Source organism: Glandiceps talaboti, chromosome 6 (genome assembly GCF_964340395.1).
Source record: "Glandiceps talaboti chromosome 6, keGlaTala1.1, whole genome shotgun sequence".
NCBI lineage: Eukaryota > Metazoa > Hemichordata > Enteropneusta > Spengelidae > Glandiceps > Glandiceps talaboti.
The window spans coordinates 1,964,607-2,232,423 of record NC_135554.1 but is presented as its reverse complement, the minus strand read 5'-3'; the positions used below and the strand labels follow the sequence as shown (position 1 = coordinate 2,232,423).

The following is a 267,817-nucleotide window of genomic DNA, read 5'->3' as shown; positions in this document are numbered from 1 at the left end:
TTAGTATATACATGACACATGCAATTAGTATATACATGACATATATACAGTTAGTATATACATGACATATATGCAATTAGTATATACATGACATATATACAGTTAGTATATACATGACATATATACAGTTAGTATATACATGACATATATACAATTAGTATATACATGACATATATACAGTTAGTATATACATGACATATATACAGTTAGTATATACATGACATATATGCAATTAGTATATACATGACATATATCCAATTAGTATATACATGACATATATACAGTTAGTATATACATGACATATATACAGTTAGTATATACATGACACATGTAATTAGTATATACATGACATATATACAGTTAGTATATACATGACATATATCCAATTAGTATATACATGACATATATACAGTTAGTATATACATGACATATATGCAATTAGTATATACATGACATATATACAGTTAGTATATACATGACATATATGCAATTAGTATATACATGACATATATACAGTTAGTATATACATGACATATATACAATTAGTATATACATGACATATATACAGTTAGTATATACATGACATATATACAGTTAGTATATACATGACATATATACAGTTAGTATATACATGACATGCAATTAGTATATACATGACATATATACAGTTAGTATATACATGACATATATACAGTTAGTATATACATGACATATATGCAATTAGTATATACATGACATATATAGTTAGTATATACATGACATATATACAGTTAGTATATACATGACACATATACAGTTAGTATATACATGACATATATACAGTTAGTATATACATGACATATATACAGTTAGTATATACATGACATATATACAGTTAGTATAGTTAGTATATACATGACATATATCCTTTGTACAAGATTGTCTTTTAATTTTTCCTGAAGCTTCCTTCTTTAACCTCCAACTGCCCTGATTATGAGGGTCACATAATTATGTCTTACTATTCCCTCCCTCCCCTATCTATCTATGAAACATTTTTTAGCACAACTGAACTGATAGGTTCAGTAGTGCCATAGGCATTGTCCATCTGTCTGTCTGTCTGTCTGTCTGTCTGTGTGGATGATTTAAACTCAAAAACCGCCAGACCGATTGACTTGGTATTTGGTGGGGACATTACTTTTTGTGTCTAGTTGAGATATTGTTCAAATCAAAATGATCACATCATAGGTGTGTGATTTGGGTAAAAAAATGTGATTTTTGGTCAAAAAACATAAACTCAGAAACTGCAGGTCGGTGCGAAATTTGGTCGGAACATTCTCAAGGGGGTGTAAACTAAGATTTGTTCATGACATGCTGATTCCATCAGTAATATGCAAATTAGGGCTAAAAATGTGTCTTTTTGGTTAAAAATTTATAATTCCAAAACTACTGAGCAGATTGGGCTGAAATGTAATGCATTTAGGGATGTATGGATGAAGAAATATTAAGCATACAATGATTCCATGAGTGATATGCAAATTAGATTTTCAAAACATTTAAACAAAATTGGCCCTAGCAACCATGACCGCGCCCTTAGTAACAACCAAATGGTCGTGTATTTCACAAAGATAACAAGGATTAATGGACAATTGAATAAACATTCAAAAAATGTATGTAAATTTGCCTAGCAACAAGACCACGCCCATAACAACAGCCAAATAATCACGTTTATTGCAAAGATAATATCAGGAATTCATACACAATTGAACAAAAACAGACAAAAATGTATGCAAATATATCTAGCAACATTACTACGCCCATGGCAACAGCCAAATAGCATATATCATATATCATATATCGTAAAGATAGCAACATGGTTGGATACGCAACTGGATAGTCATTCAGCAAATGAACACCTATTGTTAGCATGGACTAGCATATGGATAAACATTTTTAAAAACTGTACAGTTGTGCTAGCTACAACGCCATTGGCGGTATTGTTTGTTCTAGCTATTGACCGGCGACAATTTTTTTCTCTCGAAAATCCTCCATCCCCCCCACCCCCCACCAATCAAATGGTGTACCCCATCAAATAATTTTAATGTATGTATGTATAACAATTCTTTATTTAGCCTTGCATCAAAGTTTAATAGACGTTAATAGGGTCGTCATGCTAAATTTGAAAACTACTAAAACCACTGATCAGCTGTTTTTACATGTCACCAAATACCTAGTTAGAGAAATATCTTTTATTGCAGTGGCTCGCACACAGGAGTGTCAAGACAATAGGTACCCTAATATCGTAGGTCTCTGAGATGTCATTCAAGTTCAAGTTTAATTTTCTTCGTTTTGTTATGACGCTCATAATTATGCATGACCTATTGCTATCTTAATAGGAATCTCATCTCCAGTGACTTAGTGTAATTTAATTCTCATTTTGTATAATCTACCTGGCTGTATTTTTCCTGTCTGTGTGTCCCAGGGGGATATGACATTTACTATGTTACTACTAGTGCATGAAGCACTGCTGTCCTACACTGTAAATGATGGGCAGGTCCACACTTCAGTATTACTATATATTGTATAGTCCTACTTTGGGGTATAATGTGTGTGTGTGTGTGTGTGTGTGTGTGCGCGCGCGTGTAAACGACTTAAAGTCAACTTGAAAACAGCCAGACCGAATGGCTTGGTATTTGGTGGGGACATTACTTACGGCGTGTTGATGATTGCTCAAATGAAAATGATCGCATCACAGATGTGCGTTTTGGATCAAAAATGTGATTTTTGGTCAAAAAACTTAACACTCCAAAAACGACTGGCCAGATTGGCCTAAAATTTGGTACAAATGTTCTTGGGGGTGTTTAGTTTAAGAATTGTTCATGATACAATGATAACAAATGTTGGCAATTTTGTTGTAAATGTAGTCACATCCCTCACTTCAACTAAACATCGTTGAATTTCTTGTCAATTTTGCTGAAATTCATGGATTGGTTTTACCTGGCAGAATCCCTGGTTTATCACGTCGAAATGACGTACATAGCATAAAGTTATTGCCTTGTCATTATACTAAGTCTGAGATTCATAAACAGTATGTTTCTGCAATTGCCTTGCACAACAAGTTGTGTATTACCCAAGAGAACAAAGTATCTGCCGTTGGGTACTCCAAATTTTGTGATATATGGAACGATCTTTTGCCTTTTATTGTAGTTTACAAACCAATGACAGATCTTTGTTGGCAGTGTCAACGAAACAGTGATCTGTTCAGCAAGTGCCAAGGGTTATCCGATGATCAAAAAACTGAAGCGGTGCGAAAAGCTTCGGAACACATTGAAAATTACCAGTCAGAGCGTCAGTTTTATATGTAATCTTGTTGTGAAAAAGCCAGGGATGTATTTCGTGAAATGAAAATTGACAATGACTTGGTTGATTACATGCACTATTCTTTTGATTACGCACAACAGGTTCATTACCCCTTTGATCCACTACTACCGGGACCCATGTTTAATTTTAAAACTCCCTGCAAGTGCACAATATTTGGAGTGTGTTGTTGCGAAAGCAACAGTGAACAAGTTTTCTATCTCATTGATGAACATTTCAGGAGTAGTAAAGGAGCTAATTCTGTCATCAGCATGTTTGACCACTACCTGACAAATTTTGGTAAAAATGAAACTGATGCACAGTTGAATGCTAATAATTGTACTGGTCAAAATAAAAATAACTACGTGATTTGGTATTGCTCGTATCGCGTCATGAGTGATCTCCATAGTAAAATTAATTTATCATTTCTGCCCGACGTACACACGTATGTGTGTCTTTGTATGTATGCATAAGATAAGGTCACTTGAGATCAGGTCAAAGGTCGTCCATGCAGTATACCAGGGCCAAATACTCGGAGGTCAGGTACAGGTCAACTAAAGTCAAGGTCATGACCTTCACAACCTGATGGCCAGATAAGGTCATTTGAGGTCGCCAATGGTCATTAAGGTAGCATACCAGGGGCTAAATACTTGAAGGTCAGATAGAGGTCAACTAAGGTCAAGGTCATGACCTTCATAACCTGATGGGTCAGACGATGTCACTTAAGGTGCAGACTTAACCCTAACCTGCTAGCACACCCTATCCTATACTGAAACTGAGGCCGACTTTCTTTATACCAACTTGCTAAGACAGCAAACCCTGGACCCATTTTGTTTGGTTTGCAGAGTTAACCCTAACCCATTGCAGTACTTGGATAGTTTTCAATATAATAATAATAATAATGTTGGTTTCTTATATAGCGCTTTCCCACTCCGTGCTCAAAGCGCTTTACAATTATTACCCCTGGCTCAGATCAGAATGGCACAACGGCCCTTTAGTCTTCCTCAACTCCCCGGGGAGCATACAATCCATTGCAGCCATTTAAGCGCATAGGATTAAAGCCTTCACATTGCAACCTACATCCTACCAGGTCCCCAGTTATACAGCTGGGTTGACTGAGGCACAGTCGTGGTTCAAATCTTGCCCAAGGACTTTAGCCACTCAGAAACAAACAACAGGTAGCGACGGGGCTCGAACCTGCAACCTGTAGATTCCAAGCCGGTCACGCTAGCCATTCACCCATCATGACTCCACAATATATTAACCCTCAACCAATTTCAACAGTTACAGAGCCATTACCCCTTAGCATCTTGGAGGTACCAGGGTTACGCCCGCCCGGTACCTCTGAGAGTGGTATCTGGGTTACCCGAGAGCGGCATCTAGGTTAGGGTTAGCACCAGTTAGGTTTTGGGTTAGGTATTTCATGGCTCCTGGTCAATGAAATACACAGGCCTAGGAATAAAAGAAAGTTGGCACATATACATGTATTGTTGATACATATGTACTTCATACACCATGGTGTGAGAACAGCTGTCAGATAAACAAATCATATTCCATTTCAGAAGTCCTTGATACACACACACACACACACACACACAGATACATACATACATACATACATACATACATACATACACAACCACATACATATGTGTGTGGTGCCCACATTGTGACACCTGTTGGCAATCCACATAGCGGACAAAATGAAATAGGTTTTCCAACTTCACTCTGCTGGACCAACATGTGAGGACCCACGGTGGTTTTAATGCCTAAGTGAGGGCATGCGTGTCCAGTTGTTGTCGACCATCCAATTGAGGACGAGTGTGGGCCTATACATGTTGTATCATCACTGTGAGACCAACATATGATTATGGCCATTACATGACTATCTGTATGTTGACATCATACATAGGAGAAAACTACAAATCTTTTGAAATTTACTTTCACAAACCAAACCAAACAGGGAACTGTATTTGGGACTACCTGCCTTGGTTTCACATATCCAACAAAACCCAAAATACCTTCAGTTCAGTTGTGCTAAAAAGGGTATTGTATTTGGGACTTCCTACCTTGGTTTCACCATAGACCCTACACTATGGTTTCACATATCCTTCTTTAACATTCTCTCATCACAAACAAAAGGAGTGTTGTTGTTTCTATGCAGAATGTTGATTTTATTGTTCAACCTTTAAAGATGGGTAGTAAATTACTACAAACATCTCTCAAAGTGGTCAATAATGTAAGAGGGTACCCTTTAAAGATGGGTAGTAAATTACTACAAACATCTCTCAAAGTGGCCAATAATGTAAGAGGGTACCATAAAGTGATTGATACTATTTTGGGCAGTATATTTCCATAAACTTTTCACATTCAAAACAGTTTTTATAACAATTACATAAAGTATAGTATGCTGAAAAATAACATTTTTTTATTTCAAAGAGAAGCATAAATAGATCCATTAATCTAGAAAGTGTTTAATTTAAAGTAAATATATGATAAGGCAACTTTGCAAAATATACATAAAGGTATAAATGAATGGTACAATACTAAATCTACTCAATGTATTAGAAAAAACCAAACTAGATATATTCCTCCCTAATATTACTACAAGTACTGAGTGTTCTATAACTCCACACAATGAAATATTCAACATGACTTACCAGTCTAGACTATTCCAGTGTAAGGGGTGTGTGTGGAGATATTAAACTACCAGTCTAGACTATTCCATTGTAAAGGGAGGGGAGGGGTGTGTGTGTGTGCAGATATTCAATATCACAATTCATGATGAAATAGACATCAACAAATTTGAAATACTTGTTTTACAGATATTTGTAACTAAGCTGACACACAACATTAGATGACTAGTCCATCACCAGTATGAAAATAGACTTTAGAATACTGTCTGGTTTATTGTTAACTTGTCCTGTGAAGAGAACAATAGCAATGCTAGGGACCAATAGCACTAAACCTATACAATGTGTGCCCTTTATAACATACAGCCAGAATTGAACCCTGCTATTGGGATAACCCCTACAGCCATAATTGAACCCTGCTATTGGGATAACCCTACAGCCAGAATTGAACCCTGCTATTGGGATAACCCCTACAGCCATAATTGAACCCTGCTATTGGGATAACCCCTACAGCCAGAATTGAACCCTGCTATTGGGATAACCCCATACAGCCAGAATTGAACCCTGCTATTGGGATAACCCCTACAGCCATAATTGAGGTATAAATCAAATTGAGGTCTAGTAGACATTGTGATCCATTTTGTTTGATCCTAAGTCTGGAATGTGTCTTTTGATATGATATGTCTGCTTTGACTTAGTAGAGCACTGAATTTAGGATAGATTCTATGAATGTGAAGCACTTTATATTTTGGAATACTAGTGGTAATATGAAACATTTCAAAATATGCAAGTCATTGGAACCGACAGAATCAAAAATAATATCTTATATAACAATAAACTGTAAAGATAAAGAACTGTAGATATCTATTTAACTTTAGTACTACACAGTCATGGAAAATCTTGGTGGTCAATTACTGTGCAGTTTCCATAGGAACAGCAGCTGCTTCGTCTTTCTTTGCATCATCTTTCTTGACATCTTCCACAGTTTTTGTTTGAATTTCCTGTCAAAAACAGAAAGAAACATTCATTACTTCCATGAAATGTTTGTTTCAGTGAAAACTTAAGATCAGGTACTAAATACGTAAGGCTAAAGTCTTTTGAGAAATGTCCAAGCAGGAGGTGTGTGTGTGTGTGTGTGTGTGTGTGTGTTGTACATATGGAAGTGTGTACAAATCTATCAGCCATTTTTAGACAAATCATGAGATCACAAATTTTTCATGTTTTAGTTGATTCATGGCTATAATATATTGAACAACTTTTCATAATTTGCTTAAGTGCAAAAATGTTTTTGGTACACCAAATGACCCCAGCAAAAATGTTTTTGGTACACCAAATGACCCTAGTGTACACCTTCAACATTTGTTTACATTGAAAAAATGGTAAGAAATTACTTTTCTGTTAGCCATTCATTTATGTATGTGTTCTTTTTTCAAGTGATGGATGGATAATGTTTACTAGGTTTATTTAGGTTTTAAATATATCATTTCCTTTGAAGTGAAGTGAAGGCCACAATTCATGATCAAATATATCATTTCCTTTGAAGTGAAGTGAAGGCCACAATTCATGATCTTATTTATGACATCATTACTAGGGTATGCTAATCAGTAAAGCTGACAGTGAACTGTGCATGTGCAACAACTTTACTTCATAAGAACACATATCAACAAAAGGTTGTGTAAACTGCTGCTCAGCATTTGTGGGGCCACAATTTTTTGATATGTTCCTCAGACTCCATTCCACTTGTGGCAAACCTATTCAAGGTCACCAGGGGCTCAGTGGAAAGCTTTGTTCTGTAAATATGTTATGAAGTTCAACAGAAGGAACAAATGCCATGGCATCAGGTCCAACTCCAAGTAGCATTAGTAAACTAAATGTCACGTCCAAGTCTGCAAAGGAGAGGTGAACCAGTGAAGCAGAAACAACTAACGACGGTGGCAGGCAGAGATAGATTAGTATTTTGGTTGACAAAACTACTACCCAACCATATACTGACTGATAATCACAATCAATCAATGGTAAACAGACGTCAAGGCCCCAGTACTCCCATCAAAGTCAATCAATCAATGGTAAACAGACGTCAAGGCCCCAGTACTCCCATCAAAGTCAATCAATCAATGGTAAACAGACGTCAAGGCCCCAGTACTCCCATCAAAGTCAATCAATCAATGGTAAACAGACGTCAAGGCCCCAGTACTCCCATCAAAGTCAATCAATGAATGGTAAACAGACGTCAAGGCCCCAGTACTCCCATAAAAGTCAATCAATCAATGGTAAACTGACGTCAAGGCCCCAGTACTCCCATCAAAGTCAATCAATCAATGGTAAACAGACGTCAAGGCCCCAGTACTCCCATCAAAGTCAATCAATGAATGGTAAACAGACGTCAAGGCCCCAGTACTCCCATAAAAGTCAATCAATCAATGGTAAACTGACGTCAAGGCCCCAGTACTCCCATCAAAGTCAATCAATCAATGGTAAACTGACGTCAAGGCCCCAGTACTCCCATGAAAGTCAATCAATGAATGGTAAACAGACGTCAAGGCCCCAGTACTCTCATCAAAGTCAATCAATGAATGGTAAACTGACGTCAAGGCCCCAGTACTCCCATCAAAGTCAATCAATCAATGGTAAACAGACGTCAAGGCCCCAGTACTCCCATCAAAGTCAATCAATGAATGGTAAACAGACGTCAAGGCCCCAGTACTCCCATCAAAGTCAATCAATGAATGGTAAACAGACGTCAAGGCCCCAGTACTCCCATCAAAGTCAATCAATCAATGGTAAACTGACGTCAAGGCCCCAGTACTCCCATCAAAGTCAATCAATCAATGGTAAACAGATGTCAAGGCCCCAGTACTCCCATCAAAGTCAATCAATCAATGGTAAACAGACGTCAAGGCCCCAGTACTCCCATCAAAGTCAATCAATCAATGGTAAACAGACGTCAAGGCCCCAGTACTCCCATCAAAGTCAATCAATGAATGGTAAACAGACGTCAAGGCCCCAGTACTCCCATGAAAGTCAATCAATCAATGGTAAACAGACGTCAAGGCCCCAGTACTCCCATCAAAGTCAATCAATCAATGGTAAACAGACGTCAAGGCCCCAGTACTCCCATCAAAGTCAATCAATCAATGGTAAACAGACGTCAAGGCCCCAGTACTCCCATCAAAGTCAATCAATGAATGGTAAACAGACGTCAAGGCCCCAGTACTCCCATCAAAGTCAATCAATCAATGGTAAACAGACGTCAAGGCCCCAGTACTCCCATCAAAGTCAATCAATGAATGGTAAACAGACGTCAAGGCCCCAGTACTCCCATGAAAGTCAATCAATCAATGGTAAACAGACGTCAAGGCCCCAGTACTCCCATGAAAGTCGATCAATCAATGGTAGACAGACGTCAAGGCCCCAGTACTCCCATGAAAGTCGATCAATCAATGGTAGACAGACGTCAAGGCCCCAGTACTCCCATCAAAGTCAATCAATCAATGGTAAACAGATGTCAAGGCCCCAGTACTCCCATCAAAGTCAATCAATCAATGGTAAACAGACGTCAAGGCCCCAGTACTCCCATCAAAGTCAATCAATCAATGGTAAACAGATGTCAAGGCCCCAGTACTCCCATCAAAGTCAATCAATCAATGGTAAACAGACGTCAAGGCCCCAGTACTCCCATCAAAGTCAATCAATGAATGGTAAACAGACGTCAAGGCCCCAGTACTCCCATCAAAGTCAATCAATCAATGGTAAACAGACGTCAAGGCCCCAGTACTCCCATCAAAGTCAATCAATCAATGGTAAACAGACGTCAAGGCCCCAGTACTCCCATCAAAGTCAATCAATCAATGGTAAACAGACGTCAAGGCCCCAGTACTCCCATCAAAGTCAATCAATGAATGGTAAACAGACATCAAGGCCCCAGTACTCCCATGAAAGTCGATCAATCAATGGTAAACAGACGTCAAGGCCCCAGTACTCCCATCAAAGTCAATCAATCAATGGTAAACAGACGTCAAGGCCCCAGTACTCCCATCAAAGTCAATCAATCAATGGTAAACAGATGTCAAGGCCCCAGTACTCCCATGAAAGTCGATCAATCAATGGTAAACAGACGTCAAGGCCCCAGTACTCCCATCAAACTCGATCAATGAATGGTAAACAGACGTCAAGGCCCCAGTACTCCCATCAAAGTCAATCAATCAATGGTAAACAGACGTCAAGGCCCCAGTACTCCCATCAAACTCGATCAATGAATGGTAAACAGACGTCAAGGCCCCAGTACTCTCATCAAAGTCAATCAATGAATGGTAAACAGACGTCAAGGCCCCAGTACTTCCATGAAAGTCGATCAATCAATGGTAAACAGACGTCAAGGCCCCAGTACTCCCATCAAAGTCAATCAATCAATGGTAAACAGACGTCAAGGCCCCAGTACTCCCATCAAACTCGATCAATGAATGGTAAACAGACGTCAAGGCCCCAGTACTCTCATCAAAGTCAATCAATGAATGGTAAACAGACGTCAAGGCCCCAGTACTTCCATGAAAGTTGATCAATCAATGGTAAACAGACGTCAAGGCCCCAGTACTCCCATCAAAGTCAATCAATCAATGGTAAACAGACGTCAAGGCCCCAGTACTCTCATCAAAGTCAATCAATGAATGGTAAACAGACGTCAAGGCCCCAGTACTTCCATGAAAGTAGATCAATCAATGGTAAACAGACGTCAAGGCCCCAGTACTCCCATGAAAGTCATTCTTTGAGGAAAGATCTCCATACATTTTTCTCATAACTTATAGTAATCCAAAATGAAGGTTCACTTTACATTTCTTCCTGATTCATTGAATTCTTCCACAACTTTTTTGTCGTTGGCCAACATGCCTCACAGTAAATGCTTTTTGTCCCAAGCCTCCTTTTTATTCACACAAGGCAGGTCCTTCTTGTGTCGGACCATGTCATCTGAGGTCGTGTCTCAGACCATGTCATCTGAGGTCATGTCTCAGACCGTGTCATCTGAGGTCATGTCTCAGACCGTGTCATCTGAGGTCGTGTCTCGGACCATGTCATCTGAGATCGTGTCTCAGACCGTGTCATCTGAGGTCGTGTCTCGGACCATGTCATCTGAGGTCGTGTCAAGTCCACAAAAGTGAATTAATAAGCCGAAACCAGAGTGCATGCATTTTCGCCCATATCCCCATCATATAGGAGAAATCAGTTGTAAGCTGATTTTTTGTTATTAAATAATTTACCCATGCAAAATATATATGGATGCTGGTTGCATGATTGTAAAAATAATACCAGCTAGTGCAGGTTTAAGTGTTACTACATATTGTAATAACTTGTTATTACGTATTTGGTTAGTATTATATATTTGGTTAAGGTGTTATTACATATTTGGTTGGCATTACATATTTGGTTAAGGTGTTATTACATATTTGGTTGGTATTATATATTTGGTTAAGGTGTTATTACGTATTGGGTTAGTATTACATATTTGGTTAAGGTGTTATTACGTATTGGGTTAATATTACATATTTGGTTAAGGTGTTATTACGTATTGGGTTAATATTACATATTTGGTTAAGGTGTTATTACATACTGGTTAATATTATATATTTGTTAAGGTGTTATTACATACTGGGTTAATATTACATATTTGGTTAAGGTGTTATTATGTATTGGTTAGTATTACATATTTGGTTAAGGTGTTATTACATACTGGGTTAATATTACATATTTGGTTAAGGTGTTATTACATATTGGGTTAAGGTAGCAGTAAAGGCTATTTTTCTCCCATTTCTTTGTTGTATAAAAAAAATCATAAAAAATGTCAGAATAAAGATATTGCAACCAAACTCGCAGCAAACATCCTTCTTGATATGATTGTTTTAGGAGTATTATTATTTTGCGTTTCTTTATGATTAATGAAATATGACACCAGTAAATATGAAAAATAAATATTTTTTAATATTTTCATTTCGATCTTGGAAACTACATGATCTTTTAATCATTTCTTTGCATTTAAATATTCCTTATAGAATTTTCTAACTTCTCTCGGTGGTTTTTGTCGATATCTATCATCGTTTTTTTTAAATGAATTTTTAAAACTGTAAATTTCGGTAAAAAATGAGTGCTACTTTGGCGACACCTTGTTGTCGAAGTATACCTGCTACGTCGAAAAACCACCGAGAGAATTTTTATATAATCACGTTTTATCGACCATAAAAGGTTTCATTCCATTGCCATGAGTAACAACGTAGATCGAAAGCTTTGAAAAAGAGATACAAAGGGTGAAAAACGACGTTTTTCGTGTATTTTTAGCATTTTTACAGTACCTCTTTTGCTCTAATTCGCTGGTGTGTTTGGCATTCTGACATGTTAAGACCCTCTAGTAAACGTAAAGATTATCAATATGGCGTGTCCTTGATTGTATGGTGTAGAAAAGCACTCGAGCAAGACACGTGTCAAACGTCTACCAGAATGTGATACTATGTAACTAGGCTAAGGAGTCGTAAACAATAGACACTACACTGCGCATGCGTAGAGTCCTTTCACTAGCGAGTTCTTTAGTAACGTATACCACATGCTACGCTTACACCATACTTACACTAAATGCTCAAAGAAATCGTTATTTTACCGAGATTCGCCATTCAATATCAAAATGGTTTGCTCAGTAAGGGACGACATCGAAATCAAAAGCATCGTAATTACGCGTCGCTACGAGTAAAGACTAGTAACTACTAGTAGTTACGATGTACTACGGTGAATATTCATAAGTCTCAACGCATATTCATGTACTTTAGGTTGTAGACAATAAAAAGTAAACACCTATTGTCCGTTATTCATGAGCCCAAACTACGACCATTTACGCGTAGTCTTCATCGTGAAAAAAATAACGAAACAAAAAGATTTTCTTTCCTGTGCGCAAATCAGTTTCACGCTTACTTTTTTCAATGTTATTCATTCGATGCCTTCTAAGTTCTATGGCATTCGTACAGTCGGCTAGTAAAGTCAACTAAGTGTTTCAGATATATTTAGATGTTTACCTAATATGTCTTGCCTAAAAATACCTTGAAGAAGAATTTTTATTCGAAACGTCGGATTTTACATCTATTTATTCGGACTGCCTCACAAGTTCCTTATGCACTTCTCGGCTGGTCAACAAACATGTCGACCATTTTCGTCTGGCTGCTGAACGGTGCATTGATCGTGTTAGATTCTAGTCGCAGGATTCGTCAGTCGAAATCGAACATTGTCCACAAAAACAAATTAAAAACTAAAGCTTGTCTCGCATTAATATATTGTTTGATTTGATTGATTTAGAAGTCACCTAAAAACGTTTTGTTTCTTCAAAATTTTGAGGAAAAACGTCATTTATATAACGAAATTTCGGGCTACGAATAACTGAATACGTTCATCACTTGCGTCTCTATGTTTATATATCTACCGACATCATGCATCACGCCACGTGTTGCCGAACATTGCGATTTCTCAACTTAACCCCATCATTTAGGAATGTTACTGTACTGAGAAACATAAAAAATTAGTTGTTGTTTTAGAATATATAAAACAAATCCCGTTATTCGATGATATAAAAGTCAAAACTGCACTTCCGCAACCCGGAAATTCAACAGCATTTCTTGGCCCTACCATGGCCGCCAAGCGTGAGCTTGTAAGTTGTACTGTTAGTTTGTACTGAATATTGAAACTTTGATTTCGTGCATATCTTATTGGTTTTTTTTAATGAATATCGCCCATGAACTTGCACTCATAAAAACATGTGCAGTACTAGTTTCATCAGCACATTACTGGCTGAGTACGTGGTTTTCTTTGACGATCGAAAATTATGTCAAACTACGATCAACTACGATAGAAGACGATGTCATCATTGGAAACATGGAAGGTGAGAATCACTATCTATTGTGTGTTGGCGATAAAAAATTACGTGTATCTACGCGTAAAGACGACATCGTTAAGGGAAACAAAGAAATGTAAACTTATTATCTATTGTCAGTTATTCATGAACCTGCACACCTCATTATCTCCCGTTTCTCGTAGTACATCGTAGCTACTAGTAGTTACTAGTCTTTACTCGTAGCGACGCGTAATTACGATGCTTTTGATTTCGATGACGCCCCTAAGTAAGATAGAGAAGGTAAGAACAAGCATGAAGGCTCTGTCTGAGTTTTAGCATCTGAGAAAAATAAGGAAAACTCATCGAGGACTGATACCTCCGTCACAGAGCTACATGCAACACCATGTACCAACAACAAGCTCTGGAACTTGAAGCGAAAGAGAAACTCTAAACACCCAGTATGTGTGACATCAAACTCAGTTCAATACACATAGTAAAAGCATGATTTTGATTCGACAGTTTTGTACGAATAAACATGTCTTCTGTCAAATTAGTTAGTTTTTGGTAATCGCGTACTTGTACAGTGCAAGGTCACCGAAAGTACCGTACTTTGAGTGACTCCCGTACATGTAGTTTTGACTTGCAATTGTGAATTTAGTTTGCAGTCAATTTACCTAATACTGTGTCCCACATGATGAAATATTTTGCCATCCGTTAAAAACAATTCTCGCTTTTTCAAATTTGTGTTACGATCAAAGCAACCAAAATATGAATCATTGAATGTGTAAACATGTAACCTTTGGACTTCAAGCTTTGGGCTAGTATAGTAGTAATTGTGCAACGTGACACGTTAGTATTATGCAGCGAGTAAGTTTTTCTTTTTATATCCGATGGCGGTTTCATTTGCAAATTGTTTTAAAGTGGTGTTTCGAAATGCTGTCAGATTATTATTACAGTTTACACCATCATTTGAAGGTCTTCAGACTTTACTGTAGGCGTGGATGTATTCCCCATTTCCCTCGTAGAGGGCGTATCAAACCCCCCAGCTACACAGAAAACTTTCCAATGTTGGGATATTTAATTCGTGTGTAGTGTCTCCAACTATGAATGGATTTTTTTTTTGCGTGTGAAAAATAGTTTCTAGTGACTGCTTCAAGTTTTTTATGAAGTGTTTATATGCAAATTCAACTGACGTCCTAGCCTTTCCCGCTACCTTAATATTACATATTTGGTTAAGGTGTTATTACATATTGGGTTAATATTACATATTTGGTTAAGGTGTTATTACATACTGGGTTAATATTACATATTTGGTTAAGGTGTTATTACATACTGGGTTAATATTACATATTTGGTTAAGGTGTTATTACATACTGGGTTAATATTACATATTGGGGCGATACTGTGTTTACACTCTGTGTTTACCACGATGAAATAGAAAATACCACCAATGGTGTTGTAGCACAACTGTACAGTTTTTAAAAATGTTTACCCATATGCTAGTCCATGCTAACAATAGGTGTTCATTTGCTGAATGATTTTCCAGTTGCCTATCCAATTTTCCCCAATTCCTTGGTCAAGTTACTGACCATACATTCATGTAAATTAAAATTCAATATTTCAGAATTATTGATATACAAATACCCTGCAAATGGAATTAAACACATTAAAACAGAGGAACGAAAAACGTCAAGTACAGCACACAGCGCAACTCATTTACCATCAAAGACATACATGTACACAGTACAGTGAGTAAGCCACCAACCTTTCCTTTTTCAGGTGATTTATCTATGCCATTGACACCATTCACCTTATCATCACCATTAACACCATTGGTATTCACATCACCATTACCAGTCTCTTCTGAACGTGCTTTTTTGGAATCGGTTGTACCATCCTCCTTGGGGCTTTCTTCTTCAGGTTTCCTCTGAAATTGAATATCACACTGTTAAGGAGTCATGAACGTTCCTCTGAATTTGCTACGTTGAATTACTAGGTTGGTATACAGGGCTCGAAATTAGTTTTTTTTCTTGGTAGCCCAGGTGGGCTACCATCTTTTAAATTTGGTAGCCCGAGAGCAATGACTGGTAGCCCATATGCATTCATTCCTAAATTAATGGTGTCTGTGTATATATGTAACTATATGATGTATTGAATTCGATGATTGATTGAATACCTTAAGAGTCACGTTAACACGTTATTTGTGTGTATTTCATGCCATATTTGACATTGGGGACGCAATTTTTTGCATGTATGTGTCTCTGGGGACGTGTCATAAAGAGGGACCGTATGAGGCTTACTGTTACAACGTACGGTTATCATTAATTGCAATGAAGTAGAAATATTTAGTCGCAGTTCGTACTTGTAACTATTATCTAAATCTCTTGGTGCAGTGAGACCTGTAAAATTTGAATATGATTCAACGTATGGAAAACGTATAAACAGTTTCATAAGCCCCATGGCCATTTCCTGATGTGGAGACTACGTCTTGGGTAGTTTAGAAACTATGTGCTGTTATAATTATCTATCCACGTGATTGGTTACTTACAGACGGGTTAGACAGGATTTGTATCAATACATGACGGCCATTACGGCAAAGCCCCTTCCATTCATGGGCGAAGAGATAATCAAACAGAGTCTAAGACCACATCAGCAGACGGTCCATGCTGAAAACTTCACTCAGATAAATTCAAATCATCATGTCACCATTTCATTCTCACTAAAACTTCAACTTTCTTTTGAGCTTTGCTACTACTACTAGATCGAATGCATTACGTGAATTTACCATTCACCACTGCATGCTCTCAGGGGTTGCGTGAGCGTGGTTTATACACGGAATGTTTTAGGCATCGTTCAAGAATAAACGAATCTGTAGGTGTATACCAAGTTAACAGTTCTCATCAGCATAAAATTTTATCAAACACCATTACAACTGTGTCTATGTCAAGTTGAAAGTTAAAGCTGTCATTAATGTTATGGAATTTAGTTACTGCAGCAGTGCTGTACCGAGAGTGTACTGTACTCCGACTCCGAGAAGAACTGGAAGGGCCCGGGCCGGAGAGCAGATTTCCAGAGAGTGATAACCATGGGAAATTGAAAGTACAGAAAGATAACATTAAATCGCTATACAGAATATTGTTGCATATAAATGTTTTGTTGTGACATTTTGGAAGTACAAGCTGTGTATACGATGAACGGAAGAATGACGTGTACAGTGTACATGTATTTCGTGTACATTTGATATACATGTAGTGTGGATGCAAATTTGGAAAAGACGCACAGATTTTGACGCTAATTTTGGCGAGAACACGTCCCACAGGACTGCGACCTAGGAGGCCCCCGGCCCGGGAAGGTGTCGGAGTCAGGGTGTCACAGTTTCATTCAAAACTTAGTAGCCCAATTGGGCTACCACTCACATAATTTGGTAGCCAAGAGACAGACATTGGTAGCCAAATGACACGGGGCTACCGTTAATTTCGAGCCCTGGTATATAATATCTACCTTGAATTATTAGGTTGGTGGATAATATATACCTTGAATTATTAGGTTGGTGGATAATATCTACCTTGAATTATTAGGTTGGTGGACAATATCTACCTTGAATTATTAGGTTGGTGGATAATATATACCTTGAATTATTAGGTTGGTGGACAATATCTACCTTGAACTATTAGGTTGGTGGATAATATATACCTTGAATTATTAGGTTGGTGGATAATATATACCTTGAATTATTAGGTTGGTGGATAATATATACCTTGTATTATTAGGTTGGTGGATAATATCTACCTTGAATTATAGATTTGTGGATAATATATACCTTGTATTATTAGGTTGGTGGATAATATATACCTTGAATTATTAGGTTGGTGGATAATATCTACCTTGAATTATTAGGCTGGTGGATAATATCTACCTTGAATTATTAGGTTGGTGGATAATATATACCTTGAATTATAGATTTGTGGATAATATCTATCTTGAACTATTAGGTTGGTGGATAATATATACCTTGAATTATTAGGTTGGTGGATAATATCTACCTTGAATTATTAGGTTGGTGGATAATATATACCTTGAATTATAGATTTGTGGATAATATCTACCTTGAACTATTAGGTTGGTGGATAATATATACCTTGAATTATTAGGTTGGTGGACAATATCTACCTTGAATTATTAGGTTGGTGGATAATATCTACCTTGAATTATTAGGTTGGTGGATAATATCTACCTTGAATTATTAGGTTGGTGGATAATATCTACCTTGAATTATTAGGTTGGTGGATGATATCTACCTTGAATTATTAGGCTGGTGGATAATATCTACCTTGAATTATTAGGTTGGTGGATAATATCTACCTTGAATTATTAGGTTGGTGGATAATATCTACCTTGAATTATTAGGTTGGTGGATAATATCTACCTTGAATTATTAGGTTGGTGGATAATATCTACCTTGAATTATTAGGTTGGTGGACAATATCTACCTTGAATTATTAGGTTGGTGGATGATATATACCTTGAATTATCAGGTTGGTGGATAATATATACCTTGAATTATTAGGTTGGTGGATAATATCTACCTTGAATTATTAGGTTGGTGGATAATATCTACCTTGAATTATTAGGTTGGTGGATAATATATACCTTGAATTATTAGGTTGGTGGATAATATATACCTTGAATTATTAGGTTGGTGGATAATATATACCTTGAATTATTAGGTTGGTGGATAATATCTACCTTGAATTATTAGGTTGGTGGATAATATATACCTTGAATTATTAGGTTGGTGGATAATATCTACCTTGAATTATTAGGTTGGTGGATAATATATACCTTGAACTATGGCATGGCCTTTAAGGTAATCAAAAAAATACACTGACAACACCTCAAAGGGTTGTTCATTTCTTATCTATTGTGTAGATCCTTGACAATTTCAGGCACATTAGCATTAATATTTATATTATTTTAATGATTTCAAAATAGGAAGACATAGCAATTTGACCCTGAAGATGAAGGTCAAGGTCAGAAGTCAGTGTGTCATTAGACATCATTGATAAGCATGATGAAGGCACTTGAATAGGGTTTCTATCTGTTAAGCATCAAGAAGTATCGGCCAAAATGTGAATATTTATGGCAAATATGGCCGCCATTTTGCTGTTATCATGGGGGTTGTGAAACGAAGTATATGCAGACTATAGCATCTGACATTTGTACAAAGTTTGGTTGAAATCAGTCCACGCATATCAGAGATATACAACAAACACACTTTGACAATAATATGGCTATTTGACCTTGAAGATGGAGGTCAAGGTCAAAAGTCCATGTGCCATTAAATAGCTCATGATTGATAACATTGGTGAAGAACCTTGAATGAGGTCTCTATCTGTTAAACTTCAAGAGTTATTGGGCAAAGTGTGATTATTTACAACAAATATAGCCACCATTTCACTGTTCCCGTGGCCGCGCGGGGTTGTAAAACCAAGTGGTGTGCATATGCCCTTTATAACATGACATTTGTACCAGGTTTGGTTGAAATTGGCGAATGCATATTGGAGATACAGGTGGATACGGACGGACTGAGCCAACGTAGTAACCCCTGTTGGGCTTCACCCTTTGGGGGCTAACATCACCAACTAAAACCTTGACTTCAAGGTGTGAATCTAACACTCTCATAATTGCATTTATTACCCAAAATTGTGTACTGTCATATTCAAGTTACCAGAGAGAAAAAAGCTTTCATGTTTTGGCCACTGGGAGTGCTGTTTTGTAGCCAGAATAGTCAACTTTAGTTGCATAGAGATAGCAAACATAATATTGCCATTCACTTTTACCTTTCATACGGAGGGTTATATATTAGGGATGAAAAGCCTGTGTGTGTCTGTCTGTTTGTGTCATCGTTTTCTCTCAAAAACAGTTGGTTCAATTCAAATGAAATTAGGTGCGTAGGGGATAGGGTTCCGCTAACATTGTTTGCTTATTCAATATCCACACCAGGGTTCGAAATAATGGCCTTTTTACTTGCCCCTGGCAAGTGATTTGAAGGCTTGGGCAAGTTGTTTTGAAAAGTACTTGTCCCAAGGGTCAAGGAGAATTTCGTATGATTATTGATCAGGGATGTGTTTTTGCCTGTGTTCATGCTGTACTTATCAGACACTGCACATGTCTGATAGGATTTTGGATACATTGTATAACGAAGGTGCCAACAAGTCTGGAAAATTATAACATTGTAGCAATATTGAGAAGATGTCTTTCTTGACTGACCACTTTTCAAAACAATCTGGACCAGCTGTCCTTGACATACTTTGTTTACTCTATCAAGAAAACATACCTGGAATGACTAGTGACTCAATGAACATTGTTCAACAATAGTAAATTACAGCATGATTTTTCAGGTTTTGGGTGTTTGAATCAACTGCAAAGTTTGTGGGAGAAAAATAGTTGGTGTGGATGAGGAAGGAAAGAAAATATATTGACATGGTGCAAAAGGAAATACTCAGAAAGGTTTTATATGTGTTGAAATAAATGTTCATTTTTTTATATTGATAGCTTATGAAAGCCCTGAAAAACTCGATTATTTTAACAACTACTTTTTACAGGTGAACAATAAATTGTATGTTATGCTATATAGTATGAATATTAATTAGGCCATATTATCTACAACGCCTGTTAAAAAAACCACTTTATTGTGGAGAGAACTTTTCAGTACCCACAGAAACTTTCAGAGACATTTTTTGATAATAAACAAAAGAAAGACCAATCAATCACAACAGTGCATTTGTAAGCCACACAAAAATACCCCACTATTAGGAATGGGCAAGTACTTTTTGTTTTCTACTTGCTCAGTGGACAAGCGAAATTTTTCATTATTTTGACCCCTGCACATATAGATAGTATATTGATGTGCCCGATAAAAAGTATGTAATATAAGTGGATAGTGTTTTAAATTGATCATGATGAAAGCCATCAGCCTTGAGTTCCTGTTGGATTCATTCACATAAAGTGATTATGCTGCTTTTTTTAAAACTCCCATGTTGGGGTTTGTCATCAGTTGTAAGGGATGGCTTCCAAATTATGATCTTTCGTCGAGTTAGAGGTATCGAGTTATGCTAAAATATTGATCAAGTGTTTGTCTTGTTTAGTGCCGCCAATGTTTGCCTTGCGGCTGCTTATGACTGCACAGGTTAGATTTGCTTTTAGATTTGTGTCTTTTGTATGCTATTGTTGATTAGTGGGTTTGGAAATGAAAGACCCATCCCATGCAGCTACTTCATGTACCATGACATCCATACAAGTAAACAACAAACTCATGCTGCAATTGAAATTGTAAAACATTTTACTGCCTCTGCAAAACATACTTTCGAAAGGAAATTATATTTACCAGTTCTTATGCTTTTATAGTGTTCAAGTTGTTTCTTTTGTTTTTTATTTGCATGTTTAACGTTTCTGTAATTTTACACGTTGATTTTAACGGCTCAAATAAACATGCACTGCATCATCATGACATGTGTGATGAACACATTGACAGCGACTTTCATCTGTTTCAACTATCACGTGAAAAAATGTGAAAATCTGTTTGGAATTACTAGACCTGTTGCTGAAGTTATTTTTTGATGATTTTTGAACTTTTGATTGTCATGTTAATAGAAGGATTAAATCAACATCTGATTCAGTCAATCAATCAACTTGTTGTGATGCCGAAATAAAAGTGTGCTATAAACCATGCTCATTCACTTGTCTATGAATCCCTGATGTTATCTTTGCGATATACAATCATCATATGGCTGTTGCTATGGGTATGCTCTTGTTGCCAAGTATATTTGCTAACATTTTAAAATGTTTATTCGTTTGTCTATTAATCCCTGTTATCTTTGCAATATACGAGATAATTTGGCTGTTGCTATGGGCATGGTCTTGTTGCTAGGCATATTTACATACATTTTTTGAATGTTTAATCACTTGTTTATAAATCCTTATCCTTGTGAAATACACCACCGTATGGCTGTTGCTATGGGCATGATGGTCATGGTTGCTAGGGGTATTTGCATGCATTTTAAAAATGTTTATTCGCTTGCCTACCAGATGATGTTATTTAACCAAAATATACTGCCAAGTGGTTGCCAAGGGCAGGGTCATGGTTGCTAGGGTCAATTGTGTCTAAATCTTTTGAAGGAAATCTACAGAATAACACTTATAGAAACATCGCACCAAGGTTCAGTCTCATTGACCAAGCAAGTACTTTTAGAGATACAAGTTTTTGACCAAAATTCTCATTTGTACACCTAATTTGCATATCACTGATGAGATCATTATATGCTTAATATTTCTTCATCTATACACCCCCAGATGCATCCCTATTAAATTTTAGCCCAATCTGCTCAGTAGTTTAGGAATTAAAGATTTTTGACCAAAATACACATTTTTAACCCTAATTTACATATTACTGATGGAATCATCATGTCATATACAATTCTCAATCTAAACACCCCTAAGAATGGTCCCACAAAATTTCAGACCGATCTGCCCAGAATTTTTGGGTTCAAGTTTTTTTACCAAAAATCACATTTTTTGATCGACCCAAATCACACTCCAGTGGCAAGATCATTTTGATTTGAACACTTTCCCAACTGGACACCCAATGTAATACACCCATCAAATATCATGGAAATGACTAAGTTTTGACTTTTAAGTTGTTTACACACTCACACACACACGCGCTTTGCCATGCCCATAGCACTACTGGACCTTATCAGTTCAGTTGTGCTAAAAAGACACATTTTTATTCCTCATTTACATATCACTGATGGGATCATGAACAATTGTTACTGTAAACACCCCTAAGAATGCTTCGACCGAATTTCAGCCTAATCTGCTCAGTACATGTAGTTGTGGAATAATTCAGTTATATCTAAAGAATGCATGCTTCAAATTCCACAAAATATTGTACATACAACAATAGTAAGCATGAATGTCCTTTAAAAACAGTTCTTTTTAGACCTATTTATGTCTGTGTATTGCCATACATTCACCATACATTCAGCAGCTATGACCAAATTTTAGCCCTCACTTTGCCAAATCTGGGTGCGCAATCTTGTGACCCTTAGGAATTAAATGGGTAGAACTTTGGTAAGTGGAACATAACACATTTGATACTGCATTCCTTACTATAGAATACTGTGAAGTCTTCAAGCAAGAAGGATAAATGGCAAGGGATCTACTTCACAATGGGATTGTTTTTATATGTAGATTTCGTTCTAAACTAAATCATATATTAATTATTTGTCTAAATTGGTATATAATTCTTGATACAAGTCTTTCAGTTACTTATTTAAAGTTATCCAAGAAATATACTTCAACATACCTTTCTACGGACAAGATGTGAAATATCTTTCACTGGCTCACTACTCTCAGCTTTTTTCTGAGTCTGCCATATATGAAATGAAAACAGTCATTAAAATATTGGGAATTAGAATTAAGGCAATCATAATAAGTTGTGTCAAGAGTGTTACCTCACAAGTGTCACATTAGAAGTGTTACCTCACAAGTGTCACATTAAAAGTGTTACCTCACAAGTGTCACATTAGAAGTGTTACCTAACAAGTGTCACATTATAAGTGTTGCATTACAAGTGTTGCATTGCAAGTGTCACATTATAAGTGTTGCATTGCAAGTGTCACATTGCAAGTGTCACATTACAAGTGTCACATTGCAAGTGTCGCATTGCAAGTGTCGCATTGCAAGTGTCACATTACAAGTGTTACATTGCAAGTGTCGCATTGCAAGTGTCACATTACAAGTGTTACATTGCAAGTGTCGTATTACAAGTGTTACATTGCAAGTGTTGCATTACAAGTGTTGCATTGCAAGTGTCACATTGCAAGTGTCACATTACAAGTGTCGCATTGCAAGTGTCACATTACAAGTGTCACATTGCAAGTGTCGCATTGCAAGTGTCGCATTACAAGTGTCACATTGCAAGTGTTGCATTACAAGTGTCACATTACAAGTGTCACATTGCAAGTGTCACATTGCAAGTGTCGCATTGCAAGTGTCGCATTACAAGTGTCACATTGCAAGTGTGGCATTACAAGTGTTACATTGCAAGTGTGGCATTGCAAGTGTGGCATTGCAAGTGTCACATTACAAGTGTCACATTGCAAGTGTGGCATTGCAAGTGTCGCATTGCAAGTGTTGCATTACAAGTGTCACATTGCAAGTGTTGCATTACAAGTGTTACAAGTGTCGCATTGCAAGTGTCACATTACAAGTGTCACATTGCAAGTGTGGCATTACAAGTGTCACATTACAAGTGTCACATTACAAGTGTGGCATTACAAGTGTCACATTACAAGTGTCACATTGCAAGTGTGGCATTACAAGTGTCACATTACAAGTGTCACATTACAAGTGTTGCATTACAAGTGTTACATTACAAGTGTGGCATTACAAGTGTCGCATTACAAGTGTAACATTATTGAAAATTTATTTAATTTTAGTTTATGCCAAATATCTTCTGTAAGCCCGGAGATTCATTCCTCTTTACATGTATCAATAGTTTCACAACTCATTCAGGGGATGTATGTAATTTCAGAACATTATGTAATGGCAACACAGGAATTTGACAGGATGTCTGTAAACTATGCAGTCAAATACATGTAGTACTGTGGTTGCCTTGCCAGCCATCCAATGATATCATGACTAACTAATTGCTATGCATAATTTTCCCATTTAGGCTCCTTTATTGACATTAGCAAGCACATGTTCAAAGTCTAGTTCAAGCCAGGTATGTAGACATATTATAAGTGTGACATTATTAGTGTTCCCTTAAAGCTGTAAGTTACAAGTCTTTCATAACAATTTTGCAAGTGCTGTGTCTGTGCCACCACAGACCCTAAATCAACAGGATACGTAACTGCAGCATTTCCATAGCATCAAACTCTGTTTGCCTACATTAACTTTAATTAATCCTGTTACTACAGCGGTAATGAAGACTTCCTGTCCAGGATGTAAAAACCTCACAATGCTACATAAATCGCACATAAAATCTCACAAAAGACGAGAAGAGATTATACATGGTTATGCTAATCTATGTTGATGACCACAACACATCATGGCATGGCGTCTTCCAGTGAGGATCATCAATTTTCTGGTGTCTTTGACGACGATTTTGATTTTTGTCAGCTATGTATACACAAGGGTGGTGGGGGGTGGGGTCATCAACCTTCCCAATGAGCGGATAACAGCATTGATACTGTCATACGCCATGTTTATAGGAACACAAAGTACTTTCCTCCACTAATGGGTTCCCATGCCACAATTGCATCATTCGAAGACACATTATATCATGAAGCCATACAAAATCCTGGAAATGATAACGAACCATTATGATGAAAATATGCAATTTTCAGAAACGTACACAGGCTGTTAGTGGCCGAACATATGCGATCAGAAACGTATACAGGCTGTTAGTGGCCGAACATATGCAATTTTCAGAAACGTACACAGGCTGTTAGTGGCCGAACATATGCGATCAGAAACGTACACAGGCTGTTAGTGGCCGAACATATGCGATAAGCGTGAGAAAGACCGGAAGTTTAGATACAAATCTACAATTCAATTGTTTTTTCTGCGACTATTGCAGAAGATATTTTAAAATCAATGCCTGCCTCTAGAATTTGAAGAATGATGTACAATTTTGTGAAACACAGTCGATTGAACTGGTATGTCTACGAATTTCGTACATTTCTATAATGCCATGCATTTTTATGCCATTTTAATAGCCCTACATAACACGTCAGCACATGTACTACGCTCAAGAACATAAAAGATTTGTACTGTTCAACTCGAAGAAGACAAAAATGGGTTACAATTCATTCAAAGATTAAAATTGAGCACAACTTGAAAGGTAATCTGCGTAAATACAATCTCTCCAGTCAAAGTTGGAGTACATCTCATTTTCTCAGTTAGTTCGGTCATGGTTCGGCTGAGAACAATGTAAAGTTTCAAATTCCGCAAAGACAATCGACTAGCAACCAGAAATTTGAAGTCTAGTACTCTAGAAATCGTTTTGAAGACGTGATTTTGAAGAAATGTATCGTTTTCTGTGAATATATCAACCGAGACAATAGAGGTAAAATGGCAACCACGTATTGGATGTTTACGTTTATTTTCAATGTAGTTACGATAACATGCCTCATCCTGAACATTGAAAACAGCATAAAATATGAAAACGTGATAAAAAGCATCAATAAATGGACTCAAAATTTCAAGAATCATTTCTGACTGAGAGAAATCCTTTGATGTTTACCGCAGTTGCGTATCCTGTTGGTGGAGGGTCTATGGTGCCACTCATGCTAAGTATTATGTGAGAAGTGTTATGTTATGCATTGCATTACAAATGTTGTTATGTGTTGCATTACAGGTGTAATGTTATGTGCTGCATTACAAGGGATATGTAATGCATTGCATTTCTGATGGTATGTTATGCATTGCATTACAAGTGTTGTGTCATGAGAGTCAATTACAAGCTACTTACAGCATCCCCTGATGAACTTGACACTCCCTGCAATAAACCAAGAATAGAATTTTAAAATATTGATAGCAAATTTTTTGAGACACAATTTTTCAAGTCACAATGCAGTATAAAGTCATAGTCCCAACTTGCATGTCATATTGTGTAAAATGATTAGCTTTTTAGCAATTTTAACCTGGAAATGCTTTGTTCCAGGGATGCAAACAGGTGTAGTGTTGGGTTTTCAATAGACTGTCAACAGTCATCTTGACTTTTTTGAAATTTATCTTTAATACAATTATTGCCACTAAAATTAATAGAATTAAACATAACGTGGTGTGGACATTCCATGAAGTCAAGACGTACTTTCATTTCTATGAATTAATCATGAGTGCCCTCTTTTTGCATAACGAAACAATTGTAGCATTTTTGTGTGCACACAACTGTATGTGTACGTGATGCAGACCATGGATGACGAACATGTTAACATGCAGGCTTAAGGTCATTTATAAAACATGCATTACCTCGTTCATTGACATGACTCGTGTATACACGGTTTATAGCCACAGTAAAGAATGTTCAGTTCACTTCATGGACAACGAACTTTAGGACTAACCGTGGATAGTAAAATGTCACTTCATATGCATGATCGATTGCGCGTCAACAGCTGTTAGGCTGGCCACCATGGTTATGTAAATTTTATGTTAATGAATTGAATGTCTTTAACTTGGATGCCTGGCTAACCTTTGACGAGGGGGCGTTTGAGGAGATAGTACAGACGCTAGTTTATATTTTATGTGTTCAAATCCTCAGTGATCACGAGTGAGTAGCGTGCGTTCTGTATGTGCATTGTACATGCTGACTATTAGATTGTACGTTTTAAGTTATGTATTTGCACACACCTAGCATTTAAATAAAAAATATTTCACAGGTTTTTTAGGAATACAACACAAGCGACCTATCGGTCAGAATAGCTCTGCTGTTTTTTTTTAATTTTATTTTTTATTTTGGTGACACGTAGAAGTGGTTCAGTTCTTCAGCTCTTCACTATGCAGTTTTGTTTTAGCGATGCAATAAAGTGGTTAGTGGTTCATATGATGTCTCACTGTAAAACACTTTTTACACAGAAGTTGGTAATGTATTGTACTTTTATACCATAGTCACCATTTTATAACAAAAATCTACTGTTATGAAAAATTCACAAAATCTCAGAAAAAAAATGACTGGGAAATGCACACAAGAAAAAGAAAAAAAAGAGGATTTTGAGGTTGGCTATAAATAATTCCATTGTCTTACAGCTTTAACCCTGGGAAATTTTAATGATGAATGAAATAAACTAGGGATCTAAAATAATTTTGAGGCAATTTGAATGTCAATTTTCTAACAAATTTACCAAGTCAACAACATTCAACTTGAACAAGTTGTAGTAGATATATATAGGGAAGAAATGTATTAATCGCCATCTTAGTTTCCGGACGGCGACAATCCCCGCCAAGTACCCGAAAGAGGGTCATTCTGGCAGCCATACGTTACAGTGGTAACACTCGTTCATGTTCTATTACCTTTCATAAAGAAAACACAACAAAATGGTTGAAGTGATCTTTTTTTTAAATTTCTTTTCATCACAACAACAAAATCTGTGTGATCAAAAGTGTTGTAAACTAAACCAGAAAGAATTATCGGACTGGCTAAACTTCCCGATGAACTGGAGTAAGGTCCAAGTCCAAGTAAGCCTCGATAGTACGTGAGAAAATCGTCTCAAACTAGCGATACAACTTTCAAAATATAACTTGACATGTCTTCATTTGTTAGATTTATACAATTCAAGACGCGTTTTCACTCGAAAACAACAATTCTGTGAATAATGACACTCTGAACGCAGCGATTTCTCGGACGATGTTACCACTGTAACGTATGGCTGACAACGACTTGCTTCCGGGTTAGTCCCTCGTGCATCCGGGTACCTGGGGTTGTCGCCGTACGGAAACTAAGAAAGATGGAATTTACAGTGTTTCTTGTGACCGGCGCGGCGCCTGTCAGCAGACTCAGCCATTTTTTTTTCATCATTCCATTGTATTTAAACCTTGTACTTGACATTTCGCAATATTTATAATTCTCAACAAAATACCTCAACATGCCTCACTTCGCTCGTACTCAAAGCAGCCCCTCGCGGTATGATCACTGATGACATGACGAGCCATACACCCATTCTGGTATAGTATGTATATTTGGCCATGTTTGCCCCAATAAAACCATGATTTTTACTTGAAATTTGAGGAAAACTTGTACGAGTTTTTAAAAATGGCAAGAACGCGACCATTACGCACAGATCCACAGCAGGATGGGGAAGTTTTTAGGCTATTTTTCACGTCATTGTTGATGAAAATCACTGTTCAAGATGTCAATGAGTGAGTAGACACAGATGGAATCAAGGTCAGCCGTATTGGAGATTAGTGTCAATAAATATGATTTTGATGGTAAAATTGCCAGTGTCTTGTCATCAGAGACGTGTAAGACAAGCTAATAGTACGATGTCAAAATGTTATCAAACTTTATGACACATGCACTTGTTATCATCAATGTATGTACCAAATTATATTGAATTTGAAGTGTGCTTTCTTAAAATATAGCCTAATTACCGAAAATGGTTAATTATGCAAATAGCTCATTAACATTGAATGTTTATCAAAACCTAATCAGTTCTAGCCATTACCCTAAAGAACATGTGCGCCAAATTTCATTGAATTGAGCCAGGCATTTTGAGAAAATGGTGATACAGTCGCACAGACTTTTCATCCCTAATATATAACCTTCCTTTATGGAAGGTAAAAAGCTATGATATAACCAAAATGTGGCTGTTTGCCACAGTCTTAAAAGAAAGCTCATATTTGATATTATGAGTGTAGGTACTTGAATGAGTCACTACTTATAACACATACAAAGTTATAATGCATATTGTTAAATTTAAATATCACCACTATTCGGCCATACTTGATTCAGTCACAAAAAAAGTGATGTGCATATTGTCTCATATAACATGATACCTTTGTGCCAGGTTTGGTTGAAATCGAATGGTGCATGCCAGATATGAGGGAAAACACCCAAACAACAAATATGGCTATCATTCGGCCATATTGATTTAGTCACAAATCAGAGTGATGTGTATATGTCTACAATAGCATGTTACCTTTGTGCCAGGTTTGGTTTAAATCGGTTGGTGCACGCCAGAGATAAGAGGGTGAAAGCAAGGATGGAACTCAATGTAAAAGTCCTCTCTGGGCAGGGCCTGTTGGAGGCTAATAACAACAATCTATCTCTCATAGTCAAATAGCTTACATCATGGTTACCTTTATATCATCCTGGTTCTATCATGTTTATATCTGCCATTTGTTGGTAATTTGCGCTACCATGTTTTGAACTACAGTGGTGCCTCTGTTTACCAACACTTGTAAAATGGGTGGCTGGTTGGACCTATTTGTGATGAGGCAGACTTCTTCATATCAAAGTGACATCATTACGTGAATGTAAAAGATTGATATATAAACAGTATGACAGAACCACCGACAAGTCTGTTTTGACAGAACCACCGACAAGTCTGTTTTGACAACCACCGACAAGTCTGTTTTGACAGAACCACCGACAAGTCTGTTTTGACAGAACCACCGACAAGTCTGTTTTGACAGAACCACCGACAAGTCTGTTTTGACAGAACCACCGACAAGTCTGTTTTGACAGAATCACCGGCAAGTCTGTTTTGACAGAACCACCGGCAAGTCTGTTTTGACAGAACCACCGACAAGTCTGTTTTGACAGAACCATCGACAAGTCTGTTTTGACAGAACCACCGGCAAGTCTGTTTTGACAGAACCACCGGCAAGTCTGTTTTGACAGAACCACCGACAAGTCTGTTTTGACTGAACCACCGACAAGTCTGTTTTGACAGAACCACTGACAAGTCCGTTTTGACAGAACCCCCCACAAGTCCGTTTTGACAGAACCACCGACAAGTCTGTTTTGACAGAATCACCGACAAGTCTGTTTTGAAGTGGGACAATCAAAAAATAAATAACATTCAATATGCTTAAAAGTTGACTTCTACATTACATGATACATATATTAGGTCACGGTATCATCTAAATTCTGCTTCTACTGCAGTCTTAGTTGTATCTACTAAATAATGTAAACTTACAAACTCTGCTGCAGCTGCTTCTATTGAAGTCTTGGCTGCTAACTCATCGCTTTTTTTCATCTCTTCTGCATCTTCAATCTAAAATAAATTATAAATTATTAAAGTATTGGTACATCAGATTTAAACTGAAAACCTTCTGTAAGTCTTATCTTGCAATATCATGATTTATGCAAGAAATTTAGCTCCATACCTGTGATTTTTCAAGTCCCAATGAAAGTTAGTTGTCAAAAATGTTGTTGAAATGCCCGCCACGCCTCCTATTTTCAGCACAGGAAAGCTTGCCATCCTCAACTTCAGTCGGCTTTCGTGATCCCCTAACATACCCGGGGTACGTACTTCCATTTCCACAGCAAATAATAAACGAAATTCAAACCCTCATAACATTGCTATTCATGATTCATGATAAGCATCGTAACAGTTTAACAACTTAAATTAATACAATGAAGTGATACAGTATTATTGCCCTACTTTGTCCCTGGGTAAAGTGTATACATTCTTGTTTTGGTCAAAATGTCATGATTTGTGGAGAGACGCTGAACTAAAATCTTTAAATCACCAATGTCAGGGGCAAACGGGAAGAGCCAATGAAAAACAAGAAAAAGGCAAATTGTGTCAAAATCGAAGGCTTGCCGATATAGTCATGTACAACAACAAACCTATCAAATTTGTGTACACTGCTCATGTCAATGATCGTCCATTTGTTATCTAATGGAAGTGTCAATCAAAACTAACGTCAACAACGTTGTCTGTCTTCATATGTTTTGATACATTGGAGTCAGAGTACAGTACCAGTATGTCAGTCAGGATATTTAGTCTACACGGCCATGTATAAAAGTACTTGAGTGCAATCTTCAAAATTGCTGGTAAATTTGAAATTTCATCATTTATATACCAGTTAATTTAGAACGTCACCTACTGAATGCCGATATTTATAGAATTCACTGTCTTTGGCACATTTTTCACCAGCAACTTCCTAGGCTGCTCAGATGCGGGAGTATCAAATGAAGTAAAACGAAGATTTTCAATTTTGAAATAGTGAAGAGATTGTATGAATTTAATTATGTAGGCAAATTCTCCAGCGTGATTGTATGCAGATGTGATCTTACGGCCAACGACAACATGTAATAATGTGAAGCTTTTGTACTATGGAACATTGGAGCACATATCTCACTCATGGACAAAACCATGGCAACTACACTGCAGTGATATCTGTGATGACGTCCATCATATTCACAGTAGGGTGTTACCTAGTCTATCTGCTAGACCTCTGTGAATGTGATGGAAATCATCATAGATATCACCCTACTGTGAATGTGATGAAAGTCATCATAGATCTCACCCTACTGTGAATGTTATGAAAGTCATCATAGATATCACCCTACTGTGAATATGATGGAAGTCATCATAGATATCACCCTACTGTGAATATGATGGAAGTCATCATAGATATCACCCTACTGTGAATATGATGGAAGTCATCATAGATATCATCCTACTGTGAATGTGATGGAAGTCATCATAGATATCACCCTACTGTGAATGTGATGAAAGTCATCATAGATATCACCCTACTGTGAATATGATGGAAGTCATCATAGATATCACCCTACTGTGAATATGATGGAAGTCATCATAGATATCACCCTACTGTGAATGTGATGGAAGTCATCATAGATATCACCCTACTGTGAATATGATGGAAGTCATCATAGATATCACCCTACTGTGAATGTGATGAAAGTCATCATAGATATCACCCTACTGTGAATGTAATGGAAATCATCATAGATATCACCCTACTGTGAATGTGATGGAAGTCATCATAGATATCACCCTACTGTGAATGTGATGAAAGTCATCATAGATATCACCCTACTGTGAATGTGATGGAAGTCATCATAGATATCACCCTACTGTGAATGTGATGAAAGTCATCATAGATATCACCCTACTGTGAATGTGATGGAAGTCATCATAGATATCACCCTACTGTGAATGTGATGGAAGTCATCATAGATATCACCCTACTGTAGGTGTTGGAAGTCATCATAGATCTCACCCTACTGTGAATGTGATGGAAGTCATCATAGATATCACCCTACTGTAGGTGTTGGAAGTCATCATAGATCTCACCCTACTGTGAATGTGATGGAAGTCATCATAGATATCACCCTACTGTGAATGTGATGGAAGTCATCATAGATATCACCCTACTGTAGGTGTTGGAAGTCATCATAGATCTCACCCTACTGTGAATGTGATGGAAGTCATCATAGATATCACCCTACTGTAGGTGTTGGAAGTCATCATAGATCTCACCCTACTGTGAATGTGATGGAAGTCATCATAGATATCACCCTACTGTAGGTGTTGGAAGTCATCATAGATCTCACCCTACTGTGAATGTGTTGGAAGTCATCATAGATATCACCCTACTGTGAATGTGATGAAAGTCATCATAGATATCACTCTACTGTGAATATGATGGAAGTCATCATAGATCTCACCCTACTGTGAATGTGTTGGAAGTCATCATAGATATCACCCTACTGTGAATGTGATGGAAGTCATCATAGATATCACCCTACTGTGAATGTGTTGAAAGTCATCATAGATATCACCCTACTGTGAATGTGATGGAAGTCATCATAGATATCACCCTACTGTAGGTGTTGGAAGTCATCATAGATCTCACCCTACTGTGAATGTGTTGGAAGTCATCATAGATCTCACCCTACTGTGAATGTGTTGGAAGTCATCATAGATATCACCCTACTGTGAATGTGATGAAAGTCATCATAGATATCACTCTACTGTGAATATGATGGAAGTCATCATAGATCTCACCCTACTGTGAATGTGTTGGAAGTCATCATAGATATCACCCTACTGTGAATGTGATGGAAGTCATCATAGATATCACCCTACTGTGAATGTGTTGAAAGTCATCATAGATATCACCCTACTGTGAATGTGATGGAAGTCATCATAGATATCACCCTACTGTAGGTGTTGGAAGTCATCATAGATCTCACCCTACTGTGAATGTGTTGGAAGTCATCATAGATATCACCCTACTGTGAATGTGATGGAAGTCATCATAGATATCACCCTACTGTGAATGTGATGAAAGTCATCATAGATATCACCCTACTGTGAATGTGATGAAAGTCATCATAGATATCACCCTACTGTGAATGTGTTGGAAGTCATCATCGATATCACCCTACTGTGAATGTGATGGAAGTCATCATAGATATCACCCTACTGTGAATATGATGGAAGTCATCATAGACATCACCCTACTGTAGGTGTGTTGGAAGTCATCATAGATATCACCCTACTGTGAATGTGTTGGAAGTCATCATAGATATCACCCTACTGTGAATGTGATGGAAGTCATCATAGATATCACCCTACTGTAGGTGTTGGAAGTCATCATAAATCTCACCCTACTGTGAATGTGATGAAAGTCATCATAGATTTCACCCTATTGTGAATGTGATGAAAGTCATCATAGATATCACCCTACTGTGAATGTGATGAAAGTCATCATAGATATCACCCTACTGTGAATATGATGGAAGTCATCATAGATATCACCCTACTGTAGGTGTGTTGGAAGTCATCATAGATATCACCCTACTGTAGGTGTGTTGGAAGTCATCATAGATATCACCCTACTGTGAATGTGATGAAAGTCATCATAGATATCACCCTACTGTGAATGTGATGAAAGTCATCATAGATATCATCCTACTGTGAATATGATGGAAGTCATCATAGATATCACCCTACTGTGAATATGATGGAAGTCATCATAGATATCACCCTACTGTGAATATGATGGAAGTCATCATAGATATCACCCTACTGTGAATGTGATGAAAGTCATCATAGATATCACCCTACTGTGAATATGATGGAAGTCATCATAGATCTCACCCTACTGTGAATGTGATGAAAGTCATCATAGATATCACCCTACTGTGAATATGATGGAAGTCATCATAGATATCACCCTACTGTGAATGTGATGAAAGTCATCATAGATATCACCCTACTGTGAATATGATGGAAGTCATCATAGATATCACCCTACTGTGAATGTGATGGAAGTCATCATCGATATCACCCTACTGTGAATGTGTTGGAAGTCATCATAGATATCACCCTACTGTGAATGTGATGGAAGTCATCATAGATATCACCCTACTGTGAATGTGATGAAAGTCATCATAGATATCACCCTACTGTGAATGTTATGAAAGTCATCATCGATATCACCCTACTGTGAATGTGTTGGAAGTCATCATAGATATCACCCTACTGTGAATGTGATGAAAGTCATCATAGATATCACCCTACTGTGAATGTGATGAAAGTCATCATAGATATCACCCTACTGTGAATGTGATGAAAGTCATCATAGATATCACCCTACTGTGAATGTGATGGAAGTCATCATAGATATCACCCTACTGTGAATATGATGGAAGTCATCATAGATATCACCCTACTGTGAATGTGATGAAAGTCATCATAGATATCACCCTACTGTGAATGTGATGAAAGTCATCATAGATATCACCCTACTGTGAATGTGATGAAAGTCATCATAGATATCACCCTACTGTGAATATGATGGAAGTCATCATAGATATCACCCTACTGTAGGTGTGTTGGAAGTCAACATAGATATCACCCTACTGTGAATATGAACATTAATTTTAATTCGTGTCTTGGTAAACTGAGATCTTGATTGCTTTAGTAGTATTTGCCAATACAATGGGAACTGAACATTACGAGGTATAGTACATTCAACAGACACCAACCATACTTGGACAACGACACTGACACAAAGAAAGTGTACAAATTTGAAAACGACTTTTACATCAATATAGCATATCTACCTGACAGTCATAAATGAAAGTTAGGATTGCTGTCCTGCTCCATTTATTTTGTCACTAAATTAATAGTTACACATTGAAGTCACAACAGTTCAAACTGATGTGAGTAAATGTTAGGGACTTAACATCCTCAACAACGTGAACTAGTAGCAAGTACGTGTTTTGAAGAAAAATTGCCTTCAGATCAGAATGTCACTTTGTGAATCAAATAATGAAATATAAGTTTGTTTGAATAGTCTGTTATCCAGACACTTCTAGGAGTAGTTAGATCAAATACATCTGACAAAAGGATAAAGTCAGTGTTTTTGCTAAAAGTGTGGGAACCCCGGTAATAGACAGGGGTAAATTTGGTAAAACTGGCATAGTTCCCATACATTGTAATATAATTTTGGTGGGGAACCCCGGTAAAATGACTGGGAACTCGAGTTCGTTTTACCTACTTACCACCCTAAGTACAACCTTTAATTTCCTTAATAGCATGCAAATAAACCTTTATATAGCCATCACATCAAAATGAAAAGTACCATAACCTACCATAGTATAATAAAATACTGTATTGATACTTGATACAGAGTAGAGTTTATGATGACGTACCTTTGCCATGATGTGGTAGGGTTACAGTACTTGATACAGAATAGAGTTTATGATGACGTACCTTTGCCATGATGTATTAGGGTTATAGTACTTGATACAGAATAGAGTTAATGATAAAGTACCTTTGCCATGATGTATTAGGGTTACAGTACTTGATACAGAATAGAGTTAATGATAACGTACCTTTGCCATGATGTCTGGTATAAGATCTCTTAATTCCTGACTTTCTTTCTGATCAGCTACTAACGGATCATCTGTACTGGCCTTCTCTGGTGGGGAAAGAACACATCACTAGATCAATAAAACCACCAATGTAAGACTAGTGTTACTACACGTATACAGCACAGTTCATCATGTAATAAGGGATGGTAAGTAGGTACACACAGCACAGTTCATCATGTAATAGGGGATGGTAAGTAGGTACACACAGCACAGTTCATCAGGTAATAGGGGATGGTAAGTAGGTACACACAGCACAGTTCATCATGTAATAGGAGATGGTAAGTAGGTACACACAGCACAGTTCATCATGTAATAGGGGATGGTAAGTAGGTACACACAGCACAGTTCATCATGTAATAGGGGATGGTAAGTAGGTACACACAGCACAGTTCATCATGTAATAGGGGATGGTAAGTAGGTACACACAGCACAGTTCATCATGTAATAGGGGATGGTAAGTAGGTACACACAACACAGTTCATCATGTAATAGGGGATGGTAAGTAGGTACACACAACACAGTTCATCATGTAATAGGGGATGGTAAGTAGGTACACACAGCACAGTTCATCATGTAATAGGGGATGGAAAGTAGGTACACACAGCACAGTTCATCATGTAATAGGGGATGGTAAGTAGGTACACACAGCACAGTTCATCATGTAATAGGGGATGGTAAGTAGGTACACACAGCACAGTTCGAGATTCCCTTTCCAACTGCAAGCCTGGTGTCAATATAATGTTAACACTGAGGTAGCCTTGTCGAGTATAGGACCAGTGCAGGAATTAACCATCCCAGTTGGTAAGACAGACACACAGATCTGTTCTAGGTAAAAGACAAAATGCCTAGGGCGGTTTGTTGACATTTTGATGTATTCTCAGAAAACCAGATGTTTGCTGTCATGATGAATCTAAATTTAAACTTCTATATAGAGATATCGTCAATAAAAAATGCACCATTTAAACAGAATCAAGATCAAAACCATATTTGGCATATATAACAAACCTTTTCCCTTGCCGGCTTCATTTTCTTCAATTCTTTTTGTTATGAGGGCTAATCTATCTTCTATAACTTTCTGGGCGGACTGAAGATGCTGAAGGTACAAATGGTCAGATTGTTTTGTAAATACAACTAATACTTTATGTACAAAACAGTCAGAAGATACTTTAATCCCAAGTTCCATGTCTTATAAATACAAATGAATGAAACCAGATAAAAACCTTTCCTAACAAAACATATTTCCAAATACTTAGCTTATAGCTTCAAAAGAAATTACTTCAGGCTGTCAATGGTAAGAATTCTTTTGCTACTATGGTTGTTGGAACAGACTCCACCTGGGGAAACACACCGGATATCAAAGCTGAACAGATTCCCCCAGGGGACACACACACACACACACACACACACCAAATATCAAAGCTGAACAGACTCCCCCAGGAGACACACTGGATATCAATGCTAAACAGATTCCCCCACACCAAATATCAACACTGAACTGATTCCCCCAGGGGGCACACACCACCAAATATCAAATCTGAAGATTCTCCCATGGGACATGCACACCAAACATCAATGCTTAACACTCCCCTCAAGTGGGTACAACTCAAACATTTCTTAGCCATACATGCATTTTGTTTCACCTGGCACAAAGTATTTTGTTTTGTGGTCTGACTTGTGAAGGTTATCAGTTTGATTGTGATTAGCAAATAAAGGCAGAGATATGACTTACCAGAATAGCTGTATCAAAAGATCTGTTGAATGAATTGGCTAAACCTATTTGGTAATGACTGCAGGAATAAAGGTTAAGAAAACTACTCTGATACAGTTGATTCATTAAAACTTACAACTTAATACATCAATTTAGACAATGCAATCTTACCAAGAACACATACTGAATGATGTCTCCAACACATGCCAGTGTCCTGCAATCTTACCTACACCAACTGTTTCAAAGACACCTCATGCTAATCAAGATGTAACTATCAAAAGGATACCTTTCAGCTAGTAATCTATTTTCTGGTTCTAAATGTATTTTCTGTAAATTTAAACACTCTTGGAAGTCTTTAGCACTTTGGGCATAATTTTCAGTTTCTAATCCAACCTCTCCAAGTTTAAGGTAACATTGTGCGACTCGGAGGTCACCCTCTTTCCCATCTTTCCTATAAGAAACAAGATATACAAGGAGAATGTTTGTCTTTGTTTGGTAGAAGTTTCTTTAAATTATAATGTCAAGGAAAACATTTTAAGTAGTTATTAATTGTATTTTAATAGCACTATAAATTAAAAAAAAAATTAGGGAAACAAAATATGTAAAAGAAATAGTGCCAATGGCATGTAGCAATGTGTAGCCTCCTGTAACAGTAGGAATCTTCTGACACTGTACATGCTCAATACTACTTTTCCAGTTTGTCCAAAGGTTGGGTGGTTGTCAAGTTACAAATTTTGAGAGACGCGTTTCCGTTACAAATAACATACATTAGCCCAGAATAGACGAAAAACTGTTCCATATAATTTATAATATTGCATTGTCCCAGAAAGGCTAGACTATGTCTGTAGTCATGTACACTGTAGGATTCAGCTATATCATATGATACACCTCATCCAAGTACATGTTTTGATTTTAAAATACATGCATATACAGAGTTTTCTCCAGGACAAGTGATTGCGAGATTTGTGCATTTTACAGACAAGAGCGCCCCTATAAAATACCCTTGTGCGTGAGGTTACACACTAGATTTGCAGAGTAAAAAGCACCAGACATTAGAAAGGCAAGAAAATAAGAACTTAATAATACAATGTGGGAATTGGTAATGGCTTCTCCCCTGTGACAAGAACAGCTTTTTTTCATGTGTTTTGGATCTCTAAATATGATACACATATACCCAGGCCCATGATGATATAGACGTAGTAAGCGTTAACTGCTTTCACAATACACATATACCCAGTCCCATGATGATATAGACGTAGTAAGCGTTAACTGCTTTCACAATACACATATACCCAGTCCCATGATGATATAGACGTAGTAAGCGTTAACTGCTTTCACAATACACATATACCCAGTCCCATGATGATATAGACGTAGTAAGCGTTAACTGCTTTCACAATACACATATACCCAGTCCCATGATGATATAGACGTAGTAAGCGTTAACTGCTTTCACAATACACATATACCCAGTCCCATGATGATATAGACGTAGTAAGCGTTAACTGCTTTCACAATACACATATACCCAGTCCCATGATGATATAGACGTAGTAAGCGTTAACTGCTTTCACAATACACGTATACCCAGGCCCATGATGATATAGACGTAGTAAGCGTTAACTGCTTTCACAATACACATATACCCAGTCCCATGATGATATAGACGTAGTAAGCGTTAACTGCTTTCACAATACACATATACCCAGTCCCATGATGATATAGACGTAGTAAGCGTTGACTGCTTTCACAATACACATATACCCAGTCCCATGATGATATAGACGTAGTAAGCGTTGACTGCTTTCACAATACACATATACCCAGTCCCATGATGATAAAGACATAGTAAGGGTTGACAACTTTCAATGCATGGTTAGTGAACAGCTCTACCAGTATCATATATATACCCAACCTGATAAAGTGAAATTGCTCACTTTTTTGTAAATTGCAATCCTAGTCATAATAGACGACTTAGTGACCTAATTACATTAATTATTTCATAACACGTGACTTTTAAAATGACACTTTGAGGAGGGAATTTGCCGAATACAGTGACTGTCATCTTATGAAGGGAAATATACATTTTCAGCAATATTACATTCCTTGAAAGAATACTGATGTTGCTGTGATATAATAAAGCAGATTGAATTACAACATACAGAAGAATTGAAGCTACGTATGTTGAAGTGAGTCCACCCACGTGGAATATGTTTACACATTGTTGAATGTACTACAAAATATACCAATGCATGCCAAGTTAGTCATTTTCTAAATCCTCCCAAATAATATAATATGACAATTTTACATTTTGTTCAAATCTATGGATTAGGCGATGTCATTCGTGTAGTTCAAATCCATGAGCTTGAAGTAGGGGGCATGAAGCAACACTTCTGGTGAAATCCAAAAATAATGATGACATGCAGGTAATAAAGGCCCAAGTTAGCTATGAATCATATTTACTTACTTCTTTATTTATAGTATATTTTAATAAACTCATTATACACGTCTACACACATTTGTTATTTTGGGTATAAGGCCAGAAATGGAATGATTAAAAATCAATGATATATGTATGTACTTGCACTTTCTGGTGTTTTAAACAATGAAACATTTTTAATAATCGCAGAAAAAGTTTATATAAATATGGAAGACTGCAAAAATAATAAAGAAAAAGAAAGCATATGGATAGATTTAGTCTGTAATGCTTTATCTGTTACCAACATTAATGGAACATGATCATGGTGCAAAATCGACGCTTAGCACACTCACGACAGCTGACGCACTGCATGCCAGCTCAGGCTCAAACGCATTCCTTGCATAAACTAGTAATACAAAGGGTTAGGACATGGCATTGAATAATCAGGGCGCTTCAAATTGACCATGTGACCCATGAATTTTCTCTCAAAGCTCGATACCACCTGCTGCCCTCTTGTGGTGAGATATTTCACACGTTGCAATACATTGTGGAGTTTGTGGGACATTTAAACAGCATATTATTTGAAATGAAGCTCCAAAACATCGTGTCTATTTGGTGGTGAATAGTTGCGGTAGGCTTGAACACAGAGTTGATTCCGGTCTATATTATTTTCATAAAATTACGTAAAAATAATCATATCAAAATATACACTATGAATGAAAACACAATACAGAATACAGAATATTTTTTATAATATTTTAAAATGACATTTAGTCAGGATAGTTAAAAACTGTAGGAACACGAGGATTGTGTGGATAACTTTAATGACTGCCACACTAACAATCCAGAATCCCTAGACTCTATATTATTTGCCACACTAACAATCCAGAATCCCTAGACTCTATATTATTTGCCACACTAACAATCTATAATCCCTAGACTCTATATTATTTGCCATACTAACAATCTATAATCCCTAGACTCTATATTATTTGCCACACTAACAATCAATAATCCCTAGACTATATTATTTGCCATACTAACAATCCAGAATCCGTAGACTATATTATTTGCCATACTAACAATCTATAATCCGTAGACTCTATATTATTTGCCATACTAACAATTCAGAATCCCTAGACTCTATATTATTTGCCATACTAACAATCTATAATCCGTATTATTTGCCACACTAACAATCTATAATCCCTAGACTCTATATTATTTGCCACACTAACAATCCAGAATCCCTAGACTCTATATTATTTGCCACACTAACAATCCAGAATCCCTAGACTCTATATTATTTGCCACACTAACAATCTATAATCCCTAGACTCTATATTATTTGCCATACTAACAATCTATAATCCCTAGACTCTATATTATTTGCCACACTAACAATCAATAATCCCTAGACTATATTATTTGCCATACTAACAATCCAGAATCCGTAGACTATATTATTTGCCATACTAACAATCTATAATCCGTAGACTCTATATTATTTGCCATACTAACAATTCAGAATCCCTAGACTCTATATTATTTGCCATACTAACAATCTATAATCCGTATTATTTGCCACACTAACAATCTATAATCCCTAGACTCTATATTATTTGCCACACTAACAATCCAGAATCCCTAGACTCTATATTATTTGCCACACTAACAATCTATAATCCCTAGACTCTATATTATTTGCCACACTAACAATCCAGAATCCCTAGACTCTATATTATTTGCCATACTAACAATCCAGAATCCGTAGACTCTATATTATTTGCCATACTAACAATCTATAATCCCTAGACTCTATATTATTTGCCACACTAACAATCCAGAATCCCTAGAACTCTATATTATTTGCCACACTAACAATCCAGAATCCCTAGACTCTATATTATTTGCCATACTAACAATCTATAATCCCTAGACTCTATATTATTTGCCACACTAACAATCTATAATCCCTAGACTCTATATTATTTGCCACACTAACAATCCAGAATCCCTAGACTCTATATTATTTGCCATACTAACAATCTATAATCCGTAGACTCTATATTATTTGCCACACTAACAATCTATAATCCCTAGACTCTATATTATTTGCCATACTAACAATTCAGAATCCCTAGACTCTATATTATTTGCCATACTAACAATCTGTAATCCGTAGACTCTATATTATTTGCCACACTAACAATTCAGAATCCGTAGACTCTATATTATTTGCCACACTAACAATCTAGAATCCCTAGACTCTATATTATTTGCCACACTAACAATCTATAATCCCTAGACTCTATATTATATGCCATACTAACAATTCAGAATCTGTAGACTCTATATTATTTCCCACACTAACAATCTATAATCCCTAGACTCTATATTATTTGCCATACTAACAATCTGTAATCCGTAGACTCTATATTATTTGCCACACTAACAATTCAGAATCCGTAGACTCTATATTATTTGCCACACTAACAATCTAGAATCCCTAGACTCTATATTATTTGCCACACTAACAATCTATAATCCCTAGACTCTATATTATATGCCATACTAACAATTCAGAATCCGTAGACTCTATATTATTTCCCACACTAACAATCTATAATCCCTAGACTCTATATTATTTGCCACACTAACAATTCAGAATCCCTAGACTCTATATTATTTGCCACACTAACAATCTATAATCCCTAGACTCTATATTATTTGCCACACTAACAATCCAGAATCCCTAGACTCTATATTATTTGCCACACTAACAATCCAGAATCCCTAGACTCTATATTATTTGCCACACTAACAATCCAGAATCCCTAGACTCTATATTATTTGCCATACTAACAATCAATAATCCCTAGACTATATTATTTGCCACATTAACAATCTATAATCCGTAGACTCTTAACTCTTTCACCACCATTGGCCTCATGGGATTGTTTGTGCTCCACCAGCCCCCTCACTAACATAAAGTGAGGGTGAGTGGTATGCAATCAAATTGATGTAAAAAATACTTAGAATTGCCCAATCTTTGAAAATTAGGTATCATTTTACTGGAAAATAAATTGTCTATATCATACTTACAAATAAACACATTCAAATATCACATTCACAACTGAAATTTGGGTTAAAATAAGAAAATATTGGTAAAAAAAACCTGTGTTGTTTATTTATTGACATGTCACAAATAAACAAAACATTTATATTACAAATAAAATTCAAAATACCAACATTTATGTTTCTACAAAATTCTGTATACTGGTTAAATGGTCAAAATCGGCGAAAATTTGGCAGAAAATGTTATTTTCAGTCGTATTAAATTTGAACGGAAAAAAATAACGGCTCTCTAATCTGATTACGACGCAATTAGTCGGTCCCACCCTGACAATGAAAGGGACAAAAATACCTGAAGTCGTTGCACCAATACCTTCAGAAAAATTAGTTTGTGTAATTATATATCATTATTTGACAGAACAACAAAAAATTATCACCAAATCTATCCTCAAAATCAGTAAAAAATGCCCACAAGTTGGTAGTATACGAGTCCGAATCGGGACGCCAAAGTGGCGCTTTTTGCCAACATGCTGTACCCACAAAACCAAATATGCAGTCGGGACTTTGAAGTTACGTTGCGATAATCTGATCCTTCCATTTCCTGCATTGAGTTCACTCAGTCATCTCCTTGTATAAAACATCGTATTCATAGTCAAAATTGAGGGGAAATTTCTACGAACAGCACCGTTATTTACATTGTAAGTTACGTTAGGGGAGACAGATTTTGCTTCGGAATTTTACGTTGAAAAACGCACATAAAAAATCTGATTCGTAAAATCGCCCGTATCGTGCGTAAATTTCCCTCCACTGACCTTCACACGCTGAGCTAGTACAAATACAAGTCATTATTGAGATGTAACAAAAGAAATAAAACTAAAATAATCCATTTTATAGCCAAAAATTACAACCAAGACGTTAGTATGGGAGTCGGTACCTGTCACAAGATTGCGTAATTTGCCGACATTCAAAAATTCAACCGTAAACTGCTGCCGGCAGCTCACACGGCCTTAGCGGGAATGTGATGCTTACACACAAGTACAACGTGTGCCCACAGCTAAATACTTGTATTCAATGATGTATTTCGAGTCAAATTCTGTCGAAATATCCAAAGATAGTGACATAATTTATATCGTAGACCATGTTATGAGAGCCGTATATCCGCCATGTTTAAATTCGATCTTGTGGGCGAAAAACGCACGTAAAATTACGATCGTTCGTCATTTGGATCGTAGCTCTCGATACCGTTCACTATCATACATTCAAAATGGCAGGCTATATAAACAATGCTAATACGCATGTGTGGAACTAGTTATGGCAGCAAATTTTGCAGCAATTGCTGCCTTTGAACGGTTTTACGGCAAGATAGGTGAATGAACTTTGGCGTATTGGTATACCGGGTACTGGTGGGCGCCCTAGCGCGTCCCGGTATACCGGGTACTGGTGGTGAAAGGGTTAAGAGTGAAAGATCAAAATCATGCTACAGCTTGTATTATATAATAAGTACTCTAAATGACTGCATCTTTCTGTCTAGAATAGAATGATCCCTAGTGTCAGGATGAAATTTGATAATAAAGTCTAGAACTGACATTTGATTTGCACAAATTACATGACACCTCAAATATTGAGAACATATTATTTTTTATTTTGTTTTGTTTATTTTTTGAGTGGTATGGAGGTAAAATGATAGCACAAAATGAGTTACTCACAGCCTAAAGAACAAAACTTAGTAGATACATTGCCTTGCTGGAATGTGTCACAATGCAGCACAGCTAACACTGACTTATACTAGTCTCTTTTAATCTTACCTGCTAAAGATGACTTTTGCCAATTCTAACATTTCCCATGCCAGCTGGAAATTTGAAACATCCTCACTTTCCTACAAGAACACAGCAAAACAATATTATTAGTTGAATTATCTATCTAGATAAACTTGTGTGTGTAGCTGTACACAATGTAATGAACTTGTTTAGAGTACACACCTTCAAAGTCAGTGCCTCCATTAACCAAAACAAAACAGAATTATTCACAAGACATGAATAGGTCATTGAAAATGACATAGTCCCCGCTATGATTGGGTTTTAAGGAACTGGCAGTTTATGTTGTCATTTTCACACCTGGTAATGTTGTTTGGCCACAATTGTTTGTTTTTGATATGACTAAACTGTTCAAGCATGGCTTTGGACATGAAAACTGCGCCAACAAAATGGCTGCCAGGCATATCGGATTGTATCATGACGAAAATGGATATGCACATGTATGTCATAGAACACTGTGCTAATACCAACTTTGAATGAGATCTGTTCAAGCATGTCTGAGTTGTGGCTTTGGACAGGGAAAATTTGCAAACAAAATGGCTGCCAGGCAGCCATATTGGATCATATCACGACAACAATGAATATGGCTTTGGACATGGAAAACTCGCAAACAAAATGGCTGCCAGGCAGCCATATTCTCACGGAAGTGTACAGAAAACAAATTAGCAGAATTCCTTTCTCAAAACATCTGCTCTGTATACATACGCAACTATTTGACCTTGAAGACTTCCATGGTCAAAGGTAAAACCTTAAAAGAATACTCGCATTTAATAATATGGGTGTAGACACTTGAATGGAGTCCCTAAATATTATACATCCAAAGTTATGATGCATATTGTGAAATTTAACAACAAATATGGCTGCCATTCTGGCATATTTGATTCAGTCACAAAACAAAGTGACGTGCATATGTCTCACATAGTATATGTTACCTTTGTGCCAGGTTTAGTTGCATGCCAGAGATATGAAGGTGCACTGACAGATGGCGCCCACTGGGGACTAATGAGCACAACCTATTGAGCAAACTAACATTGGCGCCCACTGGGGACTAATGAACACAACCTATTGAGCAAAGGCAAACTAACATGGATACAAATTCCAAACTAAACTTTTACTTGAGTTGAAACCTGTCAACACACTAACTGCAGATAAAATCAATCACAAACTAAATACAAGGTCTTTTTATAAATACATGTAATTGAGCAATTGTTAGCCAATACAGTTTTGGTTATTGGATGACACAAAAATACCACATTGCAGCCAGTGTAGGTTAAAGGGTGGTAAGAAGGTTCAAATGTAACATCTACCAGAGTTTGTCATTTAATGGAGATTCACAAGCAACTCTGCATAGGTTCCAAGACTTTATTGAGAACATCTATTACATATCAGCAGTTACCTCTTTGCTTTCTGCTTCCCCTTCAGTTGTTGTTGCACCATCCCCTTCTTCCATTCCTTCAGTTGTTGTTGCACCATCTCCTTCTTCCATTCCTTCCTCCTCCTCCTCCTCAACTGTTTCTTCATCTTTTTCTTTTATGTTATCTGCTGCAGCTTCAGTTGTTGTGTCTGCCTCCTTTTCATCACAACTAGTTCCTGGTTTCTCACAGTCATCTACAAACAAAATCGCCACGAACTAGTTACAAGATAAACATTTTTACATTTATCCTTAGCATTTTTGATATTTACAGGATTAGTGGTCATATTACTTGTATCCCACATCTACAGATCAAAACAATACTTCATAATTTTCACTTTGAATAAAATATTTTTCAGTTCTGAATGTACATATGTTAATTCTAGCGTAAATCCCTGGTCAAGAAAGGCTTATTCCCAAATATTTGTCATCTTTTCTCCCCATCACATTCCTAACTAAAAACCCTATTTGAAGCCAAGGAAACTGAGTATTCAATTTTGATATCTTTACCAAATTTAATGTATACAATATCCTGATGGCCGTGTGTTGTCATTATGTGGTTGAATTTTTGACTTCCTTGTGACATGAAATGTACGGTTCAACAAGGTGTTGTAATGTATACAATATCCTGATGGCCGTGTGTTTGTCATTCTGTGGTTGAATTTTTGACTTCCTTGTGACATGAAATATACGGTTCAACAAGGTGTTGTAATGTATACAATATCCTGATGGCCGTGTGTTGTCATTATGTGGTTGAATTTTTGACTTCCTTGTGACATGAAATGTACGATTCAACAAGGTGTTGTAATGTATACAATATCCTGATGGCCGTGTGTTGTCATTATGTGGTTTGAATTTTTGACTTCCTTGTCACATGAAACATACAGTTCAACAAGGTGTTGCAATGTATACATTGCTGTGGTATGGCTGGATTTCTGGTTGTCTATGAGGTTTGTTTACAAGGGGAATTGCAATGGCTATGTAATACAACAAACAAAAAATACAGCTGTTGGTGAACCTGCATATCTGCAGGGCTCTCAGCCAATCAGAATGCAATATTGGTGTCAGGTGACATACAAGAAATTCCAGCGTTTCTTTTAAGGCCAGGGAACATAGGTAAATTGATGGGGTACTATGGTACAAGATTTTGCGGAGGGGGAGGAGCGAGTCGCAGGGTCACATCTAGTACAACTGAGTTTTATCTAGGTCATTTATGCAAATTTCATTTTCTCAAAAGGTGCGACTTTAAGTTAAATCATCAAATGTAATAGATGACTTGTGATTTCAACACCTGAACTCTCAGGTGAACTTGAAGCCAACTCAGATCAATGGACTGTTTACGTGTAAACACATACTGTCTTGTGTTGTTCACTGACACTACTTGGGTGATGCTAATTAACATGTCTCTGAAATAAACAAAATAGTATGTTCTAATTCCCAATTATTGAAATCTAATCAAAAGGAAAATGATCTAATATTTTTTGTACCCATTGAACTCGCAAAGATCAGATGAGAAAGGGCTTCACTAGAAGATAACACATGACACAATGTAATATTAACATGGGGTCTCAATGTGGGCAAGTCCACTGTTCATGGATGGATGGGCTGTGACCAAGTCTTGGAAAGGTCCATTTTTATGTGTACATGTACTCCAAGATCTATGGTTTTCAAAGTCATTATGTCTATGATTTGCTTCTTTTAAGAAATGATACGGAAGTCAGACTTTCCATGGTTATGTTAGTGTAGAACACTAAGTTCCCCTCTATATCCCTCCCCTCTATATCCCTCCCCTTTAGTGTAATAGTTCAGACGTAGCACATGTTGTCAAAGTACAATCTATGACCTTTCAAAATCTTGGCAAAGTCGTCCCTGTGAGTCATTGTAGCAGAAAGTTTGTTGGATTACTATCTCTCTTGAAAATTATATGCTCACTTTATGTCATTTACTTTGGATTGGGTCTATTAAAATCCACACAGTGACACAAAGCAGTTTCATCTTACTTTTAAAAAAAAAGTCTCGTGCTCACTGAAGCCCTACCGAGGTTCCATATTGTCTCAGACTATTTTTGTTGTTGTAAAAAAAAACCTGAACATGCTGACGAGAACTACATGGCTAGACATGTCTTACAGTGTGAATTTTTTGACGTGGGAGCATGACATGTTGAATGTGTTTTACTGTGTCCATATGAACTTGTGCAGCTGTGTTTGGTATGATGCAGCAATTTTCTAGGTAGACACTACAATGGCAATATTAGTTTTCTGTCGGGTACATGTAAGTATCAAAATAAAAACAATCACGACTCTCACTACTATGCTGGAAAGCAAAACATACAATCTGACTACATATTGTTTTTCAAAAGAAAATACCATCACACTGAAGATATTTTATGAAGCTAACTTGCCTTCTCTATTAGTGTTAGTAAAAACACCATTTTCAAAGCATTTTATATGTTTCCGTCGTTTCACCTTGATCACGGCCACACCCATGGGGAACTCCCATAAATTGATCAGGGAACCCTGGTAACATTTACTGGCCTTAAAAAAAACACTGAAGTCATTTATACTTTAAAATTTTAGGGTGTCACTTCAGCCTTACAAACAATAACGGCGTGACAACTTTGTGGTTTTGCTTTTAATGAGACTGGTATCTGTGGTCAGTCTTATAATTCTTTAAGGAGACGAGTGTCTATGGTCAGTCTTTGAGGTCTTTAACCCTTTCACCACCACTTGCCTCATGGGATTGTTTGTTCTCCACCAGCCCCCTCCACTGACATAATGTGAGAGTGAGTGTTATGTAATCAAACTGATATAAAAATACTTAGAGTTGCTTATTTTTGAAAAATAAGGTATCATTTGAATGGAAAATAAATTTTCTACATCATAGTTGCAAAAACATACATTCAAATATCACACAGACAACCAAAATATGGATTAAAGTAACAAAATATCAATAAAACAAGTCATTGAGAATGACATAGTCCCCGCTATGATTGGGTTTTAAGGAATTATCACTACTCTGATCACGCAACAACACTTGTGAACCTAAATCAAACAGACTTAGATATGTTGTGTCTGCTTGTTGGACATGGAACATGCCTACAACAATAAAGGATTGGTCGGGTATGGGGGATCATATCACGATGAAAATGGATATGCACATGTATGTCATAGAACACTGTCCTAATACCAACTTTGAATGTGATCTGTTCAAGCATGTCTGAGTTATGGCTTTGGACATTGAAAAATCGCAAACAAAATGGCTGCCAGGCGGCCATATTGGATCGTATTACAACAACAATGAATATGCACATGTATGTCATAGAACACTGTCCTAATACCAACTTTGAATGAGATCTGTTCAAGCATGTCTGAGTTATGGCTTTGGACATGAAAATTCACAAACAAAATGGCTGCTAGGCGGCCATATTGGATCGTATCATGACAACAATGAATATGCACATGTATGTCATAGAACACTGTCCTAATACCTACTTTGAATGAGATCTGTTAAAGCATGTCTGAGTTATGGCTTTAGACAGGGAAAATTCGCAAACAAAATGGTTGCTAGGCGGCCATATTGGATCGTATCATAAAACAAATTGACGTGCATATGTATGCCATAGCATGTTGCCCCTGTGCCAAGTTTGAAAAAAATCGGTCCTGCCATCTCCAAGAAACGGCTGTGGACGGACGGACGGACGGACGGACGGACGGACAGACGGAACCCAATCCATAAGTCCCCGTTCCGGACTTCGTCCGCGGGGACTAAAAATGCCCACAAGTTGGTAGTCTGCGAGTCTGAATCGGGACGCCAAAGTGGCGCTTTTGCCGACATGCTTACCCACAAAAGCAAATATGCAGTCGGGACTTTGAAGTTACGTTGCGATAATCTGATCCTTCCATATACTGCATCGAGTTCACTCAGCCATCTCCTTGTATAAAACATCGTATTCATAGTAAAAATTGAGTGGAAATTTCTACGAACAGCACCTTTATTTACATTGCAAACGATGTTACGGGAGACAGATTTTGCTTCACCGATGTTGAAATTTGAATTTTACATTGAAAAACGCACATTAAAAAATCTGATCGGTAAATCGCCAATATCAAGCGTAAGTTTCCTCCACTGACCTCTACACAGTGAGCTAATACAAATACAAGTCATTATTGAGCCGTAACAAAAAGAAATAAAACCAAAATAATCCATGATATAGCCAAAAATTACCCCTAGAACATTAGCATGGGTGTCGCCACGGTCACAAGATTGCGTAAATTTGAACGACATTCAAAAATTCAACCATAAACTGCCGTCGGCAGCTCACATGGCCTTAGCGGGAATTTGATGCTTACACACAAGTACAACGTGTTCCCATACCTAAATACTTGTATTCAACGATGTATTTCGAGTCACATTCTGTTGAAATATCCAAAGATAGTGACATAATTTATATCGTAGACCATGTTATGAGAGCCGTTAATTACTTCCGCCATGTTGAAATTCGGGTGTCTATGGTCAGTCTTAGAGGTCTTTAAGGAGACTGGTGTGTGAGGTCAGTCTTTGAGGTCTTTAAGGAGACTGATGTCTATGGTCAGTCTTTGAGGTCTTTAAGGAAACGGGTGTCTGTGGTCGGTCTTTGAGGTCTTTGAGGACACTGGTGTGTGAGGTCAGTCTTAGGTCTTAGAGGTCTTTGAGGAGACGAGTGTCTGTGGTCAGTCTTTGAGGTCTTAGCTGTAAGGAGACTGGCATGTGTGGTCAATCTTACGAGGTCTGTTAAGGAGACTGGCGTATGTGGTCAGTGTTAGAGGTCTTTGACTGAGAACTATGTGTTATCAAGTAGTTATTGTCAGCAGCACCAAATGTTTGATTAGTTCATGTAATAACAAACTTCATATTGATCATGATTTGCCAATTTGCTCTTGCAAATGAGCAGTGACCATTTTGATAGCAATCATGATTGAGCTTTTTAATTTAATCTATGTCTTAGTACATCTAACATTGAACCCCACTGACTTAGTCCCTAGCTACTTTCCTGATACTATGCCCATCATTCAACCCCACTGACTAGTTGTTCCTGTGCAGCACCATACAACATTGTGTCGTATTGGATTTTGGCGATATACAAATTCTTTTGATTGATTGATTGTAAATACAGCATGTGCATGTACACGTATGCCCATGTCACCAAATGTCTTGCATTTCCAACATTCTGATGCAAAACTTTCATGTGGTCTTTGCTTTTGTAAAATGTAGTCAGTGTCAAATATTTCACTTCATGATATAACACACACACACACACACACACACACACACACACACACACAGGTGTTTACAAATGCCAATATGAAATGGATAATGCAGACTTGTCAAGAGACAACCAATATGACCATGAAACTCACATTGGTAGCAGAGAAAGTTTATCTTTACAAGTTATTAGTCTTGCATATCTAGTAAGTATGCATTATATTAAAGTCAAGAGAACATAACATTTTCATGCATTACCATGAAGTTACAAATTAATGATCACCAAACTATTCTGAAATGGACACATGCATTACCATGAAGCTACAGAAGCACAGATTTAAAGATCACCTTTCTTTTCAACCTCAACATCGGGTTCATTATCTTTTTCATCTGACTTTTCTGATTCAATGACCTTTTCCTCATCTTTCTTGTCATCTACTTTTTCATCTTTTTTGTCAACTTTGTCATCTTTTTCATCAACTTTTGCATCTGACTTTTCCACTTCTTTAGTCCCATCACTTTGGGTTGTTTCTTCGTTCTTGCCACCAATTTGTTCTTTATCTTCTGGAGTGTCAGGTTCTTTCTTTTTTTCTTTCTCTATCATTGCATCAATCACATCATCACTTATCTTTTCTCTTTCGTCTCCTGATTAACAGAAGTGCTAGGCATCAGACATCTTTTTCAAATATTAACATCTAATAGTTGTACTACACTGTTGGCATGCTAATAACTATAATAATTCCATAGTTTGTACTACACTGATGGCATGCTAATAACTATATTAATTCCATAGTTTGTACTACACAGTGTTGGCATGCTAATAACTATATTAATTCCATAGTGTGTACTACACTGATGGCATGCTAATAACTATATTAATTCCATAGTTTGTACTACACTGATGGCATGCTAATAACTATATTAATTCCACAGTTTGTACTACACTGTTGGCATGCTAATAACTATATTAATTCCATAGTTTGTACTACACTGATGGCATGCTAATAACTATATTAATTCCATAGTTTGTACTACACTGTTGGCATGCTAATAACTATATTAATTCCATAGTGTGTACTACACTGATGGCATGCTAATAACTATATTAATTCCATAGTGTGTACTACACTGATGGCATGCTAATAACTATATTAATTCCATAGTTTGTACTACACTGTTGGCATGCTAATAACTATATTAATTCCATAGTTTTTACTACACTGTTGGCATGTTAATAACTATACCAAGTTTACTTTCCAAGTTTATGTAACAATCTGAGACAAGCCCTTACACCATCACAATTCAAATTAACAGGATCCCATATCACCATTCCTCATTAACGACAAATGTTCATACAAGGTAGAAAGGTGTAATTAATGACATACACTGTTAATCAGAGTGCCAGTAGATGTAATGATGCAAGGATTTCCTCATATTCAACATTTACCCAAACTTTAATTGACATGTCTATCCAATAAAATACAAATTTACTTTCCATGTTAAATCATGCCAATACATGTAGCTGCCATTGATATCTCCATGTTAAATCATGCCAATACATGTAGCTGCCATTGATATCTCCATCTTAACTCCAAGCAAGGCATGTTTGAAACATAACACATTTAGTGAATTTATTGGTATAATTGACATTAGCATACATACATTATGTATATCCACTGAGCTAAATGACTCCTTACCAAGTAACCGGATCAAACCCTAGCTGTGATAGGTAAATGAACCAACAGATTCTTGTACCAAGTAACCGGATCAAAAAGGTACATATAAACTAATATGTCATTCAATGCTATGCCATACCTGGTACTTTTTCTGGCTTTTCCACATTACCCTCTTCTTCCTCCACATCATCCTCATCCTCTTCCGGAACTCCTTCCAAGGCATTTCCAAGAACTCCTGTCTCCATTCTGCCAAGTTCAAGTAGAGCCCTACCATAGTCAAAGTACACCTCTCCGCATTCATCAGCAAGTTCTCCATATTTTGCAGCACTGCATTTAAACACAAATTAAATGTATTCCTTTGTTCATGTCATGTAACTTCAATTTGCTGTTATGAATGGTTATACTTCTCTTGGCTCTTAAATACTTTCATGTAAATCTATTGTTGCGATGTCTTCTGTTCTAGTATGCAGTGAAGTGCTCTTGCCTAGGATTATAAATCTTGGCAATGTGGTGGTGGTGGTGGTGTCGGCAGGGGGCAGACAACATGGCAATGTGGTGGTGGTGGTGGAGGGCCTGGGGGTACCTGGCAATGTGGTGTGTGTGTGTGTGTGTGTGTGTGTGTGGTGGTGGTGGGACCTGGCAATGTGGTGGTGGCAAGGGGACCTGGCAATGTGGTGTGTGTGTGTGGGGGGGGGGGGGGGGGGAACCTGGCAATGTTGTGTATGGGGGTACCTGGCAATGTGGTGGTGGTGGTGAGGGGACCTGGCAATGTGGTGGTGCTACACAAATTAAGTACAGTTTGAATGATCTAACATACTTGATAAGCACCACATTCAACTGAGTAACATCAACAATAACTTAGAGAAGCATCTGTCTGTGTCCTGTCCAATAACTTGGATTTCAATAAGTGTCAGTAATAAACCCCAGATCCATCATACACTTGAGTCAGATCATTTGAAACAGACTTTTTGTTTAAAGGTGATTCAAAATACTCGCATTCACTATTGCTATTTTGCGAGACAACATATTCTGGTTTTAAAACATTAAAAAAGCATTTGCAAACACCTTAACCCTTTCATCACCGATTCCTACTATTGCAGGAATGCTCTAGGATGCCAACCGATTCCCGCTATTTCAGGTACATGTATGCCAAAGTTCATTCACCTACCTTGCCATTACACTGTTAATTGCTGCCATAACTCGTTACACAAACCAATAGATTCTTATAGTATGATGGTTGTAATAAACATCTAAACATCTTAACCAACCTTCACCGATGTTTACCCACACTACCTGACTATCGCATGTAACTGTGTTTGTGAGTGATACAAAAATGTATTTGTGTTAGCAGCTCATTTAACAACAAAGTAAACATATTTCATCTCAAATATAATGTACTAGTATCTATTAGAATACCCATGGAAAACATCATGAAGGCGTATCACGACACTCCGAGCCAATGGCAATGTGGTTCCATACATGTAATACACTGATTCGATTTGCTCTGAGCATATGGAAGCACGCTTCGAGTCACCTTATGTATATAGCACTATGTACCACTGAAAAGCCAAGGTTCATATAAGTTGCTTGCTAAATTTCGATGAAAATGACGTAAAAGATTAAGGATTAACCGAATTTTATTATCTACAATAAAGTTGTAACGGAATTATGAAATTTTGTGAGTCTCAGGTTTTCGACTTGTCTAAAAAAAAACTTGTATGGTTTCCTTTGCAATGGCCCGTCATAAAGCAAGCCTAGTTAATATTCATCAGAAGAATTTTGTAATGAATCATGGTGTCAGAAGTATCCAGTTTAGGAAACCAAGGAATCATATATTGCGATGTGTTCATGATATTCTATATGATTCATTGGACAATATTGACGTTAGCAATCAAGGTCGTGACCCCAAAGTATGGTTATGAACGAAAGCCTACATCTAGAATGGAGCCACGTTCGCCCTGATTTCTGTTTGTTTTGAAGTTAGAGACATTATTTCTGTACAACTTTTAAGAATTTTGCAATATATATAATTGATCAATATGGATTATATCATGTGGATAAATTAAACTCGAGTGTGGTCTCCCAATTATTTCAGCTTGCCGCGGCCATGAAACAAAACTACAGCCCTGACAACACCACCCACCTACCGATAATTAAATACCCCTAATTATCACCTGTACACTGTGATAAAACATGTAATGAGAGTCCCTAACAAGTCGATGAGACATACTTCTGTTCAGTCCGACTGCGAGTTTCTGAGGTTTTACATGGTCTCAGATTCAGGCTCTGTTAAGTCTAGATTATCGCACCCTAGACAGCCTGGCTGAAAATAACGCATTTAAACTTGCTCTCACAAGCCAAACATCAGGGCATGTCTTTGGAAAATGGCAGGAGAGCTAAAAATCACTCTCCTGAAACCATCCAGGCGAGTGGTAGGCGAGTGATTTAATACCTCTCCTGAAAATAGTCAGGCAAGTGAAGAAAAAAATTTCATTTTCATTTCTATTTGTATTTTCAAATGGCTAGTCGGCTCAAAATAAATAAAAAAAAAAAACCCCACACATTTAAAAATACCGCCAATGGCGTTGTAGCACAACTGTAGTTTTTAAAAATGCTAACATGCGAACAATAAGTGTTCATTTGGTGAATAACTATCCAGTTGCCTATCCAACCATGTTGCTATTTTTACGATATATGCTATCATTTGGCTGTTGCTATGGATGTGGTCTTGTTGCTAGGCATATTTACATACATTTTTTGAATGTTTATTCAATTGTCTATTAATCTCCATTGTTATCTTCACAATATATGTGATCATTTGGCTGTTGCTATGGGCGTGGTCTTGTTGCTAGGCATATTTACATACATTTTTTTGAATGTTTATTCAATTGTCTATTAATCCCTTTTGTTATCTTTGCAATATATGTGATCATTTGGCTGTTGCTATGGGCGTGGTCTTGTTGCTAGGCACATTTGCATACATTTTTTGAATGTTTATTCATTTGTCTTTCTATTCCTGTTGTTATCTTTGCAATATACATGATTATTTGGCTGTTGCTATGGGCGTGGTCTTGTTGCTAGGCAAATTTACATACATTTTTTGAATGTTTATTCAATTGTCTATTAATCCCTGTTGTTATCTTTGTGAAATACACGACCGTTTGGCTGTTGCTATGGGCGTGGTCATGGTTGCTACGGTATTTGCATACATTTTTTGAATGTTTATTCATTTGCCTACCATATGATGTTGTTATTTGACCAAAATATACTGCCATTTGGTTGTTGCTAAGGGCGTGGTCATGGTTGCTAGGGCCAATTTTGTCAAAATGTTTTGAAGAATAACATGCAGAAACATCTCACCAAGTTTCAGACTCGGTGACCAAGTACTTTTTGAGATATAAGTTTTATATTATAGATTTTTAACCAAAAAGACACATTTTTAGCCCTAATTTGCATATCACTGATGGAATCATCCCGTCATGACAGACAGACAGACAGACAGACAGACAGACGCCGGGCGATCCCTATAGCACTACTGAACCTCAGTTCAGTTGTGCTAAAAAATGTATGCAAAAATATATTTTTTATAAGTAACAGTTCGTTTGGTTATTTGTACAACAATTACTTTTGCAACAATTTTGTTAAATCTGTGCACATCAAAACTTGAAAAAATATTCAGTTTTTTGTTGTGACTATAAGAAGTACAATAGAAAAATAGGTTTTTAATTTCAAATTCTAACTGGTCTTGTTTTCTTAGAACGTTTTTATAAAACATCCTACCTGAATATCTCCGGAACAATTTATAGTCGCTAGAAAGTACATGTTTTGGAGGGCATTGAAGGAACAACCACTTCTATTTCGCTTAAAATGCAGCTAATTCAAACTTGAGATTGTTCCAAACTATAATGAATTGACAAAAACTAACGTACCCCAGATGACAAATGCCTCCTGATGTTGAGCTTTGACGTTGACGTTAAATTGCTTGCTAATTTGACTAATTTGTAACCATTCACTCGACTCGATCCGAGACAATTCACGTAACCCCACCTTGTACAGTGATTGGGAAGTCAACGCGCCCCGCGCCATAGTCGCATTTAATTGAAAATTGGCACATTGAAGTCGACTCCTTGGCGCCCACAAAGGCGCATTGTGGCTAACAGTGAAATTGAGACACTTCAGTGCTGGAGTGTCGATTCGGTAGAGGCGAAGTACGGAAGTACATTGTAAATCCAACTCACGTCAGCTGTTTGAAATGATGCCCCACACATCGTCTTTTGCAAAGCAAATCTGAATACTTATACTGTTTCATGTCCCTCTATCCATGTTTGACTATTTGAATACACGATACACGCGTGACCATTCCCCGGGTATAGTGAAACAGATCAAACCAATACGATTCAAGATATTCAAATTAGTATGCCCTTTGATGACCTCGCCTGACCGTCACTGCGTTCATCATGCATGAGAAAAGACGTCAACTCCTTGAATGAATGTTACGATCAGTGATTATGATCACCGATGTTTTAGAATAAATACTTGAAGCATAAATTTATCAACACAATTACTAATCTTGTAGGTAACAACTCAAATCGCTACCACAGAAAACTACTGTCGCGATGTCCACTTTTCCGTGTCAGGCTTACAACGGTTGCATGGCTTCATACGGTACGGACTTATGGTTCGCGACTTGAACATGCTTCCCTACTGTACAAACAATAACAAGCAGAAATATTACTTTACTTATTTATGTATTTAATTTTCAATGACTACATAAGAACACTTTTACTTTCATACCCCTATAGGCCCTATCAGAAATAACGAATGTTGCCAATTCTACCTCACCATTCATTCCGTAGTAACTCGTTACTATATTATAAGGCCAGAAAAAAAAAGCTGTTCAACAGGCCCTACCTACCCATATTTTTGGCATTTCAATTTTATTTATTTTTTTGGTGATGGGCAAAATATCCTCATGCTGGCTTGCATGTCAGTGAAATGCACACTTTGTTTCAAAATTAAGGGAATTTCTTTATATTTTCTGAATAGTACATGTAACAATATACATTTGAGTCAATTCCAAATTATGTACTATCAGTGGTTTACTTGGCTCTGATGATGCATACAAGCATGAATTGAGATAAAATTAAACTGTTGCATATCCAATATTCACTAAACGAAATGAGCAAAACTTTATGACCATGGGAAGGGCAGTCATTGGGCCATCAAAAGTCTGATACTCTGAAAGTCTTCAAATGTTTTACTCTTTCTTTATTAATGATTTTTTTGGAATCAAATTAAAGTTCAAGAGAAGTCATTTACCACATCTGCAAAATATCTTTCAGCTTTGCCACAACAAAATACACTTCATAGCCAGATAAAATGTACTGCATGTCATAATTGTCTCTCAATTCTGGTATTTTAAAACCACATTCAAGCTTTGTAAGACTTTATAATTATGTTTTTTGTTTGATATTCTATGCCTCTAAATGGCCTCCTATATTGTCTTATTTTCAAAAAAGTTTGCATTTTTGAGGATGCATCCTTCCAATCAGTAGCAATCACGATAATAATTGTCTTTCTCCCAAAACAAGATGGAAGGTGGCTGACTAAGTACCTCCCTTCATAGGTCAGAGCTAATTATGAGACATCTTACAAGTATCCATGTGAAATGCACATCCTTTGTCAAGTAATATCATTTGGACTGTTATTGTAGTTGATTATCACTTATTTTTAATGCATCATTGTACCTGTGCTACCATATATAATTTTATATCTCCTCTATAGTGTAGGTGACAGAAGGAGTGGCTAAAATAATTCTAGAGTTTCATTTAGCGGGTCTTAACATATTTTGAGAGGAGCTACAAAATTTGTTTAACCGTAAATTGTCCTAATTGTCCTAGACAAATTGCAAGAGATAAAATCAAAATGAATGAATAAGTACAATGTAAACTCAACTTCAAATGTTTTGCCATCATTACATGTGGTTTGTTTTTACATCCTTTGTAAAAAAAATTTTTTTAAAAATCGACCTACCTACCCAATGTGTCGGGTTATGTTGCCCGTTGACCAGCTTTTTTTTTTTTCTGGCCTAAAGTCTCATTTTTTTTTTAATTTTATGTACTACTCGTATACATAATTTAGAAACAATGTAACTATATGGATGAATTATCCCCCACATCGCTGTGATTGAAAGATGCATCTTTCACATTTGAAACCTCCATATGTGTGAGCTCATATTTTGTCAATAAAAATGTAGAATTGATGGTTACTTCATTTTAACTATTTCACTTTATTGTTGGATCATGAATGCTAACTTGGGCCCATTAGAATTTCTGAATGGCCCATTGAAATTGAAAATGGCCCATTCATTTTTGCTGGAATGGGGCCATTGTCACATTGGTGTTTTGAGACTTCCCAATCACTGCTTGTACCGTGGCCTGCACATGGACGACCGGTGTCGCCAACTAAAGTAGCGAGATCTGTTCACGTCTGAGCAGCAGACCTACTTTGTTTTAGAAATCATGACAAGGCGAAAATTCGAGCAAATATTTTATATGTTACAGCAGTCAATAAAGTCATGGAGGTAAAACAGACGTGGTCGGCAGTTGAATAGATCATCGGACAAAAAACAATGAAACTGCGTGTTGGAGATTATGAAATAAAAACCCGGGGAATTTCTCTGAAAACTGCACGAGAATAATAAGATAAGATGGGAAAAATATCGACAGATTATTTTTATTTTTATTTTGTAAAAAAATTGATCTTATTTTATTGTCATTCTTTCAATGCCCTCCAAAATTTCGCTAAGCTATTGTCGGAACTCTGGGCATGTACTTTGTGTAGCGACTATAAATCGCAGTTGTTGTTCATGTTCCGGAGAAGACATTCACGTAGGATGGTCTCCAAAAACTCTGTTCTAACAAAACTAAGCCGATCGGAATTGCGCAATTTGCAATGATGCGAAAGTTGAAATCTCCCTGCATACGTAGCTGATCAATATTCATGATATGCCATGACATCATGCCTGTCCCGCTTCGAATACGTCACTATTTTTCCCATATAAGGGTAGTACGATGCAAATTTCAGATACATATATAGCTCATGAATGACAGTGCTGACTTCAGCTGGAGATCGACGATTATGAACACGGAAGTGTGCCACGCTTTTACCACGTAATTTTACCGAACAAACATTGATTTTTATGGAAACCACATACTGAAAAATGATATAAAATAACATCAGGCTGTTGTACAGGTTGGTTGGGGCCACGCGAGTGGAAAATCGCTCTCATGGATTTTAATTTGCGTGAGTGGTAGGCGAGCGGAGCGATCGCTTGCCTCAAAAGGCATGCCTTGCAAACATGATAATACAAGACCACAACGAAAACTGTAAACATTTACAATTCACTCTCATTTCATATACAACAAAATTAGGCCGGCTCCATATTTTGTCTTGCCAAGGTAGTCAAAGGCCTACATCGCAAAACCACTGAACTTTAGTAGCAATCAGCTTCTGGGATTTGAATAAAATCGGCAAACGGAACATCATGCTTGGTTTGAATTAATATTTTTTGAGTCAATACATTCTAGTTATCATTAGAGTCATTTTGATGAGCTTGTTACCGTAGTTTTATCGAGATCCGAATTGGCAATAGAATTTGTGTTCAATTTGAACACACTTACTATACTATACGCTACCCTCTATGATGTCATAATCCCCAAGTGGGGGAGAAAAATAGTCAATATAACTGTAAATTCATGGCTGCTCAGGTCAGCCATTGATCACCACTTTTAACTTTTTTTCTCACTTTTCATGCAATTTTGAACAGACAGCTTGGATTTACTGGTTAAGAGACATACAATGAACATTTTTACAAGGTTGTGGTATGGGGCATTTTGAATCACCTTTAAAGTATAGATCTGGAGGATCCATTACTTTATTACTACTTTTTCTTTGTATTTCATGTTTTTTATTGACAACTCGCATAAATAACACTGATTGGACAGCGGTTACTAATCTCAGTATCCCTAATATATGTACTCACAGGAGAGCAGAAGCTTCTTGAAGGCAGTTGACTGCTACCGGTACTTCTCCCATCACCAAATGACGCTTGCCCTGTCCCATCAGCTGCACAGCCTCCGTAGCAATATCCGTGCTAAAAGCAAATATACAGAATGCAAAAGTTAACCATACAAACAGAGCTGACCACACATTAGATATTCAAACATTTGTTTTTTTGTTTCTCTCAGTAACACCTTAAAATTGATGGCTCACTCAGTTAAAACATGTCTTCGTAGAACACACACAAATACATATATATTACTTTTATGCGAGTGAATGGAGACATTTGGCTACAGGTGACCACATAAAGAAATCTTGCATTCCAATGCTAAGGTTTAGACATATTGGGGTAAAGGACAGACTAAATGGTCAGTTTTAATTATAAACCAAAACATGCCAAGCCACTGAAGTTCAGAAAAACAAACTTTTCAATAATCTTTAGTCTAATGAAGAGATACAGCTATATATTTAAACACCAGGTGACCTCGCTGCAATAATTGTAGTTTTGTGGGTTTTTTCGTTCCAATGTTTAACTGGAAGGAAACACTACAATTCCTGTAATGTCAACTAAACACAAATAAACGAGATCATGCTGAAAATGTGAGCAAGATGTTAGCATGCTACCCATGTCAACATATTGCATGCTTTGCTACTTTAGCCGATTTTGACTCAATTTGGGTACCTCTCAGCATTTATTGGGTATTGAAGGCTCCATAATAAATGTTGGAATTAGGAAATGTACAATTTTTTAGCAGGTAAGGCGTAATTGAGCAGAAAAATCTGCCCAACTACACCATTCAGATTCGAGTTGCTTCCATCTATTTGCGTTAACATTACAGGAATTGTAACGTTTGCTTCCAGTTAAATATCGGAACGAAAAAAAAGCACAAAACAAGAAAAAACCATAAAAATCACAAACACTACAATTATTGCAGCTACAAGTGACCAAGTTATCAACACTATTGGTCTTAGCCTGATGATGAGATAGAGCTATATTCAAATACCAGGTGACCCAGATGCAGTACTGTAGTGGTTTTGCTATATCACTCACTACACTACAACCGCTACTGACCCCCCTATATAATGCTCCCATCTAAAATGTGTTCCAGATCAGGGAGCACATTTTTAAACCTTTTTTTTTTTGAGGGGGGGGGGGGGGACGACAATATCCCTCCCCTCTTTGAAAGTCGCGCATATCCTATATCACAGACTAAAACTGCTTCATTCTCGATTGGAATAATGCTTCCTCAGAGAAAACCATAGTTTATTCTCAACATTTCAGCTAATATTTCAGATTCTGTGGACAGGTTGACTATTACTGCACATGCTCCATGCACTGTCATGACATCTTAATAGACTGCCGAGTGGCACTCCCGTGTTGTGGTCTGGAGTATTTGTTGCCATTTTGAACATTAAAATGAACTGATTCAAGTATGTATGTAGTAAATTTTGGTATTGAAGCTAGGGAATTAACTATTTTTATGCAAAAACCCTGGAAGTAATTGCCAAGAGATTTTAGATTGGCCATGCTGGTAGACAGAATTGTAGCTTTGTTTTGGTTTGCAAACTCCTTAAGAGAAAAAAAATACAACGAAAAATGGTGAGTCACAAACAACATAAAATATGAAACAGAATAAAAAGCATTGTAAACAATAACAAAGCTACATGTAGCTACAATTATTGCAGCTACAAGTGGCCCCAAGTAATCAACACTATTGGTCTTAGTCTGGTGATAAGATACAGCTATATTCAAATACCAGGTGACCCTAAGTAATCAACACTTTGGAAAGATACAATTCACTCTTTTTGTGATAATTTGTCTAGTGTGAGGCTCTACCAAAACAAAGGAATTTAAGCTGCACGTGCTGCATTAGATTAGTACTACAATAGTAGTACTAGTATTTATATTTAACTTTAAACATGCCCGACAATAGTTCTCTCTTATTGTTTACATAAAAAAATTGAAAAATAAACATATCGTGAAAAAAGAAGTTCTGTCACACTCGCACACTTTTCAGTACACGTGAGTTATGCGTCATGTACGTCTTGCAATGAACTGACCCGACCTTGACAGCATGGCTATTTCCCGCGAAAGTGCACGTTCTATAAGTGTATGGTTTCACTGTGTGTAGTAGTTCATATACGGAACTGTGATATAAGAGGACGTGTAGATATGTTTTTTTAGTTAGGTAAAAATAACACATCCAACACTTGAAGATAAGTTTACTTGGGAATAGACACAATATAATTTATAAACGTTCTCGAGCCAAGTAGCGAGATGCTCGAATACAACGTCTACTACTAGCTTGTAAATTATAGTTTGTGTAAATGCATAGAAAACGAATACCGACCTTGTTTCGGCTGTTGAGGAACCTGCAGAAGTAGAAGCCATGCTGCTTGTTGTAGGAAAATTAACAGAAAAACGCAAAGTGACAAAGGCACAGTTCAATCTGTCAGCTGCGATATGAGAATTCGCGCCTTTTGTTTCTACGAATGATCCGGCTGTTCCAATAAAAGACCATCATCCTCAATAATTGACAGACATAGAAGAATAAATTATTTCACTATAAAATAAATTACCAATACGGCAACACAAAAATCATTATAACTATAACATGTTACGTTTTAGTTGAATTTTGTGCATCGAAAGTCTTTTAATTATCCATAAACGCTCGAACGGTTCACAAAAGAAGAAGGAGTGAGTAAAGTAGATTGAACCACCGACATATATGCAAAGATTTTGACTCAGTCGAGGCTCGTGACCCTTTAATAACTAATCAAGCGAATTAATTTTTTTTTCCGCTTTAAAATATTTTCACTACATTTCATGGAATTACTAATCAGAAATAAGGGAATATCAATACATCTCTAATGCAAACAGAGATAAAGAAGCGATACAAAATACCTAAAGGTCACATCGGGAAACCCTGCCAGTGACGTCAGAGGTCAGCCATCTTGTTCCTCGTGAGTGAAGTGTGGACGAATTACCAATGTTTGTCTGTGAGTATACTCCAATTTTGTTGACTCGCTGTTGCTTTTCAGTATATTTGAGACGGAAAACATAGAAAAAATGAACCTTCTCTCCGTTTTTCGTGCATTTACTACAAATTTACACCCCATTAACCTAATTTTGTACATCGCTTCGAAGATGTGACACAGCGTTACTGACATTCCAACGCATCATGCCTTAGCCATAAGCTAGCTGCGACGCAACGCTCACCAAAATATGATTATTGTTCCACTGTACTCTTGTAGATTCCATGTACTGAGAGTGGTTTAGATGAAGTGTTCCAGTCTTAACTTCTTCTTTTTTTTCACCATGTAATTAAGTTTCATCCAGACTTCCTCGAGAGAATGGACAAGTTCAAACACCTTACTTGGGGCGCCCTCACCTTTCTGCTGTTGTATTCAAGCCAGCCATGGCATGGGCACTGCCGCAGTCATTCACATGATAAACCCGTGCGTTACTTGACATATGTGATTTTGAAGTTTTAAAAATGTTGTCCTACGTGTTGCTATGGAACTTTATCTTACATTCATCAGTTTCAGTAGCTGATACTTTGCTGTTGCATTTTCAAAACAAAGCAAGTCATCCCCATGGTAACTTGTCTGCTGTATACACAATCTAAAACTAGGCTGTTTAACAGTCACTCTTGTCACTTGCTGAGACTTACACTAGCTTGTGTTGATTGATCAGGGCTTGAACTTCACTTCTCCAAGTATTTAAACTTTGGCCATGTGAACAAAGCTACAAGTTCGAATAATTTGTATAAGGCCAAACAAAAAAAATTGTGTGGTTCCGGTTACCCGACCGACCCTAATTTTTAACCCCCGACTGCCGACTTTTTATTCGAGGTTTCTGAAAAATACCGAAAACCCGACAGAAAATCGAAAATTTACAAATCTCGCAAAGCGCGAGAGTTCGGGCGAGAGTTACGACGTCCATGCTTTGAAAACAAAAATGGCCGCTCGCCTGTTCGAACACGGCGTGTTTTCAATTGAATTCGCAGGAATAGGATCTAGGATGCGACCACATTCAGCAAAAATCTGTACTGACTACTGGTAACTCAGACAGGACATTCGAGCAATTGTTAGAAGACCACCATCCAGGTTATTCGGAATGCAAATATTACCAGAGTCGTATTGAATGTTCGAGTTCAATGAATGGCCCGTGGATGGAAGTTACTCAAAGCAATATTCAACTCGGCACCGTCAGTCAGAACTTTAGTATTAAATACGTACGAGTTCAATGTCAACGAGACCCTATTTCTCGTGAAATGGAGGATATTGTTGAGGAAACCACAACGAAAGCCGTGAATGCATTCGAAATACTAATAGCAGGTGGACGGGAATTTGTTCGGAAGAGGGTTAAGAAACCCTCGTCAAGGTTTGTTTTTATTTTTACTCCGTTGTTGTTGTTTTTTTTACTTCGTTGTTTCGAAGCATTTTTTGTGCCATTCTTTTGGAAAAATAAGACATTGTAAGGGAAGAGACGAAACGTAAGATGAATTTGTTGTGGGTAAACGTGACGTGATTTTTTGAATGTTTTGTTTGCGTTTTTTTATTCTATAACGCCACTATTTTCATACGTCGTTACAGGCTAGGCGCAATAGTCAGACTTTTTGCGCACAAATTTTTAATTAAGGCATGCGAGGTTGAATATTCAATTTTACTTCAAAAATAACTCCAGCTTTAACTCTATGAGTGTATATATGTTCGTAATACTTTGAGGTGGGTGAGTGAAAAGTATTTTTAATAAATGTCCATTTAATTTCTCTTGTCTGTAGTGGCGTTTCACTGACCAAAAAACAAGAATTATATAACTCATTGGTAGATCTATTTGAGAAGAGAGGACTGGATTGATATTGGTAGAAAAGATGTATGTTGCCACTGTGGTGATGTTGGAGCTGAAGTTGATGCTGAACTGAAGAAGCGCTACAAAACAGTCTTACCTATTTGTACTACATGTAAAGACAATGGGAACCATTCAGTTGTTCAACGCCCATTTGGAAAGAAACGTTGAAGTGAATAATATAATGTATAAATGTACATGAAATGTAACCTGAAAAAATAACATTCAGAGTTGGATGTTGATTTTGTTATTTTGCAGGCCAGTAAAACCAACTGGTCAGTGTTATTGTGAAGGAATCTGTATTACTGAATTATCATATGAAAAGAAATAAAAAATAATTTGATTTGTGAATTTAAGTCTGCTCTGTACATATATTTGAGTTGCTAGTTGTATTTTCAACCCCGTCCATACCTGCAAAATAGAAATTAAAAAAAAAAAAAAAAAAAAAAAAAAAATCCCTACCTACCTACCCTTATTTTCAAGACCATGTAATAGGAACCACACATTTTTTTTTGTTTGGCCTAATTAAAATTAAGCTATATCTTTAGAATGCATACTTCAGTTTCAATATAATTTAGTACGCACATGAACCATAAGAAAATATGTATGTCCTATAAAGTTTGTTGATGCACATTACAGTGTTAATGAATAATTTGCATAATTAATGATTTTTGGTAATTAGGCTATATCTTACGACTACATACTTCAATTTCAATATATTTCAGTACATACATTAACCATAAGAAAACACATATGTCCTATTAAGTTTGTTGATGCACCGTACAGTGTTAATGAATAATTTGCATAATTAATGATTTTCGGTAATTAGGCTATATCTTAAGAATACATACTTCAATTTCAATACAATTCAGTACATACATTAACCATAAGAAAACACATATGTCCTATCAAGTTTGTTGATGCACCGTACAGTGTTAATGAATAATTTGCATAATTAATGATTTTCGGTAATTAGGCTATATCTTAAGAATACATACTTCAATTTCAATACAATTCAGTACACACATTAACCATAACAATCGCGTATGCCCTGTAAAGCTTGTTGATGTACCTTTCAGTGTTAGTGAATAATTTGCATAATTAATGAGTTTTGGTAATTAGGCTATATCTTAAGACTGCATACTTCAATTTTAATATAATTTACTTCATACATTAAACATAACAAAGTTTATATGCCCTATAAAGTTTGTTGATGTACCTTACAGTGTTAATAACTAATAATAACTAATTTGCATCATTAATGATTTTAGGTAACTAGGCTGTATCGTAAAAATCAAGCTTCAAATTTCGTATAATATGGTACATATAATATATCAACCATAATAATATGCACCTGTCCTATGAAGTTTGTTGCTACAACTTATACCTTTAATGAGTATTTTGAATAATGAACGATATTCAGTAATTAAGCAGTATCATGCACTCTTCAAATTCCGTATAATATGGCACATACATTAACCTAAGAAAGCATGCCTGTGAAAAAAAGTCTTACCACAGTTAAGTTTAGTTTTTAATGAGTAATTTGCATAACAAGTGATTCCCTTTCAGGAGGAATTCAGTTTAAATCTGGTGTATTAATATAATTAATTATTTGACAGAACAGTGAAAATCATCACTAAATTTATTCTCAAAATCAATGAAAATATGCTGCTTTTATTGTAGGAGTCAGAATTAGGTCGTCAAGGTGGCTCTAAAGTTGTCAGTTTCATTGCGATCAAAGTAAACTGGAGTGGGATCTTTTAACTTGCACAGCGGTGAACCTGATCCATACATACATGTACAGTAAAACGTTGATTATCCAAACGCTTACGGGGACATGCATTTTGTTCGGATATGTGGTCAGTTTGGATATGCGATCTGCATCGAGATGGGACGGGGTGGGGTCAAAAGGTCGCACTCATACAGAATGAACGTACACGTACGCTGCATCACTTACACATGTTACATGCACTCTCAGACAAATGAAATGTACTGTACTACATAGAAACCTTTTTAATGAATTGTACTTATTTAATACTAAAACTAAATAAAGAGTTGAATATAATAGGAAAACGAATTGAATATGTGTAGAAGAAATAAAAAAACTTATTTACAAGAAAGACGACGACGTGGTGGACAGCTGATAAGAACACACTGTTGTCATGGTTGCATCTATAAATAGTGTTCACTGACATGTAAATGTAATCAAATTGTATCAATGTGTACAAACGATGTGTCCGCAATTTAGCCACTCAATGAGAAAAAAAATAAAGTTCAGAAAAACGAAGTCAGGGGTTTCTGTTTCATTGCACGGCTGTCTGCTGCTTTTCTGTGTAAACTACGGAGCAATTACAACTGAGTAGGTTCACAATCAGGCTGCGACTCTAGCCATAACAAACACGGAAAAAACATAGCTGCCGCTTCACCGTGCGATGGTACTGGTTCACACGGGACATCGTTTTCTTTATCTTCAGTTTCACGATCGAGTGAGGATTCCTTCCTAGACATAGCAGATTCATAGGTAGGCCGAAGCTGAAAAAGTTTTACACCTTTGAAAATCTTTATTGGAAAAAGAAATGAAACTCTTTTCACTTCTGACCGACAATCATCTTTTCGGTATCACAGTCAATGGTCAAAGTATCAATGCCGCAACTACGGTTGCATTACATCTCATGCCGACAAGTTGTTTGAAAGTCATCAATATAGTCAAGAGTGTGACATGCCGTTCTCACCATTTCACAATCATTTCAAATCTTTTATGAGTCATACAAAAGACAAAAGACAACGGGGCGGTCAATAGGAGAACAACTTTATTGAGATGCTATTGAAGGTGTGATCGTTCCAATGCACTCCATGTAGTCGTCTTTTGTTTTACCGTACCGTTCCAAAACTGGCTAATAAAAGTACAATCCCCAAAAAGATGAAAGTAATCCTCTACAACCTCATCACAAAAAGAACGTAATATGGATTCTACAACCCCCCACCCCCAAGAAAACAAATAATTTGTTTGTAGGTAAGATCTTCATAATTAATTTGTACTGAAAAAGCCTTAACTTTACATCAATTGTAACTTTAAGAGGGAGAACAAAGCAAACTAGGCAGGGATATTGTAACATCAAAAATATCATGCTAATAAAGAACATTGTGTAAGGGAATAACAGAGGGTGCTAAAATATTTAAAAAATAATTGTACATATCTCAAAGACTTTGTTTCGAAATTTGGGTCTACAAACTTGTAGCTTTTGAAAAACCATCCTTAGCTAGTAACCTTTTCCAAGATAGGGGTATAGCAGATAAAAGCTGATTGTATTCATGCACAGTGTTCTCCCCAGGATTTTGTCACAAGAGGGGGGAATTGTTGCTGAGCGGAGCGAAGCACTGCATGCGCTTTGCGCACGGTGGGGGGTGGTCAGGAGGGGGGTGTCCCCCCTCCTGCCTAGGAACTTTTGCAATTTGCATCTTGAAATGGTGGCTTTTGGTGGCACTTTATTTAGCCATTTTAACCCACTTTAATCATGTGAATTTCAACACAACTGAAGTGTCAAAGTGAGTTTTGATATCTTAATGTTTAAATAGTGACAGAATTTAGCCAAATTTACCTGTGTCAAAAAAATAGTTTTTTAATAGTTTGTCCTAAATAGTTACTCAAATAGCTCATTTTAACACAAATGCTGAAAGAGTGTAACAAAACAAAATCTTCAACTTTCTGTAAAAAATTGCAGCAAATTTCAAGATGTTTCAGGACAGTTGTAGTGTTTACTATAAAACGAAATCCATTTTCAAAAGCTTCATTGCATCATCACCATACCACTACCAAAACAAACAAAAGTCAAACACATAAGGGTGAAGATAACTTTGCCTTTATGCATAACAGCTGAGTAACTTGTCTCACTTCTGTGAGAATTCTCCTGTCTTTGTAATTTCCCCATTGGTGACTGCTTGTTCAAAGTAAACAGTATCAGATTTGGTCCATCTATTGATATTCCCATAGTGATTCAATTCGTCTAAATGTACTCTTTTCTAGTTGACTTCTCATTAAATGTATCATTTAATTCCCGGACTTGAGAACTGCTCAGAATGACGGACAAGTATTTGCGGTAACGCAAAACCATGCGTATTATACCGTACGCAATGGAAATTAATTTGTTATGCATATTTGATCGAACGATCCGTATCCTATACGCAACGAATTTTGTTACATTTGCCATACCCCTCGACTGACGATCGTACTATACTGAGTGAGAGTCGATTGTTTTTATTTTGATACATAATACTATTATAGACCACTAACGAACTTGTACCCTGGCCCTGTTACAGTCAATGTAAAAAAGACGCAACACTAATGTTGCAATTTTTGTTGCCATTGTTGTGTCTAACTGGAAAATTAATAGTACATGCCAAACACAGCTGCACATGTTCAAATGGACACTCAATACGTCACGCTCCCACGTCAAAAAAAACTCACACTGTAAGACATGCCTAGCCATGATATAGTTCTCTTCAGCATGTTCAGTTTTTTTTACGAAAACAAAAATAGTCGGTGACAATACGGCATGGCAGTTTCAGTTAGCACAGGTCTTTTTTGAAAGAAGGCGAAACCGCTTCGTGTCACTATGGGTGGTAATGAAGTCAATCAAAAGAAAATGAAATAAAACGAATCGGAATACATAGTTTTCAAGTGGGACAGGTATCCGACAAAACTTTCTGCTATGACGACACATGCAACGTCCGAACTATTAAACTAAAGGGAAGGGACAGAGGGGAACTTAGCGTTCAACTTCAATACTGACGTAGCCATGGAAAATCTTACTTGCGTGTTTTTATATTAAGAGAAGCAATTCATAGACACAGCGACTCTAAAAACCATAGATTTTGTAGTACATTTAGTGTACACGTAAAAACAGACCGTTCCGAGACTTTTGTCACGGCCCACCTATCCATGAACAATGGAATCGCCCACATTGACACCACGTGTTTATCTGTGTTGAGGCCATCGCATCTCACCCGATATCTCCGTAAGTTCGATCGTGGTTCGATGGGTATGAAAATATTAGCCCATTTTCGTTTCGATTACAATTCAATAAATAGTTAAGGAACTAGAATGTACCATTTTGTTCATTTTAGTGACATATTATTTAGTATCATCTAAGTAGTGTTGGTGAACAACACAAGCCTTTCAAAGTTTCGCATTTCATTTTGTTTTTGTACCGTAAACTCGAGAAAGTGTGTGTTTACATGCAAACAATCCCACGATCTGAGTTCAAGTTCGCCCTGAAAAGGGCCGACGTGTAAAATATTCCGTGTACCTCCTGATCTTCATTGAGCTAAATGACGGAGGAAAGACATGTTGACTGTTTGAAAGCTATAGAATGAATGACAAGTTTGATGAAAGTATGCGTGAATGTGATTCGCACGAAGTTTGACATCAGTGACAGTAGCCTCTTTACCGAGATATTTGACTTTCCAAAATGGCGACCATGAGATCGTAGCGAAACCGCGAGAGAAGTAAATCGTTTTGCCCCGTTTGTTGAAAAAATATTCAATTCATTTTTTTTCCGTCAAAACTTACAAGGGGGCGCCAAGAATTTACAAGAGGGCGCGGCGCCCCTGTTACCTTGTTCAGGGAGAACACTGATGCATGGTTAATACAAATATTACCATAAATTCTAGTAAGGTAAGCAAAAGAAAACAAGTTACATTCAATATCAAGAAGATCATTAAGAAAACCACCTTTTAGGCTCCGCTGTCAGCGAAAGCTGAAAGCGTAGCTTTAGGTATAGGTGGGTATAGAGTAGAGTGAATCATAGGTGTCCGTCAACTTTTTTTATTTTCATCATCTTCTCCGAAAGTGAGTCAGAATACTTCGATATTTGGTGTGCATGTTTTATGGGGGGAAGGCTATTCAGATTTGTTCATGCCAAGTTGATCTGTGCCATTTTCAATTTTTTATGGTTTTTTTTTCTTCAAAAATGATATTTTCATCATCTCCTCAAATACTACTTGTCAGATTGCTTTGATATCTGGTGTGTTGATGTGCAGAGGGTAGCTTACTCAGATTTGTTAATTTCAAGTCAGCACATCTTCTTTTCTATTTTTGATGATTTTTTTTTGTAATTTCACAAAAAAATTAATATGTTAATGAGCATTGTGACCGACGCCATATTGGAAATCAGTCCACGAGACTTTAAGTAAACTGCCACTTTTCAAAAGACACTATTGATGTCAAACAAGCAATGTAATATGTGCTATAGTCATAATTCTACGCATTGTGCACCCAAATGACAAGTGTTTGTTCGAAACAGGGTTGTAAACTTCAAATCCAAATTCTTCACCCCTACTACATAATCAGCCAGTCCGCAATACCCTCATTTGCATACAATCTATCCTCCAGATACTGAGATAGCAACCGTTACACTTTGAATGGCTGCTCACGGGCCTTATTTTTGGGTATTTTCAACTCGCCGTAACTTTTCCTAGAGTCCACCATTTTAGATACTGTAAACGCCTAAACCTCAACTGACATCTCTTCTTTCGTGCCAGCAAAATAAATTTTGGAATTACATTTAGGAATACCAATTTTCCGACGAATTCGGGACGCATACTTGAGGCCCTGAAATTTCTACCCAGTTTTTGGCTCATAGTTTCCATAATACGGACTGGAAAGTTTACAAATTTCACAAAAAGGTGGATTTTTATGTGTTTTAAATAACCATGGCAAGTAAATTTAGTAGGATCGTTGTGTAAGGGTCCGGTCCGTTCAAGATTTTTCGGTAGAAAACGACTGATTTGACCCGGAAGTTGAAGCTGACCTCGTTTGACCGGGCGATTTTTCACAGCACCAGCAACGCAGGAGTTCTTGGTACGCACTAAAATCACACTTCAGACCCACTATAAAAGTTTGATGTTTTCAGATAACATGGAACTTGTGATTAATTCTATATTGTCGTGCAATTTGGAGTGACAGTGAACCAGAATGAAGATAACTCAAGTAAGCAAGGCAAGGCATGCCTAGGTCCTATCCTAGGCATGCGGTTGAAGTTATTACAGTACGTACAGTGAATCGACCAAACTTTGTTTATTGGCTTACAGTTTACATGTAAATGACATGAACATGTCTTGCCATTTCCAAAATGCAAATATATGGCAAGTAAAAATAATTAAAATAATTACAACTTTAATTTGGCTTCAGACTTTGCATTATGTTTTGCGTATATTTCCTCGCTTTACATGTAAATCCGAAAAGGTTCTCTCTGGTCATGTCAGTGATCATACCAGGACTGCTTTGAGTACGACCGAGGTGAGGCATGTTGAGAATTATAAATATTGTGAAATGTCAAGTACAAGGAATACAATGGAATGATGAAAGAAAATGGTCGAGTCTGTTGACAGGCTCTGGTTACAAGACATTCCGTAAATTAAAATATTAGACGATGTTATGTCTACTATAAGTTGAATGTTGTTGACAATTATGCACAGTATTTTTAGTCCCCACGGACGAAGTCCGGAACGGGGACTTATGGATTGGGTTCCGTCTGTCCGTCCGTCCGTCCTTCCGTCCGCAGCCGTTTCTTGGAGATGCCTGGACCGGTTTTTTCAAACTTGGTACAGGGGCAAATGCTATGGCATACATATGCACGTCAATTTGTTTTATGATACGATCCAATATGTTGTTTGTTTGCGAATTTTCCCTGTCTAAAGCCATAACTCAGACATGCTTTAACAGATCTCATTCAAAGTTGGTATTAGGACAGTGTTCTATGACATACATGTGCATATTCATTGTTGTCATGATACGATCCAATATGGCCGCCTAGCAGCCATTTTGTTTGTGAATTTTCATGTCCAAAGCCATAACTCAGACATGCTTGAACAGATCTCATTCAAAGTTGGTATTAGCACAGTGTTCTGTGACATACATGTGCATATCCATTTTCGTCGTGATACGATCCCCCATACCCGACCCATCCTTTATTGTTGTAGGCATGTTCCATGTCCAACAAGCAGACGCAACATATCTAAGTCTGTTTGATTTAGGTTCACAAGTGTTGATGCGTGATCAGAGTAGTGAAAATTCCTTAAAACCCAATCATAGCGGGGACAATGTCATTCTCAATGACTTGTTATGGTAGTAGTTTTTACAGCAATAGCTGCTGTTAAGCACTCTAACGGCGAGGTGGATGAATGAACTTTGGCAATCCCACAATAATAGGAATCGGTGGTGAAAGGGTTAAAAACTATACATGTTGCAATGTCATTGGTGCTATTTTCAATGGGAAATTGCACTAGTCCGTGTCTTAGGACCACCATAATTTTTATCCCCTGGTAACAACAAAACTCCTTCACTGAAAATACAAGGATATATTTGGAAGGTTTTCCGGGTGTTAAAATGTGAGCTTGATGACAAATGATTCTAATGTCAATAATTCTGTTGTATTACAGGATAAATACAAATATTCGCCATGAATCCAGAAAAGTTACAACGTTTACAGGCACAAGCTGCCCAGGTCAGAATAGGAGGAAAAGGTTCAGCTCGTAGAAAGAAAAAGGTTGTTCACAGGACGGCTACCACAGATGACAAGAAACTTCAAAATTCACTCAAGAAACTTTCAGTAAATAATATTCCTGGTATTGAAGAGGTAAGCACAATTGTTAGTATTTAGCCCCAGTGGCTAAGTTGAGGGGGGCTAGTAGTTATATTCACCGCTATCTCCAATATGCATTGGCCAAATTCAACCAAACGATCAGTAAACATCAAATAATATCCTATGCATATGTGCGTCAATTTGGTTTTTAGCACAACTGAACTGGTAAGGTTCAGTAGTGCTATAGGCATCGCTAAGTGTCTGTGTGTGTGTGTGTGTAAAACTCACTATCGTATCGGATGCCCGGTCTGACCGTTCAGCAAATCCATGCTCTCACAAACCCTGTTATTGACACTTTGATGCAACACTTGTACATTATAAACTTCAGCAACAAGAACCCAACTTCAGTGTATGTAGTTTCTTGCTAAGGCCGATTGTATATCAAGTGATATGCAAGAGGCAATCTGATTGGTTGTAATTTTGATGTACAAAGCCACAGTGAGTAAATCCTTAGATTGTATATGAATGATGACATGGTCTCTGGTGTAGGACACATACAGTACTGGACGGTGCTGTAAAAGAGGCTGTAGTTTGCAACGATGACATGGTCTCTTGTGTAGGGCACATACTGGATGGTGTATGACACATACTGGATGGTGTAGGACACATACTGGATGGTGTAGAGCACATACTGGATGGTGTAGAGCACATACTGGATGGTGTAGAGCACATACTGGATGGTGTAGGACACATACTGGATGGTGTAGAGCACATACTGGATGGTGTAGAGCACATACTGGATGGTGTAGAGCACATACTGGATGGTGTAGAGCATATACTGGACAGTGCTGTAAAAGAGGCTGTGGTTTGCAACGATGAGTATTACAAAGAGAACCAAAACTAAAACTGGATTGTCACTCAAGGAACAGTTCACCCTTCTTTGCAAGAGACCGAATGTTTTCATTTATAAAGGGCAAAGCCCGATGGGGGCTACTGCGTTGGGTCGAGTCTGTCCTTCTGGCAACCTGTATCTCCAATATGCATGTGCCAAATTCAACCAAGCCTGATACAAATGTTATGGAGGGCATATGCACGCCTGTTGGTTTTACAACCCTCACCACAACAGTGACATGGCGGCCATATTTGTCTTATATAATCACACTTTGCCCAATAACTCTTGAAGTTTAACAGATAGAGACCTCATTCAAGTGTCTTCACCCATGTTATTAATCGTGAGCTTTTTAATGGCACATTGACTTTTGACCTTGACCTCCATCTTCATGGTCAAATAGCCATATTATTGTCAAAAGTGTGTATGTATATCTCTGATATGGATGGACTGATTTCAACCAAACCATGTACAAATGTCAGATGCTATTGTCTGCATATACAAATCTCTTCCTTTCACAACCCCAATACAATGATAACAGCAAAATGGCGGCCATATTTGTCATAAATAGTCACTTTTGGACGATAACTCGTGACACTTAACAGATAGAGACCCTATTCAAGTGCCTTCGTCGTGGTTATCAATGGTGAGCTTTCCAATGACACACTGACTTTTGACCTTGACCTTCATCTTCAGGGTCAAATCGCTGTCTTCCTAATTTGAAATCATTAAAATGATATAAATATTAATGCTAATGTGCCTGAAATTGTCAAGCATCTATACATAATTGATAAGAAATGAACAACCCTTTCAGGTGTTGTCAGTGTATCTTTTTGATTGCCTTAACTCTTTCACCACCATTGGCCTGATGGGATTGTTTGTGCTCCAGCCCCCTCACTAACATAAAGTGAGAGTGAGTGGTATGCAATCAAATTGATATAAAAATACTTAGAATTGCCCAATCTTTGAAAATTAGGTATCATTTTACTGGAAAATAAATTGTCTATATCATACTTACAAATAAACACATTCTAATATCACATTCACAACTGAAATTTGGGTTAAAATAAGAAAATATTGGTAAAAAAAACTTGTTAATTTATTGACATATCACAAATAAACAAAACATTTATATTACAAACAAAATTCAAAATACCAACATTTATGTTTCTACAAAATCCTTATACTGGTTAAATGGTCAAAATCGGCGAAAATTGGGCAGAAAATGTTATTTTCAGTCGTATTAAATTTGAACGAAACAAAATAACGGCTCTCTAATCTGATTACGATGCAATTAGTCGGTCCCGCACCGGCAATGAAAGGGACAAAAATAGCTGAAGTCGCTGCACTGATATCTTCTGAAAAATCAGTTTGTGTAGTTATATATCATTATTTGACAGAACAACAGAAAATTATCAACAAATTTATGCTCAAAATCAGTAAAAAATGCCCACAAATTGGTAGTATACGAGTCCGAATCGAGACGCCAAAGTGGCACTTTTTGCCAACATGCTGTACCCACTTTGTGGGTCTTTGAAGTTACGTTGTGACAATCTGATCCTTACATTTCCTGCATTGAGTTCACTCAGCCATCTCCTTGTATAAAACATCGTATTCATAGTCAAAATTGAGTGGAAATTTCTACGAACAGCACCGTTATTTACATTGTAAGTTACGTTAGGGGAGACAGATTTTGCTTCGGCGATGTTGAAATTTGAATTTTACGTTGAAAACCGCACATAAAAAATCTGATTTGTAAAATCGCCCGTATCGTGCATAAATTTCCCTCCACTGACCTTCACACACGCTGAGCTAGTACAAATACAAGTCATTACTGAGACGTAACAAAAGAAATAAAACCAAAATAATCCATTTTATACCCAAAAATTACAACCGAGATGTTAGTATGGGAGTCGGTACCTGTCACAAGATTGCGTAAATTTGCCGACATTCAAAAAAATTCAACTGTAAACTGCCGAAGGCATCTCATACGGACTTAGTGGGAATTTGATGCTTACACACAAGTACAATGTGTTCCCACAGCTAAATACTTGTATTCAATGATGTATTTCGAGTCAAAATCAGTCAAAATATCCAGAGACAGTGACATAATTTATATCGTAGACCATGTTATGAGAGCCGTTAATTATATCCGCCATGTTTAAATTTGATCTTGTGGGCGAAAAACGCACGTAAAATTACGATCGCTCGTCATTTGGATCGTAGCTCTAGATGCCGTTCACTATCATACATTCAAAATGGCAGGCTATATAAACAATGCTAATACGCATGTGTGGAACTAGTTATGGCAGCAAATTTTGCAGCAATTTGCTGCGTTTGAACGGTTTTACGGCAAGATAGGTGAATGAACTTTGGCGTCTCGGTATACTGGGTACTGGTGGGCGCCATAACTCAGACATGCTTGAACAGATCTCATTTAAAGTTGGTATTAGGACAGTGTTCTATGACATACATGTGCATATCCATTTTCGTCGTGATACGATCCAATATGGCTGCCTGGCAGCCATTTTGTTTGTGAATTTTCCATGTCCAAAGCCATAACTCAGACAACATTTTCATCGTGATATGATCCCCCATACCCAACCAATCCTTTATTGTTGGAGGCATATTCCACGTCCAACAAGCACACACAACATATCTAAGTCTGTTTGTTTTAGGTTCACAAATGTTGTTCCGTGATCAGAGTAGTGATAATTCCTTAAAACCCAATTAGCGGGGACTATGTCATTCTCAATGACTTGTTTCTTCTGTTTCTGTGCTTTTCTGCATATATGTTTTTTCTACTTTTGCTGAATTTGAGGGATTGGGGTACCTCTTAACATTTCTTGGGTCTTGAAGGCTCCATAATATTAATGTCGGAGATAGGAAATGTCCAATCTTTTGACAGGTAAGGTCCATTGTTTCAATGGAATGTTAAACCTAGTCCATCATCTCACAAAGCATGTGTGAAAGCAGACATATAACGAACTGTTAATACTGATAATCTTTAATCATTTAGAGCTGACCAAATATCCAAGTGTATTGAAATATATTTTAATTATACAGACAAGGTTGTACACACATTAGTTGTAGTGAATGACTTTACTACATCTATGTAGTGGATTACAAGTTTTGATTGTATAAAAGTATGTTGATTAATTGTACAATATCATTACAGGTAAATATGATAAAAGAGGATGGGTCGGTGATACACTTTACAAATCCTAAGGTTCAAGCTTCCCTAGCTGCAAATACGTTTGCAATCAGTGGACTAGCAGAGAATAAACAGATAGCAGATATGCTGCCAGGTATTCTTAATCAACTGGTAAGTACAATCAACTTGGACTTGGTTTCATCCATGGCGTTAGTTAGTTAGCTGTGGTCTGTATTTATAACTGGATCATATAGTTTGCCTAGAGTTCATTACAATGTTTTACACAACTGCTGTAATGTTAGAGTACATGCTGTGAAATTGTATAACTACTGGTTGCAAGTCTACTAGTAAATTGGAGATACAGACCTGGGTAGTAGGTTGTCAGTGTGAAGTACAGGTTATAATTCAGTACAGTTTTTTACCCAAGGGGTGGGTGGGAGGCTTTTACAATAGGTTCCATCCATCCATAGCCAGCTGTCTGACAGGTGCCATGACAACATTTGCATGTCACTTGACTTTGTTTTTCCCTTCAGTAGTTTTCCTTGTAATATAGATATGATTGATAAATAAATGAATATCTTGGGCCAGAAAAAATTAAAAAGCAATTCAATGGGCAACCAAACCCATCATATTGGGTAGGTACATGTAGGTCAACTTTTTTTTACCAATGCTTGACAAGGATGTAAAAACAAACCATATATCATTCATGATGGCAAAACATTTCAAGTTGAGTTTATATAATATTTATTCACTCATTTTGATTTCATCTCTTGCAATTTGTCTGTGTGGCAATCGATTTCCATCAGTTGTAGTTAGAAAATGTACACACAATTTACAGTCAAACAAATTTTGTAGCTCCTCTGACCCTTTCCTCTCAAAAAATGTTAAGCCCCACCAAATGAAACTCAAACATTGGAGATAGTGGAGATATTAAATTATATGGTACAATGATACATTAAAATAACAGTGATAACTAACTACAATTATAAGAGTCCAAACTAGATTACTCTACAAAGGATGTGGATTTCACATGCATTTATAAGGAGATGTCTTAGAGATGAGCTCTAATCTATACCATGGAGGTACGTACTTAGCCAGCCACCTTCCATCTTTCTTTGGGAAAAAAGACAATTATCACTGTGATTGGTACTGTGATGGAAGGAGACACCTCCAAAAATTTTGTTTTTTTAAGTAAGACAATGTAGGAGGCCATTTTGAGACATAAAATATCAAACCATAGACTTAATTTAAAGTTTTACAATGCTTGAATATGGAATTGAAATGCCAGAAATTTGGGTAGGTTGAACAGCTTTTTTATTTTTTCTGGCCTTAAATAACAATATCAGTTGTCAGCTAGTTATTTCTACATGTTGATAAATAAATATTGTAATGACAATATCAGTTGTCAGCTAGTTATTTCTACATGTTGATAAATAAATATTGTAATGACAATATCAGTTGTCAGCTAGTTATTTCTACATGTTGATAAATAAATATTGTAATGACAATATCAGTTGTCAGCTAGTTATTTCTACATGGTGAAATGACTGAATGTCCCTTGTTAGACAAGTGGATATTCATTTAAATTTCTTTATTCAATGTTTTGGCCTTCCCTCAGGGAACAGAGAGTTTGGCCAACATTCGAAAGTTAGCTGAGAAATTACCAGTACAAGAGTCGGGGCAGAGTGCACACATTGCAGAAGAAATAGATGAAGATGACGAGGAAGTGCCAGGTGAGTAAGATGACACGCGCGCGCGCGCGCACACACACACACACACACACACACACACACACACACACACACCCAGACATACTCACACCTGCATATTCACAGTACCATGTGCACATAGATACATATTTCACTATGTTATATTCAATCAATATTATATAAATTTAGAAAATGTAATTTTCCTTTATGATTTAGAGTTCAGAGGCACTGCATACATGTAGTTAGAATGCTCTTGGCAGAATAGATATGTCTTTAACTTCTCTTTGAAGGCTGTTAATTTTTGTCATATTTTCTAATGGCCTTGCATTTAAAAAATATTTATATATGAATTTATTTGTAAAATGTACTAAAGGGTGAACTAAATTGTTGAAAATCAAACATGTCACTAATTAACATCTTTGTTTCATTGCAGATTTGGTTGACAACTTTGATGCACCATCAAAAGAAGAGGCATGAGACCGTAAAGAGGGGTGGGGGGTACAAACAAAATGTCAAGCTGGGTGTGGTAAACTTATTTCACAGAACCTTTTTTTCTTTTGCTATTTTGTATAGTGATAAACACGGTGCCAATGTTGTCAAAGTGTAAGATTGTCATAAAGTGGTGGTCATTTCAAAAAGGAATCATGGACATTGAATATACAACATTGTTGTCTTGTTTTGCATAGCCTTCCTGTTGGAATTATCTTGTACCAAGTATTGTCAAGTTGGAAATGAAATATGCCTGACCTGAATGGCAAGTTGTGTATTTTGTAATACATGTACAGTCAATGCACTTCAAGTCATGTATGTATTGTCCTCCATTACAAATGTCTAATAAATACACGTGTCATCATTGACCAACTATTTGTGTCATGTATTGTACTCTGGAATTCATACACTCTACAAATGAAACGATGTGTGTGTGTGTGTGTGTGTCGTGTACTATTTATTGCTTGAATTCATACACTCTACAAATGAAACGATGTGTGTGTGTGTCATGTACTATTTATTGCTTGAATTCATATACTCTACAAATGAAACGATGTGTGTGTGTGTGTGTCATGTACTATTTATTGCTTGAATTCATATACTCTACAAATGAAACGATGTGTGTGTGTGTGTGTCATGTACTATTTATTGCATGAATTCATACACTCTACAAATGAAACGATGTGTGTGTGTGTGTCATGTACTATTTATTGCTTGAATTCATACACTCTACAAATGTGTGTGTGTGTCATGTACTATTTATTGCTTGAATTCATACACTACAAATGAAATGTGTGTATGTCATGTACTATTTATTGCTTGAATTCATATACTCTACAAATGAATCGTGTGTGTGTCATGTACTATTCATTGCTTGAATTCATACACTACAAATGAAATGTGTGTGTCATGTACTATTTATTGCTTGAATTCATATACTCTACAAATGAATCGTTTGTGTCAAGTACTATTTATTGCTTGAATTCATATACTCTACAAATGAATCGTGTGTGTCATGTACCATTTATTGCTTGAATTCATACACTACAAATGAATCGTGTGTGTGTGTGTGTGTGTGTGTCATGTACTATTTATTGCTTAAATTCATATACTCTACAAATGAAACAGTGTGTGTGTCATGTACCATTTATTGCTTGAATTCATATACTCTACAAATGAATCGTGTGTGTCATGTACTATTTATTGCTTGAATTCATATACTCTACAAATGAAACTGTGTGTGTCATGTACTATTTATTGCTTGAATTCATATACTCTACAAATGAAATGTGTGTGTGTGTGTGTGTGTCATGTACTATTTATTGCTTGAATTCATATACTCTACAAATGAAATGTGTGTGTGTCATGTACTATTTATTGCTTGAATTCATATACTCTACAAATGAATCGTGTGTGTGTGTGTCATGTACTATTTATTGCTTGAATTCATATACTCTACAAATGAAATGTGTGTGTGTCATGTACTATTTATTGCTTGAATTCATATACTCTACAAATGAATCGTGTGTGCGTCATACTATTTATTGCTTGAATTCATACACTCTACAAATGAATCGTGTGTATGTCATGTACTATTTATTGCATGAATTCATACACTCTACAAATGAATCGTGTGTGTGTCATGTACTATTTATTGCTTGAATTCATATACTCTACAAATGAATCGTGTGTATGTCATGTACTATTTATTGCATGAATTCATACACTCTACAAATGAATCGTGTGTATGTCATGTACTATTTATTGCATGAATTCATATACTCTACAAATGAATCGTGTGTGTGTGTCATATACTATTTATTGCATGAATTCATATACTCTACAAATGAATCGTGTGTATGTCATACTATTTATTTGCTCATTGTACAATGCAAACCGAAAGTGGAGAATATAGCGCCCTCTAGTGTTGAAATACCTGTGTTGGGGAGTAAAGGCCCAGTTACACGATGCAACTCATGAAGCAATTCGTCGCATGCGATGAGGCTTGCAACTGCGACGGGAGCGCGTACACGATGCAACTAGTTGCATGGTGAGTCGCAAGAGCTAACTGTTGCACATGCGTAAATATATAAAAGTTACAGGTCATCGAGGTCAAGTCTTCTTGCGGCAGGAATTTGGCAAAAATGCTATGAAATTGCTAATATTTACGAATAAAATGACTGAAAACTTGTTGAGGTATTGATAGTAAAACTCTATTCAATTCGAAGTTCGTTTAGGGCGATGTTGATCTTTCCGATGTCGCTACTTGCATTCAAGTTGGAAATAAAATGATATTCAGCGGAAATCAAGCATTCATAGACATTGTATACTATTTATAAGTGGTAATCGTGGTGATAAATCGAAATTATATAAAAAATACTTGCTGAAATAGAATATTTATACTAAAAACATGGCGGCCATAACATTGAACGTCATTTGACACGTAGGTATATGTCAAAGGTTATTGCTTGCGACGCGACGAAGTGGTTACACGGTGCAACTCACGAAGCAACTCGAGAAGCAACTTGCGACGCGTCGCAAGGAAACCGACATGTCGGTTTCCTTGCGACGCACCTTGCAACGTCGCATGCAACTGCGACGAGGCGGTTACACGATGCAATTCGTCGCATGCGACGAATTGCACGGTGCGTTGCTAGTCGAGTTGCATCGTGTAACCGGGCCTTTACATACACTATGGCATACCAAACACTGCATGTCCTTTGGAAGTTGATGTTCCAGTAAATGGTTGGGAATGCAGGTCTACCCATCAATATTACTAAGTATTGTAGAGCCCTGGTTTGGGTTATAATATAGAAACAAAAATTTAAATTCCAGTGACCAAGTGTATATTTACTTAAGGATAGATATAGGCAATATACAGCTAGGAATTTTAGTATATAATACCAGTATTTTAGTATATGTCATCAGTCGCTTGATTCTTTGGCAAATAATTATGTGTTTGCTATTAGATTGTTAACTGTTTTTAGTCCAATTTTTTTTTTTTTGGTGAGCTATGAACAAGACATGACTTGGTTATTTCACATGTTTGGCACTATGTGAATCTTGATTGCATAATAAGTGTCGCGATTCACTGTACAGTATCTTACCTACAACTCTCTCTAGCTCTGATTAGTATGCTTGGAAGTTCCTTATTTCATAACTTCTTCAATAACTCATATTTGTCAGCATTTCAAGCATCGTAATTATGTTTACAGGGTAAAGGACAAATAATCAATTTTGTACTCGCGATTTTCCGGATTTCTAATATTATTTTCTGTATATTTCAAATAAAGTTTTAAATACTGTTTCCTCTCACTGTTTTACGAACTACCATAAAGCTCAATACCAAAATCATTTGCATCATCTACAAGACAGACAGACAGACAGACAGACAGACAGACACATAGGCATTTTACCTGGAACCAAAGTGTAGTTCAGTGTTCAAGTTAGGTAGGCAAGGTTTCCAAACAACCACAAGGAGAGATTAATTTCAGTACCATTCACACACAATTGTTACATTACGTTAAGTACCCCATAACAATTCTCATGGTTTAATTAGATCAATAAAACAATTTCTGTATACTCTTTGCCTGACTGGCATTTCAACTAAAAAATCATAGTTTTTTTAGCCCAAATGTGCATATTTCTAAAGGGATCATCATGTAATTAATACCACCTGATCTGTACATCCCCAGAAACATCCCTGTTGAAATTTCAGTCAAATCAACCAAGCACTTTTGGAATTATAGACTTGACTAAAAAGACACATTTTTAACCCTAATTTGCATATCACTGATGGGATCATCATGTGATGAACAAATCTAAATTTACACCCCCTACAGAACGTGCCCACCAAATTTCAGGCCAATCTGCTCAGTAGTTTTGGAGTTTAAGTCTTTTGACCAAAAATCACATTTTTTTCACCCACTACTAATAAACCCAGTCTGACAGTAACATATCAACTGATATACACATACTAATAAACCCAGTCTGATAGTAACATATCAACTGATATACACATACTAATAAACCCAGTCTGATAGTAACATATCAACTGATATACACATACTAATAAACCCAGTCTGATAGTAACATATCAACTGATATACACATACTAATAAACCCAGTCTAACAGTAACATATCAACTGATATACACATACTAATAAACCCAGTCTAACAGTACTATATCAACTGATATACACATACTAATAAACCCAGTCTGACAGTAACATATCAACTGATATACACATACTAATAAACCCACTAGTCTGATAGTAACATATCAACTGATATACACATACTAATAAACCCAGTCTGATAGTAACATATCAACTGATATACACATACTAATAAACCCAGTCTAACAGTACTATATCAACTGATATACACATACTAATAAACCCAGTCTGATAGTAACATATATACTGATATACACATACTAATAAACCCAGTCTGACAGTAACATATCAACTGATATACACATACTAATAAACCCAGTCTGATAGTAACATATCAACTGATATACACATACTAATAAACCCAGTCTGATAGTAACATATCAACTGATATACACATACTAATAAACCCAGTCTGATAGTAACATATCAACTGATATACACATACTAATAAACCCAGTCTGATAGTAACATATCAACTGATATACACATACTAATAAACCCAGTCTAACAGTACTATATCAACTGATATAAACATACTAATAAACCCAGTCTGACAGTAACATATCAACTGATATACACATACTAATAAACCCAGTCTGATAGTAACATATCAACTGATATACACATACTAATAAACCCAGTCTGATAGTAACATATCAACTGATATACACATACTAATAAACCCAGTCTGATAGTAACATATCAACTGATATACACATACTAATAAACCCAGTCTGATAGTAACATATCAACTGATATACACATACTAATAAACCCAGTCTGACTGTAACATATCAACTGATATACACATACTAATAAACCCAGTCTGACAGTAACATATCAACTGATATACACATACTAATAAACCCAGTCTGATAGTAACATATCAACTGATATACACATACTAATAAACCCAGTCTGATAGTAACATATCAACTGATATACACATACTAATAAACCCAGTCTGATAGTAACATATCAACTGATATACACATACTAATAAACCCAGTCTGATAGTAACATATCAACTGATATACACATACTAATAAACCCAGTCTGACAGTAACATATCAACTGATATACACATACTAATAAACCCAGTCTGATAGTAACATATCAACTGATATACACATACTAATAAACCCAGTCTGATAGTAACATATCAACTGATATACACATACTAATAAACCCAGTCTGACAGTAACATATCAACTGATATACACATACTAATAAACCCAGTCTGACAGTAACATATCAACTGATATACACATACTAATAAACCCAGTCTGATAGTAACATATCAACTGATATACACATACTAATAAACCCAGTCTGATAGTAACATATCAACTGATATACACATACTAATAAACCCAGTCTGATAGTAACATATCAACTGATATACACATACTAATAAACCCAGTCTGATAGTAACATATATACTGATATACACATACTAATAAACCCAGTCTCATAGTAACATATATACTGATATACACATACTAATAAACCCAGTCTGATAGTAACATATCAACTGATATACACATACTAATAAACCCAGTCTCATAGTAACATATATACTGATATACACATACTAATAAACCCAGTCTGACAGTAACATATCAACTGATATACACATACTAATAAACCCAGTCTGATAGTAACATATCAACTGATATACACATACTAATAAACCCAATCTGATAGTAACATATCAACTGATATACACATACTAATAAACCCAGTCTGACAGTAACATATCACCTGATATACACATACTAATAAACCCAGTCTGACAGTAACATATCACCTGATATACACATACTAATAAACCCAGTCTGATAGTAACATATCAACTGATATACACATACTAATAAACCCAGTCTGACAGTAACATATCAACTGATATACACATACTAATAAACCCAGTCTGATAGTAACATATCAACTGATATACACATACTAATAAACCCAGTCTGATAGTAACATATCAACTGATATACACATACTAATAAACCCAGTCTGATAGTAACATATCAACTGATATACACATACTAATAAACCCAATCTGACAGTAACATATCAACTGATATACACATACTAATAAACCCAATCTGATAGTAACATATATACTGATATACACATACTAATAAACCCAGTCTGACAGTAACATATCAACTGATATACACATACTAATAAACCCAGTCTGATAGTAACATATCAACTGATATACACATACTAATAAACCAGTCTGATAGTAACATATCAACTGATATACACATACTAATAAACCCAGTCTGATAGTAACATATCAACTGATATACACATACTAGTAAACCCAGTCTGATAGTAACATATCAACTGATATACACATACTAATAAACCCTGTCTGATAGTAACATATCAACTGATATACACATACTAATAAACCCAGTCTGATAGTAACATATCAACTGATATACACATACTAGTAAACCCAGTCTGATAGTAACATATCAACTGATATACACATACTAATAAACCCAGTCTGATATACACATACTAATAAACCCAGTCTGATAGTAACATATCAACTGATATACACATACTAATAAACCCAGTCTGATAGTAACATATCAACTGATATACACATACTAATAAACCCAGTCTGATAGTAACATATCAACTGATATACACATACTAATAAACCCAGTCTGATAGTAACATATCAACTGATATACACATACTAATAAACCCAGTCTGATAGTAACATATCAACTGATATACACATACTAATAAACCCAGTCTGATAGTAACATATCAACTGATATACACATACTAATAAACCCAGTCTGACAGTAACATATCAACTGATATACACATACTAATAAACCCAGTCTAACAGTACTATATCAACTGATATACACATACTAATAAACCCAGTCTGACAGTAACATATCAACTGATATACACATACTAATAAACCCTGTCTGATAGTAACATATCAACTGATATACACATACTAATAAACCCAGTCTGATAGTAACATATCAACTGATATACACATACTAGTAAACCCAGTCTGATAGTAACATATCAACTGATATACACATACTAGTAAACCCAGTCTGATATACACATACTAATAAACCCAGTCTGACAGTAACATATCAACTGATATACACATACTAATAAACCCAGTCTGACAGTAACATATCAACTGATATACACATACTAATAAACCCAGTCTGATAGTAACATATCAACTGATATACACATACTAATAAACCCAGTCTGATAGTAACATATCAACTGATATACACATACTAATAAACCCAGTCTGATAGTAACATATCAACTGATATACACATACTAGTAAACCCAGTCTGATAGTAACATATCAACTGATATACACATACTAGTAAACCCAGTCTGATAGTAACATATCAACTGATATACACATACTAATAAACCCAGTCTGATAGTAACATATCAACTGATATACACATACTAATAAACCCAGTCTGATAGTAACATATATACTGATATACACATACTAATAAACCCAGTCTGATAGTAACATATATACTGATATACACATACTAATAAACCCAGTCTGATAGTAACATATCAACTGATATACACATACTAATAAACCCAGTCTGATAGTAACATATCAACTGATATACACATACTAATAAACCCAGTCTGATAGTAACATATCAACTGATATACACATACTAATAAACCCAGTCTGATAGTAACATATCAACAGATATACACATACTAATAAACCCAGTCTGACAGTAACATATCAACTGATATACACATACTAATAAACCCACTAGTCTGATAGTAACATATCAACTGATATACACATACTAATAAACCCAGTCTGATAGTAACATATCAACTGATATACACATACTAATAAACCCAGTCTAACAGTACTATATCAACTGATATACACATACTAATAAACCCAGTCTGACAGTAACATATCAACTGATATACACATACTAATAAACCCAGTCTGACAGTAACATATCAACTGATATACACATACTAATAAACCCAGTCTGACAGTAACATATCAACTGATATACACATACTAATAAACCCAGTCTGATAGTAACATATCAACTGATATACACATACTAATAAACCCAGTCTGATAGTAACATATCAACTGATATACACATACTAATAAACCCAGTCTGACAGTAACATATCAACTGATATACACATACTAATAAACCCACTAGTCTGATAGTAACATATCAACTGATATACACATACTAATAAACCCAGTCTGATAGTAACATATCAACTGATATACACATACTAATAAACCCAGTCTGATAGTAACATATCAACTGATATACACATACTAATAAACCCAGTCTAACAGTACTATATCAACTGATATACACATACTAATAAACCCAGTCTGATAGTAACATATCAACTGATATACACATACTAATAAACCCAGTCTGACAGTAACATATCAACTGATATACACATACTAATAAACCCAGTCTGATAGTAACATATCAACTGATATACACATACTAATAAACCCAGTCTGATAGTAACATATCAACTGATATACACATACTAATAAACCCAATCTGATAGTAACATATCAACTGATATACACATACTAATAAACCCAGTCTGATAGTAACATATCAACTGATATACACATACTAATAAACCCAGTCTGATAGTAACATATCAACTGATATACACATACTAATAAACCCAGTCTGATAGTAACATATATACTGATATACACATACTAATAAACCCAATCTGACAGTAACATATCAACTGATATACACATACTAATAAACCCAATCTGATAGTAACATATCAACTGATATACACATACTAATAAACCCAGTCTGATAGTAACATATATATTGATATACACATACTAATAAACCCAGTCTGATAGTAACATATCAACTGATATACACATACTAATAAACCCAGTCTGATAGTAACATATCAACTGATATACACATACTAATAAACCCAGTCTCATAGTAACATATCAACTGATATACACATACTAATAAACCCAGTCTGATAGTAACATATCAACTGATATACACATACTAATAAACCCAGTCTGATAGTAACATATATACTGATATACACATACTAATAAACCCAGTCTGACAGTAACATATCAACTGATATACACATACTAATAAACCCAGTCTGACAGTAACATATCAACTGATATACACATACTAATAAACCCAGTCTGATAGTAACATATCAACTGATATACACATACTAATAAACCCAGTCTGATAGTAACATATATACTGATATACACATACTAATAAACCCAGTCTGACAGTAACATATCAACTGATATACACATACTAATAAACCCAGTCTGATAGTAACATATATACTGATATACACATACTAATAAACCCAGTCTGATAGTAACATATCAACTGATATACACATACTAATAAACCCAGTCTGATAGTAACATATATACTGATATACACATACTAATAAACCCAGTCTGACAGTAACATATCAACTGATATACACATACTAATAAACCCAGTCTGATAGTAACATATATACTGATATACACATACTAATAAACCCAGTCTGACAGTAACATATCAACTGATATACACATACTAATAAACCCAGTCTGATAGTAACATATCAACTGATATACACATACTAATAAACCCAGTCTGATAGTAACATATCAACTGATATACACATACTAATAAACCCAGTCTGATAGTAACATATATACTGATATACACATACTAATAAACCCAGTCTGACAGTAACATATCAACTGATATACACATACTAATAAACCCAGTCTGATAGTAACATATATACTGATATACACATACTAATAAACCCAGTCTGATAGTAACATATCAACTGATATACACATACTAATAAACCCAGTCTGATAGTAACATATATACTGATATACACATACTAATAAACCCAGTCTGATAGTAACATATATACTGATATACACATACTAATAAACCCAGTCTGACAGTAACATATATACTGATATACACATACTAATAAACCCAGTCTGACAGTAACATATCAACTGATATACACATACTAATAAACCCAGTCTGACAGTAACATATCAACTGATATACACATACTAATAAACCCAGTCTGATAGTAACATATCAACTGATATACACATACTAATAAACCCAGTCTGATAGTAACATATATACTGATATACACATACTAATAAACCCAGTCTGACAGTAACATATCAACTGATATACACATACTAATAAACCCAGTCTGATAGTAACATATATACTGATATACACATACTAATAAACCCAGTCTGATAGTAACATATCAACTGATATACACATACTAATAAACCCAGTCTGATAGTAACATATATACTGATATACACATACTAATAAACCCAGTCTGACAGTAACATATCAACTGATATACACATACTAATAAACCCAGTCTGATAGTAACATATATACTGATATACACATACTAATAAACCCAGTCTGACAGTAACATATCAACTGATATACACATACTAATAAACCCAGTCTGACAGTAACATATCAACTGATATACACATACTAATAAACCCAGTCTGATAGTAACATATCAACTGATATACACATACTAATAAACCCAGTCTGATAGTAACATATATACTGATATACACATACTAATAAACCCAGTCTGACAGTAACATATCAACTGATATACACATACTAATAAACCCAGTCTGATAGTAACATATCAACTGATATACACATACTAATAAACCCAGTCTGATAGTAACATATATACTGATATACACATACTAATAAACCCAGTCTGATAGTAACATATATACTGATATACACATACTAATAAACCCAGTCTGACAGTAACATATCAACTGATATACACATACTAATAAACCCAGTCTGATAGTAACATATCAACTGATATACACATACTAATAAACCCAGTCTGATAGTAACATATATACTGATATACACATACTAATAAACCCAGTCTGATAGTAACATATCAACTGATATACACATACTAATAAACCCAGTCTGATAGTAACATATATACTGATATACACATACTAATAAACCCAGTCTGACAGTAACATATCAACTGATATACACATACTAATAAACCCAGTCTGATAGTAACATATATACTGATATACACATACTAATAAACCCAGTCTGACAGTAACATATCAACTGATATACACATACTAATAAACCCAGTCTGACAGTAACATATCAACTGATATACACATACTAATAAACCCAGTCTGATAGTAACATATCAACTGATATACACATACTAATAAACCCAGTCTGATAGTAACATATATACTGATATACACATACTAATAAACCCAGTCTGACAGTAACATATCAACTGATATACACATACTAATAAACCCAGTCTGATAGTAACATATCAACTGATATACACATACTAATAAACCCAGTCTGATAGTAACATATATACTGATATACACATACTAATAAACCCAGTCTGATAGTAACATATCAACTGATATACACATACTAATAAACCCAGTCTGATAGTAACATATATACTGATATACACATACTAATAAACCCAGTCTGATAGTAACATATCACCTGATATACACATACTAATAAACCCAGTCTGATAGTAACATATATACTGATATACACATACTAATAAACCCAGTCTGACAGTAACATATCAACTGATATACACATACTAATAAACCCAGTCTGATAGTAACATATATACTGATATACACATACTAATAAACCCAGTCTGACAGTAACATATCAACTGATATACACATACTAATAAACCCAGTCTGACAGTAACATATCAATTGACATACATGTACATAGTAATTATTTATTTTTTATTTATATATTAAGCCTTCACAAGAAGAGAAACCAACAATGAAACATGTCATTGAGAATGACATAGTCCCCGCTATGATTGGGTTTTAAGGAACTGGCAGTTTATGTTGTCATTTTCTTGATATCACTACTCTGATCACGCAACAACACTTGTGAACCTAAATCAAACAGACTTAGATATGTTGTGTCTGCTCGTTGGACATGGAACATGCCTACTTATGTTGTGTCTCCTCGTTGGACATGGGGCATGCCTACTCTTCAAGATGACGTGATGGAATAAACCATTCAACAATAAAGGACTCGGCTGGTACGGGGGGAACCTGTTCAAGCATGTCTGAGTTATGGCTTTGGACATGGAAAATTCGGAAGCAAAATGGCAGCCAGGCAGCCATATTGGATCGTATCATGACGAAAATGGATATGCACATGTATGTCATAGAACACTGTCCTAATACCAACTTTGAATGAGATCTGTTCAAGCATGTCTGAGTTATGGCTTTGGACATGGAAAATTCACAAACAAAATGGATCGTATCATGAAACAAATTGACGTGCATATGTATGCCATTGTATGTTGCCCCTGTACCAAGTTTGAAAAAAATCGGTCCAGGCATCTCCAAGAAACAGCTGCGGATGGACGGACAGACGGATGGACGGACGGACGGATGCACGGACACACGGACAGACGGAACCCAATCCATAAGTCTGCATCTGCGGGGACTAAAAAAGTCTAGTCTCATTCACTACCGTAGGTTCAAAACATCTTTAGAAATGGAACCGTATCTTAAATCAGTAAATGACTTCAAAGGGCCACAATTAAAATTTAAAGCAAGATCCTATACATTTGGACTTTCATATGAAAAGAGAAAGTGGGAAAACTGTGACTTTGATTGCTCCTGTCCCTGCTGTGGGCAAGAAGATGAAACACTTGAACACTTTCTCTTTTCATGTGAAAGCCTTTCTACCTATCATCCCATCTTAATAAAGAATACAAAAGATCTTTTACTTAACCATACAGAGACAAACCTATATAAAGATTTTATACGAGGTAAAGAACTGTTAAGCCTCTTTATAGGAGACAGTACAAAAAATTTATTAAGTCAAAAAATTGACAAATTTATCCAGCGATTTCTAATAGTGCAATGGAACATAGGAAAACATGTTTAACCTGATGGAGAATTGAAATTTTTTATTTATTTATTTCTCTCTTATTATTTCTTTGAAGTTATTAGTTGCTATTTTAACATGATATTTAATTTTTTTTTTATGTATTTGACTGCTATGTAAATGCTGCTCCTAATATTTTTAGTGAGCCCCTGATATAAAAGGGATGCAGAAAATAAATGAATAAAATATAGGCAGAGCATATTCTATCATCAGACCAGTTGACTACCAGGAATGAAGGCGCGTTTATAGTGTTAACATCAGAAACAAACTTAAGACTAAAGTAGAGTGTAGTACAAAGTGGATAATGATCACTAACATTTAAAGATAGATCTGACATAATAGCACACCCATTAATGATATCCATTGCTGAACTAGAACAAAAAACATGGTCAATGTAAGACTTAGAAAATGTCATTAAAGTAAGTATGTTTAACATTTTGTGCATCAAAATTAGCAACCTGGAATTCGTTATTGCATAAGAAATCGTACAAAATATAACTATGTTTAGTAAAAGGACGTTGCCGATACAAAAAATTATCTAGCTGTCTACTAGTAGGAAGTGATGCAGTAATAATAAACCCACGCTGACATCAAGTGACATTTTACTTGAGTGTGAAATCTTTATCCATCCAGTTAACAAGCCGTTGATGTATATGGCATTTCAAATGAGTGTGAAATCTTTATCCATCCAGTTAACAAGCCGTTGATGTAAATGGCCGTTGATGTATATGGCCGTTGATGTATATGGCCGTTGATGTATATGGCCGTTGATGTATATGGCCGTTGATGTATATGGCCGTTGATGTATATGGCATTTCAAAAATAGCATTTCAATTAAGAAATTGATTAAAGACAAAGCAAAAATCTCTAGAAATTTAAATGTCTACATTTGTTGACATGATCTTGTAAAACAATTTTGTAATCTAGTATGTGTTCCATTCTGTTGGTATATGCCATACATGTAAAGATAAAATAGTTCCAGCTATCTTGCTTCTAAATCTTCACTCTCATACTTCAGGTCCTCAAGAGCCTCAATAATGTTTTCTTTAGTTTTCATCAACCTGTTGTGGATTTTAAATGAATATCATAAATAAAAAATACCACCAATGGTGTTGTAGCACAACTGTAAAGTTTTTAAAAATGTTTATCTATATGTTAGTCCATGCTAACAATAGGTGTTCATTTGCTGAATGACTATCCAGCTACCTAACCAACCATGTTGCTATCTTTGCGATGTACACGATCATTTGGCTGTTGCTATGGGTGTGGTCATGTTGTTAGATATATTTGCATACATTTTAAGATGTTTTTGTTCACTTGTGTATGAATTCCTGATATTATCTTGGCAATATACATGCTCATTTGGCTGTTGCTATGGGCGTGGTCTTGTTGCTAGGCACACTTAAATACATTTGTCAATGTTTATTCAATTGTCTTTCAATTCCTGTTGTTATCTTCACAATATATGTGATCATTTGGCTGTTGCTATGGGCATGGTTTTGTTGCTAGGCAAATTTACATACATTTTTTGAATGTTTATTCAATTTATTAATCCCTGGTTATCTTCACAATATATGTGATAATTTGGCTGTTGCTATGGGCGTGGTCTTGTTGCTAGGCAAATTTACATACATTTTTGAATGTTTATTCAATTGTCTATTAATCCCTGTTATCTTTGTGAAATACACAACCGTTTGGCTGTTGCTATGGGCGTGGTCATGGTTGCTAGGGTATTTGCATACATGGTTTGAATGTTTACTCACTTGCCTACCAGATGATGTTGTTATTTGACCACAATATACTGCCATTTGCTTGTTGCTAAGGTCGTGGTCATGGTAGCTAGGGCCAATTTTGTCAGAAAATCTGCAGAATAACACTTTCAGAAACATCTCACCAAGTTTCAGACTCATTGACCAAGTACTTTTTGAGATATGTTTTTGACCAAAAATGAACATTTTTACACCTAATTTGCATATCAGTCATGGAATCATTGTATGCATAATATTTCTTCACCTATACATCCCTAGATGCATTCCCATTAAATTTAAGCCCAATCTGCTTAGTAGTTTTGGAATTATAGATTTTTAACCAAAAAGACACAGTTTTGGCCCTAATTTGCATATTACTGATGGAATCATCATGTCATGACCAAATCTTACTTTACACCCCCTTAAAGTGGCCATATGGATGAGAATTTGGTATTTATTTTGGATTTTTATTTGATAAAACAGTTTCACCATGTTTTTCTACTTGAAAAAATAATGTGAAATAACATATACCAAGTCCATGTTCACATCTCAATAAACGGCAAAACATTAAACAATGTGTAAAATGTTTGTTATTGTACGTACAATAACAAACATTTTACACTTTGTGCATCTTTTTGCACTGTATTGAGTTATGAACATGGACTTGGTATATGTTCTTTCGCATTATTTTTTCAACTTTAAGAATGTTCCCACCAAATTTCACACCAATCTGCCCAGTAGTTTCTGAGTTTAAGTTTTTTGACCAAAAATCACATTTTTTTACCCAAATCACACACCTGTGATGTGATCATTTTGATTTGAACAATTTCCCAACTAGACACCCAAGGTAATGGACCCACCAAATATCATGGCAATCGGTTCAGCGTTTTTTTTACTTTAAGTTGTTCACACACACACACACACACACACACACACACACACACACACACACACACACACACACACACACACACACACACACACACACACACACACACACACACACACACACACAGACAGACAGACAGATGCCGGGCAATCCCTATAGCACTACTGAACCTCAATTCAGTTGTGCTAAAAAACCTTTTATGAACTCAAAACTATAAGTGTGTGTAGTAGTAATAAAGGGAAGGGAACTCCAAACACCATGAATATCATTATTATTATTATTATTATTATACTATTATTATTATATACTTTATTGTTATGCTAAATTTACATGAAATTTGATGTACATTGGCAGGGGAAAAGGGAAGAACACACAGAGACTAATTCAACTTACTTTACCTTCATACATATACATAAACACACATCAGGCTGCTACTGATTCAATAGATGGATTGACCTTGGTACAAAACTGTGCTTAAATCTATTTGTGCGAGAACGTGGAACCCTAAGGTGGCGACTACTTGGAAGATATTCATACTCTGTATGAAGTGGATTATTAGGATCTTTCATTATTTTATCTGCCATCTTAATAACTTTATCTTTGTACACCACAGAGTTCTGAACAGGTTCATCATGACTGTCATCAAGTAACTTTTTACAGATCTTTCTAGGGTGATTGAGGTCTTCTTGGAGATGGTTTGATAGCAGATCGTAGAAGGCTGTGTTAGCATAGTTAATAACAGACGATATTGTTGAGTTGAAAAACAGAGCAATTACGCTTGAACTTACATTTAACTTTTTCATTGATCTTATATAATACATTCGTTTGTTTACCTTTCTCAGTTGATTTTCTATGTGTTGTGCGAATGACAATTTGCAGTCGATCATACAACCTAAATATGGATATGATGACACTCTCTCTACCTCCATATTATTGATCACAACTGGCTGTTTTTCATTTTGTCTTCTTCTAAAGTCCAAAACAAGCTCTTTCGTCTTTGACACATTAAGATCTAAATAGTTATCATTACACCAGGTGTTAACAAAATCAATACACTCAAAATGTGTATGACATTGCGTTTACCATAACCAACTATGGGTTGTTGGATCAAGTTTGTTAATAAATGGATCTGAGGCATTTTTGAAAGCTGGTTCAAATTTGATTATTTTGTTTGGTATGATAAATTGGTTTAAAGGTCAGTTAGCAAAGTGACCAGTTTGTCAAAGTTATTGCAGGGAAGACATTGGCGATACATCCCCGGGTCGATACTTAGTTGACTCTTGTTTTAAGATGTTTCAGACCAGCTGTTGGGTCCTTCATCAGTCGGAGTTCTGTCTGAGACAGTGTTCCCACATATGTTTGGCTTAATTTTTAATTTTGTTCATCAAACAATTTCTCAGATTCAATTCTAGGTCAATTCATTCATTAGTAGGTAACATGTTTGTTGTGCAGTATTTCAAGCTGATAAAATACTCAACTTATTATCAATTGATTCCTTGTAATTGCTATCTTATAAAGTCACTTATAAATTAACATGTTAATTTCTTTCAAATCATCTAGTATTTTGATGTTTCTTTTGTACTGTAAGTTTCTTGTAAGATTATAACTTTTATCTTTCTGTCTGTTAACCATTTAAATAATTGTCTGTTTCCTATAGTCAAAAATCCATTGCATTAATTAGACTTGTAATTTTGATATTGATAATGTCATTTATTTACTTTCTCCATTTACATCACCCTAGCTGTTACCAAATTTTAGCCCAATTTTTCAAATAAATGACAATGAACACAAATAAAAAAACAGCTCCAACGGCATTGTAGCACAACTGTCTTTTGTTGTTGCTATGGACATGGTCTTGTTGCTAGGGATATTTGCAAACATATATTTTTGGAATCTTTATTTATTCACCTACCCTTTATTCATCTTTGCAATATAAACCATTATTTCAGTTGCTAATGGTGTGGTCATGGTTGCTAGGGCCAATTGTGTCGAAATGTTTTTAACAGTAACTGCAGAATAATACCTCCAGAACAATAAACAGAACAAACAAATAAAACAAAACATGTCATAAGCAATTCTTAACCTAAACACACCTTTGAACATTCCCACCAAATTTCAGCCCGATCTGCTTAGATTTTTGACCAAAAAGACACATTTTTAGACCTAATTTGTATATCATATTATGAACAATTCTTATCAAAAACACCTATAAGAAAGTTCCCACCAAATTTCAGACCAACCTGCTCAGTAGTTTTTGAGTTTAAGTTTTTTGACCAAATATCATTTTTTTTTACCCAAATCACACATCGGTGAAAAGACCATTTTGCTTCTAACAATTTCCCAACTAGACACCCAAGGTAATATACACACCAAGTATCATGGTAATCGGTCCAGCAGTTTTTGACTTTAAGTTGTTCACACAGTTAAAAACTGTACAACAATGCCATTGGAGCTATTTTTTAAAAATTAATCAAGGACATGTAGGAGGCCATTTAATGGCATAAAATTTCAAAAACACACACATTATTGAAACCCATAGAGTACTTGAAATTGGCTTCAATACCCTAATTTTACTCCAGTCAATATGTACTTCATTATACAACTGTATGGCTATATTACCTACAGGAGAGAGAGAGAGAGAGAGAGAGAGAGAGAGAGAGAGAGAGAGAGAGAGAGAGAGAGAGAGAGAGAGAGAGAGAGAGAGAGAGAGAGAGAGAGAGAGAGAGAGAGAGAGAGAGAGAGAGAGAGAGAGAGACAGACAGACAGACAGACAGACAGACAGACAGACAGACAGACAGAGACAGAGAGACAGACAGAGAGAGACAGAGAGAGAGACAGAGAGAGAGAGAGAGGGGGGGAGATAGAGTGTAGAGAGAAAGTTACAGACAGACAGAGGAAGGTATGCACAAATACATTCACATGGCTGTCACCCATCACTGAATATAGGTTGTAGAAGGTATTGCGGCAAAGTCATGAGAAATCTTTTAATTTACTCGGTAAACGACCACTGCTGAGGTTTAACGTGGTTCAAATCATGAACAAAATGCAGGGGGGGGGGGGGGGGGGGGGGGGGCGCCTACAGGCAGTCCTGTTGTTTCGTATCGTGACACAAGATGACGTACATATATACATCATAGTACATTGTCTGGAAATTGTTCATGCATGTCTGTGTAATGGTCCCAAACATGGAAAAATCATAACAAAATGTTCAAAGCCATTGTGCAGACATGCCTGAACAGATCTCATTCAAATTTGGTATAAGGACAATGTCAAATGTTTGCCCAGTGGCCATATTGGATTGTATCATGACACAAGTTGATATACATGTGAAGATTTATGGTACAATCATTGCATCCAGTTTAAAGGGAATCAGTTCTCACACATCAAAGTTATGGCTCTGGACATGAAACAAGGGTAACAAAATGGCTGCCCAGCAACCATATTAGATCGTATCAAGACATAAATTGTCATACATATGTATGCCATAGTGTGTTATCCTTGTACCAAGTTTGACAGAAATTGGTCCAATCATGTCCAAGTAATGGTTCAGGATATGAAAAAATCATTAAAAAATGGCCACCCATTGGCCATATTGCTCTCTCCCTAACTCTCTCTTTCTGCCTTGAGACTTTTTTGAACATTCAAACCTCAGGAGCAGTCGTTTACCTTGTAGTTTGCAAAATTGTACACTTCATTTATCTACCATACATTTAGTTATGGGGCAGTCAATAGCCAAACAAATGTGTGTGTTTGCCAAAATATCTCTGAATGTAATTTAAATGTTAGTTGGATTGATCCAGTACCCAGCTAACACAGAATATTAAGTTATGTGTTACGCACCTCTTTTTAAGTTGAGACAATTCTTCTTTGTAAGTGTCTTGTCTGGGATGGTCAACCATGTTCTGTTTTGCTAACTGCATCTGTGCAGTCTATGAATGGAAAGAAGTCATTTTAAGCACAACTGAACTGTGGTTCAGTAGTTATATGCATGGTGAAATGTGTGTGTGTGTGTGTTTGTGTGTTTCTTTTGGGTCTATAGTTGGTTGATTGTACAAGGCAAGATAATCCATTGATAATCATTTTGGGGCAGAAAACTGATTAATAAATTTTGGTAAACAAAACAATTTGGAGTTATGTCAGTTAGTGAAGTAAATCATATTATGTCAGAGAGGATGACTTCCAGTATGGTGTAACTGGATGGCGGTGTAATTTTATCTATTGTTATTGTTGCTTTTTCATCTTGTCTTTGTTATACGTTGCTTTCGCATTGTTTGTAATCTCTTTTTGTGTGGTATGTAATGTTTTTTTGTGTGTGTGGTAACAGGGCCCAGGTGGAAATCAGCTTCTGTTGTTTCCTGGCTACCCTGTTCTTAAATAAATTTTACTACTACTACTACTACTACTACTACTACTACTACTACTAAGTATTTATGTAACTCTTAATAAGGGGTCACACTTTTCTATAAAGTTTTGTTTTTATGGCTGCCTGCCATATAACTCAAATCTCTAATAAATACTTCTGTATTTGCATAATGACTTCCCATACTGAGATGAATTGTTTCCAAGTTTTTAGTGAAAAGTTGAACTAATTAGTCCCAAACGGCAAAGCCGAGTAGGCCTACCAGGTAGTACGTTGGGTCCCACATGTCCATCTGTTCATCCATGCATTGTGTCAGTCTCCATTATCTCAAATACACATGGGTGAATTGCAATCAAACTTTCAGTAAACATCAAATAATATCCTGTGCTTCAAATTTTTATATATATAAAGATTATGCAAATTTGACTGAATGACGGCCAATTATTTGTAGCAAAAAATCAATATTTACTGCATAACCCAAAAACTGTAATATACAGACACCACTCTTTGAGTGTACTCAAAAACTGTAATATACAGACACCACTCTTTGAGTGTACTCAAAAACTGTAATATACAGACACCACTCTTTGAGTGTACTCAAAAACTGTAATATACAGACACCACTCTTTGAGTGTACTCAAAAACTGTAATATACAGACACCACTCTTTGAGTGTACTCAAAAACTGTAATATACAGACACCACTCTTTGAGTGTACTCAAAAACTGTAATATACAGACACCACTCTTTGAGTGTCTACCTCCATATTATTATACAAGCTATCTTTTCAGACCTTGAAAACTTTGACCTTGATCGTGACTTTCTGGGACAATTATCAAAATCAAGCCAATTCCTGCCTATCAGACCACGCATTGTAGCATTTGCATGTAGCCAATTTCTTTTAAATCGTGTTTACAAGTAATATTGAAGAAAGGAATTGTACCCAAGTATTATGTTTGGTGCTGATATCACTTTTACTGAATGACAGCCATATTTGTAGTTAAAATCATTATATGTACTCCTGTGTTTCATGCTATGCATGGGTGCATTTCAACCAAACAGTCAGTAAATATCAAATATGCATGTCGTTTCATTTTTTATGCTCACAATAATGTCCAAATGGCAGATATTTTTGAAGTAAAAATTCACATTTTTGGTAGTAACATCGGAAGCTCAGTAGATAGAGACTTTATATTAGTTTCTACACCCATGTTATCAATAACAAGCTTTCTAATGAAACATTGTCTTTTGACCTTGACCATCTTCAAAGTAATTTTGTGATAAAATTAACATTTTGCCAAGTAATATCGAAATCTTAGTAGACAGACTTTATTTTAGTGTCCCCCCATGTTATCAATGACAAGCTAAAGTTCTTTTCTTTTTTATTTCTGTTTACTCGGTAATACTAATACATTGTAAGTATCTCACCAAGTTTGTGAATATGTATGTGTGTGGACATCACTAGTAATGGTGAAAAGAGTTATGTGTTGTGATTCTTGTTCTTTGAAAACTTTGCTAGATGCAGAGCAGACAGTGTCATTTGTGAGATTATTCCAGTCATTTGCGGTGCGGAGATAATATGAGTATTTGTATGTATTTGTTTTTGCTGGAATTCCATGGAATGTGTGTGAATGAGATCATCTGGTTGGTTTTGTTGTCTGTTCGAAGTATTGCCCTGTTGGTAACTCCACTTTTCCATTTAGTGCTAAGATGACATGTGTGAAACTCATGCATTTATTACATTTCACTATATTAAACTTTGTGTGGACTTGTCATCGCCTAGTTGGAATTGAGAGGTTGGGGACTATCCCACACACTATCCCAGGGATATGATAGCCATGGCATCCGGAGGAAATACATACAATGTTTTCTGATATAAGCCAGTGAAAAGCGAAGTTCAGCAGGAGAAGAGAGGAAAGGAAAGGAGAGAACAACAAGGCGAGAAGAGGCAAGGCGAGGTGAGGTAAAGCGAGTGTGGGGAGGCAGACAAAACTGAACAGTGGGAGCAGAGCCCAGGTGCAAGTATGAAAGTAACAGACAGTGGTAGCAGTATTGTACAACTGAAGACAGTTCTACGGTCAGTGGAATCTTCAGTTGTCGTCAGCTGTACCAATTGTTGTGCGACTGCCAACTGCTTCATTGTGTGTTCACCTGTGTTCAGACACTGACTTAATTTGATAATTCACAGCACACTCAGATAAGTAGTAATTTTGCCAGCATATATGTATTGTTTGAATGTTTATAGTCTTTTTATAGACTTAATAAAAATCTGATTTTTAATTATATTTCTATGTGTCCTGGAGTTCATTACAGCAAGCCATCCCCACAGATCACATTAAGGGTTCTGTCCCCCGACTTACCCACAGTTTGTCACATTTTAGCCTGCAAAACTCAGGCACGGGAATATTCCAAAATTCCAGATATTGTCTATTCATTCACACAAACGTGGTGAAAGATGATTTCTAGCCTGGAGCACTTACGCCTGTTTTCTAAGGTTCCCCATTGGAATTCCCTTAGCATAACTGACATAACACTTGTCTGTTTTGGTATAGCATTGAGGAACAAAGCCGGCTTTGAGTCATTTCAATGTCATATTTGTCAGTATTTGTATGTGGGTCCAAGGTACAACATCCATATGCTAGGATAGAATGGACAAATGTAAAATATGACTTTACTTTGATGTCTTTGGGTGCGGATTTTAAGTTCCGATGTAGAAATCCTACTGTTCTGTTAGCTTTAACTATAACTATGCCCTTCATGTGATGTTTTCATTTAAGGCTGTTTGATAGCTCAATTCCCAAATACTGATGATGTTTTACAGTTTCAAGATCCTTCTCTTTGATTGATAGATATGTTTATACGGTTTGTGTTTGAGGGTGCTGTGCATGACATAACACTTAGATGAATTAAACTTCATGTTCCATTTGACAGTCCAAGAGACGAGAGAATCAAGATCTTTTTGAAGCCAGAGAGCGTTGTTAGGAGAGTTGATTTGTCTGTATAAAAGGCAGTCATCTGTGAAGAGGTGAAGATTGATATCTTTGGAAATATTTTCAGAGATATAAATGAAAGAGAAGAGGTCCTAATACGGTACCCTGTGGAACACCCGAGTCAACTGAAACTGGTATTGAAAGTTCTCCATCATTAGCATTAGTTTCTAATGACACCTTGACCCTCATCTTCAATGTCAAATAGGCATTATGTAAAATGCATATATATAGATGACATAAATGGGTCTATTTGTACTAACCCTTGTTTAAATATCAGGTATACCGGTAGTAGTTCATCACTTCATTCTATTCCCTTTGCTGTCGTGTCCTAACAGTGGCCAATTTTGACAGGTCTCACACTTGAAGCATAGTAGAGACCTCATGTGAGTATCTACACCTATGTTTCCCAATCAACAGCTTTCTAATGAGACCTTGACCTTTAAGTTTTAGGTCAAATATCTGAAAATTCACAAAGTGTGTATGCAAACCTACATTGACTGGCTGATTTCAAACAAATCTGGTACTGAGGTCAGCATATATCAATTTTGCTATGTGGTATTAACACTACTGGCCAAATGGTGGCTGTCTTTATCGTGACTGAAGCTTTGTAGTTAGTCCTCATTTGAATATCTCCTCAAAATTCATGATGACTTTTCAGATAACAAAGTACCCTTTGACCATAACCACTGATTTCAAGATCAAAAGACCCATAATGTATTTTGGCTGAGATGTTATTTTGGGTATATGTTCTATGGTACTTTTTAGGAGGTATTAAAAGGGGGGTGTCTGTCTGTCTGTCTGTCTGTCTGTGTGCAGGTCTGTCTGTCTGTCTGTCTGTGTGCGGGTCTGTCTGTCTGTATATGTGTCATTTTTTTTTAAACGGCTGAAATTTGGTACATATAATGTTTCGGGTAATGGCTAGACTTAATTAGGGAAATTTGCATATCAATGAAATAATAATAAATTAATATAATAATTACTTTATTCATCATGAAAATTCCTTTGCATTGACAGAAATAAAAGTTACAACATACAGATAAATACATTTACATTTAGGTTACAACATACACATAAATACATTTAATAATAATAATAATAATAATAATTTATTCTCAAATTAATGATAATAATACACAGCAGTTTTTTATATACATTGTACTGTAGAGAAAAAGACTGAAAAATAGTTAGTCAAGCAACTAATCGAGTTCAGCCTCGTCACAATATTTATATTATTTTTTTTACAAAATCAGTTATTTGACGTGTTCCTATTTACATTTAGGTTACAACATACAGATAGATACATTTACATTTAGCAGCAATTACATGTGGTTAATGATTTGATTTGAACTTGTAAAACAAATTTTAACAAGTCATTAAAAATGACATAGTCCCTGCTATGCTTGGGTTTTAAGGAACTGGCAGTTTATGTTGTCATTTTCTTGATATCACTACTCTGATCACACAACAACACTTGTGTCTGAGTTATGGCTTTGGACATGAAAACTGCGCCAACAAAATCACTGCCAGGCAGCCATATCGGATTGTATCACAACGAAAATGGATATGCATATGTATGTCATAGAACACTGTCCTAATACCAACTTTGAATGAGATCTGTTCAAGCATGTCTGAGTTATGGCTTTGGACATGGAAAATTCGCAAACAAAAAGGCTGCCAGGCAGCCATATTGGATCGTATCACGACAACAATGAACATGCACATGTATGATATAGAACACTGTCCTGAAACCACCTTTGAATGAGATCTGTTAAAGCATGTCTGAGTTATGGCTTTAGGCAGGGAAAATTTGCAAACAAAATGGCCGCTAGGCGGCCATATTGAATCGTATCATGAAACAAATTGACGTGCATATGTATGCCATTATATGTTGCCCCTGGTCCAGGCATCTCCAAGAAACGGCTCTGGACAGACGGATGCATGGACACACGGACAGACAGAACCCAATCCATAAGTCCCCGTCCTGGACTTCGTCCGGCGGGGACTAATTATTGACAATATAAATGTCAAAGCCATACTTACACAACCTGGAAATTCAACTGCACTGTGTCATCAGTGGTCTGTACCGTACATCAAACTTTCAAATAGTACAGTGACACCTTGATACTCATTACAATATTATGATAATTACACTAACAGGCCTACTGTTACTATTATTGTAGTATATGGCTATGTTATGTCGCTAATATGAAGACCAGGGCATGGTAGCAATATACATGTACATAGTATGCAAGATCAAAACAAAAATGGCGGCACCCAGTGAACTGTATACGCATGTTCTGTGGGCGAAGTATATCACTGAATGATCGTTTGACTGTCAGGGTTGATGAGAATTTTGATTCATTAGCATGGCACAGCAATGTCAATTAATCACGCTCATTTTCCAGGGGTTTCTAGAGGTAGGGAGCATATTCCAGACTTTTCCAGGGAGGGTCAAGGGTTTTCCAGGACCGGTTGGACCTTGTTTATAAGTAATTGACCGATTTTTTGTGAATATATCTTTGGTTATTTGGCTGTTGCTATGGGCGTGGTGTTGTTGCTAGGCATATTTGCATACATTTTTTGAATGTTTATTCCCTTACCTATCAATGTCTGGTATTACCTTTACAATATAATTCATCATTTGGCTGTTGTTATTGGCATGGTCTTTAACCTTTGACTAAAATTGACATTTTTCAACCTAATTTGCATATCACAATGGTATGCCCATGTTGTGAGTTCATCTAAATCTACGTATATCCAGAGATATCCCCTTCAAATTTGAGCTCAATCTGCCCAGTAGTTTTTGAACTTAAGTTTTTTGACCAAACACCACATTTTTTACCAAATCACATACTGATGTTTAAAGATCATTTTGATTTGAACAATTTCCCAACTACACACCAACGGTAATATACCCAAAAAATATCATGGAATCAGTCCAGAGGGTGTTGACTTTAAGTTATTTACACACACACACACACACACACACACAGACAGACACAGACAAAGACACAGACACAGACACAGACAAAGACACAGACACAGACACAGACACAAACACACACAGACACAGACACAGACAGACAGACACACACACACAGACAGACAGACACAGACACGGACACAAACACACATCAACATAGACTGAGACATATACTTTACCATGCCTATATAGCAGAGCTGAACTTCTTACTGAACCTAAGAAATTCAGTTGTGCTAAAAAATGTCCCAGTTACAGCTAGTGTAGGTTTAAGTCAGGGCAAATTACTTTATAAAACTCCTGACTCATAAAAGGGTTTTAGAGCAAATTACTTTATAAAACTCCTGACTCACGAAAGGGTTTTACAGCAAATTACTTTATAAAACTCCTAACTCACAAAAGGGTTTTAGAGCAAATTACTTTATAAAACTCCTGACTCACAAAAGGGTTTTACAGCAAATTACTTTATGAAACTCCTGACTCACAAAAGGGTTTTAGAGCAAATTACTTTATAAAACTCCTGACTCACAAAAGGGTTTTACAGCAAATTACTTTATAAAACTCCTGACTCACAAAAGGGTTTTAGAGCAAATTACTTTATAAAACTCCTGACTCACAAAAGGGTTTTACAGCAAATTACTTTATAAAACTCCTGACTCACAAAAGGGTTTTAGGGCCAATTACTTTATAAAACTCCTGACTCACAAAAGGGTTTTAAAGCAAATTACTTTATAAAATTCCTGACTCACAAAAGGGTTTTACAGCAAATTACTTTATAAATCTCCTGACTCACAAAAGGGTTTTACAGCAAATTACTTTATAAAACTCCTGACTCACAAAAGGGTTTTAGGGCAAATTACTTTATAAAACTCCTGACTCACAAAAGGGTTTTAGAGCAAATTACTTTATAAAACTCCTGACTCACAAAAGGGTTTTACAGTAAATTACTTTGTAAAACTCCTGACTCACAAAAGGGTTTTACAGCAAATTACTTTTTTTATAAATCTCCTGACTCACAACAGGGTTTTAGAGCAAATTACTTTATACAACTCCTGACTCACAAAAGGGTTTTACAGCAAATTACTTTATAAAACTCCTGACTCACAAAAGGGTTTTAGAGCAAATTACTTTATAAAACTACTGACTCACAAAAGGGTTTTACAGCAAATTACTTTATAAAACTCCTGACTCACAAAAGGGTTTTAGAGCAAATTACTTTATAAATCTCCTGACTCACAACAGGGTTTTAGGGCCAATTACTTTATAAAACTCCTGACTCACAAAAGGGTTTTAAAGCAAATTACTTTATAAAATTCCTGACACAAAAGGGTTTTACAGCAAATTACTTTATAAAACTCCTGACTCACAACAGGGTTTTAGAGCAAATTATTTTATAAAACTCCTGACTCACAAAAGGGTTTTAGAGCAAATTACTTTATAAAACTCCTGACTCACAACAGGGTTTTAGAGCAAATTACTTTATAAAACTCCTGACTCACAAAAGGGTTTTAGAGCAAATTACTTTATAAAACTCCTGACTCACAAAAGGGTTTTACAGCAAATTACTTTATAAAACTCCTGACTCACAAAAGGGTTTTAGAGCAAATTACTTTATAAAACTCCTGACTCACAAAAGGGTTTTACAGCAAATTACTTTATAAATCTCCTGACTCACAACAGGGTTTTAGAGCAAATTACTTTATAAAACTCCTGATTCACAAAAGGGTTTTACAGTAAATTACTTTATAAAACTACTGACTCACAAAAGGGTTTTAGAGCAAATTACTTTATAAAACTCCTGACTCACAAAAGGGTTTTAAAGCAAATTACTTTATAAAACTCCTGACTCACAAAAGGGTTTTAGAGCAAATTACTTTATAAAACTCCTGACTCACAAAAGGGTTTTAAAGCAAATTACTTTATAAAACTCCTGACTCACAAAAGGGTTTTACAGCAAATTACTTTATAAATCTCCTGACTCACAACAGGGTTTTAGAGCAAATTACTTTATAAAACTCCTGACTCACAAAAGGGTTTTACAGCAAATTACTTTATAAAACTCCTGACTCACAAAAGGGTTTTACAGCAAATTATTTTATAAAACTCCTGACTCACAAAAGGGTTTTACAGTAAATTACTTTATAAAACTCCTGACTCACAAAAGGGTTTTAGGGCAAATTACTTTATAAAACTCCTAACTCACAAAAGGGTTTTACAGCAAATTACTTTATAAAACTCCTGACTCACAAAAGGGTTTTACAGCAAATTACTTTATAAAACTCCTGACTCACAAAAGGGTTTTACAGCAAATTACTTTATAAAACTCCTGACTCACAAAAGGGTTTTAGAGCAAATTACTTTATAAAACTCCTGACTCACAAAAGGGTTTTAGAGCAAATTACTTTATAAAACTCCTGACTCACAAGGGGTTTTAAAGCAAATTACTTTATAGAACTCCTGACTCACAAAAGGGTTTAGAGCAAATTACTTTATAAATCTCCTGACTCACAACAGGGTTTTAGAGCAAATTACTTTATAAAACTCCTGACTCACAAAAGGGTTTTAGAGCAAATTACTTTATAAAACTCCTGACTCACAAAAGGGTTTTACAGCAAATTACTTTATAAAACTCCTGACTCACAAAAGGGTTTTAGAGCAAATTACTTTATAAAACTCCTGACTCACAAAAGGGTTTTACAGCAAATTACTTTATAAAACTCCTGACTCACAAAAGGGTTTTAGAGCAAATTACTTTATAAAACTCCTGACTCACAAAAGGGTTTTACAGCAAATTACTTTATAAATCTCCTGACTCACAACAGGGTTTTAGAGCAAATTACTTTATAAAACTCCTGACTCACAAAAGGGTTTTACAGTAAATTACTTTATAAAACTACTGACTCACAAAAGGGTTTTAGAGCAAATTACTTTATAAAACTCCTGACTCACAAAAGGGTTTTAAAGCAAATACGGCGTATGCCGGTTATCGAACTTCCGGTTGTTTCGCAGGAAAGTATCGCGAGAGGGCGCACCATATCTGGCAAAGTGAGGGCCAGAATTTTCGTCGTGGCATCTAATAGTATGGCGATGTATGAAGCTGTCAACAAAATGGGCGTAAAAGAACTCCGTGCATTCATAAAAGAGTGGAAAATTACTACTTCTAAATCTACTAGATATCGCCAGAAATGCTGTCAACCTTGGTCTTGAAACACTAGAAAATGATAATTTTCTGAGAGAACGGACGAGGAGACGAATAGTGGATGTCAAGCATCAAAAGATAGAACTAATCGACAGCGGAAACATTGAAAGTTGGACGGAGGACCTTCGAAATATACCTGATGTAGACATGATAAACATATTTCTTTACCTTACTGGTGTCTGTTGCTGGACAAAAGAACGATTAGAAAATTACAAATCTGACAACAGCTTCCAATCTGATTAAAATCCGATGTAGATGTCGGCTAATCGTTCATTGCTATTTTACCTTCGTTATTTTGCCTGAATTGACCTTCGTGGTACATGTTTACGTTTTTGTCCTGATCGGTAGTGGAGGCGATCAAACATGTACCACGAAGGTCAATTCAGGCACAATAACGAAAGTAAAATAGCAATGAACGATTAGCCGACATCTACATCGGATTTTAATCAGATTGGTTTTATACAAGCTGCAATAACTGTAGCGTATATTGTGATTTTGAGGGTTCTTTCCTCTGTGTTTGTACCTTTTTCCGTTCCAATGTTTGACTGGAAGCAATCGCTACAATTTCTCCAACGGTAACGCAAATGGACGAGGTCACACTGAAAACGTGAGTGAGATGTCAGTGTACTACACGTTTCAAAATGTTGCTACTTTTGGGTTTTCCTCACGTTCGAATTGCAGAGCCAAACTTACGCGAAATATTAGGAGAACGAGAGGTTAATTTGCTATTTCGTTATTTGATGGGCGATAATGCAATATTATAGTGTAAAGTTACGGGGAATGACAGAAAATCTTTAGTCAGTGGTTACGATGCCTATAGACTCTATGCTTTGCAACAATGCTCTACAATTCTGGCCCTCACTTCCGGTTCTAAAACAGCGCCCCTAGTGGCCAAACAATCATATCTTTTATCTTTTCGGGGCTTTTTCGATAACCGGAATACGGCGTATTACTTTATAAAACTCCTGACTCACAAAAGGGTTTTAGAGCAAATTACTTTATAAAACTCCTGACTCACAAAAGGGTTTTAAAGCAAATTACTTTATAAAACTCCTGACTCACAAAAGGGTTTTACAGCAAATTACTTTATAAATCTCCTGACTCACAACAGGGTTTTAGAGCAAATTACTTTATAAAACTCCTGACTCACAAAAGGGTTTTACAGCAAATTACTTTATAAAACTCCTGACTCACAAAAGGGTTTTACAGCAAATTATTTTATAAAACTCCTGACTCACAAAAGGGTTTTACAGTAAATTACTTTATAAAACTCCTGACTCACAAAAGGGTTTTAGGGCAAATTACTTTATAAAACTCCTAACTCACAAAAGGGTTTTAGAGCAAATTACTTTATAAAACTCCTGACTCACAAAAGGGTTTTAAAGCAAATTACTTTATAAAACTCCTGACTCACAAAAGGGTTTTACAGCAAATTACTTTATAAATCTCCTGACTCACAACAGGGTTTTAGAGCAAATTACTTTATAAAACTCCTGACTCACAAAAGGGTTTTACAGCAAATTACTTTATAAAACTCCTGACTCACAAAAGGGTTTTACAGCAAATTATTTTATAAAACTCCTGACTCACAAAAGGGTTTTACAGTAAATTACTTTATAAAACTCCTGACTCACAAAAGGGTTTTAGGGCAAATTACTTTATAAAACTCCTAACTCACAAAAGGGTTTTAGGGCAAATTACTTTATAAAACCCCTGACTCACAAAAGGGTTTTACAGCAAATTACTTTATAAAACTCCTGACTCACAAAAGGGTTTTACAGCAAATTACTTTATAAAACTCCTGACTCACAAAAGGGTTTTAGAGCAAATTACTTTATAAAACTCCTGACTCACAAAAGGGTTTTAGAGCAAATTACTTTATAAAACTCCTGACTCACAAGGGGTTTTAAAGCAAATTACTTTATAGAACTCCTGACTCACAAAAGGGTTTAGAGCAAATTACTTTATAAATCTCCTGACTCACAACAGGGTTTTAGAGCAAATTACTTTATAAAACTCCTGACTCACAAAAGGGTTTTAGAGCAAATTACTTTATAAAACTCCTGACTCACAAAAGGGTTTTACAGCAAATTACTTTATAAAACTCCTGACTCACAAAAGGGTTTTAGGGCAAATTACTTTATAAAACTCCTAACTCACAAAAGGGTTTTACAGCAAATTACTTTATAAAACTCCTGACTCACAAAAGGGTTTTACAGCAAATTACTTTATAAAACTCCTGACTCACAACAGGGTTTTAGAGCAAATTACTTTATAAAACTCCTGACTCACAAAAGGGTTTTACAGCAAATTACTTTTAAATTATAAAACTCCTGACTCACAAAAGGGTTTTACAGCAAATTACTTTATAAAACTCCTGACTCACAAAAGGGTTTTACAGTAAATTACTTTATAAAACTCCTGAATCACAAAAGGGTTTTAGAGCAAATTACTTTATAAAACTCCTGACTCACAAAAGGGTTTCACATTTTAAAAAAAATATAAACCATAACATACCAATTCTAGTTTATTTTTTTCTTCATCCTGTACTATCCTTACAATTGCAGCCAAATCATTTCTACTATGTGAATTCTTTAGTTTCTCTTCTATTGCGATGATATCTTTGGATATTTTACTGAATTCTTGAGTCATTTCATGTACAGCTTGTCGATATTTGGGAAAGTCATAGTTCGGAGCGCCACTGAGATACTCATGGTGATGACTAGAACAAAAAAAATAAGATGCAATTATAAAAACATGCAACCTGGTGGTTGAAATACGTCTGCTGATTTTTAGTTATTACATAACTGGTACAGAAGATGGACAAGGTGAACCTCTGATGTTGTATTAGTTGTCATGAGCATTTACAAGAATTAGTTCAGTTATGATCAATTTGATCTAACAACCCATAGTTGGTTTTGTGGTAAACAAAAAAACATACACTTGATATAATGTTGGCGGTGTTCAGAGTCCCTTTCCCCTTTATTACAAGTGGCCAAGTGCTCTAAACAGTCACTACTAGCACTCAAGTGTTCTAGTGTTACCCTGGTACATACAGTCACTACTATTGGCCAAGTGGTCTAGTGTTACATACAGTCACTACTATTGGCCAAGTGGTCTAGTGTTACATACAGTCACTACTAGCACTCAAGTGTTCTAGTGTTACATACAGTCACTACTATTGGCCAAGTGTTCTAGTGTTACATACAGTCACTACTAGCACTCAAGTGTTCTAGTGTCACATACAGTCACTACTATTGGCCAAGTGTTCTAGTGTTATAAACAGTCACTACTATTGGCCAAGTGTTCTAGTGTTACATACAATCACTACTAGCACTCAAGTGTTCTAGTGTTACATACAGTCACTACTAGCACCCAAGTGTTCTAGTGTTACATACAGTCACTACTAGCACCCAAGTGTTCTAGTGTCACATACAGTCACTACTATTGGCCAAGTGTTCTAGTGTCACATACAGTCACTACTAGCACCCAAGTGTTCTAGTGTTACCCCGGTACATACAGTCACTACTATTGGCCAAGTGGTCTAGTGTTACATACAGTCACTACTAACACCCAAGTGTTCTAGTGTTACATACAGTCACTACTAGCACCCATGTGTTCTAGTTTTACCCCGGTACATACAGTCACTACTATTGGCCAAGTGGTCTAGTGTTACATACAGTCACTACTAGCACTCAAGTGTTCTAGTGTTACAAACAGTCACTACTATTGGCCAAGTGGACTAGTGTTACATACAGTCACTACTATTGGCCAAGTGGACTAGTGTTATATACAGTCACTACTAGCACTCAAGTGTTCTAGTGTTACATACAGTCACTACTATTGGCCAAGTGGACTAGTGTTATATACAGTCACTACTAGCACTCAAGTGTTCTAGTGTTACATACAGTCACTACTAGCACTCAAGTGTTCTAGTGTTACATACAGTCACTACTAGCACTCAAGTGTTCTAGTGTTACATACAGTCACTACTATTGGCCAAGTGTTCTAGTTTTACATACAGTCACTACTAGCACTCAAGTGTTCTAGTGTCACATACAGTCACTACTATTGGCCAAGTGTTCTAGTGTTATAAACAGTCACTACTATTGGCCAAGTGTTCTAGTGTTACATACAGTCACTACTAGCACTCAAGTGTTCTAGTGTTACATACAGTCACTACTAGCACCCAAGTGTTCTAGTGTTACATACAGTCACTACTAGCACCCAAGTGTTCTAGTGTCACATACAGTCACTACTATTGGCCAAGTGTTCTAGTGTCACATACAGTCACTACTAGCACCCAAGTGTTCTAGTGTTACCCCGGTACATACAGTCACTACTATTGGCCAAGTGGTCTAGTGTTACATACAGTCACTACTAACACCCAAGTGTTCTAGTGTTACATACAGTCACTACTAGCACCCATGTGTTCTAGTTTTACCCCGGTACATACAGTCACTACTATTGGCCAAGTGGTCTAGTGTTACATACAGTCACTACTAGCACTCAAGTGTTCTAGTGTTACAAACAGTCACTACTATTGGCCAAGTGGACTAGTGTTACATACAGTCACTACTATTGGCCAAGTGGACTAGTGTTATATACAGTCACTACTAGCACTCAAGTGTTCTAGTGTTACATACAGTCACTACTATTGGCCAAGTGTTCTAGTGTTATATACAGTCACTACTAGCACTCAAGTGTTCTAGTGTTACATACAGTCACTACTATTGGCCAAGTGGACTAGTGTTATATACAGTCACTACTAGCACTCAAGTGTTCTAGTGTTACATACAGTCACTACTAGCACTCAAGTGTTCTAGTGTTACATACAGTCACTACTAGCACTCAAGTGTTCTAGTGTTATAAACAGTCACTACTAGCACCCAAGTGTTCTAGTGTTACCCCGGTACATACAGTCACTACTATTGGCCAAGTGGTCTAGTGTTACATACAGTCACTACTAACACCCAAGTGTTCTAGTGTTACATACAGTCACTACTAGCACCCATGTGTTCTAGTGTTACCCCGGTACATACAGTCACTACTATTGGCCAAGTGGTCTAGTGTTACATACAGTCACTACTAGCACCCAAGTGTTCTAGTGTTACATACAGTCACTACTAGCACCCAAGTGTTCTAGTGTCACATACAGTCACTACTATTGGCCAAGTGTTCTAGTGTCACATACAGTCACTACTAGCACCCAAGTGTTCTAGTGTTACCCCGGTACATACAGTCACTACTATTGGCCAAGTGGTCTAGTGTTACATACAGTCACTACTAACACCCAAGTGTTCTAGTGTTACATACAGTCACTACTAGCACCCATGTGTTCTAGTTTTACCCCGGTACATACAGTCACTACTATTGGCCAAGTGGTCTAGTGTTACATACAGTCACTACTAGCACTCAAGTGTTCTAGTGTTACAAACAGTCACTACTATTGGCCAAGTGGACTAGTGTTACATACAGTCACTACTATTGGCCAAGTGGACTAGTGTTATATACAGTCACTACTAGCACTCAAGTGTTCTAGTGTTACATACAGTCACTACTATTGGCCAAGTGTTCTAGTGTTATATACAGTCACTACTAGCACTCAAGTGTTCTAGTGTTACATACAGTCACTACTATTGGCCAAGTGGACTAGTGTTATATACAGTCACTACTAGCACTCAAGTGTTCTAGTGTTACATACAGTCACTACTAGCACTCAAGTGTTCTAGTGTTACATACAGTCACTACTAGCACTCAAGTGTTCTAGTGTTATAAACAGTCACTACTAGCACCCAAGTGTTCTAGTGTTACCCCGGTACATACAGTCACTACTATTGGCCAAGTGGTCTAGTGTTACATACAGTCACTACTAACACCCAAGTGTTCTAGTGTTACATACAGTCACTACTAGCACCCATGTGTTCTAGTGTTACCCCGGTACATACAGTCACTACTATTGGCCAAGTGGTCTAGTGTTACATACAGTCACTACTAGCACTCAAGTGTTCTAGTGTTACAAACAGTCACTACTATTGGCCAAGTGGACTAGTGTTACATACAGTCACTACTATTGGCCAAGTGTTCTAGTGTTACATACAGTCACTACTAACACCCAAGTGTTCTAGTGTTACATACAGTCACTACTAGCACCCATGTGTTCTAGTGATACATACAGTCACTACTATTGGCCAAGTGGTCTAGTGATACATACAGTCACTACTAGCACTCAAGTGTTCTAGTGTTACATACAGTCACTACTAGCACCCAAGTGTTCTAGTGTTACCCCGGTACATACAGTCACTACTATTGGCCAAGTGGTCTAGTGTTACATCCAGTCACTACTAACACCCAAGTGTTCTAGTGTTACATACAGTCACTACTAGCACTCAAGTGTTCTAGTGTTACATACAGTCACTACTAGCACCCATGTGTTCTAGTGATACATACAGTCACTACTATTGGCCAAGTGTTCTAGTGTCACATACAGTCACTACTAGCACCCATGTGTTCTAGTGTTACCCCGGTACATACAGTCACTACTATTGGCCAAGTGGTCTAGTGTTACATACAGTCACTACTAGCACTCAAGTGTTCTAGTGTTACAAACAGTCACTACTATTGGCCAAGTGGACTAGTGTTACATACAGTCACTACTATTGGCCAAGTGTTCTAGTGTTACATACAGTCACTACTAACACCCAAGTGTTCTAGTGTTACCCCGGTACATACAGTCACTACTATTGGCCAAGTGGTCTAGTGTTACATACAGTCACTACTAGCACTCAAGTGTTCTAGTGTTACAAACAGTCACTACTATTGGCCAAGTGGACTAGTGTTACATACAGTCACTACTATTGGCCAAGTGGACTAGTGTTATATACAGTCACTACTAGCACTCAAGTGTTCTAGTGTTACATACAGTCACTACTATTGGCCAAGTGGACTAGTGTTATATACAGTCACTACTAGCACTCAAGTGTTCTAGTGTTACATACAGTCACTACTAGCACTCAAGTGTTCTAGTGTTATAAACAGTCACTACTAGCACCCAAGTGTTCTAGTGTTACCCCGGTACATACAGTCACTACTATTGGCCAAGTGTTCTAGTGTTACATACAGTCACTACTATTGGCCAAGTGTTCTAGTGTTACATACAGTCACTACTATTGGCCAAGTGGACTAGTGTTACATACAGTCACTACTATTGGCCAAGTGTTCTAGTGTTACATACAGTCACTACTATTGGCCAAGTGGACTAGTGTTACATACAGTCACTACTAGCACTCAAGTGTTCTTGCGTTACATACAGTCACTACTAGCACTCAAGTGTTCTAGTGTTACATACAGTCACTACTATTGGCCAAGTGTTCTTGTGTTACATACAGTCACTACTAGCACTCAAGTGTTCTAGTGTTACATACAGTCACTACTATTGGCCAAGTGGACTAGTGTTACATACAGTCGCTACTATTGGCCAAGTGTTCTAGTGTTACATACAGTCACTACTAGCACTCAAGTGTTCTAGTGTTACAAACAGTCACTACTATTGGCCAAGTGTTCTAGTGTTACATACAGTCACTACTATTGGCCAAGTGGACTAGTGTTACATACAGTCGCTACTATTGGCCAAGTGTTCTAGTGTTACATACAGTCACTACTTTTGGCCAAGTGGACTAGTGTTACATACAGTCGCTACTATTGGCCAAGTGTTCTAGTGTTACAAACAGTCACTACTATTGGCCAAGTGTTCTAGTGTTACAAACAGTCACTACTATTGGCCAAGTGTTCTAGTGTTACATACAGTCACTACTATTGGCCAAGTGGACTAGTGTTACATACAGTCGCTACTATTGGCCAAGTGTTCTAGTGTTACATACAGTCACTACTAGCACTCAAGTGTTCTAGTGTTACAAACAGTCGCTACTATTGGCCAAGTGTTCTAGTGTTACATACAGTCACTACTAGCACTCAAGTGTTCTAGTGTTACATACAGTCACTACTAGCACTCAAGTGTTCTAGTGTTACATACAGTCACTACTAGCACTCAAGTGTTCTTGCGTTACATACAGTCACTACTATTGGCCAAGTGTTCTTGTGTTACATACAGTCACTACTAGCACTCAAGTGTTCTAGTGTTACATACAGTCACTACTATTGGCCAAATGTTCTAGTGTTGCATACAGTCACTACTAGCACTCAAGTGTTCTAGTGTTACATACAGTCACTACTATTGGCCAAATGTTCTAGTGTTACATACAGTCGCTACTATTGGCCAAGTGTTCTAGTGTTACATACAGTCACTACTATTGGCCAAGTGGTCTAGTGTTACACACAGTCACTAGTGGTGGGCAAGTGTTCTAGTATTAATTACAGTCACTACTAGCACTCAAATGTTCTAGTGTTACATACAGTCACTACTAACACTCAAGTGTTCTAGTGTCACATACAGTCACTACTAGCACCCATGTGTTCTAGTGTTACCCCGGTACATACAGTCACTACTATTGGCCAAGTGGTCTAGTGTTACATACAGTCACTACTAGCACTCAAGTGTTCTAGTGTTACAAACAGTCACTACTATTGGCCAAGTGGACTAGTGTTACATACAGTCACTACTATTGGCCAAGTGGACTAGTGTTATATACAGTCACTACTAGCACTCAAGTGTTCTAGTGTTACATACAGTCACTACTATTGGCCAAGTGGACTAGTGTTATATACAGTCACTACTAGCACTCAAGTGTTCTAGTGTTACATACAGTCACTACTAGCACTCAAGTGTTCTAGTGTTATAAAGTCACTACTAGCACCCAAGTGTTCTAGTGTTACCCCGGTACATACAGTCACTACTATTGGCCACGTGTTCTAGTGTTACATACAGTTACTACTATTGGCCAAGTGTTCTAGTGTTACATACAGTCACTACTATTGGCCAAGTGGACTAGTGTTACATACAGTCACTACTATTGGCCAAGTGTTCTAGTGTTACATACAGTCACTACTATTGGCCAAGTGGACTAGTGTTACATACAGTCACTACTAGCACTCAAGTGTTCTTGCGTTACATACAGTCACTACTAGCACTCAAGTGTTCTAGTGTTACATACAGTCACTACTATTGGCCAAGTGTTCTTGTGTTACATACAGTCACTACTATTGGCCAAGTGGACTAGTGTTACATACAGTCACTACTATTGGCCAAGTGTTCTAGTGTTACATACAGTCACTACTAGCACTCAAGTGTTCTAGTGTTACAAACAGTCACTACTATTGGCCAAGTGTTCTAGTGTTACATACAGTCACTACTATTGGCCAAGTGGACTAGTGTTACATACAGTCGCTACTATTAGCCAAGTGTTCTAGTGTTACATACAGTCACTACTTTTGGCCAAGTGGACTAGTGTTACATACAGTCGCTACTATTGGCCAAGTGTTCTAGTGTTACAAACAGTCACTACTATTGGCCAAGTGTTCTAGTGTTACAAACAGTCACTACTATTGGCCAAGTGTTCTAGTGTTACATACAGTCACTACTATTGGCCAAGTGGACTAGTGTTACATACAGTCGCTACTATTGGCCAAGTGTTCTAGTGTTACATACAGTCACTACTAGCACTCAAGTGTTCTAGTGTTACAAACAGTCGCTACTATTGGCCAAGTGTTCTAGTGTTACATACAGTCACTACTAGCACTCAAGTGTTCTAGTGTTACATACAGTCACTACTAGCACTCAAGTGTTCTAGTGTTACATACAGTCACTACTAGCACTCAAGTGTTCTAGTGTTACATACAGTCACTACTAGCACTCAAGTGTTCTTGCGTTACATACAGTCACTACTATTGGCCAAGTGTTCTTGTGTTACATACAGTCACTACTAGCACTCAAGTGTTCTAGTGTTACATACAGTCACTACTATTGGCCAAATGTTCTAGTGTTACATACAGTCGCTACTATTGGCCAAGTGTTCTAGTGTTACATACAGTCGCTACTATTGGCCAAATGTTCTAGTGTTACATACAGTCACTACTAGCACTCAAGTGTTCTAGTGTTACATACAGTCACTACTATTGGCCAAATGTTCTAATGTTACATACAGTCGCTACTATTGGCCAAGTGTTGTATTTGGTCCGAGTATTGTATTGGTGTATTGTTGAGTTTTTGGTGACAAGATCAGATAAATAGAGTGGTACTTTTTTGCTTATACATTTACTGACAATATTTTTGAAGTGTTGATCGTGTCTTTCCTGAATAGTTGGCCAATTTAGAGAATTTCTGGCAAGTGTTACATGGTCTGATTTTTTAAGGCCACATTGAATTCGTACAGCAAAATTTATGATACCTTGAAGACTACTTTTCAAAGTGAGATTACAATTAGAAAAGACTGTGTCACAGTAGTCTAAAAGGGAGAAGACAGTAGCAGCTATTACATTCTTTCTGACTTTTTCCGGTATACAACGCCTAACACGTGCCAGTCTTGTTAGACGGAAACCACATGCCCTACGGAGATAAGACACATGGTTTGACCAACTGAGTTCAGGGTCCAGTTTCAAGCCTAAGCAGGTAGCAGACTTAGTAGCTTTGATAGTAATATCTTGAAAGGACAGAGAATTAATGTGATTTGGTATTTTCTTTAGTTGTTGACGTGTACCGAAGAACATATACTGATATTTAGAGATATTTGGTTTCAAAGTATTTGCATGGAACCATGTAGTTAAACGATTAATTTCGTATTTTAAGTCATTGTGAAGTACATCAATATCGGCAATGGTACTGTTTTTCAGAATATTGATGTCATCTGCAAAACCATAAATTGGAGTGTTTGAGTGAAGCCAAGTAGGAAGGTCATTAATATATAGTGCAAATAATAAAGGTCCACAGACACTGCCTTGAGGTACTCCAGTTTTGACCTGAATACAATTTGAAGATATGTTGCCAACTTTTACACTTTGAGTTCTACCTGATAGGTAACTTCTGAACCACTGAACTGCAGATGGATGAAAGTTGTAACGTTGAAGTTTACTGAGAAGGATAGTGTGATTGACTGAATCAAACGCCTTTGAAAGGTCTAACATAAGAAGAGATGAAATTTTCCTATTGAACATGTTATCAAGTATATCATCACACATACGCTGTGTGTTCTAGTGTTACATACAGTCACTACTATTGGCCAAGTGGTCTAGTGTTACACACAGTCACTAGTGGTGGGCAAGTGTTCTAGTATTAATTACAGTCACTACTAGCACTCAAATGTTCTAGTGTTACATACAGTCACTACTAACACTCAAGTGTTCTAGTATTATATACAGTCACTACTGTTGGCCAAGTGTTCTAGTGTTACATACAGCTACTACGACTGGCCAAGTGTTCTAGTGATACAAACAGCCACTACTATTGGCCAAGTGGTCTAGTGTTACAAACAGTCACTACTAGCATCCGTGTTCAAGTGTTACATAGTCACTATTATTGACCAAGTGTTCTAGTGTTACATACAGTCACTAGTAGTGGGCAAGTGTTCTGGTGTAAAGACAAGAGGAAATCGGGGTACCAGGAAAAACCGGCATTGCTCAGTTGGGTCAAACTTAGCAATCTCACTTACACAAGTCACTGCTAGTGGCCAAGTGTTCTAGTGTTACAAACAGTCACTACTATTGGCCAAGTGTTCTAGTGTTACATACAGTCACTACTATTGGCCAAGTGGACTAGTGTTACATACAGTCGCTACTATTGGCCAAGTGTTCTAGTGTTACATACAGTCACTACTAGCACTCAAGTGTTCTAGTGTTACAAACAGTCGCTACTATTGGCCAAGTGTTCTAGTGTTACATACAGTCACTACTAGCACTCAAGTGTTCTAGTGTTACATACAGTCACTACTAGCACTCAAGTGTTCTAGTGTTACATACAGTCACTACTAGCACTCAAGTGTTCTTGCGTTACATACAGTCACTACTATTGGCCAAGTGTTCTTGTGTTACATACAGTCACTACTAGCACTCAAGTGTTCTAGTGTTACATACAGTCACTACTATTGGCCAAATGTTCTAGTGTTACATACAGTCGCTACTATTGGCCAAGTGTTCTAGTGTTACATACAGTCGCTACTATTGGCCAAATGTTCTAGTGTTACATACAGTCACGACTAGCACTCAAGTGTTCTAGTGTTACATACAGTCACTACTATTGGCCAAATGTTCTAGTGTTACATACAGTCGCTACTATTGGCCAAGTGTTCTAGTGTTACATACAGTCACTACTATTGGCCAAGTGGTCTAGTGTTACACACAGTCACTAGTGGTGGGCAAGTGTTCTAGTATTAATTACAGTCACTACTAGCACTCAAATGTTCTAGTGTTACATACAGTCACTACTAACACTCAAGTGTTCTAGTATTATATACAGTCACTACTGTTGGCCAAGTGTTCTAGTGTTACATACAGCTACTACGACTGGCCAAGTGTTCTAGTGATACAAACAGCCACTACTATTGGCCAAGTGGTCTAGTGTTACAAACAGTCACTACTAGCATCCGTGTTCAAGTGTTACATAGTCACTATTATTGACCAAGTGTTCTAGTGTTACATACAGTCACTAGTAGTGGGCAAGTGTTCTGGTGTAAAGACAAGAGGAAATCGGGGTACCAGGAAAAACCGGCATTGCTCAGTTGGGTCAAACTTAGCAATCTCACTTACACAAGTCACTGCTAGTGGCCAAGTGTTCTAGTGTTACAAACAGTCACTACTATTGGCCAAGTGTTCTAGTGTTACATACAGTCACTACTATTGGCCAAGTGGACTAGTGTTACATACAGTCGCTACTATTGGCCAAGTGTTCTAGTGTTACATACAGTCACTACTAGCACTCAAGTGTTCTAGTGTTACATACAGTCACTACTAGCACTCAAGTGTTCTAGTGTTACATACAGTCACTACTAGCACTCAAGTGTTCTTGCGTTACATACAGTCACTACTATTGGCCAAGTGTTCTTGTGTTACATACAGTCACTACTAGCACTCAAGTGTTCTAGTGTTACATACAGTCACTACTATTGGCCAAGTGTTCTAGTGTTACATACAGTCACTACTATTGGCCAAGTGGACTAGTGTTACATACAGTCGCTACTATTGGCCAAGTGTTCTAGTGTTACATACAGTCACTACTAGCACTCAAGTGTTCTAGTGTTACATACAGTCACTACTAGCACTCAAGTGTTCTAGTGTTACATACAGTCACTACTAGCACTCAAGTGTTCTTGCGTTACATACAGTCACTACTATTGGCCAAGTGTTCTTGTGTTACATACAGTCACTACTAGCACTCAAGTGTTCTAGTGTTACATACAGTCACTACTATTGGCCAAGTGTTCTAGTGTTACATACAGTCACTACTATTGGCCAAGTGGTCTAGTGTTACACACAGTCACTAGTGGTGGGCAAGTGTTCTAGTATTAATTACAGTCACTACTAGCACTCAAATGTTCTAGTGTTACATACAGTCACTACTAACACTCAAGTGTTCTAGTATTATATACAGTCACTACTGTTGGCCAAGTGTTCTAGTGTTACATACAGCTACTACGACTGGCCAAGTGTTCTAGTGATACAAACAGCCACTACTATTGGCCAAGTGGTCTAGTGTTACAAACAGTCACTACTAGCATCCATGTTCAAGTGTTACATAGTCACTATTATTGACCAAGTGTTCTAGTGTTACATACAGTCACTAGTAGTGGGCAAGTGTTCTGGTGTAAAGACAAGAGGAAATCGGGGTACCAGGAAAAACCGGCATTGCTCAGTTGGGTCAAACTTAGCAATCTCACTTACACAAGTCACTGCTAGTGGCAAAGTGTTCTAGTGTTACATATAGTTACTTATAACACTCAAGTGTTCTAGTGTAAAAACAAGAGGAAATTGGAGTGCCAGGGAAAACCAGCATTGCTCAGTGGGGTTAAACTTAGCAATCTCACCATACAGACCTCATTAATTTTTAATCGAATGAAGCAGAGAATCAGGTTTGAATGCAGACTGCAGTGGTAAAACTGAGAGGCACAAATACTGATAATGGCATGGCCCTGTGTCTATACAACCTATATACACATTGATGATATGCCTAGACCATCATTACACTATATATGTTTACATTCAATGCTTACCCATCGAATACTATGTATGTGTGTACCCTTTCTTCTTGTAAGCTGTAAAATTTCCTGATCAGCTCTTTGACACTTTCATCTGTCTCACACTAAAAGAAAATATGCATAGTAAACATTCCTGTTGTATATACCAGTATATTACATAGTAAATATTTGTATATACCGATATATTACATAGTAAATATTTGTATGTACTGGTATATTACATATAGTAAATATTTGTATGTACTGGTATATTACATAGTAAATATTCAAACTTAGCAATATATATATATATATATATATATATATATATATATATATATATATATATATATATATATATATATATATATATATATATATATATATATATATATATATATATATATATATATATATATATACAGTAGACCCTCGCTAACTCGCGGGTGTCCGGGTCCATCAAGAAACCCGCGACTTAGCGAGGGCCGCGACTTAGCGAGGTGCTCATTATATATTCATAACCACACATTAACACACATCACACGTCAGCTTTTCTTCATTCTTCAGTAATGTGCAGATGAAACTAGTACAGTACATGTTTTATGAGTGCAACTTCATTGGCGATATTCATTAAAAAAAATAAGATACGCACGAAATCAAAGTTTCAATATTCAGTAAATCCAGGGTAAATCTTTTCAGTTCACGAACATGACGGTATGTATTCGAAATTTATTGTGATGGACGCATGGACGTAATATTGTAACAGTCCTGGGTAAATCTTTGAGGAAGATTATCGTACAATTGTGTGACTCTCAAAGCATCAATCGCGGCAAGACTTTCTTTTTTGTTTTTTGCACGGTCGACAAAGTAACAGTACAACTTACAAACTCACGCCTGGCGGCCATGGTAGGGCCAAGAAATGCTGTTGAATTTCCGGGTTGCGGAAGTGCAGTTTTGACTTTTATATCATCGAATAACGGGATTTGTTTTAAATATTCTAAAACAACAACTAATTTTTTATGTTTCTCAGTACAGTAACATTCCTAAATGATGAGGTTGAGTTGAGAAATCGCAAGGTTCGGCAACACGTGGCGTGATGCATGATGTCGGTAGATATATAAACATAAAGACGCAAGTGATGAACGAATTCAGTTGATCGTATTATCAAACTCTTCATTAGAGTCTAAGGAATATGGAAATCCATGATGACAGAGCCAAAAGTTATTACAAATTACAATGTAAGTTAGAACACAATATGTAACATGGTGTAGGAACACTTATTATACCAACTTTTGTTCAGATAAAACAAAGATACTATAGTATATGCTGTGTTTGTGGATCTCATTAAAGTTTTAATGTGTTTAGGTTGAACTTCTAATATGTTTTTGTGTGTGATAGGTATTAGCCGGCACACATGAACCATTGTTCCCCCAAAATGTGCATGTTTCCATGATAACTACTACAGCCATATCTTGGTCCAATATCACAATTTGTCTCCCTGTAGTTCAGCAATGGAAACCTGGAGAGTAACTTAATGTTTTGTAGGACAGCTTTATCCTGAAAATAATGTAAGGTTTCTATATATCAAATTACTTTGTTAGAGTCTAACAAATCATGAAATATATGATGACAGACCTGAAGATTGATTATAAAGAAAGTTACAACACTTTTTGTAAAATGTTGCAGAAAGACTAAGACCAACATTTGTTCGGATAACATACAGGTACTATGCGTTTGGTTCGTATATCATGTCAACAATTTAATAGCTCGCGCAGCAACAGCAAAGCTGCCGCGAAGCAGCTCAATGACTAGTACACATGCGCATCGTATATACTATGCGAACAAAATCAGTGGTTCTCCCAGGGATGCATTGCGGTGCGCAGTAACTACACATGCGTCTTCCATATACTAGGTGCATTCTCCATGCGCTACCGTATCGTCACATAGCATAGGCGACATAACATCACCATGCATTGCAATATCGTAACAGTAGGCGTGTTCGCATGATTATCGTAACATTGTAATGAGTATCGAGGCATCACTGTACCCCAAGGAGAAATTGTTACACTATTTGGAAGTTTGACACATGGTGGTACACGATACAGACCACTGATGACACAGCGCAGTTTAATTTCCAGGTTGTGGAAGTGTGGTTTTGACATTTATATTGTCGATAATTGATTTTTTTACATGTTCTAAAAAGAATAACTACTTTCCTGTGTTTGTTGGTACAGTAACATTCCTAAATCATCGAGTTGAATTGAGAAATCATGATGTTCAGCAACAAGTCAACAAAACATTTGTCCAAAGACCAACGTACATTGGTGGAGGATGTATGACAAGTTGGCTGATTGAAAATGAACAATATTAATCTAATGGCTATGATGGATTTTGAAACCAACAACTGCATAGAGTGTTGACTTTCTTTACTTCTCGTCCATGTCAGAGAATTAGATGTCATTCAAAAAAATAAATTTTGATGGTCAATACCCCTGGAAAATGACCCAAATCAAGTGTATCAACCCTGTCCCACGCAGCCGGTCACAAATGAATCTACCCTGCGCCAGCTTATGGGCTTTGCCTAGTTATGATATTATGTTTAGGTTGAACATTTGTGACAGGTATCAGCCGGCTGCATACAAGAATCATTCTTCCAAAAGAACATGTATTCAGATACCTAGCTCTGGATGTATGCGCTACGATGTTCGACACGTCTTTCCATCTCCGATGACGTGTCGAACATCGTAGCCCATACATCCAGAGCTATCAGATACCATACAGGTACTACATGTATACATTCTCGTCCATGTCAGAGAATTAGATGTCATTCAAAAAAATAAATTTTGATGGTCAATACCCCTGGAAAATGACCCAAATCAAGTGTATCAACCCTGTCCTACGCAGCCATTGACGAAATGTCAATGGAAGTATCCCACCGTGGGTTATAGTATTATACTTCCATAGTTCGTCATAAACGTTGCACCTAACTGTTTATAGCTCGCGTAGCGGCAGCAAAGCTGCCACGTAGCGGTTCAATGACTAGTATGCATGCGCGTCGTTTGTATTTGTCTGTTATGTAAAAATTTTGCTGTCTTGTGGTATATTTTTGTCCTTCTCTGGACCATGGGTCTGTAATAAAGTTTAAATAATAATAATAATAATAATAATAATAATATACTATGCGAACAAAATTGGTGGTTCTCCCAGGGATGCATTGCGGCGCACAGTGACTACGCATGCGCCTTCCCTATACTTCGTGCAAATTCTACGTGCATTCTCCACGCTACCGTATCGTCATATAGCATAGGCGACATAACATCACCATGCATTGCAATATTGTAACAGTAGGCCTGTTGGCACGATTATCATAACATTGTAACGAGTATCGAGGCATCACTGTACCTCAAGGAGAAATTGTTACACCATTTTGAAGTTTGATGCATGGCGGTACGCGATACAGACCACTGATGACATAGCGCAGTTTAATTTCCGGGTTGTGGAAGTGTGGTTTTGACATTTATATTGTTTTTTGTACATGTTCTAAAAGAATAACTACCTTCTAAAGTGGTGCGACGATGCGAATTTTTTTTTTCCTAATTTTTTTTTTTTTTTTTTTGCAAATTAGTAAATACACATTTTTTTGACACTTTACATACTCTGTTCTATCATATTTATCTCTTGAAAAACTTCCTTTTTCTTCAAAGCAGTTTAGGCTTTGTATTTAAGCAGTCTTGGCATGTAGGGTAGATTTCAGGCACTTGTTCTCCTGATACCAGGAATAAATAAGGAACGGGAAAGCAAAAATTATCGGAAACAAGCGACCTATTGGTCAGAATAGCTCCGCTGTTGTTTTTAATTTATTTTTTTATTTTGGTAACATGTAGAAGTGGTTCAGTTCTTCAGCTCTTCACTATGCAGTTTTGTTTTAGCGATGTAATAAAGTGGTTAGTGGTTTCATATGATGTCTCACTATAAAACACATTTTACACAGAAAGTTGGTAATGTATTGTACTTTTATACCATAGTCACCATTTTATTAAAAAAATACCGCCAATGGCGTTGTAGCACAACTGTACAGTTTTTAAAAATGCTAACATGCGAACAATAAGTCTTCATTTGGTGAATGACTATCCAGTTGCCTATCCAACCATGTTGCTATCTTTACGATATATGCTATCATTTGGCTGTTGCTATGGATGTGGTCTTGTTGCTAGGCATATTTACATACATTTTTTGAATGTTTATTCAATTGTCTATTAATCTCCATTGTTATCTTCACAATATATGTGATCATTTGGCTGTTGCTATGGGCGTGGTCTTGTTGCTAGGCACACTTGCATACATTTTTTGAATGTTTATTCATTTGTCTTCTATTCCTGTTGTTATCTTTGCAATATATGTGATTATTTGGCTGTTGCTATGGGTGTGGTCTTGTTGCTAGGCAAATTTACATACATTTTTTGAACATTTATTCAATTGTCTATTAATCCCTGTTGTTATCTTTGTGAAATACACGACCGTTTGGCTGTTGCTATGGGCGTGGGCATGGTCGCTACGGTATTTGCATACATTTTTTGAATGTTTATTCATTTGCCTACCATATGATGTTGTTATTTGACCAAAATATACTGCCATTTGGTTGTTGCTAAGGGCGTGGTCATGGTTGCTAGGGCCAATTTTGTCAAAATGTTTTGAAGAATAACATGCAGAAACATCTCACCAAGTTTCAGACTCGGTGACCAAGTACTTTTTGAGATATAAGTTTTTGACCAAAAATGAACATTTTTACACCTAATTTGCATATCACTCATGGAATCATGGTATGCTTAATATTTCTTTGTCCATACATCCCTAGATACATTCCCATTAAATTTCAGCCCAATCTGCTCAGTAGTTTTGGAATTATAGATTTTTAACCAAAAAGACACATTTTTAGCCCTAATTTGCATATCACTGATGGAATCATCCCGTCATGGACAAATCTTACTTTACATCCCCTTAAGAATGTTCCCACCAAATTTCGCACCAATCTGCCCAGTAGTTTCTGAGTTTAAGTTTTTTGACCAAAAATCACATTTTTTGACCCAAATCACACATCTGTGATGCGATCATTTCGATTTGAACAATTTCCCAACTAGACACCCAAGGTAATGGACCCACCAAATATCATGGCAATCGGTTCAGCAGTTTTTGACTTTAAGTTGTTTACACACATACACACACACACACACACACACAGAGACAGACAGACAGACAGACAGACAGACAGACAGACAGACGCCGGGCGATCCCTATGGCACTACTGAACCTCAGTTCAGTTGTGCTAAAAATCTACTGTTATGAAAAATTACACAAAATCTCAGAAAAATAATGACTGGGAAATGCACACAAGAAAAAGAAAAAAAGAGGATTTTGAGGTTGGCTATAAATAATTCCAGTGTCTTACAGCTTTAACCCTGGAAAATTTTTAATGATGAATGAAATAAACTAGGGATCTAAAATAATTTTGAGGCAATTCGAATTTCAATTTTCTAACAAATTTACCAAGTCAACAACATTCAACTTGTACTAGTTGTAGTAGACATAACATCGTCTGATATTTTAATTTTGTTTTCATCATTCCATTGTATTTAAACCTTGTACTTGACATTTCGCAATATTTATAATTCTCAACAAATTACCTCAACATGCCTCACCTCGCTCGTACTCAAAGCAGTCCAGGTATGATCACTGACGAGTCGTGCTTGCATACGGAGTAATCCGGGACTCGATTCTGACAATTGTCCCTACTATTTGTTTAGAGTCAAGTCAGCAACATAGACTTGTGCACCGCCTGTCGTATGTACGCAGGGCTAACCACTGGCATGACCAGAGAGAACCTTTACAGATTTACATGTAAAATGGGGAAAGATACGAAAAACATAATGCAAAGTCTGAAGCCAAATTAAAGTTGTAATTATTTTAATTATTTTTACCTGCCAAATATTTGCATTTTGGAAATGGCAAGACACGTTCATGTCATTTAACTTTACATGTAAACTGTCGGCCAATAAACAAAGTTTTTGGTCGATTCACAGTCGGCAGTGAGACTGCTCTTGCATAACTTCAACCACATGCCAAGGCATGCCTTCCTTATGCGAGTTGTCTTCACTCTGGTTCACTGTCACTCCAAATTGCACGACAATATAGAGTTAATCACAAGATACAGTTTATCTGAAAACATCAAATTTTTATAGTGGGTCTGAAGTGTGATTTTAGTGAGTACCAAGAACTCCCGTGTTTTTGCTGTGGAAAATCGCCCGGACGTCAAACGAGGTCATCTTCAGCTTTCGGGTCAAATCAGTCATTTTCTACCTAAAATTCTTGAACGGTCGGGACCGTTACACAAGGATCCTACTAAATTTACTTGCCATGCTTATTTAAAACACATAAAAATCCACCTTTTTGTGAAATTTGTAAACTTTCCGGCCCGTATTGAGGAAACTGAGTATGGAGGGTTATACTTCCATGCTATGAGCGAAAAACTGGGTCGAAATTTCAGGGCCTCAAGTATGCGTCCCGAATTCGTCGGAAAATCGGTATTCCTAAATGTAATGCCAAAATTTATTTTGCTGGCACGAAAGAAGAGATATCAGTTGAGGTTTAGGCGTTTTCAGTATCTAAAATGGGGAACTCTAGTGAAAGTACGGCGAGTTGAAAATACCGAAAAATAAGGCCCGTGAGCAGCCATTCAAAGTGTCGCTATCTGGAGCATATTATGAGGATAGATAGTATGCGAATGTGGTTTGTTGCGGACTGGCTGATTATGTAGAAGGGGTGCAAAATTTGGATTTGAAGTTTACAACCCTGTTTCGAACAAACACTTGTCATTTGGGCGCCCAATGCGTAGAATTGTGACTATAGCACATATTACATTGCTTGTTTGACGTCAATAGTGTCTTTTGAAAAGTGGCAGTTTACTTAAAGTCTCGTCGACTAATTTCCAATATGGCGGCAGTCATAATGCTCATTAACATATTCATTTTTTTTTCAAATTACAAAAAAAAATCATCAAAAATAGAAAAGAAGACGTGCTGACTTGAAATTAACAAATCTGAGTAAGCTACCCTCTGTGCATCAACACACCAGATATCAAAGCAATCTGATAAGTAGTAATCGAGGAGATGATGAAAGTGTCATTTTTTGAGAAAAAAAATCATAAAAAATTGAAAATGGCACAGATCAACTTGGCATGAACAAATCTGAATAGCCTCCCCCCAGGGAACATGCAAATATCGAAGAATTCTGACTGTCACTTTCGGAGAAGATGATGAAAATATAAAAGTTTGACGGACACCAATGATTCCACCTATACATATACCTTAGTACAACCTATACCTAAAGCTACGCTTTCAGCTTTCGCTGACAGCGGAGCTAAAAAAAGGATCGACGCGAGTGTTCCTGCACGCGCGCGCTGACCAGAACCAGATATATAATATGGCCGAGTCTAGTGCCACCCCGGTGTCAGTAGCCCGCCCTCACTGGAACGGCTACTGCCACCGCGGTGGCAGTAGCCGTTCCAGTGAGGAACGGCTAGTGCCACCACCCGAGATATTTCTCGTCCCTGGACATTTACCAACAAATAAATCACACGGAACTCCACAAATGCTTCCATTCTACCTTAAAACACCAAATAGCAACGTATTATTTCATTTCTCGAGCTGCGCACAAACCGTCAAAAAAGCCTCCATAGCGGCGATCCGTCACTCTTGAGTTAGTGTATTGTTAATGTGCGTGTACCGCGTACCGGTACAGCAGGCGTTCGTACTACGTGTCTATGATGTAGCTCGCAGTATAGTCCGAACATAGTTTTGGTACATTTAACCATTTCTATGAACAGCTATTCTGAAATGAAAATTGAACCATGTATCCATGGCTTCGATTTTATTAGCATACGCAACTGTCAATCTAGACGCTTCAATATTCATGCTACAGTTATCCGAATACGTGTCATACACATCGGTCAAAGGTTATCTAGGGTCAATGCGTCTTTTCCTGATTGGTTATGTCTGGAGTTGACATGGACCTGACTATTACTCTTCCAGAATATATAGGTAACTAGACCTCAAGTTTTCATTATCAAATTTTTGGGTTTCATCTTTTAAAAATTAAAGAAATGATTTTACATTTAGGAAAACAGTACATGACAACAATACATATATTACATGGCTTGCTAAGAAGAAGGGACAGAAGAGAAGGTCAAGAAGGGAGAAAAATGACTTGTATAAGGCTACTTTCAAAAAAAATTGTAGGGGGTGGTTAGAGGGATACTCGAAAAAAAATATGCATAGTGTGGGATGCTATCTGAAAAAATAGGGTGAGTCATAGGGTGGTACCTGAAAAATAAATTGACTTCATGACTCCTCATACATGGGAAAATTAACCTTTTAATATGTGGGCAGCCTTTTTCAACAATAACACCAACAAAAACACCAAAGTTGTTAACAAATTAACACATGTTTGGGTTCATTTTCACCCTTACCATAAAAATTCATATTATTTTGTAATGTTGTATTTTAAATTAAATATGTAAATTTTTAGAGTGCTAATATTTTATAACTTGATTTTTACCAATATGGCCAGAAAAAATAAAAAAACTGTTCAACATGCCCAACCTATTGAAAATTTAGTATTTCTTTTTTTCTTTTTTCTTTTTTCTTTTTCTTTTTTTTTTTTGGGGGGGGGGGCGATGTGCAATATATCCTCATGAGGGCTACACGTCAGTAAAATGGCCGCTGGACTACCGGTACTAAATTGCAAGGTACAGCAAGCTGTAGTTTACTATGTACACTGAAGCTAAACATAATGGGATTATAATTTGAGCATTTTTGGAGCCTAATATGTCATTTTCATTTTTGTATAAAAATTTCCTTGTTTCGAACATTGAGAAAGGTTATTTCCCAAGATATGATACTGGTGTCAATCATCAATTACTTAAAAAGTTTGAAAATATAAAGCATACAATCAGCCTGAGATTGTTTAACTGCACAGAAATATGACTGGATTTGGTCTGACCTCTACCTGTATTGATGGGTACAATTACATTTTGTAAACCTGTACCGACATGCAGTACTGGGTCATGGAGGTACTCAAGCAACCCCACCGCGACAAGGTACCAGTCTTAAAAAAGGGGTTGGGACACTCAAACACACACACACACACACACACATTATAATGTCTCACATAAATATAATTTATAAATATATATATATATATATATATCTGTGAATGTTACACATAAATATAATTTACATCTTTCTATAATCTGAATTAATTTAATATCTATTTACAATTCATTTGATACATGTTTGATGTACTATGTACTCATGTGTCTAACACAAAGGTTAATCATTTTCCCAACAGCACAGGCTACAAACCCAGCTTGCAGTCTTATTGGTGAAAACATCGTCAGGAATGTCATCACAATCATCATGAAACCATTCATCACAACCATCGCAGTGTGCCATTCTCCCATCTTCATGATGTTGTCTGCAGTGACAGAATATTTCAAACTCTATTACTCTTACTTTCCTTTCCCTGCTTGAGGAACGACATTCTGGAAACAAAGTAAATTCTCCTTTTTCAAGACATAAGATAAGATGCTGTCTCATTTCTTTTTGGTTAAACATATTGATTGGTACACCTAAACAAAGGGAAACTGCAAATGCAATAGCGAATAGACCACAATCAGTTCCACCTTGTTGCATTTGAACTTGAACATGTTGCACTTTTATATATCTATCCTTACAACGTAATATTGCACATATCTGCTTTAAAACACCTCCAGGGACATCAGAATTCAAACTGTCATAATAATTAACTGAACCATCTGTACACCCAATATTAGAGACTGTCACCCAGTGTCTACCCCAATACAAAATTTGAACAAAATCTCCAGTGACCTGTTTGAAAAATGATGGTCTATGTGCAAACAGAGTTGTTTGAAATCCATTTACCTTTGGAAACTGAGAAGACATCAGCTTTTGTGCAGCATTCATTATGACATCATCAAGTTGACAGTTATTGTTGGTGATTACCTGTTTTGAATCAATGTGTAACCCAAGCTGTGGCAGCCATGGTTTCATGGGTTTCATTCGTTTGTTCCTCAGAGACAATTTGCTATTTTTACGTTTAGTGGAGCTTGAAAAACTCCAAAACGGAGTTGTTGTTCCCTTTGGCCTACCACGTCTATGTTTAACTTTAGCAATATGTAGCTGATCCCTGATACTACTTATGTTACTCTTTGGAGAATTGCCATTTTGTTCTGCTTTGGGACATCTACTACTTACATCAGTTTCACTACCAGAGTCGTTATTTCCAGAATGGTTTGGAGAAGTACTATTATTCTTAATTAGACCATGATTAGGGCTACAGGATGGTGAAGCAGGGTCCTTTCTTGTTGGAACTGTTTCTTTGACTACATTAACAGATGTGTTATTTCGCCAACAACTAAACAAAGTTTTCAAGCTGTCAAGTTTTTCATGAAACTCTTTTTCTCCACATGTTGCCAGGAAAGAAGCAATATCTTTTGTCACACCACTAGCTATTTGATACTTTTGCCTTTCTGTTAATTTCCCTACTTTTGGTTTGTCCCTTTTCATAACTACAGTTTTTCCCTCTGCTGGATCCATTACTGACACCTCTGTTCGCCACCTTGACGGAATTAGATCATCGATCAGCAACGGAGTATCTGCACTCTGTTGTCGGCAGGCAAAGATATGATGGCATGGTAACATGTAATTGTTGTGGAAAGAACATGAACACTTTGTCATATTGTTACTCACTGTGTATGTCTTTTCACCTATTTTAACCTCATGTTCAGAAACACTATCATTGGTACTAGCCACTCTGACAGCATACGTATTGTCTTCCATCTTTTGGACTTGTTTCAGGATTTGTTCAACAGCTGGTGCAGTACAAAGTTTATTAACCAGATGCTGAAGTTCCACACCAACTTGCCTAGTATCTAACCTAGTCTTTAAATGTGTAAATGAAGCATATCGTATACTTTGTTCCGACTGTAGTGTGAAATTTAAAAGATTACTGACTGTTTCCGAAATGTGATTTGATTTCTTTAAATGTTGCTTTAGTTTCTGATTATGGGACTCGATCCTATTGTTTGTATTATTTCCAAGAGTGGGTAATTTTTTCCGGTAAGCATGTACCCACATTTCCTTACACCCATCCCAATTACTAGCAAAGTAAGAAAGAAATTTTTTTGGACACCGTGCCTTCAATTCTTTGTAATTTTTTTCATAATCTTCAACTGAATACGAATATACCATTGACTTCACTATTTCCATTATATCGATCTTAATGTTCCTTGATATATCCAGATCACTAACCTTTTTTCTCAGGTATTTCAGCACGTGGAAAGTACACAACAGAATAGTGGCATTTGGAATAGCTTTCTTAAGGGCTGATATTTCTGTGAAGTCTTTATCAACAAATACAACTTTGACGCCACTGACTGCATTATGATTGGCAAATTGGTCAAACAATTTTTCAATGGTTTCCTTTTTTTCATTCTTAACAAAAGCATAAAGAGCTGCACGACCAATAGTTTCCCCATCCTCAACTAATATTGTATACAGTGGATAACCTTCAATATTAACTTTGTACGTACCATCCACGAAGAGTACTTCCGGATACAAGTTAAACAACCTTTGCATTTCACTTGTTTAAGATAAAGCCTTAACCTGTTGACAAAAAATTTCTACCTCAGCAGCGACACTTGATGGTGATTGTCCATAGTTGTTAATTCCAGCATGTAAAACAAGAACATCAAACTGGTGGACAATATCATGAATGCGACGGAATATGTTCTGAACTTGGTAGCCTGGAAATGATAAGACAACAGGTGTTGTTCCGCTAACTGTGGTTATATGACGGTGTACGTGTTTGATCATAGAATCACCAACAATAAGACAAGAAGGATGAGACATGATGGTAGAAGTTATACAACAACACAGTTAAGAAATGAACTATATACTAACAGAGAGTGAAAGTAAACTATCTAATGAACTATATACTAACACAGAGTGAAAGTAAACTATCTAATGAACTATATACTAACACAGAGTGAAAGTAAACTATCTAATGAACTATATACTAACACAGAGTGAAAGTGAACTATGAAATGAACTATATACTAACACAGAGAGTGAAAGTAAACTATGAAATGAACTATATACTAACACAGAGTGAAAGTAAACTATCTAATGAACTATATACTAACACAGAGTGAAAGTAAACTATCTAATGAACTATATACTAACACAGAGTGAAAGTGAACTATGAAATGAACTATATACTAACACAGAGTGAAAGTGAACTATGAAATGTACTATATACTAACACAGAGTGAAAGTAAACTATCTAATGAACTATATACTAACACAGAGTGAAAGTGAACTATGAAATGAACTATATACTAACACAGAGAGTGAAAGTAAACTATGAAATGAACTATATACTAACACAGAGTGAAAGTAAACTATGAAATGAACTATATACTAACACAGAGTGAAAGTAAACTATCTAATGAACTATATACTAACACAGAGTGAAAGTAAACTATCTAATGAACTATATACTAACACAGAGTGAAAGTGAACTATGAAATGAACTATATACTAACACAGAGTGAAAGTGAACTATGAAATGTACTATATACTAACACAGAGTGAAAGTAAACTATGAAATGAACTATATACTAACACAGAGTGAAAGTGAACTATGAAATGTACTATATACTAACACAGAGTGAAAGTAAACTATGAAATGAACTATATACTAACAGAGAGTGAAAGTAAACTATCTAATGAACTATATACTAACAGAGTGAAAGTAAACTATCTAATGAACTATATACTAACACAGAGTGAAAGTAAACTATGAAATGAACTATATACTAACAGAGTGAAAGTAAACTATGAAATGAACTATATACTAACAGAGTGAAAGTAAACTATGAAATGAACTATATACTAACAGAGTGAAAGTAAACTATGAAATGAACTATATACTAACACAGAGTGAAAGTAAACTATGAAATGAACTATATACTAACAGAGAGTGAAAGTAAACTATCTAATGAACTATATACTAACAGAGTGAAAGTAAACTATCTAATGAACTATATACTAACACAGAGTGAAAGTAAACTATGAAATGAACTATATACTAACAGAGTGAAAGTAAACTATGAAATGAACTATATACTAACAGAGTGAAAGTAAACTATGAAATGTACTATATACTAACAGAGTGAAAGTAAACTATGAAATGTACTATATACTAACACAGAGTGAAAGTAAACTATGAAATGAACTATATACTAACACACAGTGAAAATAAACTATGAATTGAACTATATACTAACACAGAGTGAAAGTAAACTATGAAATGAACTATATACTAACAGAGTGAAAGTAAACTATGAAATGAACTATATACTAACAGAGTGAAAGTAAACTATGAAATGAACTATATACTAACAGAGTGAAAGTAAACTATGAAATGAACTATATACTAACAGAGTGAAAGTAAACTATGAAATGTACTATATACTAACACAGAGTGAAAGTAAACTATGAAATGAACTATATACTAACACACAGTGAAAATAAACTATGAATTGAACTATATACTAACACACAGAGTGAAAGTAAACTATGAAATGTACTATATACTAACACACAGTGAAAATAAACTATGAATTGAACTATATACTAACACACAGAGTGAAAGTAAACTATGAAATGAACTATATACTAACAGAGTGAAAGTAAACTATCTAATGAACTATATACTAACACAGAGTGAAAGTAAACTATGAAATGAACTATATACTAACACAGAGTGAAAGTAAACTATGAAATGAACTATATACTAACACAGAGTGAAAGTGAACTATTACACTATCTACTGCAAATACTAACTATAATGACTGTGAAAGCGAACTATTACACTATCTATACTTCAAATACTAACTATAATGACAGTGAAAGTGAACTATTACACTATCTACTGCAAATACTAACTATACTGACAGTGAAAGTGTACTTTCACACTATCTATACTTCAAATACTAACTATAATGACAGTGAAAGTGAACTATTACACTATCTACTGCAAATACTAACTATACTGACAGTGAAAGTGAACTATTACACTATCTACTGCAAATACTAACTATACTGACAGTGAAAGTGTACTTTCACACTATCTATACTTCAAATACTAACTATAATGACAGTGAAAGTGAACTATTACACTATCTATACTGCAAATACTAACTATAATGACTGTGAAAGCGAACTATTACACTATCTACTGCAAATACTAACTATAATGACAGTGAAAGTGTACTTTCACACTATCTACTGCAAATACTAACTATACTGACAGTAAAAGTGAACTATTACACTATCTACTGCAAATACTAACTATACTGACAGTAAAAGTGAACTATTACACTATCTATACTGCAAATACTAACTATAATGACTGTGAAAGCGAACTATTACACTATCTACTGCAAATACTAACTATACTGACAGTGAAAGTGTACTTCCACACTATCTACTGCAAATACTAACTATACTGACAGTGAAAGTGTACTTTCACACTATCTACTGCAAATACTAACTATAATGACTGTGAAAGCGAACTATTACACTATCTACTGCAAATACTAACTATAATGACAGTGAAAGCGAACTATTACACTATCTACTGCAAATACTAACTATAATGACAGTGAAAGTGTACTTCCACACTATCTATACTGCAAATACTAACTATACTGACAGTGAAAGTGTACTTCCACACTATCTACTGCAAATACTAACTATACTGACAGTGAAAGTGTACTTTCACACTATCTACTGCAAATACTAACTATAATGACTGTGAAAGCGAACTATTACACTATCTACTGCAAATACTAACTATAATGACAGTGAAAGCGAACTATTACACTATCTACTGCAAATACTAACTATACTGACAGTGAAAGTGAACACACTATCGACGTGAATTAGCAATTACAGTGTATACTCAATCTTGATTTAAGAAAATCTTAGAGCTCACCTCAAGTAGCAAAGACTGTGACACAGCGTTGGCTTCCGAATGGGGAGTGATGCCTGGGAGCACTAGTCAGCTCTATTTATTGGTGGTTATGTGAAGCTGTGAAATGCTAATTCCTTCATGTCAAAAAAAAACTTGTCAATCCAAGTTTAGGGTAAAAAGTGGGATTTCTTGCACTTATGACTTATTGAGACATCAGAAGAAAATCAAACTCGCCGAACATTACATGTATGCGTACCTTTCACACATCAACACTTCACCTCAAACACTTCAATGAAAGTGACAGCTGACACGTCCTTCATCTTCCCGACTGCTGATCATACAATACACGCACATATCCACATGTCAGCCATCGGCAAAACGCCGCAATGACATCAAAGTATGCCAGTTGTAAAAGGGAGACCGCTGTGATAATTGTCAAGTGATAATTGAAGTACCTGTAAATTGGATCGGAACGAACGGTGATAAACACGTACCGTACGCTTGCCGACAAATCGTGGATAGGCAGTTGACTACGTCGTCGTCATCATCGTCATCTAAAATGAACCTTGTGCATAGAGGACTTGCAATCATATTTTTAGTTTGGCCTGGTAATCTCGAATGGATTTTACTTTGCTACTCGATATTACAACATCATCATGTTTTACCGTACGTACACGGTGTCCCCAAAATGGCTGGCGCTGGCGCTATGGAGGCTTTTTTGACGGTTTGTGCTCAGTACGAGAAATGAAATAATACGTTGCTATTTGGTGTTTTAAGGTAGAATGGAAGCATTTGTGGAGTTCCGTGTGATTTATTTGTTGGTAAATGTCCAGGGACGAGAAATATCTCGGGTGGTGGCACTAGCCGTTCCTCACTGGAACGGCTACTGCCACCGCGGTGGCAGTAGCCGTTCCAGTGAGGGCGGGCTACTGACACCGGGGTGGTACTAGACACTCCGATATAATATATATCATATTTTTTGGCCTAATCTAATGGCTATGATGGTTTTTGAAACCAACAACCGCATAGAGTGTTGACTTTCTTTACTTCTCGTCCATGTCAGAGAATTAGATGTCATTCAATAAAATAAATTTTGATTGTCAATACCCCTGGAACATGACCCAAATCAAGTGTATATCAACCCTGGCCCAGACATCCGGTCACAAATGAATCTACCCTGCGCGAGCTTATGGGCTTTGCCTAGTTATGATATTATACCTCCATGCTTGCGGTTTATGGCTCTTACCATGCTTTTGTCGTTTCAATACTCTTGGACAATACGCAACTTGGTGTTCTGGACGCAGCCTATGTATATGTGTATCGCCTGAAATAGAATGAATTATGAGGACCGAGGCAACATGGATTTGCCGTGGAAGGCCACCGGAAGTCAACAACATGCGCATAACCACATATGACCCTGCGCAGTGATAAAATATTTCTATACAAAATGGTAGCCATGTAGTGTTCCCGTGAGGGCCTGTACATGTAGTGCATCTCTTCATTATATGTTGCAAGATAATGTAACGTAATTTAACGTAATATGATGATTTGAAACTATCCTCATATATACTTTCTAACGCCGACGTTAGGAATAATTTACTGTGTCGTCTGGGTGACCCTGTTTCTTTCAGCTTTGTTGCTGTGAAATCTGATGGAAACAAAGTTAACTTTTATCGTTACCTGGTAACGGTTGGTCGTGTACGAACAACGAAAGTGTACAAGTTCAAGGCACTGCAACCTTTAAGTGTAAAGTCGTGACAATGGATGAACGCGCATATCGAGTAATACAGGAGTCCTTCTACAGTAATTTAAATGGGACGACACCTTTTGAGATCGGTGTACTCGTCACTGTACCGCTTGTTTCTGTACTGTTACGTAATGTTTTAATACTGTGGTTGTTCAGAAGTGCACTCTACCCTAGCCTGTGGTAAGTTAGGAACAGTTTTAAGGGAGCTATTAAAAGGAACAATGTAATATCATAGTATTCACCAATATGTTTATATTTCATATATGTTTAACGTTAAAGAGGGATGCCACTCCAGGAAATAAAGGTATTTTCATAAACTTTCGAAAAAACTGCTGCCTCAAAGTAATACGTTATACTTGGGAGTCACAACTAGGACAATAGGTGTAAAACCAGTTTCAATGTTATGTTTCTTGGCAATCACAGAATGTATGTGATGTGAAATTGTGTGAAGTTTACAGAAATGACTTTATTTTCTGTAGGGGCATTCCTATACTAAACTAACATGGACAAAATTTAGAATTCTACCAACAATGTTTAAGTAATCTCAAGTCACAAAGACTCATCTACACATCACAAAGACTCATATGCACATCACAGACTTGTCTACACATCTCAACGACTTGTCTACACATCACAAAGACTCATATGCACATCACAGACTTGTCTACTACACATCACAAAGACTTGTCTACACAATATCACAAAGACTCATATGCACATCACAACGACTTGTCTACACATCACAAAGACTCATATACACATCACAGACTTATCTACACATCACAACTACTTGTCTACACATCACAGACTTGTCTACACATCACAACGATTTGTCTACACATCACAGACTTATCTACACATCACAACTACTTGTCTACACATCACAGACTTGTCTACACATCACAAAGACTTGTCTACACATCACAAAGACTCGTCTACACATCACAAAGACTCATATACACATCACAGACTTATCTACACATCACAACTACTTGTCTACACATCACAGACTTGTCTACACATCACAAAGACTTGTCTACACATCACAACGACTTGTCTACACATCACAACGACTTGTCTACATAATATCACAGACTTGTCTACACATCACAACGACTTGTCTACACATCACAACGACTTGTCTAGACATCACAAAGACTCATATACACATCACAACGACTTGTCTACATAATATCACAGACTTGTCTACACATCACAACGACTTGTCTACACATCACAGACTTGTCTACACATCACAGACTTGTCTACACATCACAAAGACTTGTCTACACATCACAGACTTGTCTACACATCACAAAGACTTGTCTACACATCACAGACTTGTCTACACATCACAAAGACTTGTCTACACATCACAGACTTGTCTACACATCACAGACTTGTCTACACATCACAAAGACTCATATACACGTGGTGTATAATTCTATTGTACATGTCCATATTATGCTGTGAAATTTGGGATATCTTTTTGATTGAAATCCAAACCAATGTTTTATATATATGTATAAGGACAAACACTTCATTCAGGTTCAGTACTGTGCTATAGGCATGACGAAGTGTGTGTGTGTGTGTGTGTGTGTGTGTGTGTGTGTGTGTGTGTGTGTGTGTGTGCATGCGTGCGTGCGTGTGTGTGTGTGTGTGTGTGTGTGTGTGTGTGTGTGTGTGTGTGTGTGTGTGTGTGTGTGTGTGTGTGAACAACTTAAACTAAAAAACCACAGACTGATTGCCATGATATTTGGTGAGTATGTTACCTTGGATGTCTAGTTGGAAAATTGTTCAAATCAAAATTATCAAAATTATCTTACCACCGATTTGTGATTTGGGTAAAAAAAATGTGATTTTTGGTCCAAAAACTTAAACTCCAAAACCACTGGGCAGATCGGTCTGAAATTTGGTGGGAACATTCTTAGTGGTTTGTATATTAAGAAGTGTTTATGACATGATGATCCCATCAGTGATATGCAAATTTGGGCTAAAAATGTGGCTTTTTGGTAAAAAATCTATAATTCCACAATTATTGAGCTGATTAGGTTGAAATTTGATGGGAATGTTCTCAGTGCTGTTTAGATTAAGAATTCTTTATGACATGATGATACCATCAGTGATATGCAAATTAGAACTAAAAATGTGTCTTTTTGGTCAAAAATCTATAATTCCAAAACTACTGAGTAGACTGGGCTGAAATTTAATGGGGGGGGGGATATGTCTAGGGATGTGTAGATGAAATTGTATTCACAATGTGATGATCCCATCAGCAATATGCAAATTAGGTAAACAAAATCTCAAATTTGGTTTTAAAAATAACCACACCATATTTTGAAACTGAGTGATGAAACTTGGTGGGGATTTTTCTGGAGGTATTATGCTGCAGTTATTATTGAAAACATTTTGACACAATTGGCCCTAGCAACTATGACCATGCCCTGAGCAACATTGAAATGATGATGCATATTACAATACAAAGATAAAACAGGGATGGGTAGGTTAGTGAATAAAGCTTCAAAAAATATATGCCATTATGCCTAACAACAGGACCACGCCCATAGCAACAGCTAAATGATGGTTTATATTGCAAAGATGAAAAGTGGGATGGATAGGCAAGTTAATAAAAATTCCAAAAAATGTATGCATATACCCATAGCAACAGGACCACGCCCATAACAATAGACAAATACACTTATTTTTAATCATGTTTTCCCTAATTTTGTCTTTAATTTTGTCTTTCAGGACGAACTACATTATTGACTTTGTAACTCTGATAGCACCATTCATAATGTGTTGTACAGTATGGAGTGAACATGTACAAGTGATTCTGACAATTGTACTCAGTATTGTCATTGGACTTCTTGTAACTGGTGATTCTGGAGGCAGTAGAAGGAGTAAAGAGTTGACTTACACTTTGTCAGAGTGTTTGAATCATAGAGTGAAAGGAAAGAGACCATTTGTTTCTTATTTTAGAGCATATGCACTCATTGTAACTGCTATAGTTATCCTGGCAGTTGACTTTGTCATCTATCCTAGAAAATTTGCCAAAACAGAAACATATGGTACTGGATTTATGGACATTGGAGTGGGTGGGTTTGTCATTAGTAATGCTGTTGTGTCACCTGAAGCTCGTGGAAACTACAAAGAAATCAGGTATGTATTAAAACTGTAAATTTTTGTTATCACAAGTTCTTTTTAATTCTCCCTATAAAAATTGAAAGGGTGCTTATCACAACCAGTCTCTCAGTTTTGCTGTAGTTTGAACAGTGCTACTAATGATGATTTGTTATATACCTATTGTATACTAACTTTATTATTAATTATTAATGAAGGTCAATAGGTAACTTTAAAAGTAAGAATGTCAGATGATGTTAGATTACAGCTTGATTGGTTTATTTATATCTACATGTATTTCCTCGTACATGCTCGTACTTTGTCGTTTGTTTCTTATTTTTTGTTGTGACCATCATATTCCCTTACAGACACTCACTCAATACAGGATAAAAAAACAAAAAAAAAAAACAATGTGCAACGGAAATCGAGGTCAATAAAGCATTTGAGCCGTAATTCTACACCAGATTTTAATCAGATTGGTACAAAACAATCACAATGTTATGAGATGTAAAATAAATGTTACAGTGTATTGTAAATGCACTACTGTGTTCGCATACGTCAGTGCATGATTTATTGTGTATTACTCACATAGATGGGATTTTGTAGTCAAACAAAGGTTATGATAAAGTTACAAGTCAATATATCAATGCATAGGAGATTTTAAGACTACTAAAACATTACAGGAAATATGTTTTTTCAAATATAGGCTAAAGCAATAAGTGAGCACTAGTTTTTGTCGACTGGAACAAGTTCATGAAATCATGGATGAAGGAGGTCAAAGTTGGACTATGCCATACAAGTTAAAGTGCGCTACATATAGAAAGTTGGCGAGTATTCCAGGATGGGAAAAATACTGCAATCAGATCCAAAATTATTGTTGTTTGGTCTGGTTTATATCACTAGATTTGAATTTGTCGTGAAGCAAAAAGTCCCCTTGTTTCTTGTGTTTTATTTCTCGTTTTGAACAAAGGTAACAATGTTTTGTTTGTTAGAATGCAAGCAGTGCTGACAAGAAAAGAAAGAATACAACTTAGAGCCTTTACTTGTTGCTAACTTGGAATTCACGTCAAATATGTTTCTTATCAGACCTTTACCATGACGTTTGCTTGTGGTGACATTATTTTACAGCAATACTCAGCAGGGGTCGAAATAATGAAAAAATTTCGCTTGTCCACTGGGCAAGTAGAAAAAAAAAGTACTTGCCAAAATCAAAAAGTGCTTGCCCATTCCAAATAGTGGGGTATTTTTGTGTGGCTTACAAATGCACTGTTGTGATTGATTGGGCTTTCTTTTGTTTATTATCAAAAAATGTCACTTTGAAAGTTTCTGTGGGTACTGAAAAGTTCTCTCCACAATAAACAGGTGTCCTAAATAATATTAATTTTCATGGCCTAATTAATATTCATACTATAGCATAACATACAATTTTTTGTTCACTTGTAAAAAGTAGTTGTTAAAATAATTTTTTCAGCACTTTCATAAGCTATCAATATTAAAATTAACATTTATTTCAACACTGATATAAAATCTTTCTAAGTATTTCCACCATGTCAATATATTTTCTTTCCTTCCTCATCCACACCAACTATTTTTCTCCCAGTATGATTTGTTTATATTTTCCTAGTAGTATTTTCAAATAAAATGACTGTTGTAAAATTTGCAGTTGATTCAAACACGCAAAACCTGAAAAATCATGCTGTAATTTACTATTGTTGAACAATATTCAATGAGTCACTGGTCATTCCTGGTATGTTTTTTTGATAGTGTAAACAAAATATGTCAAGGACAGCTTGTCCAGATTGTTTAGAAAAGTGATCAGTCAAGAAAGACATCTTCTCAATATTGCTACAATGTTATAATTTTCCAGACTTGTTGGCACCTTGGTTATACAATGTATCCAAAGTCCTATCAGACATGTGCAGTGTCTGATAAGTACAGCATGAACACAGGCAAAAACACAACCCTGATCAATAATCATAAGAAATTCTCCTTGCCCCTTGGGACAAGTACTTTTCAAAACAACTTGCCCAAGCTTTGAAATCACTTGCCCGGGGCAAGTAAAAGGCCATTATGTCTGAGGGTAGTACTGTCACTTGTGTCTGAGGGTAGTACTGTCACTTGTGTCTGAGGGTAGTACTGTCACTTGTGTCTGAGGGTAGTACTATCACTTGTGTCTGAGGGTTGTACTGTCACTTGTGTCTGAGGGTAGTACTGTCACTTGTGTCTGAGGGTAGTACTGTCACTTGTGTCTTAGGGTAGTACTGTCACTTGTGTCTGAGGGTAGTACTGTCACTTGTGTCTGAGGGTAGTACTGTCACTTGTGTCTGAGGGTAGTACTGTCACTTGTGTCTGAGGGTAGTACTATCACTTGTGTCTGAGGGTAGTACTGTCACTTGTGTCTGAGGGTAGTACTATCACTTGTGTCTGAGGGTAGTACTGTCACTTGTGTCTGAGGGTAGTACTGTCACTTGTGTCTGAGGGTAGTACTGTCACTTGTGTCTGAGGGTAGTACTGTCACTTGTGTCTGAGGGTAGTACTATCACTTGTGTCTGAGGATAGTACTATCACTTGTGTCTGAGGGTAGTACTGCCATTTGTGTCTGAGGGTAGTACTGTCACTTGTGTCAGAGGTTAGTACTGTCACTTGTGTCTGAGGGTAGTACTATCACTTGTGTCTGAGGATAGCACTATCACTTGTGTCTGAGGGTAGTACTGTCACTTGTGTCTGAGGGTAGTACTGTCACTTGTGTCTGAGGGTAGTACTGTCACTTGTGTCTGAGGCTAGTACTGTCACTTGTGTCTGAGGGTAGTACTGTCACTTGTGTCTGAGGGTAGTACTGTCACTTGTGTCTGAGGCTAGTACTGTCACTTGTGTCTGAGGGTAGCACTATCACTTATATCTGAGGGTAGTACTATCACTTGTGTCTGAGGGTAGTAATGTCACTTGTGTCTGAGGGTAGTACTGTCACTTGTGTCTGAGGGTAGTACTGTCACTTGTGTCTGAGGGTAGTACTATCACTTGTGTCTGAGGGTAGTACTGTCACTTGTGTCTGAGGGTAGTACTATCACTTGTGTCTGAGGGTAGTACTGTCACTTGTGTCTTAGGGTAGTACTGTCACTTGTGTCTGAGGGTAGTACTGTCACTTGTGTCTGAGGGTAGTACTGTCACTTGTGTCTGAGGGTAATACTATCACTTGTGTCTGAGGATAGTACTATCACTTGTGTCTGAGGGTAGTACTGCCATTTGTGTCTGAGGGTAGTACTGTCACTTGTGTCAGAGGTTAGTACTGTCACTTGTGTCTGAGGGTAGTACTATCACTTGTGTCTGAGGATAGCACTATCACTTGTGTCTGAGGGTAGTACTGTCACTTGTGTCTGAGGGTAGTACTGTCACTTGTGTCTGAGGGTAGTACTGTCACTTGTGTCTGAGGCTAGTACTGTCACTTGTGTCTGAGGGTAGTACTGTCACTTGTGTCTGAGGGTAGTACTGTCACTTGTGTCTGAGGCTAGTACTGTCACTTGTGTCTGAGGGTAGCACTATCACTTGTGTCTGAGGATAGTACTACCACTTGTGTCTGAGGGTAGTACTGCCACTTGTGACTGAGGGTAGTACTGTCACTTGTACCTGAGGGTAGTACTATCAGTTGTGTCTGAGGGTAGTACTATCACTTGTGTCTGAGGGTAGTACTATCACTTGTATCTGAGGGTAGTACTGTCACTTGTGTCTTAGGGTAGTACTGTCACTTGTGTCTGAGGGTAGTACTATCACTTGTATCTGAGGGTAGTACTATCACTTGTGTCTGAGGGTAGTAATGTCACTTGTGTCTGAGGGTAGTACTGTCACTTGTATCTGGGGGTAGTACTATCACTTGTGTCTGAGGGTAGTACTACCACTTGTGTCTGAGGGTAGTACTATCACTTGTGTCTGAGGGTAGTACTGTCACTTGTGTCTGAGGGTAGTACTATCACTTATATCTGAGGGTAGTACTATCACTTGTGTCTGAGGGTAGTAATGTCACTTGTGTCTGAGGGTAGTACTGTCACTTGTGTCTGAGGGTAGTACTGTCACTTGTGTCTGAGGGTAGTACTGTCACTTGTGTCTGAGGGTAGTACTGTCACTTGTGTCTGAGGGTAGTACTGTCACTTGTGCCTGAGGGTAGTACTATCACTTGTGTCTGAGGGTAGTACTATCACTTGTGTCTGAGGGTAGTACTATCACTTGTGTCTGAGGGTAGTACTGTCACTTGTGTCTGACGGTAGTACTATCACTTGTATCTGAGGGTAGTACTGTCACTTGTGTCTGAGGGTAGTACTGTCACTTGTGTCTGAGGGTAGTACTGTCACTTGTGTCTGAGGGTAGTACTGTCACTTGTGTCTGAGGGTTGTACTGTCACTTGTGTCTGAGGGTAGTACTGTCACTTGTGTCTGAGGGTAGTACTATCACTTGTGTCTGAGGGTAGTACTATCACTTGTGTCTGAGGGTAGTACTGTCACTTGTGTCTGAGGGTAGTACTGTCACTTGTGTCTGAGGGTAGTACTGTCACTTGTGTCTGAGGGTAGTACTGTCACTTGTGTCTGAGGGTAGTACTGTCACTTGTGTCTGAGGGTAGTACTGTCACTTGTGTCTGAGGGTAGTACTATCACTTGTGTCTGAGGGTAGTACTGTCACTTGTGTCTGACGGTAGTACTATCACTTGTATCTGAGGGTAGTACTGTCACTTGTGTCTGAGGGTAGTACTGTCACTTGTGTCTGAGGGTTGTACTGTCACTTGTGTCTGAGGGTAGTACTGTCACTTGTGTCTGAGGGTAGTACTATCACTTGTGTCTGAGGGTAGTACTATCACTTGTGTCTGAGGGTAGTACTGTCACTTGTGTCTGAGGGTAGTACTGTCACTTGTGTCTGAGGGTAGTACTGTCACTTGTGTCTGAGGGTAGTACTGTCACTTGTGTCTGAGGGTAGTACTGTCACTTGTGTCTGAGGATAGTACTGTCACTTGTGTCTGAGGGTAGTACTGTCACTTGTGTCTGAGGGTAGTACTGTCACTTGTATCTGAGGGTAGTACTGTCACTTGTGTCTGAGGGTAGTACTGTCACTTGTGTCTGAGGGTAGTACTGTCACTTGTATCTGAGGGTAGTACTGTCACTTGTGTCTGAGGGTAGTACTGTCACTTGTGTCTGAGGGTAGTACTGTCACTTGGGTCCAAGATGGCGTCAAGAAATTGATGGTACATTTGTGAGACGACGGCAACGCTCGGCTAAAATCGTGTTTTGGAACTATGATATGCTCTTTTTTTTATACTTAATGCAGTGTTCTATTCATAATGAAATCTAACATTGACTATTTTTACAGAGGTATCAGAAATGCAGTGTTCTATTCATAATGAAATCTAACATTGACTATTTTTACAGAGGTATCAGAAATGCAGTGTTCTATTCATAATGAAATCTAACATTGACTATTTTTACAGAGGTATCAGAAATGCAGTGTTGTATTTATTGAAATCTATCAAGTCCACATCACCATTGTTAATTCTTGGCTTTGGTAGATTGATATCAGTGAAAGCATCTGACTATCATGAACACATATCAGAGTATGGAGTTCACTGGAATTTTTTCTTCACCTTAGCAGCTGTCAGAGTGAGTAGTACTTTCTGTATTTGTATATTAATACATACTGCCTGGCCACTGTAAGACATCTTTTATACCTATGACTGTTGTGTAGCAATATTTGTGAAAAACAACATTTCATATTCCAATTAAAAGTGCACAAGGATTTATGTTAGTTCCAAATATGGCTAGGTTGGTGCCAAATATGGCTAGCTAGTAACTTGTGTAAAACATTACATTTGATATAGCTAAGTAGTAAGTATTTATAACACATTACATTTCATATAGCAAGGTAGTAATGTGTGTAACACATCACATTAAATATTTCTAACTTGTGTAACACATTACATTTAATATAGCTAGGTAGTAACTTATGTAACACATTACATTTAATATTTCTAGGTAGTAAGTTGTGTAACACATTACATTTCATAAATTCAGAGTTTGCGCTAGCGCTCGCCACAGTTGCAAAATGCGAATAAAATTCCTAATTGGCGAAAAAAATGATAATATTGTCACCACGGTGGCGATTGTATAATTTGCTGCTGTCAATAGAAGTTATCGGAGCCTCGCCCGCCCTATTTGCGATCGTATCATTCCACAGTCATTCCAGCGGTCACTTTTTTTATAACGTGTTCCCTGGAACGTGTTCTCGCCAAAATTAGCGTCAAAATCCCAGTACGGTGCATCTTTTCCAAATTTGATACACACAACATGTACAGATGTACACGAAATACATTACAAATGTTTACAAATTGCATGCACCCTGTACATGTCATTCTTCTGCACATTGTATACACGTACACACAGCTTGTACTTCCAAAATGAGTCGGTACAGAATACAGTGCTATGGACACAGCACTGCAGTACTTACACAAACTAAGTTCCAACTTCCATGACATGAATGACAGCGTTAACTTTCAACTTGACAGAGACACGTTTGATAAAATTTTATGTTGCTGAAGAGAACTGTTAACTTGGTATACACCTAGAGATTCTTTTATTCTTCAAGTTCAACGATGCCTTAAATATTACGTGTGTGAACCATGTTCACGCAACGCCTTGAGAGCATGTACTGAATTTGGTAAATTTACGTAATGCCTTCGATCTTGTAGGAAAGCTCAAAAGGAAAGTTGAAGTTTTAGTGAGAATGAAATGGTGATGTGACGGTTTGAATTTATATGAGTGAAGTTTTCAGCATAGACCGTCTGCTGATGTGGTCTTAGACTCTATTTGATCATCTCTTCACCCATGAATGGAAGGGGTTTTGCCGTAATGGCTGTCATATTGATGCAAACCCTGTTTAACCAGTCTGTTAATAAGTAACCAATCACGTCGATAGATAATGATAATAGCACATAGTTTCTGAACTACCCAAGATGTACTCTCCACGTCAGGAAATGGCCACGGAGAACATGAAACTGTTTATATGTTTTCCATACGTTGGGTCATATTCAAATTTTACAGGTCACACTGCACTAAGAGGTTTAGCTGATAATTACAGGCCAGAACTGTGACTGCATGTTGTGTTCCACAACTTCAAAGCAATAACCAAATATTTGCTAACAATAAACCCATGCCAATCTTGGTTCTCTGTGGCTAAAAACAAATGTGCATTTTTCACCACAAATGAAGATTGTGGCTATTAGTTTTAAAATCCTAGCGCTAACTCTGATAAAGCTTGGTAGTAAGTTTTATAACACGTTACATTTAATATCACTAGGTAGTAAGTTTTATAACACGTTTACATTTAATATCACTAGGTAGTAAGTTTTATAACACGTTACATTTAATATCACTAGGTAGTAAGTTTTATAACACATTACATTTAATATCACTAGGTAGTAAGTTTTATAACACATTACATTTAATATCACTAGGTAGTAAGTTTTATAACACGTTACATTTAATATCACTAGGTAGTAAGTTTTATAACACGTTACATTTAATATCACTAGGTAGTAAGTTTTATAACACGTTACATTTAATATCACTAGGTAGTAAGTTTTATAACACGTTACATTTAATATCACTAGGTAGTAAGTTTTATAACACGTTACATTTAATATCACTAGGTAGTAAGTTTTATAACACGTTACATTTAATATCACTAGGTAGTAAGTTTTATAACACGTTACATTTAATATCACTAGGTAGTAAGTTTTATAACACATTACATTTAATATCACTAGGTAGTAAGTTTTATAACACATTACATTTAATATCACTAGGTAGTAAGTTTTATAACACGTTACATTTAATATCACTAGGTAGTAAGTTTTATAACACGTTACATTTAATATCACTAGGTAGTAAGTTTTATAACACGTTACATTTAATATCACTAGGTAGTAAGTTTTATAACACGTTACATTTAATATCACTAGGTAGTAAGTTTTATAACACGTTACATTTAATATCACTAGGTAGTAAGTTTTATAACACGTTACATTTAATATCACTAGGTAGTAAGTTTTATAACACGTTACATTTAATATCACTAGGTAGTAAGTTTTATAACACGTTACATTTAATATCACTAGGTAGTAAGTTTTATAACACGTTACATTTAATATCACTAGGTAGTAAGTTTTATAACACGTTACATTTAATATCACTAGGTAGTAAGTTTTATAACACGTTACTTTTAATATCACTAGGTAGTAAGTTTTATAACACGTTACATTTAATATCACTAGGTAGTAAGTTTTATAACACGTTACATTTAATATCACTAGGTAGTAAGTTTTATAACACGTTACATTTAATATCACTAGGTAGTAAGTTTTATAACACGTTACATTTAATATCACTAGGTAGTAAGTTTTATAACACGTTACATTTAATATCACTAGGTAGTAAGTTTTATAACACGTTACATTTAATATCACTAGGTAGTAAGTTTTATAACACGTTACATTTAATATCACTAGGTAGTAAGTTTTATAACATGTTACATTTATTATAGCTAGGTAGTAATGTGTGTAACACATTAGTACATTCTTTGGCACTTATTGCAATTGAATGTCATCCTGTGGAGCTTGTAACAATTTTTGATGAGCCAACACAAATGTTTAATTTTCATCTTCCAGGTGATGTCAACTCTATGCTTGACATTCATCAGCCATAAACTGAGTCTAGTGATTTCATGTGTTGTTGCTATTGGCTACCAATACTGTTTGACCAATCTTGGACTAGAAGACATGGTCCTTCATGGTAGTGATGGTAACAACACAAGAGTGGGTTTCCTGAATGCCAATCGTGAAGGGATATTCTCAACTTTGGGATATATGGCCATCTACTTTGCTGGAGTTCAACTAGGAATGTTTCTTTTCAAAAACAGGTTTTTAAGCTTCCATTCTTTTACTCAAATATGTTATTGTCTGATATCAGTGAGTGTGAGAATTGGCTTGTAATGTCAATATCAAAGACTCATAGTGACAAAACCTTTTTGTCATCGGCATTTTCCAGTGGAAAGAAGAAAACTAGATGTTTGATTAAATATGTTTAAATTATAATAATAAGGAAAATAGTGGCAATTTTGAACATTTGGACTGTTTTATTTAGCACTGCAAAACCAATTATATAGATATTGTCATTACATGGAATGACCACAGTATAAATTATATACAATGTAGATGTATATTGTCATTACATGGAATGACCACAGTATAAATTATATAGATGTATATTGTCATTACATGGAATGACCACAGTATAAATTCATTATTTTCTGTTCAAATAGGAAAGTTTTTACTTACATAGTGTCACATACAAGTACTGATATCTTAGTGATTTATTAAGCACACTCAATTACATTCAAGTACTGATATCATAGTAATTTATTAAGCACACTCAATTACATTCAAGTACTGATATCGTAGTAATTTATTAAGCACACTCAATTACATTCAAGTACTGATATCATAGTAATTTATTAAGCACACTCAATTACATTCAAGTACTGATATCATAGTAATTTATTAAGCACACTCAATTACATTCATATACTGATATCATAGTAATTTATTAAGCACACTCAATTACATTCAAGTACTGATATCATAGTAATTTATTAAGCACACTCAATTACATTTGTATACTGATATCATAGTAATTTATTAAGCACACTCAATTACATTCAAGTACTGATATCATAGTAATTTATTAAGCACACTCAATTACATTCAAGTACTGATATCATAGTAATTTAATAAGCACACTCAATTACATTCAAGTACTGATATCGTAGTAATTTATTAAGCACACTCAATTACATTTGTATACTGATATCTTAGTAATTTATTAAGCACACTCAATTACATTCAAGTACTGATATCATAGTAATTTATTAAGCACACTCAATTACATTCAAGTACTGATATCATAGTAATTTAATAAGCACACTCAATTACATTCAAGTACTGATATCGTAGTAATTTATTAAGCACACTCAATTACATTTGTATACTGATATCTTAGTAATTTATTAAGCACACTCAATTACATTCAAGTACTGATATCATAGTAATTTATTAAGCACACTCAATTACATTCATATACTGATATCATAGTAATTTATTAAGCACACTCAATTACATTTGTATACTGATATCATAGTAATTTAATAAGCACACTCAATTACATTCAAATACTGATATCATAGTAATTTATTAAGCACACTCAATTACATTCAAGTACTGATATCATAGTAATTTATTAAGCACACTCAATTACATTTGTATACTGATATCATAGTAATTTATTAAGCACACTCAATTACATTCATATACTGATATCATAGTAATTTATTAAGCACACTCAATTACATTTGTATACTGATATCATAGTAATTTATTAAGCACACTCAATTACATTCAAATACTGATATCATAGTAATTTATTAAGCACACTCAATTAAATTCAAGTACTGATATCGTAGTAATTTATTAAGCACACTCAATTACATTTGTATACTGATATCTTAGTAATTTATTAAGCACACTCAATTACATTCATATACTGATATCATAGTAATTTATTAAGCACACTCAATTACATTTGTATACTGATATCATAGTAATTTATTAAGCACACTCAATTACATTTGTATACTGATATCATAGTAATTTATTAAGCACACTCAATTACATTTGTATACTGATATCATAGTAATTTATTAAGCACACTCAATTACATTCAAGTACTGATATCGTAGTAATTTATTAAGCACACTCAATTACATTCATATACTGATATCATAGTAATTTATTAAGCACACTCAATTACATTTGTATACTGATATCATAGTAATTTATTAAGCACACTCAATTACATTCAAGTACTGATATCATAGTAATTTATTAAGCACACTCAATTACATTCAAGTACTGATATCATAGTAATTTAATAAGCACACTCAATTACATTCAAGTACTGATATCATAGTAATTTAATAAGCACACTCAATTACATTCAAGTACTGATATCATAGTAATTTATTAAGCACACTCAATTACATTTGTATACTGATATCATAGTAATTTATTAAGCACACTCAATTACATTCAAGTACTGATATCATAGTAATTTATTAAGCACACTCAATTACATTTGTATACTGATATCATAGTAATTTAATAAGCACACTCAATTACATTCAAGTACTGATATCATAGTAATTTATTAAGCACACTCAATTACATACAAGTACTGATATCATAGTAATTTATTAAGCACACTCAATTACATTTGTATACTGATATCGTAGTAATTTATTAAGCACACTCAATAACATTCAAGTACTGATATCATAGTAATTTATTAAGCACACTCAATTACATACAAGTACTGATATCATAGTAATTTATTAAGCACACTCAATTACATTCAAGTACTGATATCATAGTAATTTAATAAGCACACTCAATTACATTCAAGTACTGATATCGTAGTAATTTATTAAGCACACTCAATTACATTCAAGTACTGATATCATAGTAATTTATTAAGCACACTCAATTACATTTGTATACTGATATCGTAGTAATTTATTAAGCACACTCAATTACATTTGTATACGGATATCATAGTAATTTATTAAGCACACTCAATTACATTTGTATACTGATATCATAGTAATTTATTAAGCACACTCAATTACATTCAAGTACTGATATCGTAGTAATTTATTAAGCACACTCAATTACATTCAAGTACTGATATCGTAGTAATTTATTAAGCACACTCAATTACATTTGTATACTGATATCATAGTAATTTATTAAGCACACTCAATAACATTCAAGTACTGATATCATAGTAATTTATTAAGCACACTCAATTACATTCAAGTACTGATATCATAGTAATTTATTAAGCACACTCAATTACATTCAAGTACTGATATCATAGAACCATTTTGATATGATTATTTACATAAACATTTCATCCAGATGAGATGATAATATTGTACTTGGGATATGGCAATCACTTGTAATAATAACAGTGAAATCTTTATTAGCCCAAATATATTGGGAGATTTGTTGAATTGTCGTCACTATAGGAACACCCAAGTGTTAGTACAGGAGAACACCAAAGGGAGTATCTGGGAAAAACCTGCATTGTTCAGTAGGGTCAAACTCAGAGCATCTTATATACAGAAGTGGTTAATTTTTATTAGATTTGCCAAGCCAGCACAGGATGGGTTTGAACCTGGACTACAGTGTGTATTATATTTCACCTACTTAGAGATTTAGATGGGTTTGAATGTGGACTACAGTGTGTATTATATTTCACCTACTTAGAGATTTAGATGGGTTTGAACCTGGACTACAGTGTGTATTATATTTCACCTACTTAGAGATTTAGATGGGTTTGAACGTGGACTACAGTGTGTATTATATTTCACCTACTTAGAGATTTAGATGGGTTTGAACGTGGACTACAGTGTGTATTATATTTCACCTACTTAGAGATTTAGATGGGTTTGAATGTGGACTACAGTGTGTATTATATTTCACCTACTTAGAGATTTAGATGGGTTTGAACGTGGACTACAGTGTGTATTATATTTCACCTACTTAGAGATTTAGATGGGTTTGAACCTGGACTACAGTGTGTATTATATTTCACCTACTTAGAGATTTAGATGGGATGTTGATGTACATGACTTAATATATGTCAGTTGAACAAAGACTTATATGATTTCAGGTCTACTATACAAGACTGGTGTCAAGCCTTTTTATGGTTACTGCTACTGGACATTATCTTATGGCTGTCTCTTATGATCAGTACAGAAAATATCCAACCTGTATCAAGGAGAATGGCCAATTTACCGTTTATCATTTGGACTGTAAGTTACAAGTGTTTTATCAACATACACTTAATAAAATAATAATAATAATAATAATAATAATAATAATAATAATAACTTTATTTGCCATATGCTAACAAAGCATTGGAAATTGATTTTTCACACGAGCTCATAAAAAAAACTTAACGGGACTAAAACTAAGAATATAAAAGAATGACACAACGGACAATAAAACACACACGATACTAAAAAACAATATTAAGACAAGTTATAATAAAACAGGCGGTAGATGTCTATATTTGGTTTAAAATATGGATCGCAGATGGATAAAAACTCTTCCTAAAACGTTCTGTTCTTGTTCTGATGGTCCTATACCGCCTACTAGAGGGTAAAAGTTTAAAGAAATCATGTGCTGGGTGGCTAGAATCCTGAATAATGGCTTTTGCTTTGTGCATAGTACGTGACTTATAAATGGAATGTAATGATGGCAATTCTGTGCCAATGATTCTTTGTGCTGTCTGCACAACCCGCTCAAGTGAATTCAATTCATCCTTGGTTATATTATTGAACCAGACTGTGATAGCATATGTTAAAATACTCTCTATAACACTGCGATAAAAGTTGACTAGAATGGAATTACTCATGCCAATTTTCTTCAAAAATGCCTCAGAAAATATGTTCTATCATTGATGTTAATCGGAGCATGAGTCGTATGGCCCTCCCTAAAATCGATGATTACTTCTTTGGTTTTGTTCACATTCAGTTCAAGATTGTTGACACTACACCAGTTTGCCAAATTTGCAATTTCCCTCCTATACGCAGACTAGTCATTATCAGTAATTAAACCTATGGCTGTGTGTCATCGGCAAACTTTACAAGTACGTTTCATTATACAAGGGAGTACAGTCATAGGTGAAAAGGGAGTACAGTAAAGGACTTAGGACACAACCCTGAGGAGCTCCTGTATTAAGAATTAATGAAGAAGATACAATGCTATAGATTTTAACAATCTGTGGCCTATCATAGAGAAAACTTACTTAGTAAGATCCACCTACACATGGAACGGCTAATTCCAAGGTCAGAAAGTTTTATGACTAACTTGGATGGAATAATAGTGTTAAACGCAGAGCTGAAATCGACAAATAGCATTCGTGCATATGAATTACGTTTATCTGGATGAGTTAATACTGAATGAAGTGCAATTGATACAGCATCTTCTACAGAGCGATTGGTGCAGTATGCAAACTGATATGGGTCAATAGACTTTGATAATATAGACTTAATATGGTGTAAGACTATGCGTTCGAAGCATTTCATGATGACAGATGTAAGAGTAAGCAGCCTATTCCAACACTTGACTGGGAATTTCTTCGGTATGGGAAATATTGTAGATTTCTTGAAACAGGATGGCATGACACACTGTGAAAGTGAGGTATTAAATATGTCCGCAAATACACTCGACAGCTGTTCAGAGCAGTGACGAAGGGCTCAAGATGGGATATTGTCCGGACCTGCTGCTTTGCGTACATTTACACTCGCAAAACACTTGCGTACATCATCAGACCCGAGGATAGTAAAGGGTGTGTCATCGTTGTCATGATCAAGGCGTAAGGGGGGGGGGATCTAAGTTCACCTTGTCAAAACGAGCATAAAAGTCATTGAAACGACCAGGAAGACTTGTATCGGTGTCAACTATTGCAGTACATTTGCTTTTATACGATGTAACTGCTCCCAGTCGTATCCATAACCGTCGTGAGTCATTATCTTTGAGCTGATTTTCCAGTTTTTCCCGATATTGTCGTTTAGCAGATCGAATTGCTTTGTTCAGTTCATATTTTGACTTCTAAGCAGCGACATTTGCCTTGAATGCATCGCACTTTGCCTTAAGTTTTACGCGAACATTGCTGTCGATATCATAAGTGATGTATAATTATAACACATTAAACATTATGATTTTGTGAGATATCATAAGTGATGTATAATTACAGCACATTAAACATTATGATTTTGTGAGATATCATAAGTGATGTATAATTATAACACATTAAACATTATGATTTTGTGAGATATCATAGGTGATGTATAATTATAGCACATTAAACATTATGATTTTGTGAGATATCATAGGTGATGTATAATTATAGCACATTAAACATTATGATTTTCATACTAAATGTCACTGGGAAGCACCTTAAATTTCTGATTAGACAAGACACTATGATTGCAAAAAACACAGCCATGCATTCTCCATTATTGAAAATGGAAGTCATATTTTAGAATATAGTAGTTTCTAATATATCCATACCCAAATGACACTGTGTTCATTTATAATATATCCATACCCAAATGACACTGTGTTCATTTATAAAATATCTATACCCAAATGACACAGAATTAAGAATTTGGTGTATTGATAAATAATTCAACAACATGATATGTGTAGGGGATAGCCAAACCTTATATTAAATCTATGTTATATGAATGTTATATGAATGTTCTAAATTATGCCTTAAATATATATTGGTACATATACATAGTCTTGATTACCCAGACTCTTGCCATTGAGGGCTCCACTCCCAGCAGGGGTTGATCCCTCAATGGCAAGTGTCTGGGTAACCGAGACTAACATATGCATTGCATCAAAGGTGAATGGAATTTGCCACAAAAAATGAGGTTGGGTGATGGGTACATTTTATTATTTGTAATTGTGGATTTCTAGCATTGTGTGCATCTACTCACTTCTAACAAATAGGCTTTACATCTAAATGTGCATGCTCCATGTGAGCAGTAATTAAAATTGGTAATTAATGGTTGTCAAGAGAGATATTGCTTGGGCAGTTCAGAGTATTTATCATAGATACTTTCAACAGAATGTGAACATATTCCAGTACTTACATTGTTAAATTAGCATTTATAAAAGATATATATTGCAAATAAAAACAGATGAAGGATCTTTTGATCCGAATGTAAATGTGAATGTGAATCAAAAAAAGTATTCAGTCTTTAGGGACCGGTCAGTTTCTCCAGCCTGGGGGGGGGGGGGGGGGATTCTTAAATCGGGCCGACAAAAAGTCACTGACCCCCCTATCTGTAAAACCCAAAACAGGCTGATCCCCCCTATCACTTAATTCTAAAACGTGATTTTTTTCCCTGAAAAGTCAATTTTGAGACTATTCAGACCCTTTCAGACAATAATTTCCAAGCCTTACAAGACAACACCAACATCCTAGGGGGTGTCACCAACATCCTAGGGGGTGTCACCAACATCCTAGGGGGTGTCCCCATAGAAGCCCTGGAGATTTTTTCCCTGAAAAGTCAATTTTGAGACTATTCAGACCCTTTCAGACAATAATTTCCAAGCCTTACAAGACAACACCAACATGTAAAAAACAACTACATAGGGTTGAAATACTTTTGAAATATACTTTGATAGCATCTTGACAGTAAGAGGGGAAGAGCTTGAGACTGGGATATGTCCACCTCATGCGGGGGGTCTGAGAGGGTCTCCCTCTAGAAGCCCTGAAGGATTTTTACTCTTATAGCCAATATTTACGCTATTTAGACCATTCAAGCAATAACTTAATCCATGCTTTACAAAACAGCAAGTATCAGAAACTATTCTTTATAACTTACACTAAGGGTTGAAATATGTTCTTAAAAAGTTAAATGGCATCATTATATACATGTAGGTCAGCACATCTAATGGTAGTATCATTGGTAGGGGAGATTTGGAGATTAAGGCAATTTTAGACTATCTTGGCAAACATTTCACATCTTGAAAAGACAATATCATCTCAAATTAGAATAGGGTGAAAATATTTAAGAAAAGTTTAATACCATTATGACAGTAAAAAGGTTGTTGGTGCATCTGATTGTTGGTTGAATGCATGAGTGACCTCTGGGGGTGAGGAAGTCCTTGGGGTTTTCCCCCTGGCAGATATGGAGTTTTTTGCTTGAGATACTAAGGCAATGTTTAGGTTATTCATAACCTTTGAGGTAATATTTCCAAGCTTCGAAAAGCTAACCTAAATGTACGTTTGAAATGAGTTTCCTATATCACATAAAATAGACATGTAACATTAGTATAGGGGCATTAATATATGTATAATAAAGTCACCGGTATGTTAGAGAACTTTAGGTGGTCATACCTAGTGTATAATAGAAACTGGAATCTGGTGAGATGTGGTGATTTGTAGTGTCAATAACATGACGAGTAGAACAATTTAGATTAACTTCATTTATAAACTATCTATGAAAATTGCCATTACGAAACCTTCAAGTCACAAGTTCACTTTTGCCCCAAACTGCAATATAAGTGAAGCATTGATTGTGAAACAGCCAAGCATTTACATGACATGTTCTGTAACTAGTGTGGTAGCTAGGTAATACATGTATATGTATATGTATATGTATAGTCATGTTTGAACTAATAAGTAATATTAAAGAATTCATGTAAGAAACAGGGACAAGAACAAATATTGACATGTACCACATTTCAGACAAGGCTATATGCCATTGTAGAAAGGATATTTTTCTTCCATCACAATTTAAAACACAATGACCCCCCCCCCCCATCCACAATTTTCAAAACAGCATGACCCCCCCCCCCTACTGCCAATTTCAAAAACAGGGTGACCCCCCCCTACCAATCCACCGCCCCCCCCCCCCCCCCCCAGGCCAAAGAAACTGACCGGTCCCTTACCTGACCTGACCTGACCTGGCCTGTACCTGTGCTTTGTACCAACCACTGATTAAATTAGGGTGTAAATATGTACACCTGTAGAAGATAATGACACCAAGTACTTGCTCTACTTAGCCTTGTCTTCATAGCAGCCTGCCATTCTCTCTACTTAGCCTTGTCTTCATAGCAGCCTGCCATTCTCTCTACTTAGCCTTGTCTTCATAGCAGCCTGCCATTCTCTCTACTTGTCCCTTGTCTTCATAGCAGCCTGCCATTCTCTCTACTTAGCCTTGTCTTCATAGCAGCCTGCCATTCTCTCTACTTGCCCCTTGTCTTCATAGCAGCCTGCCATTCTCTCTACTTGCCCCTTATCTTCATAGCAGCCTGCCATTCTCTCTACTTGCCCCTTGTCTTCATAGCAGCCTGCCATTCTCTCTACTTGCCCCTTGTCTTCATAGCAGCCTGCCATTCTCTCTACTTGCCCCTTGTCTTCATAGCAGCCTGCCATTCTCTCTACTTAGCCTTGTCTTCATAGCAGCCTGCCATTCTCTCTACTTGTCCCTTGTCTTCATAGCAGTCTGCCATTCTCTCTACTTAGCCTTGTCTTCATAGCAGCCTGCCATTCTCTCTACTTAGCCTTATCTTCATAGCAGCCTGCCATTCTCTCTACTTAGCCTTGTCTTCATAGCAGCCTGCCATTCTCTCTACTTATCCTTGTCTTCATAGCAGCCTGCCATTCTCTCTACTTGCCCCTTGTCTTCATAGCAGCCTGCCATTCTCTCTACTTAGCCTTATCTTCATAGCAGCCTGCCATTCTCTCTACTTAGCCTTGTCTTCATAGCAGCCTGCCATTCTCTCTACTTAGCCTTGTCTTCATAGCAGCCTGCCATTCTCTCTACTTAGCCTTGTCTTCATAGCAGCCTGCCATTCTCTCTACTTAGCCTTGTCTTCATAGCAGCCTGCCATTCTCTCTACTTAGCCTTGTCTTCATAGCAGCCTGCCATTCTCTCTACTTAGCCTTGTCTTCATAGCAGCCTGCCATTCTCTCTACTTAGCCTTGTCTTCATAGCAGCCTGCCATTCTCTCTACTTAGCCTTGTCTTCATAGCAGCCTGCCATTCTCTCTACTTGCCCCTTGTCTTCATATCAGCCTGCCATTCTCTCTACTTGCCCCTTGTCTTCATAGCAGCCTGCCATTCTCTCTACTTGTCCCTTGTCTTCATAGCAGCCTGCCATTCTCTCTACTTGCCCCTTGTCTTCATAGCAGTCTGCCATTCTCTCTACTTAGCCTTGTCTTCATAGCAGCCTGCCATTCTCTCTACTTAGCCTTATCTTCATAGCAGCCTGCCATTCTCTCTACTTAGCCTTGTCTTCATAGCAGCCTGCCATTCTCTCTACTTAGCCTTGTCTTCATAGCAGCCTGCCATTCTCTCTACTTAGCCTTGTCTTCATAGCAGTCTGCCATTCTCTCTACTTAGCCTTGTCTTCATAGCAGCCTGCCATTCTCTCTACTTAGCCTTGTCTTCATAGCAGCCTGCCATTCTCTCTACTTAGCCTTGTCTTCATAGCAGCCTGCCATTCTCTCTACTTAGCCTTGTCTTCATAGCAGCCTGCCATTCTCTCTACTTAGCCTTGTCTTCATAGCAGCCTGCCATTCTCTCTACTTAGCCTTGTCTTCATAGCAGCCTGCCATTCTCTCTACTTAGCCTTGTCTTCATAGCAGCCTGCCATTCTCTCTACTTGCCCCTTGTCTTCATAGCAGCCTGCCATTCTCTCTACTTGCCCCTTGTCTTCATATCAGCCTGCCATTCTCTCTACTTGCCCCTTGTCTTCATATCAGCCTGCCATTCTCTCTACTTGCCCCTTGTCTTCATAGCAGCCTGCCATTCTCTCTACTTGTCCCTTGTCTTCATAGCAGCCTGCCATTCTCTCTACTTGCCCCTTGTCTTCATAGCAGTCTGCCATTCTCTCTACTTAGCCTTGTCTTCATAGCAGCCTGCCATTCTCTCTACTTAGCCTTATCTTCATAGCAGCCTGCCATTCTCTCTACTTAGCCTTGTCTTCATAGCAGCCTGCCATTCTCTCTACTTAGCCTTGTCTTCATAGCAGCCTGCCATTCTCTCTACTTGCCCCTTGTCTTCATAGCAGCCTGCCATTCTCTCTACTTGCCCCTTGTCTTCATAGCAGCCTGCCATTCTCTCTACTTAGCCTTGTCTTCATAGCAGTCTGCCATTCTCTCTACTTAGCCTTGTCTTCATAGCAGCCTGCCATTCTCTCTACTTAGCCTTGTCTTCATAGCAGCCTGCCATTCTCTCTACTTGCCCCTTGTCTTCATAGCAGCCTGCCATTCTCTCTACTTGCCCCTTGTCTTCATAGCAGCCTGCCATTCTCTCTACTTGCCCCTTGTCTTCATAGCAACCTGCCATTCTCTCTACTTGCCCCTTGTCTTCATAGCAGCCTGCCATTCTCTCTACTTAGCCTTGTCTTCATAGCAGCCTGCCATTCTCTCTACTTGCCCCTTGTCTTCATAGCAGCCTGCCATTCTCTCTACTTGCCCCTTGTCTTCATAGCAGCCTGCCATTCTCTCTTCTTGCCCCTTGTCTTCATAGCAGCCTGCCATTCTCTCTACTTAGCCTTGTCGTCATAGCAACCTGCCATTTGCATGGTCTGTCTTGTTAAGGATGACCATTTAAAGGATTTCCAGAAATGCAATTTCAATTGATTGTCGGAAGGTTGGAAGATGTTCTTGATAAAACATACATCAATGAGAAACTTTCCACATTTGAATCATAAATCAGAGGGCACCCCTAGACACAGAGCTAGTTTCAGTGCTAAGCGAAGGGAAGGGAAGGGAAGTGGGAGATTTAGGGATGGGACAATTAAGAATTTGGTGTATTGATAAATAATTCAACAACATGATACGTGTAGGGGATAGCCAAAACAATGTTGGCATCCCAACCTTGTAATAATAGGCAGAGTGATGAGGCTTTGAATCATGCAGCGAAGATATTACGCCAGATGTTAAATTTAAATATTCATAGAGTACTTCAAGGTAAAAGTAGGGCAATGGAAGACTTGTTGTCATTCCACACACAGTAAAGGGTGGACATTGTGGTGAGCTAAGCGGCATTATAGAAGTGTATAGTATTTAGTTAGCCAATCCATCAAGGATACCAAACATAAAAGACATTTGCTTAGTTTCTTCCTTCACCCACCCACCCACCCACCCTTCTAATAAGATAATGAATACTTTGCTCGGAATAACCCTTCAACAATGCTCGCATCCCAATCTTTTTATGTACAATGTGTACAATATAAGGATAATATGTGATATGTTGTAATATTTATAAATTGTAAAAGAGAATCATCAAACCAATGTCAGAACCCATTCTAAACACAGTGAATTAGAATTTTTTCAACAATTTGCATATTCCTTTCTTTACAGTTTGCCTATAGTGTCCAACTTTTTACAGGCTTTCTGATGGTAGATATAATTACTATGGTTTCCATGGAAATGGGTTTCATCCCTAGCATCAACTGTGGTGATAGAGGGCACAAACAATCTCAAAGCAAAGGTAAACTTTGTGTGTGAAAATACTTAGACAATAACTAAAACTTTAACTGATTTTTAGCACAAATGAACTGAAGTTCAGTTGAGCTATAAAATGGAGATATGTGTGTATATGTGTGTCTGTCTTTGTCTGTGTCTGTCTGTGTTTTGTCTATGTCTGTGTTTTGTCTATGTCTGTGTTTTGTCTGTGTCTGTGTTTTGTCTGTGTCTGTGACAACTTAATCCAAAACCACTGAGTCAATTGCAGTGAGACTTGGTGGAGATGTTAGTTTTTAGATTGTGTTTATGGGTCAATTGCTGTATCACCTGTTTTGTACTATTCTTCACTCCCACTATTGGGAGCATAAAAGATATCACGTGTCTACCTATATGTCTGTCTGTCTGTCTGTCTGTCTGTCTGTGTCTGTCTGTCTGTCTGTCTGTCCGTCTGTCTGTCTGTCTGTCTGTCTGTGTCTGTCTGTCTGTCTGTCTGTCCGTCTGTCTGTTTGTCTGTCTGTCTGTCTGTCTGTCTGTCTGTCTGTCTGTATGTATGTCTGTATGTATGTATGTCTGCCTTTATGTTTACCTGTCTCTACTTGTCTGTCTGTCCGTACAAATTCTTTGTGACAATTCTTACAAGTAGCTACTTAATAGTCAACATGTAGTAAAGAATGAATGTTCTATAAAGATAATAAAATGAAAAGTCATAAAGTTACGAACCCTTTTGAAAAAGGTTCTTTGGTTGATATCAACTCATAGTCATTTAACTGAATGAGAACTCACAGGGAGCATTGACTAAAGTTACTATTTGACAGAACTCACAGGGAGCATTGACTAATGTTACTATTTGACAGAACTCACAGGGAGCATTGACTAAAGTTACTGTTTTACAGAACTCATAGGGAGCATTGACTAAAGTTACTATTTGACAGAACTCACAGGGAGCGTTGACTAAAGTTACTGTTTGACAGAACTCACAGGGAGCATTGACTAATGTTACTGTTTGACAGAACTCACAGGGAGCATTGACTAATGTTACTATTTGACAGAACTCACAGGGAGCATTGACTAAAGTTACTGTTTTACAGAACTAATAGAGAGCGTTGTCTAAAGTTACTGTTTGACAGAACTCACAGGGAGCATTGACTAATGTTACTATTTGACAGAACTCACAGGGAGCATTGACTAAAGTTACTATTTGACAGAACTCACAGGGAGCATTGACTAAAGTTACTGTTTGACAGAACTCAGGGAGCATTGACTAAAGTTACTGTTTGACAGAACTCACAGGGAGCATTGACTAAAGTTACTATTTGACAGAACTCACAGGGAGCATTGACTAAAGTTACTATTTGACAGAACTCACAGGGAGCATTGACTAAAGTTACTGTTTGACAGAACTCACAGGGAGCATTGACTAAAGTTACTATTTGACAGAACTCACAGGGAGCATTGACTAAAGTTACTATTTGACAGAACTCATAGGGAGCATTGACTAAAGTTACTATGTGACAGAACTCACAGGGAGCATTGACTAAAGTTACTATTTGACAGAACTCATAGGGAGCATTGACTAAAGTTACTATTTGACAGAACTCACAGGGAGCATTGACTAAAGTTACTGTTTGACAGAACTCACAGGGAGCATTGACTAAAGTTACTGTTTGACAGAACTCACAGGGAGCATTGACTAAAGTTACTGTTTGACAGAACTCACAGGGAGCATTGACTAAAGTTACTGTTTGACAGAACTCACAGGGAGCATTGACTAAAGTTACTATTTGACAGAACTCAAAGGGAGCATTGACTAAAGTTACTATTTGACAGAACTCACAGGGAGCATTGACTAAAGTTACTGTTTGACAGAACTCACAGGGAGCATTGACTAAAGTTACTATTTGACAGAACTCACAGGGAGCATTGACTAATGTTACTATTTGACAGAACTCACAGGGAGCATTGACTAAAGTTACTATTTGACAGAACTCACAGGGAGCATTGACTAATGTTACTATTTGACAGAACTCACAGGGAGCATTGACTAAAGTTACTATTTGACAGAACTCACAGGGAGCATTGACTAAAGTTACTGTTTTACAGAACTAATAGGGAGCGTTGTCTAAAGTTACTGTTTGACAGAACTCACAGGGAGCATTGACTAAAGTTACTGTTTGACAGAACTCAGGGAGCATTGACTAAAGTTACTGTTTGACAGAACTCACAGGGAGCATTGACTAAAGTTACTATTTGACAGAACTCACAGGGAGCATTGACTAAAGTTACTATTTGACAGAACTCACAGGGAGCATTGACTAAAGTTACTGTTTGACAGAACTCACAGGGAGCATTGACTAAAGTTACTATTTGACAGAACTCACAGGGAGCATTGACTAAAGTTACTATTTGACAGAACTCACAGGGAGCATTGACTAAAGTTACTATTTGACAGAACTCACAGGGAGCATTGACTAATGTTACTATTTGACAGAACTCACAGGGAGCATTGACTAAAGTTACTATTTGACAGAACTCACAGGGAGCATTGACTAATGTTACTATTTGACAGAACTCACAGGGAGCATTGACTAAAGTTACTATTTGACAGAACTCACAGGGAGCATTGACTAAAGTTACTATGTGACAGAACTCACAGGGAGCATTGACTAAAGTTACTATTTGACAGAACTCACAGGGAGCATTGACTAAAGTTATTGTTTGACAGAACTCACAGGGAGCATTGACTAATGTTACTATTTGACAGAACTCACAGGGAGCATTGACTAAAGTTACTATTTGACAGAACTCACAGGGAGCATTGACTAATGTTACTATTTGACAGAACTCACAGGGAGCATTGACTAAAGTTATTGTTTGACAGAACTCACAGGGAGCATTGACTAAAGTTACTGTGTGACAGAACTCACAGGGAGCATTGACTAAAGTTACTGTTTGACAGAACTCACAGGGAGCATTGACTAAAGTTACTATTTGACAGAACTCACAGGGAGCATTGACTAAAGTTACTATTTGACAGAACTCACAGGGAGCATTGACTAATGTTACTATTTGACAGAACTCACAGGGAGCATTGACTAAAGTTACTGTTTGACAGAACTCACAGGGAGCATTGACTAAAGTTACTATTTGACAGAACTCACAGGGAGCATTGACTAATGTTACTATTTGACAGAACTCACAGGGAGCATTGACTAAAGTTACTATTTGACAGAACTCACAGGGAGCATTGACTAATGTTACTATTTGACAGAACTCACAGGGAGCATTGACTAAAGTTACTATTTGACAGAACTCACAGGGAGCATTGACTAAAGTTACTGTTTTACAGAACTAATAGGGAGCGTTGTCTAAAGTTACTGTTTGACAGAACTCACAGGGAGCATTGACTAATGTTACTATTTGACAGAACTCACAGGGAGCATTGACTAAAGTTACTATTTGACAGAACTCACAGGGAGCATTGACTAAAGTTACTGTTTGACAACTCACAGGGAGCATTGACTAAAGTTACTATGTGACAGAACTCATAGGGAGCATTGACTAAAGTTACTATTTGACAGAACTCACAGGGAGCATTGACTAAAGTTACTATTTGACAGAACTCACAGGGAGCATTGACTAAAGTTACTATGTGACAGAACTCACAGGGAGCATTGACTAATGTTACTATTTGACAGAACTCACAGGGAGCATTGACTAAAGTTACTATGTGACAGAACTCACAGGGAGCATTGACTAAAGTTACTATGTGACAGAACTCACAGGGAGCATTGACTGAAGTTACTGTTTTACTGTTAACATCTTTTCTGTTAATAGTATAATATTGAATTGTTCATTACAGATTCTGAGATAACTGCAGTCAGCTTTGTAGAGAGCAAGTACTGTTTGATTGGTGCCATCAACCGAAATCAACTCTTATTTTTTCTCTTATCCAATGTGATGACAGGAGTGATTAATATGAATATACAGACAATTCTACAGCCTACACAAGTTGGACTTGTCGTCATCTTTTGTTACATGTTTATCCTAAGTTTTGTTCATGTTTTACTCCATGCATCCAATATCACAACCAAAGTTTGGTAACTAGTAATTGTTTCTGGCACTCCATGCATCAGTGATTTTCTATTTGCCCAAATTGTGAACACAAGTTTCTTACTCTGTTGTCTGATAAGAATGGTGTGTGTGCGTGCATGTCGGTGTGGATGTGTGTGAGCATATTACAATACTAAGTACTGTTGTGACTTCTGTATCTTTATTCAGTTAGTGTTCTCTGCAAGAGTTGTACAGTTTTCATTTGGTATAGAAAACTTGCAAAAATTTTTACCAATAGTTAGTTATTAAATTTTGATTTAGTACATTGCATATTAAAAGTGAAAAACAAACAAAACAGTCAAATAAATAAATAGATAGATAAATAAATAAATAAATAAATACATACATACATACATAAAAATAAATGGCATGAATAGGTAGATTTTAGAATTTATAACAATGCTTTGTGTTTGCTCCATTTAGAATAAAGATTTGTATTATTATGTCTTCAAGAAAAGTTAGTTTTTTATTTAACTGCATGTATTGACACCAATACCAACAACTGTGTATGCTAGCTACATTTCTGCAGCACTGATTTAATAACATACTGGCCTATATTTACTATTTACAGGACAGTGTTTGAATTAAATGGGATTGTATTTTATGTGAAGTGAATGCTTCTATGTATATCTATATCTGAAATAGAATTTGAACAACTAAATACCAGTCATTTGATTTCTTGGTCAACACTATAACTTCCGCTCCATGCACTTCAATGTGACGTCACAAACAAGGCGTTTTCTCAGCATCCTTTGCGGCAAAAATTTCCAAAATGGTGGCACACAGTGAGGCGCAACATAGCAGAATTTTAACATTTCAAAGTCACATAACTTTAATATGTTTCATTTCATTTCTTAAATGTACATACATATCAGTTAAAAACACTAAGTTGTGCTATCTGAAAATGCAAATGTATTTGATTGGACCTTCAAAAATGCCAGCCTGATTGCCTTTGTATTTAGTAGAGACTTTTACTTACGATGTGTAGATGGAAAATTGCTCAAATGAAAATGATCAGATCATTGAAATGCAAGTTATGCCTAAATGAAGATATTTCATCCATTTCAGTGTAACTTCTTAGGTATCTTATATAATCACTGTCAAAGTCCATTGTCACTCTCACAATGGACAGTGACGTCAAGGCATATTGCCTGGCATCCATCCCCTGATCTCATCAACCCATAATTCAATCATGGTAGTAGGAACCCGGTCACCCTCACAAGAGAGATACAGTACAGAATCATCAGCATTTACGGCAAGGGGGGGGGGGGGCATGAAAAAAATTGAGGGCCATGAAAATTCTGATGTTCTGAAAGGGCCACCAAAATATTTTGCTCATGATTTCAACCAAATTAGGCCTCAGGAGCGGTCGTTTGCCGGGTAAATTAAAAATTTCTTGTGGCTTCGCTGCGATACCTTCTGTTTAAACCAATATGCAATAATGAGTTGGGTGACAGCCATGCGAATGTATTTGTGTATGCCTTCATATGTCTGTCTGTCTGTATGTCTGTCTGTCTGTGTGCTACGAAAATTCTTGGGTTCATTTCGAGGGGCTATGACTTTTTTGATAGTGCGAAGTGGGGGGGGGGCTCCGAATTTTTTTTGACCAAAATAATTTCTCCCTAGAGCCCCCCCCCCCCCCCGCCGTAAATTCTGACTCCAGCTTTATGATGTCCTCCAGAGGTGCTATATAAAGACCGAACAGAATAGGACCAAGGGCTAACCCCTGGGGGACAGCACGATCAACAGACTGTGCCTTCGACATGACAGACCCAACACACACACAGAGATTGGGTACGTCATCTCAAATAAGAACTACACCATTAGAATGTTCCCCAAAATCTATATCTATGTAACCTATATCTATGCAATCTATGTAACAAAATGTCATGGTCAATCGTACGGAAGGCAGCTGAAAGATCGAGTAAAATTAAAAAACTTTCCGTGTATCGAGAGAGCGCAATACAACATTTTGAACTCTAAGGAGAGAAGTTTTTTACTGAAATTTTGCAAAGAAATTGTGATCACATAGATATGTATTTAATTGACTGAAAACAATACGCTGTATGAGCTTAGAAAGAAAGGGGAGATTTGACACCGGGCAATACACTTTCAGAATGTTATGGTCTAAATTAGTTTTCTTAAAGGGACGAACTATAGCAGATTTACAAGACATTGGAAATTCACCGAAACTTAAAGACTTGTTGACATTTTCTAATTCTTTTACAAATGATTACCTATCTACACTGCGTAGTGCTGTCTAGTTTGATTTAGTTTTGATTCGTTGGTTTACTGAGTTATTAACGTTTTTTTCCCTGTACCTCGCTCGTCATCATCATCACTAGGGGAAGGCTTCGTCAGCACTACTACTGATTTAATGTGTTGGCCCTTTAGTTTAAAGGGTGGGTGGTGGGTGCTAAGTGTCCCGCTCCGCTTTGAGAATTCACAGTTACACTTTGGTAAAACCCTTATAAATCACCTCTCATGCATATTCATATTTGATTAGCCAATCACTGCTTAGTGTAGATAGCTGGAGCAACAACTTCACTACATTTCTTTAGTAATGTTGTAGGTATAGGATCAATTGAACAAGACTTTGGTGGCAAGGTGCTAATGAGGTGTAAAGAAATGAAAAGAATGTTTTGCATTTAGAATATCGGAAGGTGTAACAACTGGTAAATGTTCACGAAGGTATGCAGCGTGCTCCTCATTTAAATTTCTAAAGCACAACAAGCAGATTAAAAAATGTCCTAAATTACGGTATCCTCCGTTGCTTTTTCTTTTTTTCCTTGAATTATCCTGTTTCACACCAAGCTCCACCATCGCCCGTGCTGATTTGCTCCCCGATATGGATTTGGAGAGAAGTTTAGGCGACGACAGAGGGGAGCCCTCCACGACACTCAGGAGAGGGAAATTTGGCGACAGTAGGGAGCCCTCCACGACACTCTCAAGAGAGGGAATCTGATAAATTAGCTTACCCCATTCTGCACATTCGCAGATGCGTCATCATTTGTACACACATTTCACGCAAGAGCTAGTGAAGTCCCACATTCTAAATCTCTCAAAAAAGAGCCCACACTAAGTGTTAATTCATTTAATATATATTCTACATCATTTACATACTATTGCAACTTTATATTCACTGTTAGAAGACGAGCTCCGTATGCATCGTTACGTTCTGCTTCTGTGAACCTACAGACCAGGGTATGAAGATATGAAACTGGAAACTGTTTGTCGTCGTTGTTGTTTTAATTTGTTTGTTTTTGTTGCTTTGTTTATTTGAGCACAACTGAACTAGGTTCAGTAGTGCTATATGCGTCGAGTAGCGTCTGTGTGTGTGTGTGTGTGTGTGTGTGTGTGTGTGTGTGTGTGTGTGTGTGTACGTTAACGACTTAAAGTCAAAAACCGCGAGACCGATTGGTTTGGTATTTGGTGGGGCCATTACTTTTGTAGATGGGAAATTGTTAAATGAAAATGATCGCATCAGAGATGTGCGTTTTGCATTGAAATATATAATTTATTTGTTGTAATGCCGAGATGCTTTCTCTGAGCCTAGAAATTAAAGTTTCTTGTTTCATTGTTGCAATGAAATCAGTAAATCTTTTATGGGCTACTTCACATGTCAATGTCAATGGCGTAAAGATTAACATATGTTTTAGGACAGCTGAATTAAATCTTAGACACTGTCTATGACTAAAACAGGTTCATTTGATTGCATAATCCTTAGGCATTAAAAAAAAACCAGTTTGTACAAAGAATGAGATGTCACACATTTTATGGGGAAAGAAAAATAGTTTCACATCAAGACCTCTATGATCATACTGTGTTTGGAAGATTAAATTTCCTGCATGATAAGTTGATGGGTCTATTACCTTGGGTGTCCAGTTGGGAAATTGTTCAAATCAAAATTATCTTACATGTGTGATTTGGGTCGAAAAATGTGATTTTTGGTCAAAAAACTTAAACTCAAAAACTACTGCTCAGATGAGTCTGAAATTTGAAAGGAACATTCTTAGATGTGTTCATGACATGATTACCATCCTTGATATGCAAATTGAGGCGAAAATGTGTCTTTTTGGTAAAAAATCTTTAATTCCAAAACTACCCAGCAGATTGGTTTGAAATTTAACAGGGATACATCTTAGGGTGTATACATGAAGACATATTAAGCACATAATTATCTCATGATATGCAAATGAGGTGTAAAAATATGAATTTTGGCAAAAGAGTTGTCTCAAAAAGTCCTTGGTTAGTGAGACTGAAACTTGGTGAGTGTTATTCTGCAGATGCTCTTCAAAATATTTTGACACAATTGGCCCTAGCAAACATGACCACTCCCATAGCAACAGCAAAACGGTGGTGTATTTCACAAAAAATAACCACAGAGATTAAAAGACAATTGAATAAACATTCCAAAACTGTATGTAAATGTGGCCTAGCAACAAGACCACGCCCATAGCAACAGCCAAATGATCACATATATTGCAAAGTAACAACAGGGATTAATAGACAATTTAATCGTACAAAAAATGTATGTAAATTTGCCTAGCAACAAGACCACGCCCAAAGTAACAGCCAATCGGATCGGTGGTGCATTTCACAAAGATAACCATAGGGATTAATAGACAATTGAATAAACAGTCAAAAATGTTTGTAAATTGCCTAGCAACAAGACCACGCCCATAGCAAGTCACGTATATTGCAATAACAGGAATTGATAGACAAATGAATAAACATTCAAAAAATGTGATTACATATATAGCAAAGATAACAGGGATTAATAGATAATTGAATAAATATTCAAATAATGAATGTAAATTTGCCTAACAACAAGACCACGCCCATAACAACAGTCAAATAATCATGTATATTGTAAAGATAATAGGGATTCATAGACAGGTGAATGAACATTGAAAAAATGTTTGCAAATATGTCTAGTAACATGACCACGCCCATAGCAACAGACAAATGATCATGTATATTACAAGGATAACAGCAGGGTTGCTAAGGAAACTGAATATTCATTCAGAAAATGACCACCTATACCTAGCATCGCTGACCATGTGGATAAACATTTTAAAAACTGTACAGTACAGTTGTGCTACAATCCATTGACGCTATTTTTATATTTAATGGAATAGCCACACCCCCTGTTCTTCATTAGTTCGAGTAGTCCTACATTGCCAGATAATCGATACAAAGGTATAATGTCTAGTTGACAGGTCAGAATATTGAAATATATAGGTACTGTAAATGTTACCATGACAACAAACAAACCTAAACTTAAATGATGCACACATTGATAATCATGAATCAATTACTTTCGAGAAAACACACTTTTGCATTATCGACCACACATAATCTAGTCTTGGCTACCCAGAAGGCCATTCTTCCAATCAGTCAATGCTGAAGGACATGCGCAGTTTAGACAGTTAGGTAGTGACCTTGGCCTTTAATCGGAAAGGTCATATTATAATGTGCTGTCCATCTCCAAACATATATACACATAATGTGATTGATTAGAGAACTTCTGAAGCCTCCAAAAGAGTGTCACTGTTACCGTGGAAACTGCCTCCTGGTGATTTTTCGCCGATAATTCAGAGGGGCAACATGAGTTTTCTGGTAGCCCAAATGTTACTCAAACCAAATAGGATGTCACAAAATTGTACTTCAAGACACACAATTGTTTTTTTTTTAATTTCAGTATTATCTCCATGACTAATTCCTATGGTATGTTGATTGTTTCTATCCATATGATTCAGGTTTATCGCAACATAATGACATTCAGGCTTATCACAACATAATGACATTCAGGCTTATCACAACACAATAGCATTCAGACTTATCACAACACATGGCATTCAGGCTTATCACAACACATGACATTCAGGCTTATCGCAACACATGACATTCAGGCTTATCGCAACATAATGACATTCAGGCTTATCACAACATAATGACATTCAGGCTTATCACAACAAAATGACATTCAGGCTTATCACAACAAAATGACATTCAGGCTTATCACAACATAATGACATTCAGGCTTATCACAACAAAATGACATTCAGGCTTATCACAACACATAATGACATTCAGGCTGATCACAACACATAATGGCATTCGGACTTATCACAACATAATGACATTCAGGCGTATCACAACATAATGACATTCAGGCTTATCACAACACATAATGACATTCAGGCTGATCACAACACATAATGACATTCAGGCGTATCACAACATAATGACATTCAGGCTTATCACAACACATAATGACATTCAGGCTTATCACAACATAATGACATTCAGGCTGATCACAACACATAATGGCATTCGGACTTATCACAACACATAATGACATTCAGGCGTATCACAACATAATGACATTCAGGCTTATCACAACACATAATGACATTCGGACTTATCACAACACATAATGACATTCAGGCGTATCACAACATAATGACATTCAGGCTTATCACAACATAATGACATTCAGGCTTATCACAACACATGACATTCATGCTCATGACAACACAATGACATTCAGGCTTATCACAACACATAATGACATTTAGGCTTATCACAACATAATGACATTCAGGCGTATCACAACACATAATGACATTCAGGCTTATCACAACACATAATGACATTCAGGCTTATCGCAACACATAATGACACTCAGGCTTATCGCAACATAATGACATTCAGGCTTATCACAACACATAATGACATTCACGCTTATCACAACACAATAGCATTCAGACTTATCGCAACACATGGCATTCAGGCTTATCACAGCACGATGACATTCAGGCTTATCACAACACATAATGACATTCAGGCTTATCGCAACATAATGACATTCAGGCTTATCACAACACATAATGACATTCAGGCTTATCACAACATACTGACATTCAGGCTTATCACAACACATGACATTCAGGCTTATCACAACACAATGACATTCAGGCTTATCACAACACATAATGACATTCACGCTTATCACAACATAGTGACATTCAGGCTTATCACAACACATAATGACATTCAGGCTTATCACAACAAAATGACATTCAGGCTTATCACAACACAATGGCATCCGCGTTTATCACAGCACATGATGACATTCAGGCTTATCACAACATAATGACATTCAGGCTTATCACAACACATACTGACATTCAGGCTTATCACAACATAGTGACATTCAGGCGTATCACAACACATAATGACATTCAGGCTTATCACAACACATAATGACATTCAGGCTTATCACAACAAAATGACATTCAGGCTTATCACAGCACATGGCATTCAGGCTTATCACAACACATAATGACATTCAGGCTTATCACAACACATAATGACATTCAGGCGTATCACAACATAATGACATTCAGGCTTATCACAACATAATGACATTCAGGCTTATCACAACACATGACATTCATGCTTATGACAACACAATGACATTCAGGCTGATCACAACACATAATGGCATTCGGACTTATCACAACACATAATGACATTCAGGCGTATCACAACATAATGACATTCAGGCTTATCACAACACATAATGACATTCAGGCTTATCACAACACATAATGACATTCAGGCTTATCACAACATAATGACATTCAGGCTTATCACAACATAATGACATTCAGGCTTATCACAACATAATGACATTCAGGCTTATCACAACACATGACATTCATGCTCATGACAACACAATGACATTCAGGCTTATCACAACACATAATGACATTTAGGCTTATCACAACATAATGACATTCAGGCGTATCACAACACATAATGACATTCAGGCTTATCACAACACATAATGACATTCAGGCTTATCGCAACACATAATGACATTCAGGCTTATCACAACATAATGACATTCAGACTTATCACAACACATAATGACATTCAGACTTATCACAACATAATGACATTCAGACTTATCACAACATAATGACATTCAGACTTATCACAACACATAATGACACTCAGGCTTATCACAACATATAATGACATTCAGACTTATCACAACAAATAATGACACTCAGGCTTATCACAACACATAATGACATTCAGGCTTATCACAACACATAATGACACTCAGGCTTATCACAACACATAATGACATTCAGACTTATCGCAACATAATGACATTTAGGCTTATCACAACACATAATGACATTCACGCTTATCACAACACAATAGCATTCAGACTTATCGCAACACATGGCATTCAGGCTTATCACAGCACGATGACATTCAGGCTTATCACAACACATAATGACATTCAGGCTTATCGCAACATAATGACATTCAGGCTTATCACAACACATAATGACATTCAGGCTTATCACAACATACTGACATTCAGGCTTATCACAACACATGACATTCAGGCTTATCACAACACAATGACATTCAGGCTTATCACAACACATAATGACATTCACGCTTATCACAACATAGTGACATTCAGGCTTATCACAACACATAATGACATTCAGGCTTATCACAACAAAATGACATTCAGGCTTATCACAACACAATGGCATCCGCGTTTATCACAGCACATGATGACATTCAGGCTTATCACAACACATGGCATTCAGGCTTATCACAGCACGATGACATTCAGGCTTATCACTACACATAATGACATTCAGGCTTATCACAACATAATGACATTCAGGCTTATCACAACACATAATGACATTCAGGCTTATCACAACACATGACATTCAGGCTTATCACAACACAATGACATTCAGGCTTATCACAACACATAATGACATTCAGGCGTATCACAACACATAATGACATTCAGGCTTATCACAACACATGACATTCAGGCGTATCACAACACATAATGACATTCAGGCTTATCACAACACATGACATTCAGGCTTATCACAACACAATGACATTCAGGCTTATCACAACACATAATGACATTCAGGCGTATCACAACACATAATGACATTCAGGCTTATCACAACACATGACATTCAGGCGTATCACAACACATAATGACATTCAGGCTTATCACAACACATGACATTCAGGCTTATCACAACACAATGACATTCAGGCTTATCACAACACATAATGACATTCAGGCGTATCACAACACATAATGACATTCAGGCTTATCACAACACATGACATTCAGGCTTATCACAACACATAATGACATTCAGGTTAATCAACATAATAACATTCAGGCTTATTATCAGAATACAATGACATTCAGGCTTATCACAACACATCATATGGCATTCGGACATCACAACACAATGGCATTCAGGCTCATCACAATACAATGGCATTCAAGCTCATCACAATACAATGGCATTCAGGCTCATCACAATACAATGGCATTCAGGCTTATCAGAACACAATGACATTCGGGCTTATCACAACACATCATATGGCATTCGGACATCACAACACAATGGCATTCAGGCTCATCACAATACAATGGCATTCAGGCTTATCACAACACATGACATTCAGGTTTATCACACCACAATAGCATTCACACTTATCAGAACACAATGACATTCGGGCTTATCACTACACATCATACGGCATTCGGACTTATCACAACACAATGGCATTCAGGCTTATGACAACACATAATGACATTCAGGCTTATCACAACACGTGGCATTAAGGTTTATCACAACACAATGGCATTCAGACTTATCACAACACATGGCATTCAGGCTTATCACAACACAATGGCATCCAGACTTATCACAACACATGACATTCAGGCTTATCACAACACATAATGACATTCAGGCTTATCACAACACATAATGGCATTCAGGCTTATCACAGCACGATGACATTCAGGCGTATCACAACACATGGCATTCAGGCTTATCACAACACAATAGCATTCAGACTTATCACAACACATGACATTCAGGCTTATCACAACACATAATGACATTTAGGCTTATCACAACACAATAGCATTCAGGCTTATCACAGCACGATGACATTCAGGCGTATCACAACACATGGCATTCAGGCTTATCACAACACAATGGCATTCAGGCTTATCACAACACATGGCATTCAGGCTTATCACAACACATGGCATTCAGGCTTATCACAACACATGACATTCAGGCTTATCACAACACATGGCATTCAGGCTTATCACAACACATGGCATTTAGGCTTATCACAACACATAATGACATTCAGGCTTATCACAACATAATGACATTCAGGCGTATCACAACACATAATGGCATTCAGGCTTATCACAACACATAATGACATTTAGGCTTATCACAACACATAATGACATTCAGGCTTATCACAACACATGGCATTCAGGCTTATCACAACACATGGCATTCAGGCTTATCACAACACATAATGACATTTAGGCGTATCACAACACATAATGGCATTCAGGCTTATCACAACACAATAGCATTCAGACTTATCACAACACATGACATTCAGGCTTATCACAACACATAATGACATTCAGGCGTATCACAACACATAATGGCATTCAGGCTTATCACAACACATGACATTCAGGCTTATCACAACACATAATGACATTCAGGCGTATCACAACACATAATGGCATTCAGGCTTATCACAACACAATGGCATCCAGACTTATCACAACACATAATGGCATTTAGGCTTATCACAACACAATAGCATTCAGACTTATCACAACACATAATGACATTCAGGCTTATCACAACACATAATGACATTCAGACTTATCACAACACATAATGACATTCAGGCTTATCACAACACATAATGACATTTAGGCTTATCGCAACACATAATGACATTTAGGCTTATCACAACACAATAGCATTCAGGCTTATCACAGCACAATGACATTCAGGCGTATCACAACACATAATGACATTCAGGCTTATCGCAACATAATGACATTCAGGCTTATCGCAACATAATGACATTCGGGCTTATCACAATAAAATGACATTCAGGCTTATCACAACACAATGACATTCAGGCTTATCACAGCACGATGACATTCAGGCGTATCACAACAGATAATGACATTCAGGCTTATCACAACATAATGACATTCAGGCGTATCACAACACATAATGACATTCCGGCTTACCACAACACAGTGGCATCCAGGCTTATCACAACACAATGACATTCAGGCTTATCACAGCACGATGACATTCAGGCGTATCACAACACATAATGACATTCAGGCTTATCGCAACATAATGACATTCAGGCTTACCACAACACATAATGACATTCAGGCTTACCACAACACAGTGGCATCCAGGCTTATCACAACACATAATGACATTCAGGCTTATCACAACACATGGCATTCAGGCTTATCACAACACATGGCATTCAGGCTTATCACAACACATAATGACATTTAGGCTTATCACAACACATAATGACATTCAGGCTTATCACAACATAATGACATTCAGGCTTATCACAACACATAATGACATTCAGGCTTATCACAACACATGGCATTCAGGCTTATCACAACACATGACATTCAGACTTATCACAACACATAATGACATTCAGGCTTATCACAACACATAATGACATTCAGGCTTATCACAACATAATGACATTCAGGCTTATCACAGCACGATGACATTCAGGCTTATCACAACACATAATGACATTTAGGCTTATCACAACACATAATGACATTCAGGCTTATCACAACACATAATGACATTCAGGCTTATCACAACACATAATGACATTCAGGCTTATCACAACACATAATGACATTCAGGCTTATCACAACACATGACATTCAGGCTTATCACAACACATGACATTCAGGCTTATCACAGCACAATGACGTTCAGGCTTATCACAACAAAATGACATTCAGACTTATCACAACACAATGACGTTCAGGCTTATCACAACACATGGCATCCAGGCTTATCACAACACAATGACGTTCAGGCTTATCACAACACATCATATGGCATTCAAAGTTAAATATTAAAACTTAAGCAAAAAAATGTAAATGAAAATAAATGTTATTCTTCTCTTCAGCACTATGCACTGTTTACAAGTTACTGACTGACAACGAATTCTTCTTTATCATAAAAAATTGTGTTTATTTTATAAGACTTGTGATTATTTTTATCCCTGCTTTCCAATACACTAGCAGACATCAAAATACATAACAAGGCAGCCTCTTATAGTCAAAATACATGAACAAAAACTGGGTGGAAGCACAGAGTCTCTTTATAAGATATGGAAAGTAGACATATTTGGAAAGATACTCAGTCTACAAAAAAACATAATATAGACAGTGTATGAATATATAACAGTATACAATTATATTAATTAGCAAATAATGCTTGACATATATACAGAGTACATAATAATACACTGTGAGTGTAATGGGAGTTATTACCTATCTATACTGTATACAGTTGTTTGTAATTGGAGTTATTACCTATCTATACTGTATAGTTGTTTGTAATTGGAGTTATTACCTATCTATACTGTATATAGTTGTTTGTAATTGGAGTTATTACCTATCTATACTGTATATAGTTGTTTGTAATTGGAGTTATTACCTATCTATACTGTATATAGTTGTTTGTAATTGGAGTTATTACCTATCTATACTGTATACAGTTGTTTGTAATTGGAGTTATTACCTATCTATACTGTATATAGTTGTTTGTAATTGGAGTTATTACCTATCTATACTGTATATAGTTGTTTGTAATTGGAGTTATTACCTATCTATACTGTATACAGTTGTTTGTAATTGGAGTTATTACCTATCTATACTGTATACAGTTGTTTGTAATTGGAGTTATTACCTATCTATACTGTATACAGTTGTTTGTACAAACACTAACAAGGTATGTTTAGACCTACAACCAGTAATCACATTTACACCATTCTATAACAAAGTCAATTTATTGAAAATATGAAATTGAAAAGCAAAAACATGTCAACATAGTATCAGCTGTTTTTTGTGAATTCCATTCCAAATTACTCATTTCAAACAGTGAAGAATATATGTATAGCACAGCTTCTCTATCTACTTGGTTTTACATGGCACTCTTCTTTTACAATGTCTAACTCAACATCATTCTTGATTACAACTGACACTAAATATATCAATTTCAATTCACAGACTGGACAATACACAAATAATGGCAATAATGATGTACAAAACACAACAGCCTTTTTTATATGCTAGTGTCCAAGTTCATGATACAAGTCGCAAGGTTGCAAGGTCTGTCGCCTATTATTACACCTGGCATGGTATATTCGACAATATATACTTTATTGAAAGGTAGTACATTAGTGTTTTAAGCTCGTCACGACATTGAATACACATCAAATGTCTATTCACACATAGCCTTCATTTGTAGATAAACTAGAATGTTACAAACCATATCTAACATAAGTTATGATCATTCAAGTCTTCTTTTATCATTTATCTGGCTAAAAACCTTTCGTTTACCTAGACCTCAGCACATTCTCTGCCTGCCATCTTGTTTCCTGGAATGCAGTATTCTGTAGAAGGGGTGTAGAATTTGGATTTGTGCTGAAGTCTGCAACCCTGTTTCAAATACACACTTGTCGCTGAGGGCGTACGATGAATAGAATTCTATAGCATATTACATTGCTTGTCTGCTGCCAATGGTGTCTTTTGAAAAGTGTGGCTATTTACTTCAGTCTAGCAGGCTGAAATAAACATGCATCTAATTTACATATTTCATAAAATACAAAAAAAAATTCACAAAATATAGAAATGAACATGTACTGACTTGAAATTAACAAATCTGAATAAACTACCCTCTGTCAATCTACATGCCAGATATCAAAGCAATCTGACAATTAATATTTGAGTAGTTGAAAATATCATTTCTCATAAAAAGCTAAAAAAAATACTGCCAATGGCGTTGTAGCACAACTGTACAGTTTTTTAAAATGTTTATCCATATGCTAGTCCATGCTAACAATAGGTGTTCATTTGCTCAATGACTATCCAGCTGCCTACACAACCACGTTGCTATCTTTGCAATATACAATATATTGCAATATTTGGCTGTTACTATGGGCGTGGTCATGTTGTTAGATATATCTGCATACATTTTTTAATGTTGTTGTTCACTTGTGTATGAATTCCTGATATTATCTTTGCAATATACGTGATCATTTGGATGTTGCTATGGGCGTGGTCTTGTTGCTAGGTATATTTGCATACATTTTAAAATGTAAAATGTTTATTCATTTGTTTATTAATCCTCTTATCTTTGCAATATGTCATTTGGCTGTTGCTATGGGCGTGGTCTTGTTGCTAGGCACATTTGAATACATTTTTCGAATGTTTATTCACTTGCCTTTCAATTTGTGAGATTATTGACTATTGCTATGGGTGTGGCTTTGTTGCTAGGCAAATTTACATACATTTTTTGAATGTTTGTTCAATTGTCTATTAATCCCTGTTACCTTTGTGAGATACATGACCGTTTGGTTGTTGCTATGGGCGTGGTCATGGTTGCTAGGGATATTTGCATATATTTTTTTGAATGTTTACCCACTTGCCTACCAGATGTTGTTTATTTGACCAAAATATACTGGCATTCAGTTGTTGCCAAGGGTTTGGTCATGGTTGCTAGGGCCAATTTTGTCAAAATACTTTGAAAATCTGCAGAATATCACTTCTAAAAACGTCACACCAAGTTTCAGTCTCATTGACCAAGTGCTTTATGAGATAAATTTTTTATCAAAATTCACATTTTTACACCTGATTTGCATATTACTGATGAGATTACTATATGCTTAATATTTCTTCATCAATATACCCACAGATGCATCCCTGTTAAATTTCAGCCCATTCTGCTCAGTTCAGTTGCACTAAAATATCTGAAAACGGCACATATAACTTGGCATAAACAATCTGAAAAGCCTCCCCCTAGGAACATGCACATCAAATATCAAAGCTTTCCGATTGTTGGTTTCTTCGAAGATGAAAAAAGTGATTGATTGAAAGAGCTCCGCTGTTTTTTGTACATCATGGAAATTTGCAAATTTTGTAATGGGATAACTAAAACAATATAAATCCTGCATTATATTCAATGTATAATAAATATCATATAATATGAATCATAAAAGATATCTCTGTACGAAATTGTTAGCTAGTTTGGCCAAGTACTAATGGATCACCAGTTGAAGTTTTCTCTATGTAAACATCTAAGTGAATCTACAAAGGGGTTTTCATGAGAGCTTTTTCCCCCAAAAAGTTACATTTTTGACACAAAATGCAGGTGACTTCCATGTGAACATTTTTACAAGAAGATACTAACAGAAGCATTGTAGTAAATAAGACAATTGGGTAGGTAGTTTTTGAGTGCAAGTGGTACACACAAACATACAAGTATATATTTGTCTTACCATGCCAAAATTTGCACTTAATCTATATTTCAGTTGTGATCATAACAATGATGTAGAATGATAGGCAGATTGTTGATTCTAGTAGAATGATAGGCAGATTGTTGATTCTAGTAGAATGATAGGCAGATTGTTGATTCTAGTAGAATGATAGGCAGATTGTTGATTCTAGTAGAATGATAGGCAGATTGTTGATTCTAGTTGTATGATAGGCAGATTGTTGATTCTAGTAGAATGATAGGCAGATTGTTGATTCTAGTAGGATAGGCAGATTGTTGATTCTAGTAGAATGATAGGCAGATTGTTGATTCTAGTAGAATGATAGGCAGATTGTTGATTCTAGTAGAATGATAGGCAGATTGTTGATTCTAGTAGAATGATAGGCAGATTGTTGATTCTAGTAGAATGATAGGCAGATTGTTGATTCTAGTAGAATGATAGGCAAATTGTTGATTCTAGTAGAATGATAGGCAGATTGTTGATTCTAGTAGAATGATAGGCAGATTGTTGATTCTAGTAGAATGATAGGCAGATTGTTGATTCTAGTTGTACATTCACAATCAACAATATGTTAATTGACATACTGTGTTGTATGTTTACATGGAATTATGCATGCAATGATAGCTACAGAGAGAGATAGGTAGTAGAGGTAGTTTTGAAATGCCCAAGATTTCTACTCAATACACACAGCAAAATATGACATTACATACTGAAAATGCACAACATCAACATTGGCTTTTAGCAACTGAAATTTTCGAATTATATCTTTATTAGTGAAGAAAAATCAGAACTTACAACTCAAATGATTCAAAACACTAAAATCACCATTATTATCATTGTCTTCTTCGTCATTGTCAGTGTTGTCATCATCATAGCAGCAGCAGCAACATATCGTCATGAACAACAACAAACAACAACAACAACAACAACAACAACAACAACAGAACATATGAATACGAAGTCAACAGCATTTGCAGATTTTGTTAACACAGTATTTGATCACATAGTTCAATTTGAGTGTATGGCATTGGGTCTATGTATTTTTCATAATTTATTACAAGTCTTACTTAAACAGGAACAGGACTAATTTATACGACTTGTTAACTTCCACAGAATTACACAGACTTTAAGTCTTTCAATAGCACAGAACAGCTGTTATTTGATGAGGCTATTGTACCCTCTTGTGCCGGCAGGCGAGTTCAACAAAATACAAACAATGGTCTGGTTTGTGTTGACAATAATCCACACATTTCAAAGCCCTTTCAGAAACATTGTGTAAAGTTCTTGACATAATTCTCCAGGGGAAGAATTCTTGAATAGGCCCAGTAGTTTTGGAGAAGAAGATTTTTTTACCAAAAGTCCTATTTTAGACTTAATTTGCATATTTATGACCCTGTGGTCAAATTCTCTTGAACAAAACTAGATCTGGGTATTTCAAGACACATTACACCAAATTTCAGCTCGATTGGCCGAGTAGTTTTGGAGAAGATTGAAATACAAAAAGTTGACGGACAGACCGACAATGGATGGATGAATGAACGAGGGTCAAAGGTCAGACATCAATCTACCTCTATAGCTCTGCTGACTGTCTTTGACAGCGAGGCTAATAAAAAAAGTTGACGGACGGAAGACAGAGAATCAGCCTAACCCTTAAGCTTCAGTAAGTTGTCACTGACAGTGGAGCTAAAAAAGTAAAAATGCTAAAATATTACATAAATTGTCCAGCTGAAATTGTGTTCTTACGAAGCCTTCTGTTAAAGGTGATTCAAAATGCTCACATTCACTATCACTAATTTGCTAGATGACATGTTTGTGAAACGCATTAGTCAGATAGTGTGAGTAAATATCGGTAAATGTTGGTTAATAAGACGTGTACACTGTAGTTTTGTTTACTGATGTCTATAACAACCAACAGCAATGTATTTTCACAATGCTGTTGAGTTTTATTCACCTGTTTACTATGCTTGTCATAGCCTTAGTGCTAACGAGTACTCCTTATGACGTCACAAGATCCTGTGGTCGAGGTGGGACCGGAAATACCCGAAAACTCTTGAAGTAAATCCGAAGGGAACTAAACTGAAAAAAGCAGACACTTTGCAGACACTTTTTTAAAGTTTTAAAACCAGAATGCGTTTCACAAACATGTCATCTAGCAAAATAGCAATAGTGAATGTGAGAATTTTGAATCACCTTTAACTTTGAAATTATTGAGAATACAATGTCGCTAATAAAAGTTACTTGTGGCTTAAGGAAATTTTAGAATTCTCATCACAGAGGTAATGTGTGGCTAACATTTCAAATCCTAGCATTAACCCTGCTGGTGTGGACATTCCTTACCAATAACACTGTTTACATTTGGTACACTGTCAGCAGCAATGGCAGCTAGTAACTTACGTTTGGAGTATATTAGTCTTACAGCTGATTGTCACCAAGTCTATATCAAGAGTATGCGAGCTTCATACCAAAGTAACAATCACTTGTCCATACAATTTTAATTTCCATCATGGGGTCAGATTAGTGTCTTGTACATATAGGAGGATTTCAAGTAACATTCTGTAATGGAACTAGGTCATTATCTGGTTAAATAAATGTCAATTACTGTACAAATTACACTTAAAACCAGTATGAACACACTGTATAGACTGTAAAACCAGTATGAACACACTGTACAGACTGTAAAACCAGTATGAACACACTGTACAGACTGTAAAACCAGTATGAACACACTGTACAGACTGTAAAACCAGTATGAACACACTGTACAGACTGTAAAACCAGTATGAACACACTGTACAGACTGTAAAACCAGTATGAACACACTGTACAGACTGTAAAACCAGTATGAACACACTGTACAGACTGTAAAACCAGTATGAACACACTGTACAGACTGTAAAACCAGTATGAACACACTGTATAGACTGTAAAACCAGTATGAACACACTGTACAGACTGTAAAACCAGTATGAACACACTGTACAGACTGTAAAACCAGTATGAACACACTGTACAGACTGTAAAACCAGTATTAACACACTGTACAGACTGTAAAACCAGTATGAACACACTGTACAGACTGTAAAACCAGTATGAACACACTGTACAGACTGTAAAACCAGTATGAACACACTGTACAGACTGTAAAACCAGTATGAACACACTGTACAGACTGTAAAACCAGTATGAACACACTGTACAGACTGTAAAACCAGTATGAACACACTGTACAGACTGTAAAACCAGTATGAACACACTGTACAGACTGTAAAACCAGTATGAACACACTGTACAGACTGTAAAACCAGTATGAACCCACTGTACAGACTGTAAAACCAGTATGAACACACTGTACAGACTGTAAAACCAGTATGAACCCACTGTACAGACTGTAAAACCAGTATGAACCCACTGTACAGACTGTAAAACCAGTATGAACCCACTGTACAGACTGTAAAACCAGTATGAACCCACTGTACAGACTGTAAAACCAGTATGAACCCACTGTACAGACTGTAAAACCAGTATGAACACACTGTACAGACTGTAAAACCAGTATGAACACACTGTACAGACTGTAAAACCAGTATGAACACACTGTACAGACTGTAAAACCAGTATGAACACACTGTACAGACTGTAAAACCAGTATGAACACACTGTACAGACTGTAAAACCAGTATGAACACACTGTACAGACTGTAAAACCAGTATGAACACACTGTACAGACTGTAAAACCAGTATGAACACACTGTACAGACTGTAAAACCAGTATGAACACACTGTACAGACTGTAAAACCAGTATGAACACACTGTACAGACTGTAAAACCAGTATGAACACACTGTACAGACTGTAAAACCAGTATGAACCCACTGTAAGACTGTAAAACCAGTATGAACCCACTGTACAGACTGTAAAACCAGTATGAACACACTGTACAGACTGTAAAACCAGTATGAACACACTGTACAGACTGTAAAACCAGTATGAACACACTGTACAGACTGTAAAACCAGTATGAACACACTGTACAGACTGTAAAACCAGTATGAACCCACTGTACAGACTGTAAAACCAGTATGAACCCACTGTACAGACTGTAAAACCAGTATGAACCCACTGTACAGACTGTAAAACCAGTATGAACCCACTGTACAGACTGTAAAACCAGTATGAACCCACTGTACAGACTGTAAAACCAGTATGAACACACTGTACAGACTGTAAAACCAGTATGAACACACTGTACAGACTGTAAAACCAGTATGAACACACTATGCAGACTGTAAAACCAGTATGAACACACTGTACAGACTGTAAAACCAGTATGAACCCACTGTACAGACTGTAAAACCAGTATGAACACACTGTACAGACTGTAAAACCAGTATGAACACTGTACAGACTGTAAAACCAGTATGAACACACTGTACAGACTGTAAAACCAGTATGAACACACTGTACAGACTGTAAAACCAGTATGAACACACTGTACAGACTGTAAAACCAGTATGAACCCACTGTACAGACTGTAAAACCAGTATGAACACACTGTACAGACTGTAAAACCAGTATGAACACACTGTACAGACTGTAAAACCAGTATGAACACACTATGCAGACTGTAAAACCAGTATGAACACACTGTACAGACTGTAAAACCAGTATGAACCCACTGTACAGACTGTAAAACCAGTATGAACACACTGTACAGACTGTAAAACCAGTATGAACACACTGTACAGACTGTAAAACCAGTATGAACACACTGTACAGACTGTAAAACCAGTATGAACACACTGTACAGACTGTAAAACCAGTATGAACACACTGTACAGACTGTAAAACCAGTATGAACCCACTGTACAGACTGTAAAACCAGTATGAACACACTGCACAGACTGTAAAACCAGTATGAACACACTGTAGACTGTAAAACCAGTATGAACCCACTGTACGGACTGTAAAACCAGTATGAACACACTGTACAGACTGTAAAACCAGTATGAACACACTGTATAGACTGTAAAACCAGTATGAACACACTGTAGACTGTAAAACCAGTATGAACACACTGTACAGACTGTAAAACCAGTATGAACACACTGTATAGACTGTAAAACCAGTATGAACACACTGTACAGACTGTAAAACCAGTATGAACACACTGCACAGACTGTAAAACCAGTATGAACACACTGTAGACTGTAAAACCAGTATGAACTCACTGTACAGACTGTAAAACCAGTATGAACACACTGTACAGACTGTAAAACCAGTATGAACACACTGTACAGACTGTAAAACCAGTATGAACACACTGCACAGACTGTAAAACCAGTATGAACACACTGTACAGACTGTAAAACCAGTATGAACACACTGTACAGACTGTAAAACCAGTATGAACACACTGCACAGACTGTAAAACCAGTATGAACACACTGTACAGACTGTAAAACCAGTATGAACACACTGTACAGACTGTAAAACCAGTATGAACCCACTGTACAGACTGTAAAACCAGTATGAACCCACTGTACAGACTGTAAAACCAGTATGAACACACTGCACAGACTGTAAAACCAGTATGAACACACTGTACAGACTGTAAAACCAGTATGAACACACTGTATAGACTGTAAAACCAGTATGAACACACTGCACAGACTGTAAAACCAGTATGAACACACTGTATAGACTGTAAAACCAGTATGGACACACTGTACAGACTGTAAAACCAGTATGAACACACTGTACAAGCTCGGTTTCATACTTTTTGAATTCATCAGTACCCACATAATTGTGACATAATGTCATTTTTATATTTGAATGACTATCTACTAATATCTGCAATAGTCACTACACGTTACAACATGGTATGATAATATGAAACTACCACTACGGTTGATTCAGTGTTTGTAATTTCATGTGTACATAGAAGGCGGTTGATTCAGTGTTTGCAGTTTTTTCACAAAATTGTAAATTTTCAGCGCTGGTCCAAGTTTCAGTGACAGTCCTGACAAAACATCACTTCTCTTCAGCAGCAATAGAGACTTGCCATCAATTTCCTGCAATGGATTGAGATGTCACACAAACCAAAGTTATTGTCTTTGAACAGAAAGTAGAGAATCTGATTTCTATATGTTAAGAAAACCTATCAATATCACTGGTTCTGAAGTACTCTAAATATAATTATTATGAGTCAAAAAACATTCCAAACAGGTATTATTTTGCCTGGTTTGTCATAAATTATGCTTGAGTAGTGTTTCTGTTACCTTTTTTTCTGTTCACCCCCCACCCCCCGCCACTGTGTCAGTGTGTACACTGAAAGTTAATGCGTACATAGTTTTACATAAAGGAATCAAAATGATAGCATGAGAAATCTATATTTTGAGAGATCTGTCCCTACACCAATCCAAGCACCATTGAGAGAGCTGTCCCTATGTATTCTATTACATTGTAATGTATACAATTTTGCAATATTCATTCATTTACCTTCCTGTCACCACTGTCACTTTGGAATTATATGCCATTGTTTACCTGTTGCTATGGGCATGGTCTTGTTGCTTAAGGCATTTACAAATTTTAAAATAATGTTTATTCTCAACTGCCTACCCATCCCTTTTGTTATAATTGTAAATAAGTATTCAATCAAAGACATAGTCCAAAACTTTCATGTTTTAATGAAAAGTTATTATGAAAATCTGAATGGTAAAAAACTTTATAATAATTTATTGACCTTATTGCTATTTGACCTTGAATATATGGAGTTCAACGGCAAATGTCAACATATGAAAAGAAAGCTGACCTTTGGGGTTAAAGGCATTTAAATGGAGTCTTTGTTTATTCAACTTCTTGAGTTAACATAGAAAGAAAAATTCAGTCATTTCAAATTTTCACCACGAAAACGTTTGTTAAGGTCATGGTCAGTTTCTGACTAGAAATCAACATTGTTAATGTAAGGCCTTAGAGTAGACACTAGAAAGATCAACATTGTTAATGTAAGGCCTTAGGCTAGACACTTGAATGGTGTCCATATTTATCAAACTTTTGACGATAACAGTCTAAATGTGTTTGTTTATCACAATCATGGCTATCATTTTGTTATTCAGGTCAAGGTGTTTGTTTATCACAATCATGGCTATCATTTTGTTATTCAGGTCAAGGTGTTTGTTTATCACAATCATGGCTATCATTTTGTTATTCAGGTCAAGGTCACAACATTAAGTGATGTGTATATGCTTCACATAGTGAAACCCAAGACATGATTAAAACACCATCTTCACTTGAAATGTCTTAAAAAATAGCACAATGGCATTGAAGCACAGCTGTAGTTTTAGTACTATTGGGATTGTCCAGCGTCTGTCTGTGTGTGTACGTATACGGGAAGGCTTGGAAATTATGGGCTTGATATACCCGGCCATAGAAACTACCAATGTACCTTCTACTTTATGATGGTACTACATTTACTGGTTTTGTTTCGGCAATCATTGTTATAATCAAGGCGATAAATAAGTTCATAAATGATGATAGACGCAGTGTCGCTGTTCACTTCCTTTATTAACGGCCTTGAATAGAATCTCTTGAAGACGTTCAAGCCAAAACAAATGGGCGATCCATGAAAACAGGGGCGGTGCGCCCCTCAAAAAACCCTCGTGGAGAACACTGCATACACAGAAGCATGCAAACAGTGCCTGTTTCTTATCAACAGGACGGCAACTAAATTTGCCAAGAAAAAAATCAAAAGGAGCACAATTTTGGAGGCGATGTAGAAATACCAACGTCAATGTTGATGCATAGAAATGAGTAGCATGATTTTTTATAGGATTACGCCAAAAGATAAAAGGAGTAGTCGAGCACAAAACTACCGACCACATACAATGTTTTGATACCAATGTACACAGATACAAGCTGAGTGATACGAGTATATCTGTCCCATAATTTAACAAAATCACATCCAATGATGCACAAATTCGATCAAAACAGGTTCACACAACGTAAACTCAACTTTACTGTACTGTGATCGCTAATCACGCTTCCAGAACGTTCTTGTTAACCATGTGCTTTGTAATGAGTCAGCATTTAAACATGACCCCTCAATTCCACAACTTTAAGTACAGTACCACCTCCAACAACACGATATTGTCAGCTATCACAAGTTTTTATCTTACGCAAATAGCGACGAGATAGGGGGTCCCCAACAGGTAGCGTTTGCCGCAATGCATGCTGGGAAACCCGGATGAAAACTGCGTGGAAACCCCCACAGAGTTGTAAACCGGAAGTGGATAGAAAGTAAGAACCCATAGAGATTCAAAAGTTCCAGGGCCCATAGAGGGCGCCCTGGAACTAACTACGATCAACTACGATAGAAGACGATGTCATCATTGGAAACACGGAAGGTGAGAATTACTATCTTTTGTGTGTTGGCAATAAAAAATTATGTGTATCTATCCTCAAAGACGACGTCTTTATGGGAAATAAAGAAAAGTGAACTGATTATCTATTGTCAGTTATTCATGAACTAGAACACCTCATTATCTCCTGTTTCATGTAGTACATAGTAACTACTCGTAGCTACTCGTCACTACTCGTGAGGGCGCGTTATTACGATGTGTTTGATTTTGATGTCATCCCTAAGGGTAAGAAGTAGATAAAATGTATCACAGTAAGGGTAGGAAGTAGATAAAATGTATCACAGTAAGGGTAAGAAGTAGATAAAATGTATCACAGTAAGGGTAGGAAGTAGATAAAATGTATCACAGTAAGGGTAGGAAGTAGATAAAATGTATCACAGTAAGGGTAAGAAGTAGATAAAATGTATCACAGTAAGGGTAAGAAGTAGATAAAATGTATTTAGTAAGGGTAGGAAGTAGATAAAATGTATTACAGTAAGGGTAGGAAGTAGATAAAATGTATTACAGTAAGGGTAAGAAGTAGATAAAATGTATCACAGTAAGGGTAGGAAGTAGATAAAATGTATTACAGTAAGGGTAAGAAGTAGATAAAATGTATTACAGTAAGGGTAGGAAGTAGATAAAATGTATCACAGTAAGGGTAAGAAGTAGATAAAATGTATCACAGTAAGGGTAAGAAGTAGATAAAATGTATTTAGTAAGGGTAGGAAGTAGATAAAATGTATTACAGTAAGGGTAGGAAGTAGATAAAATGTATTACAGTAAGGGTAAGAAGTAGATAAAATGTATCACAGTAAGGGTAGGAAGTAGATAAAATGTATTACAGTAAGGGTAAGAAGTAGATAAAATGTATTACAGTAAGGGTAGGAAGTAGATAAAATGTATCACAGTAAGGGTAGGAAGTAGATAAAATGTATTACAGTAAGGGTAAGAAGTAGATAAAATGTATTACAGTAAGGGTAAGAAGTAGATAAAATGTATTACAGTAAGGGTAGGAAGTAGATAAAATGTATCACAGTAAGGGTAAGAAGTAGATAAAATGTATTACAGTAAGGGTAGGAAGTAGATAAAATGTATCACAGTAAGGGTAGGAAGTAGATAAAATGTATTACAGTAAGGGTAAGAAGTAGATAAAATGTATCACAGTAAGGGTAGGAAGTAGATAAAATGTATCACAGTAAGGGTAAGAAGTAGATAAAATGTATCACAGTAAGGGTAGGAAGTAGATAAAATGTAACATTAACATATTCATTTTTTTCAAATTTCCAAAAAAAAATCATAAAAAATAGAAGAGAAGACGTGCTGACTTGAAATTAACAAATCTAAGTAAGTTACCCTCTGTGCATCAACACACCAGATATCAAAGCAATCTGACTTGAAGTATATGAGGAGTTGATGAAAATGTCATTTTTGGGAAAAAAATCATAAAAAATTGAAAATGGCACAGATCAACTTGGCATGAACAAATCTGAATAGCCTCCCCCCAGGGAACATGCACACCAAATATCGAAGTATTCTGGCTGTTACTTTCAGAGAAGATAGTGAAAATATAAAAGTTTGACGGACACCTATGATTCACCTATACACTCTATACTCTATACAACCTATACCTAAAGCTACGCTAAAAAATGTATCACAGTAAGGGTAGGAAGTAAATAAAATGTATCACAGTAAGGGTAAGAAGTAGATAAAATGTATCACAGTAAGGGTAGGAAGTAGATAAAATGTATCACAGTAAGGGTAGGAAGTAGATAAAATGTATCACAGTAAGGGTAGGAAGTAGATAAAATGTATTACAGTAAGGGTAGGAAGTAGATAAAATGTATCACAGTAAGGGTAGGAAGTAGATAAAATGTATTACAGTAAGGGTAGGAAGTAGATAAAATGTATCACAGTAAGGGTAGGAAGTAGATAAAATGTATTACAGTAAGGGTAGGAAGTAGATAAAATGTATCACAGTAAGGGTAGGAAGTAGATAAAATGTATCACAGTAAGGGTAGGAAGTAGATAAAATGTTACATTTTATCTACTTCCTTACTGTAATAAAATGTATCACAGTAAGGGTAGGAAGTAGATAAAATGTATCACAGTAAGGGTAAGAAGTAGATAAAATGTATCACAGTAAGGGTAGGAAGTAGATAAAATGTATCACAGTAAGGGTAGGAAGTAGATAAAATGTATTACAGTAAGGGTAGGAAGTAGATAAAATGTATCACAGTAAGGGTAGGAAGTTGATAAAATGTATTACAGTAAGGGTAGGAAGTAGATAAAATGTATCACAGTAAGGGTAGGAAGTAGATAAAATGTATCACAGTAAGGGTAGGAAGTAGATAAAATGTATCACAGTAAGGGTAGGAAGTAGATAAAATGTATCACAGTAAGGGTAAGAAGTAGATAAAATGTATCACAGTAAGGGTAGGAAGTTGATAAAATGTATTACAGTAAGGGTAAGAAGTAGATAAAATGTATCACAGTAAGGGTAGGAAGTTGATAAAATGTATTACAGTAAGGGTAGGAAGTAGATAAAATGTATCACAGTAAGGGTAGGAAGTAGATAAAATGTATCACAGTAAGGGTAGGAAGTTGATAAAATGTATTACAGTAAGGGTAGGAAGTAGATAAAATGTATCACAGTAAGGGTAGGAAGTAGATAAAATGTATCACAGTAAGGGTAGGAAGTAGATAAAATGTATCACAGTAAGGGTAGGAAGTAGATAAAATGTATCACAGTAAGGGTAAGAAGTAGATAAAATGTATCACAGTAAGGGTAGGAAGTTGATAAAATGTATTACAGTAAGGGTAAGAAGTAGATAAAATGTATCACAGTAAGGGTAGGAAGTTGATAAAATGTATTACAGTAAGGGTAGGAAGTAGATAAAATGTATCACAGTAAGGGTAGGAAGTAGATAAAATGTATCACAGTAAGGGTAGGAAGTTGATAAAATGTATTACAGTAAGGGTAGGAAGTAGATAACATGTATCACAGTAAGGGTAGGAAGTAGATAAAATGTATTACAGTAAGGGTAGGAAGTAGATAAAATGTATTACAGTAAGGGTAGGAAGTAGATAAAATGTATCACAGTAAGGGTAAGAAGTAGATAAAATGTATCACAGTAAGGGTAGGAAGTAGATAAAATGTATCACAGTAAGGGTAGGAAGTAGATAAAATGTATCACAGTAAGGGTAGGAAGTAGATAAAATGTATCACAGTAAGGGTAAGAAGTAGATAAAATGTATCACAGTAAGGGTAGGAAGTAGATAAAATGTATCACAGTAAGGGTAAGAAGTAGATAAAATGTATCACAGTAAGGGTAAGAAGTAGATAAAATGTATCACAGTAAGGGTAGGAAGTAGATAAAATGTATCACAGTAAGGGTAAGAAGTAGATAAAATGTATCACAGTAAGGGTAGGAAGTAGATAAAATGTATCACAGTAAGGGTAAGAAGTAGATAAAATGTATCACAGTAAGGGTAGGAAGTAGATAAAATGTATCACAGTAAGGGTAAGAAGTAGATAAAATGTATCACAGTAAGGGTAGGAAGTAGATAAAATGTATCACAGTAAGGGTAGGAAGTAGATAAAATGTATCACAGTAAGGGTAGGAAGTAGATAAAATGTATCACAGTAAGGGTAGGAAGTAGATAAAATGTATCACAGTAAGGGTAAGAAGTAGATAAAATCTACTGTTATGAAATCTCAGAAAAAAAATGACTGGGAAATGCACACAAGAAAAAGAAAAAAAAAGAGGATTTTGAGGTTGGCTATAAATAATTCCGGTGTCTTACAGCTTTAACCCTGGACAATTTTAATGATGAATGAAATAAACTAGGGATCTAAAATAATTTTGAGGCAATTTCAATTTCGATTTTCTAACATTTTTACCAAGTCAACAACATTCAACTTGTACTAGTTGTAGTAGATATATATATAGGGAAGAAATGTATTAATCGCCATCTTAGTTTCCGTACGGCGACAATCCCAAGTACCCGAAAGAGAGTCATTCTCAGCCAACAGGGTTCGACACTGGAGTAAAAAAGTCACTATCCCACAGGACTAGTAAAATTGATAACGTAGTAGTCCTGCAAAAAATGTGGTGGTCCTGTCTTTAAGTGCTTTCGCTTGTTCACTTAGGCTCTTCATCTCTCTTAGTTTTTGCTCTACTTCTAATTCACTTTTCCAAACCCCATATTTATTTCAAACTCTGTGTTGTAATTGAACTGTCTATTTCTTTGTAGTTGTTTGTGCATCATCAACTCCTTACTGTAATTTTATTTTCTTTTTTATGTTTTGGAGCTTCTTCTCTTTTTTTGTTGCTTTCTGTGAGTAGTTTGTCTTAATTGGGGGGGGGGGGGTGGAGTAATAAGATGTTATGTGGTCTTATTACTAGCTTAAATACTACATAACATTTCAGGTACACATTGATCTAACTATTGCATTTTTAAAAGACAAAAAATTACCTTCCCATAGAGCAAGTCTTTATAGTGTTGTCCTTAGTGCATATTAGAATGTATTTACAACATAAAAATAAATAAATTTGAAGGTTACCAGCAGTTACAGCAAAATTTTGTTACTAATTACATGTACAAGTCACTTCATCTATTTTCGTGTCTATGTACTTCCGGGTTGATATAAACGTTAAACGTGATACAGTCGGCCCTATAATTACTAAGAAATGACAAAACCGTTCGCAAAATAAAGTTCAGGATTTTAATTTTTCAAACTGAATATCAATATCCACTACACATACAATAACTGGTTTCGCGTATTTAGAAATGTGCCCAAAAACATGAACACGGAACACGGAATCGTGTCAGTGTTACTAACTAAGTTAGCAGTTTCATTGTAGGCTGTAAGTTGTACCGGTAAAAAAAAAACGATCATCACATCATGTAGGAAGTACAAAAACATAGAACATGTAGTTTTCTTGCTGAATAAACTCACTGAAATAACAACACGGTCAAATTGCGTCTTCGATTTTGACAGCCACCATTGTTATGATTGAGCTTCACTTAGTTCCGTTGAATGTGGCCGGGCCCGGGCGAACGCTGACATTCAATTTGTACAGCGTTTTTACAAAGGGAGCTCGTCAATAACCTACCGAATAATTAACTCAGAAACGTAGTTTAAATACTAACTGATCTAAAAATTACTGTTTAGAAAGACTACGGAATCATGCGACAAAGATTTCAACTTTACTAATTTACTTGTTACAGTGTAGAGGCCAGCCTTACCCTTATTATACACATATCATCGTACAACTAATTTTATTGGCTATAATATTAGCTACATTTGAAAGGTCTCACTTGATTGGCTCACCCTTCGCTATTCCCGTTTTCAAGAGACACCCCGCCAGAATAAAGTTCCACGTAGTACAGCAATGGCGCGAGATCGCCTGTTGGGCGACTTTCCCACCGGGTGTGCTTTTCGAAAACTACACAACACATGCTTTTATGACACGGAATCATAGAAAATCTACCCCCGTTTCCAAACTAATCATAATTTTATCGCGATTAGACAACCGGAGTTGGTCAAAATAGCAAATTAAAAATCAAATGAATTTTACTATGACCGTGAATTCATCATATAAGCCGGTGGTTTGAATTCTGAGCTCCCTAATATACCTATCGAAAAGTCACTATCCTGTCGGACTACCTGCAATGGGCATTTTAGTAACCTTTACTGGTCCTTACAGAAAGACTAGACTCGCGGGATAGCGGACCAGCGTGTATGTCGAACCCTTGCCATACGTTACAGCATAGACCCTCCTGGTTACAGTGGTAACACTCGTTCATGTTCGATTACCTTTCATAAAGAAAACACAACGAAATGGTTGAAGTGATCTTTTTTTAATTTCTTTTCATCACAACAACAAAATCTGCGTGATCAAAAGTGTTGTAAACTAAACCAGAAAGAATTATCGGGCTGGCTAAACTTCCCGATGAACTGGAGTAAGGTCCAAGTCCAAGTAAGCCCCGATAGTACGTGAGAAAATCGTCTCAAACTAGCGATACAACTTTCAAAATATAACTTGACATGTCTTCATTTGTTAGAGTTATACAATTCAAGACGGGCAAAATCATAGATTTTTGGGCCTACATATTATTGGAATACAAAATTCTATAGCTACAGCTATTATACTATAGCTATTATACATGATGTACCACTTAATTGGAACATTAATTATATGAAACTAAATGAAATTTGAAGCTTGCATGGTTAACATATTGCCTAATTATTAAAAAAAACATTGATTATGCAAATTAACCATATAGATTATAAGTTACAATATCAAGCTTTAAATCACACATGCATCGACCATTAATACATATACAAAATTATCTGAAAGTTTGCATTCTTAAGAAATAGCCTAATTACTGAAAGTCATTAATTATGCAAATTAGTCATAAAAGCTTTAAGCTATATCAACAAACCTTATAGGACATATGCACCTTGTTATAGTGAACATATGCACCAAATGAAGCATATGTTCCAAAGATTTAGCCTAATTACTCAAAACCATTAATTATGCAAATAACTAATTAATGTTGATTGCATGTTTATGAAAATCTAATCAGTTCTTGCCATTAGCATGTGGAAGATGTGTAGCAAATTTCATTGTATTTGAGCCAGCCGTTTTTAAGAAAATGATGACACAGACAGACACACACACAGACGGACAGACATACAGACAGACATCAATATCTTAATACCTCCTTACGGGAGGTAAAAATTTCAGTCAGTCAGTTACCAGTGTTTTCAAACCTAAACAAGTGACGCTTTCGGGCAAAGTGCAATTCTTTCTATTTTACTTGCGAATACTACCCTGAATTGAGTGTAAACCCATCTGCTTACAACAGGTCTAGCGAATGTCATCAGGATATAAATAAATACCAATCAGAGAACCGTATTAGCGACAAGCACAAACAGAGGACAATAGCTAAATTTTCATGCATATTCATCTTAAGGAGGGGCTTGTAAAAATAACCACCAATGCGTTAACTAAAATGTGTGAATGACAACGTCTACACACTCATCAAACACAATTACCATAAACTGATAAGACATAGTAATGACATAAATGTGTTTGTCAACACCTGCATGCAGAGATTGAATATATTAAAGTATATATATGCATATATGGCCCAACCCACCGCTTATCGTAATCTCAATGGAATGTCCGGTCTGAAAATGACATTCGCTAGACAGTTCGGGCAAGCCCTCACATGCGAACTTCGTTCGCTTATAGTTATAGCATCGAAAGAAAGCCTGAACGTCTAGCAGCAAGACTAGGTACTCACCTGTTCCTCAAAGACATGGGCCTGTTCAGGAAAACCTTCATTTCTGAAGTAGTTGACAACATCTTTGATGGTCCAGTTGGCGGGATCACTAGGTATGCCTGACTTAGCTGACTGCTCTGGAAGATTAGCAGTCTGTGCTGTCGGCGTGGCAACATATGGGCTACTATCAGATTTTGGACTGCAGGTAAAATAAGAAGATATTCACTTAACATTTTGACTGAAAACTATTAATGTCAGATTTGATAGCAGACTTAAGATTAATATTATAACAAGTCATTCAGAATGACATAGTCCCTGCTATGATTGGGTTTTAAGGAACTGGCACTTTATGTTGTCATTTTCTTGATATCACTACTCTGATCACGCAACAACACTTGTGAACCTAAATCAAACAGACTTAGATATGTTGTGTCTGCTCGTTGGACATGGAACATGCCTACTCTTCAAGATGACATGATGGAATAAACCATTCAACAATAAAGGAAGGTCGGGTATGGGGGGGGGGGACCTGTTCAAGCGTGTCCGAGTTATGGCTTTGGACATGGAAAATTTGCAAATAAAATGGCTGCCAGGCAGCCATATTGGATCGTATCACAACGAAAATGGATATGCACATGTATGTCATAGAACACTGTCCTAATACCAACTTTGAATGAGATCGGTTCAAGCATGTCCGAGTTATGGCCTTGGACATGGAAAATTTGCAAATAAAATGGCTGCTAGGCGGCCATATTGGATCGTATCACAACAACAATGAATATGCACATGTATGTCATAGAACACTGTCCTAATACCAACTTTGAATGAGATCTGTTAAAGCATGTCCGAGTTATAGCTTTAGACAGGGAAAATTCGCAAACAAAATGGCTGCTAGGCGGCCATATTGGATCGTATCATAAAACAAATTGACGTGCATATGTATGCCATAGCATGTTGCCCCTGTACCAAGTTTGAAAAAAATCGGCCCAGGCATCTCTAAGAAACGGCTGCGGACGGACGGACGGACGGACGGACAGACGGAACCCAATCCGTAAGTCCCCGTCCCGGACTTCGTCCGGCGGGGACTAATAACATAGATGAGAAATGGTGCTTGATTCTAGCCGAACGCATCATAAATGCTTTGCGGATAACCAAATGTTCATGAGAACATGACACTCACAGATTCACACTTTTAACAATAGGCGTTTTAAGACCAGTGATAGAGGGACTGCGAACCAACCAACCATACATACCTGGCTGACTTTTTGGAATCTACAATATTGTCATTTTTATCATCTAGTGTTTCTTCATCCTCCTTTTTATTGCATTCTTCATCAATTTCCATGTTTTCAGTGGGCTCAGGGGATTCTGATGGTGTTGGCAAAATACTACCCTCTATAGCTGAATAATTAGACATAGAAGGAATATAATTGATGAAATAGCAAACAACTACACATGATATGAGAAAGATGAACCTACAACAAGATGGTATTTGGTTAAGGGTAATGGCAATAACTAATTAGACTTTGGTAAACATTCAATGAATATTAATTTCCAGCTGGCATAATAAATGGTTTCTGATAAAGCTATACCTTAAGATCGCACACTTCAAATTCAATATAATTTGGTACATACATTGATGATAACAGAGTGCATATGTCACATAAAGTTTGATAATATAGCTTGTAGTTTTAATTACTCATTTGCATAATTAATTTTTTTTTGTATTTAGGCTATATGTTATTCATGCAAACTTCAAATGACATAAATTATAATTTAATACTTGACTTCAAACAAACCAAAGGCCATATGTATTGAAAAGTCTGTTGATGTAGCTTTTAGTTTTAATGACTCATTTACATAATTAATGATTTTCAGTGATTAGGTTAACCCTTTAGAAATTGACTTCCTGGGGTGTCTATGCACTTTTGGGTATGACTGCATCATGGTTATCATTCAAACAGTTTTTGGAAAATTTGGTTATCTAACTCTCAAACATCTATATATATTTGGAAAGGTCATTAAATAAAGAATACAAAAAAAATGACAAATTGGATATAAAATTACACTACCTAATTATATATTCACCAGATTTAAACTGAATGCCTCCCATAAGGGAAACACTTATTATGTAAATAACTCATTAAACTAAAAAAAAAAACTATAGTAACAGGCTTTTTTTAGACAAGCATGCTTTCTTAGGTTAATGTATGTGCCAAATTATATGGAATTTGAAGAGTGCCTGATACTGCTTAATTACTGAATATTGTTCATTATTCAAAATACTCATTAAAGGTAAAAGTTGTAGCAACAAACTTCATAGGACAGGTGCGTATTATTATGGTTGATATATGTACCATATTATACAAATTTGAAGCTTGCATTTTTAAGATACAGCCTAGTTACCTAAAATCATTAATTATGCAATTTGTTCATCAAAACTGTAAGCTATATCAACAAATTTTATAGGACATATCCGCTTTGTTAACGTATGTACTAAATGATATTGAAATGCATTCTTATGATATATCCTAATTACCAAAAATCATTAATCATGCAAATTAGTTATTAACACTGTAATGGTACATCAACAAACTTTATAGGGCATATAAACTTTGTTATGTTTAATGTATGAAGTAAATTATATTGAAATTGAAGTATGCAGTCTTAAGATATAGCCTAATTACCGGAAATAATTAATTATGCAAATTATTCACTGAATCTTCAAGCGAAATCAACAACTTTTACAGGACATACACAATTTAGTATGGTTAATGTATGTACTGAATTGTATTGAAATTGAAGTCTTAAGATATAGCCTAATTACCAAAAATCATTAATTATGCAAATTATTCATTAACACTGTAAGGTACATCAACTAACTTTGTAGGACATATACAATTTGTTATTTTTAATGTATGTACTGAATTGTATTGAAATTGAAGTATGCAGTCGTAAGATATAGCCTAATATACCAAGAATCCTACATATTATTCATTAAAGGTACACCAACAAGCTTTACAGGACATATGCTATTGTTATGGTTGTATTTGGATACTTTGCTGCTATCCTAATGATTATCTGTTGTATCATGCTAAACATTCTATCACACAACCAGATTTAAACTGAGTGCCTTCCGTAAGGGTAATATTGAGTTTTTTGTTCCTACACATAATAATTGCTGGAATGCAACAATCTTGTTATAGTAGGCTATTAGTACATGATATACCCCTGAATTGGCAAAAAGGTGTGAAAAAACTACAATTGTATAAGAAATCTGAAAGGAGTTTGTGATATCAATCGAAGTATGTAGTGGAACAAGTGTAATGGTTTTTGAAATGAAACTATTCAAATTTACAGAGATACACATACAAACATACATTTACCCATGCATACAGAAAAAATGTATGGATTGCTTATTGGTAACATTTGAAAATAATGAATTATTAGTTAGCTCTATATCTGTGATTTTTGAAGTCCCTGTAAAAGTTAGTTGTCGAAAAAGTTGTTCAAATGTTCGCTACCTATTTTCAGTACAGGAAAGCTTGACTCGACTTCACTCTGCCTTCGCGATCCCCTACATACCCACGATATGTACACTAGTTTCCACAGCAAATAATAAACACAATTCAAACCATTGTAACATTGCTAGTATGTATCAGAAAGTTTACATACTTTATGGAAAGCATGATACCAGTCTATACTTTGATTCTATACAGCTCGTTTACGGCAATACCCTTTATGTAACTCTCGGTACAAGAATTTCGCGATGCACGCCACAATGAGGTGAATTTCCATGGCTTTCAAGTTCGCTTGGTTTCTCGGAATATAAAAATCAGATTTTTATAGAAACTTATCGATATATATTTGATATACAAGCAACCCGAATACTTTGAACAGTCTAGAACAAAGTCAATCAATGTCGGAAAATTAGGGAAAATTTGACGCAATTAAACCACTGAGTACACTGCCCAACATTGCAACACAGTAACAACATTTACTTATCTCATTTGCATTGTTGTGATAATATGTAAATACAAATAAATGATCGCGTTCTGGCAGCAAACTCGCCCTTAGTATCAAAAGATTTATATTAAAACAAGCGACCTATCGGTCAGAATAGCTCCGCTGGTTTTTTTTAATTTAATTTTTTATTTTGGTGACATGTAGAAGTGGTTCAGGTCTTCAGCTCTTCACTATGCAGTTTTGTTTTAGCGATGCAATAAAGTGGTTAGTGGTTTCATATGATGTCTCACTATAAAACACATTTTACACAGAAGTTGGTAATGTATTGTACTTTTATACCACAGTCACCATTTTATGACAAAAATCTACTGTTATGAAAAATTGCACAAAATCTCAGAAAAAAATGACTGGGAAATGCACACAAGAAAAAGAAAAAAAGAGGATTTTGAGGTTGGCTATAAATAATTCCAGTGTCTTACAGCTGTAACCCTGGAAAATTGTAATGATGAATGAAATAAACTAGGGATCTAAAATAATTTTGAGGCAATTTCAATTTCAATTTTCTAACAAATTTACAAAGTCAACAACATTCAACTTGTACTAGTTGTGGTAGATATATATATAGGGAAGAAATGTATTAATCGCCATCTTAGTTTCCGTACGGCGACAATCTCAAGTACCCGGAAGAGAGTCATTCTCAGCCATACGTTACAGTGGTAACACTCGTTCATGTTCGGTTACCTTTCACAAAGAAAACACAACGAAATGGTTGAAATGATCTTTTTTTTATTTCTTTTCATCACAACAACAAAATCTGCGTGATCAAAAGTGTTGTAAACTAAACCAGAAAGAATTATCGGACTGGCTAAACTTCCCGATGAACTGGAGTAAGGTCCTACTACTTCCGAGTAAGCCTCGATAGTACTATAGTACGTGAGAAAATCGTCTCAAACTAGCGATACAACTTTCAAAATATAACTTGACATGTCTTCATTTGTTAGAGTTATACAATTCAAGACGGGTTTTCACTCGAAAACAACAATTCTGTGAATAATGACACTCTGAACGCAGCGACAACGACTTGCTTCCGGGTTAGTCCCTCGTGCATACGGGTGGATTGTCGGCGATTAATACATACATCGTCTGATATTTTAATTCACAGTGTTTCTTGTGACCGGCCCCTGTCAGCAGACTCTGCCATTTTTTTCATCATTCCATTGTATTTAAACCTTGTACTTGACATTTCGCAATATTTATAATTCTCAACAAAATACCTCAACATGCCTCACTTCGTTCGTACTCAAAGCAGCCCCGCGCGGTATGATCACTGACACTGATGACATGATGAGAGAGAACCTTTTCGGATTTACATGTAAAATGGGGAAAGATACGCAAAACATAATGTAAAGTCTGAAGCCAAATTAAAGTTGTAATTATTTTAATTATTTTTACTTGCCAAATATTTGCATTTTGGAAAGGCAAGACACGTTCATGTCGTTTAACTTTACATGTGAACTGTCGGCCATAACTTCAATCGCATGCCTGGCATGCCCTTCCTTACGCAAGTTGTCTGAATTCTGGTTCACTGTCATTCCAAATTGCACGACAATATAGAATTAACCACAAGTTACATGTTATCTGAAAACATCACACTTTTATAGTGGGTCTGAAGTGTGATTTTAGTGAGTACCAAGAACGTCCTGTGTTGATACTCAAGATACTTGCTGTGGAAAATCGCTCGGTCAAATGAGGTCACCTTCAGCTTCTGGTCGAATCAGGATAGAGTATGCAAATGAGGATGTTGCGGACTGGCTGATTATGTAGAAGGGTGCAGAATTGGATTTGAAGTTTACAACCCTGTTTCGAACAAACGCTTGTCATTTGGGCGCCCAATGCGTAGAATTATGACTATAGCACATATTACATTGCTTGTTTGACGTCAATAGTGTCTTTTGAAAAGTGTCAGTTTACTTAAAGTCTCGTCGACTGATTTCCAATATGGCGTCGGTCATTATGCTCATTAACATATTCATTTTTTTTTCAAATTACAAAAAAAAAATCATAAAAAATAAAAATGAGGATGTGCTGACTTGAAATTAACAAATCTGAGTAAGCTACCCCCTGCGAATCAACACGCCAGATATCAAAGCAATCTAATAAGAGGTTTTCAAGGAGTTGATGAAAATGACATTTTATGAAAAAAAATCATAAAAAATTGAAAATGGCACAGATCAACTTGGCATGAACAAATCTGAATAGCCTCCCCCCAGGGAACATGCACACCAAATATCGAAGAATTCCGACTGTCACTTCCGGAGTAGATAGTAAAAATATAAAAGTTTGACAGACACCTATGATTCACTCTACTCTCTATACCTCAATACCCACCTATACCTAAAGCTACGCTTTCAGCTTTCGCTGACAGCGGAGCTAAAAAAGAGAGAAGATTTTCAATTTTGATCGAAGGAGAGACCGTATGGATTTATCTTGGCTAGAAAGCTGGTGATTTCACCCGGAAGTGGAAGCTGACCTGGTTTGACCGACGATCTCCTCATCCATGTTTTTAGAAACAGAAACAGAAACAAGCGTGAGTATCGAATGAAGTAAAAACAAGATTTTAAATTTTGAAATAGTGAAGAAATCGTATGAACTTATGTCAGCGAATACTCCAGCATGATTGCCTGTAGATGCGATCTTATGGCCAACTACAACATGTAATGTGAAGCTTTTAAAAAACGTTGTCACATAGCTCCCACCGTGGAAGGAGTTTTAATAAAGGCCAAGAAAAAAGAAGGAATTGTTACTGGTCAGTGCGCATCACTGAAATACCCCAACTTCGATATTTTTTCTCATGTTTTTCAAGCCAATGCAGTCTGCAGACCCAAGGGAAACACAAAATAACTCTACCTACATTAATTGCTACTTCAGTAAAGACAACTGCAGAACTAATCATGAACAATTAATTTTTTTTTTAATTTGCGTCAAATTGAGACAACATATCCTGACCAGAAAAGATCTAACTATAGAAATATGCCAATAACATATTAAAACTGAAAGCTGCATCGATAATATTTTCAGGACAGATGTGCTTACAAATTGCAAATGTATGTGCCAATTATATTGAATTTGAAGCTTGCATTCTTGAGATATACTATCCTAATTACCGAAAACCATTAATTATGCAATTGCTCATTAATATTCATGGGATGTTTACCAAAACCTAAAAACCTAATCAGTTCTTGCCATTACCTAGTCTTGCTGCTAGACGTTCAGGCTTTCTTTCGATGCTATAACTATAAGCGAACGAAGTTCTCATGTGAGGGCTTGCCCGAACAGTCTAGCAAATGTCATTTTCAGACCGGACATTCCATTGAGATTACGATAAGTGGTGGGTTGGGCCATATATGCATATATATACTTTAATATATTCAATCTCTGCATGCAGGTGTTGACAAACACATTTATGTCATTACTATGTCTTATCAGTTTATGGTAATTGTGTTTGATGAGTGTGTAGACGTTGTCATTCACACATTTTAGTTAATGCATTGGTGGTTATTTTTACAAGCCCCTCCTTAAGATGAATATGCATGAAAATTTAGCTATTGTCCTCTGTTTGTGCTTGTCGCTAATACGGTTCTCTGATTGGCAGTTATTTATATCCTGATGACAATCGCTAGACCTCGGATGTTCCATCCTCGATAGCGTTGTTTGGCTGTGTGTCGTATTTTATCGGAAGAACATCCGAGGGCTAGCTGATAGACTAGCCATTACCCTACGGTACACATCTACCAAATTTCGTTTGAATTGATCCACATGTTTTTTAGAAAATGGTGATACAGACACAGACACAGACTTTTTATCCCTAATGCATATCCTTCCTTACCGAAGGAAAAAATGAATTCTGTTTAAATCTAAAGACTTTGCCCTTACGGAAGGCATTTAAGTTTAAATCTAAAGACTTTGACCTTACGGAAGGCATTCAGTTTAAATCTAAAGACGTTGCCCTTATGGAAGGCATTCAGTTTAAATCTAAAGACGTTGCCCTTACGGAAGGCATTCAGTTTAAATCTAAAGACGTTGCCCTAATGGAAGGCATTCAGTTTAAATCTAAAGACGTTGCCCTTATGGAAGGCATTCAGTTTAAATCTAAAGATGTTGCCCTTACGGAAGGCATTCAGTTTAAATCTAAAGACGTTGCCCTTATGGAAGGCATTCAGTTTAAATCTAAAGACTTTGACCTTACAGAAGGCATTCAGTTTAAATTTAAAGACGTTGCCCTTATGGAAGGCATTCAGTTTAAATCTAAAGACTTTGCCCTTACGGAAGGCATTCAGTTTAAATCTAAAGACTTTGACCTTACAGAAGGCATTCAGTTTAAATCTAAAGACTTTGCCCTTACGGAAGGCATTCAGTTTAAATCTAAAGACTTTGACCTTACGGAAGGCATTCAGTTTAAATCTAAAGACTTTGACCTTACAGAAGGCATTCAGTTTAAATCTAAAGACGTTGCCCTAACGGAAGGCATTCAGTTTAAATCTAAAGACTTTGACCTTACGGAAGGCATTCAGTTTAAATCTAAAGACTTTGACCTTACAGAAGGCATTCAGTTTAAATCTAAAGACTTTGCCCTAACGGAAGGCATTCAGTTTAAATCTAAAGACTTTGACCTTACGGAAGGCATTCAGTTTAAATCTAAAGACTTTGACCTTATGGAAGACATTCAGTTTAAATCTAAAGACTTTGACCTTACGGAAGGCATTCAGTTTAAATCTAAAGACTTTGACCTTACGGAAGACATTCAGTTTAAATCTAAAGACTTTGACCTTATGGAAGGCATTCAGTTTAAATCTAAAGACTTTGACCTTACAGAAGGCATTCAGTTTAAATCTAAAGACGTTGCCCTAACGGAAGACATTCAGTTTAAATCTAAAGACTTTGACCTTACGGAAGGCATTCAGTTTAAATCTAAAGACGTTGCCCTAACGGAAGGCATTCAGTTTAAAGCTAAAGTCTTTGCCCTCACGGAAGGCATTCAGTTTAAATCTAAAGACGTTGCCCTTACGGAAGGCATTCAGTTTAAATCTAAAGACTTTGCCCTTACGGAAGGCATTCAGTTTCAATTTGGCCTGAATTGTTTCTATCTCATCAAAATGAACTTTGCAAATACTTTTTATACCAATAAGTGAATATTTGAATTTTCATCCAATAGAATATTTCAATAGTTTGTCAAGCATTTTGTGAATGCATTCAAAATCTATTTACTTATTTTGGGGGTTTTATGTGCTAAATCGATATCTCTGGGAGGTCAAGATTTTTAATAAAAAGTTAGTATTATTCAAAGCTCAAAAAGTGAATGATGTGTATAGCTGGCATTCAAACAAGTTAATGACAGTACATCAAACTTAATCAACATGCATTCTGAGAGTAAAAACTATAAAACTTTATATATAAATGACACACAGAAAGGCTGAAGAAAGTTCAGAAGAAACACTAACCTTTCTTAGATGTTTTTTCTTCACTGACTTCACTTTCACTTTCACTACTTGCAGTAGCAGGAGTTGCTGGCTCTGAATTCAGAGTAGCAGGATCTATGTTCATATCCTTGCAGCATTTATCACACATCCATTTACCTAAAACATAACATTCAGAGTAAGTTGATTGACCTAAAACACAATATTCAGAGTACATTGACTTACCTAAAACACAAGAGTAAGTTGACTTACCTAAAACACAATATTCAGAGTAAGTTGACTTACCAAAACACAATATTCAGAGTAAGTTGACTTACCAAAACACAACAGAATAATTTGACTTACCGAAACACAACAGAGTAAGTTGACTTACCGAAACACAACAGAGTAAGTTGACTTACCAAAACACAACAGAGCGTCGCGTCAGTGCAGTAAGGTCGTATCTGCCTATACAATTGCATAGCAGATACGACCTTACTGCACTGATGCAATGAGAGGAAGTTGACTTACCAAAACACAACAGAGGAAGTTGACTTACCTGATACACAACATTCAGAATAAGTTGACTTACCTAAAACACAACATTCAGAATAAGTTGACTTACCAAAACACAACAGAGGAAGTTGACTTACCTAAAACACAACAGAGGAAGTTGACTTACCAAAACACAACAGAATAAGTTGACTCACCTAAAACACAACATTCAGTGTACTTTGAATGTACATAAAACACTGAATGCAAAACAATTGCCTATAGAAGGCATAAATCTGTAAGCCTACTGCAAATATTCTGACAAAAGAAAAGATTATTATTATTATAATCATTATTACAATTATTATTTTTATTGTTGTTGTACATTGGGTATTCAAACATACCTGTCGGTTTCTTGATGATTGGTGGTTTATGACAAACCATGTGATATCCTTTGTCACAGGCATCACAAAACAGTAAATTGTCCTAAAATGAAACAGATGGTAAATTTTACTGATTTGAACTAAAACATTCAATTTTACTGATATGACCTAAAACATTCAATTTTACTGATGTTCAAGCATGTCTGAGTTATGGCTTTGGACATGGAAAATTCACAAACAAAATGGCTGGCAGGCAGCCATATTGGATCGTATCACGACAAAAATGGATATGCACATGTATGTTATAGAATACTGTTCTAATACCAACTCTGAATGAGATCTGTTCAAGCATGTCTGAGTTATGGCTTTGGACATGGAAAATTCACAAACAAAATGGCTGCTAGGCGGCCATATTGGATCGTATCATGACAACAATGAATATGCACATGTATGTCATAGAACACTGTCCTAATACCAACTTTGAATGAGATCTGTTAAAGCATGTCTGAGTTATGGCTCTAGACAGGGAAAATTCGCAAACAAAATGGTTGCTAGGCGACCATATTGGATCGTATCATAAAACAAATTGACGTGCATATGTATGCCATAGTATGTTGCCCCTGTACCAAGTTTGAAAAAAATCGGTCCAGGCATCTCCAAGAAACAGCTGCGGACGGACGGACAGACGGACGGACGGACGGACAGACAGACGGAACCCAACCCATAAGTCCCCGTTCCGGACTTCGTCCGCGGGGACTAACTACTTAGGGGTAGTAGAACAGAGGTTTCTCCATTCCTTTAGCATGTAAACGGAGGTTTGCACAACGGTGTCAAATTCAATATGCAGAAAAAATAAACTGATACAATAAAACATGAGAAAGGTTAAACTTGATCAATGGTGTTTCTCAAAGAAATGTCAAAAGATTGTGATGAATTGGTTGATCTAATATTACAATGTAAACTCATATTTGAGCACTTATCAAATATAAAACTGGTGACAATTTGAACTAGCATGATAGTAAACAAAATGGCCAACGGGCAAAATATTCCCTGTACCTTCTGATCTTTGTTGACCTAAATGATGTAGGAAAGACATGTTGATTGTTTGAAAGATATAGAATGAATGACAACTTTCAAAAAGTATGTGTGAAAGTGATTTTCACAGGAAAGAAAGTCTTTGAGTTTCATGAAGTTTTTTGCATAATGGAATAATGAAGACTATGTGTAATTTGGTTGTACTTTGGGCTCATGAATGACAGACAATAGGTGTTTACTTTTTATTGTCTACAAACTAAAGGTTCATGAATATGCGTCGAGACTTATGATATTTACTGAAGTTGTAGTACATAGTATCTACTGGTAGCTACTAGTCTTTACTCATTAGGCCAAGTAATTACAATGTTTTGATTTTGATTTCGCCTCTTACCTGTAAACAAATGATGAATTTTGGCCACACTTACATATCACAACATAGACACTTAAATGGGTCTCTAGATTTTGGAGTTAAGCAGTAAATCTTAATTTTGAAGCATTCTGTCAATGTGGTGAAACAACGTGACATGCATATGTTCCCATATGATATAGTACATCATTTTTGTGCTAGGTTTGAAAGAAATTGGCCATTGCATATAAGAGATATGGCTGCACACAGAGCCAATTGTACTTGTCTTCCCCAACCCCACCAAGACACAACTATCTTACTTACTGCATCTCCAGAGTCACCACAAATGAAGCATGTCTTACAATCAAAGCATTGCCATGGTGACATCCTTGCTTTCACAGCAAGCTCTGCTGAGTAGTTCATGCAAGATGGATGAGCTGGAAAGACAGTGGAAAAAAGTCTATGACATACATATCTAAGTCATTGAGATCCATTCATATTATCTAAGTCATTGAGATCCAATGATACTAAGTCGTTGAGAAGTCATTGACATCCATTCATACGAAGTCATTGAGATCCATTCATACTATCTAAGTCATTGACATCCATTCATACTATCTAAGTCATTGAGATCCAATCATACTATCTAAGTCATTGAGATCCAATCATACTAAGTCATTGAGATCCATTCATACTATCTAAGTCATTGAGATCCAATTGTACGAAGTCATTGAGATCCATTCATACTATCTAAGTCATTGAGATCCAATCATACGAAGTCATTGAGATCCATTCATACTATCTAAGTCATTGAGATCCAATCATACTAAGTCATTGAGATCCAATCATACTAAGTCATTGAGATCCATTCATACTATCTAAGTCATTGAGATCCAATTGTACGAAGTCATTGAGATCCATTCATACTATCTAAGTCATTGAGATCCAATCATACGAAGTCATTGAGATCCATTCATACTATCTAAGTCATTGAGATCCAATCATACTAAGTCATTGAGATCCAATCATACTAAGTCATTGAGATCCATTCATACTATCTAAGTCATTGAGATCCAATCATACGAAGTCATTGACATCCATTCATACTATCTAAGTCATTGAGATCCAATCATACTATCTAAGTCATTGAGATCCAATCATACGAAGTCATTGACATCCATTCATACTATCTAAGTCATTGAGATCCAATCATACTAAGTCATTGAGATCCATTCATACTATCTAAGTCATTGAGATCCAATCATACGAAGTCATTGAGATCCATTCATACTATCTAAGTCATTGAGATCCAATCATACTAAGTCATTGAGATCCAATCATACTAAGTCATTGAGATCCATTCATACTATCTAAGTCATTGAGATCCAATTGTACGAAGTCATTGAGATCCATTCATACTATCTAAGTCATTGAGATCCAATCATACGAAGTCATTGAGATCCATTCATACTATCTAAGTCATTGAGATCCAATCATACTAAGTCATTGAGATCCAATCATACTAAGTCATTGAGATCCATTCATACTATCTAATTCATTGAGATCCATTCATACTAAGTCATTGAGGTAAAATCATACAATCTAATTCTAAGTTGTTGAGATCCAATCATACAATCTAATTCTAAGTTGTTGAGATCCAATCATATTATCTAAATCATTGAGATCCATTCATACTACCTAAGTCATTGAGATCCAATTATACTAAAGTCATTGAGATCCAATCATACTACCTAAGTCATTGAGATCCATTCATACTATCTAATTCTAAGTCATTGAGATCCATTCATACTACCTAAGTCATTGAGATCCATTCATACTATCTAAGTCATTGAGATCCATTCATACTATCTAATTCTAAGTCATTGAGATCCATTCATACTATCTAATTCTAAGTCATTGAGATCCAATTATACTATCTAATTCTAAGTCATTGAGATCCAATTATACTATCTAATTCTAAGTCATTGAGATCCAATTATACTATCTAATTCTAAGTCATTGAGATCCATTCATACTATCTAATTCTAAGTCATTGAGATCCAATTATACTATCTAATTCTAAGTCATTGAGATCCAATCATACTACCTAAGTCATTGAGATCCATTCATACTATCTAATTCTAAGTCATTGAGATCCAATTATACTATCTAATTCTAAGTCATTGAGATCCATTCATACTACCTAAGTCATTGAGATCCATTCATACTACCTAAGTCATTGAGATCCAATCATACTACCTAAGTCATTGAGATCCATTCATACTACCTAAGTCATTGAGATCCAATCATACTACCTAAGTCATTGAGATCCATTCATACTATCTAATTCTAAGTCATTGAGATCCAATCATACTACCTAAGTCATTGAGATCCATTCATACTATCTAATTCTAAGTCATTGAGATCCATTCATACTACCTAAGTCATTGAGATCCATTCATACTATCTAAGTCATTGAGATCCATTCATACTATCTAATTCTAAGTCATTGAGATCCATTCATACTATCTAATTCTAAGTCATTGAGATCCAATTATACTAAAGTCATTGAGATCCAATCATACAATCTAATTCTAAGTTGTTGAGATCCAATCATACAGAATGTAGACAAGTAAACAAGTAAAAGCATACTCTTATTCATTTCATACTAAGATCAGTAGTAATTCAGAAGAAATTGAAGAGAAATTAATCAATCTCATGGTAAGAGATATATCTACATGCATTGATAATTTGTATTTATATTGAGATGAAAGGTGATACTCAGGTAAGTCTACTGTACCACTTTGACCATTTTCTATCAGCCACTGAGATGAAGGATGGACGTATCTAGTTAAACCTGATGATTAAACATGATGTTGTAACAACAGTTGCTTTGCTTGTTTAGATTTAAAGGGTTCACCTTTGGCATTACAGTCTTTGCAAATGAGAAGGTCTTCAGTTTCTCCACGTCTGTTACAATCAGCAGTAAGAAGGCAATAATCACACTTTGTATCAATTACTTCTTCCTCTTTGACACTTGGTTTAGATATTGGTTCCTGTTCAAACTCAGGCCCATGTGTTTTCTTGACTCGCTGAAAATAACAAAAATAGCTACTGTTAAATGTACTGATTTATATATAGTTTTTTTTTAATTTAAATTTTCATTTCATTGTTAATACAAAAAACACAAAAACAAAAGAAAGACAAGGTAAGAAAAAGCCAAAAACAGGAACATTAGAAAAGAGAAGAACCAAGCCCCATATTGCAGTACACAATACATTTAGATGCAATCAAGGTAGATGAAGAGATAAAATAAAGTTGACTACAAGTTATATTACAAATATTCCTCAAGGCTATCAATTATCTTTTTTGTCTTTGGTTCGTAGGCATAACACTCTAGCAGCTTCCTATAGTTCTTGAATTTTTCAGCAAGGACAGTGATCATTGGTTCAACTTTGTTCACTTTGCAACTGAAAATATATCTCTTAGTCAATAAACAGATAATATTCCAACTGTAGACATTAGGGTTTGTGCTAATAATACCTAACAATATTTCTTTTTCTGAAAAAGTCGTATCACAAAGATTAAATACAAAGTTCCAGACGAGTTTAACAATTTGGCAATCATAAAATAGATGTCTCAAAGTTTCTGTTTCTAAGTTACAGGAGGTACATCTCTCATGATCAAGGAGTTTTCGAAGGAAAAGAAATCTATTTGTACAAATTATGCGATTGATCATTTTGTATTGAAAAGATTGAAGCAATACATCATCTGTAATTTTTTTAATCCATGCAAAGTAATCCCAAAATTCATCTTTAGATATATTAAATACCTCACACCACTTCTCCACACATTTCGGAGGCTTTGTCTTATTTTTTTACATTATTATCTTAAAACCGTTGTGTACATAGTTTTACAAATCTTGTCTGTAGTAATAGTATTATGTTGAAAAGTGTTTCAAGATTCAGAAGTTAATTTAATTTCCCTTTTCCATGCTATTGGAATTGTGTCAATAATGCCATGGAATGTCAAAAATCACTGTTGAACAGGTAATCCATATTTTGTACAGAAATTAGTCAAAGATAAAGATTTATATATAGTTGGTAAACCAAAAATGTACTAATTTCACATTAAAATGAAGGTGGAATGAAGGTACAGCACTTTTCTTTCAATTTGTGTCAAAGCAAGAATTGGCTACAATTGTTGTATTTCTGAACCAGTGTTCATGACCTAGCGAGAGTGACTGAATTATAGAAAATAACAATACTTTTTTATTACATATGTAATTGTATTGAATTCCAATGGCATTCTATAGTTATTATGTAAATTAGGAGTATGTACTGCATATGCTTGTAATTGGGAGAAAATTTTGAAACAGTTTTGCCATGTACATTTTTTGTATACATGTATTGTTATACAAATGAAGATGTTGAAGCTAGGTCACAGGTGAAAGATCACTTTGATTCTATCAGCATGGTATTAAATTAGATTACTATTTGGTAGATAAATTGCTTGATGAGGCTGCTTTACAAGTTACATATTTACATATTTACTTAATAAAATGGCAATGGTATGTTCCAAATATCTGACTTTCCCTTGATAATAAACACCTAAACCTAGCATTGCATTTACAGTTTGAAAGTTGTGGGATAAGCATATTCAAATACAACAAGGTGCCTTTCGCAAACTATTTGCCAACCATTTTTATCCCTTTCATGCTATTGGATAGTAGTTTTTTATTATGCATTGCTATATGCCAACAAGATATTTCAAAGCTACTTTTGTCAGTCAATATATGCAATGCATGTAACTGTGTACATTTCAACTGTCATAGGACGTTTAACTGAAATTTCATTGGGTGACACTATTAGATAGTAGTAACTGTGTACATTTCAACTGTCATATGACGTTCAACTGAAATTTCATTGGGTGACACTATTGGATAGTAGTAACTGTGTACATTGCAACTGTCATATGACGTTCAACTGAAATTTCATTGGGTGACATACAAGTGTCGATGTCATACATGCTAGAGAAACCTAATCAATGTGGAACGTCACCTGTGTGCATGTGCACATACGTGGACGTCCTGGCACTGCTAGGAAATACCATGTCAATGAGCTAGACAAGCAACAAGACGGCAATGGATATATCACGTGACTTTGTTTGAAAATTCAAGTTAAATGTTGCTAAACATATTTGCATACATTTTTTGAATGTTTGTTCACTTGTCTATGAATCCCTGATGTTATCTTTGCAATATACATGATCATTTGGCTGTTGCTATGGTTATTGTCTTGTTGCTAGGTATATCTGCATACATTTTTTGAATGTTTATTCATTTGTCTATTAATCCCAATTGTTACCATTGTAAAATACACCACCGTTTGGCTGTTGCTATGGGCATGGTCTTGTTGCTAGGCATATTTATATACATTTTTCGATTGTTTATTCACTTGTCTATTAACCCTTGTTATCTTTGCAAAACACATGATCATTTATCTGTTGCTATGGGCAATCTTGTTGCTAGGCAAATTTACATACATTTTTTGAATGTTTATTTACTTGTCTATTAATCCCTGTTCCTATCTATCTTTTTGGAAATACACCACCTTTTTGGTTGTTGCTATGGGCGTGGTCATGGTTGCTAGGGATATTTGCATATATTTTTTGAATGCTTACTCACTTGCCTACCAGATGATGTTATTTCACCAAACTATACTGCCAAGTACTTTTTGAGATATAAATTTTTGACCAAAATTCACGTTTACACCTAATTTGCATATTACTGACCATTATTTGCTTAATATCTATTCATCTATACACCCACAGATGCATCCCAATTAAATTTCAGCCCAATCTGCTGAGTGGTTTTGGAATTAATGATTTTTGACCAAAAAGGCACATTTTTAGTCCTAATTTGCATATTACTGATGGAATCATCATGTCATGAAAAAATTTAAATTTAGTCACCTCTAAGAATGTTCCCAGCAAATTTCATGCCAATCTGCCCAGTAGTTTTTGGAAATCAAGTTTTTTGACCAAAAATCACATTTTTAACACAAAATGCACATTTCTCATGCCATCGTTTTCATCTGAACAATTTCCCAACTAGATTGAGATACAATTACATCCCAAGGATTCATAAACGACGAAATGTGTGGTTAGATCAGCTGCTGTACGCAAATTGCCCGTACTTCACATCTCAACAGAAATGGTAACAAAAACCATAGACAGTGGACACATACACATCTTTACAATGTACCAATTACAAATGTACATGTATCTGAATTTAATAATTGAATACTATACATCTTGTTTAACTATCAAAATTATTATTTATGCAAAATAACATAACTGAAAAATACATAAACAACTACATAAAACAGGTATGATTTAATATGGTTGATGGATGTACCAAGTTAAATAAAATTTGAAGTTTGCTGTCTTAAGATATAACCTAATTACTGGAAATAATTAATTATACAAATTAGTCATTAAATTATAAACTATATCAACAGGCTTCAGAGTATATATAGCATGCATTCCAAAGATATACTCAATTACTGAAGATACTTATTAAAAGTAAAGGTTATGTCAACAAACTTCTGCACATTCTTATGGTTGGTATATGTACCAAATTATATGAAATTTGCAGTTTACATTCTTAAGATAAACCCTAATTACCAACAAGCGACCTATCGGTCAGAATAGCTGTTTTTTTTACTACAATGATAAGTGTACAGTCCAAGCAAGGCATTACACTTATTGTAGACATTACCTCATTTACTTGTACCTGCAACTCTCAGTTTTTAAAATGTCTGACATAGCTATACATTTTAGGATTACCTACATGTAATGCTAAATTCTAGATGGGTTAGCTGTTTCAGACATGAAGGGATTCATCGTACAAAAATATAAACAACATTGCACGCCAGTACATGGTAACAACATGTGATCTTGTCAACGAAAGTTAGCGAAGTGGGTACGTGATCAGAGCCGATCGTTTAATTGTAGTGGCAACTTTTAAAGGACCTTCACGATAATTGATTTGAATAGACTACTAGTATGTGGAGAGGACATTGCCAAAATCCACCTATGCGAAGGTTCTAAGTTAGGCCATGTTGGGGTAAAACGTGAAACTAATACGAATGTAAATCCTGAAATTACCGATGAGATGTCACATCTTAACGTGACCTCTAAACTTAGACTAAATTGTCATAGATAGCATGGTATTACAAACGTTTATTTCAGCACTAGCAACAAGTTGATCGTTCAACTGATGTTGATTCAATCCTTCTATCAACGTGAAAATCAAAAGTTCAATAGCCTGAAATAATTATTCAGCAATAGTTTAGTAATTCCAAACAGATTTGTAGATATTTTCACGTGATAATTGAAGCTTGCATGTGAAAGTCGCAGCTGGCATCAACGTGTTCATCACTGTCGTGGTGCGACAGTCAAAATCAACGTGTATAAATTGAGGAAACATGCAAATAAATATGACTCGACAGAAACAACTTGAAGGCTAAAAAGCACGAGAACTGGTAAATACAATTTCCAATTGAAACTATGTTTTGTAGAAACAGTAAAATGTTTTACAATTTGAATTGCAATTTGAGTTTGTTGTGTTTATCGATGTCATGGTATATGATATAAACATACATGTAGGACAGGTCGTTCATTTTCCAATTTCACATTAAGACATTTTGCTTTGAGGGGGGGAGGGGGATTAAACTAAAACGAAGAAATAACGTTTCTTGTGCGTCAGTTTTAAAATGACACGGCCCCTTATACCTCTATACCTATACCAACCTATACCTAAAGCTTATGCTGATAGCAGAGCTAATTATGCTGATAGCAGAGCTAATTATGCAAGTTACTCATTAAAACTACAATCCTATGCCAACATGCTTTAACGTGCATGCGTGCTTTGCTATAGCTGATGTAGGTGCCAATTATCTGAATTGAACTGTGTATTCTCAAGATATACATTGCTGAAAATCATTAATTATTCAAATTACTCTCCCCTTATGGGAAGTAAAACCTTGTTAGATTTAAAAACTGCAATAGGTAAGTGTACTATGACTGTAACAAAATTGTGCTATTTTAAAATGCGGTCAAATAATGTGGCTTTGCTATCATAGTAATTCAACATGCAAGATATTGTCCTGGTACAGAATTACAAATAAAGCCATCTCATTTCATTATTTGTTGTGTTGTTATTAGCTACCATTATGAGTCTCATCTGATACACACAAATTAAAATTTGACAAAAAGGTACTTTTCCATTATTCTGTATTTCTCCTCTTACATATATGAGTTTTTCACATATCCTATATTTCTGTTTTATTTATATTACCCTTCATATCTATGTTTTCACAACTTATCCCATATTTGTTTTCAAATGTTATCCAATATTTCTGTTTTCACATATTATCACATAAATACATGCAAATCTTCACCTGTGTGACGTCAAACAGGACAGATCAAAAACCCACATCACCCTGTTCTATCGAACTTTTTTCCTCTCAACTGTCTCGAATGTTCCTACCAATGCTACGCTACGATCAAGTTATTGTAATAATTATGTACATACATCCTTGGGTGGCATGAGTACTTTTGTTTTTTGTTGATTAGATTTTATTCTATCTAAAAATAATGCAGATTATCAATGACAATTTGTATGTAGCAGCAGTAAGCTTACTTCCAATTTTCCGTTGAGCTCAGAGTTTGAAATAATTGTAGTTTCCCTTAGAAAAATAATCTTTATTGTTTGAAATAATTTGAAATAATTTCAGCTTTCGTGAGAAACCTAATCATTGTAATTACTTGAAATCGTTCGTTTTTTTATTTGACATTTTTAAGGCTTTTATAACAAGTCTCAGTCTATAATTTTAATGACCATTCACTATCCTTTTAATATGACATTTTAAGGGTCTTAACGGTGTACTTGTTTTTGTAGCATTCACCTTTTTTATGTTTTTGTATTTTATGTGCAGCGCTTTTGAATATTTTAAATAGAAAAGGCACTTTAGAAAATAAATAAACAAACTTAAACTTAAATAATTTTTTGTTCCTGAGAACACTAAACGTTAGTGATATGCAAACCGTGTGAATAAATTTTGCAAAGAGCTGCCCTGCTATCAAAACTATGTGGAGAACATTACATGTATATGGTGACGGACAACATGTTACTTAGATTTTGTTATTTTGAGCCAACAAACCATGTTGTTGTTGGTTAGAGGGAACACGACCTCATCTACTCTTCCTTTTCTATTTTACTCTCCATTGTGCTTCACTCATTACATACAGCTTTAAGGTCACAGGTCAAATATCACTTCACCAGCCATGCAATTGACGTTAAGGTCATAGGTCAAATGTCAAGTCACTAGCCATGCAACTGAGGTTAAGGTCATAGGTCAAGTGTCAAGTCATTAGCCATGCAATTGATTCAATTATTCCTAGTACTTGGACCTGGTATGACTTCTGTGTTCCATTTAACATTTGCTAAAACATTTTGCATTTCATCACAAGAAATTGAATTGGAAACCTTCAAAAGATGTGCTCTTGTATTTTCAAAAATAAAACTTTCTATTGTTCATTACACATTTAGTACAAATATTTAAATACCAGTAAATACCTTTAATTGTTTACATGAGGTATATTCATTTTTATAAAAAACAAAACAAAAAACAAACAAATAAAAACGAAAGAAGGTCGTGTTTTGAGGTGAAAGTAGCAAAGTAATCATGTTTTGAGGTGAAAGTACCAAAGTAATCATGTTTTGACCATGGATGTACTTGTGAGATACATTCATAGATTGACAGATTTTCCTGAGGTGTCACAAGACTAGCCACCACTGGCAACAAAATACATTTATGTTAGTTATTACTCCAATTAGTGTGTAATACCTTAACGGCACTTAAAAATACTAACATAAGGAATATCTATACAATCCCTTCAATCTTCAAAGGAATATTTATCGACATGTTAGGAAATAATTCGTGAAAAATGCTTCCAATGTACTAAACACAGACATGCCCTTTCTTCATAGGTTTATTCTCCAGGCCCCCACTGCACCGACACCCCTCCCATACATGAAATTTGCAAGTTTGCAGCACTAAGAATTTCACCATGACAAAAGGGGGTGGCCCGATAACATGTGTAAAGATAACATAGTCTTTTACGAACTCTTTCGATAACCGATTGACTTGAACAGTTTCTAACCGTTGATGCCAAGTCGCATAATTTTAAGCGCCTTTTATATTGGCTTGACCGCGATGGAGAATTATTTATCGACACTGAGACAGACGCGCGTAATTTGTGAAGAAATGTGGCAGTATATTTCTCAAAATACGAAACCTAAAAGGAATTAACATGTCTCGTATAACAACAAAAACAATGCGAATAGAACAAAATGTAAATGCTACCCAATTTGAATGACATCAAACTGCGAAAATGGTGATGAAAAAAGCGCACGTCCTCAAAAGTGATATGTAAATTTTATTCACGCGACACGTAATTTCACTGTCGTGCGGCCTTTTTGGGAATGTCTGGCTTCCTAATACACGTTCAATTTCCAGCTAAATGTACAATTGGAAACAAAAATACAAGCATAGACTTCTAGCTTTTTATCACGCGTACCCACCCCTATGCACGGGATTTAAGCGCGGCAAGTTTTTAGGGTCAAACTTGTGTTTATATCCCCAGTCACTAAAAGCTGAGAACACGGCAATCAATTTGAGTTCAACGGATATGCAAATGATCCGTATAGTAGCTGTATTTCAAAGCAAATGAATCGAGTCTTGCTTTACCTTCCGTTTGGCAGGGCGGCCGGCTTTTTTAGGCGATTCGCTCTCTCTTGAGTATGTATAGTTGCCATTTTTTAACTCCACAAGTCTACCAGCTTCAACTTCTCTCTGCAACGCTACAATCAGATGGGACTTGACGAATTTAGTACAATGATCCTGCGACGTTAAAAACTTTTCGATTTCTCGAATTCCTGTGCCCGAACTGCGGCCATCTTCCTCGGTCAATTTCTTCACAGCAGTCTTCAAAATTCGCGTGGCTTCGGCGGAGTTCAAAACATTGCCACTTAGATGGCTTTTTCTCCACTTAGCTGCGTTGCGATAACTTGTGCTTCCTTTGTAGTCTACTTTAATAACGATTTCAGAATCAACTAAGCGTTCTAACTCTGCCTCAGTTTCAGCGGCCGCTACTCCATGTTTGCGCTCGACCATGTGGCAAATACGTTCAATGTCGGGTCGCGCTTTTCGCTTCCGAAGAGAGTCGATCGTTTCCAGTATCCAATCTTTGTACTTGGCGTTTGCCATCTCCGGTATCTGAGGAAAGTTATAGGCCTATTTTCTACTGGCAAAATTCCTGCGATCCTGTGATGATTTTGGTTGAAGGACAGTCTCAATATTTCAGTCTATACGCGAATAGTTAATTAGGCGGTTTCGTATTACTACGCATGCGTAGCGGCACTAATACGCAGTGTTCTCTGGGAGTTTCGCAAAAAAGGGGGAATTTCCAAAAACTTTGGCCCTATAAAGTTGGTTTATTTGGTATACAATGTATTGATTCAAAATTTTCTTTAAATCGCATAACAATAACCTTCAGTTCTATGTAGATATTAACTTCACCAGAGGAGTGAAACGATTTAAAAATGCACTGCGGTTGTCAGTGCGACCGTTTCCCATCACTTTGCGCATTCGTCGATTCTTTGAGACTTGGCAAGTTCGTGTCTTATATTCACCATGTCTACAAGATACAGAAACTCTTATTTGCACATCTACAAGCTTTTAAGCGACCCATTAAATAAATGGTGACGGCGTAACAAAAGACAGTTGCATCTGGGTCCTTTGTGGAACGCGCATATACGGTGCGTGTCATATGATTAGACTTTATTGTTGCCGTGAGAAAGCTGAACTTGATTTGTTTAATTAAACGATTTGTATTGGGTGAAAGCCTATGGAACGAGAAATGGTAATGCTGTCTATGTGGAATAAAAAAAATCTTAGTGAGAAACTGGAAAGTAAAGAAGCGGGCAAGTCACGTGCGGTGACGTAATTTTGACATATCAATGTTGGAGGGTTACAGTTTGTCAGACTTATTTAGTAAGTGAGAAAGGTCACTCGAATTCACGTGTTCCAGCGCACGCGCAACTGGATAATCACCTCTTTGTTGAAAATCATATGCGCATGTTTTCTTAGGTCGGGTAAACCATGGTTAATTATATACGTTTATCGCTCAGTTGGAGTTGTAGACACCACAGCATGCGGATGTAAATCTTATGAGTGGCTCTGTGGAAGATCTAAAGCTAGCAGTTACGCGACTTGTGTGTATCGGAAGGCTACTTACAAAACAAAAAGGAAAGTTGTACAGGAATTAAAAGAAAATTACACAGACTTTCGGTTGTCATGTGGCAGCACCAGGTCAAGGTCTAGAATTAATATAAGTTTTGTCACTTCCGGTGACGAAATTTATCAAACTGCATTACCTCGTTTTGTAATTCTATTCGTCGATCATTCTTACAATAAAACAACAATAAAATTATTTGTGTTATTTTTATTAACTTATTTAAATAGGATATATAGTCCTTTAGGAGTCCTCTAAATGTAAAATACATTTTAAATCAAACAGAATATAGATAGATAGATAGATAGATAGATAGATAGATAGATAGATAGATAGATAGATAGATAGATAGATAGATAGATAGATAGATAGATAGATAGATAGATAGATAGATAGATAGATAGATAGATAGATAGATAGATAGATAGATAGATAGACAGATAGATAGATAGATAGATAGATAGATAGATAAATATATAATCTGGGGGTAATGCTTATGAAGCATGGAATGGCTTGAATAGGATGATGGGTAGAAAACAACAAAAACAAAGTATACAGTGTAATGATCCCATTGCTTTTGCGAATGACCTAAATGTATTTTATTCACGTTTTGACACCCGAGATTTTAGAAAGGAATGTGATGAACTTTGTGATAATTAGATAATATGCTGATTACCATTCAGAGTCATGAAGTAACTAAGATTCTCTCACGGGTTAATCCCTGTAAGGCTCCCGGGCCAGATTGTCAAAAAGGTAGAGTTCTCAAAGAATGCACTTTGCAACTAGGATCCTTGTTTACTAGGCTTTTCCAACTATTTCTGAATAACAAATTTACTCCTTGTATTTGGAAAACATCGGCCATTATACCCATACCCAAAATAGCTAGTGCTAAGCTTTGTACTGATTTTAGACCAGTAGCCTTGACATCTATTCTCTGTAAATGCATGGAAAGGATATTGTGCAATAAATTGACCGCATCCATGGCTGATCGAATGGACCCGTTACAGTTTGCGTACAAAGCTAAACTGGGGTGTGGAAGGTGCCACTTTAACATTGCTCAACTTGATCTCACAACATCTAGATTCCCGCGGTGCCACTGTCCGAATTTTATTCATGGACTTCTCATCTGCATTCAATACAATTCAACCGCACATTTTATTACAACGTTTACTTGATTTGCAGACTAACACAACTCTAATACGTTGGATTAATGTATTTCTAAGGGATCGGCCACAGCGTGTGAATATTCAAGGTCATCTGTCTGAGGAACTGGTACTGAATACCGGTGTTCCCCAAGGTTGCGTCTTGTCTCCCATCCTCTTCTCAGCGTATACAAATGAGGTGACATGTAACAATGTCATTCTAACCCTTATAAAATTTGCAGATGACATGGCGCTTGTCGCCCGTCTCAAAGAAGAGTCCTCCCTCGCGGAGTATTTTAATTACATTGATTTTCTAACCTCATGGTTTGCAGATAGTTTCCTTGAACTCAATGTTCGTAAAACGAAAGAAATGTATTTAGGAAGAGGACGGCGACAAGACGCGACTTTTGGCCCTCCTGCTGTGATAACTGGACCACAAGTAGGACAGGTGTCTATTTTTAAGTATCTTGGTACCCTTTTAGATTTGAATCTTAAATTCACAGAAAATGTTGATTACTTTTTTTAAGAAAGCACATCAACGTTTGTATCTACTTCGTAAACTCAAAGATTTTGATGTCAGTAAGGATATTTTAGAATCAGTGTACCGTTCATTAATTGAGAGTGTTCTAACATTTAATATTGTGTCTTGGTATGGTAATCTTTCTGTTAAAGACACAACAAGATTGGCGAGCATTGTAAAGTTGTCAGGAAAGATCATTGCTTCTAATCTATTACAGCTTCCTGATCTTTATATTAAATCACTTAGACGGAAATCGATTCAAATTCTTGCAGACCAAACACATCCACTTCACTCAAAGTTTAAATTTCTCCCGTCAGGTCGCAGACTTGAAGTGCCTCTTGCACGTAAAAACTGTTTTAAGAACTCTTTTATACCACGAGTTGTTGCCATTTTAAATTCCTAGTTTTAATTGTGTGTGATTGGAATCATATTTTATAGAGCTTTTACATGTTGTGATATTTGATTGATGTATGCCTTTGTGTATATGTCTTTGTGGTGCTTGTGTTTTTAGGACCTGTGACGCCAAAAGGAAATCTTCCATATGTTTTTAACAAATGGACAATAAAGATTATTATTATTATTATTATTATTATTATCATCATCATTATCATTATTATTATTATTATTATTATTATTATTATTATTATTATTATTATTATTATTATTATTATTAAATAAATGAATAAATAAATAAATAAATAAATAAATAAATAAATACAATTACAAAAGCACTGGACAAAAGTACTAAAAACATCATACACAGACGGCTCTAAAAAAATGTACGTTGACAGCAAGATACAATTACATAAATTAGATTACAGAAGATATTGTACATTGATAAATCTTAAAGAACAAAATAAAGTTTAAGATACTAAAGAAAGGCTCATGGTTCACTTCATATCATATATGTAAACAATACGTACACTGATGTTCGACCAACTGTATCCCTTAGTCTGTCTCAGGCTGTGCTGAAACTACCTACTAGCAGCAAGTCTCTCTATTGATCACAGTGTAATCTTTCACTCCCTTAGGTTTAATTAGTGTACAAGGAAAGCCCTTGTATTTAGGGACCGTCCATTATCTCCGCCGTTAGCCTTTCAGGCAATATACCCGTAAATCTTGCAGCTTAGTACAGCTAACTCTACTTTAAAAGGTCCAAGCTGACATTTTGGAGCTTTTTATTTGCTACATATTAGAGCAGGCCCTCTATTTTACTGAAGATTATGTTATATCACTTTCCTGAATATAACGCATTATGATGAATGATTCGATGGTGAGGGAAGAAATCCTTACCATGATACATTCAATCAATTCTTCTAACAATGTTAAAAGACAATTATATTGTCCCCCCCCCCCCCCCCAATCCCGCTCCCGATAAGAGAGTTAGTTCAAAATCAATGATAGGGACCATCCTGTGTTCACAGGAAGGGGGTCAGATGCCCCAGGTTCAAATTCTTTTTGCAGGCCCGATGAAAGAAATGTGGTATAGTGTCAAAGTTAGTACAACATTTCCATGGTTAAATTTCTAGTTTCTAAATATCTATTCATAAGATATTCGTACACTGTACTAGGGGCGGTTCAAAGTGTTCCCCGACTATTCATAATATATTCGTACACTGTACTAGAGGCGGTTCAATGTGTTCCCCGACTATTCATAATATATTCGTACACTGTACTAGGCGGTTCAATGTGTTCCCCGACTATTCATAATATATTCGTACACTGTACTAGGCGGTTCAAAGTGTTCCCCGACTATTCATAATATATTCGTACACTGTACTAGGCGGTTCAAAGTGTTCCCTGACTATTCATAATATATTCGTACACTGTACTAGAGGCGGTTCAATGTGTTCCCCGACTATTCATAATATATTCGTACACTGTACTAGGCGGTTCAATGTGTTCCCCGACTATTCATAATATATTCGTACACTGTACTAGGCGGTTCAAAGTGTTCCCCGACTATTCATAAGATATTCGTACACTGTACTAGGGGCGGTTCAAAGTGTTCCCCGACTATTCATAATATATTCGTACACTGTACTAGGCGGTTCAAAGTGTTCCCCAACTATTCATAATATATTCGTACACTGTACTAGGCGGTTCAAAGTGTTCCCGACTATTCATAATATATTCGTACACTGTACTAGGGGCGGTTCAATGTGTTCCCCGACTATTCATAATATATTCGTACACTGTACTAGAGGCGGTTCAAAGTGTTCCCCGACTATTCATAAGATATTCGTACACTGTACTAGGCGGTTCAAAGTGTTCCCCGACTATTCATAATATATTCGTACACTGTACTAGGCGGTTCAATGTGTTCCCCGACTATTCATAATATATTCGTACACTGTACTAGAGGCGGTTCAATGTGTTCCCCGACTATTCATAATATATTCGTACACTGTACTAGGGGCGGTTCAATGTGTTCCCCGACTATTCATAATATATTCGTACACTGTACTAGAGGCGGTTCAAAGTGTTCCCCGACTATTCATAAGATATTCGTACACTGTACTAGGGGCGGTTCAAAGTGTTCCCGACTATTCATAATATATTCGTACACTGTACTAGAGGCGGTTCAAAGTGTTCCCGACTATTCATAATATATTCGTACACTGTACTAGAGGCGGTTCAAAGTGTTCCCCGACTATTCATAATATATTCGTACACTGTACTAGGGGCGGTTCAAAGTGTTCCCGACTATTCATAATATATTCGTACACTGTACTAGAGGCGGTTCAAAGTGTTCCCGACTATTCATAAGATATTCGTACACTGTACTAGAGGCGGTTCAATGTGTTCCCCGACTATTCATAATATATTCGTACACTGTACTAGAGGCGGTTCAATGTGTTCCCGACTATTCATAAGATATTCGTACACTGTACTAGAGGCGGTTCAAAGTGTTCCCCGACTATTCATAATATATTCGTACACTATACACTGTACTAGGCGGTTCAAAGTGTTCCCGACTATTCATAATATATTCGTACACTGTACTAGGCGGTTCAATGTGTTCCCGACTATTCATAATATATTCGTACACTGTACTAGAGGCAGTTCAAAGTGTTCCCGACTATTCATAATATATTCGTACACTGTACTAGGCGGTTCAAAGTGTTCCCTGACTATTCATAATATATTCGTACACTGTACTAGGCGGTTCAAAGTGTTCCCCGACTATTCATAATATATTCGTACACTGTACTAGGCGGTTCAATGTGTTCCCCGACTATTCATAAGGTATTCGTACACTGTACTAGGCGGTTCAAAGTGTTCCCCGACTATTCATAAGGTATTCGTACACTGTACTAGGCGGTTCAAAGTGTTCCCCGACTATTCATAATATATTCGTACACTGTACTAGAGGCGGTTCAAAGTGTTCCCCGACTATTCATAATATATTCGTACACTGTACTAGGCGGTTCAATGTGTTCCCCGACTATTCATAAGGTATTCGTACACTGTACTAGGCGGTTCAAAGTGTTCCCCGACTATTCATAATATATTCGTACACTATACACTGTACTAGGCGGTTCAAAGTGTTCCCCGACTATTCATAATATATTCGTACACTGTACTAGGCGGTTCAAAGTGTTCCCCGACTATTCATAATATATTCGTACACTGTACTAGGCGGTTCAAAGTGTTCCCTGACTATTCATAATATATTCGTACACTGTACTAGAGGCGGTTCAATGTGTTCCCCGACTATTCATAATATATTCGTACACTGTACTAGGCGGTTCAAAGTGTTCCCCGACTATTCATAATATATTCGTACACTGTACTAGAGGCAGTTCAAAGTGTTCCCCGACTATTCATAAGATATTCGTACACTGTACTAGAGGCGGTTCAATGTGTTCCCCGACTATTCATAATATATTCGTACACTGTACTAGGCGGTTCAATGTGTTCCCCGACTATTCATAATATATTCGTACACTGTACTAGAGGCGGTTCAAAGTGTTCCCCGACTATTCATAATATATTCGTACACTGTACTAGGCGGTTCAATGTGTTCCCCGACTATTCATAATATATTCGTACACTGTACTAGGCGGTTCAATGTGTTCCCCGACTATTCATAATATATTCGTACACTGTACTAGAGGCGGTTCAAAGTGTTCCCCGACTATTCATAAGATATTCGTACACTGTACTAGAGGCGGTTCAATGTGTTCCCCGACTATTCATAATATATTCGTACACTGTACTAGGCGGTTCAATGTGTTCCCCGACTATTCATAATATATTCGTACACTGTACTAGAGGCGGTTCAAAGTGTTCCCCGACTATTCATAATATATTCGTACACTGTACTAGGCGGTTCAATGTGTTCCCCGACTATTCATAATATATTCGTACACTGTACTAGGCGGTTCAATGTGTTCCCCGACTATTCATAATATATTCGTACACTGTACTAGAGGCGGTTCAAAGTGTTCCCCGACTATTCATAATATATTCGTACACTGTACTAGGCGGTTCAATGTGTTCCCCGACTATTCATAATATATTCGTACACTGTACTAGGCGGTTCAAAGTGTTCCCCGACTATTCATAATATATTCGTACACTGTACTAGAGGCAGTTCAAAGTGTTCCCCGACTATTCATAAGATATTCGTACACTGTACTAGAGGCGGTTCAATGTGTTCCCCGACTATTCATAATATATTCGTACACTGTACTAGGCGGTTCAATGTGTTCCCCGACTATTCATAATATATTCGTACACTGTACTAGAGGCGGTTCAAAGTGTTCCCCGACTATTCATAATATATTCGTACACTGTACTAGGCGGTTCAATGTGTTCCCCGACTATTCATAATATATTCGTACACTGTACTAGGCGGTTCAATGTGTTCCCCGACTATTCATAATATATTCGTACACTGTACTAGGCGGTTCAATGTGTTCCCCGACTATTCATAATATATTCGTACACTGTACTAGAGGCGGTTCAAAGTGTTCCCCGACTATTCATAATATATTCGTACACTGTACTAGGCGGTTCAATGTGTTCCCCGACTATTCATAATATATTCGTACACTGTACTAGAGGCGGTTCAATGTGTTCCCCGACTATTCATAAGGTATTCGTACACTGTACTAGGCGGTTCAAAGTGTTCCCCGACTATTCATAATATAAGATATTCGTACACTGTACTAGGGGCGGTTCAAAGTGTTCCCCGACTATTCATATGGTATTCGTACACTGTACTAGGCGGTTCAAAGTGTTCCCCGACTATTCATAATATATTCGTACACTGTACTAGGCGGTTCAAAGTGTTCCCCGACTATTCATAATATATTCGTACACTGTACTAGAGGCGGTTCAAAGTGTTCCGTACAATTCATAAGATATTCGTACACTGTACTAGAGGCGGTTCAAAGTGTTCCCCGACTATTCATAAGATATTTGTACACTGTACTAGGCGGTTCAAAGTGTTCCCCGACAATTCATAAGGTATTCGTACATTGTACTAGAGGCGGTTCAAAGTGTTCCCGACTGTTCATAATATATTCGTACACTGTACTAGGCGGTTCAAAGTGTTCCCCGACTATTTATAAGATATTCGTACATTGTCCTAGGCGGTTCAAAGTGTTCCCCGACTATTCATAATATATTCGTACACTGTACTAGGCGGTTCAAAGTGTTCCCCGACTATTCATATAAGATATTCGTACATGCGGTTCAAACACTTCATAAACCTTGCTTGCTAATAATAAAAGTAGGGCTTTCAAAAAGTTCAGAGTATATAACACATAGTTAGATCTAAGTTTGACGGTTAAATTATTGTACAGACTCTATTTTATAAATTTCTAGTTTTTGTACTTCAATTAGAACCATTTCCTCAGACTAATGCTGCGTAGACAATCATTGGTGTGGATTTAAATACTAATCTAAAACTCCCTTTCTGTGCGGAATATTCATTCAGGAAGAAATCATTTATATCAGAAAGAAACGTTTTCTATATGAGAATTGAAAGTTAGAAACGGATCAAAGTATGCGCCCTATATAGTATGAGATTATATTCTCCTCCCCAATACTAAAGTATAAGAACTCCGTGTCGAGCTACTCTCTGTGACAGTTGCGATCTTTATAGACGAACTTTTAGCCGGGGCTTTTAGCAACAATATTAAGGGTTAATTTGTTTAGTTTAAACCAATGGGAAATATGTTTAAGGTCAGTAAACAAAGTATGCTTAATTTCTACAGCTGCTTGCGATGTATAAAAGGTGTGTATTAATAATACAGGAGCCGATAACAATGGATATAGTGAGAATCGTTCACAATGTAATTGTGATTATACAAGCATGAAATTTGATACAGACAATGGTTGAGGGTCATTGAGTTAGAAAAAAACCGCTAGCTAATCGAAAATCCAATATGGCAGCCATTTTCCAAGATGGCCGCAAACCACAATTGTACCAAACTTGTTAGAATCGACTTTTCATCGACATTTTTTATCATAGATATTTCATCAAAGTGTCTAATCATATATTTTTGATGATATTAAATCATATTTCACAACTTATAAATAGCTGAAACCTCGAAGTTTTTCAATACAGCATTTTTGAACTGCTAAATGTCTGACTTCAAGGTGACAATGTTTTCTGCCTTATACTTATCTAAACCCACGATGAAGCGCTCTGCTTTCACCCTTTATCAAATATCTAAGTTTTATTGAGTCAGAAAATAACGTTCGACAGTAGTATATAAAATAGTAGTTTTGGAACACTTTTTTACCACCCCCATTTTTCACCATTTTAACTTTAAATAAATGGCTTAATCTATATTAAATTTGTGTAAACACAAAAATAACCCTGTCGTTTCACTGACGTTTACTGTCATTCACTGTCGTTTCACTGTGAAGGGTATTTTGAACCGTGTACAATGTCTGTGAATGACAATGAATGACAGTGTTACTATCGCCGATCTATTAATACACCAACCCATTGTTTAATTGAACGCCTGGGTAGGTTCAAAAGGTCAATACTCTTACAATAGACTCATGATGTCATTGTGTGTGGTGTCGTCATCCTTCATCTCTGTATAACCTGAACAATCAGTGTGAGATTAAATTGAGATTGAAGACAATACAAACACAAAACAATGCAGGTCTATACAGTAGAGCAGCAGTTTTACAAGTTTTTATTTAAATAACGGTAATTATTTTTTTAATGTGTTTTTGTTTTATTTTTTAAAATGTTTGACGCCAACATAAACGCCACCAACTAAATCTTATCTCTGGATATTCTGCATTCCATTTATCCCAAAATCATTTAAGAAGTTGATTCTGTGAAAATGCTTTCATTTTCAACTCTGGTATTTGAGCAGCTTCCTGATATTTTCCTAAGTATAATAGAATTACTTTTATGATCACACTAAAGTTAAGTGATCGATATCGTGTTGGCTCTACATGAATTTTATTGATTGATAAAAAAAGTCTCGTAATAGTTGATAAAAGATAATAATTGAGATTACACCTCTTAAAAACCTGGTTTTTAGGATCATAAATATTTTGGTTATGAACGCTTTCATTTAGAGGTTTATTAAACGAAGTACAGCAGTCAAAACAGTGAAAACTTCCATAGATGTTACCACAAATGTTTTTACAAATATCGTCACGAGGTATAATGAATCTTCTACATATGTTACATTACCTTTTTATGACTTCGTATATATCTGTCATATTCTAAATTAAACTCCCACAGTGTGGACTGTTCTTGGACTATTTCAATATTAACAGGGTCAATGCTAGTCTATCTGCTAGACCTCGGATGTTCTTCCGATAGAATACGACACACGCCCGAACATCGCTATCGGGGATGGATTCGGGCAAGCTCTCACTGCAAACTTCGTTTGCTTATAGTATCGAAAGAAAACCCGAACGTTGCTTCTGTAATATATTACAACACTACTGTTGTCCTGACGTTATGTGCAGTTGTATTTTATCTGTAAGAGTACTTTGTGGAAGATAATCCTACTGAAGTACTGAAGTTTATTTTCATCTACAACAGACTGAAGTTAGTGTCAGGGTAGTCCTGCTTGCAGACAAAGTAAATCATCCCTTCCTTCTCTGTCTATAAGCAGGACAAGTGACAGGGTAGACTTTTAATGATAAGGTGTTTTCAAGTTGACTTGTGAGTACCAGCTGATGTATTTTGACTTTGACATAACAATTTACTATATAAACAGCAAGTCATGTTGTGAAGTTTACTTGCAGAAGTGATAGGTATTTGACGACAGTGAAATCCTTGGCTAATCTCGACAGTGACTTCCCATTGCAAAGTTTACTGATTACATAAGATTGTGCAAGGCCACCATATTAGCACATACCATTTCTCGGTAGGGTTAGTGACAGAGAAGGAAGGGATGATTTATTTTGCACATATCTCTGTGCTTTTAGCTTGCTGTGTCAAATGCTATTAATCCAATTCATTTGTGTACTTTTCCTGTCTATAACAAGTTAAGTTTGTACACCCAATGCTGATGGACGTTGTAGAATATCTGCTCTGGGTGTGAAAATCTGGATCCAACACTAGTTTAACTTACCTTTTCACGGTTATAGCCAGAAATTGTATGGCAGAGATCACTTTTAATTCCTTTACTACCTAGAAATGAAGTAAAAGAAACTATGAAACAAAGTTTTTCACAACCTTTGGCAGTAATGTTCAGATATTTTACATAAGGCAAACTTTACATTCTCAATGTCTCAAGTTGACTTACAAGTGCAACTTGATACTTCATAAAGTCATCACAATTACTAGCTAGTGCCATTAACATCTCATACATTTACTTCTGTAGAAGCAAGGTTCTCAGCAGCCATTAATACAAATGTACATAAAGTATGAATAGTTCATGGGCCAGCATACAGTTGCTTGTAAAACATACTATACCCTGTCGGACAGCAATCTGTTCAGATTTGTGACTACATTGAAATTACGGGCTGCCATTCTTTCAATGGCGACACCATCTTCCCTTTTTTCTAGGAAAGATAGGTGCCGCCTATTTTGCCATCTGAAATAAAACCCCACATTTTGGAATTATCAAGCTGCCTTCTACTGAGTTTTGTCCTGAAATCATTACCTAGCACAATCGTTACAACAAACAGCTAAACAATTGAACTTAATGTTGTAGTACTTATAGTCTAGTTCCAATACAATGTTGTTACACTATATATAGTTAGAACAGTAGAGTCAGAACTAGTACAGTTGGCATCCATACTATAGTACTTATAGGTAAAGGCTTTATTGTCATGCAGTATGAAAACACTAATTTCTATGGGACTTGTGGACATAACCACTGGGACAGGACAAATATAATTATTACTTGTTTGTCTTTACCCTGAATAAAAAGTCCTTGTTAGTTTGGTTAACAAATATATGAATGTTGCTCATTTTTCATAAATCCTGTATGAAAGCAACAAATAAGTCAAATCTGCTATTGCATGAATTATGAACCAACCTGAGATGTAGGCCTACACTTTTTAAACAAACACTCAACCCTATGTACATGTTTCAAAGTTTGTACATGAGAGTTTTCTATGATCCACTATTTCAACTTTATTGCAATGGATGTACTTGGTAGAGTGACAAATTACATGGCTTTGTTCATAGTGTCCCTTTCTAAGTGGTTTCCTTTGGTATGAAACCCCCTAACTTGTGGTGATATGACCAAAGAAATGTTGACACCAAGCAATAAGCTCATAGCATAACCTTAAAATCCTACTTACGTTACTGAGGTTGATGTTCTGACCTTGAACACTTTTAGTAACTGGGGGTAGATCACTGCATAAAACTGAAATTGCAAAGTTATATTAAGTTATTGGTATAATTCTTTGACATACAGTACCATTGTCTTGTGAAAAAAATAACGCAACTTCCCATCACGTTTAATACTTTATACTTGTGGTAGATGAACCTTTGGCAGCTTATCTGCAATACAGAACCCCCCCCCCCCCCACACACACACATACACATACACATACATACATACATACATACATACACACATACATACATACATGAGACACACAGACATGAAGACACAGATGTTTCCAGCTTGTATGAATATATTCTATTGCCATATCTATATATCAAACACTGAGGTAGCTGTAATGACAGCCTGACATTAATGAACTTACCAAGTTAGCCACATTAGTATTCTTTACAACCATTATTCCAAATTGCAATGACAGCCCTTCTTCCTCAGATTCAATATTGCATAATAACGCTATCAAATGTTTTTGTTGAAACGACTGAAAATATAAAAAAACATGGTTTCACACTTGCAATGCAACAGGTTATGTATCAGACACAGTTTATCAGATAAAATATTGTTTGTTGTTGATAGCACTTGTGTATTTAAAAAAATGTATTTCGGATGTAGTGCACTAGAACACTCAACACCATCTTCCAATAAGAATTTTTAGCAAACAGTACAGCTTCATCATTCCATAATTTTTTAATTTCTGGAAATTATTGACATTTCGAAATCAATCCCGGCTTAGGGCAACACATTATAAAAACAAAACTGAACAGTATACTCATGATAGTAGACTAATGATTGATGGATGTAGCCCAATCTGTAAGTTCTCTAGACTATGGCTGTGGGGTCCCAACACATTGAATTACCAATTTTTAAATATTTTTTTCCAGTACGAAGCCATAGCGCTATTTCAATCTTTATCACAGTCATCCTTATGTTTGCAAGATCTAAGAATATAAAAATAAAGGCACTATTTTACTGCCAACAACAAAAGTATTCTGCAGTATCTGTACTGATCATAGAGGGAAGTGTACACGACTTCAATTAGGGTATCTATGGAGAAATCAAAGTACTTACACTTGCACAAGTTGCACTGTACAGTTGTTCTAACCTGTTGGTTTGGAGACTTTTCATCTAAAATATGAATATATATTTGTACATGAACATGTTTCAACCAAACAATCAATCAATCAATCAATCAATCAATCAATCAATCAATCAATCTTGTCTTCTTCATATTTGTAATTTTTTTTTCTCTATGAGACCTATACTCAACAAGTTAACGACTACAATGTCAATCAATTTCCTGTACAGCTTTCTTAACTCCAAAAAGCAATTCTAAATTCCAGAGATTTTACCACCTAGGTAAAACATAAATTGGTTGACCAGATTATCAAGATGGTACATATCTAACAATGAAAAACTAAGCAATCAAATATATACTGAAAAAATAACAATCATTCAATTACTGCCTACACATATTTAAGAAGGTACATATATAACTTATTGTTTGCAATGACTGCACACATTTTACACACACACACACATACACACACATACACACACACACACACACACACACACACACACACACACACACACACATCCCAACTGGTCCCATATGTTATTTGTACATTTACCTCATAGAATTTAAATAGTGAAATGTTTTCAATACCTTGCAATTTGCACATGAGAATGTTTTGGGCTCATCTTCCTCCTTGAGTCCAACACACTCAGGATGAAACCAATCTGTGCACCCTTCACACAGCCAGTACTTCCTAAAATAAGAGATTAATGGGCATTGATGGTAACTCTGCATAACTTGTGCTAATTAACAAAATGGGAGGTGAAATCAAGAACACTCAACCATGGTATTCTGCAGATGCATGAACAGTCCCTATAAAGTATGCCGTTACTTGTGGTACCTCCACGCCATAAGCTAGTGTGCCACATCCCAACAACCAGATAAGTAACAATAGAAAAGTTGAAAGAAAACATGAAACAAATTTGCAGCAAACATTTGCTGGTTTTAAACACCACAAATCACTGCGTACCTGCCATCATTTTGCTTCTGGTACAAACAGTAGCGTTGCCTTTTCTTGGGGACCAAACTTGTGTAGGTCCATGACTTTCTTTTTTCCTTTATAATGCAGAGAAAAAAAAATTACTCTTCAACTAGAAATGAGCCAATTACAATGTCCACAGTCCATCCATATCGTTTATCAAAAGCAAAGAAACAATGAAATACCGTTTGGATAATGAAATACATGTGCAATTTTACTGCATGCCATACAAGTAGTTTTTAATCTGGTTTATCAGCATAGCTTATTTCAAATCCATTACTTTTTATGACTTATGTTTAACTGCTGTGACTGTTTAGAATGCTTTTGTATTACCATGTCAGAAAGAAATCTAAGACTGACAGTATCCAGCATTTTTTTACTATGGAAGTGACGTCAAAAATAGAGTTGCCAAATTTTCAGGACAATGACTCATTTGTCATCATATTTTAAACCATAAGTGAATAACAGAATGAGATAAACAAATTGAAACATTTTATCACTAATTTGACAAAAAAAGCTAGATAGTAAACTGAGCCAGTATACCATTGGTTTCCGTTCACTATTGGTAAATACTCGGCCTCCTAAGTTGGTTACCTAATTTAGTTTGCTGTAAAACAAATGAATATATTAACTCCACAACCTGATTTGTGAGTGATAAAAAGGTTACAAACTTCATTCCTCACTATTGGTTTACATTCCTTTCAACTGTTTGTTGCTGTTAAAACTTGGCAATGAAGATCACTTTTTCGGGATTAAGTGACTGAAAGAAGGCTGTAAATGCATGCATTTCATTTTCAAAAACTGACAAATTGACACTATTTTTTACTATCAACTACATGTATTGCTATTTAGGACGAGAAGTCCCAGTGTCCTAAAACTAATTAAACAATGAGCAGCTGTCAAGCATCATTTGAAAAAAACTTCCCTAAGCAACTACAGTCATGTGAAAACATTTAAACCTTTTAATACTTAGTATGAATTTGAGAACAACTGTAATATTTAGTGAAGTACAAATGCATAATCAGGAGCTTCCCACACTGTTTGCTGTTTTAAGACCTAGCACCTGAAAGACAGCTCCAGGGTACACACTGTTTTCTTGTATGTAACAGCCAACACCACCTTCACTCATGAGCTGTCCTGAGTCCATTAGGTAAAAATGACCATTACCATCTGCTTTGATGGTCACCAAGTGTGCTTTGTGGCAAAGCCTAATGATGAAACATGGAATGGCCGAGTTAGTCAGCATCTTACAGTAATGGATTATATCCACATCCCTTGTATGCTGTAGGATTTCTGCATGGAGTTGTACGCAGTCAGTGTTTTTCCTCTGTAGGACAGCTAGAATAACTTCGATGCTATACATCCACTCAATGTCTCTCAATGGTTCTAATGGTGTGTCCACATAAACGGACGGGTTGTGGATGAGCTCAATCCACAATTGGTCTGCAGAGGAATCCATTTCATCAATAGAAACAGCAAAATCTCCTGATTTGCTTGGGCCTAGGGCATTGTTAACACAACATGTCCCACAATGGTGGAAAAACCCTGCACCTGCACTATTACACCGGACAAATTCACGGTTTTAACTTGATTTTGTCGACCTGTTTTGTAAAGAGTATTTGCTGTATAATGGATCTTCTGTTTGAGTACAACTACTGCTTCAGGAGAAAGATACTTGTTTCTCTGAACATACTCCTAAAATTTGCACTGGAGGGTCAACAGTCCTGGCAGTTGGAAGCGTTCATCCCTGGTAATGTTTTTTATAGCTTCAACCAAAGACAGCTGTGGACCTAAACCAGTTGCCTTTCTTGAATGACTGGAAAGATCACATACTAGATCAGATGCTGGTGGCAGATTAGAACCATCAGAGGTGTGATCCTGTACATCATTTGTATGGTTTGAGGGATCTTCAATTCCAGCTAGGGTGACGTTCATCTGATGGGGATCACATACCAGATCAGATGCTGGGGGCAAATTAGAACCATCAGAAGTAATTGGTATGTCGCTTGTTTGGCTTGAGGGTTCTTCTTCAATATCTACCATGTCTTCCACATTACCAAACTCATGCATTATTTGACCAAATTCGTTAAAAGTGTACTTCCCTTTACACGCCTTCAGCTGGTAGCCGTGTAGTGTGTTATTGACATCTTCATTGTGTAAGTTTAAAATTAGTCTAGACATGAAGATGTGTACTACTGGGCTCATATTATTCATGAAATATGTATCTCTACGCATTGAGCTGAACAACTGTTCTAGTCACTTAGTGTCTATTATACCAGCCAAGTTCACTACAGATGATATATTCCTCAGAATTTCTTTGGGGTTTTTAACATTTCCTTCATGAAACCAATCAAACAGAGCATAATGGTTGGCAGATCCAGAAACAGGATGACAAGATGGGTCAGTCTGGTCACCATTGTATATCCTGCTGTCTGTAGCTTTCGGTATACAAAACATGGCTCAATTCTTGGCTGCTTCTATATTGGCCTCAGTCGGTTCAGCCAGTCTTCCACCATGTGGGCTAAATAAGCCTGGTACTGTGTCGTTACCATGGGTTGCAAGCAAATGGGCAATATCAAGAATACTCACATTAGGTCGATGTTTCATAGAGCACAAAAGGTCAGTGTAATCTCTTGGACTTTCAGAGACTCTTCATGGCATATACTATCCCATGTGGACAAGTACCAACCGCTAAACCACCTTCAAAAAAACATTTAAAAAAGGAAATGTACAGATTGTTGCAAGATGACTTGATGACAAGTTACCAATTGATGAGTATAATGTTTGAAAGCAAAACTGACTGTAGTACAAAAGTGTAAAGCACAAGAATCTAACATATATAAAGATACAATAATTGTAGTGACTGTCTTCATGATGATAACATATAACCAAACTTACCACAGCATTAAAGTGGCCACATGGATGGGGATTGGGCATTTATTTTGGACATATATCCAGTCTGTGTTTGTAACTCAATCAAATTCCAGAAAATCTAAAAATGCGTAAAAAAGTGTTTTATTAAACGTACAATAACAAAGATTTTACACACTTACTAAGCTTTTGCCATTTATTGAGTTACAAACAAGGACCTGGTATATGTTCTTTCATGTTTATTTTTCAAGTAGGTAGCCATTAAAACATTGTTTTATAAATCAAAAATCCTAAATAAATGCCCAATTCTCATCAATAGTATTACTTTAATATGAAAATGACGTGTATACTCACCAGATGTACCAAAAACCTTCTCATATGCCAAGCCAAGGTGACTCCGGGTTACAGAACTCTTTTGCATCCTCACAATCATGTCCACCTTTGAACCAGTTGTACGAATGTTCATAGTCCTGAAAATCCGCTGCACGGTTGAAACTTGGAAAAGTGAAATACCAAAGTTTAAATTATTACTCCAAACAAAACAAGAAAACATATACTGTCAACTGGTTAAAAACCTCAAAAATTTTAGTAGTGTGGGGGAAAATGTTTGTCTACATCAAATAAGTATTCAAAACAAATGACAAATTTGATGTTATTGTTGAAAGGTCATTATAATAAAGTAGCTTTTCATTTTGCAGTAATGAACGCAAAACCTCATCAGGAACAGCTTCACCTATTCCTTCATCCTCCCTGTGAAGGGCACACTTTCGATGCTCAGTATTGTAGATTAAGTCACTGACTATAGACATCTCACCAATCCACGGTCCCCATTCTTTGTAGCCAAGTTGGACATTAGGTATGTTGACTTTACCTGCAGAAAAAACGTGCAATATGTCACATATACAAAATGACCTACCCCTTTCCAAGTTTCTTTTCTATGAAAAATAAACATTGCCACAGCAGTGTACATACAGGCAGCTATCCTGAAGGAACCCAACAGGAAGATCTCATTACAGAAGTCTGCATGAGGTCTACACATTATGTAACAGTGTATATTTTATTCAATCATACACAGCGAGTGCTGTACGCTGAACCATAGGCAGTGGAGGACTAAAGTTGATTTTCTGGTCATGACCCAAAATAGTTCCACTAAATGTTTTACCTTGTCTCTTTATATATACAGGGTAGATATTGTGTACAGTACATGAGTATTGCATCATGTTTCAAATGGCAAGACAAGAGAAATAGCTTCTCATATTAAACAAAATTCATGAAACAATGCTAGACAAATGTCTATATCCCTTTAATATTTCCATGTTTGCTAATACAATAAAATTCTGTTTAACTTGTTAATGAATGAATGTTGTTTTATATGGTAGATTCAGTCACCTTTTGTCACAGCATACTTAAATATGTATGATTCAACATCGCTCCAGAACTTCTTGATGTCAACAGTATCTGGGGTTTCCACAGACGGAGCCTCAATTTCACTCACTGAAAAAAAGGGACACAAAAATACAAATACTGTAAATCTTATCATAATATAAATAAGTCCCTCTTTGGCCACCCATAGGGCCTGCACACCAAATTTAAAAGGACAATCAATTTTCAATGCAATCTGACCTCTACTTGTTGAGTGTTTGCATTTTAACCATGTTTACATATTTCCAGCCCATTTGCAAAGTTTTGGTATTGACAAATTCATTTCAACAATCCCTACTACAGCCAAGAATGCATCTACCAGTACACACAAAATACTACGGTGACATTGACATTTATTATTATTATTATTATTATTATTATTTAATTTCTTTAAAAGTGCACTACACTACGTCTCAATGCTCTTTACATAACGAAAAAGATTGCATATAAAAGGTACCGATTAATAAAATACTAAAAAAATGCCATACAATAAAGTATTACAATGCGTCATGCAAAAAAAAATATGGGGAGAAAAATAATTAAAATGCCATATACAAAGCGGAGAGAGAAAGATTAAAATCTTACACTCCATAATGAACTTTAAAAAGATGGGTTTTCAGGGTGCGTTTAAAAGATTCAATAGAACAATTAGGAGTGATTTTAAAAGACGTGCATCGGTTCTCAAGATTTTGCAGAGAACATATGTGTGTGTGTATATATATATATGTTGAGGGTAGAAGAAAATCAAGTCGGGTTTTTCGTCTCTACAAGCCTGTTTCGTGAGTAAATCACTCGTCAGGAGATGTTGATGTACTGAATATACCTCGTATAAATCGTGTGGTGTAAGGCGGGTTTTACCTAGGGTGTTGAGTGGTGCTTTTGTTTGTACAAAAGGTGTCAATTATGTGTGCGATCGATGCGATGGGGCAGGTGTTACACAACAATGTTTTATTTCGATGACGACAAGAGGATACAAGTTCATTTCGTTTATTTAATGTAGAAAGTTCGGGTCGGCAGATAATAAAGAACTTTTCTTTGAGGCATAAATTGCACTTCTTGCTTGCGCTATTGTAGGTTGGGTGGGATGAAAGTGGTCGCCAGGAAATGGAGTGGTCGATGTTTTTATCCTTGAGGGTCCAGATATGTTTGCTGAGTTCCGTAGAGTTCCTATGTTTAGTGTGTCGGAATGATGCTGTGTGGTTTCTGTACCTTGTCTTAAGCTCGTTTTCTGTAAGCCCAATGTATGTTTCTGTAATGTCGTTGTCCTTGCGTGTGACGGCTGCTTGGTAGATGACGGATTGCTGTAGACAGTTTTCGTTGAGCGGGCATGTTTTCTTTTGCCGACAGTTGCATGTTTTACTGGCATTGGTGCTGTTTACGGTGGTGTTGGTGCGTTCGTGTGAAATAAGGATGCGTTTGTTGTGGTTGTTGATGACGTGCTTGATGTTATTCATGCAGCTGTAACTGATTTTAACGGTGTTGCGGTTGAAGATTTTTCTGAGTTTATGATCTTTGTGGAAGTGATATGTGATATTATGTATGTATGTATGTATGTGTGTGTGTTTTTTTTGTTGCATATATATATATATATATATATATATATATATATATATATATATATATATATATATATATATATATCTGTATCTGTATAGTTACGGTGTAGGTCCTGGGTAAGGAATAACACACCGGGGGAGAGTATTTAGTCAGAATGGTTTTTGACAGTGACTGCCATTTTAAAGGCGTCACAAGATTTAGCGCATATATATATATATATATATATATGCAACAAAACACACACACACACACACATACATACATAATATCACATTAGAGCAAACAGACAGATGAACTTTATTAACCTACCAGGAAGTCTGTAGCATGTCTTTCTCAGGCCATCAAATATTAGGATAAGTGGATAATACCCACACAAGATGCAGTTGAAACTGTATGAATTTGCAGCAAGTGTTTCAAATAACAGATATGCCCTTTGCATATGTTGTCTGTTGAGGTTAGCATCATTCAACATACTTTCCAGAATACCAACAGAGCAACTGACGGCAACATGTTCCTGGGGGGGGGGGGAAATAGCAATACATTTACAAACAATAACAATAGTTCTTGGGACCACTTTACAGTCAAACAGGCACAATATGTGATTATTTGACTGTTGCTATGGGCGTGGTCATGGTTGCTAGGGCCAACTGCGTCAAATGTTTTAAGTAAATCTGTAGTATAACACTTCTGGAAACATCTCAACATGTTTCAGTCCAACTGACCAAGTATTTTTTGAGATATAAATTTTGGACAAAAAGCATTTTTTGACTAAGTTGTTTACACACACACACACACACACACACACACACACACACATCCATACAGTCAGACAGACAGACAGACACCTTGCAATCCCTATAGCACTACAGAACCTCAGTTGTGCTAAAAATAAGCACTTCAAATGAATGAGGCCACACACAAATAAGAGGTTTTGTTGCAAAATTGAGCAGAGTAGTATTTAAACTGTTTAATCCTTCCAGAACTAAACCCCTAAATGGGGGTAAATCTGGTGAAAAAAAACAGAAAGCCAACAACATACTTTTAAACCTGCTCGGATGAAAAGGCAGACATCTAGTCCTAGTAGCAAGGAGTCATTGTAGTTATGAATACCATGTTTCCATTCTTGGTAGCGATAAGGAATCATGCAATTTAGACAGTGTTTGATATACACATGAACACCTATATTGGAAAAAATACATGAATATGTCAGTGGGAAACATGTACAATGGCGGGTACACGGGGAAGAATCGCCTTGACTATTTCCGACGTAATTCTACACAGCACGAAGTGTCTTGGACTTTGAACTTTATTTGCATATGTCAAATTGTCCATGCCCACGTTCCACCACGGCTACCAAAATATAGTCAAGAATTGTCATTCCTGACAAAAAAATCTTATTTACTGCTCTAATCTTTCAAAATTCCCGCGATGTCACAACTCATGCACTATCGGGCGATCCGTTCACAGGGTGCCCAGGCTCATTTAGTTCTGTTTACAAATATAAACAAAACAAAACAAACAAACAAACAAGTAAACAAACAAACAAAATAAACTGACAAATGAGTAGATACATACATGAGTAAACGACAACAAACTAACGAACAACCAAACACTGCCCCCCCCAAATGGTCACATATGGAATTAACGTCGGTTATTATATATATATATATATATATATATATATATATATATATATATATATATATATATATTGTATTCACATTTTTATTTCAACCTCATTGTGTTTGCATTTTTATTTCAACCTCTCATTTTGTTTGTATTTTTATTTCAACCTCTCATTTTGTTTGCATTTTTATTTCAACCTCTCATTTTGTTTGCATTTTCATTTCAACATCCCATTTTGTTTGCATTTTTATTTCAACCTCTCATTTTGTTTGCATTTTTATCTAATTGTGTTCACATTTTTATTTGGTTGTCATTGTGTTCACATTTTTATTATCTATCTCATTATCAAAATTTATGTATCTCCCTAGCCTAGAGTTGCCTTTCCTGTCAGTGTGAAATTCTTAAATTTTACACGAAATAAATACTTTCGCTATCGTTTTAGTTCGTTGGACAGATTTAGGAAATTTTTGACACCTGCACTTAAAGGTGACTGGACTCTTTGTTCAGTGTCACGCTTTCGTGAAACTTTCAATCATCTGTGATAATAAAGTACTAAGTTAAAGGGCACATGTTTCCGCGGTTGAAAATATCGTCTGGTCATCGTAGAAGTGGGGCGGCGGCCACTCCAATACTTCTAGTACAGATGGATTCACGTCTCTGAACAGTGCCATGATATCTGAGGCATGTCAGGCACTGAATGAGGCCAGCAGCTTGCGACAGGTTTTGGGGAATTTTGACTCATTTGCATCAGTTTCGGTCCAGTTTAGACAGGTTTTTGGCCACTTTAGACAGGTTTTTACCGGGTTGGACAGGTTTCCGACTAGTTTGGACTGGTTTGGACAGCTTTGGACAGGTTTTAACCAGTTTTGATCGGTTTTGACCGATTTTAAACCAGTGTTGACTGGTTTTGACTTGTTTGCGCTGGTTTTGGACCGGTTTGGACCGGTTTTTACAGGTTTGCACAGGTTTTAACTGGTTTTGACTGGTTTTTAACCAGTTTGCGACAGATTTTGAAAAGTTTTGACTCATTTGCATCAGTTTCGGTCCAGTTTGGACAGGTTTTGTGCCACTTTGGACAGGTTTTAACCGGGTTGGACAGGTTTTCGACTAGTTTGGACCGGTTTGGACAGGTTTGGTCAGGTTTTTACCAGTTTTGATCGGTTTTGACCGGTTTTAAACCAGTGTTGACTGGTTTTGACCGGTTTTGACTTGTTTGCACCGGTTTTGGAACAGTTTGGATAGGTTTTCGACCGGTTTTGACAGTTTTGCATAGGTTTTGACCAGTTGTCACTGGTTTTAAACCAGTTTGCGACAGGTTTTGAGGAGTTTTGACTCATTTGCATTAGTTTCGGCAAAGCTTAGACAGGTTTTTGGCCACATTGGACAGGTTTTGACTGGGTTAGACTGGTTTTTGGCTAGATTTGACTGGTTTTGACAGGTTTTGACAGGTTTTCACTGGTTTTCACTGGTTTTAAACCAGTTTGCGACAGGTTTTGAGGAGTTTTGACTCATTTGCATCAGTTTCGGCAAAGTTTAGACAGGTTTTTGGCCACTTTGGACAGGTTTTGACTGGGTTAGACTGGTTTTCGGTCCACTTTAGACAGGTTTTTGGCCACTTTAGACAGGTTTTTACCGGGTTGGACAGGTTTCCGACTAGTTTGCACTGGCTTGGACAGGTTTGGACAGGTTCTGACCAGTTTTGATCGGTTTTGACCGGTTTTAATCCAGTATTGGCTGGTTTTGACCAGTTTTGACTTGTTTGCGCTGGTTTTGGACCGGTTTGGATAGGTTTTGGACCGGTTTGGACAGGTTTTTACAGGTTTGCACAGGTTTCGACTGGTTTTCACTGGTTCTTAAACAGTTTGCGACAGATTTTGAGAAGTTTTGACTCATTTGCAACAGTTTCAGTCCAGTTTGGACAGGTTTCATTCAATTTTGACAGGTTATGACCGGTTTTGACAGGTTTGCACAGGTTTTGACCGGTTTTCACTGGTTTTAAAGTGTATGTAAATAGGTTTCCAACTTTTTGCCTCAGAATGATGTAGTTGTCATGGGTGATTAAAGATTTGTATGACATTTTTGACAAAACTACGATATTAATAATGAAAAACTGATTTTTTTGGAAATCTGCGATGAGCATGTTGCTTCGGGAGTCTTCGGAAAATTGCGTCACAACCGGAACACGATCACGGTGTCCATGTTTTTTTTAACCATGTTTGAACGTTGCCTGGTAGAGGGGACGTCAACGATTGAGTCTACACTGATTTTCTCAGGGATATACTAGTATACGAGTACAATTATGCAGTAGATACATACAAAACAACCCAAGTTTAGTTATTTATGCGAAGCTTCGAGGACTGTGAGAGAGTGTAATGTGCTCTTCATTTCTTGCTGTCAAATCTGTTGTAATTGCTCTAAATTTGTAATCAAAACGAAACAAAAAAGGAGGGTATGTTTTTTTCAAAACCATTCTTGTAAACTTCCTGATAGATTACAACAGCTAGGGTGAGCACAGCTTTTAAATGCTTTAACACACACAGCTTTTTTGATATGTGATCTATGTTAAAGTTTGTATGTACAAGTAGTTAAATTGCACTGCTGTATTGTATGGTGGATTGTGGACTAATGGTGCACTTTCACATTGCATAATTACTTTTCAGGGGTATTATGTTTCCAAAGTTTGCATTTTGAATTGTCACAGAAGTAGTGTGACAGTGCTGTTGGACAAGCAGAATATGTTTAAGTGTATCACTATTGTTAGTAATTGCAGTGACACAGATGTGATGTCAAATAATATGCCAACTCTATCTACATGTGCAAAGTATACATTTGGAAACATGATGCCATATCTTTTTAACGTTACTTGAAAATAGTGTGTCCTCAATGCCAATATGATGCACCTTTGACTGAACAGATCACTCGTAAAATAAAATTAACATAGCATTTACATGATTATTTTACTTATTATGAAAATAATATCAGGTTCATATATTGCAACAACAATTGTAAAATGTCCTTACAGATCATATGTATCAGAGGGCACAGTACTTTTAGGTGTACGTTATTACCTCCCATTTGGTATATGTATGTATTCCACAGGGAGCATATGTGGTCAGAAGGTGTCCCACTTTTATATTAAGCCATTGTACATGTTTCCCACTGACATATTTATGTATTTTTTCTAATATAGGTGTTCATGTGTATGTCAAACACTGTCTAAATTGCATGATTCCTTATTGCTACCAAGAATGGAAACATGGTATTCATAACTACAATGACTCCTTGCTACTAGGACTAGATGTCTGCCTTTTCATCCGAGCAGGTTTAAAAGTATGTTGTTGGCTTTCTGTTTTTTTTCACCAGATTTACCCCCATTTAGGGGTTTAGTTCTGGAAGGATTAAACAGTTTAAATACTACTCTGCTCAATTTTGCAACAAAACCTCTTATTTGTGTGTGGCCTCATTCATTTGAAGTGCTTATTTTTAGCACAACTGAGGTTCTGTAGTGCTATAGGGATTGCAAGGTGTCTGTCTGTCTGTCTCTCTGACTGTATGGATGTGTGTGTGTGTGTGTGTGTGTGTGTGTGTAAACAACTTAGTCAAAAAATGCTGGACCGATTGCTTTGTGTATAGGTGAAGAAATATTAAGCATGTAGGGATCTCATCAGTAATATGCAAATTAGGTGTAAAAATGTGAATTTTTGTCCCAAATTTATATCTCAAAAAATACTTGGTCAGTTGGACTGAAACTTGTTGAGATGTTTCCAGAAGTGTTATACTACAGATTTACTTAAAACATTTGACACAGTTGGCCCTAGCAACCATGACTACGCCCATAGCAACAGCCAAATAATCATATATTGTGCCTGTTTGACTGCAAAGTGGTCCCAAGAACTATTGTTATTGTTTGTAAATGTATTGCTATTTTCCCCCAGGAACATGTTGCCCTCAGTTGCTCTGTTGGTATTCTGGAAAGTATGTTGAATGATGCTAACCTCAACAGACAACATATGCAAAGGGAATATCTGTTATTTGAAACACTTGCTGCAAATTCATACAGTTTCAACTGCATCTTGTGTGGGTATTATCCACTTATCCTAATATTTGATGGCCTGAGAAAGACATGCTACAGACTTCCTGGTTGGTTAATAAAGTTCATCTGTCTGTTTGCTCTAATGTGATATTATGTATGTATGTATGTGTGTGTGTGTGTGTTTTGTTGCATATATATATATATATATATATATATATATATATATATATATATATATATATATATATATATATATATATATATATATATATATATAGTTTTATTACGCTCTGCCACTGCGGTATAGAGCACTGTCTTAGCAGATTGATACTCACCAAGTATATATATATATATATATATATATATATATATATATATATATATATATATATATATATATATATATATATATATATATATATATATATATAGTTTTATTACGCTCTGCCACTGCGGTATAGAGCACTGTCTTAGCAGATTGATAATCACCAAGTATATATATATATATATATATACTCTGCAAAATCTTGAGAACCGATGCACATGTCAATGTCACCGTAGTATTTTGTGTGTACTGGTAGATGCATTCTTGGCTGTAGTAGGGATTGTTGAAATGAATTTGTCAATACCAAAACTTTGCAAATAGGCTGGAAATATGTAAACATGGTTAAAAAGCAAACACTCAACAAGTAGAGGTCAGATTGCATTGAAAATTGATTGTCCTTTGAAATTTGGTGTGCAGGCCCTATGGGTGGCCAAAGAGGGACTTATTTATTTTATGATAAGATTTACAGTATTTGTATTTTTGTGTCCCTTTTGTAGCTTTCATTTTGGTTGATTTTTCAGTGAGTGAAATTGAGGCTCCTTCTGTGGAAACCCCAGATACTGTTGACATCAAGAAGTTCTGGAGCGATGTTGAATCATACATATTTAAGTATGCTGTGACAAAAGGTGACTGAATCTACCATATAAAACAACATTCATTCATTAACAAGTTAAACAGAATTTTATTGTATTAGCAAACATGGAAATATTAAAGGGATATAGACATTTGTCTAGCATTGTTTCATGAATTTTGTTTAATATGAGAAGCTATTTCTCTTGTCTTGCCATTTGAAACATGATGCAATACTCATGTACTGTACACAATATCTACTCTGTATATATAAAGAGACAAGGTAAAACATTTAGTGGAACTATTTTGGGTCATGACCAGAAAATCAACTTTAGTCCTCCACTGCCTATGGTTCAGCGTACAGCACTCGCTGTGTATGATTGAATAAAATATACACTGTTACATAATGTGTAGACCTCATGCAGACTTCTGTAATGAGATCTTCCTGTGGGGTTCCTTCAGGATAGCTGCCTGTATGTACACTGCTGTGGCAATGTTTATTTTTCATAGAAAAGAAACTTGGAAAGGGGTAGGTCATTTTGTATATGTGACATATTGCACGTTTTTTCTGCAGGTAAAGTCAACATACCTAATGTCCAACTTGGCTACAAAGAATGGGGACCGTGGATTGGTGAGATGTCTATAGTCAGTGACTTAATCTACAATACTGAGCATCGAAAGTGTGCCCTTCACAGGGAGGATGAAGGAATAGGTGAAGCTGTTCCTGATGAGGTTTTGCGTTCATTACTGCAAAATGAAAAGGTACTTTATTATAATGACCTTTCAACAATAACATCAAATTTGTCATTTGTTTTGATGTAGACAAACATTTTCCCCCACACTACTAAAATTTTTGAGGTTTTTAACCAGTTGACAGTATATGTTTTCTTGTTTTGTTTGGAGTAATAATTTAAACTTTGGTATTTCACTTTTCCAAGTTTCAACCGTGCAGCGGATTTTCAGGACTATGAACATTCGTACAACTGGTTCAAAGGTGGACATGATTGTGAGGATGCAAAAGAGTTCTGTAACCCGGAGTCACCTTGACTTGGCATATGAGAAGGTTTTTGGTACATCTGGTGAGTGTACACATCATTTGCATATTAAAGTAATAATATTGATGAGAATTGGGCATTTATTTAGGATTTTTGATTTATAAAACAATGTTTTAATGGCTACCTACTTGAAAAATAAACATGAAAGAACATATACCAGGTCCTTGTTTGTAACTCAATAAATGGCAAAAGCTTAGTAAGTGTGTAAAATCTTTGTTATTGTATGTTTAATAAAACACTTTTTTACGCATTTTTAGATTTTCTGGAATTTGATTGAGTTACAAACACAGACTGGATATATGTCCAAAATAAATGCCCAATCCCCATCCATGTGGCCACTTTAATGCTGCGGTAAGTTTGGTTATATGTTATTATCATGAAGACATTCACTACAACTGCTATTACTACAATTATTGTGTCTTTATATATGTTAGATTCTTGTGCTTTACACTTTTGTACTACAGTCAGTTTTGCTTTCAAACATTATACTCATCAATTGGTAACTTGTCATCAAGTCATCTTGCAACAATCTGTACATTTCCTTTTTTAAATGTTTTTTTGAGGTGGTTTAGCGGTTGGTACTTGGTACACATGGGATAGTATATGCCATGAAGAGTCTCATACGCTCTGAAAGGCCAAGAGATTACACTGACCTTTTGTGCTCTATGAAACATCGACCTAATGTGAGTATTCTTGATATTGCCCATTTGCTTGCAACCCATGGTAACGACACAGTACCAGGCTTATTTAGCCCACATGGTGGAAGACTGGCTGAACCGACTGAGGCCAATATAGAAGCAGCCAAGAATTGAGCCATGTTTTGTATACCGAAAGCTACAGACAGCAGGATATACAATGGTGACCAGACTGACCCATCTTGTCATCCTGTTTCTGGATCTGCCAACCATTATGCTCTGTTTGATTGGTTTCATGAAGGAAATGTTAAAAACCCCAAAGAAATTCTGAGGAATATATCATCTGTAGTGAACTTAGCTGGACACTCAGAGAGTAGAACAGCTGTTCAGCTCAATGCGTCGAGATTTATATTTCATGAATAATATGAGCCCAGTAGTACACATCTTCATGTCTAGACTAATTTTAAACTTACACAATGAAGATGCCAATAACACACTACTTGGCTACCAGCTGGAGGCGTGTAAAGGGAAGTACAATTTTAACGAATTTGGTCAAATAATACATGAGTTTGGTAATGTGGAAGACATGGTAGATATTGAAGAAGAACCCTCAAGCCAAACAAGTGACATACCAATTACGTCTGATGGTTCTAATTTGCCACCAGCATCTGATCTAGTTTGTGATCCTTCCAGTCATTCAAGAAAGGCAACTGGTTTAGGTCCACATCTGTCTTTGGTTGAAGCTATAAAAACATTACCAGGGATGAACGGTTCCAACTGCCAGGACTGTTGACCCTCCAGTGCAAATTTTAGGAGTATGTTCAGAGAAACAAGTATCTTTCTCCTGAAGCAGTAGTTGTACTCAAACAGAAGATCCATTATGCAGCAAATACTCTTTTCAAAACAGGTCGACAAAATCAAGTTAAAACCGTGAATTTGTCCGGTGTAATAGTGCAGGTGCAGGGTTTTTCCAACTATTGTGGGACATGTTGTGTTAACAATGCCCCTAGGCCCAAGCAAATCAGGAGATTTTGCTGTTTCTATTGATGAAATGGATTCCCCTGCAGACCAATTGTGGATTGAGCTCATCCACAACCCGTCTGTTTATGTGGACACACCATTGGAACCATTGAGAGACATTGAGTGGATGTATAGCATCGAAGTTATTCTAGCTGTCCTACAGAGGAAAAACACTGACTGCGTACAACTCCATGCAGAAATCCTACAGCATACAGGGGATGTGGATATAATCCATTACTGTAAGATGCTGACTAACTCGGCCATTCCATGTTTCATCATTAGGCATTGCCACAAAGCACACTTGGTGACCATCAAAGCAGATGGCAATGGTCATTTTTACCTAATGGACTCAGGACAGCTCATGAGTGAAGGTGATGTTGGCTGTTACATACAAGAAAACAGTGTGTACCCTGGAGCTGTCTTTCAGGTGTTAGGTCTTAAAACAGCAAACAGTGTGGGAAGCTCCTGATTATGCATTTGTACTTCACTAAATATTACAGTTGCTCTCAAATTCATACTAAGTATTAAAAGGTTTAAATGTTTTCACATGACTGTAGTTGCTTAGGGAAGTTTTTTCAAATGATGCTAGACAGCTGCTCATTGTTTAATTAGTTTTAGGACACTGGGACTTCTCGTCCTAAATAGCAGTACATGTAGTTGATAGTAAAAAATAGTGTCAATTTGTCAGTTTTTGAAAATGAAATGCATGCATTTACAGCCTTCTTTCAGTCACTTAATCCCGAAAAAGTGATCTTCATTGCCAAGTTTTAACAGCAACAAACAGTTGAAAGGAATGTAAACCAATAGTGAGAAATGAAGTTTGATAACCTTTTCATCACTCACAAATCAGATGGTGGAGTTAATATATTCATTTCTTTTACAGCAAACTAAATTAGGTAACCAACTAGAAGGCCGAGTATTTACCAATAGTGAACGGAAACCAAAGGTATACTGGCTCAGTTTACTATCTAGCTTTTTTTGTCAAATTAGTGATAAAATATTTCAATTTGTTTATCTCATTCTGTTATTCACTTATGTTTTAAAATATGATGACAAATGAGTCATTGTCCTGAAAATTTGGCAACTTTATTTTTGACGTCACTTCCATAGTAAAAAAATGCTGGATACTGTCAGTCTTAGTTTTCTTTCTGACATGGTAATACAAAAGCATACTAAACAGTCACAGCAGTTAAACATAAGTCATAAAAAGTAATGGATTTGAAATAAGCTATGCTGATAAACCAGATTAAAAACTACTTGTATGGCATGCAGTAAAATTGCACATGTATTTCATTATCCAAACGGTATTTCATTGTTTCTTTGCTTTTGATAAACGATATGGATGGACTGTGGACATTGTAATTGGCTCATTTCTAGTTGAAGAGTAATTTTTTTTCTCTGCATTATAAAGGAAAAAAGAAAGTCATGGACCTACACAAGTTTGGTCCCCAAGAAAAGGCAACGCTACTGTTTGTACCAGAAGCAAAATGATGGCAGGTACAAACAGTGTGGTGTTTAAAACCAGCATTTTACCATCTCAACATAACAGTGCTAAATATGATAGAATCCAAATGTGCACAAAATGTTTGCTGCAAATTTGTTTCATGTTTTCTTTCAACTTTTCTATTGTTACTTATCTGGTTGTTGGGATGTGGCACACTAGCTTATGGCGTGGAGGTACCACAACTAACGGCATACTTTATAGGGACTGTTCATGCATCTGCAGAATACCATGGTTGAGTGTTCTTGATTTCACCTCCCATTTTGTTAATTAGCACAAGTTATGCAGAGTTACCATCAATGCCCATTAATCTCTTATTTTAGGAATTACTGGCTGTGTGAAGGGTGCACAGATTTGTTTCATCCTGAGTGTGTTGGACTCAAGGAGGAAGATGAGCCCAAAACATTCTCATGTGCAAATTGCAAGGTATTGAAAACATTTCACTATTTAAATTCTATGAGGTAAATGTACAAATAACATATGGGACAGTTGGTGTGTGTGTGTGTGTGTGTGTGTGTGTGTGTGTGTGTGTGTGTGTGTGTGTGTGATACTTGGTGGGGATGGCATTATGTCTGGTGTCTAGTTGGCGTGTTTTTCAAAGAACAAGTTGCGCCACAGGTATATGTAATTTTGGGCAAATATGTGATTTTTTATTTTAATAAAAAGGAAACCACACTTGATAAAAAATTGAAGTACTTAAATCATATTATTTGTGTATGCAGTCCATTTCTTCAAGCAGTATGAGTGTTGGTGTAAATTATGTTCTGTAACAATAACTATACAACAGAAAATAATGTTCTCCATGAAGCAATCAACATGTTTGCCACATGGGGAAGGGCCTTTTAGTCCCTGTGGTTTCTGTATCTGTATAAATACTGGAAACTAGCTCACTACTGAGCAAACTTTTTCCAGGGTAAGCTCAGTCATTAGTCCCTGTGGGCTGCTAGTGCAGTCTTAAATTGTTCTGTTGTGGGGTGACCCTAAAACGAATGACAACCTGAATGACGGAAAACGAATGACAGCATAGGTGGTAAACAGTGGAATGACACCCTTTTCTACAATCAGTTAGTTGAATGACACACTCTGCACTGTAGAACCAGTGGAATGACAGCTGCCACTCTATAAAATAAGTGGAATGACAGCATTTTCAATGCTTTAGAACTGGAATGAAAGCATTTCTAGGTGGTAAACAGTGGAATGACACCCTTTTCTACATTCAGTTAATTGAATGACACCCTCTGCACTGTAAAACCAGTGGAATGACAGCCGCCACTCTATAAAATAAGTGGAATGACAGCATTTTCAATGCTTTAGAACTGGAATGACAGCATTTCTAGGTGGTAAACAGTGGAATGACACCCTTTTCTACAATCAGTTAGTTGAATGACACACTCTGCACTGTAGAACCACTGGAATGACAGCCGCCACTCTATAAAATAAGTGCAATGACAGCATTTTCAATGCTTTAGAACTGGAATGACAGCATTTCTAGGTGGTAAACAGTGGAATGACACCCTTTTCTACAATCAGTTAGTTGAATGACACACTCTGCACTGTAGAACCACTGGAATGACAGCCGCCACTCTATAAAATAAGTGCAATGACAGCATTTTCAATGCTTTAGAACTGGAATGACAGCATTTCTAGGTGGTAAACAGTGGAATGACACCCTTTTCTACAATCAGTTAGTTGAATGACACACTCTGCACTGTAGAACCACTGGAATGACATCCGCCACTCTATAAAATAAGTGGAATGACAGCATTTTCAATGCTTTAGAACTGGAATGACAGCATTTCTAGGTGGTAAACAGTGGAATGACACCCTTTTCTACATTCAGTTAGTTGAATGACACCCTCTGCACTGTAGATCCAGTGGAATGACAGCCGCCACTCTATAAAATAAGTGGAATGACAGCATTTTCAATGCTTTAGAACTGGAATGACAGCATTTCTAGGTGGTAAACAGTGGAATGACACCCTTTTCTACAATCAGTTAGTTGAATGACACACTCTGCACTGTAGAACCACTGGAATGACAGCCGCCACTCTATAAAATAAGTGCAATGACAGCATTTTCAATGCTTTAGAACTGGAATGACAGCATTTCTAGGTGGTAAACAGTGGAATGACACCCTTTTCTACAATCAGTTAGTTGAATGACACACTCTGCACTGTAGAACCAGTGGAATGACAGCCGCCACTCTATAAAATAAGTGGAATGACAGCATTTGTAATGTTTTTGAACTGGAATGACAGCATTTCTAGGTGGTAAACAGTGGAATGACACCCTTTTCTACATTCAGTTAGTTGAATGACACCCTCTGCACTGTAGAACCACTGGAATGACAGCCGCCACTCTATAAAATAAGTGGAATGACAGCATTTTCAATGCTTTAGAACTGGAATGACAGCATTTCTAGGTGGTAAACAGTGGAATGACACCCTTTTCTACATTCAGTTAGTTGAATGACACCCTCTGCACTGTAGATCCAGTGGAATGACAGCCGCCACTCTATAAAATAAGTGGAATGACAGCAATTCCAATTGATTGAATAGTTAACCAAGTTATTAATTTTTAAATCAATCAGCATATGTATGTATGTATGTATGTATGTATGTATGTATGTATGTATGTATGTATGTATGTATGTATGTATGTATGTATGTATGTATGTATGTATGTGTGTATGTATGTATGTATGTATGTATGTATGTATGTATGTATGTATGTATGTATGTATGTATGTATGTGTGTATGTATGTATGTATGTATGTATGTATGTATGTATGTGTGTGTGTATATGTATGTATGTATGTATGTATGTATGTATGTATGTATGTATGTATGTATGTATGTATGTATGTATGTGTGTGTGTATGTATGTAAAAAAAGAAAGAATAAATGAATGAACGAACGAACAAACGAATAAACGAACGAACGAATGAATGAATGAATGAATGAATGAATGAATTTACCCATTATTTATCTAGAATTCTAAATGGGAGCTTTGTCCGAGGATAGTTTCCAATTCGACAGAATGTATTAGAAAATATTGGCATTGTTTTCGTGTGACAGTTTTACATGAATTTGTCAGAATCGTCACCACTGATATGAATCGATTTGACTTATAATCGAGTATATGATCAAGATATGGTTTATGGCATGTTTAAAACCTATAATAGGCAAGTGAATAAATTTAGGTCAAAGCAATGTTAATGGTCCAAGCAACAGATGGGAAAGTGATCTTTCCAAATTGTGACCCTTCCTCCTTGAATAACTTCTCCCCGGCTCCTGTCCCTTTCTCACAAATATTTAATCTTATTGTCTCATATCAATTAAATCAGTATTTATATTTTTCAAATATTGAATTTCTGGAATATTTCATTATAGCACAGTCAAATGTTGTTTGGTCACCAGATATAAAGTTACAACATTTCTTGTATATTTACAGACTTACAGACAATTAACAGCACACTTGTAATAAAAATTTGTAATAAAATTGCCGACATTTGTAATTAATTGGCGACATTTGTAATAATTAACTAACGACATTTGTAATAATCGGCCGACATTTGTACATTTGTAGTAACATTGCCGACATCTTAAAGCTGAGTTTTAAAATGTTAAAAAACAGCATTTGCATGTAAATTGTCGATATTTAAGTATGATCGTAATCCTGCATGCCAGGAAGTTTTGCGCCGATATATAGCACCAAAAAGGACACACGGCAATATTTTTATGTATCTACTTCTATGATTCAAATCCAACATTCTTTCTTTAAATATCAGAGTTTATCGTTGGTTGGCCTATCATAGGCTTGACAACGGTGGTAATTTGTCCCCAAATGCATGACAGTTAACCTATTGGTTGCAAAATAGCTGTTTATGATTTCTAGAGAAATCGGATTATTTGATGGTTAAAATAATTTAGGGAGCCGTCATTATTTACGGTTGGGGGGAGGGTCGGAGGAATTGGTTGATAAGAAGTGAAAATTCAACTGCCCCCCCCCCCCATCCTGCAGGAAAAGAAATAAATGACCCCCCCCCCTCCCACCTGACTTTAGAAATTGGGATGACCCCCCCTCCCCGCTTCCATTATATACATGAAGTGGTGGGTATTAAAGAGAGGAAATTATATTATTTATATTGCTACAATTGTATTATTAATGATTATTGGGGTACTTACAAAAGATCTTCATTTCAGTAAGAATACTTATTAAGAGCATTCCGTCATGAGCCAGCTCTTCTAACCCCCCCCCCCTCCCCCTTGTCACAACAATTGATTCAGTCTGACTGACACAGTCACTTTCCTCACTCTCACTGTCAAGGTCTCTCATTACAACATCATCTTCATCACTGTCATCTGGCCTACTTTCAACACAATATTTTGTTTTTGAAAGCTTTGCATTGTCAACGACTGACTTTCGAAGACAGTCAGTCATAATGGCTTTCATTTTATCGTCTTTTTTCCCTTTCTTTGATAAGTTATGTCTTTCAAGGTATTTGTCCAATTCTTTAACTTTCAGTTTTGAAAGTGTTCCACTGAGAGTTAATGACAACCAATCATATATTTCATATGTCAAAGCATCTTCCTCTTCCCTCTTCTTAAATCTGATAAGACAGATAAGCAACAACAAATCCAGTTACAACCCTTGTCTCACTTCTTTGTAATTTAAATAATTTAGACACACCAGAAACAAGGCAAGTGAGATGAAGGGTAACCTTCACAATAATGTGTGATATTAAAGTAAGCCAAATTCCCAAAGTTTGTTGGAATGGTCATCTGTCTGCTCACAGGTATTGCATCACTGCATAGCTTTGCTTTTAGTAGTCAATTATCCAAAGCGTGAAATAATCAGGTGAAATTTACGAGACTGTAAGACAGTTTTTTTGCAATGTGTTTTACTAGTCGAGACTCTCCATTGATATATTTGCAATCAGAATTTTTACCTTATTTAATACAAAGCAGAGACACTTCTAAGCTGAAACAAACTAGTGATTGCAAGCTAGTGTTACAGTGACACCTGTCAAATTATAATGACTTCAGTACATATTTACAAATTGGGTGACAACCTGACAACTAATTGATTTAAAGTTTGCTTTCAGAGTTTATACTAGTAGTTATATATTACTCACATATTTATTTTAAGATAGTGTTATATAATTTAGTTTCTACTTGACACACAACTCCACATTGTTCATGTAGCACATAAACAAATATTTAGGAAAACCAAAAGCTTTAATGTTTTGAAAATATTTTCTATTTCTTTTAAAATGTTAATAAAGTTACATTTTATGTAACAGGTTAAATAATCCTGATACTGTGTACACAAGTTTTTCGAAACAGATTTTTGTGTAGCCCCCCTACCTTTCGCTCATTTTTCGGTAGCCCCCCCCCCCCCGACCAAATCCAATTTTGAAATGACCGTCCAAATTCCTCCGACCCCCCAACCGTAAATAATGATGGCGCCCTTCGCTAAGATCTCTAATGTGGATTAGATTATTCCGTTATTTGCTTGCTAACTAATCGGCTGAATCACTCACTCACTCACTCACTCACTCACTCACTCACTCATTCACTCCCTCCCTCCCTCACTCACTCACTCAGTCGTTCGCTCGCTTACTCACCGACACGACCGACCGACGACTGACCAACCGACTGTCCGACCGACCGACCGACCGACCGACTGACTGACTGACTGACTGACTGACTGACTGACTAACTGAATGAATGACTGACTCACAGAATTCAGTCGCTCAGAAAATCACCATCATGCATCACAAGCAACTCATACATTCGCGTACTCAGACGTTCACTAGCACGCTAGAGGAAATATCATTCAAGAACTAGATAAATGCAAGTTATAAAACAGTCATTGAAATGACTTTATTGCTAGAAAGTGGCGGCTGTCATTCCACGTATGCTATAGAGTGGCTACTGTCATTCCACTGGTTTTACAGTGCAGAGGGTGTCATTCAACTAGCTGAATGTAGAAAGGGGTGTCATTCCACTGTTTACCCATTGTAAATGCTGTTATTCCAGTTCCAAAGCATTGGAAATGCTGTCATTCCACTTATTTTATAGAGTGGCAGCTGTCTTTCCAGTGGTTCTACAGTGCAGAGGGTGTCATTCAACTAACTGAATGTAGAAAAGGGTGTCATTCCACTGTTTACCACCTAGAAATGCTGTCATTCCAGTTCCAAAGCATTAAAAATGCTGTCATTCCACTTATTTTATAGAGTGGCGGCTGTCATTCCAGTGGTTTCTACAGTGCAGAGGGTGTCATTCAACTACTAGTAACTGAATGTAGAAAAGGGTGTCATTCCACTGTTTACCACCTAGAAATGCTTTCATTCCAGTTCTAAAGCATTGAAAATGCTGTCATTCCACTTATTTTATAGAATGGCGGCTGTCATTCCAGTGGTTCTACAGTGTAGAGGGTGTCATTCAACTAACTGAATGTAGAAAAGGGTGTCATTCCACTGTTTACCACCTAGAAATGCTGTCATTTCAGTTCTAAAGCATTGAAAATGCTGTCATTCCACTTATTTTATAGAGTGACAGCTGTCATTCCAGTGGTTCTAGTGCAGAGGGCGTCATTCAACTAACTGAATGTAGAAAAGGGTGTCATTCCACTGTTTACCAGAAATGCTGTCATTCGTTTTAGGGTCACCCTCTGTTGTGTTGCTAGTGACAATGTTTTCCCGGTAACCGATTCCAGTCTACAATAGTTAATGGTATGAATGAATGTTTGCATGTTTCAGTTTTACACATAGGTATTTTAATTGCCTTTGAATGTGATCGCCTAGATGGTCTAATGTTAAATGAAAATGGCGTGTCGGCAGGAATGGCTACAAGGCTTTGTACAATCTTGTAGAGGAGCACTAAACGCTGATCTCTCCTGCGTTCTACCATGGAAGTGGGTTATACTTCCATGGTTCTACCAAGGGTTGCCAGTGAAGATCATGTATCATTTTAGTAACACTGCTGTGTCTGCTGTAGTCATTATAAACGAACCTGGCTGTGCGACGTTGTATCCCTTCAAGTCGATCAATATTTAAGGTAGCCTGGGGTCCCAAACCACTGACGAGTAGTCAAGGATAGAGCGGACTAGTGGTATAGGATGTTACTTTTTTGAACAATGTTTCAGGTTGCGACGGTTTGGGTGGTTGATTATAATTTGGTTACATCAGAAAATGTTAATGTACTAGTCTAATATGGTATTGTAAGTAGCTCCAGCTTGGGGGCGGTCTTGGTAAATGTTACTGTGATAATGTAATATGGTATTGTAAGTAGCTTGGGGGCGGTCTTGGTAAATGTTACTGTGATAATGTAATATGGTATTGTAAGTAGCTCCAGCTTGGGGGCGGTCTTGGTAAATGTTACTGTGATAATGTAATATGGTATTGTAAGTAGCTCCAGCTTGGGGGCGGTCTTGGTAAATGTTACTGTGATAATGTAATATGGTATTGTAAGTAGCTCCAGCTTGGGGGCGGTCTTGGTAAATGTTACTGTGATAATGTAATATGGTATTGTAAGTAGCTCCAGCTTGGGGGCGGTCTTGGTAAATGTTACTGTGATAATGTAATATGGTATTGTAAGTAGCTCCAGCTTGGGGGCGGTCTTGGTAAATGTTACTGTGATAATGTAATATGGTATTGTAAGTAGCTCCAGCTTGGGGGCGGTCTTGGTAAATGTTACTGTGATAATGTAATATGGTATTGTAAGTAGCTCCAGCTTGGGGGCGGTCTTGGTAAATGTTACTGTGATAATGTAATATGGTATTGTAAGTAGCTCCAGCTTGGGGGCGGTCTTGGTAAATGTTACTGTGATAATGTAATATGGTATTGTAAGTAGCTCAAGGCTGGGGATTATCCCAGAACATGGTTTTGTAATAGTCTAATATAGTATTGTAAGAAGCTCCAGACTGGAGACGGTTCGGTAAATGTTAATGTAATAGTCTAATATAGTATTGTAAGAAGCTCCAGACTGGAGACGGTTCGGTAAATGTTAATGTAATAGTCTAATATAGTATTGTAAGAAGCTCCAGACTGGAGACGGTTCGGTAAATGTTAATATACTAGTCTAATATAGTATTGTAAGTAGCTCCAGACTGGAGACGGTTCGGTAAATGTTAATGTAATAGTCTAATATAGTATTGTAAGAAGCTCCAGACTGGAGACGGTTCGGTAAATGTTAATGTAATAGTCTAATATAGTATTGTAAGAAGCTCCAGACTGGAGACGGTTCGGTAAATGTTAATGTACTAGTCTAATATAGTATTGTAAGAAGCTCCAGACTGGAGACGGTTCGGTAAATGTTAATATACTAGTCTAATATAGTATTGTAAGAAGCTCCAGACTGGAGACGGTTCGGTAAATGTTAATGTACTAGTCTAATATAGTATTGTAAGAAGCTCCAGACTGGAGACGGTTCGGTAAATATTAATATACTAGTCTAATATAGTATTGTAAGTAGCTCCAGACTGGAGACGGTTCGGTAAATGTTAATATACTAGTCTAATATAGTATTGTAAGTAGCTCCAGACTGGAGACGGTTCGGTAAATGTTAATATACTAGTCTAATATAGTATTGTAAGAAGCTCCAGACTGGAGACGGTTCGGTAAATGTTAATATACTAGTCTAATATAGTATTGTAAGTAGCTCCAGACTGGAGACGGTTCGGTAAATGTTAATATACTAGTCTAATATAGTATTGTAAGTAGCTCCAGACTGGAGACGGTTCGGTAAATGTTAATATACTAGTCTAATATAGTATTGTAAGTAGCTCCAGCTTGGGGACGATTTCGGTAAATGATAATGTACTAGTCTAATATGGTATTGATTTTATTTGATTTGATTTATTTCAGCACAAGAAAATAAATATTCAGTAAACAGTTATACAGAAAAAAGTTACAACAGACAAAATAAACGTTATTGTGCTGGGATAACACTGAAAAGTTAAAAACTTATTTCCACTGTGGTCCCACATAGAACAGACAAACTCAACTTTACCAACATACAGATTAAACTCACAAGAGAATAAAAAACAATCAGTAAAAAGGGAAGTCATCTTTTACACCGTACATCGATCCATTAAATCATAAAAGTATCCTTTCAACCATTTCTTAAAAAGAGTACTAGAAGTTACGCTCTGTACATTACTTTGTACTTTGTCCCATTGCAAACTGGCTGTATAAACAAAACTATTCCAGATGATAAAACCGAGCCCCGCATGGAATAAAAATAGAATAGGGACCGGATCATGACTAAAAACAAATGGATCGGGTAGATATTTCGGTGCCAATCCTGTTCTAACTCTATGTACATGGTTAGCTTGATATATGAAACCCTGTGACCGACGGGAAGCCATCCCAATTCTTTGAAATTAGTTGGTTCAATATGAGTCCGCGGTGACATATCCAGGACAAATCGAATAACCTTATTTTGAGAAGTTTGAAGTTTGTGTTTGCTTTTCATATAGTCAAGGCACTATACCAATATGAGCTGGTATAATCAAAATGACATTGAACAAGACAATTAGCGAGTAGTTTTCTGATATTAGTATCTACTAATTTCTTATTGCGATATAAAAACTTCAGACGAGAGTGTGATTTTTTAACAACCTAAGCTGCCATAGTTTCACCTGACAATGATTGGTCCAAGTCAGCTCCAAGGCATTGAACACATTGTTTGGCAGCGATATCGACACTGCACCGCCACACGAAACTTGCATCTCCGAACATTGGAAGTAGCTCCAGCTTGGGGACGGTCTCGGTAAATGTTAATATACTAGTCTAGCATATGCTATTGTAAGTAGCGCCAGGCTGGGGTCGGTCTCAATCAATGTTAATGTACCAGTCTAATATCGTATTGTAAGAAGCTCCTGGCTGGGGACGGTCTCGGTTAATGTAATTTTCTAAATAAATTTGTAATCTATTTTAGTTTTATTTCACATTTTAATTTTAATTTCAATCAAGTTTTGATATTGCGGGATACTCGTCTAGTACCTGATACCTGGTTATCCTAACAAAATAATTGCGGCCTCATTGATCTGTTTCAATTTTATTCTGCATTGTACTTGTCAACTTTTTGTGTATACCCAGTGATGAAGCATAATAAATAAAAACATAAAAAATAGCAAATGGTGATATGATAGTGTAGCAATTAGTTTTATAAGTAGCCATGAGTTATTGTTTTAGATATATTAACAGTGTTCTTTTAGCCGTATTCAAGGGACCTCCTTGATGTTTATAAGAATATTAATGCCTCCCCCCCCCAGCCCCCCTTTACTAAACTTTTGGGTGGTTATGTACACAGTGTACTTATAAGCCCTCCACTTGGGTGGTTATGGGTGGTTATGTACACAGTGTACTTATAAGCCCTCCACTTGGAAGCGTGGGCCTACTTCGAATGAGATCACATTACATGTCACATGTTTTGTATTTTAATATAAGCTAATTTTCAGTTTGAAATGACACATAGTGGAATGGTGGCAATATTGTGCACGTAAGGTCGTTTTCTACGGCTTTGTTTTGTACGTTTACAAGCTTACACCAAGTTACATGTAATTATAATAAATTATAATGTATTACTGTTATATCAGTGATCCTTTAGGAATTTATATATAGATAGCTGTCAACAAAATAAAACAAGAAATAGTGTACGAAATGCTATATTATTGAAAACATACAAAGTCATGTGATAAGGAAATTAAGAGATAAAAAGCAAAAAATACAGTTTACAAGGACAACCTAATGATTTCAATTCCTACAAAGGGTAAACAAAATTAAGAGTATCGATAAAAAGGCAGATGGACAGAACAACGATAGACGTACGCTTACAGTACCACTGCGAACGGTATCGTTATACAAAGAACACTCGGATAAACGAAAGCATTTCACAATCATGTTTCTAGAGGGCGTCCTGAGCTTGGAGGTGCCCGGCTTGGCAATGCCGGCTTGGAGAAGTGTCCTAGTCCTGGAGTATACTGTTAGAAACTACTGTTAGACTTGTATGCGGCCTGGTGGTATGCTGTTAGACCCTACTCAGTCAAGCAGTCCACACTGAGTCATGATCAAAAAATAGATGTCATGTGAATATTATATATAGGTGGGGGGGGGGGGAGGGTCCGGGTATCGTGTTTTCGAATTTAAGTGATAGGGGTCAGTCAGTTTTTGGTTTTACAGATGGGGGGGGGGGGGGGGTCAGTGACTTTTTTTCGGCCTGTTGAAAGAATCCCCCAACCAACCCCCGCCTGGAGAAACTGACCAGTCCATTTATAACACTTTCGGTTTACACTCTCTATAAAAAAAACCCTGGAAGTATGATTTTTATATCGCATTATCATCGTAATGGTCATAATAACAAAAACGGATTATCTGATTATCATTAATGACGCAAATAGTAAGAAACGGTTAAAAACATCATGAGGCAAGTATGTACTCACCGAAAGGTCATTGAGGAGCTTCATTGAGGTATATGTGCTTGTGTTCAACGGTCACATGGGTATCATGTGAGACCTGCCAGTTGAGGTCTCTGGGTCTCCTCGGTCTCGGGCCATTAATTCCCCTAGTTTTGTGAATATTTTAAAAATCACCCTCAACAAGTTTAACTTGGGTTTATATTTATCGTTTCAGTCGCTATATATACACATTATATATATATGATTATATTAAATGATTTTTAATTTTATGCGCCGTATTATGTTTTATGATCAACTTATAGGGTCTTATCGTACGATGCAAGAAACCCACTATTTGCTGTACGTGGTTTAAAACTGTACATTATCATCATCATCATCATCATCAACATCATCATCAACATGAACATAAATTTTCGTGTCTAAGTCAAATCCTTGTCATTAGGAGTGGATGAATATGTGAAGCCGTTGTATTTGGCGTTTCTCGTCCGCCGAATTCATTGGTAGGGACTTAGGCGTTATCGTCAACAGCTCCAGGAGTCCAGGTACGTATCAACTTACGGTTGCACGATCGCAATGAAAACAAGAGATATGGAAGTTGGTAGTGCTGGAAGGACACGGCTTATTTGTAACTAGTGTAAAATCAACTTCAAAATCGTCATGAGTCTGGTCGACGGTAAGTCTGTCAACAATACTACAATGCGTCTGGTGTACGGAACGAAGGACGAAGAAAGAGAAGGTAGCTCTTGGAATAGTGAAGATTGTGTCTTTGAAAACAACCAAACTTCCCCAAGCGGAACTCCTTCTGTAGGCACGTACCCTAGACAGGGTGCATCATGTAAGGCTCTGAAGACAGCAGTGAAAAATCTAGCAAGTTTAGACGACTTCGTGTGTGAGAAACTCGGTG

General features: G+C 36.4%; 8 protein-coding genes across 11 annotated transcripts in view; 4 read left to right on the top strand and 4 right to left on the bottom strand.

Moving 5' to 3' along the window:
- Window positions 1-5,496: 5,496 nt before the first annotated feature.
- Window positions 5,497-64,146, bottom strand: LOC144436200 (protein HGV2-like). 2 transcript variants are annotated; one of them, XM_078124922.1, is made up of 15 exons: window positions 64,013-64,146; window positions 61,645-61,755; window positions 53,740-53,927; window positions 52,273-52,569; window positions 46,669-46,880; window positions 45,264-45,334; window positions 38,251-38,415; window positions 37,986-38,043; window positions 37,262-37,349; window positions 36,218-36,303; window positions 30,531-30,608; window positions 26,366-26,392; window positions 23,192-23,254; window positions 15,590-15,751; window positions 5,497-6,967 (listed from the first exon to the last, which is right to left on the bottom strand). In XM_078124922.1, the coding sequence occupies exons 1-15, from the start codon at window positions 64,051-64,053 to the stop codon at window positions 6,878-6,880; spliced, it is 1,737 nt and encodes a 578-aa protein (XP_077981048.1). In that variant the 5' UTR covers window positions 64,054-64,146; the 3' UTR covers window positions 5,497-6,877. The 2 variants fall into 2 exon arrangements, with proteins under 2 accessions (XP_077981048.1, XP_077981049.1); XM_078124923.1 differs by lacking the exon at window positions 52,273-52,569.
- A 452-nt stretch (window positions 64,147-64,598) lies between these two features.
- LOC144436166 (transcription factor BTF3 homolog 4-like) lies at window positions 64,599-81,701 on the top strand. Of its 2 annotated transcripts, none has more exons than XM_078124875.1 (5): window positions 64,599-64,661; window positions 74,953-75,149; window positions 79,163-79,309; window positions 80,757-80,871; window positions 81,281-81,701. In XM_078124875.1, exons 2-5 carry the CDS (start codon window positions 74,973-74,975, stop codon window positions 81,322-81,324), a joined length of 483 nt encoding a protein of 160 aa, XP_077981001.1. In that variant the 5' UTR covers window positions 64,599-64,661; window positions 74,953-74,972; the 3' UTR covers window positions 81,325-81,701. The 2 variants fall into 2 exon arrangements, with proteins under 2 accessions (XP_077981001.1, XP_077980999.1); XM_078124873.1 differs by having other exon boundaries at window positions 79,163-79,310; window positions 80,746-80,871.
- On the top strand, window positions 64,892-66,823 carry LOC144436663 (uncharacterized). The gene is made up of 2 exons (XM_078125508.1): window positions 64,892-66,048; window positions 66,449-66,823. The coding sequence occupies exons 1-2, from the start codon at window positions 65,822-65,824 to the stop codon at window positions 66,522-66,524; spliced, it is 303 nt and encodes a 100-aa protein (XP_077981634.1). The 5' UTR covers window positions 64,892-65,821; the 3' UTR covers window positions 66,525-66,823.
- A 13,663-nt stretch (window positions 81,702-95,364) lies between the features above and the next one.
- Window positions 95,365-141,386, bottom strand: LOC144436669 (required for excision 1-B domain-containing protein-like). The gene is made up of 5 exons (XM_078125512.1): window positions 141,256-141,386; window positions 124,932-125,020; window positions 113,296-113,500; window positions 101,091-101,179; window positions 95,365-95,674 (listed from the first exon to the last, which is right to left on the bottom strand). The coding sequence occupies exons 1-5, from the start codon at window positions 141,256-141,258 to the stop codon at window positions 95,596-95,598; spliced, it is 465 nt and encodes a 154-aa protein (XP_077981638.1). The 5' UTR covers window positions 141,259-141,386; the 3' UTR covers window positions 95,365-95,595.
- Window positions 141,387-141,466: 80 nt separating this feature from the next.
- LOC144436592 (glucosaminyl-phosphatidylinositol-acyltransferase PIGW-like) lies at window positions 141,467-170,448 on the top strand. The gene is made up of 7 exons (XM_078125414.1): window positions 141,467-141,936; window positions 144,505-144,915; window positions 150,344-150,512; window positions 153,575-153,825; window positions 157,695-157,836; window positions 165,923-166,052; window positions 169,887-170,448. Exons 1-7 carry the CDS (start codon window positions 141,770-141,772, stop codon window positions 170,126-170,128), a joined length of 1,512 nt encoding a protein of 503 aa, XP_077981540.1. The 5' UTR covers window positions 141,467-141,769; the 3' UTR covers window positions 170,129-170,448.
- Window positions 170,449-191,554: 21,106 nt separating this feature from the next.
- Window positions 191,555-224,333, bottom strand: LOC144436452 (histone acetyltransferase KAT6B-like). The gene is made up of 8 exons (XM_078125251.1): window positions 223,815-224,333; window positions 215,918-216,089; window positions 213,322-213,434; window positions 211,638-211,719; window positions 210,787-210,921; window positions 202,576-202,723; window positions 201,344-201,521; window positions 191,555-191,698 (listed from the first exon to the last, which is right to left on the bottom strand). The coding sequence occupies exons 1-8, from the start codon at window positions 224,331-224,333 to the stop codon at window positions 191,555-191,557; spliced, it is 1,491 nt and encodes a 496-aa protein (XP_077981377.1).
- Window positions 224,334-234,072: 9,739 nt separating this feature from the next.
- LOC144436451 (uncharacterized) lies at window positions 234,073-238,507 on the bottom strand. The gene is made up of 7 exons (XM_078125249.1): window positions 238,483-238,507; window positions 237,885-237,941; window positions 237,184-237,297; window positions 236,773-236,837; window positions 235,937-236,057; window positions 235,593-235,651; window positions 234,073-234,094 (listed from the first exon to the last, which is right to left on the bottom strand). The coding sequence occupies exons 2-7, from the start codon at window positions 237,939-237,941 to the stop codon at window positions 234,073-234,075; spliced, it is 438 nt and encodes a 145-aa protein (XP_077981375.1). The 5' UTR covers window positions 238,483-238,507.
- Window positions 238,508-267,261: 28,754 nt separating this feature from the next.
- The window catches only part of LOC144436217 (dual specificity testis-specific protein kinase 2-like), a 76,545-nt gene continuing 75,989 nt past the window's right edge, over window positions 267,262-267,817 (top strand). For both annotated transcript variants that reach the window (XM_078124947.1, XM_078124946.1), the window contains exon 1: window positions 267,262-267,817. This exon is cut by the window's right edge and continues 26 nt beyond it. In XM_078124947.1, the coding sequence (XP_077981073.1) occupies window positions 267,571-267,817 (247 nt within the window). In that variant the 5' untranslated portion in view covers window positions 267,262-267,570.

Bases quoted from the DNA above. Each gene is read 5' to 3' on its own strand.
- LOC144436200 (XM_078124922.1), bottom strand. From the start codon at position 64,053: ATGGCTTCTACTTCTGCAGGTTCCTCAACAGCCGAAACAAG. The intron at 46,881-52,272 runs GTGATCTTTAAA...TTTTGTTTGTAG, and splicing joins TGTTGAGGTTGAAAAGAAAG to ATGACTGTGAGAAACCAGGA. The intron at 15,752-23,191 runs GTATGTTGAAGT...ATTCAATTTCAG, and splicing joins CACATCTTGTCCGTAGAAAG to AGGAAACCTGAAGAAGAAAG.
- LOC144436663 (XM_078125508.1), top strand. From the start codon at position 65,822: ATGAATGGCCCGTGGATGGAAGTTACTCAAAGCAATATTCAACTCGGC. The intron at 66,049-66,448 runs GTTTGTTTTTAT...TCTTGTCTGTAG, and splicing joins GTTAAGAAACCCTCGTCAAG to TGGCGTTTCACTGACCAAAA.
- LOC144436166 (XM_078124873.1), top strand. From the start codon at position 74,973: ATGAATCCAGAAAAGTTACAACGTTTACAGGCACAAGCTGCCCAGGTC. The intron at 79,311-80,745 runs TAAGTACAATCA...TCAATGTTTTGG, and splicing joins AGGTATTCTTAATCAACTGG to CCTTCCCTCAGGGAACAGAG. The intron at 80,872-81,280 runs GTGAGTAAGATG...GTTTCATTGCAG, and splicing joins AGATGACGAGGAAGTGCCAG to ATTTGGTTGACAACTTTGAT.
- LOC144436669 (XM_078125512.1), bottom strand. The intron at 101,180-113,295 runs GTATGTTATGGT...TTCCATTCATAG, and splicing joins AAAAAAATAAACTAGAATTG to ACTGCACAGATGCAGTTAGC. The intron at 95,675-101,090 runs GTGCGTAACACA...AATCCACAACAG, and splicing joins TTGTCTCAACTTAAAAAGAG to GTTGATGAAAACTAAAGAAA.
- LOC144436592 (XM_078125414.1), top strand. From the start codon at position 141,770: ATGGATGAACGCGCATATCGAGTAATACAGGAGTCCTTCTACAGTAAT. The intron at 141,937-144,504 runs GTAAGTTAGGAA...TTTGTCTTTCAG, and splicing joins GCACTCTACCCTAGCCTGTG to GACGAACTACATTATTGACT. The intron at 153,826-157,694 runs GTTTTTAAGCTT...ATATGATTTCAG, and splicing joins ATGTTTCTTTTCAAAAACAG to GTCTACTATACAAGACTGGT.
- LOC144436452 (XM_078125251.1), bottom strand. From the start codon at position 224,333: ATGGCAAACGCCAAGTACAAAGATTGGATACTGGAAACGATCGACTCT. The intron at 216,090-223,814 runs GTAAAGCAAGAC...TGTTATTTTCAG, and splicing joins GCCGCCCTGCCAAACGGAAG to CGAGTCAAGAAAACACATGG. The intron at 210,922-211,637 runs GTATGTTTGAAT...GTTATGTTTTAG, and splicing joins AATCATCAAGAAACCGACAG to GTAAATGGATGTGTGATAAA.
- LOC144436451 (XM_078125249.1), bottom strand. From the start codon at position 237,941: ATGAAAAGTCTCCAAACCAACAGGTTAGAACAACTGTACAGTGCAACT. The intron at 237,298-237,884 runs GTAAGTACTTTG...TTATATTTTCAG, and splicing joins ACAGTGCAACTTGTGCAAGT to TCGTTTCAACAAAAACATTT. The intron at 236,058-236,772 runs GTAAGTAGGATT...GTTTTATTTCAG, and splicing joins AGAACATCAACCTCAGTAAC to ATGGCAAAATAGGCGGCACC.